Genomic DNA, 228,226 nt, shown 5'->3' on the forward strand with positions numbered 1-228,226 from the left:
GTTGTCCCTTGTCACTGTTGCTTATGATGGAGGGATTTGATGGGTCTCTTTAAATAATGCTATAGAGCTCAGTTTATAAGTAAATTTGATTTGATTTGATACAAGCTATCCTTGAGGCAGTGCCACTGGCTGAAAATTTGGTTACTAACTGACGGGTGGTCATTTCCCGATGGAGAACCATTTTCTCTCACAGCCAAAGTAAATATCAGCATCCACCTGCTCTGCTGGGGAAAGTCAGAAACAACAACTTTAGCATAACTTAAAATTGCATTTCAAAAAAGACGTTATGTGAATGGGCAATACTTAATTACATATAAAGGATAAAAGTAATAACCAGAGGAATATTTTTTTTTTGCAGTCTCCTTTGGAGCTACACAAAGCCCTTTTTCTTTAAGCAATTATCAAAACAATACTGGTGATAGATTTCAGCCACCTTGCACAAATAGAGTCTTTAAGCCCCAACACACAGAGGTATATCACATGCACTTTTCCAGTCCGAGTTAGCCAGGGCAGACCAGATTGTGAGGGAGGTGGAGGACAAGAGAACTGAGGCCATTGTTTGGATCACACAAATCGGCTGTGGCCCTCTACAAAGCAGGCTGAGCCTCAGTGTCACGTGCAAAGCCTGTTCCAAACTGCGGCATTGGCCTCATGAAAGGAGATCTGGTGAAATCGTCACAGCCACTAGGACACAGTGGGGACAGAGAGGGTGCTGGTCCTTTCTGTTTATGTGTTGTTCCAGGAATAATATTTTAAAATTACATTAAGCTCTCTTTTTGTAACTGCTAAGATTGCTCCTACCTTTCTCACTCTTGAGCGCTTTCATTTACTGGCAACATTTTTGCAGAATTATTTATGAGGGAAACTGTCTCTTCATCTGTGTTACCTCTCCAGTAGGAGAAAGACACCCAGCTGACTGAGGAGGAGTCAGTATCTGGGTCTGAATCAGGCTGTCTCTCAGCCCAAAGCTGGTTAGGCTGTGGGGATTTTCCACTTACTAGTTTATGTCTCCTTTCCATATGCTGGTTGATACAATGCTCATTCAACCAATAACAAACTCACAATCAAATAACACTACATTGCCAGCGTTCAAGCAAAACATAAAAGAGACTTTATGTGAGTCAGAATGAGGCCAACTGTACAGAGCAGCCAGGGTACCCATTGCATCCAGTTTCATTTTAAATACTGCAGAGGCTTCAGTGTATGAAACAACAGTGGATAAACAGCACATTCTACTGATAAGCATTAGCTCATCAAAATAAGGCTGTCGACTTTTCACAGACATCAACCATCCAGACAAAGATGAATAATTTAATATGTTGATCCATAAATGTACATCAAAAACAAACAGCATTGCACAAGCAGCTCATAATGACACACTAAACTGGGCTTCTCTGACCACTGGTCACTACAGTATGTCCTCAAATGCTCGCCAGGCCCTTCCTCTGATGGTCTTGGCCCACATGGCACATTCTTGGACCAAGCACCCAAATCCTGACCCAGCAACCCCGAGGCACCCCTTGACCTCCCCCCATCATCTGCCCTGCCAAAGCAACAAAACCCACAAACAACTAGGACACAGCAGTGAAAACAAGAGGCAACAACACAGGCGTTTCATTTAGGTTAAGAGGGGACAGAGTGGCTAGCATGGGAGCTTGTTTTTTGATGTTGCTACTCAACACTGTCTTGTCAAAAAGCTCAGAGGCAGACTGCCGAAGGTAACAGTGTCTGCACTCCACCTCAGTTTATCTCTGACAGCTCTCCTATAAACTCTCAGCAGGTGAAAAACAACAAAATAACCTGCTACCCCAGCCACACCTGTGGGTGTCTCAGAAATGTTCAGGTTTATTTTCAGCTCCTTGTTTCCTTTGTACAGGACAACACAACTCATTGGAGCAGCATTTTTATACAAATCCACATCATTAATGCAGTTTATTATGGGCATCTCTGCCCTGGTGGCAGACTATGTGACCTCTCTGCACTCATAGTTGGATCTTTGGTCTCTTGGCTCTCTGCTTACTCTTTTTCTTCCAAGATATCAACACCACATTTTCATTCCTTCCTGGGGGGCTTCTAGGGTGGCTGGCAGGGTGACAAGCAAAGCAGGAAGGCTAAATCCAGCTCTCTAAAGGACAACAAACTGAGCCTTCTCCAAACACAGCAGCACCACAGCTCCTCAGGGCAGAGAAACCACTAAGTAAACAGTTCTATCAGAAAAGTAAATTCCAAGATTCACATAGGACAACCCCACCAGACACCCCAAAATTATAAACAGATTGAACGTACACGAGGATTGCTTATGAAAGAGGACAGGTAAACAGAAAGACAGAAAGGAAATCAGCAGTGAGATATATAAATATAAAAATAATCTCTGCAAATCATACCACACATCTGCTTCCTTAAGCTTATGTGTAAAAGGACAGAAGGACAGACAAAAAATGTGATAGACCCCCCACACATCCACGCAGGCATACTCAGACACACACATTAGATTTTCATTCTCCCCTTTTTTTGTACATACACAGACACGAAAGAAAATAAAGAGCTATTGCCAAGTGGAAAAAAATAAGTTCTTATGTAGTGACTCTATTTCTCAGACTGAACAGACTAATCTGATTTGTTCACCTTTTATGTCCTCTCAATGCAATAAGGATTAAACTAAAACTATTAGTACAGTGCGAGTTTCCCCATAACAGAGGAGACCGGCGGTTATACCACTGCCCCAAAATGACTCAATATCTGAAAGACATGTCTTTTAAAAAAGAGAGAGAGAGATAGAGACTACCCTAATCATCACAAATTAAGCATCAAACCCCTCTCCAGACAGTTTCTTACATAGAGCATTAGAGGACTAATTCAAAGGAGACATGACTAATATTTGCATTGAAAAACAGCTATGTAAATAGGAAGCTAGGAAAGGCCTGGGTGTTGGGGAGGATGATGGGAGTAGTCATCAGCCTGAAGGGACCAATTTTAAAGAGCCAATGTAGGACGCAAGCTGTGTCTTCAGTAATACACTCTTACATGGATGATGCAGCTGGTTATTTTTGCTACTACTCAGACACAAGTTGCTTTATTTTGCAGAGAAAAAAGACCTGCTAAAGCAAAACAGGTGTTTAATACCTGTCTGCAGACTGTCCTGAGATAACATACTGTTCTTTTTAAAATTTTCAGCCCCTGACACACTTTTCCTTGCTGAACACCTGTCTGGGGTCTTTCCTATCCCACTTCAGGAACCGTCAAGAATATGGCCATGATATAATCCTCATCCTACCTGGATTATTTCTCCATAACGATCGGCTCCTTCTTCATTATACATCTTGGCCGTATTATTACCTGAACACGCATTAGCTTGTATCCAGAGTTTGGATGTCTTCTGTGGACATCACTGACAACAACACAGTCCAACTCCTCATCACTCACAGCAGAATACAGGTCTGTCTTTCTCTGCACACACACAAAAAACCATTAACAACCAACGAGCTCTCTCCTCTCTGTCTCTTCCTTTCTTATGGAGCTACCAAACTCAGCTGTTTCTGATAACGTTTTGTGCTTTAATACAAGCTAGGCTAACGGACGTTAGCATTAGAGCTGGTCAGTTATCTTATGTTACAAGCTAACTGCGCTGTTTCTTATTTTGCTCTATGTCTCTCATCCCAGCTTCACTGTCACCACCTTTTTTAAAAATATATTTGTTCAGAAAACTGATTAACCTTTTATTTTCTTACTCTATTTTCTTTTCCTTTCTGGGAGTTTCTGGACTGGACATTTTCCCACCGAACAGACAGAAAAGCAGCCAAGGGGGCGGGGCTTAGCGAAGGATAGGTGGCCATAACCATTTATGGGGGGGTTAAACTTCAATGGGTGAGTTTGACAGATAAAAGAAATTCATGAAGCACTGCAACAGGACCATGAAATAATTAATTAAATAGTGAAATAATTCTATATATTTTTACATTTAATGAAATATTAAATTCTGTCCCCATCTCAGTGGCTGATTCGTTCAGTTTTTTCCTGGTCCATATTCTCTGGTCTGACCTGGTCTAGTCCGATCCGGTCTCTGGAGGGCTGCCGTCACCTTTCCAGTCCGGTCCGGTCTAGGTCCTGGGGGGGGCGCCTTATCTTGCATTAGCCCAGTCCATTACTTGTAACCAATTAACCTAGCTTCCCGCACCGGAAATCAAACCGCGTCTCTCTGGTCCGGTCTGGATGGTAAATTGGTGAAGAGTGACTGTAGCCCAGTCACTCTTCACCAATTGACCATCTGCCCCTACCGGGAATCGAACCCGCAACCTCCTTATTGCACGTCGGCACTAATCACTACACCACCTTGCGCCTCAAGTTCAAACGGCAGAAAAAAAAATCTGTAGATAAGCATCTATCTCTTTATTTCTCCTTTACATCCCAAACTGGGAAACAGAAATATTATATATATTTATTTTTATTATATTATCTATTTTTCATGAAAATATGATAGATATGTACTTTATTTATCCTGAGGGAAATTCACTTACATGCATCACTCACACAACAGACAAACAATAAGACATACAGAGACATGCTGCCTCACCTTTACACTGCAATGTGCTTTCATTTTTGTAGAGATGAGATGATGAAAGGTTTATAAACACAAAATAGGCTCAGCAATGGGGAACTATATTGAAATGTATGTTGATATTGTGCTAAAACAGCTGGTTAATATCCGCACAGCTCCACTTTACGGGACACCAGGTCTTCTGTCTCTTGTCCCATGGCAGGTGGCTTTGTGGGTAATGTTTCCTTTACTGTATTTCCCGAGGTATTTTTTAAATACTTTTACTTAAGCAAATACTTTTGTACTTTTACTTATGTAATATTTTGACAAAGCTACTTTTACTTGTATTGGAATAATATTTGACAAGGAGCATCTGTACTTTTACCGAAGTAGTGAAGTTGTGTACTGTGTCCCCCTCTGCCCATCAGAGTAGGGTGGGGTGGTCTGGGAGAACCTGGTTGAGATCCAGCAGCAGGTGATGCATGCAATTCTGCATGCTGCAATAAGTGGATAGAAGAGAGGGGCAGAGACGGCAAGCCTTTTGGTTATTTATTTCCTATTTTGTCTAAAAGTAAATATACTGACGTGGTTTTGTTGTTATTTTTTAATTTTATTTTTGCCAGTGCTATACAGCAACAATGCTTGGGAATATTTGGTATTTTACATATTTGAAAATACTGTAAGAACGTCACTGTCACTTTATAGAATTGGCTTCTTTATTTTATAATGTAAAATTGTCTACATCTACATCAACAAATGTTAACAGTAGAATCAAATCGAATTGTATAAAATCGTTCTGTATTAAAAATATATTGTTTTTGAATCGTATCGTAACCCGTGTATCTAGATGCGTATCGAATCGTCTATCACAAAGAGATGTGCAACCCTACTATTCATGTTACATGGGCTGATGAGTTTCGGACTTCTACATACTCTTAGTGACAAGCCTTTTCCTGTGTAGGTGTGTTATATTGGTCTTGCACTGGTATTTGTGTTTCTGTGTTGTTTTTGTGTGGGTGTTAGGAACTACAGGCGAACATGAACATTTGAAGAACAAAGTTTAAAGCATGTTTGATGTAAAAAGAAGCAGCACTGCTGTATTATCTACATAAAATACAAAATGTGTGTAAAAGAGAGAAAGGAGGGAGTGAGAGGGAGACTGAAATCTCGGTTGTGCGCACTCACATGTGCAGGAACAAGGTGCTGCCAAGTAAGTGACTCTTTCATGTTGAGGAAAGGTTGTTTTCCTTGTCATGCTGATGACTATCTGGACAGGGTGGTGGCTGCTTTTAGGAGACAGTAACAGCATCAAGTATATTACTTTCTCTTCTGTTTTCGCACTATGGAACCTCTGGTGTTGCGTCAACTGGCCAGTAAATGAAACCACTGATCAAATATACCCAAAATAATAATCCCCTTCATGGCTCATTAAAACTGCTGTGGCTCTGACTTCAGAGCAAACAGATGAATGATAAGATTTTATTTACATTCTAGGCTTTCGTTTTTTGAAAGAAGTCAATAAGACGTGCATTACATCATAAAAGATTATGTTTCCCACTCTGAAAGTGGCTGTTACAAAAGTGCTTAATCTCCTAGAGAGGTAATTGTGGCTTAGGTGGGAACTGTCTATAAAACTGCCCTTATTACAGGACAGGGGACGTCATTGCAGTGTTACACACTTCCTGTTTCCAGGGCATATTCACTTTATGTGGGAATGTTTCAGGGACCCCAATAAAGTCTACAGCCCGGGAAGACGGCAGTTCTACAAGAGCCGACACCCAAAACAAAGGCTATGGACCAGACATTTATCTTCATTACGTGCTTTTAAATTGTTCCTTGATTAGGAATGTAGATCAAAGTGCTACATAAAAGGTCATATGCCCAGACAAGCATTTTGTTTTTGTTTTACTCTTTCAGCATCCCTCTATGCCTGTCTGACCCAGCACGCCGGGGTACAAAGAACAGCATTGTGGGAGTTACACAGCAGGGCAAAGCAGCTGCACTGGACAGTGGCTGACTTCACTGGCAATAGCCAACACCCCAACAAAGGCCACTGTGAAGCCCCATCCACATGGGTGAACAAATAAACCTCTCTTATGCATCTTTCAACCAGAATTATCTGCAAAACCACTTTTATCACAATTAAACTACAATATATAGAGGATGTGCAAACAGTGGTTATAATACATTTTCATTTGACAGCTTGGCTTTTCCTCAGTAAAAACTTCTTTTCAGACAAAGGAATTGACAATATGAATGCAGAGCATATAGCGATAATGAGCTTTGCAAATCAACCGCATTGAAGTGGATTGAGATTAATTCAGTGCTCTACAGCTGTGACAACAAACATCTGCAACAAATTACAAAAATGTATGCTCTTTTTTTAAACAAATTGCGTTGAAAATGCACCCGGGAGAGAGACTAGACAATGTTTGGAATTGAATGATAGATGTGGTGGTTATGTGACTGGTCAGTATTGACTTACCCATCTTTTAATTGCTTTCAAATGTCCTTCCCTGTATGTGACAAGACGCCCCAAAGCCATTGATTCTTTTAGAACATAAATATGTTCATAAATATTCAGTCACAAATACATCCTTTGAGAAGGGACAAATATTGTTTCAAGTAGAGACAAATGGTTATGTACAGATTCAAAATTGTTAACAGGTCTCACATTCATCATAATGAATTGACAAACACTGAGGTTTTTGAAAACCACAGCTCTTTGGCGATCAATTCACTGTTGGTGTTGAAAAAAAAAAACAACATTAATTTTAAGTAGGTGTAACATACAGGAGAAAAGAGAGTCTATTATACTTTTTTTTTCTTTTATTAATTTCACCAAAATCCCTCCCATTATGTGTTTTGGTTTACTTTTATCATTATTATGTTATCTCAATATAAATTAAGATTGTTGTTCGCATGATGTAATATTATTTATTTATTTTGGCTTTACATTTTGTATTAATTTTATTTTCATGGTCAGAGCTTTTATTTTGAAATTCCTTGGAGGCGCCGTTTGTGACATCGGGTCCGTCTCCCGCCAGTCTGAGTTGATCCTGACTGCAAGAGATTGTCCAGTGTGGACAGCATGAGAAGTTACACCCTCTTTTGAATTTTGTGTCATCACACATTACAGGAATAAAAAATTCCAGTTGGACAGCATCTCCCGTGTCCAGTGTCTCTCTGCGCACCAGAACCCAACGCAGGGTAGTCGGGGCCTGCAGACTGCTCCAGCCACATAGGCACAGCTGTCCAGCACTTCCATTAAACACAACTTAGCAGACTATTTAACCTTGTGTACTCACTTTATCAAAGGACAAAGTTACTAGCATTTACGCCAACCTTTGTCTTGCACTTGGCACCTTGAGTAACTATCTCACCAAACTTCAAAAGATTCCACATTCTGAAAAAGCTAAGCATGTCAGTTATTTAGGACTTTTTCTGCGCAAATTGTACATAACGAAAGGTCTGTCAAGATCATAGGTCCCATAACTGTTGTTTTTGAGAAAATCTGGCAAAATCTAAGAGGTGTAGCTTGAGACGGGAGATGGAGTCACTGTATTTTTGTCCCAGATACAGACACGGAAGGAGGCTGGCCCACAGAAGAGAAGGGGGGAAAGAGCAGGTTGTGAAAAACAGCAGGTTTCTCCATTGCTCTGGGCGAGTCTCTAATGACTTCCAGACCTACTCTCATACAGTCTCTGACTCCAGTCTGCAGCTACAGCACTCTAACCCAGCTTTGTGTACTCACACACACACGCACACATACACACAAACTGCCCCCGCCCCCCCCAAACCCCCAATCCAGAGCCCTCTGTCCTCTTAGAAAACTACAGGCGTTTCAGTCTAAGAGGCCAACCAAAAAGACACTGCTGCTTTCATTCACTTCCCACAGATTCAGCCTCAAAGCTTCTCAAATATAATTAAGGCAGCCATCTATTTCTAGTACTACTCTCAGGTTGGTTTTGTCTGCATCCTCTTTGGCGCTGAATGCAAAAGGAAATCACATCTAACAAAGAAACACAATCTTTGTAAATCACCTAATTGGGCGTAACAGGACTATTTGAAGTCAAAATTACCGCTCTCACCAGTTGATAAAACATCCCATTCTTTCCGCCAGCCTGCCAGTGGTTAGCCAAATAAATTTAATTAGCCATCAATCTCAGTCTATTACTTGAGCACTACATGTACAGTACAGTTGTTTGAATAGTGTCCACATCAAACCAGTTTACTGAATTCATGCATTTCCCAAAGATCATCTATACAGATAGGCTGAATGTATTCCACAAGCCAACTGTGAGTTTCAATCTGCAAAGGTTTCAATTTATACAGATTTTTGAAAATGTACTATTTCTGAACATGCCTGAAAACATTTTTATTCTTTTTATACGTTTTATAAGAAATGAACAAGGAGAATGTATATTCCACTTAATTTACAGACTTGAATGGGAGAAAAAGTACAAGGTTGTGATAACGAAAAGCATTGTCAACCTACCTGCCAAGGGGTACATCACATTAATGTGATATGATATAAAAAGATTATGATATATTTGTCTAAAACCATGGAAAACATTTTTACTAGGCTTCAATTATTTTCCCTGAATGGTTAAATATCAGCCAAAGTTCATTCAGCTGTACCAGAATCATAATGATGTTACATAAGATAGTGGAAAGACTTACAAACATCGGGCTCCTCATCAGAGCCATCGGGGCAGTCCTTCTCCCGATCACAGCGCCAGCCCTTAGAGATGCACGTCACCCCGTCTTTACACACAAATTGCTTTGAGCTGCAGGTCTTTGGGGCTAAAAAGAAAAAACACAAAAGCAAGTTAATGAAAAGATTTCTGGCAAAAAAAAACAGCTTCTTTTGTATCAAAGATCTTTATTCCCGAGGTCTCATTAGCAAACAGGGTCTGTGGTGTTCTAAGCCAAAAGTGGCCCTCACTGGCACTAATTAGGTTCTGGAAAGTTGCAACTTAATGGAGAGGATAGACAATGGATCCACAAAAAACCAAAACACATATTTATGCAGGCCTTTAAAGGGTTAGTATAAACTTGCTGTTCCTGAATATACAGGTCAGTGTTCCCAGTCCATTTGCAGGGAAGCAGTATGTCTGGAAGATATAAAAGAACATCTTGTTCAATGAATTACTTGCCTATCATCTATTTCCCCTTTAATCCAACCTTACCAATGGTGGAGAGTAATTCAAGTCCCCTCAGAACAGCAATTAAAAACACACATTTACACACAAGCAGCCCAGCTAAGTCACCCAGATGTATTCTGGGATGCATTCTGGCATGCTGGGCCTTAGTGGAGTGGAGCATGATACAACAACTCATTGCTGACTGGTCACTTTTCCTACTTATTGCTTTTTGTGAAAAAAATACAAAAATGAAAAAGCAGAAACGAAAACAGGATTTTCCAGAGGGCTTAATATGGAACCAACTTCGGGGTTTGGAAACTCAAGAAAAAGAGGAAATACCAGCTTCAATTCAATTCAGCAGGTACTGGTGCTGGTAGACTGGTAGTGTATGCCATTGAAAAGGGAAGAAAAGCACAAACTATATATAAACTATATATAAATATATTCTATATATATTCTGCTGGTCTTTTGTCTTTTGCACCAAAACCTAAAAAAAAAAACAAAAAAAAAAAAAAACCCGCTAATTCACTAAACTCTTGTAAAACTGTGTTAGCTCTATAGATGCATGCCTTAGCGTACAGTTGGCCAAAGGGCTGGAGGCAGTGTTGCCAGACTGCACAGCGGTTTTTTTTCTACACTTCTTGGTAAAAATGGATTTCAGTGAGTACAGCAGGCTTTAAGATATCTTTTGTGCCATTTGGGGGATTTCACCCATCTGAATGTTGGTCTATGGTTTTCACACTGCAAGGGAGACACATGAGACTTGTAGGGGAAACGTGAAAAAGTGAAAAGGAGACATGCAAAGAGGTGTCAGTTCTTGTTGTCCTGCTTCTCAACCTGATAAACAGTTGCAGCTGTAGTATGAGTGAAAAGCAATGTTTTTGCAGTCCTGATGACTGAAACTAAATATTACTAACATTAATATGACAATTTAGGCAGACTGTGGAGTTAACAGTGAAAAAAAGACTGAGATGGCGCTAAATACAAAACTATTTTATTTGCCCTTAAAGTAAAAGGGCATAAAATACAATTTTAACAAATCTGTTCATATCCTAAATCAAATATTTTTCTACTTTTCCATTAAAAGGGAGTAACAGGCCTTCTCAAACTGTGACCAGAATTCCTCCCGTGGATATTTTTATGTCGACGAATATTGACGAATATTTATCAGCAGCCTGTGATTAAACTAATTCTGTATCATCGGAGCTCATGTCCCTTTCCATGCTGACACATACACTTTAATTTATTCACTGCATTGAATATAAGGTACTGATTGTGAATGGTGAAGACACTGCAAATAATAGACACAGCGTGACAAACAGGACATGACACAAGTATTCGTTGTAAAAAGGGAAGATGATGGGATGAAGTGGAATAAACAGGATGACTGTATTTAGATTTGAAGCCTCCAGTTTCAGTACTGAAGGGAAATGACATGGAACTCAACCTAAATACAATGAATTCAACCGACATATTGCTGCACACATTTGCGCCACTCCTCACTTATCCTACTCCATGAACCACGGCGATCAGTGTGAGCGTGTATGTGTGTGGTTTTGTGAATGTGTGTGTGTGTGTGTGTGTGTGTGTGTAGAGGAGCATATTCTTCTTTCTCAGAAGTCACAAGGGTATGAATTATTCATTAAATGCAACCAGGCTTGTGTTAAAGTGTTTCCTCTTTGCTCTGCATCCTCCTTCTTTGGTGCAGGCCTTTATGTCTCCTTGTTTATTTGTTTAGCGGCATCAAAATGTCCTGTAACAGGCAGCGGGTCCTGTTGCATCTTTCCGTTGTCTGCTGTTTATTTAGATGTTGACATGCTCTGTTCAACATGTTGCTAACTCTTCCCATTATATCTGTGAGAGGAGTGGAGAGTCAACTCAGACTTGACCGTAAGAAGACAGGAGCATTCCAGCGAAAAGAGGAGGTAGGTCAGGAGTTTAGTTGGCATTAAGGGTTACTGGACATCCACATAAATCAGCTGTGACAAAGGTTCAGCTCCTCCATTAAAGTCAATCTCAGATTATCTAATCACAACTAGACCTACAAATATACAGTAGCAGTGCATAAATGCACACATGCGTGTTTGTTTTACATTATTTAGACAAAGGTCACATAAAATCATTTTTTCCTTCCTTGCACACTATTTTCCACTATTGCGTAAACGTCTGATTTTTATAAATCAACACTGCTATTCCAGGAAGCACAAACCACACTGTTTGTAAGGAAGCCAAACAGACTGGGTGATTATTGTCTTCCAAACAACATGGAAGGAGAGATGCAAGAGAATGTAGCAACTGAGGAGGATTCAGGGTAATTTTTGGGAGACGACACACCTTCCCCCGTCTAAAGATCTTGACTTTCTGATGACAACCCAGCTGACATTTGATCAGGTCATACTACAGCTTCAGCAGCTGTACAGTCTTTTGTTTTTGAATTTATTTCTAATGTGAAAGATAGTTAACTTGAGTTTCCTGTTGATGAGGTTCATGCATCAGCCTTCCTTGATGTTCTTTTTCTTGATTTAAATGTTCCTTTTATGATATTAATGAGTGAATGTATTAATTGCTGATTACAATTAAAGTTGTTTATGGATTAATCAGAATTTTAGTTTCAGATTTTATGATTTTAACTATATGATATAGATAAAAAATTTTATTGAGAGCAATTAATACCCACTGCAGAAAATTGGAACGCTAATAGTATAGGTGAAAAGTGACTTTCTTGCTCTTGTGGGAAACTTGATGTTGCAGTACAACTAGAAGTAATGTGTAGGTTTATTTACATCGCAACTGAAGCTAAATCAAGTCATATTCTGGATTTATCTGGCTAGTAATACGAAATGCACTTTATTTCTGTCCTGTATTAAAACACACTTTTGGATTTGAAGGACTTTCAAGGTTTTGTGTGTTGTTGCACATTAGAAAGGGTCTCTTGGGTTTTTATGTTTCGTTTGAAAAGGAAGTGACACAGAGAGATAGAGGATGAAGGGAAAAAATAATTTGATGCCACACCTAAAAGACCGAGGTAGGTGAATGGCCACAATGAGAGCAAATGGAGAGGTGGGTGTGAAGTACAAGTCAAAGAGTGGGGTTGGGGCTGCAGGGATCTCACAGCTAGGGGCCAGTCCTGAGGATCTGAGAGCAGACTGAGCGGGGCTGGGATACTGAGATGGGATGGAGGAATGTCACACATGCTATCAATGAGCTGCCTGTGTGTTTACCAAAGTGGAGGCAGCATGAAAATGTGTTGGGTCACCGCCATTTGGGCCCAGTTGAAAATTCACTGCCCTCTGCCCCCACCCCTGTCTGCTAGTGCTCCAGGATGAGCTCAGTGTGGTTGGGAGGAGAAGCACTCAACTAAGGCCAATACAGGCCTCGCCCCCAGCCACTGCCCCATTTCCTCCAACACCTTCAGCCGAGCTATAAATAAGTTGGCCATCTTCCCTCTGAGATCAACCAGGGCACTACAAATCTCCAGCAGACACTGAGACTACCATCTCATCGCACACCACTCAACAACAGTTGAGCTGAAGCTGGACTTAAGAGTACCGTTAACAGTGGTGCTGACAGGAGGCCTGAGTAGTATGGAATCCAATCTGTGTAAGGTATTGCACAGGGAGACCTTACTTCAACCAGACAGCCACGATTCAAGTACCCCTGAGCAAGACAATGTGCACCAGTACTAAATCTACTGTTCTGACCTCACAGTGGAGGCACAGCAAAAACTGGGCCAACAAGGATCTGTGAAAAATCTGCAAACCATCGATCCACCTCAGTATAACAAGGCTGCACATCGACAACCATGCTAGCAGCCCCGTAGAACTAACTCACGTAGAAATGTGATGTAACCTCACTGGTACATGTAATGATAATAATATGTTAATGCTCAGAAGATACAAGGTCGCCAGGGTAACAGTTTTAATAAAAATACAAGTCAAGCTTATGCTATTACAGTTCAATCCATGAAAACTGTTGTTGACAGAACAGTTTTTAAGACACTGCCATCTCTAAACACAATTATTTTAACATGGTTAAATGATTACACTTTTACAGAGCAGTATCTAACATAAACATTATGGATAATTATCCTGAGGTCAGATCTGTCACACAAGTCCATAATCTGGAATCTCCTCGGGTGAAATAATCACGCTGGCTTCATTCACATGCACCCCATACTTATCTCAGTATGACTAAAGTATGGAGGAGGAAAAAAAATAAAATAAATATTTTGTGCTTGCATAAAGTGCATAAAGCTCATGCTTTTACATGAAAGCAGCTGCCTTACTTTACTATGCAAGCAAAATAAACTTCCTCAGGCTACATCCCCTCTGATGTGAGGCGGCAATGCTTTCTGGTTCCCGGAGAATAGTAACTGATGCTGAATCATTGAAAACAATTGAGAGTAACAAAGCTGGAAGGCCACACCAAAGGACAAGGTGGGTGTGCTGGCTGAAGAACTTGCAAAGTGAATTATTCAAAATGCTTACAGAGACTGCAGCGATGTCTGTTGAGAGGGAAAAAAAGCGTTTGGTCTAGTGACAATAGCATGTGATGCTAATAAAACACCTGAACTATTTGTGTAGGGCAGAGGATGAGTTCTCTGCTGCTGGAGCCGATTCACAATGCTACCAAATATTCAGGAGAGAGAGGTTTTTAGGAGGGCAAGATATACAGCTTGAGTTGTATATAATTAATCTTGACATTGGCCAAACCTCAGTGCACTCTTTTTCTAAGAGCCAGGAATTGCAATAAAACATGGAAACTTAAATGGACTCATCTGAGTAGCTAAACAACCACACAAAGTGCAAAAAAAAAAAAAAAAAAAAAAACTAATTAAACACCAGAGATCCTGCTGGAAATGAATCACAAACAACTTTAAAATACTACATGGGAAGTGTGTTTTTATTTTGTAGTGTTCAGCAGCACCAAAGCCCCTGCAGACAAAGCCACCATCAAGCATCAAGACTAAAGATTGAAAACGGATAAGAACAAGATGAAGGATGAACTATAGGAGGAGAGGGTGGCACTGAGCTGACAGGGGTGCTACAGCTCAGGCCCAAAGACGCAGCACAGGCCCACCACACTGACTGGTCTCCTCATCCCCTTCCACAGCCCAGGAATGAATGCTTCGGGATTTTGTAATGGAAGTGAGTGAGAAGAGAAATGTAGGGAGGAGGAAAAAAAATGTTTCCAATTTGTCATGTTACAAAACAGAGAAAAAGAAGCCCCAGCTGTGCCTCTTAAATAAACCTTTCCAGCACAGTTTGAGGGAGCTGACGCAGTCTATTCACTAGTGAATCAATAGTGATACATTACAAGAAAGATTTAGACAGCAGTTCAACATGAATTGACATTAAGATTAAGAGAGAGTAGCTGACAAATCATGACCATGTTTTCATTGTACTTGTCTGTATTATTAGATCAATATTCTTGAGTGAGAGTTTGAGTTTGTTTCCAGACTGTTTGCCCATCTAGCTGTTCACCTTTCTAGACAAACCTTAATTTTATGGGATGTTTTGTGAGTTTCTAAGACAGTCTGAGTGCTTGTAAGCCTACGTAAGTGTCTGTTATGCATACACTTAGAACTGAAGAGAATTAACATCAGGAATGTGCTCATGTCTGGCAATAGCTGCCAAGTAAAATGAAGCTCTGTCATGCAGGACAACACAGTTCTGCCTGCGATTGTTTGGACTTTACAGGTCAAATCCAGTCGGTCTGCTGAGGCCTTTGTTGTACTGAGGGGCAGAACCTATTAAGCAAGGCAGAGTAATCAAATGTGAACTTAATTAAGAGCTATTTGGATGTCTTACTGAGATTTCACCATGTCTCAACCCCAGAGTGGTAATCAGCCATGACCGCTATTTGTGCCAGACTGTGTCAGAGCTCAGAGGGTGGAGGTTACAACAGCCTCTTTCACTTCCACATAAGGATCGAATCAAATTCAGCGCCAGAAAGGGGCCGAAAACCACAAAAAGGTGTGATCCACCATTGTCAAGTCAGTCAGTTTAGACAAATCCCTTCGCAACAGCGGCACCAGAGCACACACTGTACGTAGCTGCATGGGGAGAAAAATGACAATTAAGCCTACTTAGCATGCCACTGAGGGAAACATATTAAAGAAGATTATATGAAATTCTTCAGTGCCTTTTCATAAGACCAGTAAAAGTTCTAAGTCTCAGTGTGATGCAAGAGTTTCAAGAAACAAGACTAGAATCTCTAGAGAGCTCTTTCACATTCGCCATCAATGAGCTGGAACAACATTAGCATCTTTAACTGCTGGCTAAGCATGAGGGTCCTTACCCTGACTTTGGGAAGCTAAACAAAGCATCTGCTGTGAGTCAGGAAGCCCGATCACTGATCATGTGCACAAGACATATTTAAATCTGAGCCTGAACTTTGCTTCAGTGTGCTGCACAGTATATTTCCAATAAGATTAAACGGCTAGTTTTACATTAAGGAAAATCCCATTTCATTTTCTGGTGGAGAGTAAGATGAAAGGAAGAATGATGACAACAAAGCCAAAAAAAAAAAAAAAACATTCTTAAAAATGGCCAATGAATCCATTAAAACATCACTGCAACTGGGACCAGCTCAGCCAAGTCAACACACAAACATGAAGGTAAAAATTCACACGTTGTCCATATTCAAAGAATGCCATTATGTCCAAATGATAAATAATACTCAAGACTATTTGCAAAATTTCTAATAATAACAGAGCAAGCAGCTGCTCGTTCTCTTCCCAGAAGCACACAATGCACATAGAGACCACACTGCCTACACACATACAGTTGAGTGTGGGAAATCCTCCACATTAAAAGCTGGGCTGCCTGAAAACAGTGTACAATCTTCAGGATAATATCACTGGATGTTATATAACTTTGAAAAGTTTATCAGGTATTGACCTGTTAAAAGCTCTACACACATCTCTCAGAAATAACAACTGCAGGTCCACTGAGGGCCACGTGCGGTGGTTTTTGCCCCAGCGTGAGTGGCCGCTTGGAGGCTTAGTGCTACAATTAGGCTTATGTTAAGGTTTTCCATTGGGTACTTTGTGTTAAGGATTATAAGTTTTGAAACACATTTAAATCAATCTTCCAGCAGGAATAATGATCCTGGAAAATAGCCATGAATGTTACAGCTTCACAGCAAAGCTGGGGGGTTTAGATAAAGTGCACACTTTTTAATAATTTAATAATTTTTGAGTTAGCACAGCCGGGAAGAATGAGGCCTATTTGCTTCCATTTTTTTGACTGAATGAATTTAATCAGGGACACGTCTTAACGTCACCATCAAACTTTTGTCTCTGAAAGGAAAAAAAAAAAAAAAAAAGGCTGTCAGTGACAACCCCTGTAGGAGAGGCTTAAATGGATGTGAATGAACACATTTGTTGTTGGATTTGTTGAAATTAGACTGAAGTTTATTTAATGGAGGAACCAAGATTGGAAACACTTAAACAAGGAATGAAAATCTCAGTAGAGTGCTGGACTTGAAACTCAATCATGCTCCCAACAGCAAGTATAATGATGCTTGGGATTTATCATGTACACTAAGTTATCTGAAGCCGCAGCAATATGTCTCACTGGGCTTGATATATAAAATGCAAATAAAATGTACAATACATAAAAGCAACCTGACAAATGAGGGTCACAACATGGTGCACAAGTCATCAACACAAACAGCCCTTTCAGAGTGACACAGAGACCTAAGTTAAATCCATGTGTGCTGCTGGTGTGAATGGGTCAACACGTGTCAGCTGACCTGACCCTGACACTGCCTGGCTTTGGCATGAATGGCTGAACGTGGGCTCCTGGTACTTCATTACAGAATAGAGTCCATTTACATGGTCAAAAGTTTTTAAGTGCACTGAAATGAGCCATTTCTTGTCCAGCATAAAACATGGCAAAAGTGAGAACAGCCTTTAAAATGACACAAATGCACAATTCAGCAGTTCAGCAGTGATGTGTGCAGCTTGCTAAGTCAAGACTTGAATGTGGCGGTGCCACGTTTTTGTCTACTGGGTTGTGCTGAACGGTCTTGTGGTGAATGATTGCTCACTGTCCTGTGTCATTCAGATGATTTGCGTGGATGTTGTGAAAGACTTGACAGCTGTGTCAGGACTTTTTACAAAAGCAGTTGTGACCCAGTGGCTCAGAAAATATATTATTTTCATCCTCTGCATCTTCACTTTCAGCAGAAGATGATGGCCTGTTGTTTATTACCACTTAGGTTTCTTATTTCTGTTAAACGTACACCTTCTTGTGTAGCTGTGTTACAGTAAAGTGAAATGTCTGTTACCTATTCCATGAACTGTATGCCAAATAAAAGTGTACAGACTTTATATTAAAGTGTTTTTCACATTAAACACAAGTCACCAATGGTAATTAAAATGTAAAAAATTTGGTTTGTTATACTTTACTTCCAGTAAGTTAAAACAAAGCAGCCCTCAGACAAAGTATTTTTCAATGTTTTGGAATTTATGCATTTGTACAAATTTAAAGCTGCTATAGCCAATATTTAAAATAATGTGTTTTGTGTGAGAATGAGGTTGCTAAAAGTGATGAACCCACAGAAAAAGATCACCCATATCTGCAGCTCCACTCAGTTCTCTGTGGACAGAGCTCTCCGGCCTCCTTCAGCTCATTGTTTTTGGTTTTCTGCCCTTCAACTTTACTGTTTTGGTTCACGCTCACAGCTGTGACAATTCCTAAAGCTTTAAAAGCCCACTGTATGGTGCCTGTACACTACTTGGTCAGCACCAAAAGGCAGACAAAAAATGTGAACTGGTGAACTTTAGTTAGTTATATAAATAAAACACTTAAGTTGCACAACATTTGACTGTCCAGTATAGAACAACTGAAAAGTGAGAACTGACAGAACTGCAGAATGAGTTTAGTTCACTTCAGTTCAGTTCAGACAATGAATATTGAACTGACCATAACTGTAGCTGTTGGATTTATAAACAGGCAAAGGGCAACTGTTTGCAATTAGATTTGCTACACCAACTGAAAAAGTGTTAATGTCAGCATGGAATCTGCTAAAAATCATGGCTGCTCCTTTTTTTGTTGTGATGGTTTTAAAAGTTGCTGGCTAATGTATTATGAATATATATACACAAGTATGTTTACAGTCAGCTCTCCAAGAGTCTCCCCATCTTCCTGAGATGGGCAGAAACTTATCTACTTTTCCTTAAATAGCTCCATCAAGATAGTGTATCTTAACCAGTAAGCCACAACTCTAAACTGGGTCACAGACCTATTCTGACAGGCTTGCCCACATCTATCCCAGGCTCTTATTCTAAAATAAATGTCAGCTTTTCAAAGAATTTCACTGTGTTTCAAAGAAATTGCCTGAAAATAATATCTCTTGTACAAGCATTTTCTCATAGAAGATGAGCTAGATGAGTCGGGACTACCTACTGCTTCTTGCTTAAAAAATAAGAGCAAAATACCTCCTCCTTAGATGAGACAATCAGAAGAACTCTGGGAGTGGTTCAGTTTAGCATAAAGGAAAAAATATACTCATCTCTCAGCATCCCTTAAGTCACTGACTGTATTTGGTTGGTTGAGGGCTTTTCCATTGAGAAGTGACTCTGCTAGTTGCCCTAAAGGTGCCATCAGGGTAGCTGTTTCTAGTCTGTATACTAAGCTAAGTGGCTTTTAGCAGGCTAAATATTGAATGGACATGATAGCAGAGACGATCCTTTCGTCGCTCTCTTGTCAACAAAGTGAGTAACCACATTTTCCAAAATGTCAAACTATAGCTCTTATTTTTTAACCAAAAGAAACACAAGTAACAATTTTCAGCATTGCAAGTGATTTCTGAAATTGAGCTCCTTATTCATTAAAGATTTTGCCGTAGGAATGTGGCCTTTGAACTGGTACTTGGATTACCTAAAGTTACATTTTATTTCAGCAGAAACCAATACTCTGATCTCAACCATGTGATTATGGAGGAGATAATATACTCTTCTTCTGTTCTATCAGCGAAGCGCCAACCTTCTGGCCATGTGGATGCCATTCTGATGGTGCTCACAACAACCAACCAAATAAACAACCAAATTGCTTGGGCAGATCTAGGGCCACCACCACCAAATGTACGAGCACGGACGTGCAGAGAATCACCAGAGGATGAGTTCATTAAAGAGCCTGTTCTACTTTTATTATCAAGGGTGTGGTTTAAATGGGCATGTTGAATGCTTAAGGAAGTGGAAAAAAAGGAAATACGAAACGAGGAACCAGGTGTTTCAGATTTCTTACAAAATATTTCAACATGAAAAATATTGACATAATTCAACCTGAAATAACACCAGACGCCCATACCAAGAACAAATCTCAAGCACACTTCTCCATTTTTATTTTCCATGAAGGATCTCGACCTCTAAAAGCCTGGGGGAGAAGCACTCCTGTCCATTTCTGAGGAGCACTGATCTTTTGCCATGGCATTACTTTTGTGGACTAAAACGGTGTGAATTCCTTCATTAGGGTCTTTTCCACTGGGGTTCCAATTAGCAGTGCTTTCTGAACAATTTGAGACTGTTTGTGGAGCTATCCTCTGGGAAACAAAGAACAGTTCAGACCCAATTAAACTCAGGGTTTGTTGGTGGCCCAGGGATTGTGCTGGCTACAGTACTGACACAGTGAGAGAAAATCGTTAGAGGTCTAGAAAATGGAAAAATAAAGACCGAAAAGAAATTTACTAGTAGCATATGTGGTTCAAAGTGGCAATTAAAAGTGTTGAAAAGCAATTAAACTTAGCTGGGAAGGAGGCAACACTCAGTATACCTTACAACAATATCAACAAATGGCATACTTGAAATGACTATGTAGGTTGAAGTGATGCCCAGTCAAACATTTAACATAAATTATTTATGGACTAACTGTCGTCCTGTAGTTTCTCTTTCTCATCCCACTGGGTTTTCAAGTAAAGAAAAGGTTTAGTGATCTCTGCTGCTCTCAGCAAAAGACTGACTCATCAAAACAGGACATGAAAGTTGAGAAGAAGGAAAATTTCACATCAACAATAACAGCATGTCGAGGCAGAAGCAGTTTTTTCTGGGCCAGAATTTTGTATGTAGACAGCTGAAGGGGGAGAAACCGTAGGCAATTGTAGACTATCTAAGTCTATCTTAAAGGTGGCCATTTATGTGGATTTTGCTTCCTAAGGAGCTCACCAGCACAGGATTGCCAGTGCAGTGAGTTGACTTCAAAGGCGAGAGGGAAGAATTTATGGCTTTGACGCTGAATCTCACCAAGTATGGCTCGGGGTTTGAATCAGCCATCCGTGTTAAAGTCCTGCTGAACTTAATGAAATGTCAAATTTAGAAATCCGGTTTGCTTTATAGCAACCGGTGCACCTTTGTTGGAAATATTTTCGAACACTTAAAATGATCTTGAAATATTCCTCAGAGCTCAGTCTCAATTCCCCGGGTCAGACGTTTCCGGGAATGAATTATATCTCTGCAAAAATAAACCCACATTCTCTTTTCGTCCGCAAAGAATTTAACAAATTTGTCTTAGATAACGCCCTTTTCCTTTCTTACCAAACAGAGGAGTGTGTGAGTGGGACTGTGAGGCTTAATAGTTTCCAGAAGTTGTTCCAGGCTGTGAAGGTGTATGTTCACAAGGTCGTTGGGGGAGCTGTTTTGAACTGTTCACTATCAGCTCACAGATCGCAATATGACTTCTGGCAGTCACTACAATCCAGGTGAAAACACCTGAGCTTCTGATGGAGGAAAACATGAATGCAAACAGCAATCACACATACACAGGATAGAAAGTATCCATTACTGTACTGTTGGGTTGAGGAAGAGCAGCAGGGCTGTAATCCCTTTAGCGAAGCACTCAGTAAAAAACGTTGAACGTGAAATCGAGTGGAGCCCAGACTCTGTAGTTACACTACAGCTCTGCAGATTAAGGCTCCAAATCTGACATTTTTATAACACATGACACCCACCACAGATTTTCCTCCCTGTCACAGGAGACTCTAAAAACTCCTGGATCAGACTGCTGCCTCTGGCTTTTTACATGAACCTGTAAACAAGTGGTTTGGGTGGGGGGGGGGGTGACTGGGGCCTAGGCTCCAGTTTGATCACCGGGTGTGAATGTGTATGAGGGCTGTGTGTGTGTGTGTGTGTGTGTGTGTGTGTGTGTGTGTGTGTGTGTGTGTGTGTGTAGGGGGTGGGGGGGTTAATGTGTGATCACTGCTGTGACATTGCAATGTTCACATGTGGCTCTGGCAGACAGAAACAAAAAGGGTGCTTTAATTGTCTGCTCGGGTTTTATCCCCCTCCACGTTGCTTCCACTCAGCCGAGGCAGCCAGCCCCTCAGAGGAGAGCCTACTATCACTGAAACCAATGAACACAACTGATCCCAACGAGCAGCCTTTCTTAAAAAAATAGTTCGTCCATGCATGATCTGAAACACCCAGGTTACCCTGAAATCAGATGTGCTTACCATCAATAGCCACCGCCGGATTGGTTACTTCCAAACTGTGCAAGAATCCCAGGAAAAGCAATCCTACTGCCAACATGTTGGAGCCCTGTGTCTGATCTTCAGAGGATATTAGTCATCAATCGCCCCCCTTGGTCCTGTCAACCCTGGGGGGGGTGGGGGGGGGGCAGACTGGAGACGACGTGTAGCCGAGTCCAGGCGGTGATGCTCGGTGGGTGCGCAGTGAGGCTGGGGGGGGGGGCTGCCGCTGCCGCCTGCACTCTCGGAGGATGATAAAAAAAAGAGCCGAGGCTTGTCCCCGGCCGGGGTCGCTTCAGGGGCGGCTCGGATGCTCGGACTGCCCGGTCACAAAGGCTGCTAGCGGAGCTGAGCCGAGCATCGAGCTAGTCCGGCTCCTGCAGGTCGAGATGAACGGGGAAGCCGGCGCCTCTAACCGCGCGGTTGTCCGTCTTTTGTCTCTCCCGGCTCCGGTGGAAGAAGCCGCAGGAGGAAAACGAGAGAAGTGGATGAAACGCTGCCTCTCCTCCCTCCTCCGTCTCTGCTGCTGAAGCCCGGAGCCCAGTCAGTCAGTCAGCCGTCTGAGTGACGTCGCCGGGGCAGAGGCTCCGCCGGCCCTCCCCTCCCTCACCGGCACTGCATCCCATCCGTGTTTGTCTTTTCATTTAACCTGCAAGCGCATCTTGGTTGATGAGAAAAATAATAGTAATAATGTCAGTCATGTTTCTGAAAGTCTAATGGTCAAATTAACCTGGAATAATATAATCAAATATTTCATTCAGTATTTGAAGGGTCATGATCCAGAAGATCCATATCATGGACAGTCAGGACAGATTGTGTAGTATAGTTACCTATCAATCTTTAAATCTATCTCTTTATGGATGACCTCTACTCGTAATTAGATGAAAAGTAACTAATCCATTGTAAGGAAGTTTTTTTTTTCTTGCCAATGTTGCCAAGTGCTTTCTCATGAACTCTATAAAAGGTTTCTACATCTGTCTATAAAAGTAACCTTGTTATGATTTTAATTGAAGTTAATTGGACTTAATCAGTAGACACTAGAAAGAAAAGAAATAAGCAAAAATTATACATATCAATGCATTAAATCCTGCAAGCCCTGCAACAGAAAGGTGAATATACACAATATTCACTTGGTTGGTATCAATAAAACCTTTCTCTTGAAGTGAATTTACAAATAGCCAAATCAAACCACGAAGGGAAAAGAAACCCTATTTCTTTTTATGGATTATTTAAACTGGTATGCTGATGATACCTGATTGTACATATGACAAATCAGCGAGCCCTCAGCCCAGAACTTTTGTTCTCAGCTTTGAAAAGATAAGACACAAAGTTCAGGTCTCAAATTGGCTTTGAGAAGCACATATTGCCCGCTGACTGTTATTGCTACTGCCAGCATCTCTGGACACTCATATGTGCCTGTTGATATTATGAATTCACAATGGCTTTCCATCAATCTGATAGAAACTGTGCAAAGTTTCAGCTACCCAGTGGGATTCACTAGCTTCTATAACCAAGTGCTTTTTTCAATGCCTTTGCATGGATGTAGGTGAGGTGGTGCAGCAGGTCACCCATTAACTGTAGGGTTTGTTGGTGCGTGGGATTTTTATTTACACACGTTTTGGATTATTGTCCAAAAGACCCTGACAGAGAGTGTCATATCTGCCATGAGATGAGGGTGGAATATGTGATGGATGTCCTTCATTTACACTGTGTTTTGTTTTTTCGTTTCATGGGAAGTTGCTTCGTCATATTCCAAGGCTTTTTTTAGTCAGACACAAACTATTGCAATAACAATTACACAGGAAATGAGATCCATGTCATTGTCAGAGCAACGGAAAATTCTATGGAAGCAAACGCAGGCATTTACCATAAAAAAGTCACTTGATGCACACTCTCTTTTTTCTCTTTCCCTCTCTTCTAACAGGACAAGGACACTTGGAACAACTGCCATTAAGGTAATGTCATTGACTCAAAACCATGTCAAGCACTACCGAGCCCCAGACTGTCAACACTGGCCTAAACATCTGCTCTGAATATTTGACTGCTCTGGCCAAGATTATTCTGTTCTGGGCTTTGGGAGAGTAACAAGTTCATTCAAAGCTGGAGTCTAGTCAAGTCACAAGTTAATGGTGTCAAGTTGTAAAACTTTTTTTTCCATTTTCATTTTTCACGTTATGTCTAAAATCTAAATATCTTAATCCAGATTTGACACTTCTCTGAGTCATATGATGTGAGTTTTTACATTTTATACTCCTGATTACTTTTCACATATCATTTCCTACAGAGGAAACATGTTCAAAAAATCTGGACTTTTTCTTTTTTTCCACATTTCAGTCTTTCGAGCAAACATTCATCATGAGTTATTTTTGACAAATCATCCTAAAAAGGCTGAAATAGGCAAACGTTAAATTCACTCTGCTCTGTCCATGCAGAACTATGATTCTCATGTAGATAGGTTTGTGCTTCTCTTTGGCCCACACAGCCACCTGGAGCTGTCTGTGACATATTGCCCAGCACTGACACCTAGTGGGTCTACAGTGCCAGCATTCACTCCAAAGAACAATAAGTCCTTTGTGTCAGAAAGGAAAAAACTGTCCAAACTATCTGACAGACTGTTTGGTCTTGGGCATTCTTCTCTGTCTCGAATAAAAGAGTGCTTCTTTCGGAGATGATCCTTAAAGTGATAAAATACAAAGGAGGAAAATGATTAGGCTCAAATGGAGCTATATAAAATCCTTGAGCTGTTTGGAGAAAGTGGATTGCGTTGCCACTCTTTCCTGTAATCTCAATAATCTTCTCCTGAGTTCAGTACCTCACCACAGTTATTCATGTTGAGCTCACATTTTGCTGGAAGCCAGAGGAGATAATGCTCTTTTGATGAAACAGCTTCATTTTCTGAAATGAGCCAGCAGTAGGCAGGATGCCACCTTAAAGTAGCTTTGTTCTGTGTTAATTCAATCAGGATTCTTTCCCCTCATTTTCTCTTTGCTCTTTTTTTTTTTTTTTAATATGCACTTGGTGTTTTGGCAGAAGCTGAAGTGCTGAATTTAGTGTTTGCCGCACAGCTTACATAGCAACAGAAACACAAAATTTTTTTCTTGGCCTATGAAATGTTGAAAAGTAAAAAATGTTATCATACCAGAAGCGTTTGAGCCATCCTGACTTAACTAAAAGCAGGCATGCGGTGGAAAAGAAACACGTTCGTCTCTCAAACCACTTAGACGTCATTCAACGTACACAACACAACACACTTACATACAAACCACAACAAGCACTCTCCGAGCGGTTTTAAATAAGGCTTTGACCCGTTTCCCTCAGGATGACATTGTTTTTATTGTGGAATTTTGTCAATAAAAAATTTTAGACAAATAAGCTTCAAAGTTTAGTTTGTGTTATCTTTCTTTTTACAGCACCCCAAAGACTCAGATAGACTTTCAGCAGTCAGAGGGCTGATGTGTTTTTAGTGTCTGATTTCTGTTACTTTCAGCGTATTTTCAGCTTGGCAGAGCACATTTGTAGCACTTCATGTTTAGAAACTTTATTGGAGCAGCTGGCTGAGATGGAGGAGGAGATCAATATCACAAACAATGAAAGAAATAGAAATCAATGTTAAATAAAAGTTAAATACTTTAAGCAGTATTTCCCAGCCGTCTTTACCAAATCCAAGGTCTCACAGGAAGAGTATCATGATATGGAGTGAAAAAGTAGAAAGTAAACATTAAAGTTGGGATTCACGGTGCAAAGGACACACTTTGATGCTGAGTGCAGGGAGACTTGGAACTACCTCTAAAATATTGGAAACTATGAATCTGTGCACTGGTATTTATCACAATTCACCAGCAGATGGAAGCACAACACAGATGGCACACACCCCGATAGCAGCCCAGGGCCCTCACACACAGCACATTACACTTCCCCACTCAATTCAGTCTTGTGATCAGAGGTCAGGCAGCAGTGTTCAAGGGTAAATAAGAAGAAAAGCACATTTTTCGTTTTTTTTATTTTACCTATTTTTTGCCATTTCTGCTGCATTCTCAGTTTTCCGTTTTGTTTTTTGGCAAAACAGAAAAAGACTGAAAAAGTGGATTTATTAAAAATGTCAATGTGTTCATTTTCCTCAAACATTTGTGACACCTTGTGTGTTACATTTTAATCATTGGCACCAACTTTATGTTTATGTTTTTATGTTTTCATCTTAGCAACTGAGGTGCATGTATATGAAACATGTTTTTCTGTGTGTTAACAGGTGTGTGTATGGATTTTAATGAGTGTGTGTGTAGAAGACAAACAAAGACAAAGACAGAGGTCAGTGAGATCAATTTTAATAGCCAACAGTGATATTTGACCCAGCATTCAATACAAGTGACTCACTGCTACTGTATACACACATCTTTCATATTTCTGACAATCTGCACAGCATTAACACTTCACCTCATTCATCTCTGAGATATTTTCTCTTCCTTCTGTAGCTCTGGTATATTGATCTGTGCTCCTGCAGCATCATGTTGTAACATCACATGGTATCTGTCCAATGCGTTACATTGTGCCGTCGTTCCGTGGGACTCAGATGCTCTTCAGTTCTTTCCCTTTGCCGGGTTATTGTCCTACAAGCCACAGAATCTTAACATTGTTTTCTTTTGTATTAAAGGAAATGAAAACACTGGCAGAGAAGAAAAAGTCAATGCTTTAATGTTTATGTCCTCAAAATCCACCATTGCATCATGTCAAGCGAGGTATGAATGAGCAAAAGTGTAAAAGTGTCAACATTCTGCAGCAGCCAAACATCTTTTCTTCTCATGGATCTCCCTCAAAGGGCTGATGCTGATCGAGCTGCTTCTCTCTCTGTGAGATTGATTTTCACGCTGTGAGATGGCGAACCATCAGTCTTAACTATCAGAAAGAACTGCAGGTTATTAGTCTCCTGCTAAAAGAGCTCTCCTCCCGCTCTGCTGGTGAGTTTCTTTCCAGGGAAATTTTATTGTCGGAGTAAGTGAAAACAACATTCATCTGGTTTGTGTCACGAATGGAGCAAGCACTTCATGCGTCATTCTTTCATCCACAGCTAAGGCCCACGATGCACCTCCGCCCAGTTTGCTGCAGCTGTGATGGAAGCCAGGTTGAAGTCCAAAGAGGAGGAACGGGTCAGTGCTGGTTCTTATACTGGGATACTGCTAAGAAATGCGATGTTTCTCGACAGTCAACTAATATAGCAGACCAGAGACTAAACTTGATGCATGCACATACCCATGAATGGATAGACTCATGTATAAATCTCTAAACGGCATCCTGATTTGGACCTACATCATCACTCATCTTCTACACTCCCTTTGCTGGTGCTCCCGTCCTCCCCTCCCTTGCTTCAGAGCCAGATGGATTACCTCATCAATCAAAGTTCCCAGAATCACATCCTGTGTGTGTGTAATGCTGTGTATGTGTCCCACCAAAGCAGTATCTGTCTATTCAGTATGAAAATCGCACGAGGTCCTCACTACAGACAATTTGTGAGAAAAAAAAAAGCACGTCATTACTTCATACAATCATTTGTCTGTATTCATCTACTCATTGTGAAGAATCATACAGGAAACTGCAAATCTTGCCCTTAAAGGAAGCCTCTGGACAGCTGGATTATCAGAGTGAGGTGGGGGCTTGATTGATACACTATGCATGTAAAATCCTAAAAACCAACTATAACGATGTACGAGTGTAAATGAATTAATCACTGTTCTTTGTCCACCCACAGACAGTTAAAAACAGAAATATGGAAATTAATTTGAATTACTTTTAAATTACATAATAATCATTTATTATCGCCAGCATTTGCATTTGTATTGCTTATATTAGATGGACCCTCACACACACACACACACACACACACACACACACACACACACACACACACACACACACTCCGAACCTCAGAGAGGAAGCTTTACGATTTTTTTTCTTACTTGAAAAGAACAATTATGGAACAGCCAATGCTGATAACACCTAAGGAATTTGAGGCATGCACAAACAGCCCTTCCCCCATCCGCTTAGCCCTCTCTCCCCTTCCCCCCTTCCCCTCACCCCCTTCTCTCCTTTCCTCCCACTCCATCATCAGGCACTCTTTCTGCCTCTTTACTCTTGAATCTGTTGCTCAGATTACTTCCAGCTGGAACATTGGGAAATAGCCTACTCAAGAAAGTCTCAATTCACAAAAACGCAAATTAAGACATGCATAAAATGTAGGTGGGAAAAAAATGTTTTCTACCATTAAGTTTCTGCAGAACAGGATAAAAACTACTATGATGTTGTGCCAGAGGAAGTTATAGGACCAGGATTTTTTTTTTTCCTTTTCCTATTTCCTCAAATTTATAGTATCCCATTTCTCTGTGACAACTTTTTAATCACACACCAGGTTGGTTACTTGACCGATCAGAAGAAATTCAAGAAAATCACAACTTCAGTGGGTTGTTCAGCGACTCAATAGTGCAAAATGTATTGAACCTTCTGTTAGTCTATTAGTTAAAACCCTGATAGATTTAACGCATAAACATCTCAATGGCAAATCTTTGATCCTTATTTCTTTTTAATAAATTGAACAACTTAAAATATACAGTACAGGCCAAAAGTTTGGACACCTTTTCCTATTCATTTGAATGAGACGGTGTGTCCAAACTTTTGGCCTGTACTGTAAGATGAACCTACCAGAGATCGGAGGAAAAAACAAGAAACTGTACAGCACTTTGGTGCGCCCTGTCTTACCAAAGTTCAGAATCACATGATATCTAATTTAATGTCATTTCATTTTATGTCTCAGTGGCAATGTCTGCTGTAAATGTGCAAATATAAAGTGGTTAATTAGTCTCCCTGGGCACAAATATTGGCTCCAATAAAAAGTAAAAGACAAGTACAAAAAAAAAAAAAGTCCAATAAATAAAGTGGGCACATGATAGTTTGCAACATGTGGTTCCTTAACTTAATCATTCTCATCATCAAGGAAAAAACATTCAACCAGAGGAAAATTAGAAGTGCATAAATTTATGTATTTTTTATAGTAGTACCTTATATAATATAGAATGAATATAGTATTTGGCAATACTGTGAAGGTAAGGATCAATAACACGGGGGGGCGGATGCAAGGAGCCCTGAAACCTGGTCTGTGATGCTTTTTTTATTTGGTGCAAAAGGAGGTGGATGATCCAGCCTGGTAGACATTTTTCTGCTCATGCAAATGAACTTACTTTGCCAATGATCGTCACTGAATGTACATCTATCTATTTAAATCTCACCCTGAAACATAAAGCACATATTCTTGTATGCCAAACAAATGAGTGACGGAGGAACACATAAACATATATGTACATTTGCTGGAAAAATGGAAATCTCAAAGGACCATATTTGCATTGCTCAGTGAGTGTAGATTGTTTTCTTGTCAACTATTCCCCTCAAGCTTTCCTCACCAAAACTTCCTCTTTCACACTCTCCCACAAAAACACATTCCAACCACAGCGAATGCTTGACTGATTGTGTGCGTTAGGGTGCATGAGTGTGTGTGTGTGTGTGGTCTGTTCAGCAGACTTGTAAAAACTTCTCTCACATGAAGCACACACACACACAATCCATCCATCTGTTTGTCTCTGCTGTTGAACACATATCATGTTACTGTTATTATTTACTACAACAAGGATATGAACAGACCAAAATATGACACTCTTTGTTGTCTTCCCTTAAGTGAAAAAAGCAACTTTACATGGGTACACATGTGGTTCATTAACTTTAAAATGTTTCCTGAAAACTGCACAAAAGTGGCTGTTTTATGGTGTATGTTCATTATTTAGACGTGATTTGAATGACATTATTTCTTAGATTAAGGCCAGAGCTGCTGTTTCTGGATGAATGGTTTACATAACGAAAATTATCAACAACACTGCAGAAGTTTTACAGTTTGTTTAACTTGAGTGCTACACATTTCCAGACGTTACCTCTTATGTCTATTTTGTTTTATTAATCAAAACCAAGATGGCAAATGCAGTCAATGGATTCTAAAAAATAAGCTACAAGAGCAACCATGGTCACTTTCTCCAATGACTTTCAAATTTTTACTTTCTTTTTGAACTTCCTGTTGGTTTCATAGGCTTGACCACTGTTTGTCATCTTCCCCTTCTCTATTAGCCATTCTGACCTTGAACCCCAAGCTGACAGTCTCAATGACCGAGCCCCTCACTCACCCATGAACTCAGCGAACCTTTCCCCGCCATTCATGCCCACTTTCCTCCACACACACAGGCTTCCCTTCCTCCCAGACAACAGCCAACTTTGGAGACAGAGCTTCACCCCCACTGCATTGATTCTGTTTTGTCTGTGCGTGTGCGTGTGTCTGTCTGTGTGTGTTGGTTTTTGTGAAGACAAGCAATGGGCTGAAGGGTGGTATTTCCTCAGCATGTGCTGACCTCCTCTATTGTATTTGAATAGTTGTTGTAGATGTTTTGGGTTTTACGTTGCAATTGCAGGGCTTTACTGTCGTATGAGCCAAGATTAAGATTTATATATTATTTCAGATAACAACCAAAAAACTGAAGCAGATGAAGCAGTTCTGTGGGGAGACCTTTGAACTGTGTTTTAAGACTTGAATGTTGGGTTCACTCCCACATTGAGGGCGTAATAAATTAAACTGAAGGAAATTAGGCATCTCTTCAATTCTCCATACAAACCATCAGGCATGCACACACACACACACAGCCTAACTGCCCTAGGGGTAATAGGTACAGATTCACAAGCCAGAGCACTTGGGATAGAAGGGGCTGGGTTACTTAGCAACGAGCCTGTTGATGTCCAAACAATGATCATGTCGTCAAAGTGGCTGGTTGTGCCAGACTGAGGTTCTGCTGAGTGCAACAATGCCACTGGTGTGCTCCTAAATGCAGACGGAGGGAGAGCCTAAAGACAAGCTGCTGGGCTTAGTGAAACAGACACCAGCGCAAAGTGCTTATAGCGCTTATTCGTAGAAACAAGGTTCACAGTGGTGTGTTTTACACTGGACTGTCTGTGTCGCGTCAAGACAAATGAGGAAGAGGCAGCAATCTGCCCAGAGAGAGAGAGGCAGGGACATGCAAATTCTGCGGCCTGTTAGCCTTGTTAAAGTGTTCAGGGGGTTTGCAAAACAGCAGGAGAATCACCATTTTGCAATATTTTTAAATGGACGTAATCACAAGTTACTTTTTACAGTTTTAATAATGTCCCTGTGTTTAGTTGCATCTTTTTTTAACAGAACCAATTTTGGGCAAACTGTAGAGACAAACTTCAGCTATACAGCACAACTCTCTCATTTGTATAACAGCCACACAGTTCAGAGGGAAAGTCAGCTCTGCCCACCAGCTGGTAAAAAATCAAAGAGACTTTGTTCAGCCATCCAACAGCCTGATTATAAAAGTTGTGGTTGGTCTCACCTCTGTGCTGGTGAAACATTGTTCTCTTGCGTGTGTGTGTGTAATTTATATGTAACTGGCAGCCATTGAAAATGACACTGATTCCTGTCAATGCATAATGAGCAATTCACAATTCACAGATGGAATATATGAGCAAGTCACATAGTCACTCTATACTTGATGAGACTAAGAATAGCAGAAGGGTAGCATCATTAATGCACATTGCTTTGCAATGTAACCATGGCTGATCATATTGAAAGTCACTGCATTTTACGCATCCCGTTTCAGCTTCCATCTGGGTTGGCATACATCTCCCAGCCAATCAATGGCAATGGGAGGAAGTGAAAAGGCTTTTAAATATAGCAGAAGAAGATGAGAAGTCAGAGCCAGTAGGAAACCATGGATCAGATGTGAAAGGAAGTTTCAGGACACTGCTCATTCGCACTCCTATGGCAAATGTTTAGGTTTAGTACCCTGTTTGTGTGTCTGCTGTTTAACAGCCTCTCGCCTCCAACAGAATCTATGGAACAGCACAGGAACCGGATGACATTTGGCCTTCTGCATCAGAGCATGGGTCACGCGGATGTCTATCTCTGACCATTTCTGGGCCAGTAACTTTGTAGTGGGCTGCATCTACCAACTGGCTCCCTCCAACTGCAGGCTCCAGAATTTTTGATAATGCATCAGTGTTGTGTTGCATAATTAATGACAAAATAAAAATAGAGGAAATTCATTACATTGGAAAAGGCAATGTGATAACCAGCAGCTACAGTCAAAAGCAAGGAAGCACAAACCAAACTGTGCAACAAGATTCCTGATCATCACCTTTTCCTGTTCATTAGATAAGACCCCGCTAAGTCCAAACTACAGAATTACTTCACTTGGTTTGCTGTACATAAATAGTTTTCTCCACACTCAGGTCTCAGCCTGAATATAAAATATTTCACTTTTTTTTTATTAAAACTCAAACTTTTATAAAACTCTTAAAAGGCTGGAAAGGTTTTTGTAGCAGTTTTAGTTGCATTGTAAAGTTACTGATGAGGTAGTGACAAAGGAAGTGGTAGAGATGAAGGAAAACCTTAATAATGATATGGTCCCTTTATTGCCCCTGTGGTTTTGTAGCATAAATTATAAAAAGTGGTGGACCATCTTATCTTTTCTGTTATAGGAACATTTTGTCATTGACTCGCAACATAGAAAAAAAGTAGAAAAATGTAGAAAAATAACCCTTTTTTAAAGGAATGAAACATTTAAAAACTTCACAAATTTTCCTTATCCACAGCATGTACTGCCATCCACTCTGTGCACACTCAGAAGCCTTGTGTGAAGTCTAAACTTTACCATTAAAATAGGTGATTTATTACAGAAGAGACAGAAGAGATAAGACCCAGATATCCAAAATATATCTTGACTATTAAAATAAGTATTTGTAAAGCTTTAACAAAGTTAAGCTGAGAAATAAATACAAACAAGTACAAAAAACAATGTTACACAAGCAATGAGGAGGACAACACTGGATTTCTTTTTTGCCCCACCTTCTTCAATTGGGTAGTCAGTCAGACTGCCATATCTCACCTGCTGAGATGTCTCACCGGTTTAAAAACTCTTCACTCGTTGTCCATTAAATACAAATTTGTTATTATGAAACCTTTTAAAAAAATGTAAAGGAGTGCACTGCATTATATCTCTGACCTGCTCATCCCCTATTCAACAGCCAGGTCTCTATCCTTCTCCGGTGTCAGCATGAAGACTTAAATAATAACACTCTTACTTTTTGCTGTGTGTGTGTACAATTTCTTATGCTTTTATCACTTTACTTACTTTAAGTATTTGCTTTTATTTGACCGTAAGCGTAAATCATATAATCATGTGTTTGAAACTTTGTATTTACTGAACTTGATCTGTGAATAAACTGACCTAAATTGAAAACCAGAGAAGGTAGGTGGGTTTGGTGGAGTTGTAGTATGTCCTGATCACAAATATCAAGCCATGCTATCATCTTGCATCAGCATTTCTAGCAGTACGTGCTTGGACTGATGCAGTAACACAGATAAGGATAATATGCATCTGAATTCCACAGTTCTCTGACATCATACTATTCCTCTGTTGCGATATTGTAGAAAAGCAGTGTAAAGGTCACCAGTTTGAAGTTTTGTTTTTTTTTTTTATCCCTGAAAGTTTTCCAGTTCTTAAGAAACAAATCCTCATTGCCGGAATACAAACTAATGTCATAGATACACATAGATATACACTGACTGAACAGATTTGTGGAGAAATAAGATGAAGTGAAGTTAAACAGTAACAGGATCTCCTGGTCCAAAAAAAAACAAAACAAAAAAAACACCAAAGACAACAATAACAACAACAACCAAATAATCCCCTATAATCTGATTCCACCGGCGTTTTGTCCCTACAAACACTGTTTGGAGAAGCTCCTTTTCTCCTCCATTCTTACACTTTCTCCCCTGGTGTGTGAAACAACAGTGAATTTGAACTAATCCCCCCCCCCAGCCCCCTTCTCTGGGGATCCCTGTGAGGGAGCCCTGGAGGGGGCCAGCAGCGGGGGCCAGCAGCGGGGCCCTGCCGCAGCAGCAGCAGCAGCAGCACCACTCTCAGTCTAGCAGCGGGACTCCAGGCTCTCACTTCCCCAGCTGCTGACGTCAGCTGGCAGCCTGGGCTGTGCTCGCCGCTCCGCACACAGCGCCGAGGAAAAAATGCTGCTCTCCGTGCCGCCAAGGGCAGGAATCAACCCGTACACCGGCTACAACAGCAGAAACAGCAAAAAGGTAAAAACTAAAACTCAAACTACAACACGAAAACCACGCTTTTCGGCCTCCGCTTTTCCCTCACCTCCCGTTTCGGGCTCGGTCGCCCTGCAGGGCAGCTCGTCGGCGTCTGTCGCGACAGAGAAAAGCGAAAATCGGGCAGTGACAGAGCTGCAGTGTCCTTGAGAAGACAGACTTGGCGGAGTTCACACACGGAAAAGAGGGGAAACCGGGAAACCGGCCGGGCTCCGGGGAAGGTCTGTTCGGGACGTCGGCTCACAGCTCCGACCTGTCATGTTGGACGCCTGGTGTTTTATTTTGTAGCGTTTGTGTGTGTGTGTGTGTGTGTGTGTGTGTGTGACCTACTACAGTAAGGACGTCGCTGTGGCTCTGCTCACTCGTATGTAAAAAGTCAACTTTGGGGGCTGAGAGCGGCGCGGCGGACAGCGGGACCGCCGCCTGGATGTGTGTGTGGAAGTGGGGGCAGGGACGGAGGCAGGCTCCGGGGCGGGGGTCTGAATGAATGCTCATATCTACTGTTACCTTCGCTCTTCATTGTCTCCGCTGCCGCCTAAGTTTGCAAAGTTTTGTCTTTTTTTCCCCTCTTCTCCTCGTTTCCCATTTGAAAGTGGAGTATGCCCCACCCCTAGAAAAATCCCACCAGACCATCTTGGTGACTACATTCCCGGAATTATGAATCGCGCTCTTGTGGTCACATTCACTGTTGGTATTTTCACTTTTTCACAAATATTCAATGGAAAGCCCAAAGATGAGGCAGTGTTTCACCGACAGAAGTGTGACAGGACCAAAAAAAGAGAACAACAACCACAACAAAAAAAAAAAAAAACAAACAAACAAACTGAATAAACTCATTATGGATTCATATCATTGTGAATTGAACTGAAATTTAGGATTTAGGTAGTTTGTTTTTCAAAGAAAGCTCTTGGACTTACTAATATTCCTTTTCGTAGGTGCAGTATGTTGATTTGGTCAGACTGAGGTCACATATATCATGCATCTATTTCCCTGTGGACCACTATGGCCTCTTAGTGGCGGTTAAGCTGTTTCATTACAAATGAAGAGCAGCTCCTCTTTCCTGTCTGTGCTGCTGTTTTCTCCTGAATGGCATTTTGGAAATCTTTATTGTTGTACTGTCTGTGATCTTGGGCTACGCCTGGCTGCTCTTCCTCCCAGATCTGAAGTCAACGCTTGTGCCTCTCTGAGGAGAACAGCATTGTCTTTGAGTTGTTCCTCTTATTCAGACAATCACACAGGGCATACACAGTTTATTTAAAAAAAAATCACTTTGGATTTGTATATATGTGTGTGTGTGTGTGTGTGTGTGTGTGTGTGTGTGTGCGCGTGCGCGCGCATCTTTAGTGCTTGATCATTTACTTGACATAGAACTAGATTGGACCATAATTTCTTTTTCTGTGAGGTGGATATTAAACCCACTAAACTGTCATAGCTATTTATATTTATCTCTCCAGGGTCAATGAAAAATATAAACTGTCACAGGAAGTACACACAGTATGGAAAAAATGAGGGATCAGCACTCATTCTTTTAATTTGGTCATTTTTAATTTATTTTATTGTGTAATGTAGTAAAAGGGACAACCCATGGTTACCATTCATTTTAAGTTACAAAATTAATCTTACGCTGAAGGTTACCACATTAATTAGTAGATACAAAAAAACAACAGACAGATTTTTGATCATTTAAGCCATTTTCAGGCAAAAAAAGAGGGGGGAGGGCAAATATGATCTAATATGCAATGCTCTCCTTTGTAATGAGTCATATATATTTGTGAATATGTAAGCTTTCACTTTTGCTTCAAATTAAATGTAATATTAATGAGAATGATATTCAACCATACCACCCTGGCTCTGGGAACTTGGATTTCTTTGGTTGTCATCATAATATAAATCAAGTTAGTTGTTCTTTTTACGTGTATTTAGGATTGTTCTCACCTCAGTTGGGTTTTTGGTCACAGGCTGCTTTATTTTGTACTGCTAAAGTTCACTCAGAGGTCAAGTTCCTGTGTTGTGATTTCTAACATTTCCTCCTTTTCCTTCCTCCACTCTCTCATTCTTTCTGTCTCCCGCTCATATTCTACCTGAGTCGTTAAAGCTCACAAAATAAAACTCAGAGTGTGAAATAAGCACAGCTCAGGGTGAGAAAAGGGCTGTTTGTGCATGCAAGGTGATTACAGAGTCCCGCATCCAGAAGACGTTTGGTCTCTGGTGGTATCAAAGCAGCTGCTCCTCCCCTCACTCAGCACCTCATTTCCTCCCTCAAATAAATAGAATTAATGTTCTTAAATCAAATTTGGTCGGTTTCCGTGTAAAGCTTCCTGGATGGAAAAATAACAGGAGGCGGCTTGTCGCTTCGCGAAGTATCATGCATCTCACTCAGGGCCTGGACCTGTTTTTGTACTTGTCAATCAAGTATCTGTTCTCTACCTGGCTTGAGTCTCTGGAAACTAAACATATTACATCAGGTAGAAAACACAAATTGAGATGAAAAAAAAGTGAGAACATTAGCTGGGGCATTTAGGGTGCAAAAGGGACTTTACCTTGTCCAAGGTATCATTTGTGATTCCCAATTCTTGGCCTATGCTGGTTTCTCTTTGAGCATATTTTTTACTTTGTTGAATGCTTCACTTTTTCACCTTGACACACTTGATTTTGCTTTGTAACATAAAAGCCTATGGCCAAACAGAAAATCAATTTCCTGTCTTCTCAAAGGGATTTTAGCAAACAGTATGGACCTGGATGTAAAAGTGTGGAAAATCTGTCAGGACTGACCCAACAAAACAGTACACGTTAAAAACAAATGGTTGTTGTTTTTGAATTTGAACCCTCGGTGGGACTATTATAATCATCAAAAGAAAATCAGGTGAAAAGTAGATCAAAATGTGTACTAACCCTAATCTATTTAGTTTACATGCAGTATTGCTTACGGGTTTTAATTTAAATAGATTTTTGATGAACAATTCATAGAACAAGAATTGGCTGCTGAAGAGCTAGAGAAAATTCAATTTTGTCAAATGTGAGATGGCAAGTTTTCCAAACATTATGTGGCCTTCGTTTGGTTTACCCTCCAAAGAACTGACTGTTTAGTATGATTGATCCCTGAAACTACAGTATTTACATTTTCATTTCAGAGCAAGTCAAGTATATTTTCTCATCAACTTAAACATACTGACATCCTCATAGGAATGAGCTTAGCTTAAACATGGTTTGTAGCAAGTGGGGGACAAATACATGAAAACTGCCAGTATTATTCATTCTTTCATCTTCCACCACTTATCTGTTTCACATCTGTAACACACAGAGACAGTCAGAGACCAACAACCACTCACACTCAGACCTATGGTCAGTTTAGAGTCAACAATTAACCCAAACATGCATGTGTTTGGATGGTGGGAGGAAACCAACGCAGGCACAGGAAGAACATGCAAACTGCACACAGAAAGGATCCAGGCCCAGGAACTAAACCTGCGACCTTCCAACGCGGTAACCACTGTGCCGCCATGCTCCCCCAACAATTGTTCTTTTAATAGAAATTCAACAATATTTCATGAAACCAAAACCAAACAAAAAAAAACAAAAACAAAAACAAATGAAAAAAGAACCCAGTGAAAACATTTAACATTGGACTTCACTTTATTGTTCTGAAGTTTTAACTACCAATACTCCAGCAGTGATGTTTTAAAGAACCTGCTAACAAAACTGAAGTTGATGATAGAAAGTCCTTTTAAAGCTTTAAAGTTGCTTTATCTTTAAATTTGAATTGTGCGTTGAAGTGTGTAAATACATGAAAAACCACAATGAACTGTTATCACAAACCTACTGTATGAGACCTTCCCACAACCAAATAGCTGTTAAATACAAAGATATGGCCAGAATGACAATCATGAATATTGGCGAGGATGCACAGATCTAATGTGATTTTCAAATAAAGTTTACCATCTGAGAGTTACTTTATTAATATCACTATATCAGCCTCAAAGTGGATATTTTTCTGTAACGTCAAGCTGAAGTTATTGGGGCACTAAAATTTTTAGGAGAAGTCTGAGTGATTGCTCAGAAGAATGAGTGTTTGTGAAAACACTAAATTTAATAATTGCATCTCTTATTCTATAGATGATATTTATAAGCTGTATATGCTAATACCAGTCTAATCAGAGCATCATTAATGTGGACTTTCTTTATGCCCTGTCTGTTAGATGTGTATTATGCACATCTAACAAACAAAATAACACAAGTAACAAGTAAATTTCATCATAAAATTACAGTGAGCAACTACAATTGGCAAATAGGGTCGAATTTCAGTTCCTGCTGTTGGTGTATAAGAAAGAAAGAATCGCAGCATTGAAATGGCAGTGATATAAAATAATTCTAAAAAGTATATCCAGGAAATTGTTTGTTCAGCATTTGTGGGCAAGATCGTTTTTCATAGTGAAATGTCCTGTTCAGTGTGTATCTTGGTCATAGTAACAAAAACGATCATTTAAAGGATCTGTTTCCATAAGAAAAAACAAACAACAAAACTATCCACTTACTATTGTTTCTTGACACACCTAAATATTGATATCAGCTTCCAGCATGGGACTGAATGCTTTATTTACTTCATGGTGCCAGAGCCACACGATCACGTGTCGTGTTATAAATGACATCACTGTAGTGTAATGCGTCAGTTTTACAATGATGCCTCCACTCTTCCAGTCTTGCTGTGTATGGAAGCCAAGTGGCTACACAAATTTACTTCTTCCTAGATACGTTTGTGTCATGTCCACAACAGGAAACGCGCTGCATCTGTGAAAAATTGTTGTTCAGTGTGCTGCTTTTGCAACCAGCTCTTCCATAGCATTGGCTCTATCCTCACTCGACTCTCCTGTGCAGTTACCTTTGTCCTTTTGGGCTTCTGCCAGGTATATGTTTATCTATTTCTTTGTTTAAAGTGTCAGATGTTCTGGATTGATCCTCAAATTCGGTGCCAGCTGCCTGAACTGACCAAGGTGAACAGGTAGTGAAGCAGCCAAAGCCCTTGGAGACAGCACAGCTGTTAGAAATCTCATGCTAAGTACTGCAGCGATGCCAGACACTTGGTGTGCCTCACATTTTGTTAAATCTGAGCTGAGCCCAGGGCCAGTGTTTATAGGTATCCATTTCCATGCTTCCTAACTCTTGTCACCTAACCTGGCTTGAAAGCAGCACATGAATGTGCACTTGCATTGCGCATGTGCATCAAGGTGTTATTAACTGCATTAATGGAAGGTCTGAAGACGAGTAGGTGTCTAGGAAAAGACTAAACGACAGGGTGGTTTCTAGACAGAAAGGAAGGAGGGTTCATGGATGTGTCTGGGCACGAGTTTGGTGTCGCTGTCACCTGGTTGGAATGCAGAGCTCTTCATTCAAATAGCCGTCTGATAAGATCACAGCTGAGACAGAGGATTTCCTGCTTGTCGCCATACTGCAGCTCACCACTTTATGAGACACAGTCCTCACCTCGCCCTCCACTATCTTATTGAGATCCCCTTTTTTTTTTTTTAGTCCAACAGCATGTTGATTGTACTCATAAAAAAACTGGTGACGAGATAATTTCAGGTTGATCATCGTCTTTTGCTTAAAGCTGTTTATTAATGCTCTATAATTTATTTTGTTGATGCTTCAGCTGTGAATAGTTGAGATCACATTTTTTTCATGACTCATTTTCCTTGCTGGTCCAATACCAGAGCTGACACAAAGGAGCAGCTCAGCAGTGTAATTCTATACAAGCTGGAAGCTGTGTCCACATTCAGCCAGGCTATAAATCAATGTATTAGCATGCAAGTCGGTCAGCTGGTCAGGCAGCCATGGCTCTTTCCTGCCTGAGGAGAAGACAGGCGCTCCACTAGGGAGCAGGCAGGCAGGACGTGGGAAGGCGGGCAGAACCCCCAAGAGCCAGGAAATCTGTGGAATTCTGCGGGTCAAACTGGGGTCAGCTGGAGAAGCCCCACAGGCACAGACGGAGGTAAAAACAGAGGTGGAGTCAGTCTGAAGAGGGTTGGTCTTCTTAACAGTTGTATTTCTCTAAAAAGATGCAGAAGTGAAGATTCAAACTGGTCATATGGATGATCTTTTTAAAGTCGTTCATAACATATAATAAGTGACCTGCACATTTTAAAGTAGATTTTAAAGTCATTCAGCTAAAACAACATGTAGTGTTTCAGATGGACACTTCCTGTCAGCTTCTGCGCCGTGATGAGCGCCGTGTGAGTTTACATCAAGACCGAAATATTTATAGAAGTGATTTTTATCTTTAGCTTAGCACTAAAAATATCCACAGAGATTTTCAAGCCTCTTGTCTGTGAGGCTTGTGTTTGATCAACAGTAACCTTTGGGTGTTACCCCTGTTACAAATATAGTTTTTTTTATTTTTCTTTAATCGTATCTTAATTTTTAGCATGCAAGACTTCTCACCAGAAAACCATATGTTGTTTTTCTTAGGGCTCAGGTTTCAAATACTTCTAGCTTCATGTCAGTAGTGGTAAATAACCAGGAGTGATATGTGTGTCTACTGCAACATTTGATTTTAAATTCCTGTGATTTTTTTTTTTATTTTTATTTTTTTGGTGTATATTCTCATTAATCTAGTGTTAATATTTGAGTTTGTTTATCTGTTGCAATTTGTTTCAAGCTAAATGAATCCAATTAGATCAGAGCTGCTGACCCTAACCTCTGATGGTTGACTGGTCTGGGGATGGAAAGAAATTTTGGTATTGTCTGTTGAATTGAAAAGAAATGATTGATTCTTTAATTGATGAGCCAATCAACAGGAAATTAAGAGCAAATATCCACTTTTGAATGTATTAAATGTGAGTATTTTCTTTTTATCTCTTTTCTATATCATTGATTAACCTGGGTCAGACCAATTGTCTTTAAACAACTGCTATTAAACTAGTCGAAAATTGGAAAGACAGAACAGAAACTAAGGAAATCTAACACTAAAATGGCCTGAAAAGGAATCACAAAGGCTCCACATAGTAAAGGTTCTCTACTTTAACTTGATTTCTTCAATTTTGGTGCAAAATTTTTGTATTTCAGCTGAAAGTTTTAACAAATGTCATCCTGGGATCTACTGCTTAATGAAAAACACCTGTAATTCCTAAAGCTTTAATAGTGAACGGCATTGTGTAGTAATGGTAATTGTACTTGTATGTGCGTGAGTAGCAGTACAATACTCTAATTTGCATATCAATAAAGGTAAATGTTCATGTTTCTGTAGTCACTGACCGATTATTCTCAATGACAGGTAACTCACCTTACAGATTCCTTACTCAGATCCAAGCTTCTCAAATATAATTTCCAAAAATAAATAAATGAGAGGTTCTTATGAATTTATTCTTACTTATATTAAAGCAAACATGCAGTGTTAGAGTAGTGAGTATCACTATATACATTTGTGTATGTACGTGCGCAGTGTGCATGTTTTTATGCATGAATGTTTGCATGTAATTGTAAGCCAGCGATTTAAAGGGTGTTGTTTTGATTATGTTTCTCTTGGTACATTCTGGAGCTTGACTGGGACTTGGCACTCTGGCAAGTGTTTGTGAATGGGATTATAGGTCTCTGCCGTCCTGTTGTTTCATTCACAAATTAGCCACCTCCAAAAACGTATTCATTATGAATTACTCTGTGAGAGGATATATAAATTCCTGCAGGGCAGCTTGTGCTGTATTTGCCCTGAAAAATATGTATGTTCCATGTGAACAGTTTGTAAACGGAAATGAGTAAAGAAATAAGAAATGAATTTTGATTTACTGGAGGTGGACAACAGACATATTAAAGGAAGCATTTATATGGAATAGTGCTGATTAGTAGCAACAAACAATGCAACAAATACCTTCTTGATTATGTTTTTCTTTTTTTGTCATAAATAACTTTCCTTTCTTTCCTTGCACATCCTGCTTGACATGGATGTCCCATTATTTCTCGAGTGAGAGCAATGAAAAGAAGGAAAATGAGCGTCCATTTACTTAGTTTTACTCTTTGAGCAGGTCATGTCCACATCTTAGCAAATGCATTCAAGCTTTTCAGGTAATTGCTGTGGCAGAGGAAGATAGCATTGTCCTTAGAGGAATGACCCTGTTGTTGTTGAAGTGGTTGCCATGCTGCTGGGAAAATAGAGGCTGGGGGCGGGGGCCGTCTTGGAGGGGCTCCATCCCTTATGGATGGCGTCTAATTAGTGGGATTGGTTGATGTTTTCAGTGGTCCTGGTGTGACTGGGCCTTCCTGCTGGGCATCTCTTTAATACCAGCAGTCTGATCAGTGACCCCATCCTCCCTCCTGAAATTAACCCATTGTCCCCTTGTCGCCTCAGTCCAAGCGAGACACTCCAGCCTCATGGTGTCCTGCTGAGCTCCACCAAAAAGCGGATCTGTTGTCATTACTTTACATGCAACATTTGCTTGCTGAATTAATAGGATTTAAGTCATCCTCCCTCAGCCACAACAGGGTCTGGCAACTCTGGTCTGTGGTATTGAGGTACTGCTATTTATTGCCTCAGTCTAATTTGGAAAACACCCTGTAGATCTATTCCGAGGAAGAGAGTTTTTTTTTTGGGGGGAGTTTGTGACAGGCAAAGTGATAATGAAACCACATTTGTTCCAACGTTGCTCATTCATCTGCACAGTTACACAATCCTTTGTTTCTTCAACAGGCCGATTCCCATAGTGAGATGAGCTCAGATGATACACTGGGTGTTTCGCAACAGCCTTTTGGATTACTAGTGTTGAGTCATGGGCTAGTTAACTTCCACTGTTTAGATGTTTAGAGCAAAAGAGCCTGAAGTAAGAAGTGAGGAGGAGGTTTAACAGTGGCTGAGGCAGACATCAGGTCATCATACATGGTCCCAACATGAACACGTTCCTGTGTATCATCATGTAGTAATCTTCTCTTGTTCTGCTGTTGTTATCATCCTTTTGAACTCTCCTTTGTTTTGATAAACAGACTTTGCATGTAATGTGACCTGACCTGAACTCTGTTCGTCCATCTTTGCAGTCAGCTATTTGTTAAGTGTTAACTCTAATACAGCTTGAGGAGGAAACGTCAGATAACAGAATCGAATAGAATAAAAAGAGGAACATCCAAGCTTGGACAGACTGCAATCAGTAGTATGAGCTGCTCAGTATAAGTAATTGAGAAAGAAAGCACTAGTTGTCAACATCGTATCTCTTATTTCACATTGCATGATCAGACGAGCCAAATGTTGTTCTGGGATCTTTAAATCACCACGAGATTTCATAGTTGTTCAAAAAGAAAAAAAAAAGAAGTTGCCCAACATGGAGAAAACATAAGAGGCCCCTTTTCCCTATATGGTGTAGGCAGCCAAGAGGCCCCATATTCCACTCAGACAGCAGTATTGGTGAGTGTTGATATGAGCACTGTATGATATCACTTCTCTCTCCCACATAAACCTACGTCTCATGCAGGATTCCTTACATCGCTAGACATATCACAATAAATATGCTTCTTTGAAGTTTTTTACACTTTGAATAAAAGCAGCAACGTACTTGTCCAGTCTTTGCTGATGTTTGGAAATCTCAGCTGTTTCAGAAAAATTGTTTCTGTTACATGTCCCTGCACGGAAAACTAATTGGAATGTCTCTTTTTTTACGACAGCAGGCTTATGTGTCCTCCGGCCACCAGATGGCTCCCCCCAGTCCCAACACCAACAGTAGCAGCAACAGCAGCAGCGGGGGAGGGGAACAGCTGAGTAAAACAAACCTGTATATCCGCGGCCTCCACCCGGGGACCACGGACCAAGACCTGGTCAAACTCTGCCAACCGTGAGTGGTTTGGAACCGTCCTCTTCCTCTTCTTCTCCAAAGAAAAAGCAGCACAGTAAAGTCAAATTGGGAGTCCCATTTTGAACAAGCCAGGTTGTCATTTTGTGGAAAATTATGTTCTTCACGCTCTTGCAGAGTGTTGGATGAGAAGATTGATACCACTCATGTCTGTAAAGTGGTGTGGAAATAGTTTAGATTAGCTATGTTGGAAGCAGAGGTAAATGGTCAACATGAGGAGATTCCACCAACAAAGATGTGTTTTTTTCTTGGTGAACAACAGCGGCCAACACTGATTTCCTCGTGGCTTGCTGCCACTAGCAAGTAGAGATATTGGTTGGATGGATGAACTGTAACAGTCACACACATTTTTCTAAAAAATGAAAATAGTTTTTGCCTCACAGTTTGTGTATGTATCCATATGGATACAACATGCTAATTGATGAATTTAGACACAATGATAAACAGGCTAGCTGCCCCCCTCTTCTAATCTTTATGCTAAGCTAGGCTAATATTAGCTTTAGACGGACAGGAGATGCGGCCTTTAAGTGCACTGTATCCAATGTTGAACAATTTTTAATGACAATGATAGTTCAGCCAGATAAACACAGGCCTTGAGTACAGACTCCATTGGATCAGGCACCAAACATGGCCAAACATGGGCCAAACATGGGCCAAACATCGCCAAACATGGGCCACTTTGATGAAAAAGTGGATTAGACAAGGCTTGTCCTCGATGTATAGATGATAAATGATAAAAGCCAAACAGGTTTGGCTGTTGTAGTACAGTGTATGCTCTTTAAAAGTAAGCAGTCAAAAGCCATTAATTTGTTCCAGCGTTCCAACTTTACTGCATGTTCAGAAGTTATTGGCTGAAAAAGGCCTGTTAGTATTTATTCCTTCATGCTGAAGACAGTCTGACTGTAGCTGGTTGTACATTCCAGTCCACATTTACTGGAACAAGTTGGCTTTTGCTATTTATCTTTGAAGCTAAATTGGAGAAAGAGTCATGTCGAAAGCAACCTCTCATGAGCAGATAACATCTGTGCTCTGAGGAACATTGTGCTTCATCTGTTGGACACATTAAATTAAACTTTTTAAGGCCATAATTTGATGTTCAGAAAAAGGAAGGAAGGAAGGAAAGTGGTTTGTGAATAGGAATGCTGAATTGCCACAATTATTGTCACTTTGATTAAATCTTGACAAATATAGTAACAGAAAAGATTGTCAGCAAAATGATGTAAAGGGAAATAGAGGAACAAGAGAAATTCTACAGAGTCATGAAAAAGATGAGATTGGGGTAAAGAAGGAAAGAAGGGGCCACAGAAGGGAACAGCATGTTGCCTTCTCATGTCCTGATCTAACCTTATGCTTTTGTTAGGCTGAACTGGCTCAAAAACAGTGGAGACTTACACACCCCTAAATAAATAGCCTAGTCTCCATAGTATGTTGGCTTAAAAAACACAAACACAAATAAAACCCAGTAATAAAGCACGCAGACTGGTTTTAACTGCTCTAGGTCAGGGCAATGTTTTATGTCATAGAAATAACATGTCAATTTACCATACGTCCAAAATTTCCGCGCATCATTCACAGTAACAACATGTCTCTTAGAACAAGCATTGACCATAACTAATGTAACCTGACTTGTTAATACTCTGACCGACACCACAGTGTTACGTTTGTGTTTCGTTCTCCACTTGAGGCGTTCTCACCGTATGTGGGGAAGAGTTGCAAGGACCAAACCCACAGAGCAAATATGCATGAGTCAATTCACGATCACGTTGGTGAGCAGGTGCACACGTTGTGTCTAAGCCCTTCCAATCAAACAAAATCTGAAATCTGCAGTTGGTTTGTGAAATACAGGGACCTGAGCTTAAAAGGAGGAGCCAAACAGAGAAGTTGTCTTGGCGTTCCAGAGGACTGGAGAGAGGTTGGACGCTTTAGGGGTGGGTGGGTGGGAGGGCTACCCTTCAAGGGGAAACTTAAATGAGTGGGAAAAGAGTAGCATGGCCTGCTGGGAAAGAATGTTAGACGGCCGTATATGAGTCAGATCTGTCTTTAAAATCCCTGTGGCCTTCACAGTGTGGTGGGCTGCTGTTCCGCTGCAAAGCAGATGAGGTAAGTCCAGGGTCATGCAGTCACTGCCTTCAGACCTTTGAACTCTCTGGAGTCCCAGTTAAGAAAGCAGGAAAACATGAAACGCAGCTTTTGTTTTCCTTTAACGTGCTTCTAATGAAAACCCATGCTGATCAAGAGTACTGCAGTGAATTTCAGTCTACACCTATGAGCAAATGCTCCTGAGACTTAATCTAACTGTTATCCTCATAATAACAGTAAAGGCTCTTTGTTTAGTTTATGATGATATAAACTAAGGTTTTATTACTATATTATGTTTACAGCTTTACCAGCTTGTTTTGGCTTACGAGACACCACAAGTTCATTTCAGCCAGATCCAGTATCCTATTTTCAAAATAAATCACATATTATTATTATTATTATTATTATTATTAGCATTATATATTATATATTATTAACTTTAAATGTTTGACATATTGCAAAAGCATTAACTTATATTTTCAGTCAAGCTTCTCTATTTTTTAAGGTGTGAGAAAAACACCAAAAAAGAAACTTTGCAAATAAACTTACATTTTTTTAAGTTTAAGAACCTGGGCACCAGAATAATTCAATATATTTGTACTGTACATAACAAAATTTTCATATTATTTACAACACCAAAAAATGTTGACTTTCAACTTGTCATTTCTCCAAAATGACACATCTGTTTTCCTTCCAAAAATGTTTAATCTGCAAACATCAAAGGCCAGGGAAGTAAAAACAGCTTTCAACTGTGCAGCAAAAGCACATGAGTTCAACATAAGAAAGACGTGACATATTATTTTTGATTTGTCATTGCTTGTCCATTTTGCCTTGAAGGAGTTTTAAACCGTCTTATTAGTGGAACTTTACTTGCAGTTCATCAATGAATGCTATCTCAAAACAGGAATGAAATGGCTTATACTTTGTTTCATTTGGCTAGATGTGAGTTTAAATGCTTCTATATTTATAGTCAAGATAAGGTTAATTTAAATATAACATTTAATCTGGGCTGGACTGAGTTAAATGATATCAAGCTTGTATATACATTCATGCTTAATGATGGCCTTGCAGCTGTTTAATGATAGTTAGAAACTATAAACATATCTTCTGCATAGGCCATGTGCGTATTTGGCAATAGGTGACAAATCAGGAATGTGTACAATGATTGCTGTTCAGTAACCAGGAACAGTGAGTCATACAATTATATTTTAGTTGTGTGAAATTACATGAAAGCAAATAACACAGCTATCAAGTTGAAGCCTATTTCGGCTGCTGAAGTTAGAATGTAAACTTTGCTTTTTCTATCACAGGAAAATGCATGGTCTATATGTGTATGTACATAGAAACCTGACAGGAGCTAGACCATGACATTTTAACATAAATACTTAAAATGGTGGTGTCAGTTGTTACTCTGGTCTTTGCTGTGTCCGTCTAGTCAGGTCTGAGTCATCCGGGCAGATGTCCACTGCCATGAGACGGGACTGTAGGACCCAGCAGAGTGTTGTGTTGTGAGGGTGGAAAAACAGAGCGAGGGAGAGGGATGTGGTGGGAAGGAAGGCGAACCAGAGGAGTGAAGCATCAGGTTACAGTGTACATTCCGCCCAGACACCATGTCGTCCAAACAGAGGAACACCAGCCTCCCTCATGACTGAAGCAGACAGGGACAGATCTATTATACTGTATACTGTCTCATAACACCTTTTTCCAACACCCTCCATGTTTTGCATAACACTTCTCATTTACTGCTTTTAAAGTAATTTTCAAACCATGAATGTTTTATAATGCTGTATTAATGTATTCATTGATGTTCATCTTTTAGTGAGTGGTCTTTGTTGACAGCTATGGACTGAAATAACAGGTTACCATATTACTGATTTAGTTTGAATTTAATTGCATACTGTAAGTTCCCTCGAAGGTCTATAGGCACTGCTACTGAAAATACTTTCGAGCTTCATTTGAGCCAAAAATACCAGAGAGCAGAGCTGTATTTCGTAGAGAGGTGAGCGTTTGTCTTTCAGTCTGTGTGTGTGTGTGTGTGTGTGTGCATGCGCACACTAAAGACAGGCCTAGAACAAATTGTTTCTGGCCCTGAGGTGTCGTCTCCTGTCTGTCAATAATAAGGCCAGGGAACAGAGTTACTGTACAGCCAGCAGACAAAGACAGAAGGGTGGAAACAACATAGTTTTCGGTGACAAATCTCATTGGAAAGACATGAGCTGCCAAAGGAGTAGACTATTTATTCATGTTTACACCTGTAGTCATACAGACTGAAGAATTCTGGCAGTATTGGTATGCATGTGATAGGAGGAGATTCCTGCCTTTGCCTTACAGTCATCTCATCTGTCATTGATCCTGTCCTCTATTCTTGTGCCCATGAAGGTACGGCAAGATTGTGTCGACCAAGGCCATCTTGGATAAAACCACCAACAAATGTAAAGGTAAGTTGTGTCTCCTCAACTTTCATTAATTGTTGCTTTCACTTTTGCTGTGCATTTGTTTCCGGTGTTAAGGTAGATTAGTTCATGTTAATTTGTCTTGTTGCTCACTAATTTTGCATATTTTAAATATGAAGTTACAGTCAGGAGCTGGTTAGCTTAGCCAACACCAAAACACCAGCTCTGTCCAAAGGTTAAAGGTGCCTACCAGCAACTCCAAAGATATTTACTTATTTATTTGTTTTATTTGGGGTTTTTTTTTATAAATTTTTTTGCATTTATAAAAACTTTTTGGCAAAGCAAGGTCAGCTGCATGCAACCATGCCAGCGGCCCATGATCTCCTTGTCTGACTGTCAACAAGAAAGTAAATGGGTTTTCTCCAAAAGGTCTCTTGGCTGCTTTAATATAAATGTGTCTGTTTAACAGGGTATGGCTTTGTGGACTTTGATAATCCAGCAGCAGCACAGAAAGCTGTTACAGCTCTGAAGTCCAGCGGGGTCCAGGCTCAGATGGCCAAGGTAGGAATGACCAAACTACCACTTCCTCTGCGCCACAACATGTAAACATTGGGTTCATCCAATCCTGCTCCTTAAGAGCTTCCTGCTCAACTTTGACCTTCAAAAGTCATTGCCCTTTTCTACACAGGCACACCTTCTTTCTATCTATCATGTTAAAAGATAAGCTGTTAAATGCTGTGGCTAGACTGCTACTGAGTGCCTTGTTGGCAAGTGGACAAGATAAACCTAAAGTTGTAGGCAGGCATGTTTTACTTCATTCTGTGAATCTGCAGCAATAATGAAAAGTTAAAAAGTAAAAAGTTAGGCTTCGTGCAGAGTAGACTCATTAAACCCCCCTGCTTTTCTTATCACTGTCTTTTAGTCTCTTTCTTCATCACCCTCCTCACCACCTTCTCTCTCACCTCTGTATGAAGCTCACCCTCTCCTGTTGTAGCACGTGTACTGAGCTCTTTGTCAAAGTGTCTGCAGTCAAAAAGCAGCTCTTGTCAGCCCATTAAGCTGATCCCTCTGGCTCTAAGGCTCCCCATTGAGGAACCCAGGGGAGGGTGCCACTACACCCACTGTCAATGGGACAGACATAATAGGCTGGCATTGTCCATCGTCTGGGCACAGGCCTGGAGCTGACACCAGCACTTAATACACTCCACCCCGATGTCCCTGCCCCCTCCTTCTGTCCTGCACCCAAACAGACTCACTGCAATGTAACACCGGGGTCTCCCTCAGCCTAGTCCAGGAAAACTGTAACAGATCCAGTGCAACAAAACCCTGAGTCTAAGTTCACTGCACCCCCGTATGTAAGAGTGCCACACAATCCTGTGTATTTCAATACCCATGAAGTGCAACTGGATACCAAAACCTGACTAAACCCCGAGGTGTTGATAACCAGCATATAAACTAAATATATACGGCTGCCATTAAGTTGACAGGTTACTTTAAGCCATTGAAAACAGCTCAGGGTCTGAAATCGGTCTAATGTCAAACTCTAAAGTACAGCCTCACCTGTTTGCACCTTTACCATGGCTGCTGCAGAGTGTTGTTCGCAAACACAATCAGCCACACCTTCCACCCATCATCCTCAGAGTATGCTCAGTCCCATAACAGGCCACCGCAGCCTCCCAAGCTGTTGGCCCAAAGAAACCGTGTGTACAGGCACAGGGGAACAATCGCAGAGTTATAAATAGATTCGTTCTAACTCGGGTTCAGACCTCAACTTCACATACATGTAGACAAATTGGCCAAACACATGGAGACACACCTCAACAAACATGGCTCACCTAGGGCCCAGTACAAAAGAATGCATGAAACACACAACAGTGTTTTCATATCTAAAACAGGCTAACTGTTTGCGAAAACGATTGCTGTGTGTACTGGTTGAGGTACACGTGTGAATATCAAAGGATAGCACGGGAGTTTTTGTTCCACCGTCATAAAGCAGTGGACTTTATTAGTCTTGTTTTATCTCCTCCTGCTGCGTGCTGCTGTGTTATGTAAGTGTCGTTTTGCCACACCCAGAATGACGACAATTACACAAAATAGGTTATCTTCAGGTGGCTCATTGCTTAGAATGGAGGCTAGTCTTACTGACAGTAAATCCTCAATTAAGATAGCTGTTGACACACTTTAATTGTCATGATTTCTTTTGTCAAAGTTCGATCATTTGATCACAAGTTCGAAATTGCTGGCTGACCTCTGATGTCTCCTGGGCCCCTCCCTATTGATGCTTGGACCGGAATAGTTCAAATGACTGTAACTTGAATTACATGTAATACTTCCTTTCTTGCGTGATTGAAAAGCTTTATTATTCACGGTTTTCAGTGGTATGACACTGCAGTAAGTGTGAGGTGGAAGAAGAAGGCAGCAGATTGAAAATTATGGCAATAAAAGATACTTTGATGAAAGAGAAGAGCCTCTTAATCAGTAGACACTCATCTATCCTCTTTTTTTTTTTTTTACTCTTTCCATCCTCTTTCATTACCCAAATTACGCAAGACTCCCACTGCCCTGTCCTCTTCCTTTGCTCTCTGTTTTCCCTTCCCCTCTTTTTTAGTCCAGCCTCTTTTTTCCTGGTTGCCAGGCTCCTGTTGCTCTGTGAACTCTTTAACTTCATGCCTGGCTTCCTGTCTGCTTCTGCACAGTCACTCTAAGTTTCACTTTCATCCTGCTGCCATAAAATAAGTCTTATTAATCTCCCCTCTTTAAATTACTTGCAGCTATCAAGAACTCTCCATTACACCAATATGAGTGAATTCACCTTCCCATAAAAATTCATATTTGCATGTGCCTGTACATTTAAGTGCACATGGATTTTCAAAAACCAGGTGTACCCAGCTGACGCAGTGACATGAAGGCTTGCAGGGGTGACAAATTATTCAGGGTGTCACTTAAAGTTCAGACACAGATTGCATTAAGACATTTTTATCCATATAACCAAATGTTGCTTGACATGGTGCATGAATATGATGAAGCATTAATGTGCTAAGAGCGATAGCAAGTGTTGATGGAATGACACGCTCACACTGCTGCCTACACAGAAATGTTCTGCTGTGTGAAAAAGGTTTTTGAAAAATTCCATTATCAAATGCAAATGCAATAGCAAAGATGTTGGAAAGTGTCATGCTAAAATAAATGCATTTAACTTAAAGTACTTCATGTCATCTAATGAGACCCCTGCACCAATTTATGGTGATGTTGCAATAAGACAAAAAACACTAGTTTTACATCTCCTCATTTATGGTTTAAAAAAAAAAAAGTCCTAATTATAGATTGTAAATATGGCTTCTTTTATCACAGCAACAGGAGCAGGACCCCACCAACCTCTACATCTCCAACCTGCCCGTGTCCATGGATGAGCAAGAGCTAGAGAGCATGCTCAAGTCCTTTGGCCAGGTCATTTCCACACGTATCCTAAGAGATGCCAATGGGACCAGTCGCGGTGTGGGATTCGCCAGGTCAGTTTATGGGAGCTCTGTTTAAAATTCTATTTCTTATTTCAGTGCCATTTGTGCTTTGAAATAAGTGTAATTATCCAAATCCAATGTAAACAAAACTCCACAAGAAGCATCGAATTTGACTTTTTATTATTATTATTATTTATCAGAATGGAGTCTACAGAGAAGTGTGAGGCCATAATTCAGCATTTCAACGGGAAATTCATCAAAACTCCACCAGGAGTGCCTGGTGCGTGGAATGTTTGTTTTGTATTATAGGAACCTGATATTGTTGTTGTTAGTGCCAGAGCCCAGTGTTTTTGTTCCCCATGGTGATCTCTGAATTCACGCTCTTGTTTGATCCGTTGCTTTCACAGTGCCCACAGAGCCCTTATTATGTAAGTTTGCAGACGGAGGTCAGAAGAAGCGGCAGAACCAGGGGAAGTTCCTCCAGAATGGAAGGCCCTGGGCTAGAGATGGAGACACGGTAATATGGACAGTCTTACCTCATGATCCTTCAATCTGCTGCCCTGTACTTACAAGTTTATGTTTATTGTTTTAAAATTAACGAGAGAGCATGTTTCAAAGTTTGATCACTCTCTGTGTGTGCTGGTGTGCTGTATTAGTAAAAACTGTACGGGGGTTTGAATGACCTCACCGGTTCTGAATCCTGCGTATTGTTTTCCCAGGGAGGAATGACGCTTGCCTATGACCCCACAGCCTTACAAAATGGGTGAGTGGTATGCACAGAGTGACTGAAAACATCCCAGCCCCACAGGAAAATAAGTGCAAGCTCAAACTTGTGTAAAGGAGTGTCCCCTGCTGGCCATCAGGAGAACACAGGACTGTTTTTCATGAGACTTACTGGAGGTTGTTGGCATGTAGTGTGTCTGTTCTCAGGCTCTCCTCACACTTTGCTTTGTCTGTCTGGCAGCTTCTACTCCTCACCCTACAGTCTGGCTCCAAACCGGATGATCGCTCAGACTTCCCTTTCACCCTACATGCATTCTCCTGTCTCATCCTACCAGGTGGGATATTTCTCTTTGTTTATTTAAATTTATTTCTTTTGACTTGTTTTGTTTTTTGTTGCTTTTATTGCCCTTATAGGGTGCACATAACTTAACAGACACTCAGGATGGGTCCCACTCTGCAGGAGAGTGAGTTTCATTGTGTGTTTCTCATTCTACAGGTACACAGCCCGTCCTGGATGCACCACCAGTCATACCTCATGCAGCCAGCTGTGAGTATCACTGACTCATCACTATCCTGCTTCACAAACCATTTCCCGTCCTACTGTGATTACCAAAGATTACTGTGCATTCTACACACATGTGACTGATATAGGTACTCAGTGTTTACAGCAATCATTTAGGCCTTATGTATGTTTCTGCACATTCACAGGGTACAGTTCTTACACCAACAATGGATCATGCTATGTCCATCCAGCCTGCGTCCATGATGGGTCCTCTCACCCAGCAGCTAAGCCACCTGTCTCTGGGAAGCACGGGCACAGTCAGTACCACTCACACACATACACACACACACACTCTTTCTCTCTCTCGCACACACTCACATACATAGAGAGTGCAAAAGACTGACTGTCCTTAAGTTTAGATAATCATGTTTAATACTATACACAATTTGTGTTTTCCTCTCTGCCTTCCCTACAGTATATTCCGGCCAACACAACTATGCAGGGGACCTACATCCCCCAGTACACCCCAGTGCCTCCCTCCAGTGTCCCAGTGGAGGTATGAAGCTAGCCTCAACCTCAGCTGCTTGTTGTTTGGATTAGTGAATGATCTCTGATTACAATTTCTACAGAGACGTATTTACTAAAAAAAAAAAAAAGAAGAAGAAGAAAAAACCAGACAAAGCTGCTCTCAGCATGCTAGGTCTCATTCACATGTATTTTAAGGAGTGGCAGCTGCCAGCTGAGTGAGGTGAACAGAGTTCATTTGCCCTGGGGCATTTGTGTGGCATTTTATAACAGGTAGATGCAGGTGTCATACCTTTGGTAAGTGCTGGGAAATGCACTATCAAGATATTATTGCGATTTTGTCTTTTTCATGCTTTCATGCTTTTTCCCAGCGTTAGTTTCTTGTATTTTGTTTTGCTCTCCTTGTTTATTTTTGTCTTTGTTGTTTTATAAATCCTGTATCTTTATCGTTGATTTTTTTTTTTCATTGACTTCTAAAAGATTAGTTTATATAATCATAATGGTGTCAACTTCATTAAATTGGTGCTTTGGAAGTTATTAGCAGTTTTTTTTTTTTTACTTTGATTACTTACTAAGTAAGCAATGTATTTTATCAAAGCGCAAAGTTTTTCACTACATTTTCCACAATGGTGTAACGCGGTGATGGGCAGATTTAAATTTAGTAAAGAAAGAAATTGCTCTCTTCATGTTTTTCTCATTGAGTGATGATGATGATGATGATTTTTTTCATTAATGCATTGCTATATGTTTCTGGCATATATGCACCATATAATTTTCCTCTCCCTCCCATGAATGCACTGGAAGGTCCTACACAATAAGAGTTATTTTGAGTGTGTGTTTTCCAGTTAGACCAGATAAAAATTGTATTAGTTAGACATCTCTTAGTAAATACGTCCTGTGGTATGCACTGGCTTTAGTTTAAAACACAAGGCCACACAAATGCACTGTGGTCTTAAATTTGAAGTGGAGGGCAGTGGGAAAATACAGGCTGTCTTTACCAGCATCTTCAGAACAATCCATTTAACTGGCTCACAGTCAGGAATGATGAAATGTCTAAATTGGTTGTCTTTTTCAGGAAAATGGCAGTCAACAGCAGCAGGTTGCAATGGAGGCTCCTGCAGAGCACACAAACTACTCGTACCAACACACCAAGTGAAGCTAAGGTAGGCTTGTAACATGTAATCTAACTGTAGTTGTACACTCACATTTTCACTCATCCAATACACTTAGTCTGAGTAGTTCATTTCAGTTTATGGTCAAAAACAGAGGAAATCAGAGTGATGATACATCTTCTGATTGGCTGAAATGAGTCTGAGCATCATTTTTTCATGTGCTGGACAGACACATGAAGCCTGTACTGATAGCAAAGCGAATGCCTGATAGATAATCAAAATGGAGGAAAAAACTAAAAGCTTGAAGCTGCACTAATGAACATTGTTTTTTTTATTAAAACAGTAGAACAAATGCACGGAATGTGAAAAAGGAAATTTGCTTGCAGAGCCTTTCAGCATCCTTTTAATGAAAAAGGCAACCGTATATATGTACATATAAATCTTTATAAGCAAGGTCTTATTTGTAATAAGTTCTAGTGGGAGACAAACATCCTTTAGCAGTTTTACAATTAGACAGTTAACAGATTATGTCTATAACATTAGCAGAGCCAGTGTATTAATACTGTGTTGTGTGTCCTCCAGCTCCCAGCGGGGTGGAGCCGAGGGCACGAAATGAATCCAACCAAACAGGATTCAGCTGGAAGAGATCTGTGCTCCATACGTCACCAAGCACTTGGACTTGAACATGGATAACAAAAGGAACGTGTGCGTGTGTGTGTATGTGTATGTGTATGTGTGTGTGTGTAGTTCTTTCTTTGTGTGCAAATGTGTGTATGTCTGTTTTGTGTTTTTGTTTTGTTTTGGGTTTTTTTTTTTTTTTTAAGAAAAAGGACAACACTTAACTTCATTGGACTTTTCTGCTCACATCCTCAAGAGTTGATCAACCAAAGGTGGGAATCTTCTTCAGAGAAGCTTTGATCTATTTTGATAGCTGAAAAAGGAAAAAAAACTGAAAAGAAAAACCAAAAAAAATTAAGAGAGGAAGAAAAGACACAGAGCATTATTTTTGTGCACGTAATATGACAAATTCTTATTTTTAAAAAAAGCATTCTGGATGTTTCAGAGTGATTCAAGGAAGAGTTGAAACACAATGTGTCTTTTATTTTTTGTAAAATATGCAAACTCTTATTTTTATTTTCTGATGTCTGTTGTTTGACATTCTAATTGCAGCAGCGGGGGCAAAAATTTGTACAGATTTAGAAACTTACAAACACTTTTTGCTGGTCTGTTGTGTGGAGTCATTGTGAACCATGGGAGGCAAACCGTTTAAAGCTACTTCTTCCTGTAACTGCTGCAGAGATTTCTATTCATGCATAGATGATAATAACATTGACTGTTTATAGTTTAATCAAATTCATTTTTTTATTTTAAACAATTTTTTCATAAGTGAACAAAAGACAATCAAGTATTTCTATTTATATTTGAATTATAGTTCTATTTTTTAGAGTTTTTAGCTCATTGAAACATACATTTATTGAAAAGACGTTATTTAATATTGTAGTCTGAAAAGAAAAGATGAAATGGAAATACATTAATGATGGGCTCCAATATTTGGCTCATTCAAATGATTCCTTTGTTTGTTTGGTTTTTTTTTTTTGTTTTTGTTTTTTGTTTTTTGATGGTTCGATGACTTCCACTTCAGTTCAAGTCATTTTGGCCACCATCAAAAAACAGAACAAAAAGGCACCTGTTCATGCAAACAGTCGTCCTGCTCTGTGATGATGTAACTCCAAGTTACGTCCCTGTCCATGAGAAGTGGTTTTAAGCGGTTTTGTTGTGGCAAACTTTCAGGTATCATTAAATTCATCCCCGTGTTGAAGGGATGAAGAGAACATGCTTTAGATCGGAGCAGTTAGATTACTGAGACATAATGTGTAAAAAGAACAATGCAGTTACTAAATTAAGATGTAGTTTAGCAAAAGCAATGAGGGAATTAAAATAGAAGACTCACAAAATCCCTGAAAATAATTAGTCTGAAAGGAAAGGGAGCTGTAAGTCTTTTTTTTTTTCAATGCTGCTGTTGTCACCCGAGTTTGATTCTCTGTCAGTGATTTTTAGTTTGTAGAAAGTTAAATGTCTTTTTTTTTCTTTTTTTTCCTTGTCTGTCACTTGAAAAATCTTTGTGCTAATTTGCCTTATGTTTGGATGAATTTATCTTTGAAGTAGGTTAGATTTTAGATTTTAGCTGTAGATTTTAGCTTTTCCTAGAGAATAGGTGCTCTTTTCTCCACGTAGGGTTTGATGCTGTTTTCTTGTGCACATTAAGTTTTTGTTCCACACACAGAGTTTCTCTTCCCATCCTTGTGTCGTCTGTCCTGATATTGCGTCAGGCACGTTTTGCAGAAAGCCTTTTCAGAGTGGAGAGCTGAACCAAACAATGACTTCATTTAAGTGCTGATCCAGTTTCATGCCGAAGCTGCACCAGGCTTCGTACACATGAGCCCGGGTATGTTCCAGTCAGCATGTTTAGTGAAGCTCATGCCACCACACACCGTGCATCCAAATATGTTGACTTTTAATTTATACAGATATCAAAAACTGTAGATATGTAGATAATAGAAATAATGGTTTTACAAAGGACTGCTCACTAGACCATGGAAGTGCCATTTAAGACAATTCTTACAGCCTTCAGTGAGACAGCACGTCTGAATGAATTTGTGAGTGATCCAAAATTTAGCAAAAACTATTTTCAGCTAAGCCTTAATGTTGTTTCTCTGGATGAACTGCCTGATCTCTCATAGGATTGACACTAAGTTGTATATACTACGGTAATGGCAACAGGCTTGTTTAAATGCCACAGTTAGTCGTCCTGTCAGTGGAGTTAGCTGTAGGGTTACGAGGAGCATTTCTTCCCACTCTTTCACTGTCCATGTTTGAATCCAGTGAAAAACACAGTGCGATAACGTCTTTTCTCAACCTTTGTGTTTCTGACTTTGTATTGTCTTGGTGTAATTTTTCATATGCCATCTTTTTTTTTTTTTTTTTGCTGTTGTTCAATTCTGCAACCAAAGATGTTGTAGCCACCCTGTTTTAGCTCTCGGTCACTGATAAACTGCACTCATCTGTAGACGGTCGTCTGTTGCGTGTGGCTGGACAAAAAGTATTTTCACCAGTTTTGAAATATTCACGGACAGAGAGAGGTCACAGTAAGGGGGGTTTACATTCAGGAAGTAGTCCGCATGATGGGAGTTAGAGGTTTTGGGAGCGTATTTTTGGGGCACTAATCCATCAAAATTATTTTACTGTTTTCAAAATGAACAACTCAAGAAATTATCTGGTTTTGTTTACACATATGACTAAAACCTGTGTTTCCCTCAGTATACGTAATGGAGCGCATGTAAACAGGCTCATTATGGATTTTATTGGCTTCAGCAGACGCCCAGGAGGAGCAGAGTGCAGCTTTTAAGAGGGTGAGAGTTTTCAGACACGAGAGCTCATTTTGTAAATAGTCCCCCCCACCCCCCCACTTCCAAATGCTCTTTATACCATTTCTTCTTGTGCGTTTCCTTGATTTTTTTTTTCTTTTTTTTTTTTCTTTGTGATTTATAACCTGTCCAGATAACACAGTGACTAGCAAGTTTTCAGATTCAGTGCACCATGAAGGAAAATGTCATGGATATTGATGATATTGTTCAGAGAAATTCTATTCCATGTATTAGCCATCACTTTTAATACAAACACAGGACTTTGGAACTATGAAATGACCACTTGTTACAATACAGTGTTTATTTATTTTAATTTTATTTTATCTTATTTTGTACGAAGAAATCCTAACAAGGAATCATGGTGCTCAAAAATGAATTAGCATCATGACAACGTCAGAACCTTAACTTCCATTTAATTGGAGGAATATTAAGATCAGACATGTACTGTATAGACAGTATTCACTGTTTGAAAGAGGCCCTGACTAATTTGAAAATCTTCTGAATGTTATCCAAATCCTCCTAAATAGATTTAATGGCTTATTTCATAGCTTCAAAATGTTTTGCTGCTAAAACAGGATTTCCAAACAGGTAATAAGATGTTGCCCCGTCTGGATTTTCAAAATGTCTTCTTTTATTTTAGCATAGTTGATTCTTGTGGCCCTTTGTCAGTTTGGTTTTAAATCATAGCGTCATGAGATTTGGATGGAGTAGTTTCCTATCATCTTGCTAACTGGCAGTTCATATTGTCAAATTGTTATATTTTGTGACTCAGAAATGTCATCCGAGCAAAGTTCAGAGCAGGAAATACTAAAAACACGTCTTGTTGCTCAACACTGTATGAACCAGGCTTCTGTGAATCGCAGACATTTTGAAAAGACCACGGGCTAATCTCACTTCCTGCTTGTGAACAGTTTTCTTATTTATACAAGAACTCATTTTGTACAGTTTTGTTGGAGGAAAGAGGTTTTGATATTTGGTTTTCTTGCAAAGCCACTTGGCTACTTTTGTCTTCCTGTGCCAGAGTTGCTAAAATTGTCTGTAACTTGTGTTTTTTTTATTGATTGAGATAAGATTTTCCTTCTTTCTTGGTTTTCTCTTGAATTTGAATATGTCAGTTTTTCTTCTTTTTTTTTTTTTTTAATAAAAGTCTTGTTTCAATTTTTCGTCTGCATATTTCATCATCCCTTATAAATGAGAGCCTGCGGTGTATAATTAAAAGCAGCATTAGCTCCATCTATAGTTTTCCTATTAAATTTTTTTCTTTTCAAATGAGAACAAAACAAGCAACCATCAGTCTCGCTGTGGTCACAAAGGGCCAAGATCCAGCTCTGCCAAACCCTGATGAGATGAGCTCAAAAGTTTCAAGAGATTTCTATGCTGAACCTGATGCCATCATCTCGTTTGTTCCTAAATCCACCCGTTACATCTGAGGCTGCAGACGCTCAAATTTAGCATGCATCCAACACAAAGCAGTTACAGCTTAGCACGTACCTCAGATTGGACACAATTTTTAGAATGCGTCATCGTTCGTATGATAACCAGGCAAAGCACTGTTCATGCATCACTTTGAATAATCCCAATAAACTGGACACAGCCCATTTTCCTTATAAAAATATAAACATGGTCTGTTCAGGTTTTTTAAATCCACTTCACAGGAAGAACATGTCTAACGCTCACATTCTGATCATCGCCACGTTAACATGGAATCATTTTCTATTGTATCCCAAAGGCCACATTGACATCACATAGAAATTGTTCTGTGTACTGACTATATTATGCTGATAAACACTTTTTCCCTTTATAGTTAGACTCTGTTAGTGTTCCTTGTTAATGCTGGGAAGCTTCACTTGTACAGTATATACCTACATAACATCCCGGTTCAAAATGAGCTAGTAGAACGAAAACACTGCATCTTACACACATAAACATCAAACGTTAATTTATATTTGATGCGGGACATAAAAAATAAACGTGTAAAAAAAAATCTCATTTCTGTTAAAGCACACTCTGTGGGATGATGGGTACACTGCAGACCCCTTAGTAACACAAAACTAGAAAATTAGGAATGACCAGAGTGCTGTGAACAACTACATGGAGGGTACGAGGCAGATGTAGGAACAAATTATTCTCTTGGTAACTAGAGACAAACAAACAAATAAGTTTGTTTCTGAAGTTCAAATGTAGCTCACAGATACATCTATTTGGCCGCAGCGGGGCTGAGATTTTTCAGTCGCGGCCTCCTCCCATAAGCTGTAACAGGAAGCTGAACAGATAGATGATGTCGAGGTAGATGCTGAGCGTGGCAAAAATATATTCCTCTGGACTTATGGTGTAGCGCTTGTTCCCTAACAGCATCTGAGTGTCAAATGCCAGGAACTGTAACAGAAAGAGATGGAGACAGTGGTGGAGAAGAATTAGAGGAAATGATTTTAGAATGTGGTCCATTAATGAAGTATCTGATTCTCACCAGAGTAAAGAGGATGGCTCCTATCACTGCATAAATGGCATGTAACCAGGGAACCTGTGTTGCGAGATTTAAAAAAAAACAAAAAAAAAAAAACTTTGCAAAATACTGTTAAGAAGGATAGCAAGATGCTAATTCAGGAAAGAGAGCCAAGAACGTCGTCAGATTATCTGTGATGCTAATCCCTTAACGCACACCCAAATACGGCCTGCAGCACCTGAGGCATTAACCCACAAGGCCTGTTTAAGTCAACATTAAGCACAGCTATTTTGGACTTTTCTAGAAAGTGCTGCATGGCTCCTACCAGAAGAGATGGAGGAAGTGAACTTACATATCCAAAGGGCACAACAATGGAGAGGGCAATGGCACAGAAGAGCATGACCATGCACAGAGAGAACAGGATGCCCTGACAGGATGTGACATCAACCTGCCATACACCGGAGCAAAAGCCTGTGATGGATTTATCTCACCATAGCTCTGCGTCCTGTCTTTTGTTGTGCAGAGAAATTACCTTGCTTTGGAAGCTGAAGATGGTGACAGAAAGACACACAAGCGCGGTGATTCCCAGACATAGCGCCACTGATTTGGTGTTGTAAAAGCTGGAGAAGGAGCAAGCACACATATCAGCATTGTTCTTTTCCCTCTTCTCCTACAAGCTACGAGCTACAAATGATCAATAGGCCAAACAGATGGACATAAACACACCCCTGCGTTCTACGACATAGTTACCTGGACATAAATCCCATCATGAAAGCCATGCTCAAAGTCTGTGAGTAAGACATGACAGACAGGTCCAGTTAGGTTACAGTGCACTGTATTTTACTATAACGTGCCGCAATAGCTCATATACTCACAAAGAGAACTAACAGAATGCTGTTCCAGGGAAACTGCCTCCTGTTTGGGTAAGACGGAAAATCTGATTAGTCCCAATAATGTATTTGCACATTTCCATCAAACTATCATCCTCTATTTGCGTTGCAAAAAAAACGTTACCTCAGATCTCCGCAGCAGGAAAGTGCAATGTAGGTGAAAAGGAACATCAGACTAAAAAGGGGAAATGATCAAAGCTTAATAAATAATGTCAGTGGAAAGATTTGCAACGTGTATTGTGCAATGTGCAGTGTAACTTATGATGCAATGATGTTTTTTGCACTTACTAAGATGCCATGTACAAGCCAGGATGAGTCTGAATGAAAAACCGCACAGGGGCACTGCAGACAGAAATAAGAAGGACTTGACTGACAAAGTGTCAGATTGAAATGAAAACTGATGAGGAAAGGAGGTTCTCACCAGAACGTGAAGAGACAAACGACTGCTACTGTCACGAGCAGCTGCACCATGAGAATGGCGTAAACCTGCAGGATGGAGCACATCCAGTCAGAACCACAGAGGTGTCACTGTGACATTGTGCTTCAATGAAACTTTTTCTCTACCTTCCTGATGAAGGTTTGCCTGATGGTTTTATCATCCCAGGCAAACTGAGCCTCCATTTCATCATAGCCTGAAGGGAAGATGTTGATTTGTAGAAATCAATAAATACGTGCTTTTCCTTTAAATGACGCTGCGTAATTACTTTGACAAGAAGGGGGAAAGTCTGACATGATTTTGAATTGCAATGTCGCACTTTTCAACACGTTGCTTTTAACTCAAATGAAGTGCAAAGTAATTACAATTATGTGTTGTGTTTCACCTTGCACCTTGACTCAAATAAACAACGAGCATAAACATATAGCGTAAAAAAAAAAAAAAAAAAAAACACTTCAAACTACAAGGATGTTGGCCTTTACCTGCAGTTGCCTCCTGATAACTGGGGGGTTCATTGTCATCATTCACCTGCTGGGATATGGTTGGGGTTAGCACAATGTTAATCATCTGGAGAAAAACATAGCTGGATTTACATTTTCTACACAGAAAAAGCATGACATTTGAATGTTGAAGCTGAGTGCAGAGAGTTTCCAACAACAGCGTACTCTGAAAAACAGCCTGGTGTTTGATTAGCTCTAAGGATTAGGATGACTGTGATGGGCCTCCATCTTTGGTGGCCACCAACGGCCAGGGTCCATTCGTTTGTAATTTTGTTTGTTAATTTGTCATTTCTGCCATATCAGAAAATGTTTAAAATTTTATGAGGGGTGATTTATGATTTACGTTGATTTTATTTTGAACTTGGCTGTGATGCCGCCATTAAAAGAGATTCCTCCCAGACACAGAGGAGCCATGTGTCCACAGTCCGTTACATTTAAACACTTTACATACCAACAAATGACATAAAAAAGTCCTACTGCTAAAGGAAAAAGAAGAGATGAATCACTGCCCTTTGCGTTGCTTTCTTTGAACAGGATAAGTGTTAAGCGAGGAAAGTTAAAAACGTACCTTTGCCTTTTTCATGTTTATTCCCTTTGGCCTTCTTGACGTTTCTGCTGATGAGAAAAATTAATATGAAGTCAAGAGATAAATGTTTTAAATCTCAAATTTGAAATTCCTCCGCTGCTGTACCCTTGTTTAAGCATATATGGCCCTAAAAGAGTTGTGAGCCAAATGTTGTTTGTGGTAAAGTTGTTGCTCTGACTTTATCTGCAGTGGGCGGATTACACTGGAGCTTTATAGCCGGCCGTGTGGTTAATCTCCCTTTAGCCCTGATCCCACGCCACCCCTATCCCCAGCCTAGTGTGGTAGCTCTGGCAAGATCCAGGTAAGACCAAAAACACTGACATGAAGCCAGACTGTACCACTGCTGCTGCTGAACAGGGGTGTCTCTTTTCTGGCACAAACCTTCTCCACAGTGTTCCAGGTCAGATAATCATCCTAGTGCTCACCCGAGAACTTACATATCAGAATTACATCCGCATTACATAACTGCTTTGCTCCACTTTGGATGGAAATAGCACACATATAAGTGATGTTCTTTAACCAGTAGATGCAGATTCATAACATAAAGTAACATATTGAAACTAACCCATCAGTCATTACACATGAAAATGTATTCTTTGACACATGAGACAAAAACAAAAACACAAATCAGTTTATGATTTTCTTTATAATATCCTTCAGGTAGATGTGATCTAACTGAAAGGGGTCTAGCGGACTGATGACATCATCTATTTGTGTAAGAGACTTCTTTGTTAAGAAGCACTTGAGACTAATGAGATGAAAGCTAAGAACATTATGGAGCGCCAACACAAACTATACAAATGGTAATAATACGATTTACTGCACTAACAATACCCATCTATTTGTACTGAGCTTTATTTCACTCTTGTCTGTTTCCATAAGAATGCAATTCGGAAACAATAGGCTTCAAAGAAAGTTTTGCCTTTGTAATTGATATTGTCTAAATGTATATCATAAAGTAAAATTGTCTCAATCATTCATTAAAGTTAAAAAAAAAAAAAAAAATCCTCTGTCCGTACATCTGTAAACTACATGAAGTGCCTCTAAAACCATAACATTGTTTCCATATTCCAGATCATCATTGACATATTTTTATTCATGATCAATGATAATCACTTTAAAACAAAGGTCATCTTTGATGTATTTACTCCAATCCTCAGTCCATAAAGCATGTTAAATGGGGAACAGTCCCCTGTGCTGTTAGTGGCCACTAGATGGCATCATAAACAATCAAAATATCTGTATTTAAAGAAAAAACACGTAGAAACAGGAACTAATAAGCTTTACTTGTTCACTTCCTAAGCATGGACTTGAAACCACACACCTTAAACCAAAAGTCCTCCTTTACTTAAATCCCTAAATGGGAGTTTGGTTTTTAGGTTTTAAGAAGGTCATCAAACAAATGTGAATCTCCTTTCTAGGTGTTTGGCCAACACCAAATCAATAATAGGTAACACCTCAGTCAGTGAAAGCCTCAGCTGGTGTGCAGAACAAGTTTTCAAATAGACTTCAAACCTTATAAACGTGAAGTAATGCCAGCGAGGGGTTCGCTGAGTGGATGGATAAGACCCTGACTCTGACCCAGACTCATTGAACGCAGAGTTCTTTGTTTATTCTGTGGTGATTGGGAATATCAGGTCATTACCTGAGTCTCAGGATAGATAGTTAGAAATTATATTGGTCTATGAGAAAACAGTGTATCCCCAAAGTCCAATTAGTAGCTGCTCTTCCTTGTCAGATGGAGTTGCCGATTTGTGGAGATTTAGGTTTAGGCCTTTTGTCCATATTGGCTTGAAAGGTGGAGCTGAAAATAAAATCAAATATAGCATCCCAATCAAGCAACGTAACAGTCCATGTCAGCCTACCATTACCTGACAATGATGCTCACAGACTAAAATTAGTCCACGCTAGGTTCAGTGCTAAAATCTGTTCATGCTGTTAATATGCTGTCCAGTAGATGGCATCTGAAGCCCTCCTTATTCCCCTCGGAAATGACAGGGACAATTTTACGCTTGTGCCAGTGAGCTACAAGAGACTAGATTCTTTTTGTAGAGGACTTTCAGGCTTATGGAGTGAGGGGGTCACAGGTTCTTTGAGTATTTGAACTCAATAAATCGTAACCACCTTGAGTACCTTTATCTATTTCTCCTGTATAGAAAATTGTCCTTTCTCTGATATTAAGAGAATCTAAGGTATCTACATACAAAGCACAAGCATTCACAAGGCTGTCTACTGCAGGTTTATCTTTCCACCTGCCACAATGCCTCAGACTAATTCCACCATGACGGCATCTGAAGGCCAGAGTGACTGTTTAAAGAAAACATTTATAATAATACGATGTCCCCAGGCTGTCCACCAGACTGTAGTGATAGCCGTGGTAAGGTCTTCTTGTTTTGTTTGGAGCCCTGGCTGTTCACCTTCAGAGCATTTGCACGCCTGAGTACCAAATGAACCCATCGAATGTCTGCCTGTTCAATGTCACATTAGCATTTATCTCTGAACAGAATCCATTTCAGGTCATAACTCCGGCCCAGCAGCTGCTCATCCTCTCAGTCAGTGTGTGTTTGTGGCAGAGACCATGACCTGGTATGTATGGAAGTGTGTCATGCTTTGAAATGAAATTTACTTGTAATCACACACTCAGAAATCAAGTGATGTGTCTTGTTAGTGATAAAGCCCCTAATGGCTCTCAGACCTGGAGCACGATTGGCTGATTGCTTCTGTTGCTAGGCTACGGCTCTATCGTATGCCTCAGCACTGCTGACAGCAGAGTCACATTAAGGAAGATGATATAAAAGATGAGCACAAGGAAAATGCTATATAACATTATTTAATAATGATACTCTATGGTGTAACCATAAAACATTTACAAAATATTCACAGGGTGATGCAGTCAGTTGACAACACATTTATTTCAATTATATATCTTCAAATAAAAAGTTTATACTCAGAGCACATGGTTCAAATGCTGCTTCCTCTTTCTCTGCAGTCTATAGAGCGATCTATTACATCTGACATCATACAATAATTTCAATACTAACTTCATTTACACATCAGAGAATCTGCAATCTAACAAGGGTATGAACTGAGGATAGAGGTTATATACAGAATTATATACAGAAGAGAACATCTTGACATATTACCCATCAGCCATGGTCGAAAAATGACCAATAATTTCTCCCTGATTACCGCACACAAATACAATGCAACTTACTCTCATTTCTTAAAAATGTTATGCATTTACACTCAATCACAGATGGGTGATTTTCATAAAGATTTCGCACATGATGACATGTTGTGAAGATAGCTTAGGTTACTCCAACAGGGCAAACACAAACTGTCCTCCTAACTCTGTGTTAGACGGTTCTATTGCTATTTTATATATTAATGCAGAAGAGGTTTCTCAAAGTTGAAGACGTTTTTAATGGATTCTAGTAGCATGAATGTACACTAAGAAATCATTATTGGTGGGTGTTTGTGTATGATCGTTTTCTCTGGGCAGGATGTGCTTCTTTCCTGTTTACTATGCAAGCTGTGATACAAGGACAAAGTTTAGTGAGAAACAAAAAGCCCTCTGTTTCTTTTTGGTCTTCAGAGTAAAAATTCAAGGAGGCGGAGGTGATGATTTGGTGGATTGATGGCGACTCGAAGAACCCAGGAAGAACATATATTTTATTAGTTTTCTTTAGCGATCCTGGAACCAACTGGAGGAGAAATCAGTTCAAGTCCAAGAGCTTCCTCCTCCTGCTGTGCTGAGTCCTCTCTCACACAACATCAGACTTGGCACAGCTCCCACAACAACTGTCCGTCATGCAGAGGCCAGTGTATTGTAAGTGGCGAGCCAGGCTTGCATGGGGAGCCAGAAGGTTCCCCTGAAGCCGATACCTCAGCAAGCTGGAAGCCATCTGAACTCACGGGTCAATGCGGAAAGCTAAAAGCTTGTCAGAGTGCTGGTTGTTAAGGGTGCGAAGGTCCGGCAGACGCAGCAGCAACTTTGGGAAGAGGGTGCTGTCATCCGGGCGGCGGCTGGTGATCAGAGAACGCAGCGCTTTTATCAGATTCTCCTGCAGTAGCTCCACTGCTCCCACATCCACTATACCGGAGCGGTCTGGAAAAACAGAGGAGCGTAAGACCTGATGAAATGTGATTGTATATATTCTGTGGTTTTGCGCTTGTAAGTGGCTGAGTCTTACCAGCTGACACGAGCACGACTGCCATAAAAAGAGCCATCTCATCTGGCTCCAGACCCAAAAACCCCAGCTTCTCACTGAAATCAAACATGGCATCCAGTAAAGTGCCCATCCCGAGAGCCCTCAGTGACGCCAGTGAATATGTCTGCCCATTTAGGAAGGTCACCGTCCTCTCTTTAGGGTCAAACAATGAGCAGAACCTCACCATCAGAACCTACGAAGAGAGAGACACAGGTAGGATTAGTGTCTGAAAAAAAAAAAACAACCCATATCTCATAGGGGAAAGGAAGGAAGAAATAGAAACTTCCAAAGTCTCATTGACAAAATTCAGCTGAAGAGGACGAACCTGGAAGGTGCCAGATTTGAGCAGCATGACCTGATCATGCTGGCTGAGGGTCTGGAAGCCGGGGATACTCTTCGCAAACTCGACTACTTCCTTGACAGCAGGAGTGAAGCACTGAGAAAAAGACTCCCACACCTCCTGGCTGGAGCGACTGGATGGAGCCACAGGACATGAGTTGAGTGGACACGCCTGCAGGAGACAGAAATCAGTTAGGAACTTCTTATTGTTATTAACCTAAATGGGTATATACATATATGCACACACACACAAATAGAAAACAGACCCACCAGCACTTTGGCACCTCCGTTTAGCTTCCAGGGGCAGGGGCTTTGGTTCCGGGACTCGCTGGGTGGTAAACTGTTCTGATTGGCTGGGTAAGCAGACTGAGGTGATAGGTTGCCACTTACAGGGCACTGATTCTGATTGGAGGTGAAGGTGTACTTGACGTTGTCAACATTAGTGCTTGTACAGTTCTCATTGCTGTTGGGGGCAACAGGGCAGTTTGTGGTGACGTGGTAGCTCGGTGTTAGGTTTGCCTGCTCCACATGAACGCTGTGCTGGGTCTGGGTTGTTGAGTGTGTCAGGGTGGGTTCCTGGTTTGAACTGTTCTGGAAAGAGGAAGTGCATGCGCTGTTGTTGTTGCGGGCGGCCATCTTGAGCGGTTTCTCATCACTGTTCATTAAATTGCCGTGGTAAGACTGTAATACGGAGCCTTCATTTGTCTGGTTCTGCGGACTGGAGGGGGCATCAGAAGGAGGTGACACCTCCATTTCCATGGAAGCTGATTCATTGAGGCTGTTCATGTAGCTCTGCATCTCATCCAAGAGTCTCTGCTTCTCTCGCTTAGGAATACGCCCAAAACGCACAGCTGAGGAGAATAGCCAAGGAGAGAGCATCTTTTGTTAGCATTTACTGACACTGAGCATCGATATCACTGCCAGCTCCTGACTGGAAGCACTTTTATTAACAAATTGAACAACAGCAACACTGCCAGTAAAAATGATCCTTACATTTAAACGATCTCTAGTAACACAACAGTCAGCTCTTGCTTGGATACAAATTTAACATCAGAGACTCCAGATGTAATCTCTACATGGATTACTAATCCCAATGCCTCTATCGCTCCCTGGCTATTCTGTCTCCATCACAGTTGTTTCACTAAAATACTTAAGTCGACATCCCATCCCTTGCCTTATCCTCCTCTCCAGCCTTTGCAATCTTCCCTTCCCCCCTTTTCAATACTGCACCTCCACTGACAGCCCTATTTATAGTGCTCTGTATGCTTTGCCACCTCCCCCTCATCCTTCTCCCTATCCTGCCTTTCTGCCTTTCAGTTGAGCCCTCATTCTCTTTTCCCGTGGAAGTAGGTCACTGGGTCAGGAGCACTGAACATGATGTTATTAGTAAAGCGACAGAGTGAGTGAGGAGTGGAAAGGTCAAGAAGATAAGAGAGGCAGGTAGGGTGGTGAGGAGACAAAGGGCTGATGGGAAATAATGAATTTGTGATATGGTATTGTAAGGACAAAGATAAGGACATCATTTTCATTACTATTTATTTGGGCTTGTGTACTAGTACTGCATACTAATGTCAAACATTTATGTCCATTTTCAGAGACTGAAAATACAAAATATTGTTATTAATAACAACGTTTCTCTGCTGCAGTCTCGTGAACCAGCAGGTGTTTTTTTCACTCCCTCATTTTGGCTTTTTTGGGTCAACTAAAAATGTTTGCTCCAGAAAACCTGGATTTATTATCACCTAGTTTAGCCATATCCCTAGAGATCAGACTGCTGCAGTAAAATGATGCAGTAGACTAGATTAGCTGAAGTAATACTGTTTTATTTCCATCTGAGGGTTTTATGATTAACAGGGCAGAATTCAATAATGTCTGAAATGATTGTTTTTCGATGTCCGTGATGAAAACTATTTGAATAAATGACAGGTAATACCGTGTGTCTTGGTGAACACAGGGGTAAATCAACAACTTTGTGCCCCGATTTCCCAAAATAAACTACATTTGTCACAGTTCCTCTATGACTAATGACTACTGGGACTCTCAGGCACATCTTTCCATAAATCAGACAACAGGGCAAGGAGAGAGGAAGACAGAGAGGAACAAAAGACAAAAGGAGAAGAGTGTAAAGAGAAACTGATGCAAGAACGTGAGGAGAAAATGTTTCCTGGTTTGTTTGGGTTTTTTTGCTAATGAGAAGTGAGACTTGCTTAATAAAAGTGGAATGACCATTTCATGAAAGGCTACAACAGAAACGAACTTGACCTTTTCAATAACCTATTGTGTGAAGTTTTAATGTGTAATTCCCCAGAATCCTTTGTTACATCTAATAAGTGGATCCTGTCCTTTACAGTGAGAAAACTAAGCATTCAATCCAGTCTAATTATATGTCTAAATATCCTCTTTGGGAGGATGAGTGCTGTCTCTCACCATCTCTAGACATGCCCACAGCGAGACACTTCTTAAAGCGGCAGTGCTGACACCGGTTTCGGTTCATGCGCATGATGAGACAGTTCTCATTCTTCACACACATCTTGTAATGGATATTCTGCTGAATGCTGCGTCTGAAGAAGCCCTGTAAGAGGAAAAGGAGCAACAAAGACTATGATGCACGTCTGCTGTGGCATTTTGTCCGTGCGCACTTAGTGAACAAAGATATGACATAATACCATCGCTGTTGAGTCTCACCTTGCAGCCCTCACAGGCATGCACTCCATAATGGAATCCAGATGCAATGTCTCCACACACCTTACACAGGAGCACCATTCCGCCGGTCTCTATGAAAGCACACATCCATCATCAGAAAAATACAGTGAAAGACGGCTGGCAGGTAAATATACATGGGGCACAGGAAGGGGGCAGGTGAGGGGTTACTTACTGGTGAATGTGCCACTGAAACCACAAGGTCTTTTGGCCACTGTGGGATGGTTGTAAGTTGCTGACACTGTCGTTATTTGGGCAACTGGAGCATTGTTTACTTCAGGAAACTGGAAGACCATTTTCGGGGAAGGAGTTCCTCCCCCTTGTTCCCCTCTCTGCCTCAGGGCCCCAATCTCCTGAAAGGAGACACCCTCTGGGGAAGAAGGCTGTGAGTGGGAGGAGGGCGACTGGGTCTGATATCCACTTGAAGGGCTGCCAGGACTTGGGCTGGCACTGCCAGATGAACCAGCATACAAGATAACACCACCTGGAGGAACAGAGAGGGGTAAAAACCTCTTCAATGATCTTCACGTAGGTTTCTGTTCCCATGAACAGTGTAGGTGGGACTGTAAGTGCTGAGCAACACTCTGTTTGGCAGAATTTCACAAACAACACAAACCCGGATCAGAAATTTGATCTCATAAATAATTAAGAAAAAATGTCACAGTTAAAGTAACAGAAGCCCTGAGCTGGATATATGTGCAGGCTCTTTCATTTTTAGATAGCTAGAAATGCTTTGTCATGCCAACTCTTAAAAGACCAAACTGGCTGCTTCAGGAATCTGGATGTTTTTACTGATAAATGAGACTTTGGTATCTTAAAAACCAGTGGAGAAGGTTTTGTGGATTAATATTTCTAGATGCCCTTTGACAAGGCACAAGAAAAATCCTTTTCTCTTTGGTGAAGCAAGACCTATATCGGGCACATAGTCACAGTGTGTCACTGGGCTGAATAGCATGGTTAATTATAAGGCTTGCCAATGTATGAAATATATTTCAAAATATTACTCAAGCATCTCACACATAACAAAGTGGAAACAGACTGTCCATAAGATACTTGAAAATATTCCAGTAATTACATACAATGACACAAACAGGCCTTTGTTTAGGGATGTCACATCGAATCGGAAATGCCCCGCTACCCCTCAGCACAACACCCATCCACCCCCCTTGTTTTGCAGACAGTATTCTTCTTTGCAGATGAAAGACTGACCCTCACGTGCAGCCCGAGCCAGCCAGCTCCCCGCCCTCTTGTTCGCTTTCACCAAGAGTCTTTTCTATGCTCCCTCCTTCCTTTCCTTCCTTTCCCCCCTCCCTTCCCTTCTATCCTCCTCCCATCCAACCCTCCTCTCTCCCTCCTCCTACCTCCTCCCTCCTTGCTTTGGCACCAGGCCTGCAGACCCATCTATCCGCCAGCCACCTGACCGGGAGCTCACATGGACTCTTGACACAGTTCCCTCCCGGCTCACAAGGCTCTTTGCGCAGTCCCGTGTAGACAACAGCAGCAGTACAATAACAAGCGCTAGGGCAGATCACGTTTGTAATAGAGACAGCTCTAATGCTGTGACTACAGACGTAAGGGAAAGCTTGCAGGGCTACCTTAAGTCGATGCATTTCAGAGTCACTAGAAACTGTGTAGAAGGTAACAGTCACGTTGCTGCTGTTTTGACACAAAATCATTTGCTTGGGGGTTTTAATGTCTTTGTGCATTTACATTGCAGGTGCTACAGGGTGGGAGTAGGGCACACTCACCAAATGTAATTCACCCATATTTAGTGCTGACATCTTTCTTTTAATTAGTGATAAAGTGATAAGTGATAAAACAAGATAAAGCAATTACAATATAGTGCCTACTATTCAGACATTTTTTTTATTTAATCAATTTATGCTAATAGTGGTCCACTTATGATCATCCTCATTATCTGTTCACTGTTTGCCCTCCTTTTATTTGCTGTTGGGTCACTGTGTCATGTATCTAATTATTTCAGCATTAAAAATCTGCCAACCAAATGTTTCGGGATCAGCGATTACTTGGTTGACAGTCTCTGTTTAAAAACATATCACTGAGCTCAAATTATAATGACTATGAGCGCACTTTGTGGGTTACTACTGGACAAAAATTCGCTCACAGGTATCAGATTTATACTCCATTTGGTCAAACAGGTTGCTGGAGTAGTTTAAAGATGATGAGTATAACTGTAGTCACAACAGCCAGAAGTTGTCAACGCTGTCATTCTGTGCTCCACTCTGCATCCAGAGGACCTTGAATCATCTGAGAAAAAGCCTCCCTACGCGTTCTCTCCTTGAGAAAACACGTGCTGTGTTTCTCTTTAGCTTTAAGTGCCTCCTTAATTCCCCTGCACACACGTGTCAACACAGAGTGCAAGGTACTCTGGCCTTGAATGCTCATGTGTGGTGGCAGCTCCAGTGTCATTCCGGCTTTGACTGAGTTCACACGGAAATGTGACTTTGTGCATGGGTAATTTCCTGTGCATGAGAAAATGCACGGCTTCGTGGACATGTGTATCACCTGCAGGGGAAATGGGTGGCACCCTACTGTCACATGAGCACCGCACCCCTTTTCGACATTCTCAGTCAACATCCCTGCCTCTCTGCTTTAAAAACCGTCTTTATTCTGGCTCAGTGGAACGATTTCCTGGAGTCTAGTTTGGTCTGTTGCCAAAAGGATCACTGACAACATCATCCCTGCTGTACTCAGGCACAGGTTACAACATGTGACCTGTGGATACACATACGGTCATAAGAACTACAGAGTAAACAAAACACTCCACAGCCCCGCCTATTGTCAGTCATCCATGACATCCCCTCCCATGTGTTCCTTCCACTGGACATGCATGCATGGCAGACGAACTGTAGACATTATTCTCATCCCATGTCTGGTAGAGGAGAAACACCCCCTCTCAGTCTGTCCTCTTTCAAGTGAACATTTACAACTGTGCATGGGCGGTAAGCCTCAGTCCACGTGAAACAGCTGGCCTCATGACATATGTCTATTTATGAAGTGCTTTCAAGGAGGATGGTTCTTTGAAAGCAACAGGGGAGAGCATTTGCTTCATTCCACACTAACCGCCATTGTAGTTTTATATCTATGTAAATATGCGTTTATGATTCCACTGTATGTTGTTTTTGCACGAACTGGAGTTTGAGGAGCTTTGTTTTTTAGAGGCTTAAAGAGTTTATAATGTATTTCTTGTGGTTTTACTAGAACACATGCAAATATCTGGAAGAAGCAGGTTACACTTGATCCTGCGATTGAAATACTATCTGACATCTGAATCAAGGGTAGCTTTTAAATTGAGTTAGATAGATATATGATCATCTTTCGAACTGACACCCAAAAAGACTCTGGTTTCAGGAGTGGCAACAGAGCACAACATTAACTTTATTGTCCCTGCTAGCATGAATGACACCTGTGACGTATTTGTGCCTAATTTTTTCATGATTGAAGAACTTAATGTGGAGACAGTGATGCTTTAAGGTCACAAGGTCATCTCTCTAAAGGCTGGATGTTCCATGACATGGTCATGGAACATCATCCCATATACTGAGCAATAATTGGACAGTTTAATCTTTAACATGTGAGAGTCTAGTGACTATTGACTACTTTTAACTAAATAGGCTTCATTTTGATCACGGCATTTGCTGATGATTCATGTATTTATCTGTGACATATAAACATATAATCTCTGAATTATCTAGGATACCATAACTTGATGGCAGCAAATATTCTAAATCTAGAAATATTCAAAATGCTTGTTCAATATAATTATATGCAGTGAAATATATTTAAGCCATTTATACCATTTAGAAATTAACACATTATGCCCTTTTTGCCTTTTTTCAGCTTACAAGATAGATTTAATGAGCACTAATTTGGTAGCACCCTTTAAACAAAGTCAGCTATAAAATATCAATCTATATATTCTTCATTCAGTTCTGCAGAAAAATTATTGATTTGATAAGATCCACATAAGCTAAAACACAAACAGTTTATAATTGTGTTTTAATTTATTTGGCCCATGTTTTTGGTAACGGAAGCAGGGATCTGCCAGTGGCAGCAATTGTCTGCTTTGGCTCTCCTAAGTGTTGTACTGCAGCAGTTAGCCGATGAAGGGTGCTGCCAAAAAAATGGCGGTCCAGTGACACTTCAGGTGAAACGAGGTGAGATTATTTGCGGGGCCATCAGAATCAGGGTGGGGGAGCTCTCTGACCCACTGACCAATCTAACGGAGGATTCCCCGCGCTGAGCGGAGAGCGAGCAGCGGAGCGCGCGCGCGCGCGCGGCGGGCGAGGAGCAGCCGGATAGGGGCGGGTGCTCGGGAATCATGCGCAGCACGTGGACGCTGAGGCTGTGTACACGTGCTGTCAGCTCAAGGCGGGGTGGCTGCGTATTAAAAAAAAAAAAAAAAAGGGCGCATGATTCCCTACGCTATCACGACAGTTTGTACCCAGAGTGCACCGGGCGAAGAGCAGATGACAGACAAGCTGCCTTAATGGCCTGCCTGCCTAACGTTTTTTTTTGTTACCACAGCTGTTACATTTCTATAGAGGTTTAGCTATCTGGTGATCGCTGCCTGTGACGTCATCGTACATTGTGCTATTTTAGTCTCGAGCTCCGAGAAGCGAGGGTTGCTCTGAAGTGGCGTCCATTATCAGTCTGATGATTGAACATTTACTTGCACAGATTCACTGTCCAAATCCGCTTAGAGCCATTCATTTCCATTAGGAAGGTGCATCGAGCATATTCTTGGGTCAGACTGTAGTTTCAGTGTGCGTTTGTTTCAGGAGCAGCTTATGATCCACGCTGGGCTCATTCATCATCAGCCTCCTCCCACTACATTCGGGTTAGGTTATGATTCAGGTCCTGGCAGTACAGGATGTTTACTCCACTTTTAAAGTCATGACCGGTGACACGGAGGGAAGATTTGGCACCGCTCACTTGTTTTCACTCAGTGGGCGTGACTACTCTTTGACATTCCGTCCTCACATGTTTCAGCAAAAGGGAAAGAAAGAAATATATTCGTTACAGTCTGGCCAACTGAAATCAATTACTGCAACAGCAATGTACTAATTCACACACTCCACATTCTAACTGGAGCGCCTGTTGTTACTATTTGAATTAGTCTAACTGAAAACATCCACGGAAGGATCCTTCTATTTATTTATAACCAATAAACCCCAACAGAAAGTATGAACAGATTAAAAGTAGTGATGTTAACACGTTAAAAGGGAAAGGGCGCGCTGTGGGGAGGAATCGTGTCCGGCCAGGGGGCACGTTGGGTCGCGCTTCACGTGAGAGTGTTTACATGCAGGGAATCGGAAGTACACTGCAAAGGCTGACGAGAGAGGACCCTGTGTGCTCAGATGACTCCCTCCAAAGTCCACACGTCTGCAACCCAGAAGCTATTGGCACACAACCACATATCACAGTGATAAATGGCTTAAAAGGCGAGGGGCGTTATTGGAATATTAGAAATTACTTCACAGTACAGTTTGAGTGAGGACGGAGGTCAGTCCCATCCTGTGGTTCATAGTGGTATCCAGTGGATATAGTTAAACTTGACAAAGAACAAATAACGGAATAATAATCCAAAGCTTAAAAAAAAAAAATCATGTGTACACCACCCTAAAATAACCAGGTTTATGTTTTCCGTTACTCAGGTAAGTATAAATAAAAGGGTCAACGCTTGAGAAAATGTGCACAGCCTAGAATTTAACTACTTGTACGCCCATACAAAAATATTTAGTGTAGAGAAGTGGAACTAAAACATTTTTCCCAGTATGCATCATTTCCTACAACCGTCCAGCCGCTGTTGGCAATGGAATACATTTTCCAGTGGCTTCGAGCAAAAGACACAAAGTACAGTACAAATCCGACTTACCACCAGGGCTGTTTTCCATGTTTCCCAGTCGATCGATGTTGCTCTGTTGTTCCGTGCTGTTTAATAGTGGGCGTTTAATGCTGGGCTGTCTGCTCCTGTTTGCCACTGAGGAGTTTCGTTGAAACAGGTGAAAGAGTCATGAACTGCCAAGGCATTAGAGAGTGTATCCCAAAGCTCGGACCAATAGGAGTGCGCACAGGGCATTAGGGGTCTGGAGAACACCCGAACTGATAAGAGAGAAAGAGAAGTAGACTAATGTCTCAAGGGAGGAGGGGAAATGAAACGACAACAGATCTGTTATCGATCCAGGTAATATCCAAGGTGAATGGAAGCTGGGCGCACCGTCAGCACACCTTATGATGCCGGGCTGGATGATATCATTAGAAAAAAAAAAGGGGGGGGGGGTTGTTCTCTCAATTACAGAGATCCCAAAAGCATTCAGCTGCTTGCCATGTAGTCACCGTGAAAACATGACGGGAGTGGAAGCAGTTTAGGCGCTCCACCACTCATCAATAACCACCACCCGTCCTAAAATAACCAGCACGTTTTCAGGTGCCTGGGAAATGTGACCATTTTTTTCCTTGTTCTCTTTTTGTGTCCCTTCAACCGCCTGTTTGTTGATGTGTATCAGGGCGCTCTCTCTCTTTCTCTCTCTCTCTCTCTCTGTCACGCTCTCTGAAAACTACCCCCCCCCCCTTTTTTTTTTTTTTTAGTCTTTCTCACTTTCTCATTGGCTGAGAGCCGCGCGTGGAGACGGCACATTGGGCTCGTTCGACACTGGAATGCTTCTTAAAGCTCCGCTGCATGTGCGCATGGCATGTGAGCTCGCGCTGCCCTACTGACACACATTTTATGCTAATGAGAGAGGCGGCGGGCGGAAGAGGGGGCAGAGATGGGAGGGAGGATAGAGAGGTCTAACTCCGGCGTCCTCTCACGGTCCCACAGAGATCCGTCCCGGCGTTCAATGCGGAAACGCGATAATTTATTGCCAGCGGGGCCAAGCAGGAAACTGTCCTGTTGTGTTTCTTTTCGTGAAGGGTGGAAGTGTCAGGAAATAAGTATAAACTACTGCTGGTAAAGAACAAACGCTGAATTGGCCGACAGCGGCGTCCAACATTTTCGGTGTATATCATTTCTGTTGTCTGCTGTTAGACCTAAGTTGGACAGGTTGTCCATCAGTCTGCTCTGACGGATTCACATTCCTCCGACCCAGAATCCGCCATCTTGGCAGCGTCAAGTAAGCAGGATGGCTAAAGGATTGCTAGCTAGAAGGCGACCTGAAGTTTAGCGTGAGTTTAGCTAAAGGCAACTAAGATGGAAAAACGGTGCTCAATCTGTGGAGAGGTGAACAGGAAACACGATGAGCTTAGCCCAGGGAGGAACCGGCGTGACAACCTGCTAAGGCCGCCATCTTTGTTTGCCTAACATATCGAGCCTTACTGAGAAAGACCAACAAAAACACACGGGCCATCCCGTTCGCTTAATCCACTATAGAATACATGTCTACCAAAAACAACTAAATGACCTGTTCCTAATATCTTAGCATGTAATAATTTTAACTGCATTGAGTGCAGTTTTAAAAAGTGGAATATGAAGTTGATAAAACCTGGATATGAGTGTTTTCTTGTCACTGCAAAACAAATAATTTCAAAAATGTTTTTCAGTACTCGTGCAGAAAGAGAGATATTTTTATTGTGTTATAGGGTGGTCCCCCTGACATTTCATAATGCCATTATGCCTCAGCCGAAAAATAGTCTTCCCAATTTTGGCTTTGCTCCTGTGTCAGACTACTGCCCCAACGTTGGTTATCCAGCAGAACAGGGGGCAGCTCTTCAACTGTGCAAAGGTAAGGCTTTATGTCTTTTTCCACATGCTGCGTATAATTTCTGAGTCTTTCCGATAACATTTCAATACAGTGTGATTCAGCTGAATCGCGAGGAATTGCATCTTTTTCACAAGTTGTTTTCCCTTAATTGTTTCAATTGTTTGTTCATTTGACAGCTTTTTCTTAAGTAATTGAATGTTTGCTTAATGCATAAAATGTCAAAGTGAAAATTTCCCTTGAAAATAACAAATTGAAATGGCTTGCTTGGGTTGACCATTTTGAGTGCACTGTTAATGTTATTAAAGATGAAAAAGGTAGAAAATATTGTGATGTATTCAGTCGAACCAGGTAAGGATTTATTCATGGTTTGCCTTTTATATCGATGATAATTCTATTTAATAGAAAATCTTCCTGATCTGACAAAACGGATTAAACAAACTAAATCAGGAGGAACTAAAACATGAGGCCAGTCCTGTGCCCAAGCCAGCCGTTCATCCGCAGTGCGCATGTGCGGAGGCTCATGCGTGAGTCTCTTCCAACAGAGACGATCTTTGCTTGAAAAAGCCGGCACGTGCGGGAAGGGCGGTGCTCAGCGTGACTCCCCCCGTGACTCCCACCGTCCCTCCTGCCTTATCACGTTTCCCCTCCACAGAGTGCGCTCGCTCTAATATCGGCGGAGATTGGCTGGGACTCAGCGAATGTAGGTCAGCAGCTACTTGTGCAAACATGAGCGTCGTAAAATAGCTCCAATGTGCCTAAAACCGCGGTGTGTTTTCAGAGAGCACTCTGAAGACCGCCTGTTTCTGGCAGGCATATAGAGGATTCAATTTAGGTCACGTAAGTCATTCTTGGAGGTTTGGTGGGATGTTTTTAATGCCACATTTATCTATTTTTATTCCAGTAAGGTGAGCTGAGAGAAATAAAACCCCTCCTGCAACCTTCACCTTGTGGAGAATTAAGTTGAGAGGCCATAGTCATCGTGACATGAAACTCATGTGCTCTGGATTTAAATATTCATAAATATAAATTGTATATAATTTTGTGTTTTTTTTTTTTTCTCCCCCTTGACATGGATATGCACATTTTCCTATGCATTTTAATGAGAAAGTGTGTCCAAACTTTTGACTGGTAGTGTATATTTTCTTATTGTTATTTTCTTCATATTTTTCACACCATATTTTTAATTCTTTCAAAAAATCCTTTCACACCATGTTGCCAAGACAGAAAAATTGCGTGGTCTGCGTTACAGTATTTCCAGAGATCAACCCTGTGCATGCACCCCCAACAGTATAGAACTCTTAACTACAGAGTTAGTTAAGTACTTTTGCTTTTGACTGCTGTACTTCTAAATTAGGCAAAATTAGCAACAAGTTGTTTGCTACTTATACCAGTCTTCCATAGCACACAATTGTGGCATCAAATATCTAACATTGCTAGTGACACAACAGTCCTGGCAGATCTCTTCAAAAGTTCTTCATAGGCTTTAATAAAGATAATGGCAGACAACAAATTCATCTGAGACGTCATCAATAATTAAAGTGTCTGCAGCTCTGGAGTCCCAAAGCAGCTGGTAGAAGGGCAAATGTATCAAGCCTTACTCACCCCTTGTAACTAAAGAAAAATATTTTAATAGATAATAAGATATTTGAATTTTGAAAAGTGGATACACAAACAAATTTTGTTCATTAAAAAAAAATCAGATCAGAAATTTACAACATACTGTATAATAAATAATATTAAAATAGATGGCTATAGGAGTCTGATTTTTCTTTTTTCTTTTTTATATTATTGCTTGCTTGACCCTTTTACCTGTTTTCTTTTCTGCAAAACAATGGGATATTTTAAATTGCAAGCATGAATTGGTTCGCTCAGTGTTTCAATCACATAACTCTGGATGTTCCACACCCCCTTTGAACTCCACTGTGAGCATTGCTGAGGTAGAGTCATCCTCAAACAACCCCGATCTGAAACCTGAAGCTGACACCCACATTACCTGAATTAAGTAACTGAGCAGTGCCTCCCTGTGGTTTGGATAAGCTGTACAGCTCACCTCTCGTAAAGTACACAGATGAATCTATTCTTACTGATAACGTACCCAACAAAGAATCAAGTTATTTGGAAGTATCTGGAGTTATTTGGAACATGTAGTTTGTGCTCTTAATAGTTTTGAGTCGTCACCGAGTTGCATATAATAAACAAGCGTGTTAAAGCAAATGAAGCTATTGATTGTTGAGCTTGTTGATTTATATATCTGCTGAAATTTTGCGTGGTTGCAGAAATACTCTTCATCCATTTGGTTTGGGTTCATCTCTCTGCCAACTATATAGGCATCTTTACAGCCATAAGTGTTGCTCTACTCCTCCCTGTTCCCCTCTCACTTATGGTTTTAAACTGCAGGTCAACCCTTTCCCTGATGGAGGCAGTGCTAGCATTGGTAAAGGGATGTTTAGTAGTTGGGCGTATTTTCATTTGACTGTGTTGGGTGTTTCACCATATTCTCCACGTCCTCTGACTGTTTAAATCAGTGGCAATGAATCATGAACCTCTGCTGTGAACACACTTCCACATAGGTGTGGATGTATGTGTTTGTATCAGCAGAGATGTAAGGAGGACTAAATTAGATATATAGCACATTAACATTGATACTCTAATTTGAGTCTCACAGAGAGGGCCATAAAAATAAAGCCTCAGTAATGCTGTTTGTATCCATGCATGCACTGTGCTGAGGCCATGTATTTGAGCGTTGTCAAAATATGCTGAGACCTGTGGAATTTACAGGATTTATTTATTTATTTATTCAGTCTTGTAACAGCATTGCTACTTCACAGACTGCCTCCTGAATGAGTACAGCTGTTCTTAGACCATACATCCATCACCCGCCGACTCTTCCATGACAAGCTCATTAATGACAGTTACATTAATGTTTTGTTGAGGGTGTCCACTGGTCCTATAATATTTACATGCTGTAAATGTAATATAAGATGGAATGTCTTTACCCAATGAAAATACATTATTATTCTGGAAATTTTAAAAGTACCAGCAACTCTGTTATTTTTGATTATCTAGAGATGTCGTACCGCTTTGATGGCTGCCGGTTCTTTGTTTTTATATGCAGCTGGCCCTTTTTTGTACTTTGGAATACACAAAGCAATAAGTTCAAATCTCAGGGAGTAAATCTCACTTGCTGTATTTGCATTTTATTTGCAGACCCAGAGTATTAAATGCCTGTGATCTGTGCCTGTGTCACCAATGCGTTTGCCACTTTCAGAGTGATAAAAGCTGACAGAATAAAACATATTGCATGATATAGCGGACTCAAGTGGGACAGGATTGGCTCATGTTGTGACAAAAGAAATCTCATACAACAGTAATACATATATCAATTCACATTAAACACTGACTACGCTCAGCCTTCTCTTACTTTTCCCATCAAGTTGACAAAGTACTGCAGCATTTCCTTTTTAAGCGGCTACCATGGTGATTAGTGCCATCATGGGATTTGGATTCCCTGCCAGCAAAGTATAGTTTGAGTAAAAATGAGATTCCACAATTGCAATGATAGATGGTGAAGATTAAGGCATATGTCCAAAGCAAAGAACGATTCATGTTTAGATTTAGTTTCCAAAATAAAAGCTTTCACAGGATGAGTGATTACCTGGTTTGAGGGGGCTGATCTCAGCCTGTAGACATAAACAGCTGCTAATATGAAAAGTAAAGGAATATAAACTCTAAAAACACTGGTAGTTTGTCCACAGGCGGGCAGCTTTGGTGTGTACTGTAGGAAAAAGTGACACAGTGGGTGTGGTTGGCAGTGACAACCTAGTCATTAAATACCAGTCACTTTCATGTGCAAATAAGTCTGTGCATTGTGCTCCAACTATATTATGTTTGCATGTTTGCTTGGGTAGATGCTGGTGTACAGTGCTCTTCTGATCCTGAGTGCGGAGTGTTGCCTCATCTTCTTTCACCTCTGTATTTCTCCTCCCACCGCCAATACCAGTACAATCTAACCCTAATCCTAGCCCCTAACCCTCAATGATAATTTTAAATATATGGAATCTATTTTGATGGTAAATTTTAAAATTGAAAAGATTAAATACCCAATTTCAAGCTTCTGTGATTTGTTTTAGTTTTTTGCTAACTCGAAGGAAAAAAAGTGAACAAAACAAAATTACGGCATCATTTTGGCAGTGTTGAGCAGTCCACTGGAAAACCCCTTTCTGATGCTGTTTATAAACCGTCTCCCTGCACTGTAGTGATTTGTGAAGTAATTCAATGAATTTCAGTAAAAAATGTGAGTGACAATCTAAATCGGTAATGTGAGGTTAAACTCGGGTAACAGTTGTTGGTACAATGAAGATGGAATCCCATCATAAACAGCTATGATGCCTGGGAAAGCTGAGCTGGTGTCTGCATTGAGCCCTGTAGTAGGATGCACGAAATGTACAGAAACTATATTTGTTTCCTGATAAGCAAAACAAGACAAACAAAACTGAATGCTGTGATAGTTACCACCGGTGTCTGATACTTGACCTTGTTTATCCTCCAGAGGGCATTTACATTTTCTGGCAGGCAGACAAATATTGCAGCAGGCTGCCAAGCTCTGCAGAGATCTGCTGACAGGCGGCCTCTTGTGAAGAGGTGCCAGATTATCCTGAGGGGGACAACTCCATCCGTTTTGTATCCAAACAGTTTAATGTATTTACTTTGTGCTTTAGCATAGTAGGGAAAGTGGAGGCAGACTGGTTGGTGATGAGTTGCTAAGGGAAAATAAAACCTCATGAAATCTTGTTTCTTAACGAAACCTTTAGTGTCATATTTCTAACAGTAATCACAATATGTTTTAAATTGGTAACCAATGGCTGTATTTCTCTACAGTTTGACATGGCGTCTTTACATTGTCTTGTTTCTGTGGGTGCGAGCCCAAGTGTGATGTGGTCAGGCAAGGACAGCGTCAACCGAGGAAGAAATGGAAAGGGGGGGGCAACTGGTGGACATGGTAAGGTGTGACAGAAACAAGACAGTAACAGAAACCACAATGAAAGGAGGGAGAAACTGGAGCCATGTTCCATTTCAGTATCTCATAAACTATTTGTCATTTGTTTAATAGACCATTTGAATGAAATTGACATAGAAAAAAAGCACATTTGCTTAGTCAAAGAAGAAATGAAAAGAAAAGTTACTGTAAGAAGGACACAATGGAAACCAGGCGTGTTCCTGGTAAAGGGTGTGTGGTTCATGGGTTGAAGAATATATGATCACATAAGAATACAAAGCTGCTGGTGTGTTGAAGTGCAATAAACTCACGTATCAAAACATAGTTCAGCATACTGTTTAAAAAAACAAAAAAAACAAAACACACCCTGCTCATCCACTTTCTCACTGAGAGTTAGATCAGTCTGTCGTAGTGTTTGCAGGTAGCTTGAGCCAGCAGCCTCTTACTTTGGCCTATAATATAGTATAATCATTGACAAGTTCATCTTGACATCTTGTTTATTTAATCATGCAAAACCGACCCTTTCACTGGATGGACCGTACTGATGTCTGACTTTCTGGCTGGCATTAGTTTCCCCACTAATAGCTGAAATTCCAGGTATTTCCTGGTTTAGAAATAGTCACTCTAAAAGTTCGAATTATGGCACTTACATTTATTTTTTGAACAAATCAAATGTCAAAATAGTGCATTTTATATTATTATTGAGCTTTATGTGCTGGTAGCTGTAATTTAACAGGCTAACTGCTTTCAGTTTTTATTTGAGGCTAAGCTGCTGGCGACTGCGGACAAGAAAGCAAATGCTCCCTAATTTCAGGACTAGGAGCACTAAGCATGGCCCCCTCTGGAGGATGCGCTTTGATGACCTCCTCTGGATGTGGACGAAGCTTGTGTCTTGGGCTAAAGAGAAAGGAGAGGGATATGATATGGGAGTCATCATGATAAACCTCTTGATCTTGTTTTTGTCCTCTTCCAATTACCTGCCTTGATTTCTCTTCCATCCAATCATCTCATTTTTGTACTTCTGCACCCTCCAATCATCATCTGTTCTGCAGGCAGTAACACACATACATATCTGCTGTAATTAGACAATCACTCCCACATGTGGATCAAACTCCGTCAACCACTCAGCCCCTACCTCACCCTCCCATCCGCCCACTGTCTCCTTTTTCCTCGCTCTGTTTTTCTTATTTCCCTGTCTCACATTAAACTACCCTCCGTGTGCCCCTTTTCACTTTTTCTCTCCTCCTCTTTCCCCTCCCCTTCTGATTGAATTACCATAAGTGCAGTCTTGGCCAAAATATGCCAGCTTGTTCTGATTAAAACTGTCCTTGTTATACCAGAGACTTTCCAAATGGCTGTGAGCACTTAGTGTGTGTGTGTGGATGGGGGTTGGGGGGCTTGGACTGGGACAGATTTTTGTTGGGAGGGGGTTGCAGTTTGTGTTGAAAAGAAAAATGCAGCCAGACAACAGTGCAATGGCGAAAGACAAAGACTGGAAGCTCATGAAGAAGACGGGGAACAGAGTGGAAGAAGTGGACAGAGATGGAGAGGCAGTGTGGTGAAGCAGCGGGGAGCAGGGAATGAGACAGTAATGATAGTTGACAGAGTTGAGTTCAAAACAGGTTCATGGTGACATCATGGTTGAATTTTGGGGAACATTTATATAGGAAAAACTGTTCGCTGTTCATTGGATGCACATGTACGCCCCTAACCTCCTTTTTCTTTCCTGTTGTCTTTCCCCTCTCTCTCAACTTGCCCACAAACACTGAAAGCTGTAAACAACACCAATTATGCAAATCTGCTGGGGCATTTTAAAATGAATGTTTGTCTGTGGTGTGCTGGATTTTTTGTAGCTCCGTGTATGCGCTTGGTTTTCCCCAATTTTTCTCATATTGGAATAAAAACCTGCCCCATTCCTCAGGTTGTGTGTTAAACTTAACAACCCCAAACTGACAACTGCTACCTAGTGTCACTCCTTTTTTCACTCCTATTCTCTCTCTCTCTCTCTTTGCTTTCCTCCCATCCTCATTTTTTCTTCTACTTTGCACTTTCTGTTTTTTGTTTGTTTTTTTGTTTTTTTGCCTGCAAGTCTAGCCAACCCTCACCACTGGTACAGTATGTTCTTTGTGTGTAGGCATGTTTAACTGTTTGAGAGACGCAAAAGACACATAGGAGCCTTAGGGACCAAAACGTGTTTATGGTCTATGTGTGGGTGTGATTATGTTTGTGTCAGCTCTTTCTCTTGCTTGGAGAAAATTAAGGACAGGGTGTAAGAGGGCTTCTTTGTGATTTGTGCATGTGTGTTTTCTGTTCATGTGCCCTGGTGCCAGTGTTTATTGGCTTTTGGGCATTTGCCAGCATTAATATTAGCATAACTTCTTTGCCTTTCTGCATGTATGCTTGTATGTTTGCATGTATCAGAGTAAGCCAGTGAGCTTGTCATGCATGCCTGCCATCCTCTGCATGCCTCTCCACAGAGCTTCACATGACATCAATCTGAGAGCAGTGGGATAGTGATCTCATTACCAACAGCCTGTTGCTGATTAAAACCTGCCGTCTGCACCGTCCTCCTTCACCCTTTTCTTTTCTTCTCCCTCCCCTCTGATTTCTCTGGGTTCCCTGGCCATTGCCCCCCCAACTCAACTCTGCAGTTGCACCATTCTGCGGTTTCTCCATTGCATACTGCCAAGGGCCCTACTTCAAATTCTGCAATAAGTTATACGCTTAGTTTTTTCCTCTTCAGTTTTCCCCTCATGTCTTTGTTCTTTGTTTCTTTGTCCTCTTCTTTGCTGTAGATCTTCAGGCCATCTTAATTAGTGGCAAAACATCTAATAACCTGCCTGCAGGCCTCAGGGAAGCCTTTCTCCAGTTCCTCATCTTTTTCAGTCAGTCTTCTTTGACGCTTATTGACATCACGTAAGAACAAAAATAGGAGATTATGGAAATGTCAGTGAATTTGTGTGTGTGTGTATGCATGCATCAACATGTGGGAAAAGGATGTTCATTACCATCTCATGGATTTACAGTTGGAAATACACAAATGCCTCTTTCACACTCCGCCAAATGTCATACCCTCCCTTCCACTTTGCACATTTCATTGACACTGAAACACAAACAGCGCTAACCTTTCACCTCCCTCACTGACTCTTATACTGTGAAGTGTGGCAGCAACTCAGATGCTTACAGCAGAGGGCAGTTGCCACTTTAGTATTTATAACATGATAACAGTTCAATTTGGGTCAGAAAAGCTTTACAGTAGTTTCATGAGAACATTGAACACTGTATATTTGTTATACTAAACATGCTTTAATACACTAATATGCTGTATGTATTAGTTCAAAACGACAGGAAATATATCTTTAAGTGTTTAAGGTTTGGTTTGTGCTAAACAGAATATATGAAAATGAAAAATCTGACATTTTCCTTTTTTTCCCCTACAGGCTAGATTTCTAGATTTATGGACAAACCTTTTCTTCTTTTTTTTTTTTTTTTGACAAAATGTCAAAATAATTTTATGTGTCCTTGATTCTTAGGCAATGTATTTGATTAAAAAGCATCAAAATATGGATATCAAACTCTGACATAGTTATTACATGTTTCCAAACTTAAGTAGTAAAAGTGGGGCAAAAACTAAGTGTTCACTTGCTTGCTCTTGTTTTGGAGGGCTACCTATGCTGCCGATAGTGGACTGACTTGCCTCTGATGCAGTCAGGTAGACAGTGGCAGACAGTTTTATCTCTGACATAAGTAGGCAGGTAGCTGGGCCCCTCAGGGGCAGACTGGCCAAGTTTGATCTCATCATGGTTTAAATGTATCACCATTAAACGTTTCCTTACTAGAAAATCGCAGCAAAGATTTGGTTAGGAAAATTCTGTAGCAGGAAAAGAGTCCACTTGAACTGATTTAAAGATGCTGGGAGAATGGCCCTTTGTATTTTTCTCTTGGTAGACAAGATGGAAAATAGCTCACCATCGTTTGCATTTTGGAGACTTAATGGAGTCACCAAAACTATATATCAGTACTGGAGATTTCTTATTTGCTTTTAAATGTTGCGCGCTTTTCTCATTTTTGTAGCTTTTCAAATTCACACATTTATATGTGGATGCACAAACCACAGATGATATTTCAATTTTTTTCAAAAAACGTTTAATCAGTTAAGTAAAGATCAAATGAACAAATTTGTGTGTACGTTGACTGATGCATTTTTTTAATTATTATTATTGTTTCTATACTGAGTCATAAAGAGCCTGATGCTGCAAGGGTCTATTTCTCTCCCAAAAGTCAAAGTAGTGGCTCTCTATTGGCCCCAGGCCCCTGGACTCCCACATGGGCTGGCCACAGTCCCAAAGTCAAGGCATTGTAAACATGGAACGAGAGCCAAGGGCTGATACTGATATCCCCAAAGGTGTGCAACCCATTGCAGCATGTGTGTTTGTGTATGTCAACGAGTTAATGACTGTTTCATTAGTTGTGTCTACACGCATGCACCGCTGTTGTGTGCTTGTGTGGGTCTGTGTGTGTGTTTGTGTTAGTCAGTGTAGGCCTATCTTTGGAAGGTGAGCAGAGGAGGAACAAATTTAGAAATTCAAAACAAACAGTCACACAGTTGAAATCCAACTAAAGTGTGTGTTGACTGGCAGTACAGTGTAGAAGGAGTGGAGGTAGAGAGAGAGAGAGACTGGGACAAAGAGAGAGAGAGAGAGAGAGAGCGAGAGAGAGGGGGTGGGCAGCAAGTTGAAACCTTAGCTTTCTGGACCCTGTTTTCCCTTCCTTCGGGCATTCTGTGGCTGCTAAAAAAATGTGCTGTATATTTGAAGTGTTGGATCACGTGACAAAGGCAGGGTTTGTGAATCAAAGTACACAATGATTTCAAGAGGAGAGCAAGAGGGAGAGGCTGGATGTTAGAGGGACACAGAGAGAGAGAGAGAAACGGGAAGAAGAGAGGGAGGCGGTATGCAACAGGCTGAGCTCTATCGACGCTGTGAGAGGGACTTGTGACTGACAAACACAATTACTACACTCCTCCTCAACTCATTTTTCCTCTGACTTACCCACAATAACCACCAGCCTGTGCAGCGTTCACATCCCACGACTGGTGAGTTTTCCTTCAATTCCCTTTTGACAAGCTGCTCTTCCTTATAACTACATTTTTTTTGGCTGATTGAGAAAGAAGCAGACAGACACAGGACATGTCAGAGCATGAGTGAGATGTGTGTGTATTTCTCTCTTCACTCTCCCGCTCTCTTTTCTGTGTGCGAGTCTGTATGTATGTGTTTGTGTGTCTGAGTGTGTGTGTGTAAGTGAGTGTGCATGAGTGGAGAGATTGAGTTTCCTGAGGACAGCTTTAATTGAGAACAGAGATTTTGAGAGAGGGAGAAAGAACAACAGAAACAGAGAAGGAGGGGAGTGAAAGCTGATCAGCACATGCGTGTGCTCAGGGGCCGCTCCATGTGAGGAGATGAATGCTTGTGGTCAAGTGTATGTGTGTGTGCCTTCATTTGCTTTCTCCTTCGTTGATGCACATACCTGTGTCAATTCCTACCTTCATTAACTCTACACATTTTCTAAAAGATTGTGATAACAAAGATCCTTGAGGCAAGGAAGCAAAAGGAAATCAGTAAAAAAGAAAAAAGAATGTTGGAATTCCCCAGATTTTTTAACAATGACATGAATGAGAGTAACTGTTTTTCTACAGCCAAATAAGTTACACTTTCTATATTAAACCTCTTCTACTCATCAGTCGTTCCTGCTACAGGTGAGTTCAGGAACCATCATAGGTGATTTTGCAGGCCCAGACGAAAAGCGGCTGCTTCAGCCTGTAGGCTCTTAGCCAGCAGACCTGCTGTCAAACTTGATGGATCACTCCATCACCATCACGAATGGCTGAGTAGGTCTGGTATACCTGAGTATGTACACACTCAGTCACTCATCCCTCAGTGGCTTATGTAAACGGGTTTCCATCCACACAATTATGGGAGCAGGATGGAAACATTAAAATAGGTTAGTCCGGATATCACCAGACAATCTGCTGTTTGTCTGATCACTGCTGCTGCTGCTTAGCATTGTGTGTGTGTGAGAGAGAATAAACTCACTGACCCCCTCCTATTAGAACACAAGCTTTTTTTACACAGCATGTGAATCATTTCATAGCATCCTATGTGCAACATCTTCTATATAAATACAGATGCATTGTTTGATCGACAGTGATGATTAGGATGCTGTTTATCTTCTTCTCCCCAGCTGATCTGGGTTAATCACATCTCTCTGATAACACATTACTGCTGTGCGGCCGCAGTAGGCCACTCTGAGCAATGCAATGCAAGGCACCCCCTATGAGTTTTCCTAGCAAACTCTTGACAGATCTATTTTAAACTAATTTTCCCTTATGTCTGGAGGAGTGTTTATCAACACATCCCCATGAATAGGTGAATGAGTCTACAAGCGAGGCATAAACAGCTGAGTGTAAACAATGAATAGTTCATCATTCATTCATATTGGAGACCCATTCTTGGGACCCGTGGCAGACTTGCTAAATATAACTCTCCTCTTGTCTTCTCCTCTAATTGAATGGCTTTTCATGATGATCAAGTTTTCATGACATTGTCTTGTCTGTGGATGTCCCCACAGTGTCGGCTTCTGAGTGAACTCTGTCGTCCAGGTCAGACTTTTTCTGGTTTTTAAACATTCGGTATGGATGCATCTGGTCTTGGTTAAGTCCTGCTTTTTCCCTTTGGTTTCGTCATTTGAAGAAAAACTCTAGAAAAGTTTGAAAGTGCTTGCATATGCATGTGTTAGGGTGTGTTGGATAAAACTCTCGACTGCACTGTCAAGAGTCATCTTTGTTCTTTACACTTTGAAAGAATGAGAGCCGCTTAGTCTGAGGAGTTTGCCCCCTTTCTCCTTTTGTCTTTTATTCCCTCCGTCTCACTCATTTCTTTCTCTTTTAGTTCTCCAGTTTTAAAAAAAGGCTTCCTTTTTTCCTTTTTTTTTTTTTTTTTTTTTAAGCTGGCCCTTGTAAGCTGATTTTGATTTTGTATGAGGGTTGTTCTCTTGGTCACTCCATGTAAATGGAAACTTAAAACTTCCACAACAAAGAAGAAAGCATTTGCTGCTTGTTTCTGAGAGCGGAGGGCACAAATGTTTACTTGTTCTGCTGAATTACATATTGTCCAGAGTTATTTAGAGAGATTTCGGTGAGAGCCATTCGCTGGCTGCAGTCCGGCCTGACATGCCCAATTGGCTTCAGAGATTTGGAAGTGACTTGTAACATTCATTGTTGCTTTCATTGCACTTTTTTCCAGCATTCAAGGCTGAATGTGACTCAGTGCTTCTAAAGAGCTTCTCAGTGTGTTTAATTGTGGCCCGGGGCTGCTCTTCAGTGAAAGATACAAGTCCTGTAAACACACTTCTAATCCTCTGTGGAGGAGCAGCAAGAAACAGATTCAGCGTATGTTGTGTGAGACATAAGTGGCTGACACTCTTTACACTCACATTTCACTTTAATACTAAATGAAAGGCTGTCTACCAAATGCCCTAATTATGCCCGACCCATGGCCCGGCCACTGAGCCCAGAGCAACAGCAAGTGACCCCAACCACGGTGTCGAGACCCTCAGCGGCCCACAGGGGTAGCTGCACATAATGACAACATTGTGTGTTTTATGAAGCATTACTATCGTCTCCATTAGCTCCGATAACATAGAATTCACACTGTGTTATTCCCAAGTGTGCCCAAAAATAAAGCAATAAGTTAGATGAGAGTCAAGTAAAAGTTTCTGGTTTCTTTATTTTTTATCTTAGCTGTTGCAGTTTATAGTTTTGTCCATAAATTATCAGCAGAAAGATAATGATCTCACTACACTTTATCGAAAGATTTGACGTATAGAATCCAAACATAAAATTATATGTGTTATGGTCAGCAAACTTGTCTTTTTAATTAATTACTTTTATTTTTTTAAATAATGCAAGTTCACTGTCGCAGCATGTCCACAAGTTTTTATTTTTATTTTTCTGGAAACATTTCTAAGTGAGTAAGTATGTTGTAATCATAAGTTTCTGTATTCAATAGTCAGTAGCAGCGTCCCTCGGAGGTGGTTGGTATTGATGCCAGGCACACAAACCACATGACTGTCACACCAGAGACCAGAAACCTGTGCTGAAGTTTAGGCAACAAATGCACTTTTGGGAAGAGCTGGGAAAGTTTGCAGTTTTTGTTGGTTAAATTTCAATGTGAATCCTTTAACTTTTTATTTCTACCCTTTCTAACTTCACCTTCTAGCTTCACTGTCATGAAATAAATGGGAATTCTACTACTACTACTAATACTACTACTGGTTGTGTGCCAACTATTTTACTAGATGCAGAGACCTCCTGGGCTTTTCGGTCCAGCTCGTTATTAGATACATAAGCAAAACTATCCGACTGCTGCTGTGGCCTTCCATTTATTTTACACACAGTATTCTCTTTTAGCAGCAAGAAAGTGTTGGCCACTTGCCTTCACGTTAGAGATGTTAGAGACTGTCAACTTTGTTCTTCTGAAGCTTCAAAGATGTAATTTTTCCATATGGCCTCGATGTCAAACAGACCCTCATTACTTTAAATTACTTTTAATAAGATTACTGTCTGCCAACACGTTTTGAAAGATGTTTCTGAGTCACATTACTTGGGAAGCAGATATCAAATGTTGTTTTGAGGCCTAATATTTACATCTGTGTGTACATTCTTGACTAAGCTAGCAACATAATTGCGAGCACAAATTGGAAATATGTGTTTACCCCTGCCAAAGCCATTTTGTGGTTTGAAGATGGCTGTCAGGCGCTGGTACTTTATGGCCAAGCAACGTTTGTATTCCTCAAAAAACATTTTTACATGTCAGCCTGACGTAAAATATAGGATGGTCATTTGTTGGAAAATCTAATTATGTTGTTTGTGGGTGATGATGCTGATGGTTTTTCTCTTCTATAATGGCTTTTGTGTGTTAGTATGTGTACTTCCTTATAGTGTGCTCAGCACAGCTCATCCCTGGCTGCCTTTTCTCAGAATATGGCAGATTTTACTGTGGTTTTATGGTTTACAACTAATTGTGTCTGCTGAAGTCATGATTTCCTTGGCATTTGGCTCGTGTGAGGGGAGTTTTCAGCTTTTAGTTTTGTTAAGATTTTGCCTTTAAGTTTACTTTGTGGCTCCATAGCTGTCATACATACGGTATTATAAATGTAGACTTTGTATATATTGTTTTCGTCTTGGTTTTCTGAAACACACTGATGTTTACATAGATGCTTCTTCTGTTCCACAAGTCAAATTTGTCTCAGAACAGAATACATCGACTATTAGCCTGATGTCACACTAACAATGGCAGATAAATGAACCTCATATCTACAAAAGAACCACATAAGATAAGAACAAGCCTGTAGTACTTTTAATGCCTGCCTATTTTCCAGCAGACTCGCATCATTCTGCAGGAAACCCACACACAAGAAGTTTGGAAACAGAAAGATGACTAAAGAGTTGGAACCAGAAAAAAAAAAACAAAAAAACACTTGCTTTCTATTTATCGAGAGGAAAAAATGTGCAGAAAACCAAAGTGCAGAGTGAAGGAACAGGTTTTTTTTCTGGTCCATGTGACCTGTTCCATGCCAAAGGATCAAAGGGTGTTTATCATCAAAAAAAAAAGTTTTTGTTTGAATGTGTTCACACTCTCACCAGGGCGAACACACTTTCAGGCACAGAAAAACACCATTGTGTAATCTATCTGATGTACTAACACTGAGAACTCATCGCCCACATGTTCAAACAAAATGAAGGACATCTTTACATGAAGTGGAGCGAAGCAATCATACACTCTGGTCTCAGTTTGTAGTGTGGGGAGTTTCTCCAGGCACGGCTGAGTTCTGTGTTACCTCTGCCCCACTTAAATTCCTCCCTTAATGTTAACATCCACCTTCTGAACACTTAATCTTTTCCAAAATTTCACATGGTTTTCAATAAGAAATTCATCCAGAAGAATTCTCAGAACCTGGAATACATTTAAATTTCGCCATCAAAATAACAGGTCCATGAAGTTTTGCAATGATAATACCGTGCCAAGCCCACACAGGCAGGCATCTAGGCCTTATTGAATGATTGTTGACTTTGACTGCTTATAATAGATGATTTAGGAGAAAAAGAGCAGGAACTATTAGACAAAGGTGTGTGGCATATTTTTAGACCAGGTAAACACAATGATGTAACAGCACAAAGACATGATAGAAACCGTGTTATGTCAAGTTTGAATACATTTGATGAGAAGGTCAGCACATGAGAAACTGAAGAAAGTGATGGACAGAAGCAGCCAACACATCATCTGTTCAAGGACAAAAACTGGTTCACCCAAAGGCCAAAGAATAAAAATTATAGCACGGAGAATCAGCAATAAAGCATTGTGTAAAAAAAAAAAAAAAAAAAAGTAATAACTAAATAATAATAAAAAATACATCCTGACAAAAATTGTGAAGAGATTAATAAAACCTGGCTTCGGAAATAAATCAGCTGTAATAAATAAAGCTTTTCTCTTTTCATGAGTCCACAGGCAATGCAGCTGTTTCTCTTGTTGCTGTTGTGAAGCCTGTCTAAGCAGAAAGAACAGGGCCAGAAACCTGGAGCGACTAAATAAATACTGTGGCACGGGTTAAACCTGTGTCTAAACAGTCAACATGCATTACTTCATCTGCTGCCAGTTGGATCATTAGGAATTAGTCTGACTTAATGAAATAGCATATCCGGGGCAAGTTAAGCAGCATGTTTTAAACATTTTACTTGAACATTGTGTATAAATAATCTTCTATTTTAACCAGCTTGTCTTACTTTAGTGGGATCAGCTAATACAATGTGTTTGTATGACTTGAGGTCAGTCAAGAGTGTCGCTTCTAGATGACCTACAAATGTTTTTAACCTATGATCCCTCCATTTTCTAAACTGTTTAACTGAGACCTTTATTTGTTGACTGACTGACTTACACTGGATGAGGCAAAGACTTCTCATCCCCACACATTTCTCAACCATAAAAGTGGACTCATTATACTGTAAAACTGAGAATTAACTGTAATTCCCAAGTCATCTATTTGTCTGCAAGGCTTTTACCACATTATCTCCACCCCAACAGCATGTTTTTTATAGTGGGCAGAAAAATAAATGTGACCAAAATACGCAGTTCCCCAAAGATTGATGGATCTATGACCAATACAAAGCTGATTATTGCCATAAGTTTTGAGCTGATCAAAAACAGTCTTCAGAGAGAATAAATCTCAAAATGATGGCAATGCATTTTTGTACGAACACTAGGGGATATGTGGCTGAGAAGTTAAAAAGACAACTTTTTGTTAGCTACATTGATTTGTCAGACGACCTTGAAGCTGTAAAATAGAAGCAAGAGAGACCAGTCGACTGGCAGTCAGCATTTACGAGTTGCAATTTTATCACTATTTTGAGCGTCTTCAGTTTCTATTTGAAATCCAGCAAAGGTGATCACAGAAAAAGCCTGGGACAAGCTGGGGCTTACTGTAAACCAGCTGAGACTCAGAAGAGTAACTCTGGTGTGTCCAATTCTGGACCAGAGATTGGTTGTGATACATACTTTTGTTGTTAAGGACCAAAGTAGGACAAAGAAGCGAGAGGATTCTCTTCTTGCATTCAGTATGAACATAAATCTTTATGAAAATAACCTTTTCAAAACAGATGTTCAAGTGTTGTTTACACACAGCATAATGGTGCTAGCATCCGGTTTAACAAGCAATTACCACCTACAAATAGCGCGTAAATTGTTGAGTCTTACGTCACCCTCTCTCTCTTGTGCATGGCTCGCAAATGTGGCGCGTTTGGTTTTAGGTAGGCTGATGAAAAATAAGTCTGGACATCCACTGTTCTGTAAATGAACACAAGTGTGTGTGTGTGTGTGTGTGTGTGTGTGTGTGTGTGTGTGTGTAGTTTCATAACTCTAACCTCAACCCATAAAGTTCAGTCACATAACTATATCCAGATGACGTTCCTAATAAGCATTACAGTTCTAATAAGTGACTGAAAAATTGTTCTTGCCATTTGGTTTGTAACTGAAATATCTTTTCAGCTGTTGCAGCAATGCAATTTACACCCAGAGAAAAAGCTATAAAAGTGTAGCTGAATTAGAGTTGTGTGAAAGAAAAGCTGACAGTACATCGTGAGTTGCTGGAAAAGACAGGGATGGAAAGACCCATTATTTTCACACCAAAGCTGTTTTTAATCCCAATAGTCCGGGAAAGGGAAGGTTGGTTGTGTGTGTGTGTGTGTGTGTGTTAGTGTATTTGTGTGTGTCAGCAGGACCAAGACCAGGTGACCCAGTCTGACCTGCCCCAGCCAGGTCTCATAAAAGCAGCATTGAGGCCTGGAGGCCCGGAGACAGCGCTGCTTTTGTTGCCCTGCCCAAGGTGTATTCCCCCTGGAGGGAGGGGGCGGGGCCAGGGGGGGTTACTCATTAGAGAGAAAGAAACCATTCCTTGGCTTGGGCACACATTATTTCATAGTTTATTAGTGGAAATAAAAGTGTTTCTTTATTTTTATGTACGTTTTCTTCAACCACTCCTGCCTGTTTTCCGCCCTCCTCCCGTGCTGCTTTACCACAGTCACTTCTTTCTCTTATTAATCCACTTTCCAGTATGGCTCTAATTAATGGCTCTGTTCACGTTTTACACATGGCCTGCCAGATGCTTCAAACTCCCTGCTATGTTCTTTCCCTCTCGTTCCTTTCCTCTGTTTGCTTCTATCTTTTCCCCATCTTTTTCTTTTTTTGTTTTCAACACTTTTTTTTCTTCTTCCAAATCCTTTCTACATCTGGCTTTCATACCAGTTATTTCAGCCTTTGAATTTGATTGATTCAAGTAAAATCAGGGGACTCTAAAGCCGCATCTGTGGAAGGATCCTCCATCCTATATTTACGCCTTCATTCTTCAAGGTCAATTGCAACCTTTAATGGTGCTTCAGCATGTGTGAACACTGTGTGTTTTCCACTGATTGCTTGCCCATGAACATGATTAAAGTCAGAACATCTGTGTATGTTCACTCCTGCAGCCCGCATGTCCCTGCTTGTATATACCTGTGTTCTGCTATTAGGGAAGCATGTGCATGCATATTTTTTTTTTAAGTGAGACCATTCCACGCCAGTACTTGCATACTGCTTCAACTTCTTTTTTTTCTTTTTTTTTTTAATCACCACATGCTTTCTCCAACCTTTGCTTGACATTTTTTGATCCTCAAACACAAATGTTCTTTGTAGTAGCTGCAGGGACTCTCCCCAACTGGCCCTCTGAGTGGAAAAAAAACCACAGCAAAGTCAAGCAGTTACAGAAAATATGTATAAATGTATAAATCTGGGAAATATGACTTTAAAAATAACAGTCACTGTGCTGACTTTCTGGTTTTGTGTGTGAAATTGTAATATACACTGTATGGGTTAGTATACGTGGGAAGAAGTAGCTGCTGGAAAAACAAGAGGATGTTAAAGAATTTGACTCTAATAATAGTGGCACATATGAGGGTGATCTAAATATTAAAAACGTCCCCCATTCCACAATACAATTCAATACAAAACAACACAAACTTAAATTATTGTTGTAGCTTTCACTAATGAAAATAAATGTAACACTTGTAGAATTAAGTTAAGAAAACAAATGCTGATTTAATCTGGAGCTCTTTTCCAGCTGACTGGGTTCTCTAGCTCAGTAAAGTGAGACCAGTATTGGCTTCAAGGTCAGATTGGAAAAGTTATTCAGTTTCAATAAATTTTTGCTTACACATCATGACAGCAGCCGTACAAATGCACTGCAAGAGCTGGTCAATAAACTTTTCTGGTTTTTTTTGGTTTGTTTGTTTGTTTGTTTGTTTTGGACAAGCTACCAGCTGACTGGCATTAATTGGGATAGCAATCCTCATGGCCAATCCGCCTGTGCTCTTGGTCTTATGTCTTTCTTTCTCTTGGGAGTTTTTAGATAATATAGACAATATTCTTTTTTTGAAAGATAGAATTTATATAAAATTCTTGAGTGGAATAAAAGTATTGTTAGATGCAGTAATCTGTATGATAGGATACCCAAACAGGTTTTACAACTGTTAAAGCCCATTTATTGGAATCTTCTATCCTTTCCTCAAAACTGTAAGAAAAAAAAGTATCCAAAACCTTCACACAGGCAATTCAAATGAAAACACCACTGAGCATTCACGATGCACAATATCAGAAACATGAAAGACAGACTCTTCGCAGCATGTATTATTCAACTCTTACATACAGTTCTTTAAAATGTCAGAACAGAAGAAAACAACTTGCGAGCATATGATTCTGGAAACATATCTGCAAAATCAAACTCAAGAAATGATGCGCTCAGCTTCAGCATCACATCTTTGTACTGGAGATGACTGCAACTATATCACAAGCTCTTTTCTCTTCAGCCAGGCAGCCGGGGAAAACCCCTGTGGTGTGGCAGATACAGCCATGGCAGAACTCCACACTGACACTATTTCACCTCAGACTGTTTCCATACTCACTAGGAGGCTCTCCCTCGTGTGGGGTTGTCTGTCATACAACTTCTAAAGTAGGCATAAACAGTAATAAATTACTGTATTTATGTAAACTAAACCTTTAGCAACGAAAACAAATTTCGAAAACCTGGTATCTCCTGATCTCCCGATCATAATGTCCACAGAGAAGAATCTTGTGAGATTGGGATGTGCTCTTTGTCCTGTTTCCCTAGTTGTTATTGCATGAACAATAACATGATCTGTTAGAGTTGCTCCAATCTGAAGTTACTGGTTTTGGTTTTGGCCTTGCTCTTCCTTGTTGTTCTTATGACTGTAATAACGCTTTGACTAAAAGGTCCCTCCATCACCATATATATTTTTTTTTTTCCTTCAACTTCAGTAAACAGCTTTAAACATGTTTATTTGGAACTGCTTTCGAACAACTAGTCTCTCTGGAGACTAGTGAGAGAGTGAAGTGAACATTCCTTTGTATGTGTTTGTGTAAATGATAATTGACTTTCATTAAACATATCACTCTTGTTCTACACATCATTGCACTTGATGCGACATGATCATTTAGGAATGTTCTTCTTGACCAGTAAGGACATGTCAACATGTGGACTTTAGGAGTTTGGGATCAAACCATCAGCATTTTGATTGGTATGGTCTGCTCAACCTCCGTAAGTGTGTGTGTGTATGTGTGTTTACCTCAACATGTGGAATAATTTACTTTAAATCAGGTACAGGGTGAACCTTTAAAGCAGCTGTAATTGGCTGGCTGCTGTGTCAGTTGCAGCCATACATACCTTCATTTGTGTGCCTGCATTAGTCTGGGCAGCACAACACAACTTAACTCATTCATCATGTGTCTTCTTCATTACAGTTGAAAGAGTGTTTGTAAATTCAGAAGTCCCTCACTCCATACTCCATCTCACCCACACTGGATGCCTGATTCCCATGCTGAAGCCGGCCCAAGACAACAAGACATTCTTTGGCCGAACTGCATGTACCACAGCGCCGCCACAGAGAACTAAGCCCCGCCCACTTCTGAAATCATAGGAGGGAATAAGAGTCAGAGAAACAAGAGACACATTTAACTTACTGACGTGGGGGGGGGGTGTCACAAAGCCACAATATAAGTCCAGAATGCAACAGAAAAAAGTGTGCAAGATTCATGATGTTGGTTACTACACAGAGTGGGTAAGAAATGTGTCTGTTGTCGTAAAGGGTTAATTGTACCCATATTGTGGCTGGCTGTTCTCTGGCAGGCTGGCTAAAGTCAGGCTCACAGAGGGAACAGAGAGACCCTTTATAATACACTTCTGCTGATTGAAATCATATGGCATTGCCTGAAATCATTGCGCTATTTGGAAGAAAGACAAAAAGCAGGGGGAAAGTGTTGCACCCCCTCTGCTTTTCAGCTTTGTCAACTGTTTGTCCAGCAGTCTCTTTTTGTTCTATTCTTACTGATTTATCCTTCAGGTCTGGCATATTTTAAACTTCTGTTTTGTTGCAGAAAGTGGCAATTTTTTGAATGAGTTGTTGCAATTGATTTGGCTTTAGATTACTTGTTAAATCGTGCTCATGAGCTAATCGGCAGACTTCGGTCTGCATCGCATCTTCCTCCTCTTCCCTCATTTTCTACAGAGCCTGGGCCTTGTCAGGTCTAGTCCACTCAGTAATTGGCCTTTCTCCGGCTCTTCCTTTCTCCTCAGCATCCTTCTCACCTCTCTTCGGCCCTGAGACTGAGACGCCGGCAGCTGAGCCGGGCTGAATGGCACCAGCCCATTTGAAACTCATCGAAGGCCCCTGACGAAGACACGGGAAGAGCAAACCACAGGACAGTTGGAGGAAAGTAACCTGAAACATCACCTGCACTTTCCACCATGGCAACTAACAGGGAGCACCAAGTGCGTCACATGGCCGGCTTCCCTCGTGCTATTTACCCGTTCACCTTTAACTCCATGAGAAGCCACTCTCCCTTTGACTTGCTGGCCAGTAGTCACCTCTTTGGCCGGTTTGGGGCAGATCTTCCAAAAGAAATGGCTGCATTGTGTGAGTAACAAAATTTGTCTATTTATCTTTCACACAGCTTCTACCAACAGCTGGTGACAGCTATTGTAATGGAGTATACTACTACGAAACATATATACGGTCTGTAGATTATTATAATTTTTTTGCCCTGCATAAAAAAAGAGGATGCACAAATACGCAATACCATGCCAGTGGCCTTAATTCTGCTGCCAGTTCCTAGTTTGAGGCACAGGGGGTGCTACAGCTCTTCACCAGGAAAAGAGAGCATGACTACAAAGGTCAATGCATTGACTGTTCAAAGTGAGGTTGATTTGAAGGTCTAGCTCTTGTCAGATATAAAATACTGTTATATGACATAATTGTTTCAGGATATAAGATGTTACTCATATTCAGAAAAAAGCTTAGATTTTCTGACTAATTTCCTAGTCATTCAGGTACACTGTTTTCTGTTATGTGAATTGTACTGCAGTTTTAAGGTTATGCAGGCTATAATTGCACAATTCAGAGGGAGAAAAATAAATTCCGGGTAAATGAATTGGAGTGATTGGACAGTGTTCTTAATCTTCTCTGGTTGTAGGACTACATATCCATCAAGACTGAAACTGAAATTATAAACAGGAAGCAGCATCAGCACAGATGAAGTGAAAAGAGAGGAACATATTGTGATAATAATTTGCTCTTATAATTTTGAACTGGCAACTATCATATCTTTTTCACCCTACTCACTGTTTTTATTGCGCAGTCTTCAGACTAATCCTAGTCTTGAATGATGGCATTTTTGTGTTCTTCACTCCAAATTGTACAACTTCAGCGTAAACACACAGGCGCCTGCAGTTTAAACTTTTTAACTTGTTTATATGAATGCAAATATCCTCAGGTCAATCAAGTTGTCTACACATGACTGCTGTGTATATGTGTTAAACTCATGGCCAAAACTCACTTAAGCAGCTTTTGTACAGATTAATCCCAATATTGTGCAGCGGCCAAATCAAACCTCTGCAGTATGCAGTATGACTGCATGTACCTGTTTGCTATGAGTGTCCTAAGATGATGTGTTCACCAAGCACTTATCATCTGTTCTAATCTGATCTTGAGCTATTTCTTGGCCCAACAAGAGTGAGTTCAGTAAGCTAGTAGTAGCAGCAAGTTTGCGATTAGATCTCACCTGGCATGTCAACTCTGGGACTTCTATATTTATACAAAGAGGAAGACATGAAAGGCTGCATTCTGTTAGATTAGATGACAATTAAAGTGAATAAAAGAGGACTGTAAAGCATTTACAGTTGTGTGTTTCACAGTGTGTTTGTGACAGATGGGAAAGGGAGTTGTATGACTAATTAGTCTTCTGACATATCAACATTATCAAAATAAGATTCATGCACTGATTATTTGACATATTACACAATCGTGATCATGTGTCCGTAGTCTTGGGATTTTGTCCTCAATATCGTGCATCATTCAATAAGTTGCAGAAGAATGGAGAAAAGCCTCTCAGGATAACTGACAATAAATGCCAGAGAGTATCTGTAACTCATTTATCTCAATAAACAGAGATGACAGTTCACAGTTTATTCGTGCACTTGTCTACTGGATCACAAGTGTGTGCTACCCAGCCTAAACTAGAGGAGGGTCGAACACGTGCGGAGCAACACAGCTAAAGATAAATTATACCCTTTCTTATAGATGCTGGTTTGCATGTCAAGGTTCATCAGTCCAATTCAATGCACCAAAAATTCTCACTTTCATTGAAATAAGGAGATTTTGCTGCAAAATATTTTAGATTGAGTTGCTTATGAAAGGGAAAGACTTTTTTAACTTTCAGATTTATTTCAGTGCTGACCATATCCAGTATGATTCAAAGGACAATGACGCCAGAGTACTGACCACAACCTCAGTCTGTTAAAAACAGCCATGAGCTCACTTAAACAAAATAATCACAGATTTTTTGACACCCTGTCAGGCAGTATGTCGGCTGCATTCTTCACATCACAATGTGAGCTAACACATTTATCCATCAGCTGGATTTAAATGTTTTTATGAGCTCCCACAGGTGAAGTGACATCCCTTATGTAAAATGATAGTTGTGGCTGTCAGCCAGCTAAACGGCTTCTTACCTGAGTATTTCATATGAAGAGGAAACCACACAATTAAAGAGACCACATTTTACCAAGGAAAGCTAAAGCCAATTACTTATCTGTCATTAGTGCAAAGTGAACAAAATTATACAAAATTACGTTAGAGCTTTAACTGGGGTTTTACTAATTAATTGAAACCAGGTCCTAATCAGTGTAAGTGGACCACTAGACTTTGTTCCCTAACGAGATGAAAGTTAAAGCATCCCTGGACTTGAAACTAGTGGATATCCACATCAAAGCTCCCTGCCGTTTACTCAGTCATACAGTCATTTCTTTCCTCTTTTTCTAATAGCGCTGGGAATTACTGCAAACATACAAGGAACTCTTTCCAGTGAAATTTATTCTGCTCACAGCTTCCTGGAATTAGCATAAATGCATGATACTATTCTTGGATTTTACCCACTAAAGTAAATATTACTCGTATTTTGTGGGACTTTCTCACTCGTGTCTTTTTCATCAGGACATTTGAATCCAAATTCTGTCTTCATCTTTTCGTCAATTTTTTTCTTGTTCTGAAAAGAAACAAAGCTTGCTGTGGGTTTTTTCCATCATGAACACAATGTCCTTTCGTAATTTCTCTACTTGTCACATCTTGTTCTTTGTAATGTATTATGTGTGTGTGCGTGTGTGTGTGTGGTGTGTGATATTAGTAATTTGAACCTAAAGGCAAAGAGTGAGGCTTGTGTGTTTTTCTTTGTGTCTGTCATCACATGCACTCTGTTGAAGCACATACATATATTACAATCTCGCACACAGAAAAACACACACATTTCCCTTGCCACTATGTAGGCTGTACATTCCAACACCCATGAATATCACAAAGTAACAGTCTTGCACTCCTTGCCTCACATTGGTGACTATATTTGTGCGCTTGCTGATGACCGCAATGAGACTTTGTGCAAATATCTGCGGCCGAACTGGAGGAGCTGCTGGTGGAGACACAGACAGAAAGAAAAGAGGGGCCATTGTTCAGCCCTGTGTGTTTGTGTCAGACATGAAGACAGGATGAATAGCTAAAGAACCTGATTGTGAATAGTTGTAATGTGACTCGCTGTTCTTACAGGTTGTGTTTGTGTGCAAGGGACAAGGGGAAGGAGACTGAAGGCTGAGCGGGGAGTCCCGTGTTTTAAGCATCAAAGACAACAGGAGAGAGCTTACATTTAGTGAAAAAGTGGAGGAAAATGAGACATTGTTTTTCTTCTTCTTCACATTCCCCCTGCATTTGTGTGTCTCTTTCCTCAAAGCAGCAACAGGGGGCAGGGTGCTGCGAGGCGGGGAGGGTAATTGTCTCAAGGTGTGGAGAGAGCTCAGCAGGCTGATATTGTGCAGCTCTGCTCCCTGCATTGTGTCATTGTTGTGTGTGTGCACGTCTGTGTGAGTTTGTCTGCAAGGATGGTCAAAGACAGGTAAAAAGTCTACTGACGTCTACTGACTGAGAGGAGGGGGCTCTCAAAAACTTTCAAAATGTTTTTTTTTATATGCAGAAAGACTGTGTCCTATTATCTTGCAAATTGTAATAAAATAATGAAATTGGTGCAGAGAGTTGGGGAAAATATAAATAAGCAAACAAATGGAGAAAAACAAAGTATAGAACTGTAATAGAGCATGAAGTGTACAAAGCCACAGGCAGGACAAGTTGGGAAGTTAATGTGTGTGTGTGTGTGTGTGTGTGTGTGTGAGAGAGAAGGGGGGTGTTAGAGCCCCAGTGGGGGTGTCTTCCAGAGTTCATCCTTCTTGAATGAGGGAAGGAAAGGGAGGAGGTGAGGCTGTCTCGTACACAAACTATCCAGACTCAGGGCCAGTGTGGTTCGCCTGCAGCGGAGTTGCACTTCAGTGTGACTGCAGAGTCCAATAAGCTCCAGGAGGGAACATAACTGAATCCATTTGAACTGAATTGGAGGAATTGAATTAAATAGCCACACAAGCCAAGACCAAATGGAAACAGAGCACTTTAACAGAAAAATAAAACTTCTTGCAGTAGAAATGGATGGATGTTTAGTACCCTCTCTCTTCACTTTTGTAACTCCTTATTTTATTGGTCTATACATTTCTAATAACTTCCCATTAATCATTCATTTCTTTGACAGCTTCTTGAAAGCTAATTTGCATTATTGTAGGTAAATACTGACAGTGTTGTGTCCGTGCATAGCAGCTCAGGACTGTGTCTGCATTCAATCATACAATTTAACTCAACAAGCTTAAAGTATTAATTAGTAAATAGATAATGAATTTATATTTATTTAGGTTGAGTCTAAATTGTCCGTAGGTCTGAATGTGAGCGTGAGTTGTTGTTCGTCTCTGTTTGTCTGTGTGTGTTGGCCCTGTGATGGACTGGCGGCCTGTCCAGGGCGTACCCAGTTCCTCGCCCAGAACGTTGGCTGGGATTAGCTTCAGCACCCCCCACGACCCGGAAACAGAAAAGCGGTGGAAGATGGATTTATTTAGGTTTAAACAGACCGATTATTTTTCCTTTTAAAAGCCCACTTGTAAATAATCTCAAATATCTCTTTTCCAGGTTAAGATACTAACAATGACATTTTTGGTTCACCTTTCTGTGTACAAGTGATTTTACATCATTGTTTTTCAAGAACAGGAAATCAGTGAGTAACTAAAGCATCCCTCAGTTGTCTTTGATTGATTGCTTTTTCAATGTTTTTGTCCTTAACACACAGTTTTATTGTTTTGTTTTGGGGTTTTTTACATAAACTGAAGGGAATACTGATTTATAAATCATTTATTTTAGGGCGCAGTAAATGCAATGAATACTGGTGACAGACACCTTTGCTCAGCTGCTGCTCTCTCAGCACCTTTGGTTTTTGCTCCCAACAGACTGAGTGAGGTTGGAGTTTTCGGTTTTTCTGCTAAATGGGGCAGAGCTGTACTGTTTTGGGAGAAAAGTTATTTGCTTCCTTGTTCTGGCAGAACAAAAAGAACATTCATGTTGAAAAATACAGAAGAAAGACGGAATTATGGAGAGAGGCAGCATCATATGTGATTGGTGTTTGTTTTCATGTTTAGGATATGAAATATGGAGAGGCGAGTTGGAAAACTTGAAGAAAAGAATGTGAGGGAGAAAGTTTGTTGACTAGCCAATCAGAAGGCGAGTACACACCCCGCTCAGGCCATGAAGTGTCCCTCCCTCTCCTTCCTCCTCGACCCCACCTCCTCTCTGTCTGCTGAGAGAGCATGCAGATAGTTGGTTGTGTCTGTTGTGGAGTGTGAGGGGCCCAGAGAGCCGGTGAGAGGGGAAGGAAAGATCAGTTACAGCAGGCTAGCAAATGATCTGCGAACAGAGAGATTCAAGGTAGTTAGTTAGAGCTACAGAACAGAAAGAAAGCAAAAAAAACAAATCAAAACCAACAAGACCTAGTTTGTGTGAAAAAGGACAGGCGGTCAGGGGACAGTGGTGGAGGTAAAGACAGACAGGGAACACCTGGACCAAGCAGAGCATTGAGTTACTCTGAGTAACAGGAAGCTTCCTCTGAGTTTTTACAGCTACTCTCTCTGAGCTCAGCTGAAGAACAACAGCAGAGGATTGTGGTCTTGTTGGTGTGATTTGACAGGAGCATGTTTGACTGTATGGAAGCTCTAGGGCTGGCCCCGCGGCCCCTCTTTGATGTGTCTGGACAAGGCTCCTGCATGCTAGGAAAGGCCACCCATTACTTCTCCGGCCTGGACCCCTTTGCCTGGGCCGGGACCAGCAGCATTCAGTGTAAGTACTCAACCCTGTCTATCAGAATGCAGTGATCTAGCAGCTCTGTGTGTGTGTGTGTGTTATCAGAGTCCTAGTTTTGTTATCATAGAGCCCTCTCCACAGGAAGAGTCAGATTCCTTTCGATTCTATGTCCCATTCTCACCCTGCAGTTTGTTTGTTTATGTACTCAGTGTGCTTTTGTGTGAGTGTGACTGAGTGAGTTTGGGTGGGCATATTTATACACCCTGGTGTTTGTTTTCTTCATGAATGACTTCACATGATTGACAGCACTTTTAAACAATACTTGGGCTGACCCAGTGACGTGTCCAGAACACAACAAGCACGAATGTCCAAACAGAAAACCCATCAACAGATTAGATCCAAAAAGGGCAAGCAAATCACATGGTAGTGATTTGGGGTAATGACTACAACACAGAGCCACAGTTAGCTACTACCAACTAGTTTACACCAGATAGTGGAAAATATTAAAAGGCTGCCTGAGTCAGATTTGAGTTGGTTTGAAGTTCATACAGCTGGCAGAGGTCACTCACCACTAGTTACTTTAGTAATTTTCTTCTTCTTCGTCAAAAAAGATACCAATAAAAATTAAAGCTCAGCTGTTATAATGATCAATATTAAACACTTGATGTCAGAACTATGATGATGAGAACTTTATATCTTTATACCTCTTTTTAAAATAAAAGACCTGCAGCGCTCAGATGTTGCATCATGTATTAAAATATAGGTTTGGAAAGAAAACTGCGGGCACACAGAAACTGTTACAGAGACAAACACTGCAAAGCTAAAAGAGAAAATAGACTCTATCTGGCCAAATAATAAGCAGACCTTTTGTTATTGTCATTGAGTCCATTTTCAGACTCTGTGATTACACTTGGCTTTGTGGCTTGGAAAATCAAACATTGACTCTATCTATAGAAACTCGCTTGATAAAATTGTGTGTGTCACACAAGTAAGTGTGCAATTTTTTATTTTCAAAAATGACACCCAAGAGTTTGTGATTCCCCCACTGAGCACATTGAGTCTATTTATCTAAGTAATTATTTAGATACCAGGACATCAAGCGCTGTCAGGTCCACAGTGCTCTTTAATGATGATGCATGAGCAGTCAGGATGACAAACACCACAGCGGGGCCTGTCTCAACTCGCTAAGGAGCTTCGCCAGATGCCAGGCTGAAAGACAAATGTCCACAAATGGTCATTAATCATGTTTTCTTCTATATAAAAACCGGGCTTGGTTTATTTTCTTTTAGCTGTGAAGGTTGCTGGATTAGCACCAGTCCACAATATGCATGTATAAAGATTTTTTTCCCCTGCATAGTAGGAAAGACCCTAGAACATTCAGACTAACCAGAGGCGTTTCTTGCGCGCATGCACATGTGGTTGGTGCGTGTGTGTGTGTGTGTGTGTGTGTGTGCGCGTGTTAACATTAATGGACAGAATTATTCAAATGTGATATGTATGTTTTTTGTTTTTTTTCTCCTGTAAAGCTTCCTTAAAGCCCTCTATAAATAAAATTGTATTTTTATTTTAGGTTTTTTAAATTATTATTCAGTTTTTGTCTAAACCAACTATTTTTAAGCATCAAGTTCAACTTTTTTTAATTTTACAGACAAAATGATGCTGTTGGTACCATCAATTATCAATTAACAGTTTGTTTTTCTTCAACTCGGTTTTACATATCGGCCATTTCAAGCAAGTTAAATGGCCAAGTTTCTTTTATTCTGCCCCTTGTGAAAGAATGCTGCTAACTCTCTGACACTGATCACCTTTGGTCTGTTGTTGAACCCAAAACTATATCTATAAAACTGACTCCAGCAGGACTGTGACTTGAACTGCTACATAGCTGATCAGTGTCCTCATTGGAAAGTGAACAAAAGTGATAAATGGATTTTTCAGAGTTGCTTCCAGTGAACATGTTTGATGTGAAGATGGTAAGTTCCTGACAGCATTTTGGCCTCTGTGCCTGTTTGCCACACACTTTCTCTCTTTGTTTTAAAGAAGGGCTAGAATGGGGGTGGTCATCCTTTCCTGTGTTTTTTATGTTGGGCAGTTCAGCACCTCTTTGCCGTCCTTTGTTTCAACGTCAGGAGGCATTAAAGGGAGCCAGGACATGCCAGAGTCCGTCTGCTCACTCTGTTGCTCCTCTCTTTGACATTTGTTTTCCTCCTCTACTGAAGAGCCCCTCTTCCTACACTTAATCTTACCTTCCACTACTCTGTATCAGTGTGTGTGTTACTGTGCAGGGCTTATTCTCAGCTCATACATGGCTCAGTTTGCATGCCAAGTGTTGTGTAACCAAGAGCTTTTAATGATACAATTACAATTACAAAGGGTCAATTAAGAGATTAGGTGGTGTGCTGGGGCATGGGAAGTTAAAAAGGGGTAAAGGCGGAGTGGAGGGATGATACAAACTCTTGGTGTTGCTGGCCTTGAGGGGAAATGCTCTCCTCTTCAATCAGTGATAATCTGCTTTTTCTTCTGGCAACTTCTTGTCTTTAAATGGCTTCTTCAAAGATGGGTTTAACAATAGACCAACATATTATCACATAGGAGGCCAACAGCTCATGATACAATGAAGATATACTGTTACTGCCAATAGCTGATAAAGACAGATGCATGCCTTTTGGGGTATGATAAGGAAAGATAAGGTTTCAGAGATGCCTGTTTGTTGTGTTTTTTGGGCCAGATAACTTTTTTTTTTTTTTGTACCTCAAGTATTTCTAGTCTTTAATGAAATTCAGAGATGTGTGTCAGTAGGTTGTGAATTATCTGCTGGCAGAGCCACTCTACAGGACATGCCTGCCTGTGGGCCGCTTCTCCCTTCCACTGTCACTTTCTTGTTGCTGGTGAGAAAGAAAATTCCTCTGTGGAGTCCAAACAACAGCCTCTGCAGACCTGGAAATTCAAGTTCAGCGTGTGTGACCTTCTCTACAAAAGCAGTTTCTTAAAACTGCACTAACACAGCTTTTTCCTCCTGCGTGTACTACACAACAATAGTTTTAAAAAAAAAGAACAAAAAACAACAACCTGAGAGAGAAACAAAGAGCAATGCTTTCATCATGTGAAAATTTGATTAAAAAGTGCTTCATTTGCTGAAAAGGGTCTCAGTTAGACTTGAGTAGATTTAGGAGGTCTGAAATTGTGAAATTAAATGCATGACCAGCTTCCGAGGAATCATTTTTTGAATTAAATAAATGTATTATAAGATGCTTTAACTCAAAAGGAAAGAATACAGCTACAGTACTATTCATTTTCGCATCTTCTCCCGTAATCATCTTTTTGTACTTGAACCATCATTCAGTCATCAGGTTTTCATTGTTGAAGTGCAAATATTGGATTTCCTTTTGTGTGAGAATGAGCCAGAGTAATCAGAGTGAACAAAAGCACATTTTCCATACACAAACACAGGTGGCAAAGAAACCAAAAAAAAAACAAAATTTCAGGTCACAATCCAAACAATTTGCACAAAGACAAAAGAACACAAAAATATTTTTTTTAAAAGAGTAGCAAATAGATTCTAGGTTAATCAAATTTCTCTCTTTTTTTTATAATCAAAGTTTTGCCTGTCGACGGCTACAAGCCTCCACACATCCTGACAGTGAACAATAATAAGGATTTATCAGACAAAGCATGTCAAAGCAGACTATTCAGTGAATCACGCAAACACTAATCAAATTATTACTCTAATCTGGTTATTTGCAGTACTAAGATTATAGTCTGGCTGTTAATATATAGCTGTTACCTTACATGCTGCAAATGTGTGTATGACAAATGCTGTAGGTTATGGCTAGCTGATGGCTCAAACTGACCGAGCTGAATTTTCAAAAATAAAATCATCAAAATTGGTTAATTAGCACCCATGAGTGCTTATAAAACTGCAGGGGCAGAGCCAGCGTCAGGCTGCTGATTGGTGAACCAACACTGAGGTTTCAGTGTGTCGTGTTCAGACTTGTCACTGATTGTGGTTTTGCAGCTTCCAGCCATTTCTCCCAGACTTTATTAACTTTGTTTCTTTATTTAATTATGACACAGTGTGCCGATTTTGTACACACTAGTTATAAAATGTATTTACAGTTAGTAAAGCACATCTTTATTTGTGAGTCATGTTCAAAATCTAATAACAGTATAACTAGAGCATCAAAAAAAAAAATGTATTTACTGACTTTTAACTGAACAGTGTACAGAACTGAGGTTCATAGTGCATGTTGTGTTGAAGAGGTCACGCTGGCATTATGGTGATATAATATAAAATGTGCCCAGTGTGGAGGAGGAAGATGATTCTGGCTCTCCTATTAAAAAAAAAAAAGGCAAGCTGTTTTAAAAAGAAAGTGCGCATTGTGTGCATGATGATCAATGGAAAGACCAAAACCAGATTTAACAACCTGTCCCATAAACACACCCTCCCCCATGCTTTGTAGACAAAGTGAGACTCCATGACCATGGGGGAGAGAAATATAACATGTATGTTGTTTTCCAGCAGATCCTTTCCTTCACACATCAAGCTGCCCTGCGTGCTCTTGACAGTTTATTTCAAACTCATCTGATGTGAAATGTCTTCATCTGTAACTGGAAGACTGTTTAAAGAGTTTGCAGGTTTGAGGATTTGCCCAGGATATCTGTTTTTTCGTGTGTGTGTGTGTGTGTGTGTGTGTGTGTGTGTGTGTGTGTGTGTGTGTGTGTGCGTGTGTGTGTGTGTGAGTGCGTGAGACCATCCTTGCTTTTTAAAAGTGTTTGCTGCTGCTGTTTTTATGGAGCCATCTCCTGGACAGTAGCCTGGTTTTCACAGCCTCTCCTTCAAAAGGCGCTGCCGGTGACAGGAAGGGCTCCTCCTCCTGCCAGGGCAGGAAGGCAGGAGAGGACAGAGGGGGGAAGAGGGTTATTAGCCAGGGTTGAGCTGGGGGGAGGGTGGTATTGAACTTAGAACAGCTGATGAAAGGGATTGTCACTCAGATCTCCCCCATCTCCTCCCTGCTGTCGTGGTAATTACTCACTCAGCATATTTGAGGTTGAAACGATCCCCCAGTGTTCATCTGCTCATGAATGTGAACTTAGCTACAGCAACTATAAGCAAGACTCCGTTTTCTAATGTAAAATAAAGATCATGCATTGATAGCAGAATTTTAATTGCTAGCTGCGTTACCTTGGCTGTTTTGGCCATTCAATCGTCACGGACACGCACTCCTCTGTTTTCCTCCCCCTCTGTCCTCACTAAGTTTGTTTCTGTGAGTTTTGGTGCACACAAAGTCAAACTGGAAATCATCATGTGCTGTCCTTTTGACCCATGGTCCCTTGCAGCAGCCCACACACACATATTCACATGCACACGCACATTCCACAACACGCTGCTGAACCTTGAGTCCAGAAAGGAGTTATGTAAAAACTGAATTTACTGTCCTTCTCAATCATCTTTTGAGGACCCTGTGGGGAAAACCGTTGAGGTCTGCATTTTCTGTATGTTTTATATCAATCAATCACAGTATTTCTCAAATTTCTGGGCTAGGTCACAAGAAAAATCTTTAAGAACCCTCGATACCATAGTTAGTTATAGTTTGTCAGTATTAGACTGTTTATTGATTTCACAGATCTTATCCTTGACTCTTTCAAGTGTGAGGCTCTGTTGGTCCCCCCTGGCCAAAGTCTAGGTCATTGTGATGTGCAGTGTTGGCAGCCTGGGCCAGGCTGAAGGCCCTATAGGCCATGTGTCAGAGTCCGTTGTCCGCACATCCTCTCCAAAAGGAATGGAAAGGCCTTCAGCGTCACCCCTGGACGATGCACACATTCACTCTGCTTTGTTTGAGTTGTCTAAATCAGTTTGGACCGTAAAATAACTGTAGCTTGATGACACGTGGTGTCAGTCACCATGTTTTCATTTTCATTTCCTGCAGGTCGATGGTGAAACATCAGCTTTTTCAGAATTTGATAACACCTGAGTTTTGAGGCAGTACGGAGGTGTCTGGAGGTGATGAGGAAGGTTTCTGCTTTCTGTTGTCTAAACAAGGATGTGCTGATCCGACAGCAAACGCAGCGTAAATGGAAGAGAACGAAGGTGGAAAGAGACATGGAAACAGAAATCAGATGATAGTACAGTGCCACTGCTCCAACGATAGAAGTGATGGATGGAGTTTCTTGCTGTTGCACTGTATGCATGATGTTCAGAATTTAAGAAAAAGGGAGAATTTGCCCTCTGGAGGGCGAGGAAGAACGGCATTGGGAAAATAATCATCTGCCAGGTTAGATTTATACTGCAGAGTAGACACATTAAGGCACCTGATGAAGGTGATTCACACACACCGCCGCGTCTCTTCTATGTCCATTAGAGGCACGCTGATTGATGTTGTGACAGGCAAAGGGGTTAGCTGTAAGTTAAGAAGACGGAGGTATTTTTTTTCAGGCCGAGGCGCTGAGGCTGAGCTCAGTTCAGGGTGATGACAGCTGCTGACAGTTTTTGGCTCCTCTCCTTCTTTCTCCACGCCAGGTAAAGTCTCCTCCTCCCCCTCATCTCTCTCTCCCGCTCTCTTTGCCCACAGCCAAGTGTCTCTCACCCTGTCTCTCTCCCTCATGCTTCTCTTGAACCCCCCCCCACATATCCTCAGACGATGTCAGTCATTACCTCTCTCCTGGCGCCAGATGCAGCTTCTCTTTTTCAGTGGGAGCTACCTTACCGCTCGTTCTCTCTGAGCTGCTTTTACATTGTCAGTGTTACTATATAAACAGAAAACAGTGATCAAGTTACAGTGCCACTCATTCAGCGCCACCCCCTTTCCCTTTACCCTCCACACCTGGACTCTGTTGCCCCAAAACTGACGCCATCATAGTATTTACCAGACAGCTACTTGTTTGCTTATAAATAAGAACTACTTTTTTCATTCAGTAACTATTAAGCACAAGATACAGTCTTCATGTTGGTTATTTGGTCTGATTTTTACACCCCAAAACTCAAAGCTATTCAGTCAAAGACAGAAGTGAGAAGGAAGCATGCAGCTTGTAGCTCTATCCAGTCCTTTGTCATCAATAATGCATCACCACTGTTGGGTCTGCTGTTTATTTCGGGCTGTTTAGTTGCGTCTTTCTTGGCATGTACTGGATAAAAACAACAACAACAATAACAAAATAGGCAAAGTAATCATTCTCAGAGAAAATGAACCAAAGGAATATTTTGCCACCTTTACACAACAATGGCTTAAGCACATTACTGGTCATGGGTACAGTTGCAAAATAATTTTCCATCCATCAAGATGTTTTTCATCTTGCGTTAGTTTCCAAGCTTGTTTTCACGAGTCAGCAAATATGGTTTCGCAAAAAGAAACTTGTTTGGTTAGTATTTAGGACATGTAAACACTGATAAATTTGGGAGATCTGAGGAAGACTTGGAGCGATTTGGCACAGGAACTTTGTTTTGAAGTGCAGAAATCACTAACTGTTAAATGTCAGTATTGTGAAATGCCTCTGGTGGGAGGGAAAAAACATTTATTACAAAGCAAAATAAAGAGGTCAGCAGTTGTATCAACACATTAGGCAACTGAAGACTGCACAGGAATGTCAGTTATTTCATGTTACACGAATGTTGGAAATCAAAGCAGCAGTTAATGTCAGCACAATACACCCACGCACTAATTTAGTGTTTTAAGTAGCCAAATCTAGATATGCTGTGCACAAGGTACAAATGACATCAGCTTCATTTAAGCTCACAGAGGGGCTCAAAAGCAATAGACAGGTTGAAATTAATGCACGCGTGCCATCAAAAAATGAATAGCTGCGGGCGTGCCGTGATCCCAGTAGGTGTGTTTCATGTGTGTTCGCACTGAGAGAAATAATGACAGATGAACAGAGCAGAGCAACATTTGCATGCACAACACGCAATTTGAAAGTTCAACTTTCAAAAAGTTAAAAATGTGGTTTTATTGCTCAGCTTCCTTAAAACACATCACTACTAATCACACGTTGTGCCATATTTGAACACATTTTTTAATCTTAACATGAGCTGCTGCTCATGTACTTAGTAATGGCCTTCTGCAGTCAAGGTCAAAGTTAAATGGTCAGGATTTTATTTAACCTCTCGGCCACTGGGAAGTTTCTGTCCTCTGCCTCACCTCTGTCTTTCCCTTTCTCTCTCTTTTCATTTTTCCCCTCTCTGTTTTTATTAGATTATTCCTTTGTGCCTTTGCCTCTCTGTTGTTTGAAACCTTACCACTCTTGTTAATGACAAGCTGTGGGTTCAGGTTGGGGTTGCTGTGGTGGGGTGGGGGCTACATTTGGTTCAGTCCTGTGCTATCCATTGAAGGTGACAGGAGGGGCTGTGACTTTGGGTTTTTGACCCCGGATTCTTTATTTTTACTAGGAAGGGATCCAAGGATGGAGCTGTTGATGTGAATAGCTGCCTAAGGTGACCAAATCCCAATAAAGAGACCGTCAGCCTGGCTGGGGGCCTCTTCCCATCCCAGACACAACGTTTATAGGGCCTGCTTATGAGCCTGGGCAACTATTAAACCCTGTCCAGCCTGCACTGAGGAATTTAGGGCCAGGAAACAAGGGAGTGGGGGTGGGAATGGGCAGAGGGAGGTGAAGTTGGGGTGACTGAAGGTGAAAGTTGAAAGGCATGTTCGAAGGAATCTGGTTGCTCTTTAGCCATCACCTTTTATTCTGGATCAGGCGTCGTACTCTTCTGTTCCTGTGTTTTTAAGTGAACGCAATGAGCCACAGTTTTAATTAGCCAGATATACTCGTGTCCACATCTGCCGTACAACGTTTGCTCCGAATGTTTTCATTAGCAGCACTTGAATGACTTTGCCTGTGGCCAGCAAATGGCGTTATACAGTGTGCCATTTTCTGTCCAGAGACAGTGGGAAGGAACAGAGGGAGACAGCCGTGTCTCATAAACATCCCGCCTCTGTTTGTTCACATGGGGCTGGAGGTATATGGGCAGGTCTGGTTGGACAGTCTTTCAAATAAAATGTGAGCTTGAACGTGTGTGTGTGTGGGTGTGTGTGTGTGTGTGTGTGTGTGGGTGGGTGTGTGTGCAAACACACATGCAATCACAAAAATCAGATGTCACTCAAAAAGTTAACAAAGGTATGCTGGTCCCCCACTCTCCAGTAAAGAGAGAAGCCAATCAAATCTGAGCTGCCAATCAGCATTTTATCAGCAGGGCCATCTGGCCATCAGCTAATTGTGTCTCTTTTAAGGCTGTCAATCAGCAGTGCCCCCTCCTCCCTTTTCTCTTAAAAATGTCTGCCTTTGAGCTTGCCTCCTGGCTCCAAGGGGTGGCCTGCATGGGGTCGGGGGTTGTTTGTTGACCACTCACTCTTAATCAGTTGTTCTATTAGCTTTCATCATAGTTTCAAAGACTTTGAGAACTTATGTAAACAAGATGCGTAGGCCTTAACTGTTTCTTTTCTTCCTCTCTCTCTCTCTGCAGCTGTGGAGACCCAGAGCACCAGCTCAGAGGAGATGGTGCCCAGCTCTCCTTCGCCCCCTCCTCCTCCTCGGGTCTACAAACCCTGTTTCGTGTGCCAGGACAAGTCATCTGGTTATCACTACGGAGTGAGCTCCTGTGAGGGCTGCAAGGTGAATGCCGGAGACACATTCAGCCATAGAAAGGCTTTACAAGGCGTATATGAAGTGAACATGTCCACCAAAGAGAAGGCCGGAGTGAGAACCTGATGTTCAGCTGGCAGCGCTGCAGATAGCCGTCATGTGTGCTGTTGCTCAGCTGCCCTCTAGTGCATCCTGACTAATACTGCACATTAATCATGAATTATGAGAGATGGGACAGTGAGAGTGACCTGCAAATGCTTGCTGCATCAAAATGAAACACCACTGTTAACAAATTACCATGTTGGAGCTTAAAAATTTTCACTGAACTTTTTCTTTTTTTTTTTAAACATTAAATTTCAGGGTTTCTTCAGGCGCAGTATCCAGAAGAACATGGTGTATACCTGCCACAGAGACAAGAACTGCCAAATCAATAAGGTGACCAGAAACCGCTGCCAGTACTGTCGGCTGCAGAAGTGCTTTGAGGTCGGCATGTCCAAAGAAGGTGAGTTGCTGAGACAGTGAGAAACTCAGAGTAAATTATTATTATTTTTTTTTTTTTTTGTATTCAGACATGGTAAAAGTGCAGCTGAGTGTTGTTTTTTGGGTTTTGTTGCAGCGGTGCGTAACGACAGGAACAAGAAGAAGAAGGATGTGAAGGAAGAGGTGGTGCTGCCAGAGAACTATGAGCTGAGTGGAGAGCTAGAAGAGCTGGTTAACAAAGTCAGCAAAGCTCACCAAGAGACCTTTCCTTCTCTATGCCAACTAGGAAAATACACCACAGTGAGTTTCTCTTTTGTAAATGGCAAACAATATCTACCTCCAAACACTCCCAATCCACTCAAGCATTAGCCCACCGCTTTGCCAGGAGGTCAAACATAGTTGTGTACTCTGCACAGCCACACACAGCCACACACACACACACACACACGTGTCCCTCTTTCTCTCTCCCAGAATTCGAGTGCTGACCACAGAGTACAGCTGGACTTGGGCCTGTGGGATAAGTTCAGTGAGCTCTCCACTAAGTGCATTATAAAGATTGTGGAGTTTGCCAAACGGCTACCAGGCTTCACTTCGCTCACCATCGCTGACCAGATCACCCTCCTCAAATCTGCATGTCTGGACATCCTGGTACCAACCACATGCTTTTTATTACTCCTCTAACCATTTCCACTTCCCTAATGCTTTCTCATTTGTCATGCTGATTAACTTGTCAATATGATACAAAAAGTGATGACTCTGAACAAACTCAAAGCCATAGATTAGTTTACTAAATGTCCACTTTTCTTTTGTCTTTATTGCTCCCCTGTCTCATTCTGTCCCACTGATCAGATGCTGAGGATATGCACTCGTTACACACCAGAGCAGGACACAATGACCTTCTCAGATGGTCTGACTCTGAACAGGACACAGATGCATAACGCTGGCTTCGGTCCGCTCACAGACCTGGTGTTTGCCTTTGCTGGTCAGCTGCTGCCTTTGGAGATGGACGACACAGAGACGGGACTGCTCAGTGCCATTTGTCTGATCTGTGGAGGTGATTCTGCCTTTTCATTCCATCTCCAGCTGCAGTCACAGAGTCTGTGATGGACATTTACTTTGATTTGGTAACCAGGCAGTGGCTGACAGTTTATTTGTAGTATTTTGTTGTTGTAATTTATTTGCAGTATTTCTTCTTCACATGGCTCCTTCCCTCTTGTTCTCTCAGACCGTATGGACCTGGAAGAGCCGGGGAAGGTAGACAAGCTGCAGGAGCCGCTGCTAGAAGCTCTGAAGATCTACACCCGCCGCAGACGCCCAAACAAGCCTCATATGTTTCCGCGAATGCTGATGAAAGTCACGGACCTCCGAGGAATCAGCACCAAAGGTCAGTTGAGCCGCGTTTAACAGTAGAGCTGGGTAGCAAAGCTCAACGCTTTTTCTGTTCCAGCTTGAAACGCCTTTTAGAAATTCTTGTCTCAAAAACCTTAAAATGAGGTTTGCGGGTTTGTTGAAAATTTTCTTTATTTCAAAATAAAGCTTTCTTCTTTTCATTATATTGACGTGTATATTAATTTGAAATGAGCATCTCAAAGTATTATTATTAGTAGTAGCTCTGTCAGAGAAATCATTTCCTCATCTGCATACATGAATTAAATGGCAGTGAAGTGACTTTGTTTTCCTGAAATGGGAAGCAAATTGTCAATGAAGTGAAAATGAAACATTTGAGAGGTTTCCTCCATATTTTGTATCACAGCATTTGATAAATGAAGTTGTGTTTGTGTGTCTGTAGGTGCAGAGAGAGCCATCACACTGAAGACTGAGATTCCAGGGCCGATGCCTCCGCTGATCAGGGAGATGCTGGAGAACCCTGACGCCTTCGAAGACAGCAGCGACTCGGGGGAAAATGGAGCGGCAGCTCCCTCTGCTCCCCCTGCTCCCCCTGCTCCCCCCGCTCCACCTGCTCCACCTGCCATTCAAGCCATCAAGCAGGAAGAGAAAGCTACATATGAGTCAGCCGTCGAGGAAGAAGAGGACGAGGAAGAGGACGACTATTGGGATGAAGAGAGAGAGCGAGGGGTGGACAGCGATTCTGAGCTCTGGGGGGAGGCAGCAGCAGCATCCAAAAAAAAGGTGTGACCAGGAAAACACAGTGAGAGAGACACCGTGATGCTGCCTCCTCCTCCTCCAGATCACCGAGCCTTCACCCAGCAACATCTTCAAAAACCTGACAGGACTAGGCTCTTATACAGCAACATGTTAAATGCAGCACATATTTACATATACTGTACATATACTGGGCTGAAATTAAAACATGTTCGGTTCAGAATAGGAAACACGGACCGGGAGAAGCAAAAGCACTAGATATCAGTGGGTGGAGGACAGCACCATTGGAAATCACTGTGCCAAAACAAGACTATCTAAAAGATATTACAAAAGTGTTTTGTCCACACAGACAGAAACGGGAGCAAGAGTTGTTGGACTGAAGAAAATGCACTCCTCTGCTATCTATAATGGCTATGCTTTGTATAAAATTGATGGTAAAAATACATCGTAACAACAGAACTCTTATGTGGTGTCCTTTGCCACCGATGTCTTCTCAAATTTTCTTTTTATTAGTATTCAGAGATATGCTACTTATTTTTTTATTGTATGGTTTTCCTAAGCATGTACACATTTCCATTCTGTCTTTATAAGTCCTCCTCATTGTTGACTGGGCATATGTGTTTTTAAACACTTTAATTTTATGAATTTATGCTTTATTGTAAACAGTAAAAAAAAAAAAAAAGAAAACAATGAGAAAGATAGGAAAGAGCAATAGCATAGTGAGAGCAGGTCATGAGCAGGACTCAAACTCAGTTATACAAGCACATGATGTGTTAAGTTCACCTTCTATTTCATGGTTGTCGTCTAAAATGTGACTTCAACTCTGAGGCTTTTTGTCTGCATGAGATTGAGGCAAATGCAAAACAAACACAGATATCTATAAGTACTTACAACAGGAATTGTGATTCAAATGCTAATAATTCAAAAATTAGATAGTCAGGCTCCCACACAAGCTCAGGTTGATTCTATCAGGGCCACAAGTATTTTCTAAGATAACTGTGAGTGCTCTGACGTAACATCCCCATCTTCCACTAATCCTCTTATATCAGGAGCAGGAATAATAAGAAAGTGAAGTTGTTGATTGTGCTGTACTCGGGCTAGGTACAGCCAACAGGTACAGGTAAGCCATAAGGTTTGCAGTCAAACAAATGTAACAACGACAAGCTGTTTACTTCAGAGAAAACCTCAGGCGTCTGTGTGTGTGTGTGTGTGTGTGTGTGTGTTTGCGCATGAGTGTCTAACAGTGCTTTAGCAATACACAGCATGATGTTGTGAAGATGTAACTCGCCGCCGTTATATGAGGAATTATGCAAAAGTCAAATGAAGAATATCTTTTAGATTTACGCAGACGCCAAAAAATAAATAAACAGCTTTTAAAAAGGTCAAAGAAATCCCGTATCTTGTGATGGAAGGTTAAACATTGATGTCATTTAATCAGAAAAAAAAGAAGGGCAATCAACACTGCACTTCAACCTTTTTCGTTGCAAATGTCCACTAACAATGAATAATTGACATTGGTTGACCTGCCTGCAGAAACATAGGATTGTAGTTTCAAATGACTGTGTGTGGCGTATCTAACGAGTGATGCAGATATAAGGATTGTCTAAAATAAATACCTATTTTTCATTTTTCATTGAGACTATACAACTTATTTTATGTAAGATATATGAAAGACGTTATTTGTGTAAGAGAAAAGCTAATGTGAGTCTTATTTGAGCTCAACTAGAAAGGAGATGATCTCCATCAACATATTGTCCTTCGTGGCACCAAAACACACACAATAGAACTACAACTGTGTGGCTGTGGTTTTTCTCATTACAACCATGTTTACCACTTATCCCACAGGCCTAAGTCCAGCTGTACAACCATGGCGTTTAAAAAAACAAATCAGGTATTTTCCCCAGTTTGTTTCACGCACACAAATGCATAAAATCAACAATTTGCACATCCTCATCCAATCTATGTACTAGGTTATTTAGTATTTGAAGATGTTTCAACATTACATAACCATGTTATTTCATGATAAACTCTTTACCTTTATTTTTTTTTACCTGTTTAATTTCTTAGATTTGAGTTTGTGCAATAAATAAGCCATGGTAGAGACCACAAAGGCCACAGCTCTATACAAAGCCTGTAAGTAATTTTTTTTTAAAGGCCAAAGACAGACATTGCATTACATTTTGACTAAACAAAGTGAAAGTAATGAGTAAATAAAATTCTATTGTCATTGTTGTTGTCACGTTGCAGTGTGGGAGGTTTTGTAATCTAATTACCTTTGAAGCTGGAACCATTTTATCTCTCTAGTTTATATATATTTTGTTGGTCTGTTGTCTTACTTTGTAAAAACCCGGACTCAGTGGCGTGCAAATAACTTCATTCAGGGATCCAGGCACCTCATGAGTTCTGTTGCAATTTAAATTGTACCTCCCACACAGGTACACACACACACACACACACACACACACACAAAGATTAGGCTGGTCTGTGCTTGTTTTTATATTTTTATGAAATACTTTTTTGGCTAATTTGGTGCTTATTGTTGTTCATTTGTTTTTTTGTTGATGTCTTTCTTGTATTTTTATAAAGACACTTCTTGTTCTCAGACCCTTCAGTGTCCAGTTGCTGTCTTTGTCTTCACTTTGCACAAGTTCACACAGCAACAAGGCTGTATTTCTGTTTTGTAAGATAATATTTTAAAAAGTAAGACCTCACGCTATTCCACAAAATTACAGACTGTCATTGGCATGTAACTATCATATTTTTATTCAAGAACACCAGCTCTCCAAGAGAAGCTCAGAACAATAGAGAAAAGTATAATAAATAAACCTCAACATTCTGCTGAACAAGCTGCAACAGAATATTTCACACAGGTCTGTAACACATGCCCACACATTTGACAGAGTTTCAGGATTCACACTAACATGCAGAGGTTAGGGGGCTGATGTAGCACCAACACAAGATGTAATGTTTGGAATTCAAGCTAATCTTAGCATCACTTACGAACGATTTTATTCAACTAAAAAGCCAGAAAAGCTGAGTGTGTGTGTGTATATATATATATATATATAATGTGCAATATATGCCATTTATAAATAAATTAAAAGATATTCCTAGACAGTAGATTTCTGCAGATGAATTGCTGACTGAAAACATGGCGATCAGACTCATATGCAGATAAACAAAATGATATATTACGGCCAGTGCTCATCCTAGTTTTACTAATGCTAAATCAGTCACACTTATAAACTAACATAAGACTGAAAAGCTGTGCCATATTTCCTTTGAATTCAGGCACTCACAAGTTATAGACTCTTATGGAGAAGGCCAACTTCTACATGAACAGCTATGAGACAACAACAAAATGTTACCATTTTTCCATGAATATGCATCACAGTGGTAAACACGAAACGTGCCGTCCAGCCATCCGTCTCTGTCTCACCACATGGGGGCATCAGCCAATTCACTACAGAGAGAAGGAGAGTAAGAACTCTTACAGAAAGAGGTGAGAATGAACAAAAGGTAAATAGACTACACTCTATTAAATAAAGTTTGGAAATGCCGTGCGTGCAGCGTGACTGGTGGAAATTTGGAACCTCAGGATGGGGTTGACGAGGTCTGGCAGGTTCAGTTGTTTCCCGTCACCATCCTGGGCTTTATAGCACTGCTTCTTTTCATTCTGGGTTATAAAGTAGAATCAGAGAGGATGTAACTTAGAGTGGTATTTGATTTTTTTTATGCTAAATATTTCCGCCAGAACTAGTGACACTGATACATGTTTGTATTTGTGAAGTCTGGTGCCTAATACCATATCTGTCACTGAAATACAAGCACAAAGTTCCTCTAATGATTCTTTGCTGTATGTCCTATAGATCTGAGTATAATTTCAAAATGACACTTAACTCAGTGTCAAATCGGCACTTAACTCAGGTTGGCTACAACAGAGCTGACAGGAAATGATTTAAATATCGGCCTGTTCAGGACTCTTAGCTCCAAAATCAGAAGATGTTAATCCTTGCTATGTCTTCTGAACAGGTTGGCCTACCTGTGCTTCAGAGGCTGGTGTATCTTTTCTGGACATCTCAGCGGAAACGTCATCTCTGTTGGCCTTTTCCAGGTCACATGACAGGAAGAGAGGTGAACAGACTGATCTGCAGGAGGCTGGGGAAGCATCGTTCTCAGTGGAGGGGTCAGCGGCTGTTTGAAGTCATAATAATTCTCATCTACATGTTCTTCATGTCAGAGAGGAACGGACGTGCTGTGTAATGTGTAAAGATTTATCGCTCACAGATCGATGCGGGAATTCCCTCATTTGATTTAGCTTCTGGCACAATCGCCAATCTCTGCTCCAGCTGACAGATGTAGTTCTGCAGGCCCTGCAAACACCCACAGGTTTAACGCTTTGGAGAAGATAAGAACTGATAATAAGTGATTGGACAGAGCTAAATTATGACCAAAGATGACCAAGATGATGTGTTGAAATTTTCTGGGGAAAGAAGAACAATCGTTTTCTGAATAATTCTTCAGCTGGATCTGTGATCTGGAGTGAAGCTCTTGCCTCTTTCTCGAGCTGCTGCTCCTCTCTCTGTGTCTGGGCTTTCATCAGACTGCCCTTCAGCGCCAGCAGCTCTTGTTTGGCGTCGCTCAGCTGGACCTACAGAGGGCAGCAGCAACATACTCAGACCATCTGACCATGGCAGACCTGGCTCGGCCTCTTTCCTGCTGCTGATTACATGGCGGTGACAGGAAATGTTTACTCACTGTTCCTGGAGGCTTTCTATTTGTGCCTGCATGTGAGTAATGGAAGAGACTCTGGCTTGGCTCTCCAGATTCCACAATGTAACGTGAACCAGTGACGATGTAGCATTGCAGCACATGGGCAGCTATATATAAAGCTGAATGTGTTTGTGTATTTAATCATATAGTTGCGCTGTAATTTGATTAACTCACTCGATTGCAATCTCTCTCTCTCCCAAGTTCTACTTCCAGTTTCTCTCTTTCAGTCCTCTCCTCCTGGAGCCAGTCCTCTTTCCTCTGCACCTCACAACTCAGTTCCTGTAATTTCTTTTTCTCGGTCTGTGTGGAAATGAAAAACAGAGGAGCAGCTTTAACAGCACAGTCGCACACATTTTCTCATGCATGTGCAGGATCCTCACCTCTGCTGCATGTTTGTACACCTCTCTCTCTAAAGCCCAGTTGGTGCGCTCCTCCCTCAAGACCAGGTTCTCCTCGGAAAGCTGCAGGGTGAGCTGGGCCACCTGCAGTCGGGCCTGGTGCAGCTCGGTCTGTGTGTGGGCCTGACGGGTGTCCAGCTCCCTCAGCTCCCGACGCAGGCTCTCAGCCTCATGCTCACTGGCATCCAGGCGCTCCTGCATCCCCTGCACCTCCAGCAGACAAGCCTCGTTCTCCGCCTGAAGAAAAGCATTGGGAGGAGGAGAATAACACAGAAATAGCACCGGGGGACAAATAAGTATTTAGGTGTCGCTGTTTTCAGGGAACAGGATCATTCTCATCATACATATGAGAGCGGGTGTAGTTCTTGCTACTCAGTCCACAGTGGAACTTTACAGATCTGTGCTGTCGCTCCTTCAAGCTATTTATGTTTCACAAGAGAAGAAGTATCAACCAGTAACCTGAAGAGACTTTCTCTTTTCCTCATCGTGCTTCATTTGACTGGACATTTTCTTCACTCGCTCCATCAGCCTGTGTAAAGCGGGGAGAGCAGAGACTGTTTTTGGGTGCAGACACCACACAGACTGAGGCAGATGTTTGAACTAACCTATGACTTGCCTTTCCAGCTCTTTCTCCTTGTCAGTCAGAACTTTGACATCATCCTCCAGGTCTTTGATTCGATGCTCACTCTGAGCTCTGTCAGTCAGAAGTTTACTCAGTTCCTTTTAGTTTTGAGGGGAGAAGAAAACACATTCAAGATTCATTTTCAAGTTTGTTTCTTAGATACCTAAAGTCATCCACCAGTACAACTCAACTCTATATGAAAGTTTTAAAAAAAGGAAATGCCTGACACAGGCATACCTTGTGTTTTCCCTCCATCTTCTTCAACATCTCACACTTGTGTCTAAGGTTTTCCTTCAGCTCTGCAATCTCTTCCTTCATCACTTCTCGTTCCCTCTCCCACTCCCTCCTTGCCTTCTTGTTGTTCCCTTTCTCCTTTTCCATCTCTGTTTTCGCCTCGTCCAGAGCCCGCTGTAAATCATTTTGCTTGGAAAAGGATTCTTCTAGTCGACTCTGCTCACCACAGGAACAGATGACAGGGAGGCTTTCACTATTCATTGTCATTTTTTAATGGAACATGCGCAGTAGTTAGACTATTCTGTCAAATACACCAGTTGTCATTATCACAATGATGCTCATCTGAAGAGACTTTTCTCCCACCTGCAGCAGCTGGGCCCTGGGGACGACCAGGAGCAGCTCCTCCTCTCCATCCTCCTCATCTTGCTCCTCTTTCACTGTCTCCAGCTCCTCCAGGGGTTTGGGAGCACAGAAAGTGAACGGCCGACTGCAGGCACGCACCTTTCCCATCTTATCCACGTACACGAACTGGTACTCCACAGTGCTGGGATGTGGCAGGTAACACGCTGTATCGAGCAGATATTTCTTGTTCTTATTTTAGTCTTTCTAAATCAGAAAAGCTAGCTTTCAGTTTCAATTCATCTTGGATTCAAATGTCCCATTCAGTCAAGATACCTCAGACTGTATTGTACCCATTTGCCCTTCGAAAGATATTTGTCTGAATTCTTACCGTGAAAAAGTGCACAGCAGTTCGCACTGGTTCCCTCAGTGTATCCTTCAGGAACAAGAGCCCATGTGTAAGTATGATACTGCTTCACCGAGGACCAGCCCATCTGTGGCATGATACCAAATACAATTTAATCCACAAAATGATGCACCCTTATCACTATATGGACAAATAACCTATTTTGATGAAGAAAAAAGCAAGTTTAAATGTGTGTGTAAGTGTATGAGAGGATTAGGCGACCTCAAAAATCCCGATCCAGTCATTGCTGCTCCACTGATGGCCAGAGGTCAGACTGTAGTGGCACTCCACTCTGGTTTGGGGGAAGTACAGTTGCCCCACATTTCGAAACACCACTGTGGACTGTTTTTCCATGCTTATAGGAAGCTGAGCTGTTGAGGAAGAAAGGATCCAGTGAAATGTGCTGGGGTCTGAAGAACAGCTGATGAAAGTTGATAGCAGAGCCAGTTAGGCAATGCATTACCATCATAGCACCCTTCACTTATGGCCCTGCAATGTGTTTATAAACAACAAGCTTACATATCCACAGAGTGTTCTTTATACCAAGCACCCAGTGTAACAACAAACATCACTGTCTTTTTTTCAAGAATAAATGTGGCAAACAATTTATTTGCGTCTTAAAGTACGTCTTAGAATTTCAATAAAAATTATTTTTGACAGAAATTAATTACAAATTTTAATCTAAAATGTGTTACATACTTTTTTCTTAAATGTGTGCCTTTTATCAAAAAAAAAAAAAGGAAACCGGAAAAACTTACCTTTAGTAATTGGTCTTGTTAATTCATTATGGCCTTCCAACAACATTTATTTGTATGCTCATATTTAATTAATGCAAAGGTGAATAATGTATATTACCTTATTGAAATGGATGAGATATCCCTTCTGCTGCTTCATGAAGGTTTGAGCTGTGCATCAGCCTGTAGACAGTGATGAGCAGTTCAGTCAGGTGCAAGAGTTTCACAACCTCTCCTGAACCATGTGGACCCCACATAAAATTAGTGCCGGTGGGGGATGCATGGGAGATGCAGTTCACAAGTGCTTTACTCATCACAAGGCAAAGCAATGTTTTGGACTTCATCTCCCATTGGTTCACACGGTTGTAGGACATAAGATCTGCTGCTGTTGGTTGTTGCTCATTGCAATTCTTAGAAGATGTTGACGAGGGGAGGGGTTTGATCAGGGGGGCACTATGCCCAAGGATAAAAATTTCTCTTCATAACAAGTGAGCTCACTGTCCTGAAATCAGAACTCCAAAACGCAACAGGCAACAGGCACTACCTTCACATGAGTCACAAACTGTGTGAAAGGTTTCTGCATTTGTTTGCTGGAAAAAATGTGCAGGGACATTATCAGCATTATTCAAACTCACCATGTCGTGTAAAACTCCTCAGCCTTTTTTCGATGCAGTAACTTGGATACAGAATAGATCTGAAATGGCCCATAAACCTTTTTGATCACGGCATAGAATGTGGTTAACTCAGAATTATGCTCTCGGTTATGAACACTTGGCGGCAGCACAATCCTGGATTAAAAAAGTGAAGATGGCTTTTATGTAATTATTGCAGTTACAATCCAAAGTCACAAAGACTTAGTCACTAGACATGAACATTTTCACAGCAGATGACGGCGTCGGCTGCAGAGTCAGAATACTGTTGTGGGCTGCACTGACACCAAGTGGTAGAAACAACACTTACACAACTGTAGCTCATTTTGATGCCTGGTGGTTAAGTTTGACACCATTTTATTAGAAGTTACTTTACAATAATTGACTTCTCAAGTTGATTTTTCATCTCACTGACATAACCAAATGACACCTTACCTCCCGTCGGACCTCTGCTTCACTGTCCACACTTCATGAACAGGCAGGGCACCTAAAACTCATTTCCCTTCAGTTTAAACCTTACTAAGCATGCCAACATTAAGCAATATTCAGTAACATTCTCTGTGTTAGCATACTGTAATACAAACAGGCTAAATGTTGGTGTTTATTGACAGGAAGACTTCATCTTTAGAGAACCACAACAAGAAATGATCAAATTTTTCATTATTCTGGGTTTATTTAACCAGGAAACATTTCATTTCAAGAGCCCAGACATAAACAGGATTGATGAAACCCATATATGAATGAATAAAACATTATCAAAAAAATGACAACTAAAAGTAGATTGTTAAGAATTAAGGACAGTCTTCTGCATCAGTCCAATAGTAATGAGTGCATGTCTTTGTAATGTTTAACAGTTGTTTGTATAGAGACTTTTCCATATAAATCATGTGTCACTGTTCTAGTTGTATGCCACTAAGTATACTAATTAACTAAAATGGCAATTCTGAGAGAAGGGGCAAATTTAGCACCTTATCCATATTTGGGCTTGGATTTAAGTTTTGACCAGAAAGTGTGAGCAACAATTTGACAAAGAGACTTTGCAAACTTCGCAGCTGTGGATATGACAAATGTTAGAGTAACGTTAGGTGAAAGGCAGAGCCAGATCTCCATTTGGTCTTCCTGCTCTCTCCGGTTCTCTGCCCCCCCTCCCTTGTGTTTCTCCAGGTGGTTAAAAGGACATTGGCTGTCACCTGTGGACTCCTGTTGGTCATCTTGGTTCCACCATGTGCTGCACAGAAGAGCAGCCACTTGGCTTCCAGTCAGTCATGTTGGCCAGCGGGGGGTACAGAGCCACCTCTTAAAAGCATCCTGTTGAATGCTTTGAATGGTTTGTAGACTGAGGTACCCTTTACATTTTTCACCCATGTAGGTAAGACTGCTGTTGATCCAATGAGGTTATGGGTTGATGCCACTTTTTCACTCATGCTCTCTTCAGAAAAGGTAGTCACTCCTCATTTTTGCCTAGCTCTGCTATATTTTAATCATTTATTCTGCACAACCCCCACAGTCGTGATCTGCTGCTTGTTTGTTAATCTGCTTAAGCTAAATCCTAAACTGTTCACTGTTCACTGACGCCATCCTTAGCCATTGCCCGTGTTATTGTTCATTTTGGGTTTTACCATGAAAGGGATGTAAGTGTAGTGTAGAAATACTTTGAGTCAATTTTCATCAACCTGGGTGGTACAGTGTTAGCACTGTAGCCTCACAGGAATAAAGTCTGATTCCTGAGCCTTAGGCCTTTCTGTGAGATTCCACGTTCTCTTCTAAATTACCCGTAGGCCTGAGTGCAAGTCTGAATAGTGGTTTGTCTTGATACCTTAGCCAAGTGATGGACCAGTGACCTATCCAAGTGAATCCTGCGCTCAACCAATGTTAGCTTGGTTTAGCACAAGCTCCCTTCAACCCTGACAGATAAGCAGTACTGATAATGGATCCTCCACCTCGTGCCACACTGTCCTCTGAAAAATGAAAGATGGACAGATCTTCACAGCAAAATAAAGAAATAGAGCAGATGTGTCTATAGACTTAGTTTCCATTGTCAGTTCGGCCTGTTTCTGGCTCGGAAACGTGGAGAAAGCATGAACCTGAACCTCAGTCTGATTAGGTCATGTGTTTTTTAGCAGTGACATGACACCCAGTTCTTCCAGTTTGACTTTAGCCACTTCATCCCAGCCCCTATTGGCCAGCGGGTTCCTAGGTGATGGATGCATGATGCCTTGAACGCGCACATTTACCCCTGCAGCAGAGAGGGCTCGCCGCGCCCGCTGCTCTGCCACCTTACCAACGCCGATCACCATGGAGACGCCCAGCACCTGGACTGCCTGGCAGAGTGCAATGTCACACAGGGCCAAGAGGGCCTCCCGCTCCGCAGCAAGCAACTCAGGGGGGGTCAGATTCTTCCCACTGTCGCTCATGAATATTAGTGGGCAAAGGTTGTGCACAAAGCAGTGTCGGAAGAACCTCTCTGGTTCACCACATAACTTCCTGAAGAAACCCCAAAAACGTGCACCACTCACTTCGCTCTGGGTACAGGCAAGTCCCATGATCCTTCGCTTTGGATGCTCGTCCTGGGGACGACCAACCTCCCCTGTGATCTTCAGCCAATCAACAACAGACTTGACTTCGCCAAAGGGGACCTTTGCAAGGGGAAAAAAAAAAAAATGGGGGGGGGTGTTATTTGAGCTTTTCCAACACAGTCGTTTCATGGTAATGAAGTTAAGGGAAGTTCAGTTTGTTAGAGGGAAACATCAGACCAAGATCTGGTGAGGAAAACTGAGGCCATAGAGACTAAACAGCACAGGTATGTGATGGACAATGTCAGATGTAGTGAAAACACTTTAAACTTTAAAATCCCTGGATATGAAGGCAATGGACCCATTAGGGTCTGAGCAGAGATCTCAATGAGCCCTTTTATGAATGTATGGCAGGTTTGTTTTCATACAGACCAGCCAGCTGACTTTCGTCGGACTTCAGATCTATACTGGACTTAAAGGGCCAACCTGCGCCATATATATTAAAACACAGTGGTTGTTTCCAGCTCACCCCGGTCTGGGCCATGCCGAAGGGTCCGGGGTTCATGCCCAGGAACAGGACTCTCTGTCCGGCCCGGCAGTACCGCTCCACGTAGCAGCGGTGTGTGTCCCAGGCGTACTCCAGCGGGTTGTAGATGAACCGGACCGGCCCGCTGAAGGTGAGCCGCCGGAGGTGGGTGTTCAGCTCCAGCTCCACCTGCAGGAACCTGGAGGAGAGAGCCACATCGAGTCCCGGAGCCGGGTTAGAGCCCGTGTCCGCCTCCCGGTGCCCCCCGGCGGCCCTGCCGGGCTCCGGTGCCGGACTGTTGTTGTCTGTCATGGCCGACTGCCTGTCTGTCTGTCTGTCTGTCTGTCGGGTTCAAACGTCGCATTAATGTGACGTTGTTTCCAGCTTGAGTGACGGTCTGACCCGGACCGCCTTTGAGGACTCAGCTTTGTAGTCAACAACAAATCCGTCCACCTTTGTGTTTCCTTCCTCGGCCTCCTTTTCCTGCGCACCAGAGCGGCTGCTGCCCCCCGCAGGGCCCCCGGGGCCACTGCAGCCGAGCCCGGTCCCCCTGTGAGGAGAGCAAAACCTCAGAAAGCTGGACGAGTCAGTGAACAACAGAACTTAGTTTAAAATGTTACTTCAGGATTATTCAATAAATGATGAAAAAGACAGAAAAAAGAAAGAGGAATGAGCAAATGTTTGGCTGATGAGCACATTCATCATGGATATGAATTGAAAGCCATCAAAGTCCACATTCAGTGACCACATTCAGTAAGCATAACAGAGCTGCTTTACAAATTATTTTATTTCAGCATAATAGTAAGAAGCCTCTCCTCTGATTTTCATACAGTTGAAACTAGTTGGATCACAAGGGTACATATTAGTTAGCCCATTTTACAATAATCATTGTAACATTTTTTTAGGAAGTTATTCTTAAGCACTCATTTTCCTACACAAAATAATCAATATCAAGATCCTATCTTAACTGAGGACCATAACTCTGCATGCAAGACTAATAAAGAAAACAACTAATCTGTGATAGCTACTGTTATGCTGTTGTTCATCTAATACCATTATCAATATAATTTACTACAAATACCAGGGACTTTGTATAAGAAAGAAAACATTTTCCTGTGGTACTACTGCCTCTAATGTTAAAATTACTGAACATACTGGGCTCTCAACTGTACTGATCCAAATTTTTCTGTCCACTTTTTGTATCAAGTTGAGGAGAAATAGGCTTTGTCTAAAACCTAAAATCTAGTACAGTCTGAAGGAAAAAAAATATCCATCTCTCTTTTTTGTCTTTTTTTTTCTTTCACTCCAGTGTTTACAATTTCATCAGAATAATAATAATAATTAAAAAAAAAAAAAGAAAAAAAAAGAAAAAGGTCCTCGAAACAATCATCAAAATGTGATGAGAAAACTCTCAGGCAAATAAATCATTTGATCTGTCTGAAAAATTAAACCTCAATCTTATAAACAAATGATCTGAGACTCAAGGATTCTATTGCATTTTAACAATGAGATTGATAATACTAAAAACAATAAATGACAAAAAGGTATTAACAAGTGACGTCGACTAGATACTGCATTGCCCTTTAGCCATAATTAGTATGTGCTCGTGCCAGCAGTATCCCTTCCACAGATTTGGAATAGTGTTTCCACAGCAAGTTAATGCATTTCTCAAACTTGGCCCCTTCGCTGCCACTGAATTTTGCTTTACACTTCCAAGTTACTTAAAACTGAATCCTGTCTTTGTGCACACTTTAACTGCCACACTGCTTTGTCTTGATATCAATGAGCCATTTAAAGAATGCTTCCCCATAACACTTCAGGTAAAAAAAAAACAACAATCAAAACAAACAAACAAAATATTAACTCAGTAATGCAAGTTATTTGCATCAGATTAAAGACCAGATAAAGCACTCAGGACTCAGGGTTTCCATCTCTGAATTCAGTATTATCTAGACCTTTAAATAATATGAAAAACTAAATCCTCCTCTCAGCTCAGGGTGATTCCGATAAGACTACGTTCCCCTGAAATCACCTGTGATGGCGCTCAGCCATCTGTTCCTCACTGTGCCATCAAAGCACAGCTGTGATGTCCTGATATGAACATGTGTCCGGCCTTGTGACCCAGTCCACACTGATTTCTTGGGTTACACAGTACAGACAAGACAGTGCCATCACCAACACAGTCACATCAAGGATCAAGTTTGAGAAATCCTTCAACAGGCAGCACAGTGGCTCTGATGCATCGTCTCTCTACTGTCTGACCAAAGTCACTTCTACACAGTACGATCAAAGTTCATCATAGGTAAAAGAAATCGTTTGTTACAATATCATTTAGTACTACAATGATTATTATTTGTGTATTCGCACTTACTTAAGGCTAAACCCAATGACATGACAGACATCCATTATTACACACCAACCACATAATATTTGGATAAAAAGGCAATTGTTAGTGTGAAGCAGAATCGAGCAAGTGCTGATTCTGCTATGGCCTGCGACCGGTAAAAGCACTGAATTGGGAAACAATTTAGCACTATTGATTTCTCATAAGTACTGTCCCAACTCCCAGGGGCTCCTTTAGGAATATATACTGTATTATGTTATCAGTAACAATGACCCAAAGTATTCATTGCCATTATAGACACCCTCTCTCAACAGGAGAATGCATTAGTTTGCTTTAACGCCACTAAAGCCATCAACTGCCTGTAACCTTGACAGTTTTAGGATAAAACAAACAAAAAAACAAAACAAAAATAAACAAACTGTGATGATGAAAGGCTGTCTCGTCTTAGTAAATACATCTGAACCACAATAATAAACGGTTGAGAAAAGGCAAATGAAAGAAAAGAAACACACTAAGGCCACATGATTTTGTATACCCCCACTAATCTCACGACGTGAGAATCTGTACAGACAACATGATGGGACTTCAAGCAGCTGACCTGCATTATTTTAGATCAGGATTTATGGACATAGCCAGGAGAGACAGTTTTCTGCAAAGCACTGGAGATCTCTGCATATATACTGAAATTATATACAGTGGTAAGTACAACAGCATAACTCAGAAGGAGGACTCGCTAATGCTGCCATCCTGTGCCATTTCCTGAGTCATCAACACGCCATAAATGACACTGAACACACAGTACACAGGGGATACTCCCTGTGACCCAACACGTCTGATAACTAGACAGCTGCAGGTTTCCCTCTCATTATCCACATTTTGGATGTCCTGGTTTACAGCTAGGATGCAGTGTCTGATATTACTTTTCTTTTTTTATATAAACAAGAGTTCCCCAGGTTTCCTCAGGATTTCAATGAAACAGTGGCAACAGACTGTATTTGAACCAAATTCAAAATTTCAGTTTCTTTTTGACCCATTTTGTTCATATGTTAAAAAAAAAAAAAAAAAAAAAACATAACCTAAGTCCCATACTGAAATAATAATACTAACTTTGAATTATGTACATAAAGTAATCATTGAGACTATACCTCCTGTGTTGACAAAGTCAAGGAAATCGTTGGTTGAGACGTGTAGACCTGAATTGCTTTCACAGACATGTCTTAATGCTTCAAGTTCTGTCTGCTTAAAAAGCAAGGAAAGATCTGGTCCAAATGACAGGTCAACAGAGAGATTTCCTTCTTTTAGAAGAGATCAGTTCTATCAATTTTGATGTAATTGACAATCCTTTTGTGTCAAAATGGGCCATGTAGGAAAATAAATCTGAAAGAAGCTCAAACACTTTTCCTCACCACTTCATCCCATTTTTTTGCTAACACATCAGGATAAACAATACCCCCTGCCCCTCCCAAGTACCGCCAAATGTAGATATATTTCAACATTAATAAAAACCTTTTTCTTTTTGCAAAAATGAAATAGATAAAGTACAAAACAGGACCACTGTTCATCACAGAAAAGTCTTGTCTTCAAAAAAAAAAAAAAAAAAAAAAAACACAGAAGAAAAGGAAACAGTAAAAAGTCAACAAAAACAAAAACACGAATGTCCCTCTGTCATTAGTAATCCCAAGACTGGAGCTGCAAGAACAGTCTGTGCTAGAGTGTGGTGCCACTAAGCACAGAGCTGAGAAGAAGAAACCCTGTGGCTTGTCCCGTCTCTGGCGGGGTTGTAGGTGTAGAGAAGGTGGAATGTCAGACCGCCAGCCGGCCTGGAGGGGGATGCAAGGGACTCCAGGTTGGGGGTGCGGGTGGGGGCTCCTGGGGATATGGGCGTGGTTCGCAGCATGGCTGGTTCTCTACTTTGGCTACGCCACGACCCTGGCACAACCGCCGATGCCGCAACAGCCTGTCTGTCCGAGAAAAGTTCTTGAAACACGAATTGGACAAGGTTAATAATTTGGTATTCAACAAAGGCCGAGTCTACATTACAATTTTAAGATATTAATCACACTGCACATTTTATACATCAATGTGTATTCAAGACTGAATTTAAACAACACATGAAGATCACATTGTTACATTAGGCCCTATTTGCTTTGTGTCCGATCATACACACCTGCTGGCACCGTTCACACTGGTAAGGCTTCTCCCCACTATGGACACGCTTGTGTCTCTCAAGGTGGTAGCGCTGGATAAACCTCATATCACACATGTCACAAGCAAATGGCTTCTCTCCTACAAGAGCACACAAATACACAGTCAATGCATCAATTTTAGAGTCTTGTACGAACAAATAGAGTGCAACTTTCACTTAATCTTTCTTTGCAGACTACATTTCCAACGCTTACAAAAAGTTGGAAAACGCTGCCCTACGAGTAACTTAAGAGTGTACTTTCAACAAATGGACATTCTAAAAGGCCTCGTCATCAACTCATTATGTGTAGATCAGAGTGGAATTTCTTGTTTTCATGGCCCAGATCTACGCAGCATGGATGCCCCAAAAACTGGAGCAAGTATTTTTGAGGCTGGTTCAACATCCCATCAAATGACTTGACAATCCAAACTCGAGTTTGTTGTGAGCTCGTTATGTTGCAAGCGCCAGAGCCTCTGTCAGTGATAAGGGTACGGTAAAGGAACGCATACCCGTATGAGTGAGGCTGTGTCTCTCCAGGTGGTTACGCTGAATAAACCTCATGTCACACATGGAACAAGCATACGGCTTCACCCCTACACACACAGAGCAATATATTAGCCCTACCACCCACATGTGCATGTACATAGAACTTTCAAGCTCAAGCTAGCACTAGCACTAAAACACTGGTAGGATTAAAAATGTCTTAAGATTCAAAGTATGTGATGTGCATTTCTTTTTGGTGAAAATTTGAAATGTTCAGACATGCAACTAGAAATACAGAATTAAATGTTCTAAACATGATGTGGAGCAAAACAAAACACCAAGATCTGTCAAATGCACCATGAGAGATAATTTTTTAATTAAATTGTTTAATCTGCATAATAATAACTAGCATTCTCAACTCACACTGCACAAGCAAGACTTTTTAGACCTTCAGCATCCTCTAACCTCTGATCTACTATGCCTGTATTTACCCCACAAAACATTAAATAGTCAGTCATTCTATAATGCTGTAAGCAGACATATTCAGAAGACTTTTAAATATGTTCAATAAGAATAATTTATAACTAAGCCCAAGTCAGCCCAAGATATGGTTTTACTTTCAACAAAATTTGGCTCATTAATTGAATGAAAAAAAAGAAGAAGTATATTTTCAATTAAGAATGAGCCCAAGAATTACAGCCAGGATTATTCTAGGGCCAGAAGTCCCAAGCGGCAATGGAGTCAAGTTCCTGAATATTAAACTGGAAGGCAACACACTCCTGTGCTCTCCAGTAATACTGGACTAGCTACATTACAGTTCTTCTTCCCTGTCCTCCTCTATTAATGGTACAAAGAAAAACTAACTCTACAGGCCTGTAAACAAAGCCTGATTGAAAATGAACGGCATCAAATGAAACACTTTATCTGTAAAGCTAAACGTGGATATTGACCTTTAAATTCCCACCAACACTCTCCAAATCAAGACAGAATTTAAAGTTAAACGGGAGCGAGGCAGACTGTCTTTATGGCACACGAGGCCTCTAGCTTTTTGTTTTGTGGAGATGAGCGGCAACAGGACTGATGAACATACAAGATACCATCAGCTGACAATTCTGGAGTACAGCAACCGTTTTTTTTTTTTTTTGCTACATAACTTATTTCCAGGTTACAATGAAGGGTACTGGTAAATTCCTACCATTCTTATTAGCAACTAAACTGATAGCCTACCAAAAACATAACCCTGACTAATTTTTTTACCCAAAGCCACACGTACCCCTCATGCTAGCACAATAATGAATAAATGGTGGTCTGTATGATGTGAGAAGGGCAGGTGCACGGACCCATACCCGTATGAGTGAGGCTGTGTCTCGCCAGGTGGTAACGCTGAACAAACCTCATGTCACACATGGTACAAGCAAAAGGTTTCACACCTAAATGCAGAGCATCAATATATTATTTTCAGGACTAATGTCTATTTCACAATCCATCAATCAGTAACTAAGTGTATTTGAAACATCTATTAACAATTGATGGGTTGTTAACCACTTTTCATTCATGTAAAATTTCCCTAAAGAAATACATTTTTTTCCCCCATTTTACACCCAATGCATAATACATTCAGCTAAGTTGATTAAATTTCAAATCCACAACTAAACACATCACATGAGCTGATGATGCCACAGCACTGGTTTATACACATGTTAAGACTAATTTTCATGCTGAATCAAGATGCTTAATGTGGGACAGCCTTGACAAAGAAAAACAGAAGAATGAGAATTGCCTCAGGCAGCTGACTATTTCTGACATAATGCAAGTACACTCTGATCTCAGTGACATGGGTAAGGTGGGCGGACGCATACCCATATGAGTGAGGCTGTGTCTCGCCAGGTGGTAGCGCTGAAAAAACCTCTTGTCACACATGGTGCAAGCATAAGGTTTCACACCTAAATGCAAAGTAGCAATATTATATTACTTTACCTCACTTTCCATTCTTCACCATGAATACCTGAGCTTTTCGTTATGAACCAAAAATTTGCAAATTCATGCAAAAACAAAAAGTTATGTCCAGTGATTCTCTAATGTAAAACATTCACCAACTAATACAACTACAACTGACCATTTTGCCTGTATCCCCAATGAAAATGAATCGCCGTCTTTATCCTACAGTAACAATTACAGTCAGAGCACTGCAATTATTACCTGGATTTTATTTTTAGGACCCTCGCTTTAGTGGCCTTTAACCAATGGAGGATTTAAATCACCTTAATAGCCAACCTAGCATTTAATTTAGGTAAAGTACAGGAAAAGGACAAATGTTTCTGTACTGTTTTTTCTTTTCTTTTTTAAATCAGTCTTCTTGGTTTGTGTTTTTATACGGTGCTGGATTATCTAGGTAGCGTCAATTCTCTTAAATCAACTACTCAGCCCACTTGGAGTACAGGTTACAAATACTTATTTCACATGCCAAATACAAAGTTTTACACACAACTACTAATTTGGTCTCGCTGCAATTAAACACAAGAGCTGTTACGCTGCTGATTTTACCACTATGAAGACTGTGTGGTCATGACCTACAGTATGTGAGAAGGGCAGGTGCACTGACGCATACCCGTATGAGTGAGGCTGTGTCTCGCCAGGTGGTAACGCTGAACAAACCTCATGTCACACATGGTACAAGCAAAAGGTTTCACACCTAAACGCAGAGCATTAAGGTATTACTTACAGAGTTTAGTTTTGTGTTTACAATCCATCAATAGGCAATATCTATTCCGAATTGATGGGTTGTTAACCACTGTTTTCAATTCTTTTGAGATATAACTCAAATGAATTGAATTATTTAATTAGTAATTATTTTTAAAGGGTTGTTTCTCCTCAAAATCACAGAGAATAAATCCAAATTTCAAACCAAATCCCAAATCCACAACTCAACACATCACATGAGCTGATGATGTTGCAGTCCTGCTTTCATTTACATACTGAGACTTGCTTTAATGCTGCTTTTATGCACATAAAGTAGGGGAGGCCTGATTAAGAATTGTTCTACTGGTCAGTGTAAAAGAATATTGGCAATTGCCTTAGAAGGGTGACTGTTTCTGACATAATGTATGGCAAAATGTCTGATCTCAGTGACATGGGTAAGGTGGGCGGACGCATACCCATATGAGTGAGGCTGTGTCTCGCCAGGTGGTAGCGCTGAAAAAACCTCTTGTCACACATGGTGCAAGCATAAGGTTTCACACCTAAATGCAAAGTGGCAATATTATATTACTTTGCCTCACTTTCATTTGTTTAATTTAGGAAGCAATATCTAAGCTATTGGTTATTAACCACACAATTGCCAATTCATGCACAAAACAAAACAAAACTTCCACTATCCTTTCATGGTGTTGTAGTTATCAAAAACATCAAAACAAAGAAATTATTATTTATTAACTGCTATCCTGCTTTACTGATTATATAGTCTAGGAAGCCATGTTAAACTTGCATACTGACATTTCCTTTAAATGTAACAGGTGCATATTTTGAGTGAACTAACAAAATTCAATGTGCACGCTGATTGCTAACACTGAATGTCATGGGCACGGTGCACGGACCCATACCCGTATGAGTGAGGCTGTGTCTCGCCAGGTGGTAACGCTGAAAAAACTTCATGTCACACATGGTGCAAGCATAAGGTTTCACACCTAAACGCAGAGCATCGAGAAAATTAATTTTGTGTCTCTGCTACCAAAATAAATAAATATGTACTCCTACTCTAGAGCTGAAAGATACCAATCTGGGCTAAATTGATATCTGTGGTTAATAACCAATGACATGCCGTAATATAACTTGAATAATATAATAAGATGCTTGATTCATTTTACAAAATTCCCATAGGCGATAAAAAAATCCATTTACACAACACATGAGATGATGATGTCATCAACTGGCTACTAACACGTAAAGTAAATCTCAACCATCACATGAATACAGATATTGAAGACTAGCTCAAGCATACACATGTTGCAGCATCCTAATCTTGTAACTGGGTTAAGATTGGCAGACGCATACCCATATGAGTGAGGCTGTGTCTCGCCAGGTGGTAGCGCTGAAAAAACCTCTTGTCACACATGGTGCAAGCGTACGGCTTCACCCCTATACACACAAAGTACCAGCTTTAGCATTAAAAGACTCAACTGCCAAAAATGATCGATGCAAAACTTTACTAATTGCTTAGTAAAGTTTGGTTGCACTTATCAGCGCTTTATTTACACTTTCAATTCCAGCATGCTTAAAAAAAAAAATAAAAATCTGTTATTCCAATTGGAAATGACATTTTCACATCCAATTAAAGATAACTGCTGATTTCCAAGATGAAAGTTTAAAATAGATAAAATTGAGGGGTAAAGAAAATATTGGCAGCAACATTAGATCATTTCAAACCTAAAACCTCTCAAATCACCCGGCAATCAATTGAGACGAAATCGTGGTTCCCTAATCAGCATATTCCAACTAGCACAACAGCATGTTTTTCAAACTATGCTTGTGTGTATATAGAATTTCAACAACAGATTGGCGCACATATAAACTTTTGTCACGCTGATCGCAGAGATTAGACAATTTTAGGCAGTTGGTAAACAGCTATGCACAACACATTAAGGTCAGACATTGATTGGTAGAGCAAATTCTGTTTCTAGAATGATCAATTGATTCATAGTAGTGATCTGAAAACAATTACACAAAACCTATCTTAAAATAAATGTTAAAAATTAAACTTTAACTTTATATTCTCTTTGAAGCTTAAATTGTACAATAAAAACATTTACAAAATAGCTTTACAAAAAATGTGCTTTAAAAAAAAAAAAAAATTCATTCATAAAAGGGGATTAAATGTTATTTCCTTCCCATTACTTTGAATGTGAAATGACACAATGACCAAGTTGAGTAGAGTTCCAAGCTCGGTGAGCCCAACTCACATCAGCTGAAGCCCCACACAGTTTTTAGCCACGCAGCAGTTGAGAGCCCCAACAAGCCATATTATCAACAGACTTTAATTCAGAATCCAATAGTCATGATCCTTAGTTATTCCAAAGGAGCAGGACTCACTAACTGAAATCCCTGATTTTCTCCTTTCTCAGGTTTAATGCTTTTTCTTGGCCCCATGTGTTTTGGGACAGTTTCAGTCAGCTTTATTGAGTATTGAGAATCTGGCAGTTTTTTCTTTTTTGGTAATCACATAAGCAAAGTGGTGCTTGTGTTCAGAATATGAATTAATAATGTATAATACATAAGTACTTCAAACTGGGATATGTCTTGGGATCACACAGCCATGAGGCTGACTCTGTTCTCTATGATCTATATGCATCTGTCCAAGTAGAATTTTAAATATAGCTAAGTTGAGCGGATTCAAATAGAGAGCACCTGAAAAGATGTCAGTCCTGAAAATTAACTTTGGCTTGCAAAAGACCCAAAAAAATATTGGCTGGACTTCAGGAAAATCTTAAATTTACTTCAGGATTACTAGAGTATCTATCCATCAATCTATCTGATGAAAAACTACAAACCCAGAAATTGTGATTTTGCTTCATGGTAATCATGTCATTTCATAAACAAAGTCTTGGCAAAAGCGTCGTTATGCACGTGCTTATGAAGCTCCTTGTAAATGTTACATGAAATGTTAGCACTTATCAATACGGTGACAGAAAGCAATACAAACTCGAGTTTGATGCAGCCATGTAAACATTAATTTGGGCACATGCAGGAGCAAATTCAGAGAGGGAGAATGTCAAATTGCAACCAATGAGAACATACCTGTATGAGTAAGACTGTGTCTCTCCAGTTGGTAACGTTGTATAAACCTCATGTCACACATGGTGCAAGCATACGGCTTCACCCCTAAACAGAATACAAGAACGTTAGCTGGACTTCACCACATGAAGTTAAAAACATGGTTATATGACTTTAGGTCTTTTATAATAGCAACTTAGCATATAAATATGTTTAAGACATTTCACAAAAAAGAGTCTAAGGACTTGCAGACATCAAGACATGGTGCATCATTAAATGAAGTTAATGTTTACATGTTGCAATTCAAACCCGCTCAAGCTTTATTCAGTCATCCTGCTTATGGAGAAATTCACAACCATTTCACTATTAGGTCACGCCAAATATTCTTACAAGTTCAAATAAGATTTCTCTTGACTATTGATGCCTGCATTTAGACTACTTTTTAGTGTAATGTGCCCTTCAATGAATGTGTAATATAATACTCAACGACTAACATGCAATAGTACCATTACAGTGTTAATCAGAAAATAAGGTAGCTGACAGAGTCACTTCCTCAGTGGACAGTTTTCCAACAAAGCTTAAAAATTCTATTAAACATTTTTGGGAAGGGAAGTTAATTTACCAACAATGGCATAATATGGTACCATAAATAAATTCAGTTATCCATTTGTGAAAAAAAAAAAAACAAAAAACAACAAACAAACAAAAAAAAGAATGTGTAGGTTAATATGAAGGGTTTCACAGTGAAAGGGGAACAATTAATTCAAGCATACCAGTATGAGTGAGGCTGTGTCTTGCCAAATGGTAACGCTGGAAGAACCTCATGTCACACATGGAGCAAGCGTATGGCTTCACCCCTAAACGCATACAGTACCAAACTTTAGAAAAGAGTACTATGTACACAAAATGTCATTTTAAATATCAGTGGTGTGTGATTACAAGATCTCCTGTATTTTCATGGCCAACTAGTCTGTACATTCAAAAACAAAAATGACAAGACCAAAAGCAGTCAGGAAGTACAGTTAATATATCCAAAAAAATAAAGGGAAAAAAAAAAAACTTAATAGTGTTTGGAATTTTGTCTTTCATCATCAAGAATATTGAGTAGCTAAAATTACAAGATATTTAGTTTCAATGTACTCTCACTGATGGCCAGTACTCAAGGGCCCATATCTACAACTGATACAGTAAAGTGAGAGGGATAAGTAAAACTTATACCCGTATGGGTGAGAGTGTGTCTTGCCAGGTGGTATCTCTGGAAAAATCTCATGTCACACATGGAGCAAGCATATGGCTTCACCCCTGCACACACAGAGCAAAGTATTTTGTAAAAACAACGCACTGTACTGAACAGGACACACTCATTTATTTTATGTATCCAGACATGCTAAAAATAATGGCGCCAACATGATAACACTAACAGCATTCCTCTAGTACTAATCTGTCTACATACATAAAAATGGACTTCTATAGAAATAATTTTTGCTCAAGAGTACTCTATGTCAGGATGCGCTGCAAAGACTGACAAAGTATTTAGACATCATGGTAGTTAATTATCAATGTTATCCAAAACAGTGTCTAAAAGGGTTAAGGCAAAAACAGAGCAGCAGAGCATGCCCCAACAGTTACATGACTTGATTTTCATGAAGATCTTAAAAACTTGAGTTAATGAGTAACTGCTAAGTAATAACAAGGAACAGATCAACTAAAGTAAATTGGGTATTTGGGCTCTACTATTAGAAACAGTGTAAACCCATACCCGTGTGAGTGAGGCTGTGTCTTGCCAAGTGGTAGCGTTGGAAAAACCTCATGTCACACATGGAGCAAGCGTATGGCTTCACCCCTACACACATAAAAAGTCTTTAAATATAGGCTAGAAACAGAAGAAATAAGTTTCAACACATATCCATCCTCCCTTAGAATAGCTCTTTGGTTTTTTCACTTCAACAAATTATACTGTTAGCCTGAGACACAAATGCTTGCTTTGCAGGTTGGGGGCTTGTGACCATGATTTCAATCATTTTAGTAAGAAGTAGTTAAGTTATATCTATTTTTAAATATTGAAAGCAGCCAAGATATTAATGTGCAGGATAAAGTAGAGCATTCAGCAGGGGAAAAGATGAAGTTGTGTCATGTACAGATGCTCCATTATGTATGCATGAATTTAAAGAGCTGAAACATCCTAATACATGTCTGGATACATCTGTAAAATTTTGAATATTTAAAGCTAGTAGTCATTTTGCACACCCTAACTCTTGGTTTACACTACGAGTTAAAATGTGAAGATACTTCTATAACACCACTACTTAATAAGCTCAGGTAAGCAGACGCATACCAGTATGAGTGAGGCTGTGTCTTGCCAGATGGTAACGTTGGAAGAACCTCATGTCACACATGGAGCAAGCGTACGGCTTCACCCCTACATACACAAAGTATCGACATATTAGCTAAGATGGTCCTTTAGCATCAAAGGGAAGCATCATTCACAGACATTAAACCACTACGACCTGGCAAACATTAAACATTCTCATCAAGCTTCATGCAAAGGGGTGATTTGTTTGATTCTAATAAGCGAAAGGTCTTTGTTATGGGGAGCATTCATTTTTAACCCATCCAAGACACATCATGAAACAAAGCAGCAACAGGAACAGGCTGAATATGTTTAAAACAAGACATACAAGTCAGCATCAAGACGGTGATCATACTGGCCAGCTGAAGCAGAAACATTAGCACACTTTTCCACCAATGACATTTACAAATGTTTGAGATGAGCGCATTTGTTGTAACTTACTGCAGGTTAAAAATGCCTTAAATTCGATATTGTGAACATTAAATCAATATATGGTGGCATTAAAGTGTTCGTTGCTTTCAAGTGTTACAAGTGTGCTTTTTTTCTAGCACGCTATTCCAAAAGCTTCCACTCTGATCCCCGCCATTACTGTACAGCAAAAGCATCTATTCCAGCAATTGCACAACTAATATAATGAGAATGTTAATTTAAACCCAACAATTGCAGCTTGGAAACTTGAGTGGTGCAGCCATTAGTGTGCAAATTAAGTGTGGACATCAAAGGACTATTCCCATAATATACCATGGCCTTGATCTTTCAAAATTGAAAAATTTGGCCTTACATTGTAATGCATGTCTCCTACCTCTTAATACTGTGGCTGTGAAACCATATTACATCCTTTAAAATGCAACTGAGATCCTAAACCATCACATCCATGAACAAAATACTACAATGAGAACTGTATTTCACTTAATGTATAAAAGTGTACGCAAAGTGTGAGCAACCATGGCACGCTATCATGCAAACAATCTTTTGGCCCAGAAAATACATATTGAATAGTAAAAAAAAAATAAAAAATGAAGTTGTGTTGCAGAGCAATGGTACTAGAGGAATAATGCACTTTGAGGGGTCCACAGGAGCAATTTGAGTTTGAGTGTTTACATATATCTCCTGAAATAGTGTATTACAATAAAATGATAAAACTGACACATTCAACAACAGGCCCATTAATGTGATAGAAATATTAAGTCAACCCTCACTTGTTTTAATAAAGTGCATGAAAGTCTTTCTTCATTGTGTTTGACTTTTAATTTACATTTCATAAATAGATGAGTTCAAATAAATCTGGAAACATCTTTCCTAAAGTAAAGCTGGCTTCAAGCATAAACTTCAGAGGCCAAACCCTTGCAGAAATTACTGGTGTATTTTCATACACTCCAAATAATTTCTACAATAAAGATGCCTTAATAATGGATATGTAAAATGGTATTGTACAAGACTGTTAAAAGTTCAATTCAGAGCTTTACATATCTAAATGATCAGTTGAACAAAGAAAAGTCTTATTTGAATTAGTGAAGTATTTTTACATGATTTAGCTGGTTAAAGCCTTAAAGTTTGTTTTAAACCTGCACGTTTGCTTTCTTATATATTTTGTTGCAGAGCCTCTATGGAATAAGAAGAATTTATCTACCTGATTAAATAAAGTTTCATAATTTGAACTGGGTACGGTAAATGGACGCATACCCGTATGAGTGAGTCTGTGTCTCTCCAGGTGGTAACGCTGGAAAAACCTCATGTCACACATGGAACAAGCGTACGGCTTCACTCCTACACACACAGAGCATAAAATTATTAGCTATTCAGTCTATTAGATGAGCGAAAATGTGACCCAAAAAAAAAAAAAAAAAAAAAAAAAAAAGAAAAAAACATATGCAGTGTTACCACAAGTGACTTGTTACTAAGATATTGGAATTACATAAATATGTATATACGTATCTAAAAACCATGCCAGGAGTAGATTTGCTCAACATTAGTTTACCACTGAGTCACTTCTTTGCATGAATAAAGGGGCAGTAGTCACTGACTTGAAAAAAAAAAAAAAAAAAACGAGGTTGGAAGTTGACTTACCCACAGTGCACACTTCTTAAACAATGAAAAACAAAAATTTGGTGTGAATCGGTGCAGCGTAAATATTAATAAAGAACATAGTCCTTTGATGTCCATGCAGTTACTTTTTTGTTGGCAATGTAACAATTACAGCCAAAAATAATTATTCGGTAATTAACAAATCTTTTCCTTGTGGCCTGTGGTTTCCACAATACATACACTGGGGTCTACAAGCCTAAGTCCACTATCAAAAGGTGTTGTTTTGAGAAAATTTTTTTAGCCATCTACATTTTAACACATAATAAAAAAAAAAAAAAATAAAAAAAAAAAAGGGGGGGGGGGTGTTTTACTCAGTTTTCTGATGATATTTTTCAGATGATGTTATCAAATGATGATAGAAATATTTTTATATCAAAGGAATGGACATATAAACACTGACAATTGGGATAGTAGCATACATTTTCTAAACTAATAGTTATTTTGGACTTTTTAATTTCTTGAATATGGCCACCTATATGTTGCTACAATCTGCTCCTGCATGGAAAACTTTGACAGCAGTGGTAGGTGGTCAGATGTGGTCCCTTTTCTTGCCTACAACCAACCACAACGGCCCAACAGTGCATTGTTGATTTTGTACCGCCTGAGGTGTTTACAGGGCACACAGCAACTGCTAGATGACAGAACATGTGGAATTAGAAGCCATGAATGTAGTCATTTTTTGAATGGCAGGAGCCAACAGCATTTGCATCAACAACACAAATCCAAATGAACAAAGGACCTCCTACTTCTTTGTCAAAACAATAATTTAAATAAGCAAAAGTAGTTGTTACAACAGTGTGAATTGGCAATCCGAATTTATGACAATCACAAAAGAGGCTAATTTCCAACACGTCTAAGGATCCTGTAAATTCTCTAAGCGTGATAAAATAATGTGGATTCTCAACTGTTGCTAATATTTCTACAGCTGGTGCCAGTCTATATTGAAACTATAGTCATGGCAAATAATGGACATCAAAAATTATGAAGGAAAGAAAGAAAGAAAGAAAGAAAGAAAACATGCTGCTCATAAATATTCTAACAACATGTATTTTTAATAGTGGACTCGGGACTATAGAAGCACACAGTTGACTTATTTCATGCAATGTTTTTTTGTCTTGTTTATTTTTTTGGGTGGAGGGGTACTAACATTTATATTTTGGGCTGAACAGATTTTGGGGGGTGGCTTTGTTGGAAATTACTGTCCACAGACAAAATGAACCCTGAGCATCTGTCCATTGATTCCAGTGACAGACTACAGAGGTAGTCATATTTATGCAATATGGGTACGGTTAAAGGACGCATACCCGTGTGAATGAGGCTGTGTCTCTCCAGGTGGTAACGCTGAATAAACCTCATGTCACATACGGCACAAGCATACGGCTTCTCCCCTAAACCGAAGAGCACCAGTTTTAGTTCAAGTCCCCACAGATACCACCGATTAAGCTGTGAGGCAAAAGCTATTACCAAACAAGGTTTTTAAGCAGGCCATTGCAAAACCTTACAGTTGCTGTCTACTCCCAGATTCAGTCCAACTCAAGCTCTCAGGGACTCTTTCAACAAACAGTTCATGTATATTAGAATTAAAAGCTGCTTAGGCTTAACTGTAAACTCCAGGCGTTCCAAGCGCGACCCATACCTGTATGAATGAGTATATGTCTCTTGAGGTGGTATCCACTCCTAAATGCTCCGTAACAGTGATCACAAATGAAGTTTTTCTGAACTTTGGATGATGGACCATTCTCATCTCCACCTGTGCCCTGAGGAAGACAGTACAGAACAATGGTTTATCATGTGTCAAAACTCTACCTTTATAATGCTGAGCATTTTACAACAGTACAATTGCCACACATACCAACCCAACGGCTCTACATCGGACAAAAATGTAAAATACCTCTGAATTTTTATTCCAATGGGTACATGAATGCTTTCTTTGGTCTGTTTTTCTTTTTTTGTGTTCCATCATGTAAAACCGCCGTAATCTTTGGTATAAATAAGCAAGACAAAAAAGTTTGCTCTGTTTTTATTACGACATATAATATACATCTGAATTGAGAAATACCCCTCAATCCCTTCCAATGGCCTAATGCCCTCATGTTACTGCTCCCCCTGTTATGCACACAACTGCAGTTATTGTGCTCCGCTTCACTCTGCTCCCCTCCCCCTCTTTCCTCTCCAGAGATCCTCCACCCCCTCCACATCTTCCCTGAACTCCTCCCCCCACCCCCACACAAACAAAATGTGCACACATGAAAGCTCCAAATCGGGCACACTTGAATATAGATGAATGCTTTAGGAAAAAATGTTTGAGCAACTAAAGACAAATTTAATGTAATTTGGCCCAACGAACATCCATACCAGAGACTATTCCCTATTTAGGGATCATAGCCAGCTACTGACCTTCCCTCCCCTTCCTTCTTGTTCTCTCACTTTACAGGGCGTCACTGACTTCCTGTTCTTTTTTTTCTGCTGCATGTCCTCGTTAGCCCTCATCTCCTTCTCATCCAGCAGGCGGGGAGCCTGGAATTCACCTTCCTTCCGGATAAGCTGCAGAGCCAGACAAAGTCAATTATTTCCCAATTTCAAAACAATTACAGTCTAAAACAAAAAATGAAAATGTGTAGATTATGAGTAAGTGAAAAATTGAGGGTCCATTATGTGTCCCTGCCATCTGCTGAGGCTAGTGTAAGTTTAAAAATGTTTTATCTTGACTTCAGTTATATCAACGCTTTAACACTGAAGTTCTTTCAAACGGAGGAAGAATATCAACCATATTTAGGGCTAACTTTTTATATCTGGGGAAAAAAAAAGAAAGACAGACTCAGGTATGAACCATGTTGAAATTCTACAACTGTAACTACTCAGCCTAATGTATGACGATTTGGCAATAGATTTCTATCCTTCAAAGCATTTATGTCGCAATTCACATCACCATTAAAATACAAGGACTTAAACTATTCTAAAAAGGACCAGGTATTGTTTTAAATTGATTAGACTGCATTCAAAAGGGAGAGTGCTCAAACAACTAAATTTTCAATTTTATGCCCAATATCCAATTTTATATAAACAGCCCAATTTCCCACTCTGCATTTCCCAAGGGAGTTCTAACCAGGGGTGGACAGCTCATTCCAGATGGGAGGATCATATGGCTCTGGGGAGCTCGGTCGGGCCCCTCTCTCTGCGGTGGTCCATGGCCAAGTGGAGCCATCATTTTTTTGGGTGGAGCGGCCATGGAGCTGGCCTGCATCAGGGCCATACTGGAAAGGACAGCTTCGCAGCCAAGCAGCCCTGCCTGCAAAAAATTAATACAAAAGAAGAACAGCACATTAATAACTGTATCAAACTTTTAAAAACAGTCTGCAATTTGGAATTATCTGCATTTTATACAATACTGCCAGTTTTATGGCATATACCAAGCTAGTCATCAACGACAACATCCTGAGTGACACAAGACTGCAAATAGTTATTTGTAACCATTTTTGGTGTTCTCAAAACAAACCCATTTCATATGGTCGCGGACTGAGCTGCTGGGCAGATGTGACATTGCTGTGGTGTATGTGAGCGCAGGGACAGGGGTGGGGACAAGGTCATCCAGAGATCCGTCAGTCAGGATGGTCGGGCTGGTGGGAAGCCACACCCACCTCACTCATCTAGCATTAAAACTGAGGAAGAGGAGGATGTGGATGAAACAGACAAACATTAAATTACAACAGCATCACTCGCTGTCTTTTTATCGTGACACATACCATAAACTCCACTTATGATGGCAATTATTTACAAAAACATATAAATGTCACAAATACAACATAGACAAGATAGTTTTCATTTGCACAATGATCAAAAATGTATCTTCTGTTTTGTTCACACTGCAACTCTTTAAGATCAATGCTTATTTGTTGCTCAGTATACTTACCTTTGAAGACTGACTAATAGAGGTGGTCAATATTTGATTAATGACATTTTACAATTCTTGTGTAGGTGTTTTTTTTTTCCTCTTTTACAGCTACCAAAACTGTCTAAGACAAGCAACTGGTGAACCTATCCAATTATTTGCCTCTGACTAGCCCAGACACACACACACACAAAAAGAAAAAAAATCTGCTGATAACCATGGTGTGATTGGGACTACAGCTGGATATCCTACCCGTTTCTCTGCTGGGTGACAGAGGAAAATCAATATTTAATTAAGATTAAAATCACAACACATAAATTACTGCCTTCCTGCAAACATAAATAACACAACCTTGTTAGGTTAGGGGGGAGGGAAAAAAAAAAAAAATCACCAGTCTGGCTGATGTGTGTAACAGCAGACTGCATGATAAATCAATCAAGCATCCTTAAACGTTATCAAAATAATTCAAGAAATTATTTTTATGGCTAACCACTTTTGACTATACTGAATACATGCCTATAATGTGACTACAATTATACAATAAATGATTCTGATTATAATTTGGCTTATTGCCTCAGGCTTACCTAGAGCACTGATGTTTTATTTTAGTGAGGGAAAAAAGTTAAAAAAAAAAAAAAAAAAAAGTTTTTTTTGTTTTGTTTTGTTTTTTTTTTTTAGTCAAAAAATTTTTTTCTACAATTGCATTGAGATACAACAAACTGCAAGTCACTTTCTAGTCTGTTTTGTTGAAAGACTGGTATTTGAAATTAATTTATCCTCAGGCGGTCTGGTAGCATCATGAACATTTCAGCTTATTCCTACATTGCTTTTGAAAAATAAAAGTTTATGTTAGATTATGTTTTACTGTGCCGATATTGTAATATTTTAGGCTCATAGTTTCGAGTGAACTATGGTTGACTGTTAAGAGCACCAAAAGCATAACCAGTGAAGAAGACAAGACAGAATCTGATTAAGATCTGCTGATAAAGGTCAATAACCAGAATGAAAATTTGATCCATACTGGGACCATGAGAGGTAATTAACTTCTGGTGCTGTTAATTACTTAGCCTCCACTAATGGAGCGTCCCTTACTGGTTTGTCCAGCTATAAACTACAAGTTAGCAGTGCAACCACAGAGTACATCTGGATATTCTGGCTATACACAAAGGATTTTATCTTCCCTGTCTTGTAGTATGGAGGGTCTGTTTGTACTGGAAAAAAGTAAACATCCAGATTTTTCATTAAAAAGAAAAAAAAAAAAAAAAACTAGCATCTTGTAAAGGTGTCTATGTAAAAATGAGGAGACAACTTGAGCCATATGAAGATGAGGATGGATTACACAGAAAAGTGGAAATCTTCATCTTGCAAAAAAAAAAAAAAAAAAAAAAAAAACAATCTCCAGACAGACAAACGTGATCATTTTTTGGATATCTGGATTATTCCAACCAAACTGCATTTTAGCCAATATGAGATCTAGTGGCCGTACGAGAATTATTTAAAAAAAAAAAAAACACTTTAGTTGTTTATATACATCTGAAGAAATTTGACTTGGCTGGTTAAACATATTTGCTAAAAGCAAGCAAGGCTCCCGTTAAGCATCGATGCTAATAATGTTCCAACGGTTTGCGTTTTGATCTGGGGCTTGTTGCTAGCATGATACAAAGAGGCCACAGATTTTCACTTTACTCCAAGAAACACTGCCCGATCCTGAGGCCGCCTGTCTAACTTTATGTTGGGCTTTGACCCCAATTGTTCTTTTGTCTGTGGCACAAACTGCCCGTGGAGCTCACCAAAATTGAGCGGTAGCCTTAAGAAAGCACAGCCAGTGTTTTCGCCAGTGAAATTGGTTAGCCAGCTAACGTTGCTAAGAAAATAGACAGCGGGCGCTAACATTGGCTAACGCTAATCACAATAAATACACTCAGTCGCCGAGAGATTATTTCACTCTCTGGCATCGTGTTTGTTCGTATGAAAAAAAAATTCACCATAACTTTGCTTTGAAGATAAATGCGTAAATCTGAGAGGTGGCTGAGGTGGCCTCAACATTACCACCGACCTCCCGTTAGGTTTGCTGATGTTGAACAAGCTGGCTAACACCAGTTAGCCCGCAGTTAGCTGCTCGCTGGCGCCCTCGCCCACTACAATGTTGGTGCTCGAACAATTATTTAGCCTACCTGCTTCTCGGTTTGATACAGAGGCTTTACGAAGGTACACATCTCACTGACGGCGCCGATTCATCGTTTCACCACACCACGACATTTAAAACACAGCTGCAACTGGCTCCAGACTAGATTTGGGCGATAAAGACATTCGTGATGGCCGCTCTGTGAGAGCCTCCCCCTCCCGACGAAGCTAACATTTGTTAGGAGCTAACCGCTGCTAGCATTGACGCTGTGTTACAGACTAAATCCATTTTCTGCCCTTTGTCGAGGAAGAAATGTTCTTCACCAATGAAAGAGCGGGCAATTTGATGCACATTGAAAATCGATCGAGTATCGAAGAAAAGCATAAACTCTGTATTTATACCTTGTGGCTTCACTCGGCCGACGTTTTCAGCACCGTCTAGTTTACAAACACAGGAAACACCACAGGATGTAACCCACTCCCCCACACAGCAGCAGAGCCTCTTCCAGCGAAGAGAAAACGGTCATCTTCTGCCACCAGCTCCCCGGGATCAGAGAGCCTCTTCTTCCCCACGAGATCTGCTGCTAATCCATTTTCATTTGATAGTTTTTTGTTTAGTTTTTTTTTTGCTCTCCTCTTTAGAGGTTTACCGCCCGTTTGATGCGATGTGGACCATCTATTGTGGCGCTGGCCTTTCTCAGTTTGCAGCAGACGACGGCCGAGGAGACGCAGATGAAGAGGAAGGAGCGAGCACTTAAAATGACAGAGAGCAGAGAGAGCTCACAGTGGGCCGAACTCAAGCACCCCTGTCGGGCCAAATTAATAATTATCTATACAGCGATCGTTTTTATTACTATATATATATATATTAAAGTATCATAATATTGTATGTGCGCCTCTGCTAAGCCGTGATGGTGACGTCATTGGTAATTGTGTCGGCTCTATTTTATTATTCTTTTTTTTTTTTTATTTAAGTTTATTCTGCAGTTTGCATTGACTATAGCTTTTCTTTTTGGGTGTGAGTTACACTGTTTCCCATGCTTTGCCCGCCACAAAAACACAAGTTTCAGTTGCCCTTCTTTAAAAACATTTACATCTCAGAATTTGGAGAAATCTTCCTTTGTGCGATTCCCAAATGGAGCTCATATCACTGCAATAATGGGCTTCTCTACAGTTAAATGAATATCATCGTTTTTAAAACCATGTTGATGTGACTGATCATTTCAAAGCTGTAATTTCCAGCATTGTTGAAATGTAGTGCATTATTACACCTTTCAGTTGTACTAGAGTCTCCAAAATTATCTTACAGTTGAATCAGCACCTCTCAAACACATTGTCAACAGAATCTGAACATTGCCATGAGAGAAAGATCAATTACAGGACTGTTGAATCGAGAATTAATTTAAGGTATGTCTTCCTTTGTTAGGGATTTAGTTAGTTCTTCCAAACTAAAACTATTCATTGGTTTTAATCATGATAACTCAGTGACTATTAGTTAGCAACAAAATCAAGATTTGCCTAATTCCTTACTTAAATGATTGATTTTCAGCATATTTTGACATGAACTATATTTAACGTCAAATTTTTTTTTCATATGTTGTTTTTCAATGAGCAACAGCATTACTTTAGGTGAAAAAATGGGTCAAAAACATTTCATTTTAACAATACACCAAAGGTGTTGTTACATTTAATTAAGTAGAAAGCTTGACAAATGTCTCATCCATAATTTCGCTAATTCTTTAAGTGCTCTGTCACTCACCTAAATTAAATACCACTCTTGGCCAAAGTTTAAAATGATCAGTGTATATCACTGCAAGAGCCCCGAAACCTGGCCTGGGAAAGACACAAGGCCTTGCTGAGTATTAATGACTGTCTTCAACTTGATGTGCTTTTCTCACTACCCCGTTCAGATGGCTTTATTTAGAAGGCAAATGTAATGCAAACATCCCAAACTAGACTACTACTATTTTACTTCCACTCATTCTACTATAACGTCACACTGAGCCACAATTCTTTGAAAATACCTGTTTCAATGGTGAATATAACATACATGCGTTGTGTTGTGTTGCTTTTGGTGTATGGGAGTTATTAAATAATGCCAAGATTGTTATTGCTAATTGTTAATATTGTTATAGTAGTAGTGCTGTTTATTACTATGCAATGTATTTCCCGTCTATGGGTAATCATTTGTTGCTCTGTTTCACATATTAGAGAGCAGTTCAGTGTCTACTTTCTTTCAATTTCTTCCTTGTTTGCCTCTTCCAGAGAACGGGGGGGGTTGTCAGCCTGGGGGAGGTGGGGGGGTCAGGTATGCAAAGCGCACAGGCAGACCCAGCAGGTAGGAGGAGGTCACATGACCCGGCTCCTCCAGTCCCCGGACACCTTCCTGTTCGCCCCACCCCCTCGGCGCCACACCGGGCGGTGACGCAGCGGCGGCCGCCAGTGTCAGGTGTCTGCGGGCCGCACAGAAAACACTCACTCAACGGAAGTCCGCACAGGTAAGACGAGACGGGGAAATATAGGAAGAAATGAAGCGAGTCTGCCGAAAAAAACACCGGATTTGTGATTTCTGAAAAACTTTGATTTTGAATGTAGGTGTTGTTTTGCTTTGACTTCAATGCAGGTGCTCTTAAAAAAACAAACAAACAAACAAAAAACTCCCTGTCTTTCGAGTTAATCGATGGCCAACCTGTCCGGCCGCCGAGTTCCTACCGACCGTAAGTCAAAACACGTTTGAATAGTTGTGGAAAACTGCAATCTGGCTCTACCAGAAACCAAAAACGCCTTCAACCAGTCGCTCATGTCATACACCTGTAATTAGATTTCCAAATGCTGGCCTTTTAGGACGGCTGGCATTCTTCAACATAAAGCTGTAGCTGTTAACATCGTGTTCTTCTGTCAAATGTTCCAGTGCAACCGCAATTAATTCTATCAAAACAACTTCCTTTTTTGGGTTTCTGAACTAATAATTGTCTCGTAAATCAATGATGTGTTAAGTAATTGCTGCTCAAAGTCATACTTTGTCCAGCTAAGTTGTCTTAACTTGTTGTTGGGGAGAACTTTGTTTGAAGTAAGGGTTAAAGGTCACTATCACTGATAACAAGTGATGGAGATCAAGCAAAATACTGGTGCTTCCATTATCAAATTTCCAAAGCTCATATTTCAGATAGTCTGCCAGGGTTTTAAGGGTAAGGCTAACTTTCTTACCTTTATTAACTCTGAATTATGAAAGTTTTTCTTAAGTGTCCTCTGTTCTAAAGCTTCAATGTAGTAACACATAGCCTACAGTACAGCCTAATGTACACAAGAAAGTGAAAAAAAATGTTGACTGCCATGTGATTGTAAAATCTCAAACGTGTTTATATTTTTATTGCCAATCAATCACACCTTTTTTGATTGGGGGTGAATGATAGCTGGTTGGGAGTTGTCTTTACTTTAAATTGGTGATATTTCCTCTTTATGAGGCAATTGTGTTTGTTTACCCCAAGGTTTTCAAAACAGGTTGCGTCAAAGAAGGTAAGAAAACAAGGTGTTAAGGTGGTTTCCTTTTACAAGACTGTCTGGAAGATCACACCCTATTTTCTATTTAAATCCATAACATTTCCTATTATACATTGATTTTCTAATGTTGGCTCTGTTCACGTAAGAGCTTGTCTTTGTGACCTCATAAGGAGAAGGAGTTGAGTTTAATGAGCAACCCTTTTTGCTTTCATGAGAGGTTCATGTTTTCCCTGTTTTCTTCCATTGCTCTGGCTTCCTCTCTGGCTTCCTGTCTGTGCCTTAAGGATATGCAAAAGAAGTTGACTGGCAAATCTCAACTCGGTTCACTGAGAATGGACTGGTGACCTGTCCAGGGTGTGTCTTTGCTTAATAGGATACTTAATAGGCTCCTCTGATGTTGCGGTATGAAGAGGTGCAACAGGGAAGAAAAAAGACGTTTGCTAATAAACAGCACCCTTTTTAGCACATCCATTCCACAGTAATAGTGCATACTGTGTTGTGTTATATACACCTGATCAGCTGACGTGGCAGCTTGCCTTTCAGACCTCACAACCTGTGTCAACAGTAATTAGCCAGGAAGCCTATCTGAACATCATTAACTGAATATAATACTTGAGCAGTGGCTCATTCTTCATAGTTGTGCTGCGTTTATTGGAACGCACGCTCTGGGCCTGCTCCATTTGAAAACAGTATTAACTTTTGCTGTTACATAACATTGGACTCTTGTACCCCTCTGAAACACTCTGTAACACTAGCTCGACAGAAATTAACATAATCACATATGATTTACTTTTTGTTCATATATTATTTGTATCGTTCAATATTTAATTCATCTGCATCTGAAGTTGTATTTGATTTCTGAGTTTCTAGAATCAGGTTTGTGTTGAAATTCAGTCAAGTCCAAAGTTCTCTCAGTATTTGTCAGTGTTGTATCACTCTGTACCTGAGTGATGATGTAATAGGTCTAACTGAGTGAAAAAGGCCAGAGTGTCAGACAAAGGATTATTAAGTCTGCTAGAAATTGATGATAATGTGCTTATACCTGGCTAAGCAGTTCGAAGTTTGTGTTTCATCTTGAAGTCAAGCGGCACAAACTGGAGTACAAGTTTGAACATGCTCACCTCTGTGTTTGGATGCAGAACTGTGTGTGTATGCATCCCAGGTGGTGCAGGCGAGACATGACAAGTGACAGAAAGCATGATTCAAACAAAACAGGACTCTAACACCAGATGTTTTTGGATATTTTTTTGTTGTTGTTTGTTTTGGTCAGGTTTTTTTGCCTGTCAAGATATAGTTTAGCTTTATTTAAATATATAAACAAAAGCTTTTTTTTGTCTAAGGTAAACCTGTCTACTCTTGTCATGCCATAGTACCAGCTGGCTGGCATCTATTGTCTAAGGCACACAGCTGACAGATGTCAAGTTGTTACACAGATCAAAGGTGAATTGTCTGCCAACAAATGCAGACATGAAGAGTTGGATTGGGATTTTCTGGCTGCCAGAAATCTTCTTGGTAGCGAGGGTTTTCTCAGCTAAAGGCTTTGTGCCAGCCATGGTGCTATATCACCTATCACTTACAGAAAATGTGTTTGTGTTTCAGGTATTCAAGTAGTTTGCAGAGATGGAGAGCGGTCCATTCAATCGACGGTCCTGGGCGACACAGTCTTTACGTGTCACTGCGAAGGAGCTGTCACTGGTTGGTCGCCGAGGGAAAAACACTGCCATTGCTGAACGCTTCTCCAAGTGAGTAACATCTGGTTTTCATAAATGTTCATGGTTAGTATCTATTTGCTAACTGTACTGGTAAGACAACAAAATTAATGCTAAATACATTGCAGCATAATGCTGGTGTGTTTGGTCCACATACCTCTAGCACATGATGATGATAATGGTGAGCCACATTGATTCAATTCACATTGTTGATGAGTCCCTCTGCTCATTTCCAATGTATCAACAATGAATGTAAATCATATTTTATGATTTTCTTACTGTTACACACGACTTAAAAATACAACATACTTCTATGCAAATAGTAGGTTAATGAAAAATATTATGAAGTGAAAGCATAAGAAATTATAACTGGAAAAAATGTAAATCTAAGAAAGTGGATGTGCTCTTTTTTGTGTTGAGTCAGCAGAGGTCAGTGTTGTTTCCTTGTTTTTAAGGTACCAGAAAGCTGCTGAAGAAATCGGTGCAGAGAAGAAAAAAGGAGTAAGTGTTGCTGTCTCTTTTCATTCAGTGCCATTGGTTTACAGACCTCTATGACTTTATTATGATGAAACGTACAACTATTCCTGAATTTGAAACAAGAAACAAAAGTGAAGACTGAACCCTTTCACAAAAATATTAAAGGGTACCATTATTAAATACAGTTTTCAATTGATGATGTATCTTGTTCACAACGCATTCTGAGCCTCCCAGTGTGTGTGTGTGTGTGTGTGTGTGTGCGTGCTGGATGTCTTGCCTCATTTGCTCAGTAGTTGCTGATGGTGCTAGACTAATTACCACATGTTGTAATGAGGAGTACACACGCACGCACGCACACAGATTCACCATGCTAACACATTGTCTGGGCCAAATGTCTTGTCCTGGCTGACCTCTCATTGGCCACTCGTCGCAGTGGGCAGGCTATCTAAGTAGTAATCCTAGTTTAGTGTAATCCCCTCTCTGTGTTTCCAACCGTATGTTAGCTGCTTTGTCAGTGTGAAAGACTGATAAACAAACCTGGATTGAGATTAAATTAATTACTGATCAGATAATACCATGAAGAAATATAAGGTAATGTTGCTGTAGTTGTGTATAATACTGTGACTGTCTACCAGTGAATGTGAGGCAGGTGTTTAGTTTCTTAGATTATTATTTATTATATTCTTTATCCTTAAATCTTAATGGCCTGGATGGACTGACCCTACCAAAATGGTGTTGTTTTTTACTTGATACGGTTTGTTTAAGTAATTTCTCACATAGATGCAGTATTTAATAGATAGGGCTTCAAATAGGGCAGCACGGTGGCCTAGTGGGGCCTTTCTGTGAGGAGTTTGCATGTTCTCCCTGTGCTTGCAGGGTTTCCTCCTGTTTATTCTCTGGTTTCCTCCCACCGTCAATTCACCGTAACTCTAAATTGTCCGTAAGTCTGAGTGTGAGTGTGAGTGGGTGTTGGTCTCTGTCTGTCTCTGTGTGTTGGCTCTGTGATGGACTGCTGACCTGTCCAGGGTGACCCCGCCCATCACCCAGTGTGAGCAGCGATTGGCTCAAGCACCCCCCACAACCCGGAAACGGATAAGTGCTAGAAGATGAATGGATGAATGAATGAGTTTCAAATATGCTCTGAAGGCAAATTCATGCTCAGCAATACAAATTCAAGTCAAACATTTTTTTATTTATGTATTATTAATCATAGTTTGTCCTAATTTTCTGGAACTGATAGTATGTGATGAGATATTACTACTACAGGAACAACAACCAGAGTTAAAATATTATTACTAACTAATGTCCTGATGCGTCTGAGCCCAGATTAAATGAGAGTGTAAAAGACCATCTGTTTGTCTGTCTGAGAGTGTGTTTCTGTGTGTGTGTATTTGTGTTTGGTGGGCACATGGAGACAGGCTTTTCAAACATGCCTATAAAACTGTTTGTAAGATTGTAAGATTTGCTGTTTCTCTCTTTTAGAGTAGAGGAAATGCTTGCTTATAATATGGAACAGATTTACTGATATTTTCAACCTAATTGTGTTTTGAGTTTTGAAAATTTGTTTTGTAACAATTGTCTGTTAAAATTTTCATTTGAATCTGTAATTTGCTTTTAAAATCCACAACTTATTTATTTCTCCCAAAATATTCCAATTGACACTGATATGAGGATATTTTCCATGGAGCATGTTCCTCCCTCATTTGTAGACTCTGCAAACAGTCTTGACACTTAAAATTGATCATTGATCATTAGTGACCAACTAAAACAAATAAAGGTGCTCAATCTGTAACAGTGTGAGTCACAACTGACTGGCACACTGAATACTGATAAGTGCTACGTAAAGGAGTGTTCACACATTTACAACGTAAGTCAATAACTGATATAGGAGGTCAGAGTTTTCTACAGTATCTTTCACACTGCCTCAAATTTAAAATTCTGTACAAAATGCTGTTCTGTGACTCATTCGTGTGATGAAGTTTTGAATGGCTTGTGTTTTTTTTACATTCTAATATTTTGCTTTCCATCTTATATGCCATATTTTGTGCTAATCTATTTGATTCATCTCAAACCTTGGAACAGATGAGTGCTAAGTTGATGCAATTATTGAATTGTCTTGAGAGCTCATTCAAGAGTGGAAAAGTGTCAAAGAAGGCCCAGTAAACAAAGAGTTAACTTTTCCCTGAATGCATCATGTCCTGCTCTGGTTTCCTGGGTATGCTGAGTCTCTCATTCACTTTCGTCATGTTGAAGGGGCAGGGCTAACTCATACAAGCAGATTTTTTTGCAGCTGCTAACATCTGGGAGAGCTCTGCCCCTCACTGTCTCTCAGCCCACAGACCTGTAGAGAAGGACTAACTAAAGGACGCTCACTTTCCTTGCTGTCTAGTTGGGGTTGCACTTTGTTCTGCTGCTCCTTCGCATTCACAAAGGTTTCTTTTTTTCTTTTTTTTTTTTTTGCTTAAAAAGAACAATCTTTGTCACTGACCTCTTCTGTCTGTCCACCATGGTCTTGCCTCACAAAGACAGTAATTGTGCCTCCTTTCTCTGTCTACATTTTTGTCCCTTTTGTTCGGTCATGGTCTTAACTCTGTTTCTGTGTTATCTTTCTGTGTTAATAGAATTTAAAATTAGAGGGATCAGATTAATGCGCTATACTAACACATTAAGGTGATTGTGTTTTTGTTCAATTGAGTGTTTCTGTTTTTGTGCGAATTTAGTGTAAAATGTAGTTGTAGTTTTTGTAGAATAGCAGTTTTAATTTTATAAAAGTTTTAAAACATGATTTCAATCAGGAAACTTCCCAACAAGAACCAACTTGTTAACTGATTTTGTTTTGCACACTTATATGATAGTAATTTTTTCTTATGTCAAGATCCTCTTTCTGAAAGTGTTATTCCGCTTTATAATTTAGGAAGTTGCTGCCAGTCACACAGCAGTAGAGTGCCTCCTGTTGTTCTGTTGTGCTATTTGCTGCTCGGCATGTTTTGTTGTCATGAATGGCTGAGTGGTGAACAGAGCCCTCCTTCCCTCCTTGATGTCTTTTGGAGAAAGGTGAACTTGTGTAGAAAGGAATGTAGCTGAAAAATATGCCTGCACACTCAGCCTTGCCAATCGTGGCATTCAGCTCCAGCAAAACATCTATTTCCTGGACCAACTTTGAACAGCTGTTCACCTAATCTGTCAGAGAAGCCAAGTTCAGACTCTGGCATTTCCTTAATTCTTTCAGGGCAAATTAGGGTTTAAGCTTTATGTTTCGTGCAATAGATTTTACTGCCAAATGGAAATACTTCATTTAGGATGTATTGTGAATGAAAGACTTGTTTTGTGAAATTAATTTCATGGTAAGTTTTGCATACTCACAATGTAACTAGATTTAATTTCTTCTCTTCTTCGTCTCAGTCTTTAGAGGGTGCGACGCCTTCGCTGCGGTCAGGCAACCTGAGTGCTCTGAAGAAGCGCTGGGAGCAAACAGAGAACCTTGATCGCAACAAGCCTACTGTCCCACCTTCAAGTCAAGCCAACGCTCGCAGAAGGCCTCCTTCCATCAGTGAAAATCCTGTTCTATTGAAGAGCCCAGGCCCGCTGACAGCACAGGAAGGTCAATCCACAGCCAGTTGTGTCCAGCAGCCCTCAGCAGCTCCAGAAGCGTCCAAAGCTGAAGAACAGAGAAGGATGGACAGAGATGAGGTGACACATGATGAAATACCTGAAAAACCTGAGGGCCAAGTACCAACAAGCCCCTGTGCCTCTTATGAAAAACCCAGAGTGCCACTGAACAACCTGAAGATGAAATTTGAGAAGGGAAAGGAAACGATGGTCAAGGTAAAACATTTAGCTCACAGTTCTATTATGTACGCTTTGCAGTTATTTTCTGATTTGTCAGATGCTTCTTCTGGTGCATTTGAGACAGGATGATGATCACTTCAAAAACCATCAGCTAAGATCATATTTTTGCCTAATATTATCCTCATATAAAGCCTTGTAGTTGACTGCTTTATAAGCTGTGTATCAACTGGCCATGTTTCCCAGGCATTAACTGTAACCACACTGGGGGGATTTGTTGTGCTGAAGTTGATCAGTCTTGTAAAATGCTCTTGCATTTTCTGAGCCCCTCTTTAGAAGAGCCAAAATGTGTCTAACTATGTAGCTGCATACCTTGTAGCAAAAAAACTGTTTCTGTGAAAGAAATTTCCCATTGGCAGCTACAGTAGAGCAAAGGTCCCATCTTTAACCCCCCCTTTATGTTCAGAAAGGATCAGCGCTGAGTTTGGTTATGTATTCAAGATTTTTCTCTCATGCGCAAATTCTTTTTGCTACATTCTTCACAATGTTTCTATGTTCCTTGTGTTTCTACCTGGAGGTGTTTCCAACCTTCTCAACCCAAATCCACAAGCACTCCGCTCCTCACCTTCCACATCAGAGGAATGCAGGAACATTCCTGACCTCGGGCTGTTTCATTCTTCAGAGGATGGCCGCTCAAGAGCAACTGTCTTTAACTTACTTCTCATTAACCACAGTGTCCTGGTATCCCACATTCCCCCGACAGTCTCGTTCTGTGTATGTACTGCGACAGGACTAATGAAATGAAAGTGAATTATACTGTCATTTTGACTAAGCTCCTCTCTGGGAGTGGAATGGGAGTCACATGCTCAACGCCATTACATCACTACTAGTCAAGAAGAGGTGAAACATTAATTGGCGAATGTTTACCAGCTGGATTTAAGAGTTTTATGACACTTGGCTGAGGAAGATGGAGGCACAACATGACTTTAGTGAAACAGCCTGAAGACACTGGCTGTTTTAAGTAGCCAAAAGTGTTTTGTGCTTATGCAGGTGCAGAATAATGGTGGAATGAGACTCTGGTTAACTCATTAGTGCTGGTGAAACACAGGGATGAATGCACACATGTGCATCATTCTCATTTTACTGCTCATTCTTTGCAGTAAAATGCACTTTGCTTCTTGTGACTGTAGCTCAAAGGCATGTTGGTGTCTGCCCAGGTAAATTCTTTGCCTTAGTATTAAATGGAGGACTGGAAAGGACACCACCTATTTTTTACTGTGAAACTAAGCTATTGCTCCTCCTTGAGCACCATTTCTGCTTTAGCTGTGTGAGTTTAAGAGGGGCCTTCCCTCCTCTGCCTGTTTAACACTGAAGGCTCATGCCCATGCTTTGAACAGTGTCTGATGTTATTATAAGACTTTTACATCTACATGCTATGACAACAAAAAAAATGTAATTATTATTTTTAGCCATTTTACAACAATAGCAAGGACAGAGAGAAAGGCAGGAATGAAGGGACAGAGGTGGAATGGCAAGCAGCAGAGAACCTGTCTGTGGAGTTAATAACGCCGATTTAGTAAACCTACCCTCTGATCCCCTCAATCCCTTTACTCACACAGGGTGGCAGGACAACACAACGCAGTACTTCAACAGAAGACATGGATCAATGTAGTGGTAAAGAGAAACACACTCATGTACACAAATAATTTACTCACTTTTCATAAATTGTAAACATTAAAACACGTAATACTAATGCTAATACTAATCAGATCTGTGTTGTTTGCTTTAGTTTACATTAGCATCATAATCACTAAAAAAAAAGGACAATGTGAACATCTTCTGCTTCAGGCCTGACTGTTTCTGCCAAGGTGGAGTCGAGGTCACTGAGGGAGAAGATGGCCAAATACCAGGCTGCTGTTTCTAAACAGGGGACCACACGATCTGTGAGTTTAGCCAAAAGGAATGCATAAGTAAAACTAAAATATGTCAAGAAGAATAAATTGAGATTTTATAATGGCTTCTCATTAAAATGTATTAATAAAATGATCATTATTATCACCATAATCATGAAGCAATGTCAGTTAACAGGAAAGCTGAATGCACCACAACAGTAGTTTCACACCTTAGGTCATAGCTGCAGCCAAAGCTGCTCAAGTACATTTTTACTCATCCACTGTATGTTCTGTTATATATTAAGAAACAGACTTACATACCCTTTCAAATGGTAAATAGCTGCTGATTATCAAACCCCTAAAATGAATGAGGGGGGTTTAACAAGGCTCACAAAGTAATGGACACAACATTATATATTGATGATTTATGGTCCTTCCTTTCTAAATCTATAGTAGAGTATATTTACTGGTGGCTCCCTTTCAACCACTTGATTCTCTCCCTACGTCTTTATCTACTCCAGAAATAAGAGCTAGTCAACACTAAATTCTGATTTCCTTTCTTCTATGTCTCCCACAGGGTGTAACCTCAGAAGTGACAGCTCCAAAAGCATCTGCAGCTGTACCTCAGAAAGACATCTCTGCACCTGAGTGCAACGGTGAGGTTAAGTAAACACTTGAAGGCTAATTATTTCAACATCAATATAATTAATGCAGTTCAAATATGAAAGGTGAACTACAACAATGAATTGAACCATTACTATATTGAGATTACTTCGGCAACTAGAATGACACGTAGTCTTATTTCATCAACCCTCTTTCTGGATGCTGAGCAGCAACAGAAATAACATTTTGTTGTGTGTCTTTAGGTGAGAGCAGCGAGACATCCAAACAGTCCAGGGTGAGTCAGTCATCAAAGCAGAGTATTGCCTGAATCGTCAGTAAATATCCAATTTCAACCACCGTGGATAATGGATAAATGGGAATCAATTTGTGTTTAGAAGTTTTGCCCACCGGTGAAGGAGACGTGCTCCGTTTGTTCAAAGACAGTCTACCCCCTGGAGAGACTGGTGGCTCATCAGAATGTCTACCACAAGAGCTGTTTCCGTTGCATTCACTGCAGCACAAAACTCAGGTTCGTTTCGTATTGCCAGGCGGCAGCACATCGCTCACTCTTCAATGTATGATGAGCTTAATACGTGAAATATTCTATAATTTTCTTTTATGAAGTGATATCTTTGTCACTCTTTGTTTGTAGTCTTGGGAACTTTGCCTCTCTGCATGGCAATGTTTACTGCAAGCCCCATTTCAGTCAGCTGTTTAAAGCCAAAGGCAACTATGACGAGGGTTTTGGCCATCGCCCTCACAAGGAGCTTTGGGAACCTCGAGTCGATGGAGAGGAAGAAGCAGAGGGGGCGAAGCCAAGAGGATCAGAGGAACCAGTGGCAGTGACACGCCCAGCTGAGAGCGTCTCCGACACACAGCTCACCTCACCCATGGAAACGTCCCCGCAGGTGAAGGTTACAGACATGACCGCCTTACTGGAGACACGTGTGCAGACACACGCTGCCAGCTCTGGTGAGAAACAGTCTGCAGAGAAGCCAGCTGAGACACGCAAGCTGAGGATTGCTTGGCCTCCTCCAGCAGGTGAGAGCTCCTCTGGGGCAGCAGCACTTAGTCCAGTCAGTGAGGGAGTGACTTCAAGCCGACCTTGGAGAGCAAAGTGGCCCCCAGAGGAAGAGGTATCATCATCTGTCCAGAGCTCAGAGCGGATCGAGCTGAAGAGCCTGCGGAGGAGCTCTTCTCTAAAAGAGCGTAGCCGGCCTTTTACAGTCGCAGCTAACTCCAAGCCAGCAACCAGTCTGGAACCCAGAGAGCCTCGGCGCCCTCTAAAGACCCTACTGGAATGGAGAGCATCATTCGAAGAAAAACAACCATCTGTAAAAACACCCAAAGAAAATAAAGCAGAGCAGCAGCAGGTGCCTCAAAGTGACGACCCAGTAAGACCCAGTGAGACCACTTCAGACGAGGAGGAGGAAGGTCCACACAAACAGCAGGAAGAAAGTGATGGGGAACGAGTACAGAAAGAAAACGTTTCAGCTGCAGCTGATAAGATGGCAGCAGAAGATGCTTCTGTAAGAAGCACCTCTCCAGATATCTCGCCATCCCCCTCTCCACCTTTGCAGCCGAAACAGAACCGGAGCTCCCAGGATGTTGGCTTCTGGGAAGATGACAAAGAAGGAAGTGATGCTGAAGAGCTCAGTGCAGAGGACATAATCAAGAGGAACCGCTACTATGATGAAGAGGACTCTGATTAATAGGAAAATCTTCACCATATAACACTTGACAGTTTTGCTTTATCGGTATGTAAGTAGCTCACAAATGTAGTTTTGTCAGATGTGTAACAGGCACATGTGTGTGAGCATCAGACAAATGCCTTTAATGACCAAAGTCCAAATGTTTTTGTTGTTTGTTTGTTTGATTTTACATTTCGAGCAGCTTCTCACTGACTCCTGATTATACTGGGAAGTGGGAATCTTTCACTTAATTCTTGCCTTCCTGGAACTCATCTGAGAATTAAATGCATAATTAGTGGTGTGTTATTCGCAGATGATGTGTCACAAAAAGCTTTGTACTTTCTGTGACACATAAAAGTGCATTTTAACGGTGTGTAACTGTTGTTTTTTTCCTTCCTTTAGCTTTAGAAGTAGTTTGCATTGTGCAGCTCTTTTCTCAGGGATGAACACACAGTCCCACACATGCATCTACCTTTGTCTGGCATCTCTTTTCATGGGACTCACTAGTAGACTCCTACTAAGGTTTTCATTTTAATCTTGGTGGAAATTATTTTTGAAGTTGTGTACAGCACCCAAACTAACAAATCAGTTAGCAAACAGTAATAACTATATCCTGCAGGGGGCGCCCGGGTTTCTGGAACTGGCACTGAAAGTTGAGAGATTTCCTTCATTGTAAGTTTGGCTTTGTAAAACAGCCTTTAGACATGAATTCTGTCATTCATTAACCTGTTTCTGCTCAAAACTGTTCCCACCACCGTTAGAAAAGGAGAGTGTATAATTAATCAAGATTTCTTCACTAACTGTTGAGCACGTGTCCTTTCTATTGGCCTTATTGATTTCCATTGCAATATTTTCAAATGCTATCAAATTTATATTGTTTTTAAAACATTTTATAATGTGCAGTGGAATATTTGTTCACACTCCAGAATATAAATAAAAAAATCCATTTGTACGCTGTCACAGTAGTTTTAACTGTAAACACAATTAAAATGTATTGATGAGAAAATCCACAATTTCCTATGAGCTGCAAATTTTATTTATTTTATTTCTTTGTATCAGAACAGTTTTTGTCTTTAGGAACAATTTTAGATGTCATGCACATTGAGATATTATTGCTTGATAGTTTCATCAAGTTTTATCAAGCTTACATCTCTCAGCTTCCTCAAGAGCAATTTTCTGAGTTTTCCATATTTTTCCAAAGATTTAAGTGATCTTCATATGCTCCTAAAACTCTTATGTTCTGATTACTGTTACACTAATATTTTTTGTTATCATTACATATTGCATATATGTTTTTGTTTTCAACTGTTTTTAGGATTTTAACTTTAAATGCTAAAGAAGATAATGGTATTTTACATACATAATTAGATAATGCAGAAATATGCCTGCATTAAATGTCAACAAGATCATTAAAATTTTAAGCACAATATGGTCTATTACACTTGGCAGGAACAAAAATTATGACGGAGTAGTCAGCAGTGCAATGAATAAGCATTCTTCTCTTTAATTATTTTTGGTTTATCTGATTACTTGAAGAGACAGAGTGGACAAAGGAAAAAAAATCAACATGATACAAATGATACAAAAAAAAGACAACAGGATGCATTATTGGGCAGCTCTGGGAGAGACTGAAAGATGCCCCCATTAAACTGGACTCTTGATTAACTTATCCAGAATTTTTATGACAACTAAGAGAAAGGGAAAAATGAAACATGAATTTGAACTTTTTTGGCACACAGACACTTCTGCAGGGAGTCCAGAATGGATCCACACTTCACTGATGTGACATTGTTAACATGATGTGCAATAGGAGGACTTGAAGGTGAGTGCAGCTTTCTGAACCTCAGGTGGAACATTTCCATCACCTACTGTCTCCTTTCACCAACTGAAGTCTGACAAACCACCACCCATACATACGCATCGCAACGAGGTGCACAATAGCAACCATTTCTATCAGATAAATAGCATCAAACAAATGATAACAATAATAATAAACAGCATTCCAGGCCAATGGCAAAATCCCTTTACAATTTCAAGCTCTCTGTTATTTATATGGAGGCCTCAACAACTTGCAACACAGCGAAATGTACGAACTAATGTCAAAGCAGCACCCTCATCTCCAGATTATTGCTAAAAGGTCGGCGTTTGTGTGTAAGATTTAAAATCACAGAACAAAAGATTTTTTTCACAAATAACCTGGAACATATGATCAGAAACGATTATATAAAAAGTGCTTGCGGCAAAATGTCAGTCTTCTATTTTTTTCTTCAATGCTGGCTCCAACAATAGATGGCAAAAATTGGGTTTGCAGCTAAACAAACAAAAACAACAGGAAAATAACAATTTGTGGCAAACAAATAAGTGACAATTAAGACAAGGTAGTCAGAATTTTCAAATTCCTGAGGGCAGCAAATGTAACATATGGCTTAACATTCAGACTTAAAATATACAAAGTTTGAGTACTTCACAACACATGCCATCGATAGGTGCTCTCTTCATCTCTAAAGGATTTCTTACTCGTGATTTTCCTCTTTCCTCCATTTCATCCAAATTAAATGAAAACCCTTTCCTAATTTGTTTTTATTGAATTTTTTCAGATTTTTTTTTTCTTTTTTTGTTAAAATGCCCCAATTTTGTAGGAAAAAAAATAAAAATCTATGGTCAGATTTCTTAGCATCGCTTGAAATAACTGGAGATGAGTTTTCTGCCTGTTGGTGTGTCAGGACAATGATAACGTCATTAACAGAAGGTAGATGACACCAAGCATCTCTACAGGAAAATCCTGTGGAGGAGTTTTCCTCCACATTTTGGATTTGCTAATTCAGATACAGATATTTATTGCAAAATCTCTGCACATTTTTAATGGCAGTACATTGTCCATAATTGCAATAACAGTACACCTGATTTAAAAAAAAAAAAAAAAAAAAAAAAGGCAAAACAGCTAGTTGTGATCGTCACACCCACCCACCAAATTTTGATTATTCCAATATAACAACATTAAAGTCATAATGATGGTTTGGATTTCATTTCAACAAATTGTTATTGCACTTAATTATCCCATAAACTGAATGTGGTCTGCACATTACTAGTAAATGTGCAGTAATAACTCTATGGAATGACTCCATGTTCGTACAAGCACCCACATGTGAGGTGAACTACAGTGATAAAGCAGCTGCTTTTACTCAGATTCAACTCAGTGTTCATTCAGTGTGATGGATTTCCAGATATGATTTTTGCAGATTTGCAGGTCTCACCACTGAGTGTCACTAACACTCCATCAATAGGAGGGAGTGTAGCGGCGCTGTGAAAATGTGCTCAGTGTGGCTACAGGCTGGGAGAGCAGTGCTACATGTCTGCTGACTTATAGCCGATATAATTCCTCATACGGGGACAAAAGGGGTCCATTTGTGAGCTACGTCCTGCTTTATCTGGATTTTTACATTCATTATTCTTGTCAGCCTTTTTTTTTGGCTTTTTATGACCTTTACAGAGAATAATTGTCAAAAATAGTGTTTAACTCATTTAAATCTTTAACTGGACGACCACTTTTATAAAACAATTTCATTACAAAGTGATTTTCTTAGGCACATGTAATATATCAGTGTGCATTATTTGATCATTCTTAATAACAGAACTTAGCCAGCATATGAAAATATTTTTACAGCACTAAAGCCACAGTAATCTCCTACTGAAGGAGTGACTTTCAAGTATCATCTTGGAGCCTGTTGTTGCGGAGGTATTATTCATTGTCAAATTTCCAAAATTTACCCGAACTTAATCATTCATACTTGCTCTGATTTAACCACTTGGTTTTTATTTCCTCCCCTCTGCTCAGCCACTTAGGGGGTGCAAATCCACTCTGACCTTCTCCCCTGAACTCATCATGCCAATAGTGGGGTAAAAGCCTCCTACTGGTAAGGCCACTTCTCTCCGGCCCACCACCTTTCCATTTCGGGTGAAGAACACCTGTTCAAACACAGCATGACGTCAGAAAGATTACATAAATGTTTGTATTATGGCTTTAAGAGTCCATGGGTTTATATTCCCAGACTCTGCAGTCAACTCACCATGACCTTTCTCCCATCTAAATCTTCGCCTCCCTCTTCCTCCTCATCATCTTCGTTGTTTGCATACAAGTCATTCTGAACCTCGCTGGGCTTGGAAAACGTGTCGAGGTCCCAGTCGTCCACATCATCTGACACAACGCAGGCACAGGCACAGGCACAGAAACAGAGAGCAGGACAGTTGGAGGCAGCATGTGGTAATGTCCAGTGCTTTGAAAAGACTAGAAAGAATAAAAGAGATGTTCACCTTCACCATCCTGGTTAAAGTCCCGTGGAAACATGATTCCACAGCCCATAATGTCCCCTTCAAAGCAGCGTGGCCCAAACGCATCCCCGACTCCACTGCCCTGGAACAACTTTCCATCATCTACACACAACGAAGCACTTTATGTCATGTATGGAAGAGACGGTGATGCAAAAACAGGCGCAAGTGATGGAAGCCAAACAAAGTGGTGAAGAAATCAGTTCTTAAATATTTCAGCCCCATTGGCATGGCTCTCAATAATTATCAACATCTACAATTGCTGGAAATGTGCATGATGATTTGGTTCCGTCATTACTGTGATGGCTTATAACATGAATGAAAAATTAGATACTGATAGTGGTGTTGTAAGACTGACTTAATCTGAAATCAAATGTTTGCAGAGAAAACTCATGGACTGATCGTCATGGAGTGTTGCGATCAGCCAATACTCACCTGCATGATAAGCTATAGACCCTCTGCTCCAGCCTGGATGTCTGTTTTTAGGGTAGTCCTTTAAATGAAGAGAGAGAGTATAATCTAAGGATAAACTAATACACAAATGCACAGGTCATTTTCCAAATAATGAAAAGATTTGTGTCATCAGCACAAACTACAATGACTGATGTGTTTTGTGAGTTTCTCACGATTGCTGAAATCAGTTGGGCCTCTTAAAAGTACTGAATTCTGTGTATTGAGACTAACCATGTGTCATTTAGTTGCAATTATTATTATTATTGTAGGAAATGCATCCAAACACGGGTTGTCAGCAGAAAACAGAATTTCTAAATGACATCCTGATCCTTTTCTGACTTACTATTATTAGTTTCTTCCTACACAACATTTTACATCTATATTTGGATGTGGAGATTAGCATCAAACTAGCATCATCTTTTCATTTCAACTGAGTCATCTCTAAATTACCGCTACCTACAATGCTGGGGGAGACTTTTTGAACTGGATTCCACGAAATTCAACAGATGTGCATTTAAAGTCTAAGCCATCATATGATGTGATGATGGCCAAAACAACAGACAAGAAAAGAAGTTGGTGGGAAAAAGTGTGATGAAATGAGACTGAAAGAACATCATAGTAATGGCGCATCTCCAGCACCTGTTGTGTAAAAAGAAGATTTTTACATGAAGTTAAAAAAAAAAAAAAAAAAAAGAAAGGATTGTGCCATAACAATTGCACCTTTGTCCATTGGAAGCAACCATTAAGCAACTAGTAATTCAATAGTTAAAGATGTATTACTCAAGAAAAGAGCTAAATATTTGTTTTGATTTTCGTAAGAATGAGCAGTGCCTTCCATCATCAGAATGATGCATCCTGCAGGAGATGATGGGGGAGGTAGACCAAAACCTCAGGAATGACCATTTGATGATTTTATAATACCCTAGAAGACAGACCGCAGACACATTGAGAAAACAATCCGTGAGATGCCAACACTCTGTTCTCAATGCAGGTCTGACCTGTGGGCACAACATGCCTGCACACAGCAGACGACAGCACAGACGTCAGGAGGACCATAAACATTAACGATGCTGCGTGGAAAAAATGGTCCTCTAACTCACAGGACCCACCACAGCTGGCCGAGCAGCACCGTGATTAGCACAACCGATGCTGGATCAATTAGCTTCCTGTAACAATTAGCACACCGACCACTGAACGTTCCTGCAGAGAATGACAACATCTGAGGCACACTTACTCTGTCATTAAACTGATACAATGACTGCATCGTCAGCAGTTATTACACCACTTTATTTATATTAATTATTATTTGTGATCATTGTGATTTTGTTTGAGGCCAAAAGCAGCTGATTGTATCACTGATGTCTAAATATTCAAAAAAGTCTTCCCCTTAGACCCAACTTGTTTCCAAAATATGGATCATCACTGGCTGTCAACATTTCTAATTAAATACTACCCAAGTGGGCCAAATTAATGAGGATATTAAGCTGAAATTGCTTAGCCTGAGGAACTCCTGCATACCATATTAATTTACTGCCTCTTGTGAACAATGACTGTGTGGAAAGAGAAAGTCATGTAATTCATATATGGAAAAAAACTGAGACAAATGCAGCAATCAGATATTTCAGATCTACCTCCACCATTACTCATTTCATGCAGCCTTCTGGTTGAGATGGTAGATTAGGATCTAACTGGAACAACCTTCTTTCGATGGAAAACCAGATGTGGGGGTAAAATGAGATAATATATTATTCTGTTGTGAGCTTTTCCTCTTTCAGTCATCCATCACTCAGACTGGAAACAATGAGAGCAGTGGTGTGTGTGAGGGTGATGAGGTGTGAGATCCGAGTTTTACTGTACACCATGTGTGTACAGTGAAATATTGTGTCAATGACAATGACACACAGTCACTACAGCGTTGAGAAAAAGGCTCTTACCCTGCGTGCCAGCCCCAGGGCGATGTAACACTTCTCTCCAGCATCTGTGATCTCCAGTTCATAGTAGTGGAAGCGTGTATTAAGAGGCCGGCGGGCCTGAGCCAGGCCAACATCCACAATGCTCTTCCCTTTCCCAATGTACTCCAGCAGCTACACACACACACACACACACACACACACACGCGTTAAAGACTGTACACACAATCTACATTCACATTCAGGTTTAAACACAAATTCTTGCACTGATACTAATGATTTAATGATGGCTCTAACCATCTAATTTTAGGTGTAATTAAGCCAAACTATTTTCTCTGCAGTACAAATGAATTGGAAGAAGGTAGACAACAGGCATTTATCCCCCAGAAACAGTGGAGCTTCGCTGCTACAACCTTCTTTGGTTGGTATGACCAATGAATAGCTGTCTCTGGATTGAATTCAGGAGTCCTCTCTACTTGTGCTACTGTCTTGGCATTTAAGAATAAACCTTTATTTTCCCCTTTTGGCTACAGTGGCAGATGTTCAGCATTATTATATAGGCTCACTTAAAGCATCTTGGCTGCCCTACATTGAAGCCTGACCCATTTCCAAAGTATCCTCTGTTCCACTAACCTCCACACTGCATGATGCACTACTTTCACAATTGTTTCTGAAAAGCTCATCGTAGAGTAAGCAGCACTTACTGAGGCATTAGCTTTGTATATATGTATTGTTTGCACTTCGGATTGGACACTGAATCGCATTTATTTCATTGTTTGAGTCCCTGTACTTTTCAATGACAAAGTTGAATCCAATCAAAGCCAATATAAAAACTAAACATAAAAATGTATGTTTGTAAAATAAAATAAAAATCCCTCTTATCCAAATAACCCTCACAGTACATTTTCTCGTTGATTAGATGAATAGACTAATTGAAGCACATCCCTGTTTTAGCCAAGCAGGTAATTGAACCTTGCAAAACCACAGGTGGAAATTGTTCAAATGATTATAATGACTTAAAAACATCTCAGTTCTTTCAAACAGAACACTGCGTTTCACTGCTGGTAATAGCATGTCTGCACTGGCATGGCTGCTGCCTCCGTCTCAGGTTGGGACAGACCAGAATCCAACAAGATGAAAGCACATTTTTTATTCTCACACCATCCTATTAGGGATGTTAGATAACGAGATGGAAGAAAAGAAAAAAATAGGTCGCAAAGTTATGTGATTCTTTCTGTATGGAAAAAAATAGGCCAGGATTTGGACCTGTTTAGCTGACACAATACTGTTGTAGTAGTAAAAGAAAACTACATCAACAAGGACAAGAAAAATGTTTACGATACGCAGCACAAGAAGTCAACACTACCAAAACTGAACCCTTTCCAGAGCGACCGTTCTAAATGTCATGTGGGCCCGTAATATGCACAACTAAAGATAACGAAGAAAATACTATTGCATTTAAAGAGTGTCCAGGCTGTTGCTTGCTGTTGTTGATTAAGAAAAAAAACAACAGCCCAGCAGTGTTTAAAAATATGGCATTCCCACATTAAACCCACCGACTATCACTGCAGCATCAATAACAGCATGCGAGACACACTATGAACAGATGCATCCATATAAACCTACTTCTAATAAACAAACTGAATTTGAGTCTCAGTCATTGGCATTTACAGTCTGATTCATTTCTGAAGAACTCTTGTTTTGCTAATACTCCTCCTTATCTTCCTTATTTTAGTATGTAAGCACAACCGCAAGAGGTAAACAGCCACTCTGGAGTTGTAAATGTGGCTGCCTTAGCAAATCACCTCCTACTCTGGAGACAGCTGTGCCAGTTTCAGTATATTTTGTAGCCAATATTGGATTTCCCGTGACTTAATGAAAATGAGTCCTCACCACACCTGCATGTTAACACTATAGACGTGTCCAGTATATGCCTGACCTAACATGCAGCCACAAGCTCCAGCAACTGTAAAAGGAATAACCCTTGGAGGCATGATTTGTGCAAATTGAAAAGGCACTGCAAATGATGTTCCGGTTGAAAAAGAACCCTGAAGTTGAACTTGACACTTTAACTTTTGTTAACTTTTTATCTGCCCCTTGATGAGCAATTGATGAGCTGCAGGAAGTTCAGACTGCGGTTTGTGGGCCCTGCCTTCACACATGATAGGGCCAGATTTATAGAAATAAAGGGTAAATAAATGTGCGGGTGGCATGAAGGTTACTCGCTCCTGCCTGAGGCCTCTTCAGCTGCGATCTCCTCCCATCCCCTTTCAGTGCAGGTTTCGTGTGTATCAGTGCCTGAGTCAGACACAAACACTGCAGCCCTGCCGTTACAGGGAGGGGTTGAGACCCAAACAAATAGAGGGGAAGAGAGAGGTCAATGAACACCTCTAAGAAAAACATTTTTATTTTTGCTTGTTTCTCTTTGTTTTCTTTTTCTTTATACGGGGCTTAGCAACAACTAATATTTACGTCTGAATTTCTGTGTGCTCTTGGAAGATTTGGTTTAAAACCACTGTCTAAAACTTGGCCTTTATGATCTTCACTATTGATTTTTCTGATTTTGGATGTGACACATATCCATGACACTTAACCCTAAACTATCAGTGCACTAACAACAAACTGACAAAATCTGTGCAGCGGAAACAATGTCTTTTTATTCCACTTGTACTTCTCCTTCTCAAATCAACACCCAAAATGTAACTGTAGCAATGCATCTCTAGTTTGGTTCTTTTTCTTGAAGCAGCTGGGAATTTCAAATTGAAGTGGCTTCTCATTGTAACTCAACATCTGGTTTTTCATAAAACACATGTTTCGAAAGAACACTGCAGACTTGACTGACAGTGACTCAAGTGATATTAATCCAGGCAATCATCAAATATTATTAGTGTCATCTGGTAGTTTTTCTTCACGTGCAACCTAGCACAGGATGGGGAAACACAGTTGCCTATGACCTAAAAGAGTAAAGGAGCCAAACCTCAAACATTACAAACTTATTGACAACATGCTGATGTGTTGTAGAGCAGTAATCTGATTTACTCTGGTTCATTAACGCCCTGATACCAGCCACTTGTTACGCAGCATCCTTTTATGAGTGAGACAACCTTTTGAATGTTGAGTTATCTTTACTCGTAGTAAACTGATTAAAAACTACAGCTGAGTGAAAATGACATCCATATTTCAAATATTTCATCTTTCTCTCTCCTCTTGGGCTTACCGTGCCTGTCACCTTGATGTCATGGAGACGGCCCCAGTCCTCTTCATGACTGTCCACAATCATTTGTCCATCATCATCTTCCATCCCCCACTCTGCATTCAGGTCCAACAGAACCTCTTCCCCCAAAGAGTGCATTCCCACTGCAGGGTAGAGACCTTCAGGAGATGCTGGGATTTCCACATTACCAACCTAAGAGCAGATTCACATACAGTACAGGTTCGCACAGTATCGTTACCACAAAAAGACAAGTCACATTGATGCAAACATTGCTCAGTTATACTTAAGGTCAAGTCATACAAAGATAACAGACCACTTACTTCTTTACCATTCTTGGTAAAGAACACTGTCAACTGTCCATCAACAGGGTCCGGAGACACTCCACAGCCTATCCTGTCACCTCTGCAGCATTTTGGACCAAACTGTTGTCCCACAGTGTTGCCAATATAGATCCTGAGGAAAGACAAATAGCAGAGATTGAACAGATTCTCACGAAGGGTCAGATATTGAGAAATGTTCACAGGAAAAACTTCCAAGGACAAAGAAAATTCTTCCGCTTATGGAAAAAGACACATGCGACACTGGCACATTATCAGCAGCATGCACATGAGGTGGGTTACAAAATTGAGAACTGAGGCCTGGTCAAGCAAGAACAACTAAGAATAGGAAAAGAAAAATGCAATATAAAAACATACAAGTGTGCCTTTGTAATAAAAAGTACTAAATAATGTATTTACATTAAATATAGTAATAAAAAAAAAAAAAACTAGTCCGGTTGGCTAGTTTAGCCAATATTGCCCATGTCCGTGGTGAGGGGGCAAGTGTTTAAAGGGGACCAAAAGAGTTCAGTAGAGGGATTGAGAGGGAATTCTCTTAATGATAACCAAACTTGTACAAGAAATCTCTGCGTTTGTCACACCACCGCAGTTCCTTTTCATGAGCAGACAAAAGTGCTCTTTAGTCAGTTCCGCATTCTGTAACATGTGCATCACTGAAATCTAAGAGCCAGTGTTCTTGTGGAAAAATTGATGGGATGTATAAAAATGTGCCGCCACGTCATATATCGAGTGTATATCGGTAAAATCATCAATGACACCTACTTGCCATCATCAGCGTGAAAAGCCACAGAATGTGGGAGCCAGGCCGGCTGATGGTCCAGTTTGTAGAGCTGAGGCACCAAACCAACAGTGATCATCCCCCTCACTCCTGTGTCCATGATGGTCACCTGAAAAGAAACATGTTGATTTCTCACCAAGAAACAAGACAGGAGCTATCAGTGCAGATTAACAACCCTTTTCTTTTGGAAAACAAAACAGTTTTTAAAAGAGCACTGTCACCACCTTTACTTGAAAGCACTCCTTATAACCTTTAAATAACATGGCATTAGCATACTTCAAAACACAGACAGAAGCTGTAGATATTAATAGCTCTTCTAAATAATGTCAGGAGTAATTTTTTCCTTTGACACATCTTTGGATGCCAGGTTAGAATTTAAAGGATGCTGCTTTCACCTACACCGACAAGTCAAAACACATAATCTGTGGGAGGCTGCTACATTGTGAGGGACTAAAAGCAGAACAAACTTTGTTGAGAGGGTTGAGGCAAAGAAGGGAGATGAAGTCATGGTGAAGGACATAGACTTTTTATTTTAATTTTACTATATTAGATGTTGGCAGAAAAATAAGTCAGCCACTGTTATGAAAAATTTTTTCATGGTCTTTATATGTTGTATATTAACATTTGTTAATCAACACTAGACATAAAGTATAGACAAGTGGCTCAGAAATATCACTAATGATGTAGCCATCTAGTGAAATGAACTTAAGGACGACACAACATTTCTTCCTAGGAAGCCAATCAACACTTGCACTTTACTGTAATCCTGGTTTTATTGATCTGAAATAAGACTCAGAGAAAACACATGTAAGTGCTGCAGATTTATTGCTGTTTCTATTCCTTCAGGCTCCACCCCAAATTTTTACATGCTGTTACACAGCATTTGAATTTCTGGTCAGCTCTATTCCTCTTTTCGTTTCATGGAATTTCCAAACCAACATAAAACTGTATAGTTTCACCCTGAACAAACACTACATGATGGATCAAAGTGAAAAGCCTGAAGACAAGGGCTAGCCTGCTTTGTTGTTATCATAACTGAATACTGACCATATGACATCATCCCTAGGGGACCATTAGCATGCTCACAGTGACTGGAGAATTGCTGTCAAATCCAGGCCAAGCAGAGGAGGAAATTTTTAAGTTCTTTCCCATGACTTCAGCAGTGGTCCCCTGTGGGTTAGAGTGAATACACCCCTATCTTTTTTTTTTCCCCCTCAGTTTAAAAAATGCAGATGATCTGTAAAATCTACGTCAGAGATAAACTCTGCATGTCATGTATTAGCTCACAAGACCATTTGCGTAAATTGCTTCCTCTCTCCTCCTACGTGATTCATGAAGCATTAAAAAACACATAAGTATAATGGCTGAGAGGGTGAGTTACTGTTTTACTACACATCAGATGTTTGTGTTAGGCAAGTTTGAACATGAAACAGCTACCGTCCTGAGATGTTAGTGCACCTCAGTCTATATTACCAAAAACTGCAAAATAAACAAATCAGCAAATGCTTTGTAACGAGCAGCAACTTATTTGGCTGAAAGCAGTCTGTCAGATCTGATATAAAGCCAAGGCTGTAGAAAAACACAGATGATGTTTATGTTGGAGTATATAGTACAGAAGATTATTGAACTTTACTATAGAAAGGAATTAAAACTCAAAAAGAAGTTTATGTAGGTAAACTTGTGAAAGGATTATTACAGAGCACCGATTCTGCTGACAGGATCAATTGAGTCTTATTGGTTGATAGTTATAGGCAAAGGGTTAGAGTCAGGGTCCACTGGTGTCAACAACAAGGTCTTGAGATTACGGCTCCACAGCAGCAGGTAAGACCTCTGCCTGGTCTTTTAAAACAACAACATGTATTCAGTCAACAACTGCGTATTTACGACCTCCTTTTATAGGGTTTTTGTTTTACAATGACAGCCATCTGGAAACACTATCTGAACAGAAAGTGCAGACATCTGTTTGAAATGAAGGACGCTATTTTGAAAATCTATTTAAAAGATTTTCAATTTATGAAAACTTCTGTATGATGTTTTTCATTATCAGTAGCATGAGCTTTCTGCAGAAGGACATGAGTGTGAATTAAGTGACTCTCCTTCCTCAACACTTCAGATCATTCTGCTTGGTTTCCTTTAGGTTTCTCCTCCGATCCAATAACATATTGTTGCCTCCATAGTTACAAAAGCTTTACAATACAGTGATATTAGTAACCCTAACTGAGCTTGGCAATTCACAGAACAGCAGCAAAAAATCTAATTAAGATCGGGCAACCTGCTTAGCATGTTGATGTCAATCTATGGTTTAAATCTTAAAACCTGATATTTTCCAATTTCTGTGTTTGACTGGGACTGAATTGCTGAGTCAGCTTTGGATTCTAATGTAAATGTAAATGTAAACAAATCCGTACCAGTTTTAGCAATGACTGCATGACCTGTTTAAAGCACACAGTGTGAAAGAGCTGGCAACTAATTCAACAAATCTCTTTCCAAGCTGAAAGGTCTCAGATGTATGTTATTCCAAGGCGAAGTGGTGATTTCTTCCACTATGGTTCAACAAGGTGAAGGCGAGCAGTTGGAAACAAACACCTGCCAAGTCTCTTCTCATCAAAGAGAATAAAGGTGTCATTTTACATCCCAAACATATATTAACACGATGAAGTTAAAACTACAAACAAATCTTAATGATGTATCGTTTTGACAGGAAGTAGAAGTGAAATCAGAGGTGACACGTTGGAAGAGAGGTGTGCAATATGCAAATTAGAAACAAAAATCATATTGTAGTTGTTTACAAAGATATCATGACTGTGATACAATTAGCATAATTTTTGCATCATAGTTTTTCACTTAATAATTGTAAAAAAACAATTGTGTTCCTTTACAACTGGAAAATGAGATATATAGGCCAGGGCATCTCTGTGTCACCACTTTGCTCAGGCTTATTTTAAAAATTTGCAGGAAATTATACAAATAATACTCCTTGAATATGCAAATAAATAAATTGCATGGATATTGAGGGAACAACCAGGTTAAGAGGAGTGGTTACTGGGCTTGAGTTGCATTTTATCCAGAATTCATGATGCAGTCAAGCAGTTCAGCCAGGAAACTTTCTTGTGGCATTAGATCAAACAAATTAAATGTGTGGTAGTAACCGTTTCTTGATTGCTTTTTCACTGTCTCCTCCATGACAAATTCATAGTCAAGAACAGGAAGGAAATCATTAACTCTTACTTCAAAATAGCGATTTCTTCTCGACAATGGCCTGGCGGCAATAAAACAGCCAACTTCATCTGAATTTCCATGATACCTACAAAGAGATCCAAGAGAAACAAAAATATTACTGTAATAATGACCTTTGCAAAACACAAGGAAATGACAAATGGGCGCGCTACTTCAACAGGCAAAGGAAGGGCTGGAGCATAAAATGGGGAGGATGAACCACATGATTTCCAATTTAAATCCTCATGTTGACATGACACATCACCGTTACCTGAGTATGTCTCCATCTCTCAGCATCCTTTTGAGCCGCTCCTTGTATCGCACTGCTCTCACTTCACGGATTCGCCTTCTCCAGTTCAGAAAGCGATAATGAAGGTTTATGTCGTCCATGTCTGCAAATCATTACAATCTAGGACAGAGAGAGAGACAAACCGAACAGCGTTATGGTTTTAGGCTGCTTTAGTTAGTTCAGGGGGTTACTTTAAAAAAAAAAAAAAAAAAAAAAATGCTAAATCGCATCACATAATTACTTAAAGGGAAAAGAGTCTAGGGATTCTTTAGTCAATATAATCTAATGTTTAAAAAAAAAATAACTTTGGTTAGAGTGCACAAGATGCAGACTATAAAAAACCGTCTTTGAGTCCAAACTTCACTGATGCCTCCACTGTTGACGCACACTGGAGGCAGAGCAATTGTGATAAACAACTCTAGAACAATTAAATGTCAGTGCAGTCATAAAAGCTGCAAGCAGAGGGAAAGCAAACATCTTTGACCACAACATGGTTACCACTGTTGCCTGACAACAAGGAGGGCCTGGGTTTGATCCTCAGGCCAAACCCTTTGTGTTTGCGTTTGTGTTTTTCCATTAACGTTTAATCCCACATTCCTCAGACAAGCAAAGGCCTGGACAGTGACTGTACACTGCCAAGAGGCAAAAACGTGAGTCCCCTCTTTTGTGTTAAACCTGTGATGGTCAGGTACCTCCCTTGGGTGTCTTCCACCCCGAAGTAATCTGGGACTGACTCAGTCTTAGGCTAACTCTTCTCTTATCTCTCATGACATGAAAGACACCCACACTAAAATCAAATCACACACACACACACACTTTGTTAATTACTACACTGAATATTCTCAGATTCTGCAGTTAAATGACTAACCAGATTAAGCCTCATCACTGGTTAAAACATACATACAGGTTTTTCTGTTGTTCTCACACCATGTCTGTCTGTGTGAGTCAGCCTGTGCTTAAAAATTAAATAAAGGTCATAATCAACATGTTGACAGGTGGCATAATCACATGGCAACTGCAAAGTTTCTTTTTCAAATTTCGTGACAATATATTGCAATGTTGTGACACCCACAGTGACAAAATCAGACTTATTAACACGTGCCAAAGTATTCCAAGCAACGTCTGTGGTGGTTTCCACTACAGTAAGTAACTCATGACTACATTTTGCCATAATGACACAGACACACACACACACACACAGAAAATGAAAACAATACCAGCCACATGATGTCACAGCTGGTAATCAGAAAAAAGATTTAAACTGTCTGTAAACTGTCCTTAATATCTTCTTTTAGTTAGTCCAGATTTAACAAGTGTGGATAAAGCGTTTTTCAGTTTAGCCCTGAAGGTCTGTGGTCTGGTTTTCTCTTTAACAGGCGGACAGCAACATTTTTCAGGCAAATAAATATTTGTCTTTTTTCTGGCCCACTGTGGACGTGCTCGGGACAGACGGCTATCTGCAGACAGTGGCGAAGAAGAGCCAGGATCAGTGAGGGCTGTCTGCATAGCGATTAATGAGTTAGAAAGGATCTGAACGGTGCCTGTCTAAAAATAATCTGTAATTATTACAGAGTGACACAGCAATACGAGTTATTTGTACTGAGTGCACAATAAATAGCCTAATGATGGTACTTTATTCCACTTATCTAGTTCGGTTTCCATAAATTTTTAATGAATGACTTCCCCTTGTAACAGCGTGTTTGTACGGCTCCCTTCCCCCCTCCGCAGGCTCTGACTGGGTTGGCAGGTCGTGACGTAGACAGAGAGCTCAGGTAAATCCACCTTTACGGGTTTGAATTTCATCACCCCTTATAAAAGGTAGCTGACTAAACGTTTTCTTTCTTCCTTCCTTCCTTCCCTTTTCTCATAACTTATTTTCTGTCTTTCTTTGTTTTACTGAGGTTCTTTCGTAAAAAAAAACAAACAAACAAAAAAAACAACCAAACAAACAAACAAACCCTCAACATGTTATGTCGGTTCTTCTGAAAAACAATGAAAAGAAATGATAGCTTCGTCGGAATTAAACTGTATTAAAATAGTGGAGCATCCAGCTGGTGATGTCTTTTCACAGAGTAAGCAGCTAAGCGAGCTATTGCCTCATTCTGCCGTTTTGTTGCGTGTTCACTTTCACGGTAAACCAATCTCCGAGCCAACCTCAAACGCAGCATCACATTTCCCAAACTACAGGGAGGAATCAGTTGAGGCCGGCTCGCTGCTTTCAGCGTCTTCCCGCGCTAATGATATCGTGTAAACATGAGTGTACCTCACACACCACACTGCTCAGAGCCCCGCTGTCTTATGTTGTTTCCTTACTGTTTTAAAACTTGTAACGCAGCGTCCACCGGTGTTTCTTCCAGTTTTAAGGAGGTGAAGTCTGTCACTTTATGTCCAACCTGCGCTATCGGAAGTCCCGCCCTCTCCACCAATCAGGACAGAGGAAAATACAGCGCGTGGTGTTTAACCTGTGACGTGCCGTTTCAGCAGCCACTGTTTTTTTTTTTTTTTTTTACCTTTTTCTTTTTGGAGGGGGTTGTTTTGGTTTGTTTTTTTTTACATGGCAATACACAAAATATTCACAGCAAAACAAAATTGAATTTCAAATGTTTGAATTTTAAAATGTGATTGTATTTAACACAGCAAAGTAAAAACACATTTATTTTTACTTTGGAGAGCCCACACAGATAATCCTGAATTTCCACTTCAGGGGTTTGTTTGACAAATCATGAAGAACAGACAGCCACATCCTTGTTAACTATCACTGATATAAGAGCTGTTGCTCGATACCTAACCTTTCCTCTGTAAGTGACGCAGTGTGGCCTTTAGCAGGTGGCCATATCCATTTTATTAGTAACTGACACTGGGCATATTTTCTGTCTGATCTCAGACTGACTCCATGAGGTTGAGATGAGGTCTCTGTGGAGACCAGAGCATTCTTCACAAGACTCCTTAGTCTTCTTCTTTTTGTAGATTGTTCTTTATGGCATGCATTACTGACTCCAAAACCTGTTCACAGTACTGTATGTGTATATGTTGAGGTAGGAACTAACTTCATTTCAGTATAATTAAGTGTGACATTATTTTTGTCATCTCTACTATACATATGCTATACATACTATGTTCCACCACAATCTATGAGGGCCAAAGCTGATGTCATTATTAAATGAAAACAGTTACCAGTTTATCATCTTTTAGTTGCATGGCCAACCACTCATTTCAACTTTAACATATTTTAATAAGTAGTTTAGTATAAATTGAAATAAATAATTGTGGGAAAAGTCTCCCATGCACTGATGCATAACTTCCATCATAGTCAGTAATACCAATAAGAGCCTGGCCAATCCTACGGAGTAGTCATTTCCCTTTGTTCAATATAATTAATATTAGGCAATGTTTACATTTGCATTTTATTCTCATAGACATTATCTCAGATGAAGAGGTCAGGTACTTCAGGTTAGAAGAGGATCTTTGTGATCCTGTTTTTTAATTTAATGTGTGACTCACCCATGCTGGAATTTACTGGGTGGGACCTTTTGCTCGTGGCTATTAATGTCTTAGTCATCCAGCTTTGAGTGGCACTCCTTCAGCCTCTCAGTGTCAGGCAGTTCCTCTGAACCTTTAGCCCTGAAGTTACACACTTTGTAAATGCACTCTGTCAGCAAAGTCTTTGTTCAGTGGTTGCTATTTAAAGAAAAGTCCTAATGTCAAAAACAAGGGCAAAAGGGTGGAAGTGCAAAAAACTTTTTCTCCTCTTGTTGTAACTGGATAAACTTTTTTTCAAACTGAAGTTGCATTATTTGGAATACTTCACATGGCAAGGTTCTTGCATGTATTTTGATGTGTGTTTTTTTTATTGAATGTATGACTTAACCAACATGTCAAGATCTGTATGTTGTCAGTTCATAATAAACAACAGTATACTGTAGCAAAATAATGCTGAATCACTGTATTTCAAAGTCATACCTGATTGAAATGTAATTAAAATATGAAAAATATGAAGCATTATGAATGAAAGTAGATGGAATTAAGTTACAAGAATTTAAATTTACAGTATATACAATTGATTCATCAATTACTGATGGACCTTTGCATTTAACTTGTACTTATTTGAAATGGTGTTGGTGGTGTGATTTATCATTTTAATCTACTGGTCAAAGGTTTTAAGACAAATTCTGATGAATTCAGATAAAAATCATAATGTTACCAGCAAAAAAGGCAAAATTGGTAAATGAGTTAAACAGCACATTTTAAATGAGCTTCAATAGGTTGCTCACCTCGGGAAATAAATTATCCTTAAAGAGAGTGCAATGGGACAGCACAAGGAGGAATCAGTTAAAAAAAAAAACAAAACATCACTATGCTGCAGGATGACAAACAACAAATGGTATGAGCATGCGTGAGTGTGTATGTGTCAGACACAAGGGCAAACGGGGTGTGCTCTGCTGTGTGGAAATGAGAAGGAAATCTAAAATTCTCCATCATGTACCCTCCCATACCTTTCCCTGCTGGTTTGGGCTCTTTAAAAGCTGCTGCCAGTAGTGTCTGTCAGCCTCATTATCACTTTATCTTGGCTTGAGGGTATTATATAACCCCTTCTGACACACAGACCAACTGCAGTCTGTGGAACTAAACAAAGATAGTGAAAACAGGGAACAGAGTTAGAATAGGACTTTTAACATCTATTATCTGGCAACTTTCAGTGTAAGATGCTGCTGTATTTAAACATCCTGGTGGTGCTCCTTCTGCAGCCAGCTCTGTCAAGTCCCGTGCCGCTGTCCACACCAGCCAGAGGATGTCGTGCCTGTAAAGCAAAGCCCTCACAGAGTCAGCCGTCTGCTGATGTAAACGCCACCGCTCTGGCTGTCGGAGAACCATGTGGGGTCTACACCCTGAGCTGCGCCCATGGTCTGCGTTGTGCACCTTCAGAGGATGAGCCAAGGCCTCTCCGTGCCCTGCTGGAGGGCAGAGGAGTCTGCAGTAATGCCAGCAGTGACAACCCTACTGAACAGAACAACCCTGCAGGTAAGTGTCACACAACACTCTGGCTGGAATGCGATGTGAACGCATGAACAGAGCAGCGTTGTTCTGTGGTTGAGGCATCACTATTCTCTTTGCTGATTATATCTGTCTTGATTTTTGGCTGGGTCACATTTTTATATATCATATTTAACAGACATTTGTCACATATCCCTGTGGCACCATCGTGAGTGTTTGATGATCCAACTAAAGTTTGAAATGAACAGGGACTTCTTTTTACAGTTTTCCAACTGCTTAGTCCTACGAAAGGTGTGAAATAAACAGATTGGAGATGTCATGGAATATATCAATAATTCTTTGAGTTATTTTGTGTTTTAGTTGTTGATGAGAAATTTCAGCTTGGCAGATAACTTGGCAGATAGTATATATGCATAAACAATATTCACATAATAATATGTGATCAATGCTAAATGTTTATGCCTTTATCTGATCCTAGATCCAGCACCCGCTGATGATCCAGAGGAGGTAAAACTCCTCTTTGTCTCTTTAAGTGAAACAGTCCATCCTTAACCTGAGATCAGACATGCATTTTACATCTATGTGAACTTTTCCTACAGGCCCCGTGTCGCAAACTGCTAACAACACTGATCCAAGGTCTGGATGCCCATTTATTTAAGTCAAACCATGATATCTACATGCCCAACTGTGACATGCGTGGTTTTTTCAGAAAGAAGCAGGTGAGTTATATCTGAATCTCGAGGGCCCATAAGAAATAACGAAATCAACAGCAATGCGATTGCATTTGCAGCTCCATATTTAAGCTCCATTGTCTGCTTGCTTGCTCTGTTTGTGCAGTGCTGGTCATCTCGTGGCAAGCAGCGTGGCAAGTGCTGGTGTGTGGATGAGAATGGCATGCCGGTCTCTTCAAATACCAAACAGAAGGGCAGCCTGAGTTGTTAAGTGACTTGTTGCCTTGAGAAAAAGCAGAGCAGGCTGTAGCTTCTCTACCAGTATGAGAGAAAGATGAAGGAACACCAGCCACAGTGAACCGGTGCCTGACTTTTCATCCTCCATCTGCCAGAGGCAGCTCCCTGCCAGTGAAAATCCGTTTCAAAATCAGGTGTATCTTTGTCTCCTTGCGCCCTCTACTGAACATATCAAAACTGATGTGTGACATTGGAGCGAGACACTGACACACTCAGACAATCTGTCCCCTCATACAAGAAGCTTCAGAAACTGCATCTGCACTTTGGGGTGCACATAGTCAAGTGTTTTACTTTTTATTTTCAAAGTTGCAAGATGTTATCTCAAGTCAGCTTTAGGTCTATAGGAACAAGTTTGTTTTTTTTTTGTTTGTTTTTTACATTACAGCATATACAGCATATCATATCATACATAAGGCTCAGGTGTGGTTTAGTATGTTTTATGTGTACTCAGTCATATTTATATATTTTTCAGGATTTCTTTTTTACTCGTAAACCACTGTAACTGTGTTATTGTAATTTCTGTACATAATCGAAAGATGTAATCCTATTTATGTTACTTTGAATATGATATTTTATTTATAATAATATATCTGACAATACGAATTGTCCGTAATGTTTTAAGCACAAACTAACATGGCAGCATTGTTTTTTCATCCTGTGGCTTTTATTTAGTCAATCCACCCAGGGAGTGGGAGGGAAGTAATACAATTAAGAACCAAACTTATGCAGATATTGATGGACAGTATTACAAAAGAATTCCCGAACAGACTTCATGTGTTTTGGTGTCAAGTTTCTGAGTTGTTATAATAAAGTGAAAAAAAAAAAAGATAATTTTGGGAAATAAAAATCCATTTTCATACAAAGCAAATCCATCTAATCCATTAAACAAATATCATGGATGAAATAACAGGAAGAGGAATGAGGCAAAAAAAAAAAAAAAAAAACATGCATCACAACATAGAAACAAGTATTTTGTTATGGTAAACATCAGTAACAGAAAAGGCAGCACTTTGGAGCCTCCTGTTAACCATATGGACATTATAGATTGTATGCTTGGGTGCAGTAACATGCAGTGATAGCCAGGGCTGTAGTGAGCCGTCTGCAATATTAAAGTGGGAGAAACCTGCACAATAACTTATAGGGTAACACTGATATGGTGATTGCGCTGACTGATAGGAACATATTGCAAATCATTTAGATACAGGGGTAACAACATGGTAAAAAATATTTAAAACTAAACAACAGACTGTGCATGCAATCAGCTCCTAATGCCTCAGTTAAATTTGTAATAAAGCAACATGAGATTGAAGCCAACAGAAGTCAATATTGAGACCAAAACGAAAGGCATTTACTTTTGTTCTTTAACTATATACTAACACTTATGATAAGAATTTTGAATGCATAACATTTATTTGAAATTGAGTAGCCCTATTATGGGCTATATTGTATAATATAGAGCATACTTTTATTTAAGAAAATGCTGTACATACAAACAGTCGTGATTATTATATATATATATTTTTTTTTTTTGTTGTTGATGTTAATTTGCGGACAGTAAACTAAGGCAATTTAGTTTTCCTATCTGAAGTTTGAAAAATGTAATGAATGAGCACAGTTTTTGCCTATTATATCACCATAAAATCCCTGACAAGTAGTGGTGCACAGTCTTGGTGTCCTGGTTGGACTGAATGGACCAAACAGTGGCTGGTCCTGTCGGATTACAGCACCAACAGGCTGCTGCTGCAAAGGCTCCACACACAGGGTGGACTTCAGACTACTTTGCATACACTGACAGCAGAGACTCTTGTCACACACGCACACACACACACACAGTCCGGGACCCCTTTGGAAGTGTGATGTCTTCACCCAGTGCTGCCGGCAACAATCTGAACCCAAAAAGGAAGACCAAGAAGAAGCACTTTGTGCAGCAGAAAGTGGAGGTCTTCCGAGCCAGTGACCCCGTGCTGAGTGTGCTGATGTGGGGAGTCAATCACTCGGTAGGTATGTGACCTGCTTACTGAGTCATGTAATCTTTGGTGTTGGCCTCACTGTGAATGTGCTCCTCAACTTTACATCCATTGATCATCGCAGATTAATGACCTGAGCCAGGTGCCTGTGCCTGTCATGCTGCTCCCAGACAACTTCAAAGCCAGCACCAAGATAAAAGTCAACAACCACCTCTTTAATAAGTACCGTGCTCCTCTCAGCTGCCACCGTCATCCTGCTTCCTGTCACTGATTTCTGTAGCTCTTTTGATTTATTTTCCTGCCTGTGCTTATCAGAAATTGCGGACCCCTTTGAGAACAACAACGGATTTTTGCCTGCCAACAGTACCTTTAATGCGCCAGCTCAGCTCCAGCTATTACCTCTAACAATAACAGAGGCATTAGGCAGAAAGATGAAAGAAATAAAACTGGCTCTTGTATGGAATACTGTCTGTAATATGTAAATATGTCACTCCAGCGAGAAAAAGATCACTATTGTGTATTGAATTTGCAAACTAATTACCACTGTAAAACCTGCTTTAGAGGTTGTGTAACAGCAGAACACTAATAGGTGTGAGACTCCACGTCTGAAGATGTTTCAGATCTCACGCATCATAGTGTGTCAGTCACAGTGTCAGTCAGAGTACACTACTGAATCAATTCTGTTTATGAAGCTGTGCCGTTCACGCTGCCTGCTGGGTGGTTTGCTTCCTATAAGGACAGAGTCTACGAAACTGAGTGGCTTTCATTAATCCTTAAATCCTTTCAGGAATCCAGCTCGTGTAAAGACTTATAAAAACAAGTAGAGAGAACAGGAAAATATGTTTTCTTTGCCTTGGTGAGATTTTTACTTCAGTGTTTTATTTCATGATTTGATGTGGAAACCGGTCTCATTGGAAACAGCTGTACGCTCAGTCAAATACGAATAATCTAAACAGCCAAAGATGAATATGTCAGTTTTTTTTTTTTTTATTATTATTATTTGGTTATCTCTAATATGAAATTTCATTCATATTGTATAAGTACATCAGCACAGAAACAGCTGCACAAAGCAGAAGGGATGTCACCATGTTATCGTTGATAAAATAACTCTTTGGTCCGCTGAAACGTGCTTAGATGCAGACAGCGACAATTAAGTGAAGTGACACACATTTTAAAATAATTATTGAAGCACTGATTCTTCCTGTACAGACTGATATTTTAATTTTCTTTCTTCCACAGAGAGAATCTCCCAGGACAGTTCAAATTCAAAGAATACTGTCCACAGGTGTTCAGAAACCTGCGAGAACGCTTTGGCATTGACGACCAAGATTACCAGGTACAGCTGTAAACTCACAACAAATCAGCTTTTGATTGTGATAGAAAAGCTTGGAAAGACCAACAAACAACACTAACTCAGACCTTTCAAGGTTTTTTTTTTTTTTTTTACCTCTGTACATTTCAATCTGTTCCTATCTAAATTTACATTTCTTCATGATATTTGCATGCACCAGGTGGCACAGAGCCATCTTCCACTTTGCACAGTGCACATTTGGTTAGCACACAATGATGTGAGGCAAAGTGTGTGGGTAAGAAGCAGGCCTACAAGAGAGAATAGTCTTTAAATTAATCTTTTTATGTTCAACTTGGATCCAAAATAGGATTGTTCAGAAGTGTTTTTGCTGAAAATTGTGACACTGGCCCTTTTTACCTTTTGAATATAATAAACATAACTTCATTTGATCATGACATTTCAACTAAATGGTGTCATAAATTCATAAGGAAATTAATTTTGTGATGATTCACAGACAAAAATATATTTGTGAGGTCACAGTTAGCTCAACCTTTGTTTTCCAAATTTGTATCACTTCATCTTTGCGTCCAAGTAAATATTTGAGCCAAATTGAAGAAATTTCTTTTTAGGCATTACCACAGTCATAGAAATGTGATGAACAATGGGACAACCTGAAAACATAATCCCCAGTAGAGAGGCATAAAAGGCTGCATCACAAATCTCCAAAGTGTTTCACTTAAACACGCTAAACAACAGGGTGACATTTCAGACAGCTGATGTGTCGTGGACCCATGATGTTTTCCTCACTATCACCAACAGGTGTCTCTGGCCCGCAGCCCTCCACTCAAAGATGAGGAGGGGCAGTCTGAGGGGCTGCTGCTGACGTCGTATGACCGCACTTTGGTCATAAAGGAAATCTCCAGTGAGGAGGTGGAGGAAATGCACAACATCCTCTCTGACTATCACCAGGTACGAGTGACGCAGGGCACCACATACGTCACACATCAGTTCAAATCCCTGTCCTCTTTTCCATGATTTTATAGCATTTCGTTTTGTCCTACTTAAAAGACATTGGTTTCCTTTTTATATGTTTGTTTACTGTGAAAACACACACCTGCATATATACATATGTGTGTGTGTGTGTGTGTGTGTTTTAGGGTAGCATAGCATGTCTGCATTTTTTTTTTTTTTTTGTCTTAAAAACCTTTTTTCTTTGCAAATATTTTTCACTTGTTAAAGCAGGAAAAGCTCAAGTGTTAAACACTTTAACAGCAGCTCTCTCCATCTGTCTTCCAACAAGACACAAGTGTGTGGCAGTGAGTCAGCATAAGCAATGCAAAGACCCTGAAACGCAATCAGCTAAATTAAATTCAGCCGATTTTATTGTTAATGCCTGTGCTCTTTCTACTGACGCATCAAAATGAGAACTATTAATCAACACACAAAGAATTTTAGCATGCGTTCTTTTTAAAAGCTTTTTTTAACTGCTTTCAACCACAACTAATGGTCTTGTTCAAGATCTGAAGGTTGTTCATACAAAACATTTGTGTTGAGCCAACAGATGACCAATGTTTATGCTTACATCCATTATTTCCACTGTCTTTCTTTGAGGTCTGAAAATTTGTTAAATCCTCTTTTGTTCCTAGTGGAACATTTTTAATTAAATTTAGAATGCTGAATGCTGATGACAATGACATTTCTAATTGGTGCGCTGTTACCGCTTGTAGATCAGTGGTGTCGAGCTAAAACAACAACAACAACAACAAAAAGCAGAAATGTGTGCTATGTCACCTGCATGTGTTTGCTCTAGGACAAACAAAATATAGACCTAATCATAAACACAAGCCTTTGCAGCAACAATTAAACAACAAACAATATTTGATGTGCAAGAATTATTTTTCCTGCAGTCTGCTTTTACCTTTTTCCAAAGACAGCAGCAATTTTATTTATTCCCCTCTGCCTTACTGCACTGCTCGTACCTTCTTGGATCCATTATTTATTCACTGCCGTTCTGCCTTCCAGCATATTGTCACCTGCCATGGGAGCACGCTGCTCCCCCAGTTCTTGGCCATGTACAGAGTCACTGTGGAGAGTGAGGACACCTACCTGTTAGTTATGAGGAACATGTTCAGCCACAGACTGCATGTACACAGCAAGTACGATCTCAAGGTAAACCCTGCAGCTGAATGTTGGTCCACTTATTGCCATCTTATTACAGTTTATTTCCAAAGATGCTCATGTGCATTAGCTTTGTTTTTAGTTCTTCATAAATTCAGTTACCCAACAGCATTATATTTTAGAGTGGATTTATTTCATTGGATTTTGGCAACCAAAGATACACATTTGATTTTCAGTTTTTATATCATAAGCTTTCATAACAGCTGAATTAGTAGCTCCTGCTGATGGGATTGAATAAAAGGAGAAGACAGAGCACAAGAATAATAAAAGTCTCTGACTGACATACTATAAAGCATATTTATAATAAACACGGGAGGTTTAAAATGCCTGCATCGTTCAAACAACCTGTCTTATCTTTCCTCAGGGGTCTTCTGTGTCTTGTGAAGCTAGTTTAAAAGAGAAGGGAAAATGAGATTCTTGATTTGATTCATTAATTTATTTATTTTGATTCATCTAAACAAAACAATATATAGAGGGAAAGTCTGAAATAAATTGTCTTCAGCTGCCACCACAGCCTGTCTGAAGGTGTGAGTGTCTAACTGGAAATCAGAGAATGCACTTGGAAAAAAAAAAAAAAAAACCTCTTCAGTTTTGGGTTGAATTGTTATTGCATGTGCGTTTGTGAATTGTGTGTGTTGACTGTAAAATTTTGAAAGATAACAACAGCCCTCTGTTTGGCCCAGACCAACTCTGACCTAAATAAAATGCTGTGAAGTAGCTGGTTGAATATATTTTAAATAACCTCAGATCTTTTCAAAATGTGTGTGTTTTGGAAAAACTTCAGGGTATTATTATTTAGTTATTTTTCATGTCACTAGAAATAAAGCTGATAATGAGTACTGTGGTTTTTTTATGTTAATTGTAATTAATTTAACCTTCACTAAATTAAACTTCAGTTGAAAGAACTGCCCACCTATAAGAAAGTGGACTTCAGGAATAACATGCAAAAAGTTTACGTGAGTGATGAGGAGAAAGAGAGGCTCCTGGACAAGCTGGACAAGGATACTGAGGTAAAAAAAGGCGATTTTAAGAAATCACTTCTTCCAGTGTTTATATCTCATATGACTTTTTTCTGTGTGTGTGTGCAATGTTTCTTCAGTTTCTGGTGCATATGAAGATGATGGACTACAGTCTGCTGCTGGGCATCCATGATGTCGAGCGAGCTGAGGAGGAAGAAGAGGAGGAGGAAGAAGAAAGGGAGATGGCGTCGTCTTATGAGGACGGAGGGGAGGATGAAAACGTCCTGGCACTTGCCCCAAGCTCAGCCTCATCTGAGGGCATCGCTGGCTACATGAACTCCTTCAAACCTTTGGGTCCTGGAGAGTTTGACCCTTACGTGGATGTGTATGCTGTTCAGAGTGCGCTTTGTGAGTCCTGACCACTGTGATATGTCTGGTGTATTCAGCTACTAAAACCAGACCTCATTTCACACTTGGCTGCAGCTGATAAGATCACACTTGAAGATCAATATCACCCAACTAATGCTGTGAATCTTTCCCATGCAGGTGCGCCCCAGAGAGAGGTTTATTTTATGGGTTTGATTGGCGTACTGACACAGTACGACACCAAGAAGAAAGCTGCTCATGCTGCCAAGGCTGTCAAACATGGGGTGAGAGATGAGTGTGTTTAAAAGAGACTGTTTTGTATACACTACACACACTTTGGTCTTTACCCTGCAGAGTGTAAAGGCTTGCTTTGCTTCTCCAGCGAGTTGTTTCTCATCAACCGTGTGTGTGTTTGCAGGCAGGAGCAGACATCTCCACAGTTCATCCAGAGCAGTACGCTAAACGCTTCAGAGAGTTCATCGCCAACATCTTTGCCTAGTTCAAATCTTGAGCACACTCGTCATTTAATACAAGAGACGACTGCCCATGCCATACTAATCACTGCATCTAATTCACATCGAGATGATCTGCTGTTATTTTCTATATGATCAGATGGGTGTGCACGTTATTCTGTACTGTCAGCATCTTTGTTATGAGTGAGAAGATTTGCAGGCAGGAAGGAAACGTGGAAAAAAACTTTTCTGGCAACTCTTTGCAGTTGTTAATAGGTTTTTGTTTGTTTGTTTTCACTCAAAGTTTTGGCAGCACTGCTTCAGCTTTGAGTGACAGCCAGGGACATAGGATTGCAGAAATGACAGAAATGTTGTGTAATGTATGATGCCTCCTCTGAATGGCCGTGCTGGGTGGACGTGATGAGGGAACATACATTTTGTCCAACACTCCATCAGTCCGTCTCTCATTTTAATTCTTGCTTTCTCACTTTGCATAAGGAAATCAGGGCGAACTGAACAAATCTGCCGGCTCTTATTTCAGAACAATATGACAATATATATTATGAAAATAAAAATGTAAAAAAAAATTTCAGCACTAATGTTTTAAGATGTTGTTGCCAATATCACATTTAAAATAAATAGCACTAAGATACTGATTAAATATTGTAAGCTTTCATTTTAAGGCACAAATATCAAGAAGCAATTTGAATATTTACAAAACATCCACGTGATTATTCAATGACTGTTTGAGGAGAGTATAATCACTAATAGTGACCTGATTATATGCATTAAAAGCTGTTTTCCCAAAAAGCATAAGACTGTCAAAGACTGTTCACTTGTCTGAACCTTAGAAAACCAAAGACACGTTTTGGAATGCCTTAGCAATGTTGGGAACTTAGCAGTAACTGCAAATATATAAATAAAATACTGAAGACTGCTGAGGATTTAGTTTGGCATCCCGAAACTGAAAGGTTTAACATAGCTGAGGTTTAAATCTCAGCTTTAGTGTTTCAGATGGTTGTAACAGGTGAGTATGACATCAAGGATCTAACAGCACATGTGCTCTTTTAGATTGTTTTCCAGTGATGATTCAGTCATTTGTTGAGTCCTCCTTACCCTTCCCAGTCCTGGCACCCATCCTTGACTATATTACACTAAGTGGGCAAATAAAGACAGAGGAGGAAGGCTGAAGACCATGTAGCAAAAAAAAAAAACAAACCGAGAGCCAAAGAAACAAAAGCCCAGGAAATGACATAATCACAACAGCCTTATTTCAAATTATGAGTGGAGGGGGAATTTGGTTTTATTTCAGAATGAAACTGATGGTTGCTGCTATTTATTATTGTACATGCACTCTGTTGATGATTATCTGACATGTCCATTTCACTTTGTTTTCTTATACATTAAACACCAAACTTGGTATGAAGCAGTTTTATGTTGGCATATCAAAATGGTCCAAAATGGCCCAGAACTTGTGTCAAGCAGTAAATTTCCAAAAAGCATCAAAAGCACTGAAGAACAGCAAATTCTATTTTCTTTTGGGAGAAACCAGCAACCATGATAACAAATGCTTAAGATTTAAGTCTGAGTAAAACATCTCTAAGTCTATTTGAACTGTGTACATTTTCTAGAACTAAAGCCTCTGGGAGGAGTTTGAAGGTTGTACAGCATTTTAAACACAAACATGAAATGGAGTGAATCTGCGTCAGTATCAATGATTGGTAATGAGCATATACACTATACAGTACTGATGTTATTTTCAGAGGTCTGGAGTCAGTGGCTGTCACCCCTAAATAATTTGTCTTACTCTGGTCTATGGGGCACAAATCGTAATATATATATATGTAAGCTGGATTTTAGGCCACTGGACTTGCTTGACATTCACCAGCCTTTAAAAATCCTCTCATTTCCATGGACTTTCAAACAAGTCAAGCTGTTTTCATCCAGCTCTTAAACCTGGATGACTGAGAAACAGCAGCATCTCCACTGATTTGGGAATTTACAGTAATCAGTTGGATTACGACTATTGTGTTGCAACTGGGTGGCAGTGATTGTACTGAATATTTATTTTATTCATATCTATGACTATTCAATTTGATACAAGATCTTTGTGATGGAACTCGTCAAAACAAACATTCATAAATATAGGCTTAGATGTGACTTACTAGGCAAAGCCATTAAACTGAAGTCCTTTCACACATGGTTTGATAAAATAAAATCTGTGACTTTGTTATACAAAAGGAGGTCAAAGCCAGCAGGGGCCTTCAACAAGAGCTGCTGTCATCCAAAAGACCTCACATTCAAAGGCTAGAGGACTGAGGAGTCCTCGGCTACTGAAGGATTCCACCTGTCCAGGAAACAAAGTCTTCTGCTCAGTTTGAAACTGAAAAATTCTGCGCACATGAGATGCAATGACACTGTGCGATGAGCCTGTAAGCTAGAATTGCCCTTAACCTCCCAGGAATGGATTGTACAGCATGTTAAAGTGTGTGAACAACCAAGTCTGGATCAACTTAATATATATACACATATATATATAGAGAGAGAGACAGAACAACTTGCCTTTTGCTTTTTGCCTTTTAAAGTTTTTGCTGAGAGCCCATACACACAGAAACACACACGACTCTGAACAGGACACCACAGCTTGGGCAGTAGCCTTAGTGTATTGATAATGAATGTTCTATGAACCATTGCATGAGTAAAAAAATACAAATGGAGAGAGATGCTTACATCACAGACAAGTACACTCAGCATCTTCAGATCAACACAAAAATACACACAGTACTGCAGAAGGGTTGTTTTTTATGCCTTCTTATTAAATATTAATTTGGGCAACATTGTTTTAGTTCATGATGATTTTCAGCCACTTGTAAATATAATCATAGTCATTCACAGGCCCGGTTTTATAGATCAAAACATTTGATCTGTTAAACATATTACTTTCAATATCTATTAGTCACAGCAGGTATATTAGTTAATTAAAAAATAAAACAATATCATCTGAAAAACGTGTTAGTGTTTGATATAATTGACTCAAATCATCTCTTTTCATATACATTCAATTAAAATCGAGGCATTTCACTTCTTCATATACACGTGTAGCAGTACACTCCACCCCATGGTAATGAGCTGCTGCCGTGACGCACACATCATACGCAGTAGTTTATGTCAAACACAGTGATGTAAACGTAATATAGAATTCTCAGACTTAAATGTCAAAGAGTTAATCAGGTGGTTGTCAAAGGAAAACCAAACCAAGAGGCTGTGCAGTAAATCTCTGTGCAGCTATGAATAACCCTTTGAGTTTTATACACAGAACCAACTGTACAAATCATACAATAACAATCTGGAAAATGAAGCACTTTTAGATTTTTAGAATATTATAGCATTTCATCATTGTATCTCTATACAGCTATTTTAACAGCCTTTCTTTTCCAACCACTGTAAAGTTTTTTCTTTTCTTTTTTTTTTTTTGTTTTTAAATCAACTTACACAACATTATTTATGCACTGAACGACCAGCTGCATTGAATGCAACACAGTATACATACTCTAGATTTAAAACATTCATGGTCAATAAAGTTAAGAAAACGTGTGAATGCGTTTGACATTAGGATTTCAAGCAAGACTTGAAAAGAGAGATGTCCATCTTTCAAATAGTAAACTTATTGCAGAATTTTACTTCTGGGCTCTAAATGCTCAGTTAAGCTGTTTGAGGCCAAAGGCAGATTTCCACTCCATACAGAGTGGAGAATAAAGTTGAATATTGACTGCATGAGGAAAGATGAATCATACCAGCTGGTATACAGTGCAATACATTCCTATTAAATCTGAACGCCAAGTCATGTGTAGTCAGGAAAATTTCTCTTTTTGTTTTGGTTTCATCATTGTAGCAGACTGAATGTGCCTGTGAGATTAACAGTGTGTGTTTTCATCCCACACGCACACACACACACACACACACACAGAGACTCTCTCACATGCATTCACACACTTTATACCACACCATATTTCCATTATGACACTGCTCTTCTGGAGGTGCTGTAGCTCAAGCTGGTGCCACCGCTCTTGTGCGTGATCTTGAGTGTTGTGGCAACTGTTAGGCTCGGCGTCATAGCAACGGGGAAGCTGGACGTGGCAGCTGCTGCGAAACCGACTGTCGTGCCGATGGAGGGGGACTGTTCGTTTGGACACCCGTACTGGAGCAAGATGTCGACGCACTCCTGGCTGCCAGCACTGCGAGCGAGAGTCAGCGCAGTCTGCCCCTGAGCGTCCCGATAGCGAACGTCACAGCCATACTGAACACAAGGAGAGAAAGACAATCAGACTGGATTACACTATGTAATTGTACCATCATCCACATATTTAGGAGGCTTTGTCACAAGTGGAATAAATGGTCTGTGATATCTGAAGCCTAAAACCTGAAGGGGCTTCCTTAAAGTATCAAGGCGTGACTCAGCCAGCTTTTGTCCTTTTGACACACAAAGCACCTCGAGTGGTTTGCTGAGTCACTATTTTCAGCACTTTTTCTTTCTCGCTGAGTCTAATATTTAGAGGTTAGTGAAGGGTGACAATATTATTTTAGGCAGTGTAGCATAACTCAGCATGATGCTTTGCCGTGGACATTGAAATTTAAAATTGTTTTACACTTCGAGAGCAATGTGATCTCAGATCATATGCATTGTCTTTCAACTGGAACAACCACAGTGAAGTGAAACAAAGAGGCAGAGAAGCACACACCCAAACAAGAAGCTGCGTCATCACCACATCAGCCTGCTGACAGGCAGCGTGCAGGGCAGAGCCGGGCAGACGCAGCGCTAAGAGCGACCTAGAGGAGAGTGCCAGGCTGAGGGGTGCATTAATGTCCTCCTTAGTGCAGTGGGCCAAAAGGAGCAGCAGCTTGGGGAGGTTGTGCTCCATCACTGCCAGCAGAAGACGACCAGATAGTGTGATGTCTGGGCCCTCACTGGGGGTGGGAGGAGGCAACGGCGCCACAAATAGTTTCTGCTCATATTTGGCTCGGATCCAAGACTCCCGCTCCTCTCTGAACAAAAAGCAAAAGCAGAGAAACAAATACTGTGAAATACATGTACAGCTTTTCATCAAACTGAACATTTCCTTCTCTGTGCAACTTGTAAATCCAGACACATCATTGTTAGTATGTGGCTCATACCTAGATGTAAAATGTTGAACTAAAGCAGTACTGCTTCATGTCATATCAATAATATGTTGTACTGTCTTGCACAAAAATGTGCACTTTCTGCCCTCTTTCCTTACCGTGTAGCATCAGGTGCTGGTTTACGCCGCCCCAGTGTACGTGCCTCCCATATACTGTTGACCATGTGGTTGCCAATGGCACGGAGAACCAGAGTTAGCTCTCGTGGTAGATCATCAAGGTCAAGTGAGCGGACACGCGTCAGATGGGTGCCCAAGTTCCTGTGGATTCCCGAACACTCGATGCATATGAGAGCACCCAGGTTCAGACTTGCCCAGGTTGGATCTTGCGAGAGGGATAGTACACACAACAGAAAAGGCTGAAGATTCATTTGAAACTGACCTTTCTGCATATGGTGGGCAGACTTCTACCATTTGAATTTGAAGTGTGGCAGTTTGACCCTGTCTTAGAACCAAAGTGTCTGAGCTTGTGTGAAATCCTGTTTGGCCAAATAATAAAGCAGAGTTGTTAAATCTGTGGCCAGTGAAGCAAATACATTCGCCTGAAAGTGTTCAAGCAGAAAAATAATTGCTTTTTCTTATAATTTTGCTCGATTTTTAAGATTTTCCTTTCAGTGGTCTGGGCTATTTGTGTGAAGTTATGATGGTTGATCTTTCAAAAAACAAAGGATTGCATTGCAGCCATTGGCTTGAGAGTTAAAGCTTTTGTCCGCTTGTCATTAGAAATTCTACAATAATGCAATAATTGTTTTTTTTCCTGTGCAAATAGTAAATATACAGACGAAGGTGCAAAAAAATCTAAGCTTTGTTTTAAGAGTCATCAACAGTCACTCAACAAATCCATGACTATTCCCAGATTCAGTGCAAAGTGCATGTAAAACAGAGGTACATAGTACTTTTATGTTGTCTTTCAACCATGTCTTTTATGTGATATGTGACTACAACAATAAATAATTAATGATGCAACTACATTTTAAAGTATTTCAAACCCTAATAATGTACATGTAGTCCAAATTAAGTGTTCTTAGTCTGAAAGATGGGGAGCTTCTTTCAAAGCTACACAAGTTCTTTTCACCACATTCCTCTCAGAGCTAATTCTTATTTCATCGAGCTTACGAACTGAAAAAACGCCAAATAAAAAGGGTAGCTGGTGTAAGGACACATTTACAAGGTTAGAATAAGGCAAGATGGGAAATGTACCGAAAAAAACAAACACGGGTATGGACATGTAGAAAGAGGAGAAAAGCTGTTAGTGTGTACTCACTTGGAGCATCGCAGTCAACACAGAAGTTGTTGCCCTTTGCATTGCGGATTGCCTGCAGAGCCATTGCTTCACTCTGTGGATAAACGTATACATGTATGCATGGTTAAAATGAAAGACACACCAGGAAGCTTTTCTCTGTCTCATGCCAGCTCTGCAAACGGCCCTCATTATGAATAACAATGACTATCATTTCTAAACCTCCCAGTGAAAAAGCTGCAGTAGGTGGCTACAATCATTTTAATGACCATCTGAAGCTGTAAAAGGAAGGGTTCTGGCCTCCTAGGAGATTCTTTTCACATAAAGAATGTGTGTGTTGTGGGATTCCTGTAATCATTACATTAGTGGCAATTATAATTTTTAAAGATGATTGAACTGATGCTGAACCAGGACACACTCCCCACTCGAGAACAGCAACCAGTCCAGGCCATTTGTCAGTTTGACACGGACAGCACTGGCCAAGTGTCTTAGCTGCAGTTTCCTAATGGGGCGAAAAGACAGTCCAGGTTTGCTTCTCCTGAAGGAAAACTGTTCTTATCCAGGAGTCCCAGGGGGTCAATATACAGCACACAAGATTAGACAGCAGATAGTGTGCGTATTTCAGGCGATAGTAAAATCCCCTCAACATAATGAGTCCCTGGTTTAGAAAAATCATACCACCCAGTTTGGCATCCTGTAGTGCAAAATTTACATCCCAAATATAGCTATCCACTGTCTGTATCTTACTGGCTGATGATACTGGAGTTTGACCAAATTAATGATTTAGATTTTCCAAAAAGAAAGAAAAAAAAAAAAAAGCTGTGTTGAAACTTCATTTATGTCCTTGATGGGGCTCAGGACTCATTCAGGAAACACACTCTGCACCCCAAAATGATTCTATTATATAATCTATTTATTCTTAGTGTGTGTCTCCCTCTGGCAAATAAAGCCTCAAGAATTATACTGTTGACTTGCAATGAGAGGCGATCTGAACAGATGGAAGCGAGGCACAATTTCATGCCAATATGGGTCTAAATATTAAGCTGCAATGCCTGATTTGCATGAAAATAAACCTTGGGTGTACGATTCTATCCAACCTGATGCAAGCAGGTACATTTTACGCTATTTCATTAAAAAAAAGCCACATGTGGAGTTTTTAAAATATTTATAATATTGTGAAATGTCTTTATGAAGTCATCACTGTATTGGAACACAAACACAAGGAGAGAATATATCCAGATGATACAGATGAAGTATCCTACTAACAGGGGCGGACTTAAGTACAGTTTTTGAGTATCTGTAGTATTCCACAGACCGGACCTCTCCAGAGACCAGAGACTAGACCAGACCCCCCCCCCCCAGAGACTAGACGGGTCCCTCCAGAGACCAGAGACATTAATGTAAATGCTTCCTGGATTTAACTATTAAGTGCAATATTATCTATCTATCTATCCTCTATTTTGTTTTGCTTTTTTGGTTGGAATTTACGAAAGTAAATGTGTGAATGTGTGATTGTGTGAGTTATCATTTTTACAGCAACTGGTTAAAATAAGAAAGTTACAATACTAGTATAAACATAATTAATAACAATACAGAAAGTAAAAAACAATATCGACATATCATTGTGAAATACAGTGGATGCATTGTGTACAGAAAGTGCACTGTATGCCTTTTGTTCTTTCTTGCCTTGTTTTTGCTGCTTTCACACAGCTGCAGACTGGCCAGGATCTGGCTCTCGATGGCTTGGACCCAAGAATCTCTCTCCTCCACACTCTGGGCTTCAAAGTGCCAAGTCTGGCCGGTGCTCGACACGATGAGGAAGTCAAAGTTATCCTCATCTGACACAGAAAAACATGAACACACTGCAGAGATTATTATCCTATTTTTAGTTTGCGGGTCACATGAATGCAAACATTCCTGCAGTGTAAACAAAAGGGTTTGAAGTTTTCTGTGTATCTGTGCAAAATCCAGGTATCACCAGTTTTTTTTTTTTTTTTTTTCGCTCTGCAAACTGTTCAAAATATGACAGAAACCTTGACCTGCATGCAAAACTCTGCAGTCATGATGATGAAAAATGTATCTGTATGTAAATTGTAGCAATCTAATATTGGTTCACAGCTTCATTTAGCAATGCTTCAACAAACTTAATACAATAATAAAATATAAAATGTCCCTCCCTAATATGACAGAAACACACGCAGAAAGATTGACATGTACACAGTCAGTTAGGGTTTGAGAAATCAACATTACCTGTTTTGCTTACGTTTCTTAAGCTACCAAAGCTTTTAAGTTTCCACATTTTGCGTTTCGCTATATGAGATAATGTCATGAAAAAAAGAAAGAGAAAGAGGAATTATAAAACATTACATGTTTTATAGCACACATTCAGTGTAATAAAATAGATCTCAATCTTTTACACCATCTAAAAATATCAGAATATGATTATTTATTTCTGAATGCACGCTTAGAGTTGTTCCAGTTTACCGTCTGCTTGGCCAGTGGTTGCGTCTCCTTTCTGGTTCATGCTCTTCTTTCTGCGATGCTTCTTCCTGTCAGTCACTGGGGAGGCAGAGCCTACATCTTTGGTGGAGGAGGAGCTGGAGACTCCCTCAACTGCAGCATCTAGCCGTAAGAGTGCAGGAAAATGTAGCAGGTTATATGCATCTGGCCTAAAGACATTGTGCACTTGCGGCCCTTTACTCACCAACACTTTGAGCGTGGTTGGATAATGTGGAAGGACATCGCTGCACCCCTCTGTTACTCCTCAGGAAGAGCGCACCTCCTAGCCCTTCCATTTCCTCCACTTGCAGGAGACTGCTGGCACTAACAGGGACTATAGAGATGACAGCAAGCATGGATTTCATAATGGCAAAATGTTTATGTAAAACAGAGTTTCTGAGATGAAACAAAAGACATCACTGTTTCTGTATGGAGACTAAAGAGAGTAAAACATGCAGAGTAGTAAGTAAACTGCAAAGTGTTTCGCATGAAGCTCGAGAAAAATCCCCAATGAGGCTCTTTTGCAAATGTTTTCCCTTCTCTTGCAGTTTTGTTTCTCACAAGAAGTCTTACATTTCAAGGGACCTGCTTTACTTCTAAGTCCTGTTTTTACCCCAACTTTACCTTTTTGCCTTTTTGACTTTTAACTATATTTTTGCATTTCAACTGAGGGTCATTTAGTTCTGTTTCACTCACTCACATGCACCTGTTCTTCACTTGGGAAAAACCCATGGTGGGGATTTCAAATCAGGCCTTTCTTAAAGTGAGAAGACAGAGCTGCTGCAATGCTCAGTCACATGTGGTTTGTAATTCCTCTAATAGCTGCAAAATAGTAATTAAACACACATATTTCTTTTTCTATCTTCCTGGTTTTATTTTAATGTCTTAAAATAAAATTACTTTCATGGTACACAAAGCAAAGATGCAGGTTTATTCATTAACCTGGACTAAGACCCTCAGGCCCCGGCACATCTTTGACTCTCCCATTGAGACCAACTGGAGGGCCGCCAGCTGGTACAGCACGAGGGGGTCGCTTTCCTGGCACCTTCACTGTCACTCGCAGCAGGTCCATCTCTTTCCCGGGGATGTTCAGCATATAATCCTGCCAGGCCAAACATTACCTTTCACCGTCAGTGATACTTTCAACAGCATAATGCTTTGCTAACTTTTTTTTTTTTAATAAAGTGACTCACATTGACACTGGAGTGATAAGACAGTATGCCATCATTGGACAGTGTGACATACTTCTTCTTCCATTCTTTATTGAGTGAGCTCCCACTACGCTTCAGCAGAAAGCCCTGATGGAGGTGACAAAACTGAGGAATGACCATTTATTGCTGAAGTCTTGTTGTGCTCATAAAATATTTCAGCAGCATGATGACTGCTGGCTGCCAACAACACATAACAACTATTTATCAGGCCTGTTTGCAATGAAACTTCCTTCACACATTTGATTTTGAAAGACTGCTGGTGTAATGTCCTCTGCAGAGGGTCATTAGATACATCATATTCGATTCTCTATCAACTGCAAATCTGTGTCGTACTGTACCTGTTTGATGGGAATGGAGCGACCGCTGCCCAGATCTCCTTTATAGTCTGAACTTCTTCTGTTTGAATCACTGCCTCTCCGCCCCTAGATGAAAAAGAAATGTAAAAAGTAAATGTATCGGAGGTAAGTAAGTGGTGATTTGTTAAAAATATTGATTATAACTCATAAAGCAAAGAATCTTTGCCATGAATAACTGAATTGTTAATGGCTTCTAAAATGTATCAATTTACATTTCTCAATATTATCAAATAATAATACATAAAAATTTCACCTGTATTTTATTTATCATTATAATTAGCATTTTAGCATCTTTTAGCATCTTTCCAGTCATTATTTGGCTTTTAACTCTCACAGCTCTCAGCCCATAAGTTGTGCAAGTTGTGCTTGCAGCCTGTTGCTCTGCCCCCTAGAGGCCGAAAATCAATCCATGCCCATTATCATCTTTTGTTACACAACTCTGCTGAATGCAGCCAGGTAAACTAACTACAGCATTGAGTACAATGAACTGAAAATCAAATTTCTAATAAAAATAGAAAAACTAACATATGCCACAGACGTTGAAATTGCAATTGAAAGCTTGGTGTGAATATTTAAAAAATGTTTCACAGTAAAGCAAGCAAACTGTTCCTTATGGAGATGACAGGATTTGAATAAAACCATATGAAACAGTAAAATTTCATACTGTGACTATAGCTTTTATCCAGAGTGTTCCTTGTGTTCCTGAACATTTAAACAAAAGGGGAGATATGATGTAAAAGAAATGGATGAAAATAAACTAAATGCAAGTAAACGGTGCTTAAAAAACATCAATTCGTACCGCAAATCGAGAGGTGCGTCTTCGGGTGGCACTGCGGACTGACCCGGGCGTGGCACTGTCATGTTTCTCCCCCCTAGTTGTCCTGCCAATCTCCTTATGACTGATCACAGGGGTGGAGGGAAGTGATGAAGAGTAATCACTGCTCTGACCACCATTACTGGCCTAAACAGAGGGACGAGGTAGAGCATCATAAGAGAGGAGGAGGGCATCGGGCATTCAACAGAGGGGGAAATGATTGAATCTGAACCAACAATGCGCTGATGGTCTTTAAAAAAAGCCAGACTGCAAATGTCAAACACACAACACACAGCTAGAAATACAAGAAAAAAGACACACAAAGTCAAATTTTGCACCAACGGCCCAAAATCCTCCACATGGCCTTTCACAGTTTTACCTGTCCTGGAAAGACTCCCGAAACTGGGGTGGAGCCTCCAGAGTGACTGGGAGAGTTGGGGAGAGATTTGCACGAAGCCAGTAGAGCAGCTTGCTTCTTGGCTGCCATGATCTTCTGTGCAGCTGGGGTTTAAAAAAAAAAAAACAAAAAACAGAAAAGTTCATATGTCTGCTCCTTATGCAGCAGTTCCATATCTGCGTGGCTCTGCAGGGACACATACCATCAGTGAAGACCCTGTTTACATTGAGGCCGTATGTTGCACAAGTTTCATAATAAGTGCAGCGTCGCACATCTGAGCACAACTGTCTGGCCCTGGCATCATCTATTACTCTGGGGTTGGTGCTGCTGATCTTATCTAGAAACAACAAACGCATCAAGACTTCACTTCCGCACACATTTGAATGAAAGAACATGCTCTGTATGTCTTACCCTGAGTGCCAACAACTACAAAAGGTATCTCAGTGACGGGTCGGTACATTGCAAGCTGATGGTAGATTTTGTAAACTTCCTGGAAGCTGGACTCATTTTCCAGACTGAAGACCAAGATAACTGCATCCACCCAACTTGCAAACTAAAGAAAAGCAAGAAGGGAAATAGCAGTGAAACACCCACAGCACAAGGAGCTTACTAAGATTCAAGATGAATCTGCAAAATGGAATTTGGTCTCCGTTATACTCATGTTGATGCCACCCCACCTGAGCGCCTGGTAGTTCTGTCTCTTCTCTGATTATCAGTAGGTGACTCTGTCCATCAACTAGGACATCTTTAATATACTGCCGTCCTGCAAATATGGGAATAAACAAGTACCATCATAGACTTTTTCCTTAGCTGGTATTTTTTCCCTTCTTATAACAGGATAAGAAATAAGAAATTATTGATAGGCAGATATAGACAGCATCAGAGAAAAGCACAGTCGATGTCGTCATGTGAAACCAACCCTCAGCATTTTCCAGTGGCAAGTAGCTTCCTGTAAGATGCCTGTGGACCAGAGCAGACTTCCCACTGCACAGACCTCCCAAAACACCCTGAGAACCACACATACACAATTTGATTGGAGGACAGTTTTCATTTTGAGTCACATCCCTTTCAGCAGTTTTTAAAAGCTATGTCCTTATGCTTACCAAATGAAGCTCCTGCACAGCTTGGCTCATTGTCCATTCTTGACTGCTGGTACATGCAGCTGAGGAAATAAATTGAGGAATTAAAACATTTTTTAACAGTTGTACTGTTCGGATCTGTGGGGCCCATTTTCATTTTTTTGCAGAAGAAAAATGATATGATTAATTATTCTTTCAAACTCAGACTCATTTGCCTTGGCTCATTTTCTATGATGAACCTATACCAGAACACAAACTTACACCCCTCCTACACATTTATATTACATACATGCTATTCAGGTCCTGTGGACCTGGCCTAATAAAAGTGCAGCAATTGTGTGCCTTCACTCTGTCCAATCTTGTCTGGGCCTCCTAGTGTTACTGGCCTGTTAGTATGTGTGTGTGTGTGTGTGTCTGTGTGGAACAAATCTTTATTTCTCAGACTCTATCCCAGGTATAAATGGAGGACGGGACACCGTCAATATAGCTTTGCCATTGTGGTTCCTTATCACAACTGATCAAGATGGCCAAAAGACCCTGCTCAGAGGGCCTTGCAATTGATTTTGGAAGTGAGAGAAGATTTTGACGATGATGTAGAGGATGAGGCTTCAGAATGTGAGGACCATGTTTTTGAAAATTCTGAATGTGAAAGTGACTTTGAAGCAGAGGATGAAATTGAGCATGAGCTAGTTCCAAAACAAAGAGGAGCCACAGGACCAGCTTGTCAGCAGACAGCTCCCGTGCCATGAATAGCCCGTCAGCAGCTAGCAAGCGAAGTAATATGGATGTCCAAAAATTATGAAATTAAATGGTGTTCTTGCCCAAGAAATGAGCCACCCCGCATGGCTGCCAATCTGATAAGGATGCAGCCAGGGCACGAGCAGGCCACCAAATCTTCTTCTGACCTTTCCATCTCAGATTCCATCCAGAAAATTATTCTGGATTGCTCTAACTTATAAAGAAGGCGTGTTTTTGGAGAAAGGTGAAAGGAGATGGACCAAACATATTTACATGCAGACTTTGTTCTTATCCTTGCTTTTCAGTCCAAAGGGGGAACACACAGAATCTCTGTGGGATGAACTTTTTTGTGCTACAACGTCTTCGAAAACTTCCACAAAATTTTCAGGATTATCCGCTTCTATAAACCAAACGACAGACTAACTCAGCAGCAGAGAGACAAGCTAGCTGCCATCAGGACAGTGTGGGATTAATGGGTGTGTTTTATGACCCTGGGCCTAATGTCACCATCTAATGATGAGTAGATGATGCCATTTAGGAGACGCCGCCCCTTTAGATAGTATATACCATCTAAACCTGCAAAATACGGTATAAACATCTGCTTGGAACTGACAAGTCTACACAGGGAAACCTAATGGAGGAAAATATAACTCAGGGACTCATTGGACACAAGATCACACGTGAAAAGGTTTTTACCACACACAGGCTGAGGGAGCATGGAGGGAGCAATACAGCAAAACAAGTCTGAACTCCCATCCCAACTGCTGACTACAAAGAGCAGGCCTGTCAAGCCAAGTTGTCTGGACTGTGTTCAGCTTGAGTTGTATAGACGGACATCAATGGGATAAATTGAGGTTCAAATAAATAATAATTAGTAGTTATGAAAGAACTTGCTTCATTTATAATTTTTTGTCCACTCATCGTGATTATAATTGATTTTCATTTTTACTTTCATTCTATTAAAAAACAAAGAAAACAAAAAAAGAGCAGTACTTTCATTCATAAATGTGATCTAACAAAGGTAAAATTGCAAATATTAACCTTATATGCTGTTTGTATTGGTTGTAAGTGGTATGAAGTAAACATCTGCTGAGTATCTTAATGTAAAATGGTTTAATCGTATTGTTACAAACCCAAAAATACAGTGAGTCCACCGGAGCCAGAACACCGGCAAAGTAACAAATGAGACAACCTTAAACAGCACAATATTTGGCTTCCAGTAACCGACTGACTTGATGAGGCTAACCACCTCACATAACTTTCTGTTCAAGAAGTGTGCAGCTGAAAATATTGTCATTTAGTCTGCGAGCAAAACGGAAATTTTAAAAGCCTATATCCGGCCTTAGGCCTGAGTTTCAGTGTGAACGGTTGTTTATCTCTGTATGTCCCCATGTGATGTCCCAGTGACGGATGGGTGACTCGTCCTGGGTGACAGTTGGGATGCTGAGCAGTGATCTGTTTGGTTGAGAAGGTGCTATATCGTCTAAAATAGCTGCTACGCAAAACCTCTTGTATCTCTATGACCGTTGAATACACAAGACAAGAAGTTGTTGCAATGTACATTTAACAAACTAACTTATCTAACCAAGCTCCCAGTCTTCAGTCTTTTAGCTAAGATAAAAAAGACATGGACCTCTTTTCATAAATCACCAACAAAAAGAAAGCCGCATCTATCTTCTTTACACGTCAGAGTAAGTTACCAACAACAACGGGCCTTTTGTCACAGAACCCTTGGAAAGAGTTATTGTGGCCTGTTGGCAGCAATACTGTCTGTAAAGACTGCACTGAGTGGAGAGTCAAGGTGTCCATGCCTCCCTACTGGGTCCAGAGAGACTGCAGCTCCCAGGAAATTCAATCAAGTGTATAAATGTGCATGTTTACACGAGTAAGCAAGCATCCCAGACATCTTTAGTTTAACCTAACATTGTTAGACATGCCACTTTTGCTCCTTATTATGGTTACCTGGCAGATGAAAACAGTAAAAAAAAAAAAAAAAAAACTCAGTCTCGATAATTGAAAGCTAAAAAAAGAATTCAAACAGCTGCAGTGAGATAATTCATCTTATTCCAAGTACAGTTTTTCCTCATTTCTTCAATTTTGTATTGTCGACTGTGACTCCTCTGTGGTATTGAAAAGATTTAACCAGCTCAAAAGGACCTTCGAAAGAAGCTAACCTGCATCCGAAATAAGAATGAGAAATGAGAAAAATAAGAAATGCATACATTTTTGTAGTTTCATCTCAAATATTTTAAGGTATCATTGTGTGTTAGTGAGTCAGCCAGAGTGCAGTGGTCTTGAAGGCAGAATCTCAGACCAGCACCGTGCCATGATGAACTTTTCTGGAGTTGGCTTGAGGTTGCTTTATGTTCAGCTTTAGTTTGGATACGATAGTGTGGAAAAGATTTTTAAGAAGCAATAGACAGATGTCAAGTGGCTCATTTAGTTACATTTACGGGTACGTGTATGTCATTTATAAGTGAGGCAGAATCTCAAGATGTGAGAAATTTTATTCATTCATCTTCTACCGCTGATCTGTTTCCTGGTCGTGGAGGTAAACTCATTTACTCACTGAAAAAGCACAATGTTGTAAACTGACAAGGGTTTATCTCTAACATAGGCCTGCCTAAATGAATGGTTATACAATGAGTCATAATGAAACAACGTTATTCACCTATTCTACTGTTATGTGTAATATGTAATAGTGGTGTCACAACCTAGCATGTTAAACTGTCATATTGATGATTTATGAGCAACTTAACACAATTTAAGTGAATTTTGTCCCAATTCACAATATGAAGAGCAGTGTTGACTTAAAATGAATAACAAATTACTTTAGATGGTTTTGTAGAGATGATGCACTAAACATTGTGCAGAATGCCTTAGGCCTACCCTCAGTGATCACAGCACAGGGGCCTCTGTGAATAAACGCTCAACAAAACCCACATGCGCAGATACACACAAAGCCGCAGAGGACAACATATCTGCAGGTTTGAGGGGGATGGCAAATGCCCGCCGGCGTGGCCGCTAACTCACACGCTCTGGACAACACTGTAAAAGTGCTGAGAGATAAGCATCAATTCGGTATTCATCATTAGAGACAACAATACCGATACTCTTTACACTCTGCAGCGGTCGGGTCACAATGAACTCGGGCGGGGCCGACACCATCACAGGGAGGGACAGAGACTCTAACCGTATCCCACCTCAACTCACTCTCATCCACATCTTTGGGCAATCCCAGCACCGTCACTCCACAGACCAAATAGCATATCTTACGGCTTGCTGTTGCTATGGCGACTCCATTTTCCAGAAGCCTCCAGCCCAGGTCTCTATACAATAAATGGTCTCTCATGGAAACAGCGACATCTGTGTGTGTGTGTGGCACTGAGACATGATGTCCACTTGTGCACACATGATGATAATATGTAGCTGCGTGTCTCTCACATTTCTGACCATTCATTAAACATGGCCAGTAATGCTCATCATTAGGATACCAACATAATAGCTAAAATTACAGATTAAATATGAGATGATGTTGGTTATGCTGCACACACACCTAAACACAATGTAATGTCGACGAATGAATAGGATCCATTTGTAGACTGATTAACTCTATGCACAGAGCAGGAAGCAGCAGGTTCCTGCTCTCCTCGCTCCTCCGATGAACGCAGCCCTGTGTATCCCCAACCTTAATTATTCATGTCCCACTTACTCCTGACAAATTATTCAGAGCTCAATCTAATCCTACACCCTCCGTCAAAGATGATTGTCTTTAGACTATGAGAATAAAGATTAAAGATTGATAAAGTTGTATCATTTCTTTTACTTCAGATTGGGAGTCCTCAATATTTTATGTTGTTCCATGAAATGTTTTAAATGTTTTCATAGTTACTGACAAAGCTGAACTAGCTATTTGTTAATGCGCCAAGGAGTTATGGTTTATTCTTTGTGCCACGACGGAGAGTATATTAAGATTGATAAATGACCAATGACAGGTGCATATGTGCAGTTAAGTTTTGGGTTAAAAAAAAAAAAAAAAACAACAACAACACACAGCTACGCCTTTTGCAGCTTTCAGTGGAGCAGCATCCTGTGTTTTTTTTTTTTCCTCTTTGGATTTGTGTTATAGCTCAACAAAATCCCATTCTACCTCAGCTGATTGTATTCTCACCAAACATTGTTCTTCTAAGTTGTGTACCAAATACAAGTGGTGTCACATACATTTAGAACCAAAATAAAATATTTAACCAGGCAGCACGGATGTAAACCTGTGTCATTGCCCTTCAAAGTACTGTAACTTATCAGCTAGCCTGTCGCAAACAAGTCCAATGTTCACCCGCAAAACTTTCAGGTAGCGCTTGCTGCTCATGTTAACATCCCCATCCCTGTTAAAGCAAAGGAAGCACATGCAGATGAGCATATAATCACAAAAGACTCAGATTTTTTTGGTTCAGGTCCACAGAACTCCGCAGAGGGCTGTAAAAATGGTAATATATGTGTAATCCTGTTTAATCAGATTGAACAAAATGATCTTCTCAGTCGCTTAATTTCAACCCAAGTGAGCAGTGATGGATGTCCTGAAACAGTAAATGATAATGTTTTCAGAGAGCGTTATCAAATTCTCATTGAAGAGGAGATTTACATCTCCTCTGCAGAACTGTAGGAGAGACGCTCTGCTGGTGCATGAGCCCAGACTAAACAGCCTTTTTCCTCTTATTTTCCTCTTGATTTTGTTTAGTGATGGCTTAAAATCACTTGCACATATAACAGAGTCAGATCTATGAGACTATATAATAGGTTGATTTTACAGTCCAAGCTTGACGTGAAGTTCTTTGTGCAGGCTGAACATGCACACGGTGAACTTACCTTCCTCCTCACTCGAGCCCCTCTCCACAGCTGGATAGAGGGGCGGGGTGGTGTTGACACTGGATGGAGCAGCTGCACTTTTGGTGAAAATCCCACTGATGAACTTGAGCATCTTGCGGTCACGGGGAGGAGCTCGCTGGATTGTTCCTCCCTGGCCCTCCTTCCCCTTCCTCGGCTCCTCAGAGGGGGAATGTAAGTCACTGTTGTCCAGGGTTCGACTGGTGGTTTTTCTGTGAGGCGGTAGGTCAGCTGCAGGAGGTGCAGGCAGGGAAACGGTGACTGTCTTAAAATGTCTCTCCCCCTGTGGGCTGTCCCGGGTCATAATGCCTGAAAATCCTCCACTCATGGGTGCGCCAGGGCGAATGAGGGTGCCCCTGCCGTCGCTGTCAGCCCAGGACGCCCTGTAAGGCCCCAGAGTTGTAGCTGCCATTAAGGGGGACTGATCCCCGATACGGTTATCCCTTCGGTCCAAAGTCTTAGCAGAGTGATACAGGCTCGTATTGGCCTCTCTAAGTTCCCTCCAGCATGCAGCGTTGCCTCCTGCGTGTGACCTCATCAGGACTTCGGGCCGCTGGCTGACTTGTGGTGGGACGGAAAAAGGGAGGCTGCAACGTGAGCGACTGTTAAGATCTGCTCCATTTTCCCCCTTCAGGAAGAGCATGGGGGGCTCCCTGTAGAGCTCCGTCTTGGGACGCAGCGCCTCTGAGCGAGGTCCCTCTCTGCGCACGGTTCCCTCAGAGGTAGTTCCTCCGTACACTTTAATCATCTGCCTAACAGGTGGATGTACAACGGAACTGTCTTTGCTTTTACCAGACAATGCAACGTCTTTTTGCTGTCCATGAGTTTCCCTCCTCTCAGGCTTTCCTCTATTCTCAGAGGGGCTGTCATACTTGGCCTGCACATGCTCCACTTCTTCTTCCACCTGTGTGTTTTCTTTTACCACCACTTCCGCACCAACAAGTCCTTCCTCCTTTTCGGGGACATTGCTCACCTCCTCCTTCTCCTTTTCCCTCTTTGGGCTCCCTTCCCCCTCTGGAAGAGCCTCAGTCTGGTTCCCCGCTACATCCTCTGGCACAGCCTCAACCTTCACCAGAGTGAGGGAGATGAGGTAGGTGGTGCGTTTCTGTGGGTTACCTGCTTTACTCATTGGGACAGCAGACCTCAGCACAGCGGCACCTGTGCTATGACCTAGCCAGACTTGCACATCTCAGTTATGGCAACTGGGACGAAACTGAAGCAGGGGAGAGAGAAGATCTAAGATAAGACACAGATTCATGATCACGCCTTCTGTTGCCGATTATGTTTGACACAAGGCTCATGTTGGGGATCCATGTTTCCTTTTAAAGCCTTTGTTATAGACACATAGGAAGAGGAAGAGGAAGAGGAGTTCTGGGAATTGTAAATTTCCACAATATATTCAAAAGGCTGACCCAGTGGTAGAAGAAGTCTAGACCATTTTTTAATGCCTCCATTAACCCTCTTCAATACACACCGTTACTACTGGTCTCTACCACTGATTCATTCATAGTCCCCACCAGCGTCTGCTTAGCTTTCCTCCTTAAACTAATTTATTTTGTACAGATCTTTCGGGTAGACACATGGATTGATATGAGATATTTCCTCCCATGGTGTTGATGCCTCAGATTTCAGACAGGAATAATGCAACAGTCAATACATTCAGCTGATCCATTTCTTGACTAAGACACGAATACTGGTTGAATAATGCCACCTTACTACAGTGTGTTTCTTTGCTTTTGCTCATATCATACCTTCATTTTTTCCTGATGAACAGCCATTGGACAGCTCCTTGTACATTTGGTTTGATGAAGAATTTTATCTTGCCAGCATCATATCCAACAGCACATCACACACACACACACACACACAAAAGGAGCTCCTGCTGATGAGTCCAAGGGAAAAAACAGGAAGGAGGACATAGGCTGAGAAGACGTAAAAATGGGAATCATTCACTTGTCACGAAGCGTCTGGCAGCTACAGCCTCAATCCGACAATGTCATGCATAAAATTCTGTATGCACGGTGTGTATGGGTCAGTGGGAGATGCTCAAAAACATCTGTAATGTGTCTCCAGGGGAGAAAATGAGAAAGAAGGGGGGATAAAGTAGCCAGATCTCCACGATCCAAGAAAAAAAAGGCTTCCTTGTGGCCGTGCGCCTCCTCCGGAGAGCAGCTCCTCTCGGTCACCGCATCCTCCTCTCCTCCGAGTGCCTCATCCAATTAGCAAGTCAATAAAATGTGTCTGAGGCGGAGGAAGCCCACCAGCTCACCCCCCCCTCCTCCTCTCCTTCCTGCCTGCCTGCCTCACAGCCCCCCGCCCCCCGCTAGTCCGCCGTCATCCTGCCGCACAACCGCGACTCAGCCGGCCGGGGGTGAGGGGAGGACCGCGGCCAGGTGATGGAGATGGAGGTGCTTCGACCACGTTCATCAGCAACAAAAGGGACAGAATGGGGGAGACAAAAAAAAAAAAACAAAAAACCTCAGCTTCTGCCAATGCATCTGCTCTCTCTCTCTCTCTCTCTCTCTCTCTCTCTCTCTCACAGTCAGAGAGGAGCCTGCACAGGAGGGACAATCTGGATATCTGTGCATCACTAAAACGGGAAAAAGAAGTTTTAATAGGAAAAAAGTGTCCAAGGAGAGACACCAGATGAAGTAACGTCAATGCAAATGACATGAGGAGGAAAGGGTTCGGATAATCAGATGAAGGATATCACACTGAAGACAGGGAATGAAAAACTGCCACGGAAATCAAATAGCAATGCACTAAACGCATCATAAAAACACATTGTTGTGTCCTGCACAACTCATCAGGGAGCCAATTGTGTTCTCTCTGTGCTTGTTAAACCTGACAGCATCAAGAAAATTATTCAAAAATCAAATCTTATTTTCTTCTACATTCTTGTGTGTAGTTTCCTGATACTGAGTACGGCCAAAGCTCAATATGTGTAGCAAGAAAGAAACTATTTGGGGTTTTTTTTTTTTTTTTTGCTTTAAGTCTATTAATGTACAGATGAATGGGGTGAAGGCCACATGCTTTCTGAAGGCTAACTGAAGTAACCTTTGAATGTTGCTATTAAGGAGTTGTTAAAAATTTGGTAAAATTTGTATTAAATTTGTATAATGCCAGTTTCTAATCTCACACTGTGTGTGGAGAAATCACCCTGTTTGTGAAAACAGCAGCATAATTGTGAAAGTGTGAAAGAGTTTAATAGGTTTCAGTGTTTTCAACTTGGGCCCCAAAACTGCGTTTTTAACAAAAATAAATTTTAACAGATTGTACAATTTAGCAGATAGGGAAAATGTACAAATGTACTGTTTTACTATCAGCAAATTTAAGATTAAAATTCAGGATGTCAGATTTTCCTACATTTTTTAAAAACACGTCTCATCCAAACTTCTTCACTTGACTAAGAAGTGTGATACTAAATCGTTACCCTTTTGTGTAAACCACATTTTGAAAAACCACAAGAAAAACATCTCTGTCTGATTTTGATAACCCCATTCATTAAGCATTTATTTAGGCAATTTTAGAAGACAAAAACTGTTCAGCATAGCCTTAAGCTTTTTGATTTTTTTGTTAGAAGCAATTGCATTTTTCACAAAATATTTCATGTAAAAATAATAATGATAATACACATATGAAGTCATAATGTGATTAAAACATTTTATTTATCTGTAGTTGCAGTGCTGGTTGATTTATGATGGTTTTAGCAAAGAAAAAATAAAAGTTAAAACTTAAAATGAGTTCCAACTCTTCAGTCGTCCAACAAGTATTGATTGTTGAAATGAGCAATACCAGTATTCTTTTCACGTCTTTCTTGTGCATTTTTTGTGCTGCTATTTTTGCTCCTCTTGATGATTTAAATATAACTATGTTTACTAATATTCATAAAGTTGTTTTTTTTTTCCTGTCAGAACTAGAATAAAATCCCTAAAGCTTGGCAGATTTAACCGTCTGAAGTGTCGCTTCTTTCAGTCTGTGACAAGATAAAACAACAGCTTAAAACACTGTACAAAAGGTAACAAGGGCAATAATTGAGAAGAGGTGACAGATGAGACTGACGCAGGAATCAAACATCAAAAATACTGGTACTGTCCTTGAAGACGTGACATTTACATGTTGGAAAGCTTGTCAGTGATCCATAAGCTCACTCCTCTTCATTTTTTTCATCCCATTTGTCAGGCTTTAATCCTTTTTGGATGCAGGAGTAACAAGATCATATTCCCGCAGCATAACCCAAATATCTTGAAAGGCAATGCACTGAATGAAATGGAAATCCTTTAAGGTTAGGCCAGGACGGGAACTTAGATACTGTTAGCTCTGAGTGCTTGTTTCAATGCATCACTTCAGCTTTTTGTCTGAGTCAATGTCTCATCATCGTGGAAATACGGATGTTCTAATGCATTCAGGGCGGATATTCGTTTCAAGGGGTCAAAGGTGAGCATGTTCTGCAAAGGAAACAAAAATAGGATGTTAGATCTGTTTAACTATAAGCTTTTTGGTTTTGAAACAAATACACTGACATTTTGATCTGGATGAAAAGGCTTTATGGTAAATATGAGGCTGGAGCAAGAAGCCGGTTATTTTAGCTTGGCATAAGAACTGAAAATAAAACCCACAAGCCAAACTGAGCACCTCTAAATCTTATTAATCAACACGTTGAGTCTTGCTTGTTTGATATTTATTTAAAGTAAAAACAGGAAATTCAGAGTCTGGGCGATGTCGTGAGCCACACTCATTCTCACTCACTCGCAGATACCAGTTGCCAGGCAACGATCAGAAACTCCAGGCAAATATCAAACTTTTCCTTCAACAAGTGGAGAAAATGTTCTAAAAATGCAATGTGAAGTCAAAAGAAGTTAGCTGATGTGGCATCTTAGCTTCATTTTAGCTTCATTTCCAAGTTTGTTGACAATTAAAATAGTCTTGTATGATATTGTGTTTCTATTATTTGGCACTTAAAAAACTGAGAAGTCATACATTATATGGACAGGCAGAAATAATATTTTTCTTTAAATAAGTCTGCTGAAAAGGCTGGACTGTCCTCTGGCTATACAGTTGATCGTTTAACAAAACCAAATCATGCACCAGATTCCTTCTGGTTTGTGTTGAGCAACACCAGACTAGAAGCAAGAGATAAAAAAAAAATAAATAAATAAAAACCCTCTACAATGTGAGGTTACTAATCTCTTACTGCCCGGCTGTAACTCTGATAACACCAGAAAGGGAATCAGATACCAGCAGGATGAGCTGTCACTCCAATTCTTTTAGCTTTTTTAAAATCAAAATCAAATCTTACCAGCAATAGTTTTCCCCCCTGCTCATTGATCTCTGAAACAACGTCAGCAATTGGGCGAGGCATGAGAGGGGGGAAGTTTTTCCTGGAGAGTGTAATGTCAGTCGGCCACTCGTCCTCTGGTGGCAAGCCAATAACTCTGAAACGGCATATTCAGTGAAACAGGTTTAACATGAGTCACCTACCAATGTGCCTCTCAGCTAAATGTGATGGAGGGTGTGATACTCACTCAAAAATTTTCCCAAGTTGATCCACTTCTGATTCTCCACAGAACAACGGTCTACACAAACAAAGCAACAATCTTTACTGAAGCTGACAGACATGGTCACGCATGATGGCATTTCTACCAGTAGGTGGCGCAACTGTGTTTATCACCAAGCTGATCTGAAAGCTCTCTCTCTGGCCCCCACTCCCTCTCCAGGGTCCCGGGGAAAACCCAGTCATTACTTATAATTAACTATTGTCTCCAAATTCCCTAATCACGACTTTTAGTTGCAGAGATTGTTTGTGCTGACACTACTGAAGAAGGAAGCAAGGTTTCTATTAGCATGTGAGGGAAACGTACGGCCTGAACTTATTTTTGAGTTTGGGAAGTGTTGGGGATCTGATAAGAAGGTCTGACAATACTTTCTTGAAGAAGGAACTGAAATAAACATTTTATTTTGCTATAACATTGTGCCTGGCCAGCTCACCAAATCACCTTCCGACAGCAGGAGGCTTGGAGCAGACTTCCCCGGAGACACAGATAACCTTATAATGTGATTCGCTTAAAGATAAAATCTGGACACTCACATCACCAGCAAATCAACTACCGTCAATATCAGGGCAGAGGTTTATTTTTATTTTTTATTCTAACACAACATGCCAATGTTTATATCGAATACACATTAATGGGGTTTTCACTCAACTGCACTAAAGCATGAATTAAAGTAAAATGAGGGGTTTTCTGAATATGTAATAAAAGTCTTTGCCTAGTGGTAGCCCAGGAGTTTCACTAAGATAAACCAAACAAAAAGAGGAGACATGTCTGTATGCCCCACCCTCCTAACCTATAATTTTGCATAATGTAAAAAAAGGATTTTGTGAATTAAATCAAAGTAAATCAAATGTATTTGTCAATAATTGCGTTGTGTGTGGAAAACAATTTCAAACTTAGTTGGATTAAACTGTGGGCTGGAGTTATATTAGAAATTAAAACTGAGTTTTTGAGTTCAGTAAAATCTCTACTTCCTTTTAACTCATGGATTTATTTCTGCCTTTTCACCAAACTGTATAAAACTCAGCTGATGTCATCTTTAACTTAGCTTCAGGCTTGACAAAGCCTAAACATGAACACTGTCAGTGTGCCCATCTTCAGATTTCTATTCTGCTGACTTACTTGCGTCTGAACATCTCAGCAAAGATGCAGCCGGTGCTCCAGATGTCCACAGGTGTGGCGTAACTAGATTGTAGCAGAACCTCAGGAGGGCGATACCACAATGTCACTACCTAGAGACAAAAATACAGACGCCGTCAAAACGAATAGCTTCTTTCTGTACATATGTGTAAATAAAAGAGTCAGGGAATAACTTCAAAATTGCCATTATTTAACTTCACATTTTCCAAAGCTTATCCTTAATTTGCAAACTTTCAAAGGACAAAATATTTTATTTAACTACAGAAAGAAGCTGAGTTTTTTTTTTTTTTTTTAAATATCAACGCTTTGGAAAATGCTGAAGACATGACATGAAAAAATACTGAGACTGTATGATCCGGGTGGGTCCTCACCACAGGAGTGAGAGCCATGTGGCAGCTGTAGATCCGAGCCAGACCGAAGTCGGCCAGTTTCACCTGGCCCTGGCTGGTTACAAGAATATTTTCTGGTTTCAGGTCTCTGTGCATCACGCGATTAGAATGAAGGAACGCAAGACCACACAGCAACTGCCTCATCAAGTCCTGCAAAAGGGGACAAAAAAAAATAAATAAATTAAAAAAATAAATAAATCTGATTTGGTTTTGGGTGAATTTGTCACAATAACAACACACTGCATGCTTTCAACATTATTTCTATCTAGTAGATAACTTTGCAATTGCAGTTTACTTGAGAGTTTTCTCACTTTAATGCAATCAGGAGATAGGCCTGGAGCTGGAGCTCTCTCCAGGTATGTCTTAAGGTCTTGGTCCACGTGCTCAAAAACCAGAGTGACCTTAGTCTCCTGGTCTGACCTCTGGGTGGCACAAACATCCATGAGCCTGGTATGTAGAGTAACAGCGGCTTCAATGAGCGCTTTCCACAGCAGAGTATAGAAAACACAGAAAAAGATGCTGGGAGAACACTTACCTGACCACATTTGGGTGGTCGAACTGCTCCAGCCGTCTCAACAAAGCCACCTCTCTGACTGTGGAGATCGGCAGGCCGTTTTGGTCCGTCTGGACACGCACGCTCTTCAGAGCAACAAACTGCCCGCTCTCTATGTCTCTGGCCTTATAAACAGTCCCATAAGCACCTCCTCCGATCTCTGCCACTGGCTCATACTGGACACTGGTGGTGTTTGCCATGGCCAAGTTCAAGCAAACTGAGACAGACAGACAGACAGACACACACACACGTGCGTTTTTTACAGATAAATGAATCATGACATAGAATTTATATGTATTTTAAAGTCACTGACAGCAGTTAAGCCTATTAATACTTCATAAATAACTATCCAACTATAATACAATGACACAAAGACTCACAGATCTTAGAAAGATAGCAAATGTATTAACCTTTTAGTTATTGGAGGAGAAATCAAGTGATCAGAGCTATAACTTTTTCATCCTCTGGGGATCATAAAAAGCTGTACAAAATTCTTCTTTCCCACCCAAAATTTTGACCTTCTACCTGAGTTCTTGTGCTAGAAGAATGAAATATCAAATTTGAATGAATATAAAACATATCAGTTTTGAGTTCTCTGAAGTCTATGAAATATGTGACTTATTTCACCTCTGGCAGCACAACCTTCAATTTTATAAATTTAAATTTATTCAAGCTTTTGCAGCTAATTAGCCTCAGCTTGTTAGTGCAATGTGTTCACTCCTGGAGTTCTTCAGCGACTCCCTGGCTACTGGACACATTTGTGCAAGGAGGAGGAGAGTGAAAGAGCGAAGAGGAGAGCTTCATTTAGCAATCAATCACAGCAGCTTTCAATGCAGCGAGCAGTAAACCCCCGTCTCTAACCTGAACAAAGGAGGCCAACAGTTTTTTTTTCCTGCTCAACTGCAACCTGTGAAAGAAATATCAGGCAGTGTGTAGTGGCCACAGCGCTGTTGTTTACAGGAAAGGCAGCATCAAAGAGAGGGATGCTGTGCGGCTGAACAACCTGCTTGATATGCCAAGGAGCTGACTAGGCCACTCTGGGTCTGTGCTGAATGTGCAGCATTCAGTGAGAAAAACTGTTGCAGCTGTTTGCTGTTGGTAATATGAAAAACAGCATCACAGAATGGGAAATAGTTCATCAGTACATTTTCTGATATACATTCTCTGAAAATATGAAAAAAAAAAAAAAAAAAAAGAGTCCACATAAAATGTCTGGATGGGAATGCCAGTAAATGTCAGTGAAAGTCAGTAAATGAAATATGTTAAAAAAAACAAACATAAAAAAAAAAAAACACCAACTTCTAACGTTATCTTTTTTTTGTTAACTACAATGCAAATTTCATAATCCAACTTCAGCTTGTTACAAACACGGTGCTGGTCAGAAAATGCAGTTTGGTGCTGGACTTCAGCCTATAGGCTATTTGGCTGAAGAAGTCACCAATGAGGCCAGTGAGAACACGGACAGTGATTAGGGTCGAGAAAACACCACCAACAACAAAAACAAGCTGAAAGACACAAAAACGCTCATAGAGTTTGGTGATGATTCTCTGTGAACTCATTACTGCAAGTAGCACAAAATATATACTTTTTATTCATGGTCAACATGAAATGTTGCCGCTGAACGCAGGACATTTTGTGGCTTGTGGTGTTGCTCTCTGCCTCACAAGAGCACTTCAGGTGCTTTAAAACCCTTTTCAGCCTTACCAAATGTCTCCAAAGAGGTCAAAGCGCTCCCTGAACGGCACTTCATTTTACAGGGAATACACTTGACAAAGGGAGTTGTGGTCACAGCTCTAACACAGGAAGCATCTTCAAAAACTCAGACCAAACACCTTTTGGGATATTGCTCCTCAATTTTTCAACGCGCTACTGAGAAACTCAATCCTTCCATGCTGGCTCTTTACTTCTTTACCTTGTTTAAGTCCCTGGATTGTCTTATCTGTCAAAAAAGTTTTGGTACACTTTCCTTGTATGCGCACAGCCAGTTTAGCCTGTCCCCCCCATCCCTTCACCTCCCAGCTGCCCTTTATCTTAAAATCAGGTTCATGTAAATATCTTCCACTAAAAAGGGATGTGAATTATATTTCACTTCTAAAAATCCATGTGAGCAAATGTGAAACAATTTCTAACAGAAAATCAACAGAAAAACCTGATTTGTATTTAAAAAAAAAAAAATCATTTTGAAAATTTTGTATGAGAGTAATCTGAATAAGAAATTACATTTAAACAGTTGACTGGAGGTAACACAAACAATATTTTGAAATTTCTGTTGGCATATTTTCTTTTGACATTTTATACACTGCATATCAAATTATTATGCAAAGGATATTTTTCTCTGTGTCTTATAGTCAATGCAAATGGCAGTCAGTATAATTTAAGTCAACTCTCACAGTATAATTCAAATAATATTCATCTCAATTATAGCATTTTTTCTCAAAAAAAAAAAAAAAAAAAACCCTACTCAAAAAGTGCTGTTCCAAATCATTTTGCACAACACAGTTTCTAATATAGCTTGTAAAGAACTGAAAATTGTCATTTGAATTTGCAGCATTAGGAGGTCATATATACAGAAAAAAAAATTATACGAAACAATTTCAATCGAAAACATCCAACCATGTTAACATAGGACCCCTCCTTTGATATCACCTTTGCAATTCTTGCATCCATTGAAATTGTGAGTTTTTTGGAGTTTCTGTTTGAATTCCTCTGCAGGATGTCAGAATAGCCTTGCAGAGCCGCTGTTTCGGTGAGAACTCTTTACCACTTTCATAGTTCTTTTGCTTTAGGATGCGCCAAAGGTTCTCAATAGGATTGAGGTCAGGAGAGGATGGGGGCCACACCATGACTTTCTCTCCTTTTATACCCACACATTCTGTGCCAATGACACAGAAATGGTGCATTGTCGTACACGACGATGATATTGCTAAGGAAGGCACAATTCTTTTCGTGCCTTTTTTTTTTTTGTACCATGGAAGAAAGTGGTCAGTCAGAACTCTATATACTTTGCTGAGGTCGTTTTCACACATTCAGGGTCCCTAAAGGTGTCCATCAGCTCTCTCCCCATGATTCTGGCCCAAAACATGACTCCTCCTCTGTTTTAATCCAATAAATTTGGATGGCAGAAATCTTCCTCATTATGCCTGTATCTGCACAAATCTATCTGTGCTCTGAATCAGCCACTAATACCTTAACAGTACGAGGATCTGTTCACTTCTGTTTTCTGTAACACCACTGTTCCGTTGTTGCTTGAAACCTGCAGCCTGCTTAACAATGTGGAACTACCTTAAGTAGTTTTGCTTTAACTGGGCTCACTTGGCCAACTAATTATCACAGGTGTCTGACATTTATTTCAATGACCCAAAGAGCCCTGAGGCAGAATACCATCCATGAGTTTCAGTCAAAAAAATTTTACGTTTATGAGACTTAAATCCAATTCTCATGATAATTTGAAATGCAAAAAATCATCTATTAATTGACCAGTTTGTGAAACAATCAGCTGATTAAGACAGAAAACGTCACTTGATTTCAGTGGCAAAATGTCATAATATCTTTGAAATACTAAAGTAGCCATAGAAAACCACGTTTGACTGTGCAAAGCAAAAAACAAAAAGCATGTTCACTGTTGATCTGATCAGGCAGAAAGTGCACTTGGAGTTAAACAGTTTCCGTAAAGGAGAGTGAAAGAAGAATAAGAACAAAAGAGCAGGAACACAATCCACTGACCCAAACACTTCCAACAAGAAATTCATTCCCTTCTCTTGAACACCTCAATCCTCATTTTAAAAAGGAGGATTTCAGGCTGCTTCTCTAAACATTATCACTATAAAACTGAAGAGACTTTGTACTCATTTGCTCCGCCATGAAGCTTCAGAGTAATTTATGTCTTTCTGGGTAAAAACAAAACAAAAAAAGTTTAGCGAATTATATGATAAATATATATAATATAATATATAATCAGTCACTTCACTGATTGTGCTTCTTCCAGATCCAACTGGTGAGCTACAATTTTACTTCTGCAATGTTGTTGCACAAAAAATGTTTTGACATTTGAGTTTTAAATGAAGGAACAGCAGATATTTTTAAAATTAAATAAAAATGTTTTTGTTCAGATTTTTATTCAGAAGCAATTCTAAATTGATAATAGTTGCGCAAATCTTTGCACTACAGTTTTCTACTATAGAAACCGGCTCTTTTAGTCTTTACACATATTTTCTGAATGTTGAGTATCTCATAAATGTAAATTGCAGCTGATTTTAGGTGTTTACTGTCCACAGCTCATTGTGAAAGTGCAACATTCCTCTGCAGGTTGTGTAGCAACTGCTGAGGGAGTCGGCATAGCCACAAAAGGCCACAAAGTCTGACAAATTCAAAAAAATACTTGAGCGAGAGAGAAGAGGAGGAGGAGGCATTGAAAAAGAATTTCCAGGCCTTGCTGTCAAAATCGCAAACTGCTGGAATTTACTCTGAGCTCAAGCAACAAGTTTTGGATTTTCAAAGGCAGATACCAGTATTCATATTTTATAGTTTGAGATACACTTCCATTTCAAATAAAATAGTTGCCTTTGTATATATATCCATACTAAAGAAGTACAGGATTCAGATTATTCACTGCAGCCTGTGCCATTTTATACACAGACTACTCCATTACAATTCCCGCATAAGGTCAAAAAGTAAAAGCATTGATTCAGTCCCTCAGACTTATATATTCTAATACGTGTTAATGACTAACACTGAAACATTAGTTTGTAAATAGCACATTACGGTTGTAGCTCATTTCAAAAACTTTAAGACACCATATTAGGATTCAGAAAAAAATAAGTTCCGATTCACAAGCCTGATTTTAGTTGTTTGACTTTTTCTTCTAATCTTTGGTTTTTGGTGAAATATCAGATCATTTATACGTTTATTGAAACTAAACTAATTTTGAAGAACTAACAGACATCTGACAACGCTGATTTTTCTGAGATGGCCAAAGACAAAAAAAAAAAAGATACTGTTGGAATCAGCTGGTGCAATCTTTGACTTTGATTTAAAATCTTCCAAGCGGGTTTAGTGACTAATCCTGTGAAATAGATAGTGGGATAGAAAGTACAATCTGTCAGATACAAGCACCTCAAAACTGGCACAATACTGGAGTGAATGGACTCCTGGTAACTTTGCACCAGTGTAGTCGTCCCCTGACTCCTGAAGCGTCCCTGATTTCATAACTGAGCAAAACAAGACAACGTGAGTAGAAATGAAACGATCCCACTGCACAGCAGAAATAGCCTGTTACTGTCTCACATAATGAAAGATCTGGCTTTCTGCGGCCTTTGTGCCAACATCCTCCGGTCCTGCAGGAAGTGGTCAGCCTGTGTGTGACTTGTCACCCTGAAAACATCTCTGCGTTTCCTTTTCGGCAGCAGAAACAGAAAACGAGAGAGAGAGAGAGAGAGGGAGAAATGAGCAAACTGAAGCCCAACACCTGAAAGTTTCACTGACACAGAGGTCATCAACCTGGCCGTGTCCATCAGCAGCTATTGATCACCTGCTCGGCCTGTCACTATCGATCAACACACGCTTGTCATTCATTTGTCCTGGGGGTGGCCGGTGGGCGGAGGCGGAGAGAGGAGGAGGAGGAGGAGGAAGACAGACGGAAAAGCCCTTTATATGCCGACACGTGGTGGCCCTCCATAGCTGCTCCTTTGTTAATTAAAGTGGCAGAAAAGTGCAGAAAACAACAGGCCACACTTTGTGCTCCACACGCTGACTGACGTGGCGGTAAGAAAGCGGCTGAGGGACGGACAGGAGCGGATCACCTCACAGCGCCGCACGTTACATAAACGACACACAGGACCACAATAAGGTCCACGTAGAGACTAACCTGGTTCCTCTGTGTGCAGGTACCGGCTCTATGAGAAGGACATGCTCATTTCTCTGCCACGTATGGACTAAGATCTCCAGGAGCGGGTCAGCTGTGGCAGGTCCAGGTCCCGGTCCAGGTTTGCAGACCGGCGCTGGATCAGATGAGCAGAAGCAATCAAACGGAATGTTTTCAGGCCTCCAGTGTTTTTCTTTTGTCCTCCTCCTCCTCCTCCTGCTTCTTCTTCTTCTTCTGCTTCTTCTTCTTCTTCTTCTTCTTCTTCTTCCAGCCCTCACTCTTTTTGGGTTGTCGCTTCCTGTTGATTCTCGCAACTGTTGGAAGAGGCGGAGCCAAAATATTCAGCAGCACATCATGTAGGAAGAGCTGAGCTGAGCTTGACTAAATCCACCTTTAGGGGACAATCAACACACAAAAAACCTTTTCTTTCATCTGCAGAGAGAGGATCTCATGTTATCGCCCTACTGATGCCTTACCTATACTAGATCTCAGACAGCCGTTTTATCAGTGGTAATATTTTTGCTGTAAATCCGCCTATTTAGTGTTTATTTGCAGTAGTTAAATAAAAAAAATGTAGTCAATAGATACTAAAACACCATAAGTCGATTGTAAGAAGATTGCATTTGTACTAGCAGTCCGTTTTTTCTGCAAGTAACCTCTCCTATGATGGCATATATTTAACTTATCTGAACTGTTTTACCATCGAAACGCTTTCATGGTTTGTTTCAGTTTATTCATTTGTTCATGTAACACAATGCAAAATTAATGTATAGAGGCAGAATAACAAATGAGAAAAAACATGTTACACAACTGCAGTGAAATGGACAACATTGAAAAAAACGACAACAAAGAAATTTTACAAAAAGTGAAATCGAACTAAAGCATCAGAATTTAAAGCTAATCAAGGAAAAAAAAAGTCAAGAAAGGACTTAAAAATATATATCAGCACCACATGCAGATGAAAGCAAAATTAGCCAACTGATACAACTGAACAGCAGAATAGGATAGAAAAGGTCTTTAGTGTCATTGTACAAGTGCACCAAAATTTATATACAATCTTAAAAAGTGCAAGAAAACAATGATAAAGAATAGAAGTAAAATTATTGCAAGCTTATAGAAAAATAAAAACATACCAGATGTTCACATTCTGTAGGTATTGCACAATTCCTATGCACATTACACAGTGAATATTTGAAAAATATTCCAAGTTTTTGCTGTGTTTAATGCAGTTATGGCTCTGGCATAAACAAGAAACATATGTAAATCTGTTGCTTCGCCCAGGTAGGCAGAAAGTTCACAATATACCAGATTACTGGTAATTTGAATAATCAAATAAGATTCAAGCTTACATTTGCAGCATTTAGTAAATATTTTTAATACAATTTATATAGTTATATTTTCAACTATAAGTTTAACGGCATCAGTGTTATTCATTAATTAAATCCTTCATTGGTTCTCAACCGGCAATTTATTATATATTTACTCTAGTGGGCGTAACAGTATAAACTCTCATGTTGTGTCTCACTTGTTGTGGTTTAAACTTATTTCGATTTATGAGTTGGGTCCTGGGCTAATTTGCTTGATGAGCGGGGGACATGTTGCAGTAATAATAAAAAAATATCCGATGATAGGTAGATCTAGTAGTAATGCTACTTGCAATGTAGACAATTCAAATCATTAGTTTTTTCATTGGAAAATCAACTACGGAAATAAACAGAGAAACTGTGCTCATTCATAATTGCATCTTCTCCAATAGGCTTCATAATTGTGGTTAAACAGAAAAATCAGGACATGCCTCATTTTATTACAACTTCAGCTGATATAAACTGGCATTTTGCTGATTTGAAATTGTGTCTCAGTCATGTGAAAGGGGTATTTATTATAAATAGCACACGAGTAGTTTGGAACTTTGTACTTAGAGCCAACATTCAAAGTGTACCTGGATGGCAAATACTCATTAGAAGTCAATTTTTGCTCCTTTATGGAGATTCACAGGTTATTAAAATGTCTGCAGAGTCTGCAGATTTTGAAAACAGCATGTGATTCCAAAAACAAACAAACAAACAAAAAAAAAGAGAGAAAGATTAAAAACAAAACATGGATGGTGTGGTCGTGCTTTTCTATAAATAAAATCCCAGTTGGCCAATAACAGTTTATGCATTTTGGTAAGCGGCTCAACAAATACTTTTAGAACACAATCCTTCGTTGCTTTTACAACTTTATTTGCAGCCACTACAGCTGTGTTACTGCTCGAGGTAAAGAAAGTAAGCACATATGAATGTAGTACAGTGGCAGTACCAAGCAGACCGGGACAGACTGCGACTGAAACAAGGCAATGCTTTTGTTAATATGTGAGCTGACTGCAGGGCTTTCTGCAAAGGTACTTTCATTCTGTCTTTAAATCACAGTGAGACAGTTACAGAACAAAACACCTGAAACTGAACGAGCTCAATCAAATTCATCCATCTTTAACTTTAATAACTTTACCAATTGTGACAAGTAAATACATCTTCAGAACAAAAGGCTCATTGTGGTCATATAGTTGTTTACTCGATGTTTTGTATCGCGATGCTTCCTTTTCAGGAGATGATGTGAAGAATAAAACAGAAATAAAGACACAAATTAACAAGGCATGAGTGTTGTAAAATATTTAAGCATTTAAACGAAAAAATTGAACATTTTAATTTTTACATGTTTGTGCTGTAAATATCAGCCTTTCTCTCTCATCAAATATGATGTATTTCCAAGATTATACATAAATCCTTTCTATACACAATACACAAAATGAAACTAGTGTTTAATTTTGTCAGTTTGCCGGTTTTTTTTATTGATTACAATTTTAAATGTATAATTAACAAATTTTCACCCACAGAATATGACACAATGTAATTTCAGATCAACCTAACAGAATAAGCAGCAGGACTGTTGAGAAGGTGAAAAGTTGTGTTTCCCAGCTGTATGATCACTGAAGTGCAGTCGCTGCAGTTGCCTGTAGTTTAGGAAACCATGGATCAGAGATCATTACCATAAATCTGGGTTCGATAAATGCTGTGTGTTGGACGTGCGTGTTTACATCCTGTCTGAACTGACGAGCTCTCCAGGGACTGTGTATCATCATTAGTGATGGGAAGTTCGGATCTTTTACTGAGTCAGGTCTTTTAATCTCGCTCAGTAAAATGAACCAATCTTTTTTTAAGTCATTCGGTCATTTCGTTTATTGGAACCAGTGTGGCACTGTTGCTGTCATTTGAGTAATGACTGAAAAAGCACGGCTTTCAAACACTGAAGAGCAACATGGTTTGCTTCACTTGGCATATAATACACAAGTTTGTTTTTGTTAAACTATTGAGCACACTTTTGGGCCAAAGCCCACTGAAGTTGAAATTACTGATTAGTTCGTTTGCCGGAAGGAGAGCGCTTCACCTGTCGTTAAAAAATTCTCATTTTATGATGGCAGTTCACTTTAGTCTACCTGGTCAGTGAAGACCTGGAGTGTATGAATTCATTCCAACAGAAAGGCAAATTAAACATCCATCCCATAGCTACATAGCTAACGTCAGATAGCTCTCTTCACCAGTAATAACAGCATTGGTCATGTTACTGCTGTAACCACGTGAATAATGAACGAAAGACCCGAAGACCCGTAATTATGAGTCCTGAACGAATCACTCATTTCTACACCTGGTCGGTGGTGAACCGGGCTGCTGCCTATGACTCTGCCTCTTGTCTCGGATGGTCACCAGCCGCCCTGACTAGATCCCGGCTGCTCAGGAGCTGCTGGGGGAAGAAACCCTCAGCTGCCCGCAGCAGCTGCAGGGGGGCGCTAGCTACATTAGCCCAAGAATAAGAAGATTGTGGGTTCAATTCCTGGTTAGGCGACTCTAAATTTACTCTAAATTGCTACAGCATGGAAAAGGCCAGAGACTAGACCAGACCCCTCCACATAGACCAAAATGAACAAACACATCACTGAAGTCAGAACACAAGCTCTGGCTCCACAGTCGTGCTAACAGCCCAGAGACTCTGCATTATCATTATCATACAGATGATGGCGCACCGATACAGCTCAGCAATGTTTGTATTCATATTCTGTGTGAAGATGTGACAACCTTGAAATTATGTTAATTGGCCCAAATGTTCCAACCTGCAGGCAGCAGGGTTGATTTGTACTCCATGATTATAAGTCAAGTCTGTAACTGATGTCTCTCCTTCCTTTTCTTTAGCCATAATTCTCTTAACCACAACCTGCACGTTTCGCACTAGACATATCACATATCTTCTGCAATCCTTTAGGTCGTAGTACTTTATTGAGATTCTTTATGGTATCATATGAAACATTAAGATAGTTTACGCTCTCTGATGTTTCAGAGAGAGTGCTCTGCACAAATTTATCAGTTTGCCTTTATATATTCACTTTGTTGTCCTTGCATATTTAATCTGCTCACACCACATTTAAAATGCAATGATTTATCATTGCTATCGACTACTGTTCTTGTTATATTGAGTTGAAAACACAATACACAGATCAAAAATACTCATAAGTGTTTAGTAAAATGTTGATTATTTGCAGTGGTTTAGGCACTTTCATGTGGATGGAAAATTGGTTCTAGACAAATTAAGCAGCCATCAAGTTGTATTTCAAGCTCAAGCGCATGGAGATTACAGTCAGATTTTAAAAATTGTTAGATATTTATTTAGGATTTAAGGCCTGTTTTTATAATCAGCAGATTCTTTCACTGATATCATAATCATCATATTAAAAAAAAAAAAAAAAAGTTAATCAGCAAAAAACTTGTCTACAGTGTGTTACAGGAGTATGTGTGTGTT

The 228,226-nt window shown here is 40.3% G+C and overlaps 14 protein-coding genes across 46 annotated transcripts in view; 5 read left to right on the forward strand and 9 right to left on the reverse strand.

Annotated features, from left to right (window-relative positions):
- LOC115043928 (low-density lipoprotein receptor-related protein 1-like) overlaps positions 1–22,670 on the reverse strand; it is an 83,765-nt gene extending 61,095 nt beyond the window's left edge. For all 3 annotated transcript variants that reach the window (XM_029502716.1, XM_029502715.1, XM_029502713.1), the window contains exons 1-2: positions 22,135–22,670; positions 9,218–9,340 (exon numbers count right to left, since the gene is read on the reverse strand). In XM_029502716.1, the coding sequence (XP_029358576.1) occupies positions 9,218–9,340; positions 22,135–22,210 (199 nt within the window). In that variant the 5' untranslated portion in view covers positions 22,211–22,670. The remainder of the gene's footprint in view (positions 1–9,217; positions 9,341–22,134) is intronic.
- An 11,550-nt stretch (positions 22,671–34,220) lies between these two features.
- LOC115043579 (RNA-binding motif, single-stranded-interacting protein 2-like) lies at positions 34,221–55,765 on the forward strand. 2 transcript variants are annotated; one of them, XM_029502168.1, is made up of 14 exons: positions 34,221–34,342; positions 43,991–44,157; positions 48,634–48,692; positions 49,117–49,208; positions 51,999–52,156; positions 52,306–52,385; positions 52,513–52,622; positions 52,825–52,868; positions 53,070–53,163; positions 53,325–53,375; positions 53,537–53,647; positions 53,806–53,886; positions 54,931–55,018; positions 55,550–55,765. In XM_029502168.1, exons 1-13 carry the CDS (start codon positions 34,271–34,273, stop codon positions 55,009–55,011), a joined length of 1,200 nt encoding a protein of 399 aa, XP_029358028.1. In that variant the 5' UTR covers positions 34,221–34,270; the 3' UTR covers positions 55,012–55,018; positions 55,550–55,765. The 2 variants fall into 2 exon arrangements, with proteins under 2 accessions (XP_029358028.1, XP_029358029.1); XM_029502169.1 differs by lacking the exon at positions 53,806–53,886.
- A 4,853-nt stretch (positions 55,766–60,618) lies between these two features.
- Positions 60,619–63,244, reverse strand: faim2b (Fas apoptotic inhibitory molecule 2b). The gene is made up of 12 exons (XM_029502858.1): positions 63,230–63,244; positions 62,644–62,692; positions 62,290–62,357; positions 62,147–62,211; positions 62,014–62,067; positions 61,850–61,900; positions 61,711–61,750; positions 61,586–61,623; positions 61,368–61,455; positions 61,188–61,283; positions 60,860–60,913; positions 60,619–60,768 (listed from the first exon to the last, which is right to left on the reverse strand). The coding sequence occupies exons 1-12, from the start codon at positions 63,242–63,244 to the stop codon at positions 60,619–60,621; spliced, it is 768 nt and encodes a 255-aa protein (XP_029358718.1).
- A 2,830-nt stretch (positions 63,245–66,074) lies between these two features.
- On the reverse strand, positions 66,075–77,037 carry LOC115043374 (nuclear receptor subfamily 1 group D member 1-like). The gene is made up of 8 exons (XM_029501779.1): positions 76,397–77,037; positions 70,673–70,981; positions 70,483–70,571; positions 70,225–70,369; positions 68,068–68,648; positions 67,784–67,969; positions 67,441–67,651; positions 66,075–67,355 (listed from the first exon to the last, which is right to left on the reverse strand). Exons 1-8 carry the CDS (start codon positions 76,413–76,415, stop codon positions 67,159–67,161), a joined length of 1,737 nt encoding a protein of 578 aa, XP_029357639.1. The 5' UTR covers positions 76,416–77,037; the 3' UTR covers positions 66,075–67,158.
- An 11,083-nt stretch (positions 77,038–88,120) lies between these two features.
- LOC115044071 (retinoic acid receptor gamma-A-like) lies at positions 88,121–120,340 on the forward strand. 2 transcript variants are annotated; one of them, XM_029502904.1, is made up of 9 exons: positions 88,121–88,312; positions 99,451–99,790; positions 115,035–115,183; positions 115,514–115,655; positions 115,770–115,933; positions 116,105–116,281; positions 116,483–116,687; positions 116,859–117,017; positions 117,423–120,340. In XM_029502904.1, the coding sequence occupies exons 2-9, from the start codon at positions 99,622–99,624 to the stop codon at positions 117,767–117,769; spliced, it is 1,512 nt and encodes a 503-aa protein (XP_029358764.1). In that variant the 5' UTR covers positions 88,121–88,312; positions 99,451–99,621; the 3' UTR covers positions 117,770–120,340. The 2 variants fall into 2 exon arrangements, with proteins under 2 accessions (XP_029358764.1, XP_029358765.1); XM_029502905.1 differs by lacking the exons at positions 88,121–88,312; positions 99,451–99,790 and adding an exon at positions 105,088–105,616.
- A 141-nt stretch (positions 120,341–120,481) lies between these two features.
- Positions 120,482–125,468, reverse strand: LOC115044070 (calcium-binding and coiled-coil domain-containing protein 1-like). The gene is made up of 14 exons (XM_029502903.1): positions 125,364–125,468; positions 124,731–124,879; positions 124,494–124,596; positions 124,127–124,329; positions 123,767–123,979; positions 123,524–123,627; positions 123,367–123,436; positions 122,890–123,144; positions 122,684–122,809; positions 122,292–122,387; positions 122,022–122,109; positions 121,779–121,930; positions 121,330–121,412; positions 120,482–121,199 (listed from the first exon to the last, which is right to left on the reverse strand). Exons 2-14 carry the CDS (start codon positions 124,860–124,862, stop codon positions 121,172–121,174), a joined length of 1,653 nt encoding a protein of 550 aa, XP_029358763.1. The 5' UTR covers positions 124,863–124,879; positions 125,364–125,468; the 3' UTR covers positions 120,482–121,171.
- Positions 125,469–126,542: 1,074 nt separating this feature from the next.
- LOC115043772 (single-strand selective monofunctional uracil DNA glycosylase) lies at positions 126,543–129,406 on the reverse strand. Its single transcript, XM_029502464.1, has 2 exons — positions 128,935–129,406; positions 126,543–128,528 (listed from the first exon to the last, which is right to left on the reverse strand). Exons 1-2 carry the CDS (start codon positions 129,241–129,243, stop codon positions 127,998–128,000), a joined length of 840 nt encoding a protein of 279 aa, XP_029358324.1. The 5' UTR covers positions 129,244–129,406; the 3' UTR covers positions 126,543–127,997.
- A 294-nt stretch (positions 129,407–129,700) lies between these two features.
- On the reverse strand, positions 129,701–150,896 carry znf740a (zinc finger protein 740a). Of its 22 annotated transcripts, none has more exons than XM_029501885.1 (21): positions 150,560–150,896; positions 147,641–147,803; positions 147,251–147,433; positions 146,542–146,688; positions 145,781–145,901; positions 145,449–145,532; positions 143,743–143,826; positions 142,045–142,128; positions 141,469–141,552; positions 140,928–141,011; positions 140,483–140,566; positions 139,734–139,817; positions 137,994–138,077; positions 137,543–137,626; positions 137,099–137,182; positions 136,552–136,635; positions 135,803–135,886; positions 135,290–135,373; positions 133,970–134,053; positions 133,443–133,561; positions 129,701–133,252 (listed from the first exon to the last, which is right to left on the reverse strand). In XM_029501885.1, exons 2-21 carry the CDS (start codon positions 147,683–147,685, stop codon positions 133,079–133,081), a joined length of 1,965 nt encoding a protein of 654 aa, XP_029357745.1. In that variant the 5' UTR covers positions 147,686–147,803; positions 150,560–150,896; the 3' UTR covers positions 129,701–133,078. The 22 variants fall into 22 exon arrangements, with proteins under 22 accessions (XP_029357745.1, XP_029357747.1, XP_029357751.1 ...); XM_029501887.1 differs by lacking the exon at positions 150,560–150,896 and adding an exon at positions 150,208–150,362; XM_029501891.1 differs by lacking the exon at positions 145,449–145,532.
- A 1,586-nt stretch (positions 150,897–152,482) lies between these two features.
- On the forward strand, positions 152,483–164,829 carry LOC115043962 (LIM domain and actin-binding protein 1-like). Of its 3 annotated transcripts, none has more exons than XM_029502763.1 (10): positions 152,483–152,655; positions 155,258–155,400; positions 155,823–155,868; positions 159,247–159,669; positions 161,250–161,304; positions 161,479–161,573; positions 162,100–162,178; positions 162,389–162,420; positions 162,524–162,654; positions 162,778–164,829. In XM_029502763.1, exons 2-10 carry the CDS (start codon positions 155,279–155,281, stop codon positions 163,835–163,837), a joined length of 2,043 nt encoding a protein of 680 aa, XP_029358623.1. In that variant the 5' UTR covers positions 152,483–152,655; positions 155,258–155,278; the 3' UTR covers positions 163,838–164,829. The 3 variants fall into 3 exon arrangements, with proteins under 3 accessions (XP_029358623.1, XP_029358622.1, XP_029358624.1); XM_029502762.1 differs by having other exon boundaries at positions 152,484–152,655; positions 162,521–162,654; XM_029502764.1 differs by lacking the exons at positions 152,483–152,655; positions 155,258–155,400; positions 155,823–155,868 and adding an exon at positions 158,183–158,276 and having other exon boundaries at positions 162,521–162,654.
- A 2,402-nt stretch (positions 164,830–167,231) lies between these two features.
- LOC115044157 (SPRY domain-containing protein 3-like) lies at positions 167,232–180,753 on the reverse strand. The gene is made up of 11 exons (XM_029503027.1): positions 180,654–180,753; positions 178,323–178,460; positions 178,064–178,139; positions 174,820–174,944; positions 174,040–174,172; positions 173,723–173,911; positions 170,530–170,679; positions 168,578–168,635; positions 168,128–168,247; positions 167,884–168,011; positions 167,232–167,782 (listed from the first exon to the last, which is right to left on the reverse strand). Exons 2-11 carry the CDS (start codon positions 178,439–178,441, stop codon positions 167,648–167,650), a joined length of 1,233 nt encoding a protein of 410 aa, XP_029358887.1. The 5' UTR covers positions 178,442–178,460; positions 180,654–180,753; the 3' UTR covers positions 167,232–167,647.
- A 2,156-nt stretch (positions 180,754–182,909) lies between these two features.
- On the forward strand, positions 182,910–185,092 carry LOC115044158 (insulin-like growth factor-binding protein 3). Its single transcript, XM_029503028.1, has 4 exons — positions 182,910–183,359; positions 183,811–183,839; positions 183,932–184,051; positions 184,170–185,092. The coding sequence occupies exons 1-4, from the start codon at positions 183,044–183,046 to the stop codon at positions 184,272–184,274; spliced, it is 570 nt and encodes a 189-aa protein (XP_029358888.1). The 5' UTR covers positions 182,910–183,043; the 3' UTR covers positions 184,275–185,092.
- Positions 185,093–186,150: 1,058 nt separating this feature from the next.
- On the forward strand, positions 186,151–192,312 carry LOC115043586 (phosphatidylinositol 5-phosphate 4-kinase type-2 gamma-like). Of its 6 annotated transcripts, none has more exons than XM_029502179.1 (10): positions 186,151–186,297; positions 186,392–186,489; positions 187,507–187,603; positions 188,378–188,527; positions 189,581–189,727; positions 190,101–190,140; positions 190,634–190,746; positions 190,836–191,103; positions 191,242–191,345; positions 191,480–192,312. In XM_029502179.1, exons 1-10 carry the CDS (start codon positions 186,157–186,159, stop codon positions 191,558–191,560), a joined length of 1,239 nt encoding a protein of 412 aa, XP_029358039.1. In that variant the 5' UTR covers positions 186,151–186,156; the 3' UTR covers positions 191,561–192,312. The 6 variants fall into 6 exon arrangements, with proteins under 6 accessions (XP_029358039.1, XP_029358040.1, XP_029358038.1 ...); XM_029502180.1 differs by having other exon boundaries at positions 186,392–186,466; positions 187,526–187,603; XM_029502178.1 differs by lacking the exon at positions 190,101–190,140 and having other exon boundaries at positions 190,633–190,746.
- Positions 192,313–195,528: 3,216 nt separating this feature from the next.
- LOC115044168 (arf-GAP with GTPase, ANK repeat and PH domain-containing protein 1-like) lies at positions 195,529–211,034 on the reverse strand. The gene is made up of 19 exons (XM_029503039.1): positions 209,888–211,034; positions 204,308–204,366; positions 204,124–204,211; positions 203,882–203,967; positions 203,616–203,757; positions 203,407–203,541; positions 203,187–203,308; positions 202,793–202,954; positions 201,976–202,059; positions 201,620–201,724; positions 201,369–201,528; positions 200,632–200,760; positions 200,412–200,549; positions 200,178–200,237; positions 199,590–199,765; positions 197,952–198,024; positions 196,790–197,012; positions 196,253–196,556; positions 195,529–195,810 (listed from the first exon to the last, which is right to left on the reverse strand). Exons 1-19 carry the CDS (start codon positions 211,032–211,034, stop codon positions 195,529–195,531), a joined length of 3,675 nt encoding a protein of 1,224 aa, XP_029358899.1.
- A 2,354-nt stretch (positions 211,035–213,388) lies between these two features.
- Positions 213,389–223,677, reverse strand: cdk4 (cyclin dependent kinase 4). The gene is made up of 8 exons (XM_029501497.1): positions 223,403–223,677; positions 217,522–217,756; positions 217,298–217,433; positions 216,969–217,136; positions 216,580–216,689; positions 215,431–215,481; positions 215,205–215,340; positions 213,389–214,353 (listed from the first exon to the last, which is right to left on the reverse strand). The coding sequence occupies exons 2-8, from the start codon at positions 217,737–217,739 to the stop codon at positions 214,252–214,254; spliced, it is 921 nt and encodes a 306-aa protein (XP_029357357.1). The 5' UTR covers positions 217,740–217,756; positions 223,403–223,677; the 3' UTR covers positions 213,389–214,251.
- Positions 223,678–228,226: the final 4,549 nt, after the last annotated feature.

The sequence above is a fragment of the Echeneis naucrates genome, chromosome 5 (genome assembly GCF_900963305.1).
Source record: "Echeneis naucrates chromosome 5, fEcheNa1.1, whole genome shotgun sequence".
Taxonomy (NCBI): domain Eukaryota; kingdom Metazoa; phylum Chordata; class Actinopteri; order Carangiformes; family Echeneidae; genus Echeneis; species Echeneis naucrates.

Excerpts from the sequence above, each read along its gene's own strand:
- faim2b (XM_029502858.1), bottom strand. Across the intron at positions 61,901-62,013 it reads GGCTTGTACATGGCATCTTA|TCTGATGTTCCTTTTCACCT; the intron begins GTAAGTGCAAAA and ends TCCCCTTTTTAG. Across the intron at positions 60,769-60,859 it reads GAGCCATCCTCTTTACTCTG|TTCCTGGCATTTGACACTCA; the intron begins GTGAGAATCAGA and ends TTTCTGTTACAG.
- LOC115044071 (XM_029502904.1), top strand. The coding sequence starts at position 99,622 with ATGGCAACTAACAGGGAGCACCAAGTGCGTCACATGGCCGGCTTCCCT. Across the intron at positions 99,791-115,034 it reads AAAAGAAATGGCTGCATTGT|CTGTGGAGACCCAGAGCACC; the intron begins GTGAGTAACAAA and ends CTCTCTCTGCAG. Across the intron at positions 115,184-115,513 it reads GCTCCTGTGAGGGCTGCAAG|GGTTTCTTCAGGCGCAGTAT; the intron begins GTGAATGCCGGA and ends ATTAAATTTCAG.
- LOC115043772 (XM_029502464.1), bottom strand. The coding sequence starts at position 129,243 with ATGACAGACAACAACAGTCCGGCACCGGAGCCCGGCAGGGCCGCCGGG. Across the intron at positions 128,529-128,934 it reads TCGGCATGGCCCAGACCGGG|GTCCCCTTTGGCGAAGTCAA; the intron begins GTGAGCTGGAAA and ends CCCCTTGCAAAG.
- LOC115043374 (XM_029501779.1), bottom strand. Across the intron at positions 70,370-70,482 it reads ATGCCTGTGAGGGCTGCAAG|GGCTTCTTCAGACGCAGCAT; the intron begins GTGAGACTCAAC and ends TTCCTCTTACAG. Across the intron at positions 68,649-70,224 it reads TGTGGGCATGTCTAGAGATG|CTGTGCGTTTTGGGCGTATT; the intron begins GTGAGAGACAGC and ends TATTCTCCTCAG.
- LOC115044158 (XM_029503028.1), top strand. The coding sequence starts at position 183,044 with ATGCTGCTGTATTTAAACATCCTGGTGGTGCTCCTTCTGCAGCCAGCT. Across the intron at positions 183,360-183,810 it reads TGAACAGAACAACCCTGCAG|ATCCAGCACCCGCTGATGAT; the intron begins GTAAGTGTCACA and ends ATCTGATCCTAG. Across the intron at positions 184,052-184,169 it reads GTTTTTTCAGAAAGAAGCAG|TGCTGGTCATCTCGTGGCAA; the intron begins GTGAGTTATATC and ends CTGTTTGTGCAG.
- cdk4 (XM_029501497.1), bottom strand. The coding sequence starts at position 217,739 with ATGGCAAACACCACCAGTGTCCAGTATGAGCCAGTGGCAGAGATCGGA. Across the intron at positions 215,482-216,579 it reads GCTGAGATGTTCAGACGCAA|ACCGTTGTTCTGTGGAGAAT; the intron begins GTAAGTCAGCAG and ends TTGTTTGTGTAG. Across the intron at positions 215,341-215,430 it reads CAACTTGGGAAAATTTTTGA|AGTTATTGGCTTGCCACCAG; the intron begins GTGAGTATCACA and ends ATGCCGTTTCAG.
- LOC115043586 (XM_029502179.1), top strand. The coding sequence starts at position 186,157 with ATGTCTTCACCCAGTGCTGCCGGCAACAATCTGAACCCAAAAAGGAAG. Across the intron at positions 186,298-186,391 it reads TGTGGGGAGTCAATCACTCG|ATTAATGACCTGAGCCAGGT; the intron begins GTAGGTATGTGA and ends TGATCATCGCAG. Across the intron at positions 191,346-191,479 it reads CCAAGGCTGTCAAACATGGG|GCAGGAGCAGACATCTCCAC; the intron begins GTGAGAGATGAG and ends GTGTGTTTGCAG.
- LOC115044157 (XM_029503027.1), bottom strand. The coding sequence starts at position 178,441 with ATGGACGACATAAACCTTCATTATCGCTTTCTGAACTGGAGAAGGCGA. Across the intron at positions 170,680-173,722 it reads ACATCAAGGTGACAGGCACG|CTGCTGGAGTACATTGGGAA; the intron begins GTAAGCCCAAGA and ends GTGTGTGTGTAG. Across the intron at positions 168,012-168,127 it reads CTTTAACCAGGATGGTGAAG|ATGATGTGGACGACTGGGAC; the intron begins GTGAACATCTCT and ends GCGTTGTGTCAG.
- LOC115044168 (XM_029503039.1), bottom strand. The coding sequence starts at position 211,034 with ATGAGTAAAGCAGGTAACCCACAGAAACGCACCACCTACCTCATCTCC. Across the intron at positions 203,968-204,123 it reads GCCACTGGAAAATGCTGAGG|GACGGCAGTATATTAAAGAT; the intron begins GTTGGTTTCACA and ends CCATATTTGCAG. Across the intron at positions 198,025-199,589 it reads GAAAGAACAAAAGGCATACA|AGTGAAGCAATGGCTCTGCA; the intron begins GTGCACTTTCTG and ends GTTTATCCACAG.
- LOC115044070 (XM_029502903.1), bottom strand. The coding sequence starts at position 124,862 with ATGGAAAAACAGTCCACAGTGGTGTTTCGAAATGTGGGGCAACTGTAC. Across the intron at positions 123,437-123,523 it reads AAGGAGAAAGAGCTGGAAAG|GCTGATGGAGCGAGTGAAGA; the intron begins GCAAGTCATAGG and ends CGCTTTACACAG. Across the intron at positions 121,931-122,021 it reads GGGAATTCCCGCATCGATCT|CCGCTGACCCCTCCACTGAG; the intron begins GTGAGCGATAAA and ends GACTTCAAACAG.
- LOC115043579 (XM_029502168.1), top strand. The coding sequence starts at position 34,271 with ATGCTGCTCTCCGTGCCGCCAAGGGCAGGAATCAACCCGTACACCGGC. Across the intron at positions 53,376-53,536 it reads CATACCTCATGCAGCCAGCT|GGTACAGTTCTTACACCAAC; the intron begins GTGAGTATCACT and ends GCACATTCACAG. Across the intron at positions 53,887-54,930 it reads CCTCCAGTGTCCCAGTGGAG|GAAAATGGCAGTCAACAGCA; the intron begins GTATGAAGCTAG and ends TGTCTTTTTCAG.
- znf740a (XM_029501885.1), bottom strand. The coding sequence starts at position 147,685 with ATGTCACATCTGCCCAGCAGCTCAGTCCGCGACCATATGAAATGG. Across the intron at positions 141,012-141,468 it reads ACACAGCCTCACTCACACGG|GGGTGAAGCCATATGCTTGC; the intron begins GTATGGGTTTAC and ends CTGTGTGTGCAG. Across the intron at positions 138,078-139,733 it reads ACACAGTCTTACTCATACAG|GGGTGAAGCCGTACGCTTGC; the intron begins GTATGTTCTCAT and ends TTGTGTGTATAG.
- LOC115043962 (XM_029502762.1), top strand. The coding sequence starts at position 155,279 with ATGGAGAGCGGTCCATTCAATCGACGGTCCTGGGCGACACAGTCTTTA. Across the intron at positions 155,869-159,246 it reads GTGCAGAGAAGAAAAAAGGA|TCTTTAGAGGGTGCGACGCC; the intron begins GTAAGTGTTGCT and ends TCTTCGTCTCAG. Across the intron at positions 162,655-162,777 it reads CACTGCAGCACAAAACTCAG|TCTTGGGAACTTTGCCTCTC; the intron begins GTTCGTTTCGTA and ends CTTTGTTTGTAG.